At 44.4% G+C, this 276,660-nt stretch overlaps 27 protein-coding genes and 2 non-coding genes across 46 annotated transcripts in view; 17 read left to right on the top strand and 12 right to left on the bottom strand.

Annotated features, from left to right (window-relative positions):
* Positions 1–7,239, top strand: part of LOC114765131 (interferon-induced GTP-binding protein Mx1-like) — a 13,479-nt gene extending 6,240 nt beyond the window's left edge. The window contains exons 4-17 of one of the 3 annotated variants that reach the window (XM_028955211.1): positions 30–60; positions 2,153–2,208; positions 2,289–2,485; positions 2,564–2,701; positions 2,785–2,939; positions 4,054–4,192; positions 4,282–4,480; positions 4,568–4,646; positions 5,110–5,232; positions 5,344–5,476; positions 5,604–5,762; positions 6,242–6,318; positions 6,559–6,786; positions 6,872–7,239. In XM_028955211.1, the coding sequence (XP_028811044.1) occupies positions 30–60; positions 2,153–2,208; positions 2,289–2,485; positions 2,564–2,701; positions 2,785–2,939; positions 4,054–4,192; positions 4,282–4,480; positions 4,568–4,646; positions 5,110–5,232; positions 5,344–5,476; positions 5,604–5,762; positions 6,242–6,318; positions 6,559–6,786; positions 6,872–7,096 (1,939 nt within the window). In that variant the 3' untranslated portion in view covers positions 7,097–7,239. The remainder of the gene's footprint in view (positions 1–29; positions 61–2,152; positions 2,209–2,288; positions 2,486–2,563; positions 2,702–2,784; positions 2,940–4,053; positions 4,193–4,281; positions 4,481–4,567; positions 4,647–5,109; positions 5,233–5,343; positions 5,477–5,603; positions 5,763–6,241; positions 6,319–6,558; positions 6,787–6,871) is intronic. The other 2 variants (XM_028955215.1, XM_028955213.1) reach the window with 2 other exon arrangements.
* Positions 7,240–7,932: 693 nt separating this feature from the next.
* rpl24 (ribosomal protein L24) lies at positions 7,933–10,413 on the bottom strand. The gene is made up of 6 exons (XM_028955216.1): positions 10,386–10,413; positions 10,184–10,259; positions 9,325–9,435; positions 8,833–8,969; positions 8,483–8,546; positions 7,933–8,063 (listed from the first exon to the last, which is right to left on the bottom strand). Exons 1-6 carry the CDS (start codon positions 10,388–10,390, stop codon positions 7,983–7,985), a joined length of 474 nt encoding a protein of 157 aa, XP_028811049.1. The 5' UTR covers positions 10,391–10,413; the 3' UTR covers positions 7,933–7,982.
* LOC114765470 (small nucleolar RNA SNORA17) lies at positions 8,136–8,272 on the bottom strand. Its single transcript, XR_003742654.1, has one exon. It is a non-coding gene; the product is annotated as a small nucleolar RNA SNORA17 (small nucleolar RNA).
* LOC114765469 (small nucleolar RNA SNORA17) lies at positions 9,080–9,214 on the bottom strand. Its single transcript, XR_003742653.1, has one exon. It is a non-coding gene; the product is annotated as a small nucleolar RNA SNORA17 (small nucleolar RNA).
* Positions 10,414–10,611: 198 nt separating the features above from the next.
* cep97 (centrosomal protein 97) lies at positions 10,612–16,814 on the top strand. 2 transcript variants are annotated; one of them, XM_028955210.1, is made up of 11 exons: positions 10,612–10,673; positions 11,015–11,157; positions 11,240–11,398; positions 12,030–12,131; positions 12,222–12,335; positions 13,350–13,516; positions 13,613–13,777; positions 13,859–14,004; positions 14,336–14,945; positions 15,019–15,094; positions 15,792–16,814. In XM_028955210.1, the coding sequence occupies exons 1-11, from the start codon at positions 10,613–10,615 to the stop codon at positions 16,206–16,208; spliced, it is 2,160 nt and encodes a 719-aa protein (XP_028811043.1). In that variant the 5' UTR covers position 10,612; the 3' UTR covers positions 16,209–16,814. The 2 variants fall into 2 exon arrangements, with proteins under 2 accessions (XP_028811043.1, XP_028811042.1); XM_028955209.1 differs by having other exon boundaries at positions 13,350–13,777.
* A 560-nt stretch (positions 16,815–17,374) lies between these two features.
* nfkbiz (nuclear factor of kappa light polypeptide gene enhancer in B-cells inhibitor, zeta) lies at positions 17,375–24,007 on the top strand. The gene is made up of 12 exons (XM_028954726.1): positions 17,375–17,687; positions 17,959–18,068; positions 18,286–18,319; positions 18,483–18,577; positions 18,767–19,149; positions 19,275–19,380; positions 19,459–19,605; positions 21,365–21,428; positions 21,631–21,800; positions 22,070–22,180; positions 22,541–22,708; positions 22,836–24,007. The coding sequence occupies exons 1-12, from the start codon at positions 17,462–17,464 to the stop codon at positions 22,884–22,886; spliced, it is 1,665 nt and encodes a 554-aa protein (XP_028810559.1). The 5' UTR covers positions 17,375–17,461; the 3' UTR covers positions 22,887–24,007.
* A 9,167-nt stretch (positions 24,008–33,174) lies between these two features.
* eed (embryonic ectoderm development) lies at positions 33,175–37,452 on the top strand. The gene is made up of 12 exons (XM_028954749.1): positions 33,175–33,314; positions 33,882–34,034; positions 34,205–34,297; positions 35,235–35,300; positions 35,414–35,539; positions 35,674–35,755; positions 35,857–35,948; positions 36,019–36,152; positions 36,245–36,350; positions 36,438–36,596; positions 36,678–36,751; positions 37,208–37,452. Exons 1-12 carry the CDS (start codon positions 33,213–33,215, stop codon positions 37,332–37,334), a joined length of 1,314 nt encoding a protein of 437 aa, XP_028810582.1. The 5' UTR covers positions 33,175–33,212; the 3' UTR covers positions 37,335–37,452.
* A 407-nt stretch (positions 37,453–37,859) lies between these two features.
* On the top strand, positions 37,860–40,037 carry hikeshi (heat shock protein nuclear import factor hikeshi). Its single transcript, XM_028955167.1, has 5 exons — positions 37,860–38,092; positions 38,234–38,471; positions 38,555–38,706; positions 39,556–39,674; positions 39,796–40,037. The coding sequence occupies exons 1-5, from the start codon at positions 38,063–38,065 to the stop codon at positions 39,848–39,850; spliced, it is 594 nt and encodes a 197-aa protein (XP_028811000.1). The 5' UTR covers positions 37,860–38,062; the 3' UTR covers positions 39,851–40,037.
* Positions 40,038–59,310: 19,273 nt separating this feature from the next.
* LOC114765164 (serine protease 23-like) lies at positions 59,311–63,756 on the top strand. The gene is made up of 2 exons (XM_028955252.1): positions 59,311–59,542; positions 61,849–63,756. The coding sequence occupies exon 2, from the start codon at positions 61,861–61,863 to the stop codon at positions 62,986–62,988; it is 1,128 nt and encodes a 375-aa protein (XP_028811085.1). The 5' UTR covers positions 59,311–59,542; positions 61,849–61,860; the 3' UTR covers positions 62,989–63,756.
* A 595-nt stretch (positions 63,757–64,351) lies between these two features.
* Positions 64,352–73,061, bottom strand: tmem39a (transmembrane protein 39A). Its single transcript, XM_028955251.1, has 9 exons — positions 72,847–73,061; positions 71,832–72,024; positions 69,614–69,836; positions 69,429–69,512; positions 69,157–69,311; positions 68,650–68,983; positions 67,174–67,361; positions 65,547–65,667; positions 64,352–65,344 (listed from the first exon to the last, which is right to left on the bottom strand). The coding sequence occupies exons 2-9, from the start codon at positions 71,942–71,944 to the stop codon at positions 65,105–65,107; spliced, it is 1,458 nt and encodes a 485-aa protein (XP_028811084.1). The 5' UTR covers positions 71,945–72,024; positions 72,847–73,061; the 3' UTR covers positions 64,352–65,104.
* A 2,856-nt stretch (positions 73,062–75,917) lies between these two features.
* On the bottom strand, positions 75,918–84,536 carry ildr1a (immunoglobulin-like domain containing receptor 1a). 2 transcript variants are annotated; one of them, XM_028954806.1, is made up of 8 exons: positions 84,240–84,536; positions 83,346–83,516; positions 82,821–82,970; positions 82,275–82,394; positions 79,007–79,153; positions 78,753–78,881; positions 77,138–77,850; positions 75,918–76,876 (listed from the first exon to the last, which is right to left on the bottom strand). In XM_028954806.1, exons 1-8 carry the CDS (start codon positions 84,286–84,288, stop codon positions 76,844–76,846), a joined length of 1,512 nt encoding a protein of 503 aa, XP_028810639.1. In that variant the 5' UTR covers positions 84,289–84,536; the 3' UTR covers positions 75,918–76,843. The 2 variants fall into 2 exon arrangements, with proteins under 2 accessions (XP_028810639.1, XP_028810640.1); XM_028954807.1 differs by lacking the exon at positions 84,240–84,536 and having other exon boundaries at positions 83,393–83,519.
* A 4,228-nt stretch (positions 84,537–88,764) lies between these two features.
* On the bottom strand, positions 88,765–103,838 carry LOC114765256 (immunoglobulin like domain containing receptor 2). 4 transcript variants are annotated; one of them, XM_028955337.1, is made up of 10 exons: positions 103,708–103,838; positions 101,433–101,765; positions 99,776–99,895; positions 96,400–96,462; positions 94,123–94,269; positions 93,806–93,973; positions 93,160–93,279; positions 92,568–92,775; positions 91,418–92,147; positions 88,765–90,103 (listed from the first exon to the last, which is right to left on the bottom strand). In XM_028955337.1, the coding sequence occupies exons 1-10, from the start codon at positions 103,751–103,753 to the stop codon at positions 90,068–90,070; spliced, it is 1,971 nt and encodes a 656-aa protein (XP_028811170.1). In that variant the 5' UTR covers positions 103,754–103,838; the 3' UTR covers positions 88,765–90,067. The 4 variants fall into 4 exon arrangements, with proteins under 4 accessions (XP_028811170.1, XP_028811171.1, XP_028811173.1 ...); XM_028955338.1 differs by having other exon boundaries at positions 93,160–93,276; XM_028955340.1 differs by lacking the exon at positions 93,160–93,279.
* Positions 103,839–107,028: 3,190 nt separating this feature from the next.
* On the bottom strand, positions 107,029–111,362 carry gpa33a (glycoprotein A33 (transmembrane), paralog a). Its single transcript, XM_028954943.1, has 7 exons — positions 111,134–111,362; positions 110,416–110,573; positions 110,129–110,342; positions 109,898–110,062; positions 109,519–109,635; positions 108,565–108,697; positions 107,029–108,402 (listed from the first exon to the last, which is right to left on the bottom strand). Exons 1-7 carry the CDS (start codon positions 111,159–111,161, stop codon positions 108,027–108,029), a joined length of 1,191 nt encoding a protein of 396 aa, XP_028810776.1. The 5' UTR covers positions 111,162–111,362; the 3' UTR covers positions 107,029–108,026.
* Positions 111,363–132,589: 21,227 nt separating this feature from the next.
* Positions 132,590–159,961, top strand: crfa4 (cytokine receptor family, class I receptor 4). Of its 5 annotated transcripts, none has more exons than XM_028955374.1 (9): positions 132,590–132,763; positions 144,805–144,890; positions 151,408–151,546; positions 151,838–152,010; positions 152,839–153,017; positions 153,347–153,500; positions 153,928–154,015; positions 155,728–155,797; positions 156,214–159,961. In XM_028955374.1, the coding sequence occupies exons 2-9, from the start codon at positions 144,809–144,811 to the stop codon at positions 156,832–156,834; spliced, it is 1,506 nt and encodes a 501-aa protein (XP_028811207.1). In that variant the 5' UTR covers positions 132,590–132,763; positions 144,805–144,808; the 3' UTR covers positions 156,835–159,961. The 5 variants fall into 5 exon arrangements, with proteins under 5 accessions (XP_028811207.1, XP_028811204.1, XP_028811206.1 ...); XM_028955371.1 differs by having other exon boundaries at positions 144,805–144,899; XM_028955373.1 differs by having other exon boundaries at positions 132,590–132,767.
* Positions 159,962–162,747: 2,786 nt separating this feature from the next.
* On the top strand, positions 162,748–170,826 carry dusp27 (dual specificity phosphatase 27). The gene is made up of 6 exons (XM_028955534.1): positions 162,748–162,847; positions 164,220–164,348; positions 164,740–164,879; positions 165,407–165,638; positions 165,873–166,090; positions 167,810–170,826. The coding sequence occupies exons 2-6, from the start codon at positions 164,233–164,235 to the stop codon at positions 170,479–170,481; spliced, it is 3,378 nt and encodes a 1,125-aa protein (XP_028811367.1). The 5' UTR covers positions 162,748–162,847; positions 164,220–164,232; the 3' UTR covers positions 170,482–170,826.
* A 1,299-nt stretch (positions 170,827–172,125) lies between these two features.
* pou2f1a (POU class 2 homeobox 1a) lies at positions 172,126–189,325 on the top strand. 2 transcript variants are annotated; one of them, XM_028954768.1, is made up of 13 exons: positions 172,126–172,205; positions 179,627–179,718; positions 181,533–181,685; positions 181,793–181,901; positions 182,015–182,106; positions 182,197–182,361; positions 182,787–182,928; positions 183,974–184,110; positions 184,290–184,466; positions 185,238–185,337; positions 185,598–185,844; positions 185,957–186,030; positions 186,160–189,325. In XM_028954768.1, the coding sequence occupies exons 1-13, from the start codon at positions 172,160–172,162 to the stop codon at positions 186,447–186,449; spliced, it is 1,824 nt and encodes a 607-aa protein (XP_028810601.1). In that variant the 5' UTR covers positions 172,126–172,159; the 3' UTR covers positions 186,450–189,325. The 2 variants fall into 2 exon arrangements, with proteins under 2 accessions (XP_028810601.1, XP_028810600.1); XM_028954767.1 differs by having other exon boundaries at positions 182,012–182,106.
* On the bottom strand, positions 189,326–199,356 carry cd247 (CD247 molecule). Of its 2 annotated transcripts, XM_028954770.1 has the most exons (9): positions 199,057–199,356; positions 192,533–192,606; positions 191,885–191,985; positions 191,766–191,807; positions 191,592–191,663; positions 191,458–191,490; positions 191,193–191,243; positions 190,345–190,377; positions 189,326–190,187 (listed from the first exon to the last, which is right to left on the bottom strand). In XM_028954770.1, exons 2-9 carry the CDS (start codon positions 192,555–192,557, stop codon positions 190,119–190,121), a joined length of 426 nt encoding a protein of 141 aa, XP_028810603.1. In that variant the 5' UTR covers positions 192,558–192,606; positions 199,057–199,356; the 3' UTR covers positions 189,326–190,118. The 2 variants fall into 2 exon arrangements, with proteins under 2 accessions (XP_028810603.1, XP_028810602.1); XM_028954769.1 differs by lacking the exon at positions 192,533–192,606 and having other exon boundaries at positions 199,057–199,346.
* Positions 199,357–199,962: 606 nt separating this feature from the next.
* creg1 (cellular repressor of E1A-stimulated genes 1) lies at positions 199,963–202,962 on the bottom strand. The gene is made up of 4 exons (XM_028954964.1): positions 202,624–202,962; positions 201,930–202,049; positions 201,125–201,329; positions 199,963–200,550 (listed from the first exon to the last, which is right to left on the bottom strand). The coding sequence occupies exons 1-3, from the start codon at positions 202,897–202,899 to the stop codon at positions 201,135–201,137; spliced, it is 591 nt and encodes a 196-aa protein (XP_028810797.1). The 5' UTR covers positions 202,900–202,962; the 3' UTR covers positions 199,963–200,550; positions 201,125–201,134.
* A 1,088-nt stretch (positions 202,963–204,050) lies between these two features.
* h2af1al (H2A histone family member 1a like) lies at positions 204,051–204,500 on the top strand. Its single transcript, XM_028955273.1, has one exon. The coding sequence runs from the start codon at positions 204,090–204,092 to the stop codon at positions 204,498–204,500; it is 411 nt and encodes a 136-aa protein (XP_028811106.1). The 5' UTR covers positions 204,051–204,089.
* Positions 204,501–206,708: 2,208 nt separating this feature from the next.
* On the bottom strand, positions 206,709–213,219 carry setdb2 (SET domain bifurcated histone lysine methyltransferase 2). 3 transcript variants are annotated; one of them, XM_028955228.1, is made up of 11 exons: positions 213,054–213,219; positions 212,333–212,446; positions 212,167–212,256; positions 211,241–211,325; positions 210,441–211,154; positions 209,909–210,078; positions 208,734–208,945; positions 208,545–208,575; positions 207,787–207,905; positions 207,621–207,709; positions 206,709–207,354 (listed from the first exon to the last, which is right to left on the bottom strand). In XM_028955228.1, exons 1-11 carry the CDS (start codon positions 213,079–213,081, stop codon positions 207,237–207,239), a joined length of 1,770 nt encoding a protein of 589 aa, XP_028811061.1. In that variant the 5' UTR covers positions 213,082–213,219; the 3' UTR covers positions 206,709–207,236. The 3 variants fall into 3 exon arrangements, 2 of the variants coding, with proteins under 2 accessions (XP_028811061.1, XP_028811062.1); XR_003742582.1 differs by having other exon boundaries at positions 207,302–207,354; positions 208,730–208,945; XM_028955229.1 differs by lacking the exons at positions 206,709–207,354; positions 207,621–207,709; positions 207,787–207,905 and having other exon boundaries at positions 208,402–208,575; positions 208,730–208,945.
* Positions 213,220–216,661: 3,442 nt separating this feature from the next.
* f7l (coagulation factor VII, like) lies at positions 216,662–220,428 on the top strand. The gene is made up of 8 exons (XM_028954159.1): positions 216,662–216,854; positions 216,982–217,145; positions 217,508–217,532; positions 217,841–217,954; positions 218,351–218,491; positions 218,566–218,657; positions 218,741–218,861; positions 219,798–220,428. Exons 1-8 carry the CDS (start codon positions 216,761–216,763, stop codon positions 220,343–220,345), a joined length of 1,299 nt encoding a protein of 432 aa, XP_028809992.1. The 5' UTR covers positions 216,662–216,760; the 3' UTR covers positions 220,346–220,428.
* Positions 220,429–221,777: 1,349 nt separating this feature from the next.
* On the top strand, positions 221,778–224,778 carry f7 (coagulation factor VII). Its single transcript, XM_028954160.1, has 8 exons — positions 221,778–221,848; positions 222,124–222,287; positions 222,367–222,391; positions 222,465–222,578; positions 222,764–222,904; positions 223,044–223,162; positions 223,346–223,466; positions 223,874–224,778. The coding sequence occupies exons 1-8, from the start codon at positions 221,791–221,793 to the stop codon at positions 224,455–224,457; spliced, it is 1,326 nt and encodes a 441-aa protein (XP_028809993.1). The 5' UTR covers positions 221,778–221,790; the 3' UTR covers positions 224,458–224,778.
* Positions 224,779–227,316: 2,538 nt separating this feature from the next.
* f7i (coagulation factor VIIi) lies at positions 227,317–231,717 on the top strand. The gene is made up of 8 exons (XM_028955272.1): positions 227,317–227,623; positions 227,703–227,866; positions 229,435–229,459; positions 229,547–229,660; positions 229,731–229,868; positions 229,986–230,080; positions 230,709–230,829; positions 231,095–231,717. The coding sequence occupies exons 1-8, from the start codon at positions 227,548–227,550 to the stop codon at positions 231,715–231,717; spliced, it is 1,356 nt and encodes a 451-aa protein (XP_028811105.1). The 5' UTR covers positions 227,317–227,547.
* Positions 231,718–231,853: 136 nt separating this feature from the next.
* Positions 231,854–237,823, top strand: f10 (coagulation factor X). 2 transcript variants are annotated; one of them, XM_028954157.1, is made up of 9 exons: positions 231,854–231,991; positions 232,410–232,522; positions 233,510–233,670; positions 233,771–233,795; positions 234,033–234,146; positions 234,466–234,597; positions 234,696–234,958; positions 235,887–236,004; positions 236,077–237,823. In XM_028954157.1, exons 2-9 carry the CDS (start codon positions 232,462–232,464, stop codon positions 236,682–236,684), a joined length of 1,482 nt encoding a protein of 493 aa, XP_028809990.1. In that variant the 5' UTR covers positions 231,854–231,991; positions 232,410–232,461; the 3' UTR covers positions 236,685–237,823. The 2 variants fall into 2 exon arrangements, with proteins under 2 accessions (XP_028809990.1, XP_028809991.1); XM_028954158.1 differs by having other exon boundaries at positions 231,861–231,991; positions 232,364–232,522.
* Positions 237,824–238,171: 348 nt separating this feature from the next.
* On the top strand, positions 238,172–241,798 carry prozb (protein Z, vitamin K-dependent plasma glycoprotein b). The gene is made up of 8 exons (XM_028955271.1): positions 238,172–238,267; positions 238,999–239,163; positions 239,310–239,330; positions 239,509–239,622; positions 239,697–239,828; positions 239,910–240,016; positions 240,480–240,600; positions 241,116–241,798. The coding sequence occupies exons 1-8, from the start codon at positions 238,189–238,191 to the stop codon at positions 241,796–241,798; spliced, it is 1,422 nt and encodes a 473-aa protein (XP_028811104.1). The 5' UTR covers positions 238,172–238,188.
* A 1,101-nt stretch (positions 241,799–242,899) lies between these two features.
* pcid2 (PCI domain containing 2) lies at positions 242,900–248,447 on the bottom strand. Of its 2 annotated transcripts, XM_028954315.1 has the most exons (14): positions 247,483–248,447; positions 247,317–247,406; positions 246,482–246,555; positions 246,318–246,383; positions 246,176–246,217; positions 246,020–246,074; positions 245,831–245,934; positions 245,340–245,415; positions 244,775–244,916; positions 244,586–244,686; positions 243,721–243,794; positions 243,504–243,629; positions 243,265–243,388; positions 242,900–243,063 (listed from the first exon to the last, which is right to left on the bottom strand). In XM_028954315.1, the coding sequence occupies exons 1-14, from the start codon at positions 247,516–247,518 to the stop codon at positions 242,974–242,976; spliced, it is 1,200 nt and encodes a 399-aa protein (XP_028810148.1). In that variant the 5' UTR covers positions 247,519–248,447; the 3' UTR covers positions 242,900–242,973. The 2 variants fall into 2 exon arrangements, with proteins under 2 accessions (XP_028810148.1, XP_028810149.1); XM_028954316.1 differs by lacking the exons at positions 246,176–246,217; positions 246,318–246,383; positions 246,482–246,555; positions 247,317–247,406; positions 247,483–248,447 and having other exon boundaries at positions 245,831–245,930; positions 246,020–246,070.
* Positions 247,920–258,136, top strand: cul4a (cullin 4A). The gene is made up of 20 exons (XM_028954314.1): positions 247,920–248,386; positions 248,874–248,989; positions 249,641–249,744; positions 250,258–250,327; positions 250,570–250,643; positions 250,893–251,055; positions 251,400–251,489; positions 251,888–251,970; positions 252,050–252,117; positions 252,365–252,483; positions 252,582–252,774; positions 252,873–252,977; positions 253,261–253,371; positions 254,000–254,085; positions 254,323–254,430; positions 254,687–254,800; positions 254,886–254,991; positions 256,954–257,126; positions 257,227–257,379; positions 257,468–258,136. The coding sequence occupies exons 1-20, from the start codon at positions 248,263–248,265 to the stop codon at positions 257,561–257,563; spliced, it is 2,256 nt and encodes a 751-aa protein (XP_028810147.1). The 5' UTR covers positions 247,920–248,262; the 3' UTR covers positions 257,564–258,136.
* Positions 258,137–259,231: 1,095 nt separating this feature from the next.
* Positions 259,232–266,686, top strand: lamp1a (lysosomal associated membrane protein 1a). Its single transcript, XM_028955198.1, has 9 exons — positions 259,232–259,477; positions 263,507–263,622; positions 263,979–264,195; positions 264,299–264,463; positions 265,406–265,599; positions 265,692–265,814; positions 266,009–266,075; positions 266,153–266,320; positions 266,435–266,686. The coding sequence occupies exons 1-9, from the start codon at positions 259,435–259,437 to the stop codon at positions 266,572–266,574; spliced, it is 1,233 nt and encodes a 410-aa protein (XP_028811031.1). The 5' UTR covers positions 259,232–259,434; the 3' UTR covers positions 266,575–266,686.
* Positions 266,687–268,263: 1,577 nt separating this feature from the next.
* grtp1a (growth hormone regulated TBC protein 1a) lies at positions 268,264–275,522 on the bottom strand. The gene is made up of 8 exons (XM_028955199.1): positions 274,965–275,522; positions 272,982–273,133; positions 272,739–272,897; positions 272,226–272,350; positions 270,401–270,497; positions 269,653–269,825; positions 269,202–269,387; positions 268,264–269,110 (listed from the first exon to the last, which is right to left on the bottom strand). The coding sequence occupies exons 1-8, from the start codon at positions 275,045–275,047 to the stop codon at positions 269,018–269,020; spliced, it is 1,068 nt and encodes a 355-aa protein (XP_028811032.1). The 5' UTR covers positions 275,048–275,522; the 3' UTR covers positions 268,264–269,017.
* Between the last annotated feature and the right edge of the window lie 1,138 nt (positions 275,523–276,660).

Genomic DNA, 276,660 nt, shown 5'->3' with positions numbered 1-276,660 from the left:
ATAACTCTGTCCCGTCTCACTGAACACAGCACAGCCCAGCGCAGACAACCTCCATTTATGGTAAGAGTTTGATTCTGCTATAGCATTTACAGCATTTTACAGCATTTACATTTACAGCATTATAGCCTGTTGTTAAGTACATTTGTTTAATGTTTAAATACCCATGGATGTCTGTGAACATTGGTATTATTATTATTATTACATGAAGGAGAATATAATCATGATGATCTTATTAGTTCTATGGATGCAACTAACAATTATTTCTTTGGTAGTCAAGATAATTTTCTTCAATTAGTCTGTTTCTCACTGCATAATTGCTTCCTGTAGTTGCATTACCTGTTCTGTGAATGATACTGTCACAGCCGAGGTGCAGACGGAGACTATGGATACTGAGACTGTGGACACCGAGAATTAGAACAAAAAAAGTTTGTTTACTTTGGGGTTACAAGAATGCACAAGCAATCCACCACGCCGATGCGTTGAATAATGTGATCCCCGTTGGCCTTGCTGAATGTGTTCAGGGCGACGCCTCGTCTTCGATCGGCTCACCGGTAGCAGTGCACCGCTGGAATCACCAGAAGTCACACACGGTCCTGTGGGGCGCAGGGTTTAGATATACATCGGCACATTGAGAACAAGCCAGACTTGCGGGGTGCCATGCCAGACACACAGGGGACACCTCGGTTAACGTGTGGGAGAACAGCTCTGATGAGCTCCAGATCACGTGAGCTTGAATGGGGGAGGATCACTAACCGAGCTGCAGGATCCTAGGGAGGAAAAGTGATTCGCCGTCAATTACCTGGAAGTGCACACTATAGGATGAGGACTTACCGGGGAGGTGCGACCACACACGACACGCAGACACAGACGTAAACCCCAATACTCAGGGGAAGGGGGCGTGTCATGGGGGTGGAGCCGATGCAGACATAACTGATACCCAGTTGTTCAAATTAACAAATTTAAATGTTGATCCATGAAGCATTCACTTTAATGGATTTAATGATAACACAAATTAGACAAAACTGAAAAAAGAACATAATAAGTGCAACTATGTGAAAACAGCAGTCCACACTCCATAATGAAGTTAGAATAAAACTTAAAAGGCCATAAAGTGAAGATAAGGCTGTTATGGTGGGGACGGAAAACAGGGAGTTTATTGTCATAAACAAAGAAAAAAAAGGGGATGTGTAACACAAAGAGGCAGGAACTAGAACTGGCCTGAAGCAGAGAAACAGGACAGGTACAAAAACAGAAAGGGACGTCTTTGATCGCCCAACAACTTGTCACAGAGACTAATGTGCTGGCAGGAAACACACACTAGTAGGCACGTTTTATAATGCTGGTGGTGCAGGGTAATGCAGGGCCTGAATGGTACAGGTGCTGACGCTATCTGGAGCTGGGAGAGGACCGGCAGGTGCAGACAGACAGGGCATGGCAGCAGGTGAGGGCAGACGGGACTGGTGAATTGGAAGTTCAGTTGAAAGTGAAATCAAACGTGAAGAACGAAACGTGTCCTCTGCCTTTAACCATCACTTCCTTACCCGCTAGGCCACCACTGTCCCTAGTTAAGGCATAAAATAGGGCCCAAGTTTAAATAATGCATCATGAATATTATTTTTAGTAGTTTACAAACATTTTAAACTGGAGCGAATGACCATGAGCACGTCGACATACTGACTCTCTTACTTGAGACAGTGTTTCCAGTAGGCATGCACCGATCCGTCTTTCTTGGTCCCAATACCGATACCAACACCTGGTGTTTGGACATCAGTCAATCCCAATTACCAATACGATACTAGTGGTAGCAGCCAAGTGTGTAACACACTCACCTCTGAACCAGAAGGCCACAAAGTCATAGGATAAAACCCCATTTACTACCATTGTGTCCCTGAGCAAGACACTTAATCCTGAGCGTCTCCAGGGGGACTGTCCCTGTCACTACTGATTGTAAAGCGCTCTGGATAAGGGCGTCTCATAAATGCCAGAAATGTTAATGTACTAGCGTACAATTTCCTACTTTGTATTATGGACATTATTAGTTTGAGATATACTGTACATTGTCTCACCACGGACTATTGATGTTTTTAGTCAAAAACATTTGGTTCCACAATTTAGTCATTTCTGTTTTACTCTGTACTCTGTTTTTACACAGACAATGGACAGCCCTCAAGACAGTGACGAAGATGCCTGTCAATACAATGAAGACGGGTCAGACCAACTTCTGGTGCAGAATATCAACATGTACATCAACCAAATTCCCCTTCTAATGTATTGTCCTCCAACTGCAGCAGAGTGATGGATGGAGTCTTCCACAGCCACCTGGAGGAGAAGGTGCGACCCTACATCGATCTGATAGACTCTCTCCGACTGATCGGTATCGATAAGGACATCGCTCTTCCCTCCATAGCCGTGATTGGAGACCAGAGCTCAGGAAAGAGCTCAGTGCTCGAGGTCCTTTCAGGGGTGGCCCTGCCCAGGGGCAGCGGTGAGAATAATTGTATTCTGTAATACGGATGTTTTAGAGTTAAAGGACCGTATTCAGAACTTTTGAACTGCACCACAGGGATCGTTACCCGCTGTCCACTGGAGCTGAAGCTGAGAAAGATGAAGGGCGGTGTGCACTGGAGAGCCATAATCTCCTACAAGGATGAGTGCATCGAGTTTAAGGACCCCTCACTGGTTCAGTCATATGTTGAGAAAGGTCAGATAGAAGGATGTGTGCATTCCTGTGTTAATGTTAATGAGACACAAAAGAACTTAATCCGTATTCCATGAATTGAACAGCCCAGAGTGAACTTGCTGGGGAGGGTGTGGGAATCTGCAGTGAACTGATCAGCCTGGAGATCTTTTCTCCTGAGGTGTGTGACCTCACCTTGATTGATCTGCCTGGGATCACCAGGGTGCCTGTTAAAGGACAGCCTGATGACATCGGACAGCAGGTGAGACATACAGTTCATGTCGCTCTACTTTTCAAAATATTACCAATCACACAATTTGGGAGGAAATTCCATATACATCAGTCAAAGGTTTGGACGCACAAACTATGTGGTGATAATGGGAACAAAGATGAAGCCATTTTGAAGAATTCAAATACAACAAATTTTGTATTTGTTGGATTAGGAGGAAGTGAAGGATGTTTGATGAATGGCCTCTTTTTACCTTCGTGGCTGCTTTGTTCACTATTGTCATCAAAAGCCGCTTCATGAAATGCTCATTATCGAGAGCGAAAGATTTGAAAGAGCTCATCATAAACCTTCAGGACTACTGGAAACCCTTGTCTAACTTGGTGGAGCGAAGAAAAAGAGTGTGAACTGCTGCCATCACAACAAAAGCTCCCTGCTTTGGAGAGACTTGAATGTTCAACCTTAATTTCTTTACTTATTACATAACCTCACGTGTTCAGTTTTGTTCTGTAATGTAAAAAAAAAAAAACACAAGTGCCATAGATGAGTAGATATGTCCATGGTCGGAAGGTGACATAGTCAGTATAGGAAAATGCTAAGAGCGCCAACCATCCAGGGTGAACGGCGCAAATGGCTGAAGAAAAAAGGTTTTTATTAAAACTAGTTGGTATTCATATGAATTAATATAAAAAGAACATGCCCTCATGGTTTTACCTGCTCAGCAAAATATTCATAATAATGATATGCAACTTTCCTATGAGGCCACCTTGGTGCATCCCCATACCCTCTCTGTACACTATGGCAAGACGAGAGGGCCAATAATTGCCAGGTTCCCGTAGCGTTTGTAAAGGTAATGCTGTAAAAAATGATGTTTGTTTCAAGAAAAGATCATAAAAACTCTGGTTAATCCTCCACATTCTGGCTGCATATTGTTTCTAGTAATAAAACGGTGGTCTGGTTTCGTTCTAGGGGCGCCACCTATAATCCTTCCTAGTGCTCCAAATTTGTTGGGACTGGGCCTGGGAGCGTCCACACTTTTGACTGGGACTATATGTGATTTTATTTCTAATGGTCTTCTGCTTGACTATTGTGTTTCACAAAATATGTTACAATCTGTTAAGGTTTATTATGCATTGTGATTTTTTTATAGATTAAAAGGCTGATTCTGAGCTTTATTGAGAAAAGTGAAACCATTAATCTGGTGGTGGTCCCATGCAACGTTGACATTGCTACAACTGAAGCTCTCAAAATGGCCCAAGAAGTTGATTTTGAGGGCATAAGAACGCTTGGTAACCAACTAACCTTGATCTCCAAAAAAAAGTGCATCCCTTTTAAAATGGTTGCATATTAAAAGCTTTCTTCGGTCGTTTTCCCTCAGCTATTCTTACTAAGCCAGACCTCGTGGATCGTGGAACTGAGAAGAACATTCTGGATATAGTCAGAAATCAAGTGATCCCCCTCAGTAAGGGCTACATCATTGTAAAATGCCGTGGTCAGAAGCAAATCAATGACAAAGTGTCTCTGGCCGAGGCGACTAGAGAAGAAAGGGACTTTTTCCAACGGCACGAGTTCTTCAGGTGAAGCGCTCAGCAGTTCCCACTGTTTCTTTATCTGCTTATAAAATGTCTTAGACTTCACACCACGTGTCTCTGCCTGTTCTACAGATGCCTTCTTGATGAGGAGAAAGCAACAGTTCAGTGTCTTGCCTCCAAACTGACCCAGCACCTGGTCGACCACATCAAAGTCAGTAGCCTGCTGAGTGGAAGAATTCTTGATCATGATTTTTTAAATTACTTTTAAACTTATAGTTTTATAATAATTGACTGAAAACTATGATGTACCCTTGTGGTATATTAAAGTGAAGTGATTATCATTGTGATACACAGCAGAGCACATGGTGCACACATAATTCGAACTAGCAAAAAAAATGTCCTCTGCTTTTAACCATCACCCTTGGTGAGCAGTGGGCAGCAATGACAGGCGCCCGGGGAGCAGTGTGTGGGGACGGTGCTTTGCTCGGTGGCACCTCGGCGGATCGGGATTTCGATCTGGCAACCTTTTGATTACTGGGCCGCTTCCTTAACCGCTAGGCCGCCACTGTGGCCTGTTGCACTGTGGCCTGTTGCAGATTTTACTAAAGTAACCAGTAACCAAAACAGTCTTAGATTTTTTAAATATAGTTATTATATATATTTTTTCTTATCAGAAATCACTACCAGTGTTGTCAGAGGAGATTAAGAAGCAGCTGTGGGACGTGAGGAAAGGCCTGAGTCAGGTTGCCACGGGTCCCCCTCTAGACCCCCTGAAGCAGAAGGCCTACTTGATTGATGTGAGAAAAGTCTTCACACACAAGCGTTTTTTAAATTAAGATGTTTCCGTCCATTATTATGGCCACTCTGGCCAAGGTCTTTTGTGAAAAAGAGACTATTTGTCCCCACAGACCTTGACACGCTTCAATCACAAAATAAACCGGTTGTCATGCGGTGAAGTGGTCAACCAGGATAACATGTACGTGCACCTACGGGAGGATTTTAAGAAATGGAAAACCTACCTTGATGGCACCAAGGCAACTTGTAAGTATATTGTACATTGTGCGTTTTTTTCTTCTCATTCAAAAACGATCGAGGAATCAAATTGTTTTCGATTATCTGCATCAACGCCTCCGTTCTAAAACTACATGATATGGACTCTTTCAAATAGTCTTCAAAAAAGTACAAGACGTGGTTGACGAATATGACAAGAGTCACAGAGGAAGAGAGCTCCCGGGATTTTCGGACTACAGCGTATTTGAGACGGTTGTTCAGACACTAGTGGATCAGCTGAAGGGTCAAGCCACTGATACACTGAGAGCAGTGCGAGGTGACTACCACTGTACACACACACACACACACACACACACACACACACACACACACACACACACACACACACACACCTATGAGCTGGGTAAAGATTCTGGCCAAGCTTTAAAAAAATGTTAAAAGAATGATCATTTGAGACATTTTGGTAAATTTACAATTAAATTAAATGTTGTATTTGTTGTATAACATTTTTGTTTTGAGTGGGACAGACATTTACATTTCTGACATTTATCAGAGGCCCTTTTCCAGAGCGACTTAGTCAGTAGTTACAGGGACAGTCTCCCCCTGGAGACACTCAGGGTTACGTGTCTTGCTCAGGGACATGATGGTAGTAAGTGGGGTTCGAACCTGCGTCTTTGTGGTTGGTTCATAGGTGAGTGTCTAACCCACTTGGCTCCTACCTCCTCATGAACCGCAAGATCAGAACAAAGTTCATCTGACATGTTTTGTCCCTGATGCTGAAACTCTCTGTTTCAGAAACAGTCCAGAAGCAGTTTACAGATGTGTCCAGATCCTGCTTCACAAACTACCCCTTTCTCCAGTGTGTTACGACGGTAATCATGGCAATGATATGGCATGATGAATTCTCAAGGACATTTTAACCCAGAACCACACACACAAAAAATTATTTCTACATGTTGTATTGCCACGTTTTAGTTGTGCCTTCAGTCACTGACTGAAAATTACTTTAAACCTTCACATAACTAAATGTGCCATTAATGATCGAAGAAGGTCCAGTCGTGGACAGTCATGGCAGTGGTCGTCACAAGTAACTGCCGGTGTCTGGTTGTCAGAACAAGATAGACAACATCCAGTCGAAGCAGGAAGCCAAAGTGGAGGAGCGAATCCTGGAGCAGTTTGAGATGGAGCAGCTGGTCTACACTCAGGACGGCATCTACTTTAAAACCCTGAACGAGACGGCGTTTTCTGCGGAAGGAGAGAAGGCCTCTGCCTCCGAGGACAACTGTGCAGGGTTCGACAGCAGGAGCAAGTACCCAGTGATGCTCAGGGCGTACTACGAGGTGGAGTAGAGTTCTTCTCTCAAGATATAAAAAGGCCTCACCATTTAATCTTCTTATGAATTTAACTTGTCGCCACGCCTGTCAGATCGTTGTCCAGCGTCTGGCCGACCAGGTCCCCATGCTGATCCGGTACTTCATGCTGAAGCAGTCTGCCCAGCTGCTGTGCGCTGAGATGCTGGGCCTGATAGACGGCGCCACGGTGAGCGAGGTTCTCCGGGAAGAGTCTCACATCAGCCGGCACCGCTTCGACATGCAGAACCGGGTGGATCGATTAACTCTGGCCCAGGAAAAACTCAGCAACTTTGTATAAGCGATGAACTGTTTTCCCCACTAGCAAAGCTCACTTATTTAAAAAATAAAATCACATTATGTTCTAAGTTAATCAAAACGGAGCCCTGATTTCTTTAAATGTTCCGATTTAAAAACCCTCCACATCACATCCATACATTGTGATTAATAATTTAGATTTTTGCGGAACTATAGTGAATAAAAGGTCACCAGTGCAAAATATCATGGTACTTGTGAACTGTTGCCCTGTCAGCCAGTGGTTTCGAACCTTTTCCTGCTGAAGCCTTTCCTGCCTGTCAGAGAAAGCCGGGACCCCACAACCCACATTTAAATAGATCTTTAAATATACAATTTTTTTTTTTTTATTTACGGCATTTATGAGACGTCCTTATCCAGAGTGACTTACAATCAGTAGTTACAGGGACAGTCCCCCCCTGGAGCAACTTAGGGTTAAGTTTCTTGCTCAGGGACACAATGGTAGTAAGTGGGATTTGAACCTGGGTCTTCTGGTTCATAGGTGAGTGTGTTACCCTCTAGGCTACGACCACCCCAGATGTAGGAACCTTAGGCTTCCTTTTTTTTTTTTTCCCCCCCCCCCTTTTACACACTGTAGGCCATTTATAGAATTATATATAATACAGAGTTTTGATTTACCTCAGCACAGATAAAATTACAATCACAAATGTATAGTGAATGAATTAAAGATTATAAATTATGATTTGTAGTAGTAGAAACAAGGTCACAGCAGGATCATAGTTCTACAAATATGTACAAAACTGATAGCATAAGGAGAAGGGGAGGGGAAAAAATAAATAAATAAATATAAATAAATTGAAAAAAAAAAACACACAAAGTACCTGGTTTTTACAGTGAAAACTTTATTAAATCAATCAAGACTAGTCATGAACTTAGCGCTTGCCACCGACACGTGGTGCGCTCACCTTCATGGGCTTGGAAATCTTCTGTTTGGGTGCAGCCTTGGCCTGTGCCTGTTGGAAGACAAATTTGACTGTCAGTGAAACCACAGCACGCAATGTGGACACTCCACAATCCAGAGAATGTTTGTAGGGACTACAAATCAAACTAAGCACCCATTTGCATTGTGGGAACTTGGCGTAGACATAGCCCTTCACTCTCTGCCACCTTGTGACACAGACACGACATAAAACAGTCAGCCTGCAACGCCTAAAGGGGCAAACTAATCAGACCTGAAGAACAAACGACACCACAACTAATGACTTGATTATTTCTATTCATATAGTTATTAAACTACACCAAAACATGTTTTGGTTGAGGCAGATCTTTCACCAAATAGTACGCACTCACCTGACAATGCTGTATAATGCCACACTGGAGACAAAAGGAACAAAACCTGGTACACAGATGTATTGCTTCCAAGAAAACTCACCTTGGTGCTCTGCGTGGTTGGCTTCTTGGTTGCCTGCTTGGCCTTCTTAGCCTCTTTGGCCGCCCTACAGAAAGCACATTTTGGTCAGTTCAAATACATGAGAAAACAAAAGACCTGCAATAGAGATTTCAGAGTCATCTCAGAACATGCTTCTAGGGCCTGATGCTTAGAACCACACAGAACAGAACCAATCATATTGGTCAAAGGAACATAAGCATGTTAAGGCATTTCTGAACTACAAAAACCCTGTTGAATACAAATTAAAGCATAAAACATTAAGCCATAAATGAATCAGAACAGTGACTGCACCTCTTTAAAACAAAACAAGTCCACTGCTACAGTGTGCTCACCTTATGGCCTGCTCCCTCTGGGCTTTGCGCACCTCAGGCTTCTGGTTCCTCTTGGCCAGGATCTCTGCCAGAGAAGCACCAGTGATGGCCCTCTGGAACTTCACCGCACGACGGGAGCGTTTCTTTGCCACATCTTCCTTTAAAGATAGTAATATGTTGAACAGATAAGCCCCCCAAAATGTAAAGAGTTACCTCGTTACACACGATTGAAACCAGGAGACCTCCAAAAGATCTTAGACTACAGATACTTGTCGGGACTACAAATTCAACTAAGCACCCACTGAACGGCGGGCACTAGTCGTAGACGTAGCCCTTCGCTCTCTGCCACCTTTTGACACAGACTCAACATAAAGAGTCAGCCTGCAACGCCTGAAGGGGCAACTGGTGAGCATGACTGCCATTTACCGGGCACCACCCCGGATACACAACCAACAGGAGCGTTTCAGCCCACATGCAGCAGCAGATAGTCAACTCCAAACACACAAAACTTACCGACTGGCCCTTCTTGTGCTTGCGACGGTACAGGACGGTCCAGTTGATCTGCCTGGGGTTCCTCTTGGCCAGGAAGGCAGACTCGCACTTGGCATTCAGGAACTGGAAGACCTGCAAGAAGACAGCATGCTGCACATCATTTACAGAAAAAAAAAACTGCTCCATGCAAACTCTTCCGCCCGTCTCCAAACAAAACATTTACCACGGATGCCAGTGTTCCGTTGGTTTGTCCTATCTTAACCTATGTTTATAGTGACTGTTCCTGCTAGAAGTACAAATGCGATGTGCAACTTGTTTATATAATAATTATACTGGCCATAAACCACAAATAGAATGTTGTGATTGACTAAAGACACCAATCAGATTGTCCTACCACCAATGTTTCAACCGTTTGAATATTAATTTCAAAACCAAAAACCACAGGTATGTTTTGAGAGCTCAGAAACACAAGTATTTGGTGCTACACTGACCACGTTAACTACTCCAACTAAACTTTGAAAACCGTGCGGTGGCAGCACGCGTTTATGGGCGTGCGCATGCGCAGTTGCCTTCGGTAGGACGTTTCGACAAATAGGGTGAAATGACAGAACCCCGGACGTTTGGTGCTACTGCAATTCCTCGAGGCTGCGGACATCTCAGCCGCAACGCGGCTCCTCGCCACGGGGTGGCAAAAATCCACGCCTGTGGCCGGAGCCACAGGCCAAAGCTACGCTAGGCTAAGGTGCCAGTACGCGTAAACACTCTTCCTTCGACGTAACTTACACAGATGATTCGGCGACATGCCCAACTGAATCGTTACACACACTGTGAGCGTTAGGTAGCGTGGGAGCGTGAAATTAACACGCCGACGGCCGCTTACCTTCCCGTCTATCCTGGCGTATCGCCGGCCGTGGCCGGGATAGATCTTGTACCCGCTGAAACTGCACAGCTCGACCCTGCACACAGGAAATGGACAGACATCGTTACGCCTCGGACGCGAACGAACATTCGTGCGCCACGATTGCGGCGAGGCGCGCAGATTTGGAGCGGGATGTTCGCGGATGATGCGGCGCGGCACTCACTTCATGGCGGCGGCGCGTCCGGGGAAAGGAAGTGGGGATTGTGGGTAGACCGTTTATACGGATAAACTTATTTGTCAGCATGCCATGGAATTAAAATCCGAGCTCGGCTGTGTGGTTCTATTACAGAATAACATCCGGAAAAAATGTCGAAAATTATTTTAAACTTTTGTTTGAAAGAGCCAATGAGTTCGTTGTTCGGTTGCCTGGCGGTGACACAAGCGGGAAGTATGGCGGCGACAGAGAGCGCGAGCGAACCCGGTCCGGCCATGCAAGCCGCCAAAACAGAGGGTAAGGCCGCTCCGTCCCCTTCCCTCCTCTTAAACGTGCGTGTCGGCGACGGAGGCGACGAAAGTCCTCGTGGTTGCGCCGCGATTCGCCACTCACCGGTCCCTGGCCACCCGACGTTGGCACGTCGCAGTGCAGTAAAACGCCTTGTGCAGAAGCCGCGCGGCTGGGTGGACGTGGTCGGCGGAAACTAGAACGGCGACACCGAAATAGTGTCACTAGAGTAACCGTTAGAAATGTCGCTGCTGGCGAGCTCGACGGGACGCATGGCTACTGCGTTTGAGTCCGTACGTTGGACGACAAGTTGTCCAGCACTTACAGGAAGGCGTCTTGTTTCCTCTTAGGCTCTGTGGTGGACCTTTCCGGTCAAGGATTAAACAAACTGGAACCGATTTCCATATGCCATTCGGATATAGACACACTCATTCTGGACCACAACCAGATCATCAAATTGGAGCACCTGGAAAAGAACGAAAGGCTTAAACAGGTGAGTAGACTTATTCTTCTGAGGCATCAGTGACCGAATAGGACCGCATAACGAAACGTCCCCTCTCTTGTGCCTCTGGCAGCTGTCTGTGGCCGGTAATCGTCTGGTGAGGATGATGGGCGTTTCAAGGCTCACAGATCTGAGGGTGCTGAACCTGCCCAACAACAGCATCGGTTATATAGAGGGACTGAAGGACCTGGTGCACCTACAGTGGCTCAACCTGGCTGGCAATAACATCAAGGTAACAGCAGTATCTGGTTATTACCATGGCTCTTATTTTCAAATATATATATATATATAGTACTGGCCAAAGGTTCAGACACACCTTCTCATTCTCATTTTCTTTATTTTCATGACCATTTACATGGTAGATTCTCACTGAAGGCATCAAAACTATGAATGAACACATGTGGAGTTATGTACTTAACAAAAAAAAGGTGAAATAACTAAAAACATGTTTTATATTCTAGTTTCTTTGCTCTGATATCTGCTTTGCACACTCTTGGCATTCTCTCGATGAGCTTCAAGAGGTCGTCACCTGAAATGGTTTTCCAACAGTCTTGAAGGAGTTCCCAGAGGTGTTTAGCACTTGTTGGCCCCTTTGCCTTCACTCTGCGGTCCAGCTCACCCCAAACCATCTGGATTGGGTTCAGGTCCGGTGACTGTGGAGGCCAGGTGTTCATTCATAGTTTTGATGCCTTCAGTGAGAATCTACCAATGTAAATGGTCATGAAGATAAAGAAAACACATTGAATGAGAAGGTGTGTCCAAACTGTTGGCCTGTGCTGTATATATATAATCAACAATCCCAGTGATCAGAAGCTGTAGATATTCCTCTTGCTGTGTAACTCCTCGAACCCTGTGCCGCTCAGGTGATGGATCAGCTCAGTAGCTGTCTGGTGCTCCAGCATCTGGACATGTCTGACAACAACATCTCCCACCCCGGCGACCTCAGCAAACTCACTGCCTTAAAGGTCCCAGTTAAACAATATCTGCATATGTGAGTGTGTTTTTTTTGTGTGTGTGGTTTTTAACATTTTTTTTTTGGTGACTATTCTCTTCAGACTCTCCTTCTCCACGGGAACATTATAACCAGTCTTCGGTCCATCCCTGTCCACCTTCCTCCCAGCCTCACTGTGCTCTCTCTGGCCGAGAACGAGATAAGAGACTTGAATGAGGTGAGAGTCCCTTTTGTGTATTTAACACATTAATCAAACCGACGCCTTTCTCAAGAGTTACTTACAATCGACTTCCAGTTTGTACAGCGGTATTTGCACTTTTTTTTTACTTGCACCTTCATCATTCATTTCACACGTTTAGCACTATCTTTCTTCTTGTTGTCTTCATGTTTTATTTGCCTTAAATGTTATTCTTCCACTGCCTGTGTCCCCTGTTTGCATTTTTTTGTAGCCGGTTTGTCTGTCGCACACGTGCACTTTGTCGGTCCGTAACTTTGTTTAAATGTTACATGTAGTACCAGGTTCCGGAGAAACGTTGTTTCGTCTCACTATGTACCGTCAAACATGTATGTAGCTGAAATGACATTAAAGCTCAACTTGAACTTGCCCTTGATCAGTAGTCACAGGGACAGTTACTGGAGACAGTGTTCGGGGCAGTGGTGGCCTAGCGGTTAAGGAAGCGGCCCTGTAATCAGAAGGTTGCATTTACATTTACAGCATTTATCAGACGCCCTTATCCAGAGCGACTTACAATCAGTAGTTACAGGGACAGTCTCCCTGGAGCAACATAGGGTTAAGTGTCTTGCTCAGGGACACAATGGTAGTAAGTGTGATTTGAACCTGGGTCTTCTTTTATGGGGCAGTGGTGGCCTAGCGGTTACGGAAGCGACCCCGTAATCAGAAGGTTGCTGGTTCGAATCCCGATCTACCAAGGTGCCACTGAGCAAAGCGCCGTCCCCACACACTGCTCCCCGGGCGCCTGTCATGGCTGCCCACTGCTCACTCAGTGTGATGGGTTAAATGCAGAGGACAAATTTCACTGTGTGTGCTGTGCTGCTGTGTATCACATGTGACAATCACTTTCCTTTTTTCTTTTTTTTTTTTTTTTTCTGGTTCACAGGTGAGTGTGTTACTCACTAGGCTACTACCACCAATAGCCTATATATTACAGTATTATAGAGTTTGTTTTTCATTTTAATTTCTGTTTCACTCTTCCTTTCTTTTTTCCTGAAGGTGTCTTACCTCACACCCCTTCACAAACTTGAGCAGCTGTCTGTCATGAACAATCCCTGCGTCATGGCGACACCCACGTTGCCAGGTTTTGACTACCGGCCATACATCCTGAGCTGGTGCCTCAACCTGAAAGTGCTAGATGGCTACATGGTGTCACAGAAAGAGGGGTGGGTCTTACATTTTTTTCCTTCATATGCTGACAGTAAACTACACCTGTTATTAAACTACACCTATTATTATGCACTATACATTTTGTCGAGCAGGCTAAAGGCAGAGTGGCTCTACAGCCAGGGCAGAGGGCGGAGCTATCGCCCGGGGCAACATATGCAACTGGCGCAATACTTGGCCAGCGTGTGCCCTCTGACTGGCACCTCTGCTTTGCAGTCTGAGGAGGATGCCAAACTGGAAAGGATTCTCAGCAAGCAGAGGTGTGTGTGTGTGTGTTTTTCTTTCTCAGCTTTCTTCAGGTTTGCATATGACGGCCTAACTGCGTGTACCGTGTTCTTCAGGCAGCACCAGAGGCAGCTGCTCCAGACAGGTAACAGGCTGTTCTGTGGCCCTGCCCGTCCAACTGAGCTCTCTGTTGAACACCACAGGCCTGAGCCTTCTGAAAGGGCAAAACACCCTGAGCTTCCCACGCCTCCCAAACCGGCAGGTCTGTAGAAAACATTTGTCTGTCAGTCTAGATCAGTTTTGACCAGTTAGTGCGTTATTAAGAACCGCATTAAGAAAAGAATATTGTCAAGATGTAAATCCATGTCTTGGAAACCATCTTTGCAAACTTGAGACTCCACTGGAATTTATTTTAAACATTGATATTTAAACATCTTCTTATTAACTGTGACATGCATCATTTGTTGCTTTCAACATATTTTTGCAGTAGCTCCACACTCCCCCTTTTGCTTTCAATGCAGATGTGACTATATGAAAAATAATTTTTCTGATTATGTTGATGGCGCTGATCACATTTCATTTCGGTTCCTCAGTCCTGCCCTCCGAGCCGGTGGTCCAGGTGAACTCCTGGATCGGGAAGGATGCCTCGTTTGTTCCAGTCGCTCGCTCCCCACGTTCACCAGTTGGCAGTGAGACGTCCTCTCTCAGACTGGATGATGTCCAGACAGATGAGGAAAAGCTCCATGGAAGCCTGCCCCTTGAGACCTCCTACGTTCCACTAAATTCTACCTCGCACTCCAAACCTTGCTCTGATGACAGTGATGAGGAGCCCGATGAGCCCGACTCTCTGGCTCCGCCCCGCCCCAGAGCACCAGAGTGCCCAGTCACACCCAGCAGCCCGCCCTCCACCGTCACTGAAGGAAGACCCTCTCCAGCCCCCACGCCAGACATCCCAATGCCACAACCCAGCATGTTCAGCCATCCACAGTTGAACATGGAGTGTAGTGAGCTTGCAATTGTAGTCCCCACTCCAGGGGCTGAGAAGCCCCCGATGTCACATACTAAAGCTGCGGTGAGGATACAGGCCTGGTGGCGGGGGCACTGGGTGCGACAGAGCCACCCGGTGTGCAGAGAGGTGCGCTGCGAGATCCGTCTGCGCAGGATCCAGGACCACGTGGTCTTCCTGACCAATGAGCTGCAGAGGTAATCAAGAGGTAATCAAGTTAATAGGCGTGATGTGATGTTAATAACAACAAAATAAAATGTGGTTCTTCAGGGTTCAAAAGCAGCATGAGGAGGAGAGACTGCAGAGAATGGTGCAAGAGGAAGCGGTGAAGTTTCTTTGGAAGCAGGTATGATGCACACAACTACTGTAATATTGTTCATACCAGGTCCCGAATGAAAAGATATGTTTACGTTGCAATTATTACGAATAATTACATCATTATACAGTCTCATACCACACGCTCATAGGCAAACTATGAATCGGTCCTGTAAAATCTAGAGTTGTGAACCACCACAGTTTAAAAATATATTCAATTACGATTATCGATGCATCACGATGCATCCCTTCAAGTTTTCTACATTACTTCATATTATGATTTTAAATACATCAGAGAGACACGGGCGTCTGAACCAGCCGTTTTTCTGCCATTCGTGGCGCTGTGAACGCGACCGTTTTTCTTGCCATCAATTTCCACAGAAATCTTGACTAGCGTTAAACAGCATCAAGCGAACGCCAGTGAAACGACAATCAAATGCAGCTGCAAAACAGTGTTAATTTCGAATATCCGTGTGTATTAGAACACCAACCCGTAGCGGCACTGTACTGATCAGGCCGCCACAGTCACTACCGGCACTACATTTTATCTACAGTTTTTATACAGGCACCTAGAAAATCAACAATTCAATTTAAAGAACTTTATTTGTTCCAGACTGGCAATTTCATTATGATATAATTGATTGTGTTCTACCTCATCGATGCTAAATCAGTTACGTCTGAGATTAATTTCAATGCCCCTGGTAATGTAATATATCCCATCTCTGTAGATGCAGTGCATGCTGGAGTGGCAGAGCTCAGTGTCTGAGCAGCTCAAGAGTGTTTTCTCGGTGCCGGCAGCAAGCCGGGACGTCCGGGCCCCCGTGCAGACTGAACTCTCATTGCCTGAGTCAGGCTTCCACTCCCCGGGCAAAAGACAGAGAGTGATGGACGACAGCCTTTCCAGCACCGCGATCACCGGCTCTCCGGGAGCGACCGTGCAGGGGCACGGAACGGACGAAGACAGCCAAGACTGCAGCTTGCTGGAGCAGTACCTGAACTCGGTGCAAAAGCGGGAGGAGGAAGAGACTGAGGACAGGACCGCAACGCCTCTCTCCCCTGCCCAACTGGCCAGCCCACACACTCCAAAGTCAGGCAGCGAGGAGGACTCTGAGAAACAGGGCCCTCTCCTGGAGGCTGAGGGGTAGCGCCATGACTTGTTACCCACCAAGGGTGGCAAAATTTGGGACGACACGTGTCGCTATGCATTAATTTTCAAGTATTTCAACATATTGGACCCCACAGAAATGCATATTTCTCTTGATAACAAGCATTTCAAACACACCTGAGATTACCCAAGCAACAAAGTAAAATGTTGCAGAATAGTTTAGCTTTGCTGACAGTCATCCAACGAAAGTGTTCATTGACAGTCCCGTTCTGAGGCGATCGGGACCTGGAGATACTGGTTTAGAGCCTTGAGCCATGATTCACTACACCTCACATTCCTGCCAAAAGAATGCGATGATCAACCTGAGGAAATAAACCTGCTCTCTTTTTGTATTCTGTCGCCTTATGGACCAGCTGACTAAAGAGAACCAGTGCCAAGCCACAAGCCAGTTTTCTACAGCACATGACGCCTTCTCAATGCAAGCCGAGACAAAGCAGATGTGTGTTTTTAACATTAAGTACTTAATTGTTTCTCTGTTTGAGAGTGTTGACATGTTTTAATCCTGTTTTTGTATTCATTTACCCCTTTTTATGTGTGAATGGGCAATGCACTTTCTAAGAATAAATTTTTATGTTGATACACCTTCTTTTGTTGTTTAAGACGCATGTCCCATAATTTATCATTACGATTCTGGCGGCTCGCCGCTAGGTGGCGCTCTAGGCCAGATACAGTTTCACAAACTTCACATTTATTTCATATAATTGCTGTAGTTTTTTTGTAATTTATATGATAATAAATTACTGACAATCTACCAAATGACACACGTGAATTAAAAAAAGATCTCCGTGGGGTCTGAAGATTTTGTCCTTCCTCCTCCTTTTTGTTGTTCTTGGCTGAACTGCTGGAAGTTCCGAGACTGAAATTCCAGTAAGTCCACTGCGAAGTAAGGCCTAAAATCATTAGGTCCTCTTGTTGTAGCATGAAATTCAGTTTTTTTTTTATTTTAATATAATTAGAACTGCGCATTATCATTTTTTATTAGTTATAAACCACTTCTCGCTAGGGCATTCCATTACCAAATTGTGCCATTAACAGCGCCCAGTGGAACAGAAACAGCCAATGAGCGGCAAGAGCTGTGAGAGGAACGCCCCTTTTCTAAAACACGTAAGTTCTATTGGTGGAAAGTTTCCCTGCGTTTCCCGGACAAGACTAGAGGATCCAGGGCGGGTCCGCCAGAATCGCCCCCACACCCCGCTAAGACCCGCTGGCCGAGTCCGAGCAGCGACAGACAGCATGATCATCGACCGGATTTCCGACTGTCTCGGTGGCTTCACCGGCTGGGACACCGACGCGATGACCAGTCCGCTGAACCTCTGCTCCTTCTACGGAAGCTCCTCTCCTCCCGGCGAGAGCTGCGGTTCGGCCGGGTACCAGTCGCCGTGGTCCCCGAACTCCGACTCGGAGAAGAGCTGGAGCGATCAGCGGAGCCCAGGCTGCTCCGGAGCTCAAAACTTTCATGGTAATTAAAAAATGTAAAACTAAATTAATACAGTTCGAAATAGAAAAAAACGAAAGGAATTTTTGTTAGCTGTTTTATATTTAATGAAATGTGATAACATCATACATTATGTAAAAAATTATGCAGACTTTTTTATTGATTTACATATTTTAACTATATGTGTTTGTTGTATAGAATAACAAAATCATATTACAAGGGACCTCTAGTGTCTATCATTAACAAATAATAGAATAAATGGAAACACAAGATTACTTCATTTATGTGTCCACAGCTGACAACACAGTGGTCCGTGCAGGACAGACCTACCACTACCAGGGGGTGCGTGTGAGGAAGACGGTGAAGGAGCTGATCATGCAGAAGAAGCTCATCACTGGCATGCAGGTAGAACGCAGCCCTGGTTCTTCACTGGCCCGACTACTTTTTAAAGCAGATTTATTAATTTTTTTTGCATCGACGTTTGTATAGAGGAAGACGATTCTGTGGTTTTGACAGCAAGGGACAGTAAAATAAATGTCATCTTTTACATGTGCATTCTTTTGTCTGCTGTGTCGTAATGGGTGTTTAACCATCGATTCTTTGTATGTCTGCTGCATTAAAGGCACAGCACCATCAGGCTGATAATGATTGCCCAGGTAATATATATATATTTTTTATCTGTTACTGTTTTATGCTTTTTTTTTATGATTATTGATGTGTTTATGTTCAGTTTGTCATTTATTCTAGTCTAGTCTATTCTTGTCCATAAAAACGACTTCCTTTTTTTAATAAAACATTATTTTTCCTTTGTCCTTACAGTTCTGACTGCCATCTTGCAAAAGAGAGCTGCGGATCCCAGCTCGCCTGTCCCAGTTCCAACCAAACGATGTGCCACAAGCCACAACAGCAGCCTGGTAAATATCACATAATAACATAAATAGTAAAAGAGAATAGGGAACAATAAAAATAATTTATGCCAGATGCTGGACCAAATGCTTGGTTTTGATAAACCCTAACCCTAAAATAATTATAAAATATATGAAATTGTTTATAATTGTCCATTTCACTCTGACGCCATTTCATTGCTACATTGTCTCTTTTAGCCACCGTCCTATCCGTATGTTGATGACAGCTGCCTGTTCTCTGCCGCTTCCTGTGACTTCATGTGCCCTGCTCCCTCCATTGACTCAGTGCGAGTCCAGGACAGCCCTCAACCCACAGCTATCAGCATCCAGGGCCAGCAGCCACTGCAGGCCCTCATGCCGAACGGCACAGCCGATGGCCTTTACCCGCCCTGTTCTGTGCCGGGGTCCTTGGAGAACCTGTGCATCTCAGAAATACAAGCCCAGAACCCCCAGCTGAACGCCACAGACAGGCCGACCAAGCCCCCCGTCTCCTTCTTCGAGTGGCAGATCCGGCAGGAAGAGGAGAAGCTGTCTGGCCTGACCGCTGAGCAGCTCACCTCCCGGGATGCCGATGGTGACACGTGAGTCTTGCACTCTGCCTCCTAGACCTCTGCTCTGGTTGACTGCCTGATTAGTATTATTTACGGAAAGATTAAAAGAGATATAACGACAAACTTTCCCTTCCTTTGTGACGTTTGGTGTCCAGGTTTCTGCACATCGCTGTGGCACAAGGCAGGAGGGCTCTGGCTTACGTCCTGGCCAAGAAGATGGCGGAAATTCGAATGCTGGACATCAAAGAGCACAACAGCCAGGTGATTTTCTCATTTAACAAATGCAAACTCCACGATTAAAGACAATACCGTCTGACAATCTTAACTGTGATCTCCCAGAGTGCACTGCAAGTTAGTGTGGCAGCCAATCAGCACCTGATTGCCCAGGACCTGCTGTTGCTGGGCGCCCAGGTGAACACCGCGGACTGCTGGGGTCGATCCCCACTGCACGTGTGTGCCGAGAAGGGCCACGCCCTCACCCTTCAGGTGAGCCTCCCCTGTCCTGAAACACATCAGAGTTAATCGCCAAGCGATTGTTATGGGAAATGCTCGCTTCCTGTCTTCCCCCCAAACTCTCTTTCTTGTCCATCCTGTAATCCGCCATGCCTCCTCCAAAAATCTCGTTTTTCTGGCTTTGAGGTGTGTGCAGTGTTTAATTAAAATGCATTTATCATCTTGTCACATCCCGGCAAGAATGATGTAAATGTGGACATAGATCATCGAAAACAAGTATTTCCTGTCTGCTTTTTCTCCAATTATGAACGTACACATTGAGTCACGCGTGGGATCTCGTAGGATAATTTGCCGCCCCGGTTGCGTCTCTCCTCTAGCAAACAGCTTGTAACCCTGAGGTGCTTACATTCACTCAGCCCTGAATGTTTCAATATTGTAAGGCAACACTACTGTACTACACGCTCCTGGGGATGATATCATATTACTCACTACACAAAATGCCAGACAGTGCCTTAAACCATCTTCACCGATTAGAAACCAAAATGCGTTTTATTTTTTATTGCTTTCTAACGCCAAGGAACAGCCAGAACCCGTAGCCACTTAAGAAATATCAAGCTAAAATATTTTATAAAAATACACACAGTGTATGACAACAGGCGGAGTGGCTACGCAATGCGGACACAGACGGTGACGACTGGCATTGAGGATTTCTTTCCTGAGTTATGCATCATTAATTATGAATGTCACGGTGGTTGGACATGGCGCCGAAGGAGGTCGCACACGCATCACACAACACACATCACCAAACGGCGAACAGAAATGAACGGGGCAGCTTTATACTGGCATACACAGGTGAAAACAATCAGGAAACATAATAACTCCAGACCTTTCTGGACCGGATCTTGGCCACGAATTATCCCTGCATCTGTGCAGGGATAATTCAGGATGGAGACCTAGACAGAAGGGTAGGAACCTTAGGAAGAACTGAACACACCTAGCAGGCATTAGTAGACAGTGATGAAGACGGGACAAGGACATGCCCATATATGGGCTTCCTGGAATCCGGTATGAGGAGGAGCCCAGCTGTACCATGACAATGAAATGAGGCGTCGGAGTCACGGGTTCAAATCCCGCGTGTGTTGGAATGAGGTCCGCGTTGCTGTAACCAGTTGCATCTCAGTCACACATGCCTTTCACACACAGGCCAAAACCATCTGGTTCCAGATTCATATTTGGAGCGAGGCCTTGCCCACCAGTACGTCCTCAGAGTGACGAATGTGACAGGCCGTGCGCTGAATCACTAACATGTGCTAACTCGCGCCCGTCGCACATCTTGCCATCGCCCATATCTGATCCTTTTGTGATATATCGTCATTTTTCTCCAGCTGAAAAGCAGAATTTGCCAACTGGTGAAAATGGCCTTCAGTTTAAGACGTCACATTGCAAGTTACATTTACATTTACATTTACAGCATTTACTAGACGCCCTTATCCAGAGTGACTTACAATCAGTAGTTACAGGGACAGTCCCCCCCTGGAGCAACTTAGGGTTAAGTGTCTTGCTCAGGGACACAATGGTAGTAAGTGGGATTTGAACCTGGGTTTCCTGGTTCACAGGCAAGTGTCTTACCCACTAGGCTACTACCACCCAAACAGTTGTATAGATTATAGATTTGTGTATAGATTATGCGTAATTTCTTTCCCCCCCTAACCCTATCAAACCCTTTTGACCACTTCAGTCATGAATGGTTCCTGGTCAGAAACCTGAAGGTTTGTTCTGTCTTTCAATCCAGGCTATTCTCAAGGCCTTACAAATCAGCGGACAACAGCTCAATGTTGAAGCTGTGAACTACGAAGGTGAGCCCCTCCAAAGCCATGTCCCATACTGCCTTGCTCTAGCACTGTTTCATGTTCACTCTTATCTCAGGCTTAAAATATGTCCGATAAGATTTGAAAAGATTCAGCTCGCATGTGAAGAAGGTCGACCACCCCGGTTGTGGCATTTCTGAAATGTGGCCGGCTGTAAATAAGGGTGGCTTCTCCTCTACGCTAACTCCAGGGATGACTCCACTGCACACCGCCGTGATGTCCCATAATGCCGTGGTGCAGGAGCTGGGTCAGGCTGCCGTGCCCCTTTCTCCGCAGTCGGTGGCCCTGGCACAGAGGAGGAAGTTGCTTGGGGAGTGCGTCCAGACCCTGCTGCTCATGGGCGCCTCCTGTGGCACAAAGGTAATGAAATGAGTCTTTTACAAAAATTTTGCAAAATATGCATCAGCCATTCAAGTAGCAGGAGCAGTTTTATTGCAAATGTACTAAAAGGGTTTTCTAATAATAAACCTAACAAAGGTAACTCAAGACTAAATTTTAAAATGAATTAACAGCCATTTCCAGCTCCCACTGTCCTTTACAACATTAACTACATCTCAACAGGGGTTTGGTCAACCTGACGTTATTTCAATTCTCCCCCGACTGGCCTTTAAACTTCCATTTTCCCTCAGGACTGTAAAAGTGGACGCACCGCTCTGCATATGGCAGCAGAGGAAGCCAATGTGGAGTTGCTCCGCCTCTTCTTGGATCATCCACAGTCCCTGTCCTTCATCAACCTGAAGGTGAGACATGCGCAGCAGCTACATTCATTAAGAACTGAGAATAGTTTTGGGAGACTGGATTAGGATTTAAGACACTCGCCTAAGAACCACACGACCACAAAGTCCCAGGTTCAAACCCCACTTACTACCATTGTGTCCCTGAGAAAGACACTTAACCCTGAGTGTCTCCAGGGGGGAACTGTCCCTGTAACTACTGATTGTAAATCACTCTGTATAGGGCGTTTCATAAATGACATAAATGTGAATGATTCCCTCCACAGTTGGTTCAGTGAAGTTGCTTCCTGTCTTTTTCATACATTTGGACATTTCGCATGAATGATGTTGAAATATGATTTAAATTTTTATTTTGCGGGCTCTTAGGCATACAATGGGAACACAGTGCTGCACGTTGCCAGCGCTCTTACTGGGCGGGTGGCCCAGGTGGACGCCGTGAGGTTGCTGATGCGCCGAGGTGCCGACCCCAGTGCCAAGAACCTGGAGAACGAGCAGCCTGCTCAGTTAGTGCCTGAGGGAGACCTGGGGGACCAGGTGGGTACACACATTCACACACATTTCTATACAGAATAATGTTTGCACACGCCCATGCAACCAGTTAGAATGTGGAATACAGGTACGGCAATGTATGGTAACAGCTGCCGTGTCCCTTCCCTTGCAGGTGCGTCGGATCCTGAAGGGCCGTGGAGCCCAGGCTCGGCCCCTGTGCTAGGGCCCGACCGCCACCCCGTCCCCAACTTTGTCAGAAACGCTGTCAGTCAGGCAGTCCGGTCTGTGTATATAGTTCTCATTTGCCGGTAGCAGGCAGATGTCCGTTGTTTCCATGAAACAAACCTAACATTGTTTACTACTGTGTAGTAGACGCGTGAGAGGTTCCGACCGTGAGGGACGGGCTCTTCAGAGTGGCCTTTTGGACTGCAGGGGGGTGGCGCGATGGTGGCGTGTCCATGTAGGCAAACAGTCACTGTTCCTGGAACAGAGATTACCTGAGAAACATGATGTTTTTATGACGGTACACGGTCTCTGGGTTTATTTGGCCTTTCTGACCTGCCCTAAAGAAAGTTCAGGCTATAGAATATAAAAAGGTGTAATAATAAGCATTGGCTTATCGTGTAAAGAGCTTGTAGATAAAAACAGGCAGGCGTTGGAGAACGCGAGGAACGGAAACGGCGCGTAATAAAACAGAATCCGATTCTGAACCGAAGCCAGGAGAGGTTGTACGGAAGATCGTCTGCCCAAGGCCATGCCTCTCCCTCTCGCTCCCCGCACGTCGGGATTTACTTCAGTAGCGCCGGTATGTTGTTGCGAGTCCTGAGCCGCGTGACTCGCTGTCACACGGCTCATTTCTGGCAGGCCGTCTGGGGACTTTTGAGGTGATAAGATCCAGGGTGACTGATTAACCATTCCAGTGCTGTCACTGAAGCGCAATTTACAGCGAGACTCTTTTTAATGTTTAACTGATGGAGTTCATGCGAGGTTGCAGGACACCAGGATTCGAATGCAAATATAGCTGTTTATATCGCATCCGCAGTAAATTAGGGGCAATGCTGCTTAAATATGTAGTGTGATTAAGTAACGTAAGTGGCTAATATTTCTCTGAATAATTCATTTATGGTGTAAAGGTGACTGTACTCTGGTGATGGGTCATTTTTAATGGTCTTTATTTCAGTGTCTTGAAGTTTTTGTGTCTTTTTGTGTGAAGTGTCTTTCTTGGTTGTTCTTTTGTTAATATTTAGCAGTATGTCTCATAGACAAGGAATCATGTGCTTCGGGTTTTTTCCACTATAATGTTTTGGTTTGCAGCATTTGGAAATAAAGAATTGGACAATTTTATGTGATGTAATTTTTTTTTTGGTCCTCTGTAAATTTACGGGACTAACTCATAGGTGAAGTACCTAATCATTGTGCAAGAGTATATGAAGGGAATGAAGTTATTTTGCATATTTCTGAGGCAGTTATAATGGATGAGCTGCTATGTTGTGTCATGGTTAAAAGTTTGAACTTAATTCACCTTTCAGTTGGGGGGATGTGTTTAAAACTTTCATACTAAATGAATTCGTTTAATTTCAGAACTTTAAAATATGAAAACACATACACTCACACACAAGAACAATTTTAGACCTACCTTACCTCTATCAATACATAATCTGGAGGTTTTTGGATTGTGGGAGGAAACCAGGAAAGGAAAAACTGGGAACATTATTCACTGGGACACTCTATTCTATTCAGTAATAATTTCCTTATTAGTAATATTTATTTAGATCAGACACTGACATGTGCAAACAGAAAAAATGAATAAATTAATGACTAAAAGATAAACATAGAGAATGGAAATAATTGGGAATAAATAAGGATAAGAAATCAATGTTTCAGTGTAAATGTTTAAATTACTGAATTGTATACACTTTATGTAGAGACTGATATTTTCTGACTGTCATACTTTTAATGTGATTAAAAATAAATTATCAGTACAATTTGACCAATTAATCAATTAATAACTCCATAGTCAAGTTATTTTCAGAAGGATCCTTTGATGATGTACTAGGCTTTTCTATGACATTAAAATGATTTTTTTTTTTAATTTTCATTACGTGTACAGTTTCATCAGACAACTGAGAGCAAAGTCATGTTCTTTACTCTCGGCCACACACTGGACTTTTTCTTAAAGCACTGAAGACGGAAGTGTCTCGTCAGCATTTGACACAGTGCCACAAGTTTGGGAATGACCCTGGCCCCACAAGTCGTCTAGTTTTGAGTCCCCCAACCCCACCTGCTGGGTTATTTTCAGCATAGTGGCATTAATTTGAAGCGACTGAGATCATCAAACCTCAACTTCTTGTTTCAGAGATTTTCACGCATCTTCAGGGGTTTCTGTATGAGTTTGTATTTGTATCATTTCTTGACTTTGTGCATCTTTGTGCAGCTGCAGTGTTTTCCACTCTGTTGTGTTCCCTGACGTTTCCTGCTCTGTTATTGTGGTTTTTCTGTCATTATGACATTTTTTATGCACTGTTTACCTTCTCAGGTGTCACAAGCAGATTCTCCTTTGCTTACCTTTTGTCATGCTCCCCTGAGGGCTGGCAGTTGGGCTCCAACTGACACGCACCCATTAAAGCCTGCTGCACACATATTACATGAACCCCCATGTCTCAAACCTTCAAAAAAGCTTCAAGGAGACACATAGGAATAAACTCAAGGCAGTGTATGCAAAGTGGCGTATCTGCCTGCGGGTCATGTGATTGCATCTTTTTGTGTCCGTGCATGCATGCATGCTTGTGCACATGAATAAAACCTCTGTTTCACATACCACTGCACACTGAAACTGACATGGACTCTATCCAAATCTGGTCAACCTCATTCAAATGTCCCTTTGCTTGAAAGCAACGCAGTGCTGTGACGGATTCTCAGCCATTTAAATAAATGACCAGTGGTGCGTGCCGCTGGCACTCAAATGCATGCACGCGATGGCACCCACACACAGATGTGCAGTGTTATTTGACTAACCAGTTGCATGTAAATCATTAGTTTGGAGGGTCTTTGTGTTGCAGTCCTCTGAAAATGGCCCATCCAGACCTGGTGATTTGCCTAAGAAAACAGATGCCTTTTTAATCCATTACACAATTCTGTTTTCATACCTTCATGTATAGAATAGTGTGTGAGGGTTTTTTTTATTCATTCTGACACTGTCTGCTGTATCTATCCCTATACATGACATTCCCCTGTAAAATCCTCTGCAAAATTCCAAAAAACGTAACGACATGCATTCAACATTGTGACCTAATGAAAATGCTGGAATAAATTACTCAAAATCGCCCACAGACATTAGCCAGGGGAGCAGTTTTGTTACGAAACAGAGCACTATATTAACTCACCACGTCAGACTCAAAACTACACATGCACTTATTAATAAACGGATAAGGGAAGGAAATGCTTATTCACACTTTCTCATCAAGACAAAAAAAGAAAGAAGTAGCATTGTGAGTGATTTTGTATGTGAGCATAAATGCATTTTTCTTTTGCATTTAATTGAAAAAAACGAAAAATTTAACTAAATTTAACACATTTTTAAAAGATGTAACAAAACTACATGCTGCATACAACAACAAAAGATAAATACATAAATATTCTTTAAATTTGTCATATTAAATATTAAAAGTGTAAATGACAAAAATTAGGCCACACAATTCTTCCAAAAATCCTCATATATATGGACATTATATAAAAGCAAGATTCATTAGACATAATGATCAGACTGAACACTCATTCTAAAATCGTAAGTAACAATCAGAAAATTAGAAGTTAGAAATTTCCCTTTTTTTAGTCAAATTTTTTTGGTTGTTTTCTGGAGTCGTTTTTATTGTGATTTTTTTATGATGCATTTCCTGTTACAGCAATCTCTCAGGAGAATTGCACACAATACTTCAGTCTTTGCCATTATAAATGTGTATTACGGCTTTTTTTAAGGCGATGTTCTCTCCAGAACACAGTTTTGTTGAAATTAACGTGATTAAAATAAATGCCAGCCGCTGGTGTAGCTGCTGCTTTTAATGGTCCTCTAATATGTGCATCTATGTTTGTATTTTGGTGTGTTGTCACACGCTTGTGCTCATGAGATACTAAAAGATGATAGTTTCTTTTTAAATGTAATAATTAGTTATCCGGACTGGTAAGCCAGAGGAATTCCTCTTGTTTCAGCTTCAAGATAGTATTGAATTCTGACACCGACGAAATGCAATCTATGCTAGAGACATGTTCAACGTTGGACTGATAGGCTTTTGCTCTTTATCATTATTCTAAATCTTTCACTTGACCAGCTACATTTGCAAAACACAACCCTATTATCTTTAATATTCCAAAATGCACACAAATGACTCAAATGAAGGGGAAACTGGTTTGGCTAGATTGTACTTTTGTGTAACGCAGTCCCTCAAGATGGGAGATTTGATTTTGCAAACTACATGAAGAAAACGCACACGTTTATTTATGCACGTCTTTCCTGCTCCACTTCCCTGAACTGACCGATTCCACAAACTTAGTTAACCACTTCCCTTTGCTTCTCCAAATGGAACCAAAGACTTTTATTAAATGTTGAAATAAATGCTTAATGTCATTAAATTGATTTCTCTGTTGTGAGGTGGGTTTGTAATTGTTCTTTGTCAGCTTGTCCACTGCAGATAATCTGTGACCCTAGGCCAAGAGGTGATGGAGCGGTTAGTCCCGCGGTTGTAGGAACCTCCCACTTCCTCTTCCACACGTTGCCGCTTCCTGTCTTCTGCTGGGAGGGATTCCCGTCATGTATGCATTGCAGTTCAGGAACCAGTGGCTTTTTATAGAGGTGAATCTGTTTAATGAACATATCAGTTGAGGCACACAGATTCAACAACATCAGGTTACACTCCAAATATGGCTGAAGTGAAGGTGTTAGTACACGCCAGACATGATCTCAAACCAGCATACTGCACCAATGTTTAATGATACAATGCATGGGTTTGGAGAGTAGTGTTCTCTTTTTCATGTGCTTTTTTTATCATAATAAAAACTCAAATTCCCCCTTTTGAGAGGAAACAAAATCCACTGGGGTCTTCCCAAAAGCTTTTAAAGGAACTTGGATGTTCAATCCCATTCAGTGAGAAAAACAATCACTGCCCCATTAGCCCACATCTGACCTCAACTGAACCCTATTGCTATCCACTGCTGACAATATCTGGCAACTTCACACAATACGTCTGTCCAGAAAATCCATTAACTGTGTTAGTTGGTCGGGCAGGCTTTAGTTGTACAAGCTGTACATTTACATTTGTTGGAAGAGTGAACAAAGTGTTCTGTGAGAAGTCCATCTGTTGTGCAAACCCCATGTTCTATATCCGGTGGCCTGAAAACGGAATCTCCTGAAGAACAGTGAAAGTGTGCAGAAGGGAATTACACAACAGCACAAAATGTTACGAATGTGTTTCTTTTTAACCCTTTGAAAGTTGACAATGGCTTTATTTTATTTATTAATTAAGCTTATTAGTTTATTATTGTGTGGCCTAGCGGTTAAGGAAGCGGCCCTGTAATCAGAAGGTTGCTGGTTCGATTCCCGATCCGCCAAGGTGCCACTGAGGTGCCACTGAGCAAAGCACCGTCCCCACACACTGCTCCCCGGGCGCTTGTCATGGCTGCCCACTGCTCACTCAGGATGATGGGTTAAATGTAGAGGACAAATTTCACTGTGTATCTGCTGTGACAATCTGCTGCTGTGTATCACATGTGACAATCACTTCACTTTTTTTTTTTTTTACCATGTGTGTTTAATTAGAATGTTAACCTGCTAGCAGTGACTCACCTGCTCCTGTAATACCAGTGTTAACCTCATGGGGCATCACATTTACAGCATTTACTAGACGCCCTTAATCAGTAGCTACAGGGACAGTCCCCCCTTGAGACTCTCAGGGTTAAGTGTCTTGCTCAGGGACACAATGGTAGTAAGTGGGTGGTAGCAGCCTAGTGGGTAACACACTCGCCTATGAACCAGAAGACCCAGGTACTACCATTGTGTCCCTGAGCAAGACACCGAACCCTAAATTGCTCCAGGGGTACTGTCCCCTGTAACTACTGATTGTAAGTCGCTCTGGATAAGGGCGTCTGATAACTGCTGCAAATGTAAATATAAGTGGGATTTGAACCTGGGTCTTCTGGTTCATAGGCGAGTGTGTTACCCACGTGGCTACTACCACCTGATGCATCACAGTAGCATCATGTCTACTCTCAAGGAGTAGTAACAATGGACCTCGTAGTGAGTGAATGGAACAGCAGGCCCTGTCTGTGCTGAAAGAAATGATGACGCGTACATCGGTTTAAAACAGGAACAACCACAGTTAAATTATTAGCTGTGGGATTTACCAGTTATGTTAAATAGTTGTTTTGGATTTGGCTTTTGCAGTTTTTTTTTTAATACATTTTCTTCCTTTGAGTCAGCTATGCAATTAGGGATTTTCAAGGCACTACATACAATGTAGTGTGTTGGGATTATTGTCAAATGTAATAATTATTAGTTTAAAAAAAAATTTCAGAATACTGGTAAATTAAAATTTGCATTTACGGCATTTATCAGACGCCTTTATCCAGAGCGACTTACAATCAGTAGTTACAGGGACACACCCCCCCCGGAGCAACTTAGTGTCTTGCTCGGGGACACAATGGTAGTAGGTAGGATTTGAACCTGGGTCTTCTGGTTCATAGGCGAGTGTGTTACCCACTAGGCTACTACCACCCTGTATAAATGACATAGAATTCTTGACATAGAATTCTAGAATTCTTGAATTGAAGACTGGTTTATTGTCAGTACAACAGTTTACACAGTTTACCGTGTATTGAAATAATGTTTCACACAGACCCCATAGTGCAATCATAAAAGAAAATATATATGTATATACAAACTAGACTAAACTATACTAACTAAAACTGAAGTTTAAATACTATACAGGTTATCTCTATAGAAGAAAAGTAAAACTTTTCTGTACAATGAACAGGTTGAACTGGACAACATCATATAGGATGCTTGTAAGTGGATATGTTGGATGTTTCAAACAAGACAAGACAAACATAAGCAAAATGTGTAGAAATGTGCAAAATGAGTTGAGATGTGCAAAAACCAGGTGCATAAGGCAGGAAGTGTATTGTTGTTGAGTTTAACAGTTCTGGTGATCGAAGATAATCGAGAGCTCTGACTGCTTGGAGGAAGAAGCTCTTGCGGTGTCTGGCAGTTACAGTTCTGATGCTGTGGAGAGAGGTCCTGCCTCAAGTGGAGGAGTTTAAGTATCTCGGGGTCTTGTGAGGGAAGAAGGGAGCAAAAGATCGACAGGCGGATTAGGGCAGCGTCTGCAGTGATCTGTCGTGGTGAAGAGGGAGCTGAGCCAGAAAGCAAGGCTCTCGATTCACTGGTCGATCTACGTCCCAATCCTCACCTATGGTCATGAGTAATGGGTAATGACCGAAAGAACGAGATCGCGGATACAAGCGGCCACAATGAGTTTCCTTTGTAGTGTGGCTGGGTGCAGCCTCAGAGATAGGGTGAGGAGCTCGGACAGCTGCTCCTCCACATCGAGAGGAGCCATTTGAGGTGGTTCGAGCATCTAGTCAGGATGCCTCCTGTAGGAGGTCCCTGGGTCAACCCCCCGGAAAAGCTGGAGAAATTATATCTCCACTTTGGTCTGGGACTTCCTTGGGATCCTGCCAGAGGAGCTGGTGGAGGTGGCTGGGGGGTTGTCAACTTCCTGAAGTTGACAACCATCTTTTTGGTCTTGCTGACATTGAGAGTCAGGTTGTTGCTCCGGCACCAATCCACCAGAGGTTCCCTGTGGGGAACCTGTGCTCAGTCTGAGGACCTTGGAGGTGTTATTTCCTATAGACACAGACCTGTCTGTTAGGAAGTCCAAGATCCAGCTGCAGAGTGGAGAGCTGATTCCGAGCAGGTCCAACTTCATTACAAGCTTCTGAGGGATGACAGTATTGAATGCTGAGCTGAAGTCAATAAACAGCATTCTGGTCTAAGGGCCTTTTTGTTGAGGTGGAAGAGGGTTGTGTGAAGTGCCGGAGAGATTGCATTATCTGCGGAGCGGTTTGGCCAGTAGGCGAACTGAAGCAGGTCCAGATTCTGTGGAAGTTGGGTCTTCATGTGCCTCAGAACCAGCCTCTCAAAGCACTTCATAATGATGGGTGTGAGTGTAATCCATGAGGCAGGACATGACTTCTTTGGCACTGGGATGGTCTTGGGTGGTTTTGAGGCGGGTAGGTACCACGGCTGAACTCAGTGATGTGTTGAAGATACATGTGAAGATGATGAAGGTTTGGTCACCAGCGGCAGGCATTATAACTGGACAAGAAGATCCAACTTGTTTTTATCTACTTATTTTGACACTGAACTTGATGCACGTTAGTGAATGCTCCCAAAGTACTACACTGAAATAAGAGAACACTGGCTAAACTTAAAAAAATTCACGAACCTGTCACACCGATTACAGCAGGTTTGTTTGCTTTATTACTTCACATAACTTCCTTTTTTTTGTATGGATGCACTGAAAAAAGTGAACACTGGCTGAACAAAAAAAAACATTAAGTTTCTAAATTTATCTGGCAGACAAGCTACAATTCACTCTGATAAGACGGAAGTGCTGCAAATATATTCCCAGGTTCCCAGGAAAATGACGCAGGTAATGTTATCAGAGTTACATAAGTCAACACCTTTCACTAAAGAAGATAAAAGACACAAGAGCAGCATGTGGATCCTTTATGTCACATCTCCATTCACTTCTTCTCGCCCAGAGGGCTTCACTTATTTCACAGCCTTTTCAGAAGTCTGAAATTTGATCAAAACTCTCAAAGTTCCTCCACTACCACCTAAATGTGCAATTATGCTACGCAGTGCCCACGTCACAAAGCACATTAAATGCTCTTAAACCCGACACTGTAATTCCAGGAAAAGGCAAGCCAGAGTTCAACGAAGGGCATTCGTTTCCTGAGGGTCACGAAAGTCCCTCGCACACGCCTCCGCAGCACAGGTACCAGCGAACTGGCACGCCTACATACACGCATGCTGCGCTCGAGAATGTGCGAGGTGTGTCAGGTAGCCCTCAGATGTCCTCAGGGCCATAGCAGATGAACTGACATGTTTCACTTATCTGGAAGTGTAACGAGAAGAAACATCATGGGCAGGTTCTTTTATTGCCTCCAACATGCGACATCTGATCATCTGAGCTGTGGTTTGGTCTACAGCACTGGCCCTCAAAATGCCACGTTCTCAGATCACGTGCGATACCCATTTTTCCCCTGCGTGTTTCTGGATGTTTCTAGAAATCTGGTTTAACTGAGCAGGTCGGGGGCGTTGTTTTGAGAAAAATTAATTCTTACTTCTTTTTATCGAAAAATACATTTGGTGGTTTTAAAGCCTGTGAAACCCCTGAAGTATCAGAGTTTTTTTTTTTTTTAATAAAGGTTTCAAATTGGTTATAAAATCCCCAATGTAGTAAATTCTTTACCCTGACTTTCCTGACTTATCAGTGCGGTACAGTTGATATCCCCCTTTTTTCCTGAATGCTTCATTGCAGTGTCGTTGTTCACATATCTAACTATATAAATGGTTAAGTACTGGACTACTGTACTTTTGGTGCCGATCATAACAGCAGTACTTCAGAGTAATAAGGTCTGTCTGGTGTAGTGTAGTGTTGTCACCCTCTCGACCTCTGTCTAGTGTAATACATGCCCATTGTCCTGATGTTAGTACTGACCTCATACCATTCCCTCAACAGCAACTCTAGCACAAGAATTTTGTTGTATTGCACAATATATGTGGCAATACTTGTAAAAAAAAAAAAGCGACACTCAATGGTCCTGAGCTTCCCCGATGACCAGTTTACAGTATGTTTTCATGCATCTTATCTGATCGCGCCAGACAAGACCAGCTACTAGCGTTACATTGTGGGGTTTTTTTGTCGGCACATCATATTACGGTGTTTATCACGCTCAAACAGAATTACACAACAGAGACCTTTTAAATATATGCCACCATTATTTGGCTCAGCAGCTGCACACAATAGGAGAGAGAGAGAGAGAGAGGGTGTGTCTGTGTTTGGGAGATGGGGTTGTAAAATGTAATTTACAATTTACTTACAAGAGTCAAATCAGTCACGCAACGTAAATGTTCGTTGTTGGATTAACACATGAAAAGCTTACATAGTTTACATATTTCAAAAGACTTAAATGTGGCTGTTATTTGTTTTAAAACTGTGGTGTTCGTTTAAAAATGTCAATAATTATGTCACCAACTTTCAACTAATTTAGTTGTCAAATGAACGTTGACGGGAAGTGCACTTTAATGCTGATATAATGTTAACAATTGCTTTAACGAACGAATTAAATGAGTTTATTTTTATGTTGATGAATGGCGCCCCCTGCTGCGCGTCCCAGCAAACATCTTTTTCAGCAGTTTTGCGACAGTCGGGCAAACACAAGCGTCGGTTTCCGGCAGCGTGGCAGCGCGCCGGAGGGGGAGGAGGGGAACATGTCCGACTCTCACGCCGAGGCGGGAAACGAGATGCCGGCCAAGAAGCAGAAACTGAGCAGCGACGAGAACAGCAATCCCGACCTGTCGGGGGACGAAAACGTGAGCGAACCGACGCCGCGCCGGCCTGCGCGGCTCCGCGCTTCGTCGTCGGAACGCGCTGTGCGCGTCGCGCCTTATTGTGCCCGAGCGAGGCCTGGTTCAAACGCGCCCAGTGCGCATGGAGTAAATCGGGGCTTCTTTGTCGGTGTTAACGTGGCCTGGGATTAGAATTCGGAGAAAGAGTCGCGCCGGTCTGCGCCCATGATGATGATGATGATGATGATGATGATGCGTCCCGTTTCACGTCCTGTGCCTCTCATGCCTTGTAGCTAACTAACACACGTCTAACTAACTTTTAACCATCTTTTGAAATATTTGTTGGAAGATGACATCTGTTTTAGTGAAACACAGGCGACTAATCGTAATTCTGAGCAACAGCATTTCATGTATTATTTTGTGTTGAAATGATAATACTTTACTGTGCATAATAATGGTCAAATAAATTTTTTTGGTTTCAGATGTCAAGTGGTCCGCAGATTTGTATTCTTTTGCAACGTTGTGTCTGTGTTTGTACGGTTTGCCACGGCCTCTTGTTCTTTCAGGGTAATGTTGTGTCCGTGTTTCTAGGATGACGCCGTGAGCGTGGAGAGTGGGACCAACGCCGAGCGGCCGGACACTCCCACCAACACGGCCAACGCCCCTGGCCGGAAGAGCTGGGGAAAGGGCAAGTGGAAGTCCAAAAAGTGCAAGTACTCCTTCAAGTGTGTCAATAGTCTCAGGGTACGTTTGCCTCAGTGACCCAGATGGGGGGGCGTGGCACATCTTGCTGCAGTGTTTACGTGAAATGATTATAATTCTGATTGCTGGTGTGACTCTGTCTCGGCTGACCTCTGTTGACCTCTGTGCATGATGTTTTGACCTCTGTGCATGATGTGCTCCGTCATGGGCAGGAGGACCATGGGCAGCCACTGTTTGGAGTTCAGTTCAACTGGCACAGCAAGGAGGGCGACCCGCTGGTCTTCGCCACAGTGGGCAGCAACAGAGTGAGTGGCTGCGGACCTTTCACACCTCATGTTAAAACGATGTGCATCCGCTCATTTATATTTACAGCATTTATCAGACACCCTTATCCAGAGAGACTTACAATCAGTAGTTACAGGGACAGTCCCCCTGGAGTAACTTAGGGTTAAGTGTCTTTCTCAGGGACACAAAGGGGGGATTTGAACCTGGGTCTTCTGGTTCATAGGCGAGTGTGTTACCCACTAGGCTGCTACCACTCATGTCTAAATCTGACACGGGCGTTTCTAGGGGGATGTGTAATGGTGAGGATGTCATGATACGGTTATATCACAATATATTGTGTACATACTGTGATAGTTCACTGAAGATACAAGATGCTGTGATGGGTTGGTCATGATACAGAAGTGGATGTCGCTGATTCTCATCTCTGCTGACCTCTCTGAAGAAAACTGTCAACAGCACCACCCTGTGGATTCAATTTGAATACATAAATATCGACATTTCATGTCCCTGCATCGGTAAAATTATTGCGATATATTGCTTTATCGATTCAGCTAATATAGCTTTCATGAACCACTCCCATCATGCATACTGAAGTAAAAGCACACGTGTGGACTGAAGAGGCATGCTTTGTTTCCATAGTAATCCGGATCTTGTCTTATGCTCATAAATTAGTTGTGTACTTTTATCTAACAAATCCACACCTTACACACTCACACAATTAGAAAATACTATAAATGAAGTCTCTTTTTATATATATATATATATATTATTATTTTTTTACTTGAAATATAATGATGCCCTTATCAGTTGCCCTTACCCAGAGCACCTCACAACCAGTAGTTAGGGGGACAGTCCTCCTCGAGATGCTCAGGGTTCAGTATCTTGTTCACTGATGTTTGGTGGACTACCGCAACGTACGCCCTGATATGTGGTCTAACGTTGTGTGTCTCCCCACAGGTAACGCTGTATGAATGTCATTCTCAGGGGGAGATTCGTCTCCTTCAGTCCTACGTGGACGCTGATGTATCCTTCCTCATTTGAACGTGTTTAGCGCGGAGAATCGCAGTGGAGCGTTTTATTAGGCCAGCTCGTGTGCCCTGAGATCTCATGTTTACCTTGACCGTGGATCTGTTCAGGCAGATGAGAACTTCTACACATGTGCCTGGACGTTTGACACCAGCACTAGCCACCCCCTGCTGGCTGTGGCAGGGTCCCGCGGCATCATCCGAATCATCAACCACATAACTATGCAGTGCGTCAAGGTGTGTCCGTCGTGTCTCCGGCACCAGATGCCTAAAACATTTGTTGCTGTCTTCATGTCTCACTTTGGGCTCCTTGGGCTGTGGCTTTAAGCCTGCTCACAGTTTACCTAAATGTCCTGTCGTGTCTTCTGCAGCATTATGTGGGTCATGGGAATGCCATAAACGAACTCAAGTTTCACCCACGAGACCCCAACCTCCTCCTGTCAGTCAGCAAAGGTACGAAGAGCACCAGGCAGCGTGAGCTGTTAAGCTGTGAACATACCCTGCAGTATCGGAGGCTTTGACACCATCTTGCATGTGTCCCGTGTTTGTGGCAGACCATGCCTTGCGGCTCTGGAACATCCAGACAGACACGCTGGTGGCCATATTTGGCGGAGTGGAAGGCCACAGGGACGAGGTGCTGAGTGCGGTGAGTGCGGGCCCACCGTGGAGTTTTGTGAGAAGTTGTTTACTGACGGCGCCCTTTCGTCTTTCTGCAGGACTTTGACCTCTTGGGGGAGAAGATCATGTCATGTGGGATGGACCACTCGCTGAAGCTCTGGAGGATTAATTCAGAGAGGATGCAGAAAGCCATTAATGGCTCGTATGAATACAACCCAAGTAAGACCAACAGGTGAGACCTTTCAGAAAGATGTGCTGATGTACTGAACAGGATTGAAATAATGACCTTGGGTTCTGAGTGACCTTCCCCACTCTGCCCAACAGGCCTTTTGTTTCTCAGAAGATCCACTTCCCAGATTTCTCCACCAGAGACATCCATAGAAATTACGTGGACTGTGTACGCTGGCTGGGAGATCTGATCCTCTCCAAGGTATTCCCATGTTATTTTCTAATTGAGAGTTACGGAACTATAATAAAAAAAATGCTGTTTGGATGTTAATGTCTGTGTTCCTCACAGTCTTGTGAGAACGCCATTGTGTGCTGGAAACCAGGCAAAATGGAGGACAATATCGACCACATCAAGCCAAACGAATCCAACGTCACCATATTGGGTCGGTTTGACTACAGCCAGTGTGACATCTGGTACATGCGCTTTTCCATGGACTTCTGGCAGAAGGTACGTCTTTGCGTTTCTAAATGCGGGGAGATGTGGGGAAAGGGTGACTGTAAATTCATCTGTTTGTGTGTGCTTGAACAGATGCTTGCTCTAGGGAACCAGGTGGGTAAACTGTATGTTTGGGACCTGGAGGTGGAGGACCCTCACAAAGCCAAGTAAGGACTAGTCATATTCAAATCAGTTTATTTCCTGTTTTTACCCAGTCTTGTCCAAAATGTTTTGTTTTTTTTATGTGGTGATGTGCAGAAACTGAGTGGAACTAGACATTTGTGTTGAAAACATTTATTATTCCTGCATGTGAAAGTGACGTCATTGTCATTGTGTTGCACAGCACATAGTGACACAATGAAATGTGTCCTCTGCTTTTAACCATCCCCCTTGGTGAGCTGTGGGCAGCCATGACAGGCGGCCAGTGAGCATTGTGTGGGGACGGTGCTTTGCTCAGTGGCACCTTCAGATTTGAACCGGCAACCTTACAATTACATGTTCTCATGCGAATTGAGGGTTGCCGTAACCAAGCTACGATATAGACTCTTATTAGATATGGATTGTAATAGAATTGTTGTGAAATGATGCTGCGTATTTTGTACCTCTGCCCCTGTCATCCTCAGGTGTACCACGCTCACGTTGCCCAAGTGCACCTCAGCGATTCGGCAAACCAGCTTCAGCCGTGACAGCAGCATCCTCATTGCTGTGTGCGATGATGCCTCTATTTGGCGATGGGACCGCCAGCGCTGAAAATTCCTTTTTTTTTTTTTTGTGTGTGTATGTTTCTTCTCTTTTTTTTTTTTTGCCATTATGCAGTTGTTTTTGCCCCCTCCCCAGTAGGATTAAATAAACCTATTTTTATAACGAATTTGACTGCTGCTCGTTATTGAACTATTAATTGTGCATTTGCTACCTAAAAACGTATTCGTTAATAACGTTTAGCAGCGTAGTCCTTATATGTTAAACATAGAAATGAAAGTGAAGTGACTGTGTTACGCGGCACAACACACACGACGAAATGTGCTCTTAACCATCACCTTTGGTGAGCAGTGGGCAGCCATGACAGGCGTGTGTTTGGGGACGGTGCTTTGCTCAGTGGCACCTCACCGGGTCGGGATTCGAACCGACAACCTTCTGATTACGGGGCCGCTTCCGTATCGGCTAGGCCACCACTGCTTCAATGTGTGTATTTCAACTGTTTCAGAGACTTTTATTTTGGAGCAATGTGACTTTTGTTTTGGCGAGCGTCGACGCAGGACCCGCCTTTTGCTTCCGGGCCGCGGGAGGTTGAACTTATTTCACGACCAGTCGACTGCTTGGTTCTGCCAAATCTCGACCCTTCTGTCGGCGGAATGTAGACGGTCGATCAGGCTCCACTGAACCAGCCCGGCAGCGTAATATGAACAAAATCGTGCCAACCGCGAACAGCGTCGCCTGCCGGCGTCTCCCGGTCGCCACCAGCGCAGCCTTTTAAAACGATGTTCGGGTGTTTGGTCGCAGGGAGGCTGGTAAGTTTTTTTTTTTTTTTTAACTGTTTTAATGTCTGTCGCCCATGCGGCATCATGGTGTACAAACCGATCCGAACGCGAGACCCAAATTCTATATTCCAACGTCCCGCAACGTCGCATAAGACCGGAACTCCCATTTAGGTCCAGACCGACGCGCAGCAGGTGGCCGGCGACAAGTTCGTGTTCAGCCTGCCCGACTACGAGCACGTCAACCACGTGGTGGTGTTCATGCTGGGGACCGTGCCGTTTCCGGCCGGGATGGGCGGTGCCGTCTACTTCTCCTTCCCAGACCCGGGTGTCGGCCAGGTGTGGCAGCTTCTGGGGTTCATAACCAATGAAAAGCCCAGTGCCATCTTCAAAATAACCGGCCTCAAAGCTGGTGAGTGCCCTATGCGCAGGTTGGGTGTGATTTGTGCGGTCATTATAGTGATCCAATGGTCCTGGGTGTCTGCTGTTTTGCAGGCGAGGGCGTGGCACACCCTTTTGGGACGATGGCCGCGCCTCCGGCCCCTTCCATGGCTCAGGTGGGGGTTTCTGTTGAATCTCTGGACCAGCTGGCCCAGCAAACGCCTGTGTCGAGCGCAGCAGTTTCCACGGTGGACTCCTTCACGCAGGTATCGGGGGTTGGAGCCTTTCACCGCCGACACATCCCGGAATATCGCCTGTATTCCAAACACAGTCTTGAAGGCCAATTATAGACTACTGTAAGCATGACAGAACCCATGCAAACGTTGCTGTGAGTTAGAGACTGTTTCAGGGCTGTCAAACTCGCGAAATCACTTCATGTAGATCTACAGGGTGGGCCATTTATATGGATACACCTTAATAAAACACATTTTATAAGTGGTCAGAGACTTGTAAATAACTCATAAAAGAATAAAGTTACATTGAAACCAATTACCAAAAAATTTGATGTCACATTACCCTCTTCCTATTGAAAAAAACAATGGCCAACTTCAAAATGGCCACTATGGTCACCACCCATCTTGAAAAGTTGCCCCCTCACATATAATATTGTGCCACAAACAGGACGTTAATGTCACCAACCATTCCCATTTTATTAAGGTGTATGCACATAAATGGCCCACCCTGTGTTATGTAGATTTTATGTAGATCTTGGGCGGTGGTGGCCTAGCGGTTAAGGAAGCGACCCCGTAATCAGAAGGTTGTCTGTTTGAATCCCGGTCCACTGAGGTGCCACTGAGCAAAGCACCGTTCCCCACACACTGCTCTCCGGGCGCCTGACATGGCTGCCCACTGCTCAACAAGGGTGAGGGTTAATTGCAGAGGACACGTTTTTGTTTGTCTTTATTTCAGTGTTATTATTATGGCCCGGCGAGATGAAGCTATGAAAACACGGAAACTACAGATCCCATAATGCACTGCTGCACTTGGCTTGCCGCACGCAGTCTTTAATCTGCAGCCTACTGGGTACGAGTTAAAATCTCTCTCCCGCTTCCCAGTTCACCCAGAAGATGCTGGACAGCTTATACAACTTCACCTCCTCCTTCGCCCTGTCCCAGGCACAGATGACCCCGAATCCCTCAGAAATGTTCGTTCCTGTCAGCTCTGTTATCAAATGGTACGGTTTGAGCACTAGTTGCGGCATTTTTGATGAAAATTTTTTTAACCTTACGTTTGCTGGACATGTTTAAGGAACATGTTTTAGATTTTTTTCTCTCTCTCTCTCTACCCCTCCACAGGTATGACAACTTTCAAAGGCGGATGGCACAGAATCCAAATTTTTGGAAGACATGAGGAATGAGGTGGTCGACAAGCCATGCGACCTTGGGGACGCGTCTTAAGACTGCAACAGTCAGGACTGCATTTTATATGCTAAAGAAAGTATTTCGGCTTGAAATGGAAGAGCTGGCAACTTACACAAATAAACACTGCTGATTGCCTTGACTGAGCACTGAATAAACACAGGATTGGTTTTTAAGCATTTTTTTGATGTAAGATGATTGAATTATCGGTCATTTATTCCAGGTTGTCAGTGCAATGAGGATTCTCAGCCAGTAGAGGGTGCTTGATCGTCTCAGTGGGGAAACACCCCGCTGAACCCTCACTGGATACGAGCAGTCGTCAGTTCCACGTGGGCCGTGTGTAGACTCAAGATTTTTATTTGTCACATGCATAGTTATACCAGTACAACACACATTGAAATGCAATTTTGTTTTCATTTCAGTGCATATGCAATAAGATTTTCAAGTTATAATAATAAGGAAACAAGGCAAGTAAAAAAATGTAAGCAAGTTAAAATTTGAGTGACACATCATGTCAGTTGGGATGTCTGAGACCAAGGAATTCACCAGGTAAGCAATCACGATTGAGAATTTACGAACAAGAACTCAGGGAAACTTGCAGAGCGAGACAGAAGATACTGGAGGCTGATGAGAAGCAAATGGCGTGTAATGAAGGCCAACGTTCCTGAATGTGATCAGCAGGTGGAAGAATTCCAGAACCTTCATCAAATATGATTAGCCGTGAATTGACTTGATTACCTCTGAAATACGTTTGGAGGAAGCCTCGAGTATCATCTTTCCAGCGAGAGGAAAGAAAGAATAAAACATGTACTGCTGTTTATAATTAAACCTTGGTTAGTTCTTACCTTGCATTCTGCCCAGAACAGCCATTCAATATATTTTTTATTTTTGTGTGGGTCAGAACTCCAGTCCAGATGCTGTTGATGTTGAAAAATGACTCTTGATGGCCGGAAAGGTCGTTTAATGATGGAAAATCTGCATTTTTTTTTAAAGAAACTTTCATCAGCAACAATTAGTTTTGAGTTCCAGTGTTCGTTAACCCACATCTGTCACTAAAAAGTTAAAAGCTTCATACTATATTACAAAACCCCTTTCAAAGATATTAGTATTGCTGGAATCATTGCTTCTATAATACTGATCAAATTCGCTGTAGTACAGTATCTAGTGGATCTGCAGATGTTGGTTCAGGTACATAGTTTTATATCTTTTCAGAACCTTTTCATTCCCCCCAAGGGAAAAACACGGAAATGTCTAAATGACCCTAAATTGAAATTCTATTCAGCATTATGTGCTGTTCCATGATTGGGTGATTGCGGTTCTTCGGATATCGTTCTGCCTCGTTCTGTGTCTTAACTGCCATATGCACATGTTTATATATACACAAGGCGTGATGTCCTGTCCATTCCGTCATATTGTAAGAAGGTAATTTTCATATTTCATTGATGCTGCGCAGCATTCGAATCCACCTTGGACACGGCGCCTGTATCAAATACGTCCAGTTCTCTAGCAGCACAGAAACAACAGAAATCCACAAAGGCCCTTGTTGATTAAAGAACGCTCTGATGTTAATGTCATTCAAGTGCAAGCAGTCAAGGATTCAGCAGGCGAGTCTCACACAGAGGACGAACGTTGTCCCCAGGCAGGAAAGCGGTGTGGTTTTGGGGTCCGTACAAAGTAGTCTTCAGTTAAGGCCTTCTTTCATGTAGAGGGTGTAGAGTCGGTGAATTCCAGCATGGTGAGTCCAGGCCTATCCTTCGAGGCTAATAACGAGTCGGCCTTGAACAACACCCTTCCGACACTTCAGTGTTTACCGTGTAGACGTGGAATTCTTAGCCACATGAAAGTAAATGGTGGCAATTACACTTCTGACTTTTTTTTTATAAAAACACTAACCTCAGATGTACCTCTCAAAGACCGTCTATCTTTTTTTTCACTTTTCATCTTTTTATGCATGTATTGTTACCTATCCTTTTTTAGGGCAAATACTAAAAATATGGTGGAAAAAGGTCTTAAATTTTCCAAAATTTCCAAAAGGTAAATTCTCCAGACCCAACCAAGTACTGACATTTGGAATTTTGAAACCTTTACTTTGATTGATTGTGGGTAATATTATCACAGTTTGTGATACCGGGGCATAAAAAAACTACATTTGTTACATGTAATGAATATATTGTAAATTAATTTTATAAGGTTTATATATAAGGTTTTAATAAGTTCTACTTCTCCTCTAAACTCTAATGAACCTGAATCCGTACTCAAATGAGCCAGGGGGTGTGGCCGTGCATTTGGCAGGAGAACATGTGCTCCGCCGTAGTCAAGTTTTACTCATTTTAGTACACATTTAAGCCAACTTAATTATGATCAGATGATAAACAACCCAGTTGTGCATGTGGCAGGTTAGAAAGAAGATAAAACTGGATTAATGCTATGTTTTTTTTTTTATTTGATTGTGATTGTATTTGCCATTGTGATACACAGCACATGATGCACACACGACAAAACGTGTCTTCTGCATTTAACCCATCACCATTAGTGAGCAGTGGGCAGCCAGAGTGTGGCTTTTTACAGCGTTTTATTACTAGCACGAATATGCGTGTAGGCCTCATAGTAAAGCTATTTATTATTATTACTATTTGTACTTAATAAGCTATGCTGAGCAGGTAAATTCACGTGGGCTTGTTCTTTTCATATTAATACACATTAATGCCAACTAATTTTAAGAATCATGGAATTTTAACCTTTTTTTCTTCCTCTGTTTGTGGCACCCTTAGCATTTGTCCATATTGCCTATGCCACAGGCTGGCCCTGGCAACCGGGGGAGCAGTGTGTGGGCTGATGGTTCGGGATTTGAACCCGCAACCCTTCGATAACGAGTCTGCTTCCTTAGCTGCCTGGCCATGCAGATGTGATCGTTTAATCAATTAAATTAATTAACTGATTATCATTATTGTCATTTACAGCATTGTCTCACTGGTTTGTTGATCTATTTAGACCTTTTTCAAATTGTGGAGGGTCCTGCCACTTGTTTTGTTTTGGACAACATCTTAAATGTTCCGCGTGTGTGTGTGTGTGTTTGCGTGTGATGTCTCGACGACTCTGCTGTCGTGGGACTGAGGAGATGGGGAGCAGATGTGCTCCGCCCTCAAACACATGCACTTGGCCCCGAACCCTTCGGCCCTGTGACAACTTCTCACATGCACTTCATGCTCAAGCCCCGCCCCACCAGTACCACAACAAAACACGGCAAGATCTGCAGTCCTTTCCCACAACCCCAGCTGTTTCATGTGGTCTCAGTGACAGATCAGAAAATGTACAATGCAGAGTGAAACTAATTCAAGATCTTACATCTGCCCAACAGAACCTAGTTCAGGGAGGGACTATGTAACAGTGTAAAACCCACAAATTATATATTATAATTTTTTATATGTAGAGATGTGGGGCAGTGGTGGCCTAGCAGTTATGGAAGCGGCCTCTTGATCAGAAGGTTGCCGGTTCGAATGCTGATCACTGAGCAAAGCACTGTCCCCACACACTGCCTGTCATGGCTGCACACTGCTCACCAAGGTTGATGGTTAAAAGCAGAGGACACATTTTGTTGTGTCACTGTGTGCTGTGCTGCAGTGTCACAATCACTTCACTTTCGCTGATGTGCTAGAAGAACTGGATGTCGGTCTTTCTGACTCTGTAAACTAATGAACAATCTCCTACAACCAAAAGTCTACAGATGGAGAGCAATATTGTCTTCCTCTACTCAAATAATGTTTTTTATTTCATGATATTATGCAATTTAAGTAAATCAATATTTGATCAATGTTTGATATGCAGTGTTTTTGTTAACTAAACTGTAACTGAGATGATTTTTTCACTGCTTTTGCACAGTCCTGTATATAATTTACACCATTACATTAATGTCTGTATAAAAAACTCAGTTCTGATTGGCAAGTAGATGCCATGCAGGGGCATCTACTTGCCATGGATTTATTTGCAACCTCACAGTCAATCGTTCCTTACCAATAAGGTGTAATTAAATTAACGTGCAATGTTGATTTGGAGGGTTTGTGAAGGAGCAGAGAGCAGAAAGAAAATGACATTAGATAAAAAAAAAGACCTGCTCGCACACACCAAAGGCAAGAGTGAAGCATCCGAGGATTACATTAAAACTCAAACAGACATAAATATGCAGAATGAGACATACACAGATGTGCTGAGGGAGGGAGGCAAGTGTGCACTCTCAGAGCATGGGGGATGATGGATAGAGAGCACAACTTTCTTTCGGGTGCCATACTGTTCCACTTTCCCAGGGCAGCAGATGAAATCAATAAGCTCGGCTTTGGAGAGCACAGATGTTTTGCCTCCGAGTCGACGAGCTGCCTGTTCAGACGCACAGGAAAACCACTCGCTTATAAAAAAAAAAAAAAACTACCACTCCGTAAACAAGGAATATGTTGCACAAACTTCCATGATTGTAAGTCCACAAATTACAGCAGTTTACCATCTGCATGTGAAGCTACCAGCAACACCACAGCCTGCAGACATCATTGTGGTAAAGACTATATTATCACACATGCAGCCAATGACGGCACTGCACACCCTGAATAATTTCACGGAGCGCTTCGTTATGGAAGAGATTGGTGAAGAAGGTACCAAGCAACCATACCTGAAACAAGCACTTTAAATAATAAAAAAAGGGGGTATCATAGCTGTAAACTGTTAATAACTGCGAGATTGCTAATAGATTAACATTGCATTTATATCTATGGCATTTAGAAGACGCTCTTGTACAGAGCGACATAGTTACAGGGACAGTCCCCCCTTGGAGCAACTCAGGGTTAAGCCTCTTGCTCAGGGACACAATGGTAGTAAGTGGGATTTGAACCTGGGTCTTCTGGTTGACAGGCGAGTGTGTTACCCGCTAGGCTACTACCACCCTACTTAAATCAAGAACTGCTGTTCAACAGAGACTACCAGCTAAGTTGCTTCCCATCACAAGCTCTATTAAAGAGCAAATAATTTTATATTTAAAAGCCAAAAGTACACATCTCAAGTCGTGAAGTTGTCCTTCTCTTTAATCGTTAGATTTGTAGATATTTGAACAGATGAATAGATGCATTGTTAATAAGAACCTTTGGAAAATATGATTCAGGCAATTCATGAGAATAGTTGAAGGTGTTACATTTTTCCCACTTTCTCACCATGAGAATGGTGGTGCTGAATAGTTTTGCGCCTGTTTCGCAGTAAATGTTTGAAGACGGATGCTGCCAGGGGGAGTTTTGAATACCTATGAGTGCAGTGAGCACACATCAGAAAAGCATCTGGGATCCAAACAAATGGCTCAGCGATGACACGTGCCGAGAGAATCACGCCACCTCCGCCGTGAGCCGAGTCGTCAATAATGTTGCAAATACACCCGCCACACTGCAACTCATCACAAAGGCCCAGCTGCTGTTACTCATAAAGCCTCCACCATGGTGGCCTGCAGTGTTTGGTGAGAAAATAGATGATCTCCTACCCCAAGCTATCGTTAAGCCTAAATAGGACTTTTATGACATCGAGGCATCTTTTTTGCATACTTTTATAAACTCATAGGGCATTTAAATGGGTGGTTTTATGAGCTTTAGTCCCACACAACAAGGCCACAAGATACCTTCAGTTGCACAGATGGGTAACCAATTCCCAGGGCCCAAGGCAAACTGGGCGAAACTGGGCCAATGCCAGGGACTTTCTTCACTGATGGAGCACCGAAAATGTGGGTCCCCAGGTCAGCAATCACTTGTCTGGGCAGCACCGCTGAAGGCAGTGTATGGTACCAGGAAAAACTCTCTGTGGATCTGAAAATAACATATTGCACATAATAAACAAACCTATATCTGGCACAACTATTGCAATCAAATCCAACCTAAGGAACACTGTCAACACCTGAAAGGTATTCATGATCAGTGAATAATCTTTTTACAGCATGATGAGAAGACTAATAAATAAACTGCATTCCAAACGACCATATATGTAGATAGACAGCATTTCCCATCACATCTCACATGTTTCACAGGATGTCATCTACAGCCTGGAAGGGGAGTGTGGTGACTACTTAATCATTGTCATTGTGCTGAAACACTGATAATGTATCCGTATTTTTATTTGGTAGAAAATAACCTTGCAGTCCGTTTTGCCAGTTGGGTTGATTTAAACGTGAAATTTCGGGACATTTCTTTTCTTTTCAAAATCGATTTGGAAATAATCAAATTGGTAAGTTAGATTGTGGTAGTTAGATAATTGCATATGTACTGGCTATGCATACGTTGAGGTCCAGACAATTCGGGGGGAAATAATTACTTATCTGGCAACACTTTGTACTACATTGCGCAATCGAGGAAATTTTGTACTTACATTTTATACATACTTTACACAAACATTACATTATGCAAAGTTCATTTTTATTGTGACAGAAACAATTATGCTCAAATAAAAAAGGGCGGGTGAGAAGCTCTCATCTCCAGAATGCATATTAATTACAAATGCAAAGGCAATTCGAGGCCATAATCAGCACCAGTCATTAATAATTAAATGTGTTTATGTATTCGTGTTTGGATTAGGGATGAAAAGAGAAGCGCATGAGCCCTGTATGAAAGCCCGGCGCCTCCTGTATGTTTCGTTTGGACCGCTGTTTTGTTGAGAGCACAGCTGTGCGAGTTGAGCATTTCTAGGACACGAGGATTAACATCTCTGGCACCAACGGGACCGCTTCTCCCAAACTCTCCTGACAGGGTGCCTCTGACCCTGATCGGCCAAAGCAGAGGTGTGAAACACACGCATATGTTTCCACACCCCAATTGTGGCTGTCGACCGGACATCGCCATTTCCCCGATCTGACAGCCCATTCATGCAGCCAGCCTGCTTCATAAATTGTACTTTTTTTGTCTGAATACCTTTCATGTCCTGTTTTCTGTTCTAACATTCCAGCTTTCAGTAGAGACTGTCTGGTTTTCTTCAGAGGGGAACGCAAGTTTATATTCTTACTCCCTTTATCTCTAACAATCTGGACAATTATATTAATCTTCATCTTCCTGTCTATGGAAATAGGCTCTTGACTGTGGAACTGTGGAAATAGGTTCTTTAGAACTGAAATATCATTGACCATCATGAATGAATCTCAACATGTAAAACCCATTGCCACCATTACCCCACTTTCTTACTTTCTTCTTTACCTTCAGCATTTATCTGAGAAGATATGATTCTACAATTCATTGTCCAGGGTTTTCAACCACTAGCAATAAATGTTACATTCAAAATACTAGTGGACATCAGATTTGACTGAAAAGGAATTAATTTCCCCAATATCAGCCAGTTCTTCTCCTCCCAGTGCCCCTCAACCTCGTCCTTGAAGACCCATCTGCATGAAAGTGTCCAGTTTTGCCTTCGCTTTTTTAATACTCATGCGATGGGTGTGATAGGATGGACAGTCCAGAATATTGGAATGACATTCTATGAGTAGTCCCTCATGCTGCGGCACCTCCCACAGAACACACAGCAGCTCCTCATGACTGTTTATGGGCATGTTGTGAAGGCCCAAGTCTCTGAACCTGTCTGGAAAAAACTCCCAGGGTGGTTGTAGCCTATTCGATACACACTCACCTATGAACCAGAATATCACATTGTCACCGGTTCAAATCCAACTTTCTACTGATTGTACTCTACTGATCAACCATTTTTCTGCTCATTGGAACAAATCAAATCCTCTACATGGGCGTTCAGCACCAGTGTTTGGTCAGTATAGCTCTAGAACACTTTGCTTGGCTCTGAGCTCCTTGGTAATCCAATCGATTTTTGTGGCTGGACCACCTCTGTCACTGAAACTGTCCAGATGTGTCTGATTCAGGTAACACAGACTTATCCAGAGTGTGTTGGTGTCCTTTTCTTTTCAGACATTTTTAGCACAGATGCGACAACATGTAAAAAGCAGATTATAATGAACTGGGTTGTTGCACAGTCAAAGTGACCTGAACTTTGAATGTGTTTTATCTTGATTTACAGTACCACTGAGGCACAAATTAAAAGGAAAAAAAAACAGATCAAAAACCGAAAATCTGCAGCTGTGAATCTCCAGGTCTGGAGCAAATTCACTGTCATCTAAATAAGTGTCAAATAAAAAGGATAATGCACGGCCAAAGGTTTAATCCACGTTTAATCCACCCTGCATGAAAACAAACAGCGCTAATTTCTGATGGGGCGGTCATATGGCCTGTCTTGACCCTAAACACAAATGCAACTGTTCCCATGTCAACACTTCACAAGCAGTTGGGAGGCCGATGTGTGAAACAGCCTGATTAAAATGTGAAAATACTCATAGTTCAACAGCATCAATGCGACCATTTTGAAAAACATACTGGATCTCTGGAAGGAAAAGGGACTATAGTCTTAAATGATAATCACAAATGACTAGTGTTCTTGAATGTTGAAATTCACTGTCTAAGACTATTTTCTATTTGTTTCTGTGATGCTATTTGCATAAAAACACATACAACACTATTTGGTTCTTAATTTGGGCTATGATAATATAGAAACAATGCCAGTTCTCATTAGGATCCTATTGATTTGCAATGAGTTGTTATGTTGAAATATTAAAGGATGTGCTCATTATGTGTTAAAGTAAGTTACATTTTTTTATGGAATTGAGACAAACGTATCAAATGTTTCAAATGTTTCAAATGATAACACAGAAGCAGTTGTGACTATGATGATAACACAAGAAGGCACGTGTGAAAACTACCACTGAAAATTAGAAATGTAGAAGATTGTAGATCAAATGAAATAAATACACAGAGTCAGATCAATCGACATTACCTCTACATTTAATCCCTCCGTGAAGGAGCAGATGTGAGTAGCATGGGCAGGTTGACATGGGGAGATGTTGGGATATGGAATCTGGTTAATAGATTAAAATCCATTCTAATGTCGTAGACTGTTTGTAACAACGTTTGGGGATGATTCTGTCTGTTTTGGGCATATGAGAATCTAGGCCACTGCGTGAAGCCCATGCTGAGTGGGTCATGCTTGTGTAGTTAGGATGACTGTGTACAGTTGGACACTTCTTATGTCCTAACATCATGCCCTTTAATTGGAAATGGAGCTGCTGTCGCCTACATATGATCCAGCATGTTTCACAGATGCTGCTGGACGCTGTGCGAACGTTGTGTGAACGTTGTGTATATCTGAACAGTTGTGGCTCTGCCGGTTTGGTTCTGGGAGTTGCTTGACTTTCATTGCACAGGACTACAGCGTTGCCTCTAAGGACAGTGACTGGCTGCTTTCCACAGCTCCCACACCCATACTGGCCCACAGTCAGGGGTTCAAGACAGGAAGAGAGTATGATGAATTGGCAGCACTAAAAATGTCTGTTTCTGCTTCAAAGGCAACATTTTAGCAAATAAGGGCTGACTGTGCAAGCATGACATGTATATCGATTGCCTGACAGTGTGTGTGTGTGTGCGTGTGTATGGGACAGAACCATAGAAAGAGATGTCATAGATAAAAGATTGGACCCTTTCCATAGGCCTTTATGGGTTTCCAGCTGAGTGACAAAGGGCTGTATTTTGCACTGAAGGACTCCTATGCATGGTTCAACACACGGAACAACGTGACCGCAAGGAAATCCAACCCTCCTCCAGGAGAGAAGGTGCTGTGTCTAACCACGGCGGACGCGAGGAAAACTCTTCGTGTCTGTTCATCGTTGGGTCCTGTTCACCTGTTACCAGATCCCCTGTCCTGTTCATCAGATATTAAACCCCTGTCTCGTGACGTTGTGTGAATGTGTCCTTCTTCTTCGTCAAGTCTTGTCATCATAAGGTGGTAGTAGCCTAGTGGGTAAGACACTCGCCTGTGAACCAGAAGACCCGAGTTCAAATCCCACTTACTACCATTGTGTCCCTGAGCAAGACACTTAACCTTAAGTTGCTCCAGGGAGACTGTCCCTGTAACTACTGATTGTAAGTCGCTCTGGATAAGGGCGTCTGATAAATGCTGTAAATGTAAATGTAAATGTAAATGTCATCATCTCAGATCACCTGCTTCGCCATGCCAAACGGCTAGTATGTAACTTTGTTTAAATGTTACATGTAGCATCAGGTTCCAGACAAACATTGTTTCGTCTCACTATCTACTGTCTAACATGTATGTAGCTGAAATGACAATAAAGCTCAACTTGAACTTGAACCTGAACTTATTTCATGGCCCAAAAATGTCAAGAACTCACAGGTCATCTTCTTCTGTAATGCTTGAAATGGATTCAGGTCAAGGTCATAACTTTGGGTCTAACACTGAGGGGAGGGTTTGGGAGGGGGAGTTCAATCCACAGAGCCAATCCATCGATTCGGCATGCAGGAAGTCCATGATGTGGTGCATGTATAATCACCTCAACAGAACAGACAACTCAAGTATTCGGCAGAGGGCTGAGTAACATTACCAAATGGTGTTATTAGATGCTGTTATTTCGCTGGCAAATGAAACGAATAAAGAATTATTAATGCAAGATAATGAATTAATGTATTTAATAATCAGAATGATTTGATTGTATTGGGGGTTATATATAGTTTTTTTTGGCAGGGGTCATGACCCCCCTCCCCCCTACAGCATTAAAAAAGGTGTCGCCAGTGAATAAAGGCAGAGGAGCTCAGTCATTTAATGTGGAGTGAGTGTGTATTGCACATTGTGGGACATACTTTTGGGGCGGAGCCTGACCCTATTGCAGAAATTAAACCAGACAGACCTTGTCAGGGACCTAATGTCATATCAAAAGAAGTGCAGAATCACCAAAGAACACCAAAGTTATTACGTGAACAGATTTAGTGGGTTGATCCTCAGTGTCAACTTGGTGAAACCTTTTCTGTGCCCTTCTAATAAAAATAGTCCCATCAAAGGTGACCCCTACATGAAACAGGGGTACACTTGATACGGCCACTGCACAGCATGGCCACTGCACAGCCTGGTGTGTGTGTGTGTGTGTGTTAAGGGGCATCGAAAGAGCTCAGAGGAGTAGAATCTCTTAATCTACCTCCTGCTGGGCTAAAGTACACACAGCAGGTTCAGGCCAAAATTACACAAATACACACCCATGCACACACACATACACACACAGCAAGCCCGTTCTGCAGAATTTCAGTCGCCTTAGGCATTCTCCCACCCCAATCATACATTAACCTACCTCCCATCCACTCTTACACACACTCTGCACCATGGTTTAATTTTCCTCCAGTGGAGCACACACACGCACACAATATCGTATGATAATAACCAGAAATCCTAAGTGTGTCTTTACACACTGGACTACTGGTTTCTGCTCTGGTAAAGTTTGGCCCTGTACGGCTGGAGAAGTGGAGAGTGGCTTTATTTGGACATCTGAAGAGAGATTCAGTGTCCTGGGGGGAGAATGCGAGTCTGGGCCAACTGTGTGTGTGATGTTTGGAAGAACAATGTTGAGAGTTAAGTATAAGAATTATGAATAATTAAAACAATTGCTTTTTCAGATAGCATATTTCCATGCAGTAATGTAAAAAATTAGACACACAGCTATAAGGAAACCCCCTCAGGGTGTGTGTGTCTGTGTGTGAGTGTGAAATATTTTTATGCAACTTTAGAGATGGAAACACAGCATTGACATCACACCAGCAGCCCACACCACCCTCCTACACACACACACACACACAATTGGCGGAAGAAACAATAAGTGGCTTCATTCTCCCGGCCTGGGAAACAAATAGTCTTATAATCTTCCTCCGATGAGGAAATCGTTCACATTGGAAGAACAATTTTCCGAGTGTGAGAATAGCTGGAAGAAGGTGGGGAATGACGTGCCATGGGTAGATCCTCTGGACACAGGGGTTCTCATTAACCCTGGGAGGACACCACTTCCTGTTTCCAGTGGCCCACGGTGGCTCTAGCAAGAATCAGGCAAACATTGACTGTCTGCAGCTTATGGGACATTTTGCCCAAGGACTGGGAAATGCCTCAGAGGCATTCTGGGTGCATGACTGCAGACCCGAGTGTCTTTACAGATGTGCTTGTTGCAGAAAGTGGAATTTTAAAGACACCATAAACCTCATATAGGTTGGATTTGAACTTACTTTGGGACTAAAAACGATTTTATTCAATGAACAGAACTGTGAAATCATTGTTATCACAGAAAACATTGATAATTTATTCCCTCCTCTTTGTGGAACATATGTCTAGGGGTCACCAACGCATGGCTCTGGAGCGGCTCTTTCATCATTACACTTCGGCTTTAGAAAATAAATAATAATTTAAGTGTACTTAATTTTTATCCAATTTTTATTGTCGTTAAAAACTGGAAGATTATTAGGATATTGTAACATTAAAATGCAATGTGTTTGCATTGAGTGATAAAGGTTGCCAACCCCTGGTCTAGAATATCGGGTGCGCTGATGGAATCACAATTATTAGTTCATTGTGTAACGTCTGCGGGCTGACCGGTGAAGGAAGTGCACAAACAACAAAGTGCACAAACAATTGCACAAACAACATCTCATGAACAAACATTCAAAAGATTCCATTTGCAGAGCATGAGCTAGGAGATGTTCGGAACAGGGCACTTACAGAATTTAAGTGCTAAAATTCAGCCCTAGGTCTTACAGCGGCCGTAGTTCAAATAAACACCAGAGCAATTAACATCAAGCGAGTAGACATGTGAGAAGAGTCTGGAATTTCGGGATATCAGCAATGTTTTGTGAACCGTCTCCAGCATGCTGTGGTCTGATTCCAGTGTGGTCTGATTCTTGCTCTTCACCAGAGAGGAGTGTATATGTGCGTGTGTGTGTGAATTATTATCTCGTTGACCTTCTGAATGGCTCGGTTGCTCTCTCAGCGTCCGCCACAGCTCTGCTTCCTGTTTGAATATATCCACATTTTCAAAACCCCCGATGGCCATAAAGCAGTTTCTACAGACGCAGCAGCCAAAGAGAAACAGCCCCCCCGACTTCATAGATCTGCATGAGATCTGTCGGGACAACAACCTAAAGGCCGGAGCCCCAGCGGAGCTACATGAAATCTCCCCATTCTGTTTGTCTTGGAACGCTGGAGCGCAGCAGGGAATGCAGTGGGCTGAAGGTAGGGGGAGGCGGCCCTTCACACCGAAACCCAGAAGTAAGAGCAGAACAGCCATGAAAAGTAAAGCCTCCCCATTGTTTAAAAGTCTCCCGGCACTCAGTTGACCCTTCGTGCTGCTCCATAGTGCAGCACTGACACGACAGGACGCGCTTCCCAGAGTCTGCTGTGCAGAAAAAAGGGTCACTGTGTGTAGCTGCTGCCGTTCCGGGTCCTTCTGCTTCCAGTGAAAACTTGCTGGACCCTCACCCGTGGGAACCACGCTCCCTAATATCAGATGATGTGATGAAGTGTAAAAATATGTAACGAATGATAAAAATCCGCAGCCCTGAGTGGCTTAAGCAGAATAGTCATTAGAGCAGCTTCCACATACATTATCCTGGGCAAATTCTACTTTTTTTTATTCAAAATTGCAATAGCTTTTGGTTTTAGCTCCACTAGTCAAAAGCCATAATCTTTTTTTCAGACACTTCCATTTCATAGGAGATTCTGGCCACTGTCCCGACACGTCAAATTTCAACTCATGTGACTCATTTACAGTCGTCTGGACTCTGACTGTGCTGTTAATTAAAGTGCACCATTTGGTAATTATTATTATTACTGTCAATTTAGCTTAATCCTTTACCTGCAGGAAAAACATCTGCATGGTATCTACACCAAAGGCGCCTTACAGTGAAACACAGAACTGAAATTTGTGATAGCAATAACAGTCTTGCTATCTTTTGGCACGGCCAGGATGACCTCTGACCTTCAATCTCCTGTTAAATGGATGGCAATGGCAAAGGCAGCCCCGACACGCAATCTTGCAAACATGAAAAGTCCTATGCAGAGCCACCAGACACAGAACCACGCATATCTGCATCGCTCGTGTGACTGGAAAATCCAGGAAAACAAAAGGCCCGGATGAGTCAGCACTTCTGAATAAATCATAAGCGCCATCACAGACACACAATCCCACAAATCTGTCAGCGTGCCTGCGACCTGGGCGCTTCCTGAGGAAAGAAACCGCCTAACTCGGCTGCTTGAGGGGAAGGTGTGTGACTCAGCCCAAACACAGAGTCACCATGTTCCAGGGGAGGCATTCAAACAATAAAGCAATGAATCTGGAACACTGCGTGTCAGGGGAGGACAAGACAAGGCATGACAACATCAATACACTCTACACCATTGTTCAGTATGGAGATCCAACCAATCCAATCAGTTTCGTGGTACCTAAGGTCTTGGGATGTCTAGTAGGAAAACCATTTAGTGGCGCTACGTTGGAGCATTTATCATGCTTTCATTCATTGGTATTGCAAACAGCTATACAAACATGTGATTCAATATACATTAAAATCAATGCGACATGCACGGGGGTCAGAATATTATCACATAATATTATCATCAAATTATGGAATTTGTAATAAATAACTTCCAGATACTCCCTAAATTTCAGGTGTGAAGTAACTATTCAGTGTGATATAAGGATGTTCCACTAGATGACTCCACTTAATGAGTTGCCAAGGGATTTGCATATAATTTTTTATATCACCCCCTTTGAAGGTCATGAATATGTAAAGAGTGCATTTTATGCATATGATTTAAATGTTATGTCTGAACAATATATCAGTTAAATGACTAATGACAATCCACATGTATTGATATTACATGAAATCCCTATGTAATTTGGGGTGAAATAGAAAAGAAGAAATTAAAACCACACAACCTTGCAGGATATATTGTATTACAGCACAAAGCACAAAGAGCAGCACACTGAGCAGAGCTGAAGGAAAATTCATGCAGTGGACCTCACGAGGGAGAAGGGGATGAAGCAATCCTACGTGTGGGGGGTGGGTGGGGGGGGTGGCTGCACTGGTACTGCCAGGTACAGCAAAAACATTTGGTGGTTATTACTGTCATTCCCACAGGATCTCTGCCTTCATGATTCATGGGTTTTAGTGGAACAGTAAGTGGGTGTAATATTTTATAGGGTCCATTCACTAAACACACACACACACACACACACACACACACACACACACGAGATCCAATGAGATTTCAGTTATTAAACCACACCCTGCCTGTAATCCTAACACAGGGCCTCTGTGTGTGCTGCTGGGGTTTCCCTTTTTCACAAAAAAAAAAACAAAATTTACTGTCACAACAGAAATTTACACGTATTAAATTTACATTTTGAGAAATCTGAAATATCCCTGAGACGTAGCAAACACATTCCACAGAGATGAGTCCTGCATGCAGGGATCTCCATCATGATAAACATGTTCCATGCTTTGATCAAATTACACGTAATTCAATTACAGACATCTTTTCAGACTGTCTATTCAAAACAGAGAGTGGGGATGAAACTTATTTTAAATAAATAGTAAAATTACAAAGAGCCCAACAAGGGCTTAAATGCGAATTGCCTAAAAATGTGCCATAAATGTGCGTGTTCCATCCTTTAACTGAAGCTTTCTGAAGACTCGGCTCAGTTCCCTTTCCTGAATTTGTTCTGCATGCTTTGCTGATGTTTAACTTTCTATGTTTTCATTCCTATTGATTTCACAGTGATGTTACATTTTTATTCCCTATGAACGTTTCCTTGGATTCATTAAGGGGTGACAGGGAAACCAGGAAAGAGTTGTTTTGCCCAAAAATGTGACACAAATGTGACTGGATGTTGACATAGTGAAAAAATTGTCCAACAGAACACCAACAGAGAAAATTCCTAAAATCTGACTCATCACATATTATACTCTGTGAAATGTTTCAGAAACGAAATGAACAAATTAACATGTGGCATCCTGTGGAAAGTTTGTTTCCCTGGAAACAAACAAGGCTGTACTTTTTCTGACATGTGGCTCCTTTCATAAGCTGCGTTTTGGATCCTGGGAAGTGGCTCCTCTCTTCAGTCGAGTCCAGTGTCTCAGTGTCTCATGTGATAAGCTGGTCCAGCAAGATCAAATGTTACAGACCAAGGGTCCATTGCAGCATCAGGACAATGCAGATAATGGTAAAGTAGTGTGACGGTGTTTCCCATTCCAGTCAAATGGGGCACCTGGCCACACCCCATGGGGTCAGTGCACCTGCCTTGTGAACTCTTGAACACTAGGGCTCACTGGTCTTGTTATTATCTGGTTATTATCACTTTATTTGTAACAGTCTGAAGTGCAGCTATGACTTTCGCTTCTCATTCTGATAATGATATTGTAAGTCCTCTTGTAAGTCGCTTTGGATAAAAACATCTGCAAAGTAAAGTAAAGTATTGTGGAATATCAATATTTCCCAATATCATATTGGGGTCACAGCTCCACTGCAAACCCAATTCCATTCACTGATTGTATTAATGCCACTCCAGATAAGAACCCTGTTTATCTAACTCATTTAAATTGATGTCAAAACAGATACTGTAACTTCAGGCTCCATAGCGTTTCAGGACAGATATGTTCTTCAGCCTTTCCAGTTTTCTTCTACATCCCACCCCAACCACCCCTTTGTATGCTTTCTTCACTTCTCCCCATTGCAGCAATCCCCTGCTCACTCCTTCTCAACACCCATGTGTTTTTGACACATCTGCACAGCACGACCATGTACACTCAGTGTCACCAAATCAAGTTCATCTTTACAGCGCGTACAGACATATAGGACACACACACAAGCACGTACACACTCACCCATATTTCACTCATTTAAGAGTTACATGCAGCATGAACTACAAACATACATCTATGGGCACACAAATGTTTGTCACATGGGATGTGCATGGAGCTGGCTCCAGACAGAAGAGGTTAAAACATGTAGCCAACTTTTTACAAGAACCTCATAGACCTGACACAGCTACATATGAACTAAAAACAAATGTGTTCTCAGTCTGCCATAACAGAAATAACATTTGCATAAAAATTTTTATTTTACAGTACTCAACACAGTTATAGGTAACCACATGGTAAAAAAAAGTAATGTGTTGTCAGTAAATATGGTGCATATGGTTGATGATCCCTTATTCCACTCTCTGGGCAAATTTAACACACAGGTGTGCACCCAGGGCTACACATAAGGGCTCACACAGGCACACAAACTCACAGACACATTGTCTGGAGTATTTGAACATGTCTTGTCTTATTAGTACTATGTGCTGTTAAATAACGTTTAATACGATTTAGTGGACCACAAAACAGGGGTTAATACGTGGTGAAACATCACCAAACAATGACCCGCCGGCAAACAGACACAAACAGGACAGTTTTATACCATCATACACAGGTGAACACAATCAGGAAACATAATACAGGACCAACATGAAACTCCGGACCTGAAGTGGCCCCTGCTGGACCGGATCATGACAGCTGTGTTTTTTCTGCTCCTTCTTTTTTTATGTGTTTAAGCAGGTACAGAAGCACATGTTCGCCGTTCGGTCCCTGTCCTCCTCCACCATTCCCTAACCCCCTGCCCCATTGTTTTTTTGTCAAATTTATGTCGAACTTCTCTTTTTCCTGCTCTTTTTTCCTCTGTTCCCCGGTCATGTTTGTCATGATTGTAGCAAGTTAAATAAGAAAAATAAAGATACAATAATTTATATAATTTAAAAATTTATATAATTTATTTCTGGAACAAATACTCACTCAGACTCATTAACCGTCCATCACTGTGTAATCGTAATAAAGGTCATGAGCCAGGATTCAATCTCACAGCTGAGCCACCTCACAGCTTGGGTAAAAATATTATTATCTGGTTTATTCTGGAAACATAAAATGTACTTTATCCACTGCAAGCTTTAAGGTCATCCTGAACAAACAACATGATTGACAGAGTCATGAGGTGGATGTTGGACGTCCAACTGGTCCACAGATCACAATGAAACAGGCTTGAATTTATGTTTTGTTCCCAAATGCACAATCTACAACTGTCCCAAAAGCTTTCCAAAGAACAAGACCTTTAAAATCTAGGGCTGAGGTTGGGCTGGACTGCTGGCAGTCCCTTTTGCAGCCGGTGGTTGGATGTGTCCAGAGCACAAAGCCTCTGGTGTAACTACACCCTTGAGCTGTTGTCTGAGAATATGAACACAGAGTCGGCCAAGATCTGGAGGCCTAATCCTTGTCAAAGCTTCAGCACACTGTCACACGATCAGCACTGGCACCAAGCCGACCCTAAAAGAGCGTGTCCTCGTCTCAAGGACTGCAACCCCGAGCTCTGACTCATGCGTGACTCACGGCAGAAAGAGGGGTGGGTCACAATCCCCCCCAACTCAACATCTGTTGAACCCAGAAGTCACCTCAGATCACGGGATCCATCAGCAATCCTTAATCAATGATGCTCAATAGTTGAGCAGATTGTGTACGCTTATGTTTTGTCCTTCCTAAATAAGTGCATCCTAATTCAAAGAAAGTAATGGCCAGTAACGCGGGGGCATCATATTATGAAAGTTTCATAAATTAATTATGGCGTTGAGCATAGTTAACCAATCTTGGCCTTTGTAAAACAGACAGTGTTGCAGGAGGCATTGTGGGATAGGGTGGTGCGGGGAATGCACGGCGAGACATGGTGAATGCCAGGAGTAGGAAGACGACAATGGAAGCTCGCAACCTTGCACGGCTGCCATGGCAACCGAACCGCAGTGCGAGACAAGCTGGCCTTTCTTGTGTCCGCAGCTCCGCCGACCACTGTGTTGGAGTTAATGTCCCTGTCAGATGTCCTCCCCCCTACACACAGCCCCACTGCCCGTTCAGTTTCGCTCTACAGAGACCATCATTGTCTTTTATCTTGTCTGCAGGACAAGTACGGTGGGATCTGTTTACACAGGGGCTGCCAGGCAAGAATGTTGGACTCGAAGGAGGACCTGGTGGGTGGACACTTAAAAAATTGATAAAAGTGACATTCTGACATCAATATAGTTTGAAACATGACCTCATTTATGATCTGTCTGGATGCACCTACAGCTTTTATGAGGGCTACGATTTACTGGACCATAAAGCCCCAGTGTTCATGTAATATGCTTTAAATATTGGGGAGTAAAGGGCGTCATAATGGGTGGTAGTACCCTAGTGGGTAACACACTCGCCTATGAACCAGGAGACCCAGGTTCAAATCCCACTTACCTCCATTGTGTCCCTGTGCAAGAAACTTAACCCTGAGTTGCTCCAGGGGGGGGGGACTGTCCCTGTAACTACTGATTGTAAGTCGCTCTGGATAAGGGCGTCTGATAAATGCTGCAAATGTAAATGTAAATGTAAATGTAATGCAACAGGAAATATGCTCAATATTTGTAGCAGGGCCGCTCTGAGATACTGAAGGGCATTAAGGGCCATTCGTGGGCTGCGTCAGGACCTGGCTCATTTCACATGCGCGTTACCGAGGGGACGGGATCCTTCCTGCGTCATGTGAGCAGGAAGAAATCTCCGCGAGGGGAAGGGGAGGAAGAAAAGGAAGAAGAAGGCAAACAGGAGAGAAGATGAGGAGCTGAACCGAACCTGGCAACTGCGGGATCCATGGACGCGCGTCCGGAGCGCAGCTTCGCCGCCTCCAACGAAGGAGGGGGGACACTTTCCTAAACTTTTACCGACAGGACACCTGACCGAGAACAGAAAGCCGACTGCCGGTGAGCTGCTCGTAAATCTTATCCAGACCTTTTAGACCTTTTTAAAATTGGTCTTGTCTAACACTTATATAACCAGTCTGGGCACCGCACTATCGCCGAATTTATGTAATGAATTGAAGTTCCGTAATGGCTCTGTACAAGTGTTGACAGACGTTCTCTGATTTCTATTTCTGTGTGAAAAGCGCGTCAGGGAGATTTTTTTTTATTTAATTCGGTTCACACCCTTCCCCGCGGCGCGTAATTGCGCAGCATTAATCTGGATAGCGGAGCGTCTCCTCGCGTTTCCCCCGCGATTTTAAATAATGTCTCAGGGGTTCTCCCTCCAGGAAAAAAAATGAAGAACTCTTTGCTGCCCTGGATTTCATTTAAAAGTCTGATGGGTGTGAAGCTCTACGCCAAGAACAGCAAGAGCAATTTGTTAAAGGGGTTGGCGTAATTAGGCCTGGTTTGGCTCACAAAAAGAATGAATAATTCATAAATTCATTTGACACAAGACACATTTTATTTTCTTAAATGCGTCCTGTGTCATGTCAATTTATGAATTATTCATTCTTTTTGTATTGTGAAAAGTCAGAAATACGTTATTGTTAATTTTTTTATCTTGGATTTGTACTCATTAAATCAAGCAATGACTGCAGAAAACCATTCAGTTCCTTCTTTGTGAACTCGAGAACAAATGGCTCATCAAATGCTGGATCATCTCACAACCGAACCATTCCTCACATTTGGTGGCCTGTTGAGCACGCCTTCAGAGAGACCAGAGCAACTCCTAATCCATGTGAGCTGTGGGCTGCTTCTTCAGACCCACAACAAGTGCTGAGATGGTCGGGTGTGGGCGATACCGAATATTGGTTGACTTGAGCCAGAATGGCCGTTTCGCATTAAAAAGGCAACTATACCTGTTACAGCAAGATTTCATAAAGTCTGCTACCCAAGACTCCAACAGGTACACTTGTTTTTGACCGTGAATGTTTTCAACTTGCTGGTTTAATGAGAATCAACAAGTAAAAATGTCCAGTTGTATGGATGTTTATGGCTCTTTAATATCCGGACATTCTGGGTAGTATATCAGAGGAAATGGAAATGATCGGCCCTCTGACTCTTTCGGAGCCTCCCAGTTGTGCAGGACACCCGGTCCACCGCCTTCGACCTTTGCCACGGAGTGCATTCTCCCCCTCCCCTCGCAACGGCTAATATATAACTGAATAAATTCCATCACAGATTGACATTCCTTAAGCAAGTCTCTTGGTCCCTGGTGTCCTTTGCATGTCTACTGGCTAAAAATAACCAAGAGCAGCATTTTCCCAGACTCTGCGACCCGCTCACATCATCAGAAGGAGCTCTGGCTGTCTCATGCATAAAAGGTGTTAATCTGGGGCAGTGGTGGCCTAGTGGCCCTGTAATCAGAAGGTTGCCGGTTCAAATCCCGATCCGCCAAGGTGCCACTGAGCAAAGCACCGTCCCCACACACTGCTCCCCGGGTGCCTGTCATGGCTGCCCACTGCTCACTCAGGGTGTTGGGATAAATGCGGAGGACAAATTTCACTGTGTGCAACGTGTGCTGTGCTGCTGTGTATAACATGTGACAATCACTTCACTTTAAGCTTAATCAGTCTTGAATCTGTCTTGAATCTGTACACCACTCTTTACTTTACTTTACTTTACTTGGCAGACGCTTTTATCCAAAGTAACTTACAAGAGGAAGACACCAGATTTTGAGTTAAAAACTAAGAGCCCTGATAAGGCCTAACTTGTCAAGAATAGAACATGCTAGGAAGTATTTAAGTGCTAGAGTGTGTGTGCACTCTCCGAACATGAACTGATCGAGAACTTAAAGTTCTGCTTCAGACATGATATATTATTTGGCCTCAACTTCATAGACTCTTCATGTTGATCTCAAACATCTTGAAATAAGATCAGTTGATTAAGTGAGTTTAACAGTTTATTAACTTGTTTCTTCTGAGACTGTGGATGTGTTATAGGTGTCCCAACATAACTGCCCCGATCTGGAGGCTCCATCAAATACGGCCCAAAGATTTTCTTCTTTTCTTGAGTCAAGAACCAGTCATCTGATAAAAGCATGGCTGTGCAATTTATCCAATAATTCACTGCAGTTGTGGGTGTTGCTGCAAAGCAAATGTTGCCTGAGGACATTTTGAACAGCTGGAGGTAACCTGTAACCTTCCTAGACAATGTCCTCTGAAGGTGACATTCTCCTTGTCTCATGGTGCTGTTAAAAATTTTTTTTTTTTTTAAAACAACAATTTCTCAAGATGAGGTATTAATGCATCTTCTTCTGTTCCCAGAGTACCTCAGCCATGGCCTTCTACCACACCTTCCTTCTGCTGCTGCTGGGGGTGACACCTGGATGTTCTCTGAAGCCCCAGTGGCCCCTGCAGCGTCTCCCAGTGGTGCTGCCCCAGGAGATCAAGGATGGACCTGCACCCCATTTCCTGTCAAAGGCCCGGCTCAACGTCACTTCCTCCTGTGGCCCGGAGTGCCACAAGCAGGCCCCTGTCCCATCCTATTGGGACCTTCGCCACTTCCTGTCGTACGAGACACTCCATGCTAATGGCCATTTAACTGAGACGGCTGTGGGCATCTACGGCTTCAACCAAGTCACGCTGCAGCCCCAGGGCACCTCTGCTGCCACCCACACCCGCACGAAGCGGCAGATCTTTGGCCACGACAGCCGGTTCAGCATTGTAGGGAAGGACTTCCTATTAAACTACCCATTCTCGGCAGCAGTGAAGTTATCCACGGGTTGCTCGGGAACACTGGTGGGCGATCGGCACGTTCTAACAGCGGCCCACTGCGTCCACGATGGCAAGAATTATGTAAAAGGTGCCCAGCGCTTGAGGGTGGGCTTCCTGAAACCATATCAACGAGAGTCGTCCTCTGCAGCCACCAATTCCACATCCAGTTCACCGAAGAATGACAAAATGAAGTTCCAGTGGATCCGTGCGAAGCGGACGCATGTGCCCAAGGGCTGGATCAAAGGCAACGCCAATGACATCGGCATGGACTACGATTACGCCCTGCTCGAACTCAAGAAGGCCCACCAACGACGCCACCTGAAGCTGGGGGTGAGCCCCGGCGCCAAGCAGCTGCCCGGGCGACGGGTCCAGTTCTCCGGCTTCGACAACGACCGCTCGGGTCGGCTGGTCTACCGTTTCTGCAAGGCCGGGGAAGAGACCTACGACCTGCTCTACCAGCACTGCGACGCCCAGCCTGGGGCGAGCGGGTCGGGGGTCTACGTCCGCATGTGGGACCGCCGGCGGAGGCGCTGGGAGAGGAAAGTGATTGGCGTCTTCTCGGGCCACCAGTGGGTGGACCGCAATGGCACCCACCAGGATTTTAACGTGGCAGTGCGTGTCACGCCACTGAAGTTCGCACAGATCTGCTACTGGATCAAAGGCAACTATGTGGACTGCAGGGAAGGATGAGGAGGTCCATCATCGATCTGGTGCACATGGTTACGTTTGGACGTTTCCTGCGAGGATTCTGACCCACACTGAGATTTTATATATGTGCACATACTCTACTTTAAAAAACGTACTTCAAATGTGTAGGATCCGGAAAATATATCAGCGTTTTATCCATATCAGAGAAAGGCTAACAGATATGCATCAGAAACATATCGAGAGACCATGCACACTAACAAGTCACATTATGCTGTTGAGCAACCGTGTAACTGAGATGTCGTAGAAGGAACGAGAGTTGTGGCTCGAGCCTATTTAACTGTGAGGAGAATAATTTCGCCTCGTGCAAGATACAGCATCTCATTTAGGACTGTCCATTTAGTTCAGAAACAGAAAGCTGAAGCTGTAATTTAAACGCTTGGTGGTCGACTACATTTCCCCTTTCGATATCACTGACGTGTTTGGTTGGCACATATGCATGCGTTGAATTTTTTTATGCTTTAAACTAATTTTCTTTCAATACTTAACCAAAAGGTGCTTTTTCAAGTTTCAGAAACATTGCCAAAGGTTCTACTGAAAGACATGTTGCATGTGAGCCTGACACTTTGTTTGGGGAAAGATCGCCCTCATGAGGACTACATCTGCATGCAGAAGAGCAACGCCCCCAATGCCCCAGCACTTTGAAATTCACCTTTCTGGCATTGAACACAAAAAGTGAATTCTTAGGGTAATAAATGACCCTAACGTGCAAACTTTAGAATGCTTTGAAATAAAAGAAAACCTCTTAAGTGTTGTGTGACTACGTATCATCTTCTTCTAAATCTTAAAAGAGATGAGGATTGACTAATAGCAGGATAATTATAAAATGACTTGGCTGTATCAACACTTATTTTATACTTTGATTCTTAAAGGTAAACTTCAAAAATGGCTCATTCTTTACAATTCGGTGAAAAATGCACTGCTATATGCTGATGATTTTGGCTAAATTGCCACTTCCAGAATGCCAGATTATAGTAGTACAAATATTAAAATAAAAAATAAAATAAAAAAAAAAAAGTACCCAGTGTGCCAAAGCATCTTAATTTGTAGACAGCAATTGTTTGGGTCTTAAGTGTCTAAGGTTTCACTTTTTTAAAGTATATACAAATACACGGCAGAATAAAAAAAGAAAAAATTAGGGCAACCGGCTGCGAAGCGTCAAAGTTTTCTCTAACGCTTCACAACTGATTGTACATTAAGTTTTTCCAACTTCTGCATTTTTCACAGTGTAACTCACTTGCATGTACACATTACAAAATATAATGTTTGATTTTACAAACAGTAAACTAAGAAAATCAGTTGTACATACACACACACACACACACACACACACACACACAAAGGCATTTCAGCGGTTTATTGGAGTTTAATGGCAAATGGAACAATGCTGTCTGGTATCAAATACTGAAGGCTGTTCATCGACAGATCACCAGTCAGAACCTCCACCACTAGGGGAGCCGAAGACGTGGCGCTGGGGGCTCCTGCTCAGTAACCTGGACTTTTGGCACGGAGTTGCGTGGGTGGAAAAACTGAAGATACAGCGCTATGTGAGGGGAACTTTTAAAAAGGCCAACAAAACAAGGAGGAAATAAAGGCGGAGTCAGCAGAGGTGACAAACATCCAGCGATGGGGAGAAAACAACCTTCCGAACAGCATTTGTTAATGCAGGCGAGGGGGCCAGACTGGGTCTCCGTCCCCCAGTCATCTGATTGGTCTACTAAACTTCAGTCCTGCTCGTCACTGTCTTACAGCCTAAGAGCATCTTTGGTGGGAAGTTGGTCATTTTGGGAGACACTGGGCTAAAAGCACTGAGGCCCAAATAGTCACATTCACGCTTGCCGTGGGGAGAAGGGGGGCAGCATTACGAACTCCTGACGTAATGGCCGTGTTCTTTGTAACAGTATACAAAATAAAATATATATATTTTTAAATAGATATAAACCTTGCATGAAAATAGAACCGTATCAAAACATGAGTTCACAGTTTATTCCTTTCCTGGGTACTCCCAGTGCCCTGAATCCTGAATCCATTAACCGGCTGATGTACGAAGGCCACAGGGAAAAGGAGTCCAGCCCAGGCAACAGCGCCCCCACTTGGGGCTTCACTGGGACTTCAGGCCCAGGCCGTTGCTGCTGAGGGGATAGGAGTAGGCTTTGCCCAGGACGATGCGGTCCCGTAGCAGTTTGAAAAGGACGTAGTAGTTGCAGAAGAGGATGAGGCCGAGTGAGAGCGTGTGGTTCCAGCGCTCGGAGCGAAGCAGGGAATACAGCTGGTACAGAACCACACTGGACTCGATCCCAATTAACAGGTTCAGGATCCGCAATGGTTTATGAAATAGAAACTGTAGTGAGAAAAAGAGACACATTAAGACCTCACATAAGCCAAAGGAGAAAAACAGAAAGTGCACCAGGCCAGAGGTATTAGATACCTCATAGAAACACACTGCAGGTTACACGTGAAGATCTAAAGCGTGGTTATGCCTGCAAACATGCACAAGACCCCCGACCGGCTCATTCACCCCATGAGGACACGTTTGTACTCACATAAAACCTGGCGTGAGACACATCTGAGGGCAGTGCTACATTGTAGGGTCCCACTGCCTTATAAAGGCATCGGCTGTGCCGCACCAGGACCCCCTGCGGCCAGATGGTGTTCTCGGACCACCTGCAAAAATGCGAATAGAGAGCATTTAATAAAGCAAAGGTCACTTGCATCTGAAAAGTGCACAACTTTCCATATTTTGTTATGTTACAGCCTTTATAAAATGGATTATATTAAATCCTGCTCATTATGTTTCAAACCCGTTCATTTTCCTCCACAGAGTCTAGCGCTAAAAACCTGGACTTTTAAAAAGCTTTACTTGTCAGGTCAGACTAAAGGCAAACTTTTAAGGCCTGATTACGCAGGAGACTTGTTGCTCTGGGGGCGAAGACTGCAGTCGGGAACACTGCATATACAACATAGATAAAACTCTGGAGCTAACTCCTGTTCCTCCGTAGAAGGTGGTGAACAAATGAAGTATTGGGAAAATAACATTTGCAGTAATATAAAGATTTAGTCATTTTAGTTTCGTTTTCATTGCTGGGTAATAGTGCTGCACGATTATTCTAATCGCAATGTCAGTCTGTGCGATTACATGAACGCAGAAGGCTGCGATTTAAATGTGACGTGTTCGTCACATGACTTTTGATTCGGTTCAATGGAGACCTCAGATTCGTGACTCACATAGACATATGAGTACACGTACGTCAACGTCGCCGCCATATTGCGATAGGCTCTGCTGTTGAATGAAGCATATACATGTCTATGGAGAGAAGTGCATAAAAATGCCTCACTCTTGTGCTGCTTGGGGCGTAAGAACTATAAACGTAAGAACTATAATAAGGGATTTTATAATGGCCAAATATAATCAAAACAGTTGTTTAGCCTTACATGGGTTTGTCGTTTTTTGTAATTATTTAATTTAGTAGAATATTGTATTTTGAAAGCACTGGGCATTTCAAGTTGTTATAAGTAGTTTGTATGTTTCACTTTGAAATGAAACATTTCACTATTAGTAATTTGTATGTGACTTTTCATTGATATACAAGCAAGTGTCCTTTATCATATCGCAATCGCATATCGCAATATTGATTTCAATAATTGCAATATGCCTTTTTCCCCAAATTGCGCAGCCCTACTGGGTAAGCAGGTACCATTTATCATATCACATATCGATCTCAGTAATCGAAATAAGACTTTGAATATCGAAATATCCCCCAAATTGTCCAGCATTACTTATAATATGTTATCACATGCATTATAAAAGATCATATGCTTTTTGGAAACTACTGCAGGAAAATAAGAGCATGAATAAGAGCCACAAACTGATTCTTTATTGATATGTACCTTTGGTCCCCAAACAGTAGCCCACCTTTTATTCTTTTTAATGAATTGTATTTCCCAAAACATATTTTTTCTGGACTGCAGTTATTACTCAGAGATGAGTTTGATCGACTGGATTTGTCAGTATAGGAGAACACTGAATACTAAACATCTGATATCCAAATGTTAGAACATGATGACAAATAAACACTAAGAACAGTATGAGAACAGCCATTGACTGCTAAGAAAATAAAATAAAAAAGAGAGAACTGCTCTATAAAAAAAGTGCACTTTTGCACTACTCACATGTGTTGAGGGGCGTTGCTATAGGAACCGTGCTCCAGGCGCTGCCATCGACCTAGGTGTGCTGCGGAGCGGTGCAGCAGGTCACAGTAGCTGGGCGGAAGCAGTTGACTCATCAGCATCACGAACGCGTTGATCCACACCATGATCAGGTGTTCACACGACCACCGCATGTCGTAGTACTGCGTACTCTGGGGTGGGTGCAAAAATAAATAAATAAGTAAATAAATAATTCATTAATCTACAATTCAGATATAACACAACAACACAAATTCAAGCATTTACTGACTTTCAGTATTCAGCTGTATTAACAGATGTGCAAGTCACAGAGCAGAGACCTGCTGACCATTGTGAGAAATTCTGAAGTGGTAAACTAAAAGCAGAACAGTCTCTGCAACAAAGCCACAGACTAGCAAAATGCACCACATGGTTTTTTTGTAAAAGGACAGAGCACATGTAGCAATTATATTGTGCAGGTATTGCAAACGTGAAACTAAGCCTGCAGCTAACCGAAGTAAAAATTAACTCAGGAAATCAGGAATAAAAATCCTTTTGCACGAGTTTAAAAAAAAAAAAAAAAAAAAAAAAGAGAAGGTAACCCATTCTAACTATTTTTAGGCCAAAGCAATGCTGCATTGTTAAAAGGTGCATAGTAATGAACATTTGTGAGATTATTTAACATTTGTACTGAACATTTGTGAGATTATTTAACATTTGTACGAGTCTATAGTCCTGCAGTGGTTAGAAATGTGATTGTGTAAAGAGTGTTTTGGCTTCATTGTTCAGAAAGCGGCAGTTTTACTTTACTTTACTTAGCAGATGCTTTTATCCAAAGCGACTTATAAGAGGAAGACACCGGCAGCTCAGACGGTCGGGTTGGGAAGGTTACCTCCCATGTCTCAGGGTTTTTCCGCCCAGAGAATTTCCCACCCCTCCCCTAAAACATCATCGCCACTGACAGTCAGGTCTTCCAAACGTGTGAATTGGACGTAAAATATACAAATATATTTTGTTCTGTCACACGAGAATTTTTTTTTCCTGCAAAGACACTGACACGACTTCCTGTCTGCGCCAAACATTGTGGTCGGTGAATGGTGTTGATAGCGTAATTTCCGTGAATGCCCGCTCACTCCTATAGGCCTCTCTCCAAGTCATTAGCATTTAAAGCTGCAGACACCGAAACGGCGCGTACTGGGGAAATCTCATTGTGGGACTGGATTAAAGTGGCGGTAATTCTGCACCACGGCTGAATTTCAGAGAGAGACTGCAGATACAGTATTAGGGGACACTATGACCACTATGATATAAACTTAAAAAAAAAAAAAACATGTTCATATCAGAGGCCAAAAAAAAAAAAACTGAACAAGGAGTTTGTTCACTGCAATTGCCCAAACTGACATAAAACAGTATGACTGTGGTGGGGGAGGGTAGATGATAAAAAAAAAGGAAATTTTTCAAAGTGAAAGAAATGACACTCACCTTTACAAAGCAGAGAGGCAGAAAGGCCACGTAGTACGCGCTGAAGAGCGAGTTAAAGAGCACTTCTTTGATGCGCCGGTTGAAGTCGCTCTTCAGTTCCGCCACCTCACTGCGGATGAGCTCCGGTGAGGGCAGGCAGGTGTGGGCGGGGATGGGGGCGGGGCTAAGAAACTGCTCCCGCAGATTCTCCCGCAGGAGCGTGAGGAAGTCCCGCGGCCGGAGGAGCGCGGCGCTGTCTGACCCCTCCCCCTCGGAGAAGCTGTAGTCGGCGGGAGCCGGCGCTACCCTGCGACCCTCCTGATGGAAGCAGCACAGCGGTACGTATACGCCAAACCTGAGGTCGATAAATAATAATCAGCAATAGACCATACACCACAACGGCTACTACCACAAACATAACACAGCTAGTTTTGAAAATGTTGCCGTCAAGGCCACAATCATTGGCATATTTGAACTGACGTTGATTATTAACCTGTGAGAGAGAGAGAGAGAGAGAGAGAGACTCACGGGTAGCCCAGGAAGAGCAGGTTGAGTACTGAATGGTTTTTGAACAGGTTGACAAGGGTCCAGCACAGAACCCAACCACAGAGCGTCAGCAGACTCAGCCTGCCCACAATCAAAAACACGTACCGCAGCAGAGAGCATGGGCTGGTCTGAGAGGCCTACACACACACACACACACACACACACACACACACACACACAGAAAATAAATTTTATTACGTGCGAGAGTGGAAATGATTCCAAACTGGTCCCAAAACATTTATATGCAGACACACCTCGGAGACAATGGTCCAAACCAGTCTTCTGGCCAGCATTACTGTGATGAAGATGGCCAGGTGATAGTCCATCAAATAAAAGTTCTGAAAAACACATGCAACAACGTATTGTAGGTTAAAAAAGTGAGTGAACGGGTGAGCGAACGAGAGAGTGAGTGAGTGAGAGAGCGCACACACACACACACCAGTGAGGTAGAGGCTGCCGGCTGGCTGTAGGGGTACCACCACACGGTCCTGTAGATGTTGATGTACTGCACGAACAGCGCCACCAACAGGTAGAGGAAGAGAAGGAACTCAAACAGCAAGCTGCTGTCCAATGGGAGCTCTGGGATTTTTGAGTGACGCACCGGTTCCGGGGTGATTAGGGCAGTCAGGGGCGGGGCCGACAATCCGACGGAGTTACTGCTCCTTGCAAGAGGATCAAAATAAATTAGGAAATATTTTTACTGAAATTCTTTATTCTGTGACCATACTTTAACTATATGACACGATACTGAAATTGAAAACTCGATACCGATACTAAGGATGGTAGTTGATTCTACAGGGAAAGGAAAAAATTATGATAATTTTTTATAAAGTTATACACACATACTACATAAAGAAATCAATTATATATTTTAACTAAATTAATAATAATAAAAAAGAATGAAGAAACTAATTAATGAAATAAATGCTTTTAAGCGAAACAAAAAAAGCACTCCTCTGCTCTCATTCTGCAAAATATGAAAAAAAAAAAAAAACAACAACACAGAATTATAAAATGCGGAGAGAACACAGACAGTGGCAATAAAAATGACTTCTAGAGAGAGCTCCTGATTTTTCACATTTTCTAACAAGCTTGGAGCTGCAGAATTAACACCGGAGCTACTTTCGCCTGCTGCCGTGTTTAAAGTGTGTCTGTCACGTATTCATTGGGTCCTTCAGGTAGCCGGGGGAGAGGCTGCCCGCTTCAATGCCTGTTGAAAGTTGTTGTAGTCTGTTGAGATTTTCCGCGATCCGGCAGATGCAAAACTGGATTTTTTTTTAGGCTAAATAGGCTAAATTCTAGTACACCCCCTTTTAGTACCCCCTTATTATTCTGAGATGAGTCAGTTCTGTCCTTGGTAGATACTGCATATTTAGTAACTGCATGGTTACATTCATTTAGCCCCTTTGAACAGGAGGAAGTAAAAACCTAAAACCACAAACCGCCACCTCATGACATCATTTGGAATACAGACAGTGGAGGAGATACTTTGGACATCATAAAAATCTGACAGGACATTAAATTAAGGAATAGTCTGTAAAATTACACACGTCACAGCACAGTAATCATGCAGCATCACTACAAAAGCAACCGGGCTGGCAGTCAGAACAAAAGACTCACTCACTCTCACTATATATATATATATATATATATATATGTGTGTGTGTGTGTGTGTGTGTGTGTGTGTGTGTGTGTGTGTGTGTGTGTGTGTGTGTGTGTGTGTGTGTGTGTGTGTGTGTGTGTGTGTGTGGCTTTGTAATAAAACCATCAATGATATGTACTGTTCACTCTTATTTGATTGGACATTTGCCTTTCTTATCTTATCAGCTTTTACAGAAAGATCACAATTAGCAGCCACTGAAGCTTGTATGATACAGGGTCACACTGAACGTGCTTTTAGGAGCGATAGGATACTGTGCATGCATAAAACTGCACAAGAATGAACAAGTGTGCGGTGCATAATTCTCTCACTGTCCCAGTATTACAATTATTGTGTGTGTGTGTGTGTGTGCATGCGTGCGTGTGTGTGTGTGTGTGTGTGTGTGTGTGTGTGTGTGTGTGGGGGGGGGGCGCATGAAAAATAGGAATGTTCTTGATCTACTCGGCTCAAAGCTCTTCCCTCTGGGGAAATATTTCCCGTAAAGCAAACAAGCCCACCGTCTCACACACCGTCACCCAGACACCCGTGACTTCTGAGCCGATCGCAGCTCTGATCAAACCGACAAACGCGCCTCGAAGAACAAAAGCTTCACAGCTGATTAAACGCTCTGCTGCTGGACTGCTGCTCGGGCCTGGGAGGGCATCCCAGTGAGCATGGCTTCCAGATAAAATGCCCTATAGAGGGGTCAGCGGGTTCAAAGCCTTTGATAAGCTGTAGGGTGTAAGCTTCACGGGGAAAAGGAGATCGACTTGCTTGTGCACACGCTCTGCTAATGCCGGGAGGTTTGCAAAACGGCCTGCGAGTGTTATTATAACACGGCATGTGTCTTGGCGCACGCACGGGGCCTAACAGCAGGCGCGCAGACGGCGAACTGAGTCACCGCGGCCGTCAGAACATGGCATCAGAGTCGATCTGTGCAGAACGTTATCTGCGGCAGCCCTTCCCGGGTTGGGGGACTAGCTACCTGGCCAAGGGAAGCGGCGTTCATTTTCCTTACCTGTTCCTGAAGCCGGCGCCGTTGCTGAGGCCGCCGCCCACCAGCGTCTGCAGGGAGGGCAGTGCTGAGCGACTCAGCTGCTGTCTACTCGGACCCCTGCGCCCCCCAGGCATGGCCGGTACCCACGGAAACCTGCAAGACCCCAGCGGCTCCCAGCGACGCTCTCACGGCCTGGCCGAACGCACACACACCACTGAGAGAGGGGGAAACACGCAGAAAAATGACAAAAATGAAGTACAAAGCACGATAATGTGGTGAGCAATGAGTACAAGAAAAGGGGCGCGGCATGCACACGCACACGCTGTGCAGATTAACAAAGCAAAGCATGCATGCACAATATGTGCACTGTGTGTAAAACGACACCGCCAGCAACGTATTAGGCAATACAACGGCCACTGTTCGTGCACACGTGTCATCCCAGAATTTGCTGACACAATAGAAAAAAAAAAAGTTTGCGACTGGTCACACCTACACGCCGTGACAAGTGGGGACAGAGAAGGTCAAGAAGACCCCCCCAGTCAGAAATAAATAAATAAAAACGATATGTGCGTACTGAAAGTGGAGCTGCGCCACCTCCCAAAAACAATAAGCAGGGGGTCAGAGGTCAGAAGGCCACGTTTGTTGTGGACAAGCATCTCCTTTCCTCTACCTGCTCGGGACAAGCGACAAAGCGCAAATGCGGAACCGCCTCCCACATCACAACTGTCCCCTCGCTTCCATAGTGCAAAAAAATAAAATAATAATAATAATTCCACACACGTAAAAAAAATTAAACGCAATTTTCGGAATTCTACTTCTTGTACGGCTAACACAAAAAGCACCACATGCAACTCTTGCTAGCCAAGTTAGCTGCAAGCGCTAGCAATGCAAAAAAAGCAGTTTAAAACACGTGTGGTGGCAGGTTCGACCTGGGCTGCGGGTTCGATCCACGCACGCTGCAGATGTCGGGGGTTGCGGACGGACGATTAAAACCGCCGCGGTTGACACACGCGTAGCCGAGCGGCGCCGTACTCACACATCAACAGCGAGCGGACGGCGTGGACGCGGAGACATCAGTCAATCGTGGGCTGACCGGGAAACGGAGTCGGGGGGCGAACATTCGCTTTGTCGTCTATGCACGGGCGACGAAGTGACGAGGGGGGGGGACCGCGCGTCGCCGGAGCTCCGCCGCTGGCGCGCCGCGCCGACCCGAGACGTGGAAGTTTTTCTTTTTTTTTTTTTTTTTTTTTTTTGAAAAGTTGCCTGCTAGCGGAGCCACAGCGCGGTGGCTTTTACACGGACCGACGTGGCAAACGTGCACCTCCTCCGGCGTGACGTCATCAGACGCGCGACCGTTTCCGCGTACAGGACCCGCACTGAGTGGCTCGTTACCAGCCAACGCTGCGCCGCGGCCCCGAGGTTGCCAGGTCCGCCTTGTACAAGCGGAACTTTGTCTCAATGGAAGTTCGTGAGTTTAACCAGTCACAGATGTTGTTTTTAAAACGTATTTTAAGTTTTTATACATAAAAATGCCATTACGTTTTTAAAAAGTAAACAAAACACAAAAAATATTCAAGTTAATACACAAATGACAATTCTGGAATGATTTGGAAGCAATATTTGCGCATTATTGAGGTAACCGGATCCAACAGGATCGTGTGGAGTAAAGGTTAGGGGAATGCCTATGTGCTTTTGCGGTCCTAGTTATATAGAAATTGTGCTTCGCTTATAATTGCAGATTGCTGACAAGCTCTGGCAACGTGGAAAACGGCCCAACCAGTTGCTGAGGCAGAGACTTTACTGGCAGCAGAGGGCAGTGTTGCTAGACGCGCCACAATTATCGTGTTTGTACCATAATTTTACCCTCTGTACGAAATAAAAAAAATCCCACTAATTTTTTATCACCATTTTATTTAATTAGCACGACAAGGTGCAGGTCTCTGTTTTCATCTCTGCGCACACACGTTCTGTCACGTGCCTTTACAGCCCATCGATGCACGACGTAACACGTGGGGACGCACAGAGTAAACACTGTACTCCACATCGCCATCCAGGGCCCTCAAGTCTCACGCATTTCAACGAGTTCACACGTGGCATTTCTCACGCTCAGAAATAATTATCTTTACTGCACATGAAATTGAACGGAGGGATGCTTAAATTACCGTAACTCTGAAACCGTTTACGCAAATGAAAAACTTCCACGCTTTGTGAAAGCAGAGAAAGCAGCGTTTTCCAGGGATATAAGCGTTATTACGGTAGTCCACGGCTCCTCGGTAGCCCCGGGAATACAAAGGTTGGCTCCCGGACGTCTGCAGAATAGATATTTTAGTTTTTTTTTTTTTTTGTTTGACTGTTTTTACTGTTTGCTGTATGTATTTCGCGTTTTTTTCTTTCCGTGCTTTTATTTCAAACGTGACGAGGAAGTCTTGTGTGAAAATACAAATGCTGCATAAAATAAAGAAAAGTGCACTGTGTGCAAGAGAAGATCTAATTGCAAGTGTCAGCAGTGCACTGTAGGCCTCTGCTTCCAACTTGAGAGGAACTGCTTTCTGGAGTTCCATCAGCTTTCCATGTGGCAGGACTACATGGCCAGACTTCAAATGATTGTTTTTTTTTCTCTTTGTTTTATAGTTTGTAGTTCACATTGAACATTCAAACATTTTTATTCATGTTCATTCTGAGTGCCTTACTTAGTAAAGATGATAAAATAAGTCTCACGCGATCTGCTTAGAAATAAGGGGCAGTGGTGGCCTAGCAGTTAAGGAAGCGGCCACATAATTAGAATCACGAACCGCCAAGGTGCCTATGAGCAAAGCAACGTCCCCTCACACTGCTCCCCGGGCGCCTGTCATGCTCGCCAAGGGTGATGGTTAAAAGCAGAGGACACATTCATTCATCCTTCACGGCCACCAGTTACACTCTGTTACATCACATTGTAAAGAATTATGGAAGTTGGGTACGTTTTATATTGTGGGTGGCATAGTAGCCTGGTGGGTAACACTGTGAACCAGAAGACCACAGTTACCCCACTTCACTTACTACCATTGTGTCCCCGGGCCCAGAGAACTGCTAAATGCCATCAATGTAATTGTTGTAACTTGGCCTTGTGAAACCACAGCTGTCACCTGCAGGTTTGTTAGTCAGCTCCTCAACTTATGCAAGTAGTCAGCAACTGCTAGCAAAAAGTTTCGAGAGCACTTCAAGGACAAATCTTCAAGTGTAGCAACAACACTTCAGTCTTTTCCCACTTACTGGTGCCCAGAAACTAAACCGAAGGCGGCAGGGCTGCTGGACAAGATGCCGAGGATCCCATTATGCTTCAGCTTGTGAACGTCCTTGCTGTGCAAGCTGCTGGAGTTGGCAATGGACTGGACTCCTTCAGCTAAGTGTTTATTTAATCTAACTCCTATTTTTATCTAACTCCTGACAGTTGCCCTTGAGGGTATTTTTAAGAATTGAGTGCTCATTCCCAGCTTTTATAAGCTCAGCAACAAGGCATCATTATTCTCTACATTTTAAGATTGTTATCAAATCCTAAATGAATCAATTTCACTTTCATATACATTTACAGCATTTATCATACGCCCTTATCCAGAGCGACTTACAATCAGTTGTTACAGGAACAGTCCCCCCCTGGTAAGGGTCTTGCTCAGGGACACAATGGTAGTAAGTGGGATTTGAACCTGGGTCTTCTGGTTCAAAGGTGAGTGTGTTACCCACTAAGCTACTACCACCCCTATATAGCCAAGACAAGATCTGATAACACTATTCAAAATGCTCTACTACAAATAAAATTTAAATGTCACCACTAGGGGACAGAAATTGAAGGTGGGGCTATTTAAACTAATATCATGGTGGTAGTAGCCTAGTGGGTAAGACACTCGCCTGTGAACCAGAAGACCCGGGTTCAAATCCCACTTACTACCATTGTGTCCCTGAGCAAGACACTTAACCCTAAATTGCTCCAGGGGGGACTGTCCCTGTAACTATTCATTGTAAGTCGCTCTGGATAAGGGCGTCCGATAAATGCCATAAATGTAAATGTAAATATCACAAGGCTTAAAAATAGCAACAATATATAATGATTTACAGAAATATGAAAACACATGATTTTTGTAACTGTTTATTGCTGACTTTCTGTAACAGTGTGGCAAAAAAGCAACTGCTTCAGCTTGGCATTTACATCCAGGCTGGTTAAAATAAATGTAACAAGAAACCACCCTTATGACTGGCCTGTCCTTTTGAAGAAAAACTAAAAAACAAGTATTCACAACCAGTATTCACAATGACAGTTATTTTCCCAGCTAGAGATGGATTAGACAATATTTACAATCATAAACAAAACCAATAGGAAAAAATGAAAAATCCCATTGGACTGCTTCTTGTAACAAGTAGCCCACAGGAAAGATATGCTAGATGACCGTAAAAACAACACCCTGCAGAACCTCAATATTTGTCGGAACTTTGGCTCAATTTTAAAATGCACGCTTTTGACACCATGACATCTACAATGACATGTATGATTTCCTTCCTTCATTCCTTCAGTGCATTTCATTAACAGGCTCATATGTTATTATTTAGGACCCACAAAAAATGGAGTAATAGAAAACGCTACACACACACAACACAGTCATATTAAAAATATGTAGGGGTATTTTTATGGCTTTTTTTAAGGTAACATTTAAAAAACCAAGTCACCTGAGACAAAATATAAGAATTTCTACCTGCCATGGAGTCAATCCATTAACCTCTTTCTAAATAAAATAGGTAGGTAGACACAAAGATACAGCATAATTAAAAGGGAAAAAAAGTGTGGTCAGTGCAATCTGTGGTCTAAATTCTGTCTAATGCACTATTCCTCCAGCAGATGGCGTTCTAAGATTATTTACAGTATTTTATCTTACATAGCGGGAAACCCCTACACACAGTCCAAGTGCACCTCCTTCAGATCTAACCAAAATCATGGTAGTTACGGCAACACAAGTCCCAGGTTTGGTGCAGGGCAGTTGGCTTTCGGGCAGGTCCTGATGGCCTCAGATCACTATGCTGTTGTGCGAGCTCTGGTCCTGAGACAGAGAGACAGGGGACCATGTTAGTTTCTGACTAAGATGCCTCAGGAGCTACATAACTACTTTGCTTCTGCAACTGACTGTGTGTGTGTGTGTGTGTGTGTGTGTGTGTGAGAGAGAGAGAGAGAGAGAGAGAGAGAGAGAGAGAGCGAGCGAGAAAGAAAGAAAGAAAGGAGGGCAGGATGGATGGTCAGAGGTCAAGGATGAAAGCATGAGAAGTGACAGCGTGTGCTATAGAACATCGGAGTGGTCCCTTACGGAGTACTGGTGGTTGCGTTTGCCCGGTTTCTGTCCTGGTTCGTACTCTCTGTAGCTGGGGGGCTTGTCCCAGTCCCCACCTCGGCCGCCCCGAGCTCCACCCCGCCTGCTGTCTTCATCATTAGCTGAGCTCCATGACCCTCTGTGGCCATTAGGAGGCGGGTAGTTCCTGTCCATACGTGGAGGTCCACGGTGGGACTCGCCTAGCAGGTCATCACGGGAGCGGGAACGTGGGCGGTACCCAGGCCCCCGGCTGCCGCCTCCTCTATGGTTATCCAGCACATCCTCCTGGCTATAACTACGCGCCATTGGGTAACGTGAGCGTTCGTCGTGGCGAGGATCCCCATAACTGGATGAGCCGCTGGAACGGGGCGGACCTCTTCGGTTCCCTCCTGGCGGGGGTCGCCGTGGGGGATCATCAAGAGCTGAAAGCATGCTAGGGGGCCCGGCAGAAAACGGTACATTTCTGGGCATTTGCTGGGGAGGTGGGGGCATTGCCTGCAAGGGGATAGGTTGCTGTGGGGGTAGCATGGGGCTGGTCATGTCCATCCCACGCACCTGGTTCTCCAGGAAGTCCAGCATCTGGTTAGTGCCTGGTCCACTTCCACCAGCGATGCTGCCGTTGCCATGAAAGCTAGGTGGCATGTTCACAATACCAGGGTGAGGTGGTGGCAGGGGGATGGGTGTCATGGGACCCTTTCCTGAAGCTGAACCTAATGGCATGCATAAAATTATCAGTCATAAATTTATACCTGGAGTGAAATTAGCATCAACAGGGCTGGTAAAAAAGTAGAGATGAATACTCAATACTTTGCCATAAATGTACAGTACAGGCCAAATGTTTGGACACTCATTCAATGTGTTTTCTTTATTTTCATGACCATTTACGTTGGTAGATTCTCACAGAAGGCATCAAAAATATGAATGAACACATGTGGAGTTTTGTACTTAACAAAAAGTGACCTGGCCTCCAGAGTCACCGGACCTGAACCCAGTCGAGATGGTTTGGGGAGAGCTGGACTGCAGAGTGAAGGCAAAGGGGCCAACAAGTGCTAAACACCTCTGGGAACTGTTGGAGAACCATTTCAGGTGACGACCTCTTGAAGCTCATCGAGAGAATGTCAAGAGTGCAAAGCAGTAATCAGAGCAAAGGGTGGATATTCTAGTGGAAACTAGAATATAAAACGTGTTTTCAGTTATTTCACCTTTTTTTGTTAAGTACATAACTCCACATGTGTTCATTCATAGTTTTGATGCCTTCAGTGAGAATCTACCAATTTGAATGGTCATGGAAATAAAGAAAACACATTGAATGAAAAGGTGTGTCCAAACGTTTGGCCTGTACTGTGTCATTGTAATGGAATACATTACTGAATAAAGTAATGTATTCTGAATACTTTTACAATAAACACATATATAAAATACATGTGAAAATCAGCCATGCTATTTCATTATTTGAAATATGAAATGTCAATTATTTTGTGCATATCAGTGTGCAGTAGAAACTGAAAGGTAAAATATACAGATAGTACATAATAAATAAACAATAAACAACAATAAATAAACAATAATATATTATGGTATAATAGTAATAGAAAGAGCGTGATCACCTGACCTGGATAAAGCATGGGGTTCATCTGGATGGAGGAATGGGTGCTGAGAGGGGCGTAGATCTGCTGGCCTCCATTCATCCAGGGAGACATGGCCTTCTGAGCCTCTTTTATCATTCTGTACTGCATCACCGCTACAAAACACACAACCAAAAAGCTGTGCACATTAGTGAGTGTCTTAAGTGTGTATAGCTTATCAATGTACGTATGTGTGTGTGTGTGTGTGTGTATGTGTGTGTGTGTGTGTGTGTGTGTGTACCTTGCTCAGGGCAGCAGCACTGCTTAGGGCAGCAGGGGCAGCGGACGTAGCAGCAGCACTTCTGAGGGCAGCACTGGCAGCAGCACACACCCAGCAGGATGATGAGTAGCAGCCCACCGAGGATGATTAAGAGCACTGTGAGCCAATCTGAGGAAGGCATTCAGAAGAAACACTTAGGAGAGCACTGAAAGTATGTTTAAAACAACAGTGTCATTTTGGATAGATATAACCTGGATGGGGTACAGGTTAAATATTTGATATAATACATTTCAGAACTACTTGCAATATGGAACAATGTTGACTCAACAGGTACAGATTAGGGACCCACTGATATATCAGCTGTATATCGGAATCGGCCCATATTAACCTCTTAGACTAATAATCAGGTCTTTAGAGTGAGATTTGGTTGCGCATGCGACCAAATCGTGTCTCCATAAACTTCCTGTGGTTCATGCAACAGACACATAATAGGTCCATATCATATTCTAAGCCAATCAGAGATCTTGAAGGGCGGGGCCCACCTTTGATTGGCCGTGGTCTAGATATTTCTTTAAGTTTAAAAGCGCGCCAAAAGAGGTGAGTCACTTCTCATATCACTCTTACGCTGATGACACCCAGCTCACCCAGACAAATAGTCTTTCTCACCAGAAGATGCTACTATAGCAACAAAAATTTCGGCCTGTATCTCAGACATATCGGCATGGATGTCTGAGCGACACCTCCAACTCAACCTATCCAAAACCGAGATTCTGATCTTTCCGGGCAACAACTCCCCTCAGCAAAACCTCTCAATTCAAATAGGCTCGCTACTGTTAACACCCACAGCGTCTGCAAAAAGCCTTGGAGTTTGGATTGATGACAAACTGAGTCTGAACCATCACGTTGCTGCGATCTCCAGATCCTGCAGGTTCACTCTCTACAACATTCGCAAGATTCGGCCTTTTCTCTCGCAACAGGCTACGCAGCTCCTCGTCCAGGCAATGGTCATCTCCAAACTGGACTATTGTAACTCTCTCCTGGCTGGAGCCTCTGCAGTCACCATAAAACCACTCCAGATGATCCAAAATATGGCAGCCCGCCTCATCTTCAACCAGCCGAAATACACCCATGTTACACCTCTTCTTACCTCCCTCCACTGGCTCCCGGTAGCTGCTCGCATTGAGTTTAAATCCTTGATGCTGCCTACAGGGCACCCTCCTATATCAATACAATACTACCTAGCTACACTCCTGCACGCTCTCTCAGATCAGCAAACGAAATGAGACTAAAAATTCCCCCTTCACGGGGTCTCCGATCCCAATCAACTCTGTTCTCCTTTGTTGTCCCTGGCTGGTGGAACAACCTGCCCTCCTCCATTCGACTAGCCGAGACTACTACCACCTTTAAGAAGCAGGTGAAAACCCGCTTATTCAAAAAGTATTTCAGACAAATAAAATCATTTTTTCTTTGTCTAGCACTTAATCTCCGAGCATGCTCTTTGCTGACAAGTTAGGCCTTATCAGGGCTTTTGTAAACTCAAAATTCTATAGAAATTGAACGAGAATTGCTGGTGTCTTCCTCTTGTATGTCGCTTTGGATAAAAGCATCTGCAAAATAAAGTAAAGTAGCCTGGACCCATCAAATAGACAGAATGGATTAAAAGCCAAAATCAGGCGGATGTCGGACAACTTGACTACAGCATGTTGAGTTACTTGTAAATTTTTTTATGACATTTTTTGCCCACACCTCAGACTTTGCCTTCATGATTGGCATTGGCCAGCCTCTGTTTCAGCACCCATTTTTGCGCTAAATAAAATGCACCACCTGACTGCTCATTTACCACGCACGTCCAAGTAAAACGATAGAAATGAAACTCTGAAAAAGCAGAGTGTGTCTATAAAACACATTACATGCAGTGATAAATGTACTGGCCCAATGTTCCTTCTCCTGCTGCCTCTCAGCAAGGTTGAGGTGACAATCAAGTTCAAGTACTTGTACTTTAAATTTTTTTTTTTTTTTAATGTAATTTATCTATTGTTTGAACGATAGATTTGAACGTTTGAACTGTACTGTACTGCTGTAATGCCTGGTGTTCCACTCGGTGCCGCATCAGTTGCAGATGGAGCTGAAGATCTTCACCTGAACCCGAAGGTTTTTTTACACTGACTTGTGCAGGGCAGTGGTGGCCTAGCAGTTAAGGAAGTGGTCCCGTAATCAGAAGGTTGCCGGTTCGAATCCCAAAGCACCGTCCCCACACACTGCTCCCCGGGCGCCTGTCATGGCTGCCCTCTGCTCACCAAGGGTGATGGTTAAATGCAGAGGACATTGTATCACAATGACAGTGTATCACTTGACTAGCGAGAAAGATGCAAAAACGGTGAGGAGGTGAGTTGAAGTGGACTGTTGATTACGTTCTGGTTTAACCGAGGTGTGGGACAACTTTGGCCATGATGTTAACAAGTGTACAAACGACATATTCTTGACAAAGTAAAAGAGCGGTGTGTGCACATTTGAATAACGTGGCGAAGCTTTCGCTCGGCGCTCATTCTGGCTGGAATAAGAGCTTTTTAGTTGAACAAGCTGGTAGCCAAAATAAACAGTCCAACACGGCCATCTTTTACATACTGACTAGCGAGAACGCGGCTGCTCTTATTCTCTGGCACCACGCAAACGCCGTACACTAAACCGTGTTTAACCCCCACATAACACACATCTCAACATGCAACACCCAACTATTTACATCCTCATTTCTTAGTCTAGTCACTTCTCCGAAGTGAAGGCTGATCAGAAAAAGGATTCCCACTAAAAGTGAATGTAAATATTAACCCTGTAAGGCCTTTTTGTATGTTTATGTCTGATGTGTCTAAATGGGGTGCTGGCCCGCCCCGTCCGACAAATTTTAAAAGTTAATATTGCCCCTGAGCTTAAAGGTTTGCCCAGCCCTGAATATTTGCCAATGAGCAAAAAGGCTGATTTTAAATGCACAAGTGCCTGTGCCACTAATCAGCATGCCTTTTTATGTTTATAATTATGATAACTTCATTAACAATTCATTGTTTACAACATGTGAGTTGTGAACTGTTCAATTCCTTTTTAACAATCAGGATAATAATCAAAACATAGGCACATTTTTATTTTAAACGTCGGTATCAAATTGTCCCAGAATTTCTCAGCTGATGCATCCCAAATGAAAATAGCTGGAAAGGGGTCCTTTTCACTGGATCAATGAATACTGATATTCATCCAGGACATACTGACAGGAGTCTGCTTGGTCAGACTTTTCACTTACTGTAGACGATGAGTTTGACCTCCTTATCGGAGTCCCCGGTAGTGTCTCCAGGCGCGTCAATGGAGCAAAAGTACATGCCGTTATCCCACCACATCACTTCGGTAATGGCCAGATCAGCCTCTGAGGGAAACAAATACATACATAAACACATTAAGAAGACAAAAAGGATGCGTACAAAAAAAATGTGTATATATATATAGAGGCTACATTTGAATCGGCAGGCTTCTAGACTAACTTTTTTAACAGCACTTGCCTTTATGATCTCTGATTGGTTTAGAATATGATATGTTCCTAATATGTGTCTGTTGCATGAACCACAGGGAATTTACAGAGACCAGTGCAACATCCGAGTTTTTTTTTTTTTTTTACTTGCACCAATGAGAAATTATGTTGCATGTGCGACCAAATTGGCTGATTTCTAATGTCCTGAGTGGACAATATAAATTCAACACATTTACAGTTTATAACTGCAGGTTATGTTTTCACTGGTCCATATTGTGTCAAGACCTTTGCACAGTACTGCATGTGGGAGTATGGTGCACTCACTGTTTTGAATTGTGATATGCCGTCCCTGATATTCATATCCCAGCACTGCCTCCTGGGTGCCTTTCTTCTGCGCCACGGTCCGCAGTGTCCTCTGCCGGTCTGGACAGTCATCGGTTGGGTCTTGACCCATCTGAAGGGCAGCCTGGTACGCTGGAGGATCAGAAACCTTAGTCAGTTTAAAGTAATATGTGATCTGGACAAAGGTGTTCACCAGGGGTGGTGGTAGCCTAGTGGGTAACACACTCGCCTATGAACCAGAAGACCCAGGTTCAAACCCCACTTACTACCATTGTGTCCCTGAGCAAGACACTAAACCCTAAGTTGCTCCAGGGGGACTGTCCCTGTGACTAATGGTTGTAAGTCACTCTGGATAAGGGCGTCTGATAAATGCCATAAATGTAAACGTAAATGTACACCAGGACACTGACTTTCGTGACAAATCGCATCCACGTATTACAGGCAAATGCCGCGAACCGAGGCTCTAAAGCCACAGAAGGGGTTCAGGACCATGATGCGGGGTCTCACCGGTGGAAAAGTACTGCAGCACAGGGTCCATGCAGAAAGATTTGTACCTCCACGTCACCAGCACATCCTGAAGATTGGCCGAGGTGGAGTAATCACAGCGCAGGGTGACCGAGGCGAAGAGGAGCGTGCGCCTTTCTGTTTCGGGGACAATCACCTGGACGGCCAACAGTTCTGTTTGTGTGACAGGCAGGAGCAGAAACAGACAGAGGAAGAGAAGAACGACAGGGACGGGAGGGGGAAAGGGCAGATTAGTCGTCCAACCTGACAAACAGGAAACCCAGACAAAGGAACCAGGAAATTCTTCAGTCTGTTTGGTTTCAACGCAACTGTAGAATGTCTGGTCGAGAGCTGAGCACGTTTCTAATAAACTGCTGTGCTACGTCAACTGAATAGACTCTGTGCTGTAAACTCGGGCAGCATCAATTTGTATCATTTTGCCAGAATGGTCATGAGAAAATACATTTCCCAAATTTGACATTTATGTACCTCAAACGGGAAAATTTCCTACCACCTGACTACATTTCAAAACCAGTTGCTTATTTATAAAATAATTGTTTAATTTAACACAATTAACACAATTGGTAATTGCATAAAGCGCCAAATGAGAGAGGCTTAATGTTATTAAGCCTTTTCATGTACATGTGTTGCTTCCCCCAAAGGGTCGAGCGGCGAGAAAAAAGGCTCATTAAGAATTTCAATTAAAGTTTAAATCACGTGACCGATACCGGCGGACGGCCGCGGTCTGTTTACGTCGCAGTTTCGTTGACGGCGACTCAATGTAAACAGAAATATTCTGGGGTTAAGATAAGGTTTTTTTTCCAGTCTGTTTAATACTTTTGGTCAAACGTGTCAACGTGAACTGCGACTAAAAGACGGAGGGCGACGAAGACCTACCTGTAGACAGAAAGCAGAATAAAAGGGCGGGCAACACCAGGCGCTCCATGATTCCCCCCAACCCAGAAAAAAAATAATTGCACTTCAGTCCAACTTTGATTCAAAAGTTTGCCGCAAAAAAATGAAAAAGAAAATCCGAACAGATCCGAACGGCCCGCTTCGGAGTCCCTCCGTCCCGGGCTGAGCGACGGCGCCTGTCCCCGGAAGCGCCGACTCGCGGTGACCTCACCTGCCGCGGTGTCATCCTGGCCACGCCCCGAAACAGGTGTGCGTGTGACGTAGCCGCGCCGCTCCCCGGGAACGTATGAAATGTGTAAATGCAAGCATATATTAATCTGTCACTAACTTGTGTGAAAGAGAAATGAATATAATAATAAAAATTATATTTCTAAGATGCACATGACATTATGTTTCTCACGCGCGCCGTACCAGATTGCAACACTAGATGGCAAATGCCAGTAAACTGAAATCAAGACAAGTTGAAAAATTACTTTCAATGATAAACTTAAAGTAACCTTACCAAAGTCTTGTCTCTTTTGATTATTTAACACAAGATTGTTTTTCCGTTTGCATTATCTTTTTGCCCATATTACTAGAAATGGGTGTTTACAGAAGAATAATGGATTGAATGCAGGTGCTCTTTTTTTTTTTCCTCTGAAGATCGCTGAGAAACGACCAACCCCCACATTAAAAAAAGGCAGCGCATCGGAATCTGGAGAAGGCCAGTGTCAAATTATTTCCTGCCTTTGTGAGCAGGTCACACAACAGATGCCAAGGGCCCTGTACCGTTTCCCCTCCATGTTCAGATGCATCCTGTCTGGCCCACACTTCACTGTTGTAATCAGGACAGCTGATTTTGGAGCCACACAGTATGCCCTATGCCATTATAGCACTAAAATCATAAAATATGTTGGCCAGGTTGTACACCGAAAAAAATGATTGAATAATGGATATTGACTCCACATGATTCATTTAATTTAGGCTGTCCTCATTCCTTAACAAACCAAAAGCACCAAGGACATGAGACAGTAATTAAAAACAAAAAGAGTCCTGATCACTCAGTCTTAAGAGACAGCACCTGCAGTTTTGCCAGATCCTAAATGTTAAAGTATCTTAAAATTATTGTATTTTTGTAGAAAAATTCTGCTTCGATAACACATATTATCATAGACAGTGTATAGTATAGTATAGTATAATATTACAGACAAATCTAACACTTACACACGCACATGCGTACACATTGCACAAACAATTCAAAAATGTATAAATACATTATAATTTTTCTTCGTCTAGCACCTAACAATCTCTGAGCATGCTCTTCACTGACAAGTCTGAGCCTTATCAGGGCTCTTAGTTTGTAAACTCAATATTCTATAGAAATCGAACGAGAATTGCTGGTGTCTTCCTCTTGTAAGTCGCTTTGGATAAAAGCGTCTGCTAAATAAAGTAAAGTAAAGTATAGTGTATAATGCAACTTTTACCTACAGAACATTTGTAAAAATAACCTCTGGGCAGAACAGCCCCTGAACCTGTGTGGAGTGCAGAATGAGTCCCTACCCTGAACAGCCCAGAATATCATTTTGATGTCGCAACAGCAACAGAGAGATTTACTGTTAGTGCTGCTGCATGCTTTAACCACCCAGTAAAGCTGGGGTCTTTCTCTCATTCATTTCTGTACGTCTGATGGCGATGTTGAGTATGTTCACTCTTTGCATCTTCTGTAACTTCTGAATTATCAGCTGTCTGAAAACAGAGATCATACCATGTACCATGCCGTGCTAATGTAGTACATGAGCCATAAAATAAAGGGGTAAAATTATCATACGTTATGGTGTTTTGGGAATTATTGATCATACAGAGGGTACAATGATGGCGCAAATCCAATTAATATCATGCATCTGGCAATACTGAGCACCTGGGTTCAGGGACACCAAGGAGTAACATCTTACTGTTACAATGAGGATTTCAATAATCTCTGCACAGAGATTATAATATAACAGCACACAGTCACCAACCCATCAATGGAAATAGCAGTCACCAAAACAGTGCATGCCACCAGTGGCCTCCTAGTTCAGTTTGTCCTCCAGTAGGCGGGCACATGCAAATTAACCTGCCCTCATTGTGATCCAAATCATTTTCCAAATCATTTTTCCATTTCCAGTGGTGGTCAAACATGATTAAATTGATTTCAGGTTTTCAGTTCAGACATTTTAAGTCAATGTGAGCGAATCAGGTACATTCAGCATTCTCCATAATCAACTGAAATGTACTGAACTAAATCATGTTAACAAAAGAAACATATTAATTGTGTTGCATTTACTACATTCAAAGACCCCCCCCCCCCTTCGTTTTTTTGAGTGTTCGTCATTCAGAACATTCTAGTAATTGAGAATTTATTTACACAAACACACACACACCCTTCTCAAAGCAAGAACCCATGTTTACCACAGAACTCATACTGCAATTCATTTCCAACAAATATTTCTCCACAGAGACATTGAGAGTCGCCATACTGCATTCCTTTCAGCACTGCTGTCTACCCTGCAGCTGAATCATCTTTAGGAGACGGTCCTGACGCTCACTGGACTTTCTTGGTCTCCCTGAAGCCTTCTTTACAACACTTGAACTTCTTTTGATGACCTGATAAATGGTTGATTTAGGTGCAATCTTATTAGTGGCAATATCCTCGCCTGTGAAGCCCTTTTTATGATCTATAGATCATCAACGAACAGCATCAGTAGTTGTGTTCAGTTCTGCTCAATTTTTCAGTACTATTGAATTTTTTGGGCCAAAACCAGATATTTGAAAATTGTTTAAATACACAATGATCTCTCACCTTTTGATGTATTTAAATTAATTTTTATGATTAACTTTCTTATTTGTCCTGCTTTTCACATTTTAAAACTCATTCAAACTCATCAGTCCGTGCCTTAAAATTCTGATGTCAGATAAGAATAATGATGGCCTGAGGTAATGCGTTAAAAACAGTGAAGAGGATTGGTGGGCCTCTCGCAAGCCATGTACATAAGTAGGAATATTGAATTTCTTCCATCTCTAATGGACAAGGGCTTTGAAAAGTGGGCGGAGAAAAAGCTAATCGCTGTAAACCAACTTTTTGAGGTGAATGTAAAAATCTATGGCCAACTAAGAAACAACTTTAATCTACGCTCACGGGACCATTACAGATATTTACAAATAAGGAATTATTTAATAAAACATAAGGACTGGGATCAGCATAGACATGTAAACCAACAAACATAGAGAAACATTTGATTCGTCTGATTGAAAACAATGGTGTAATGAAAAAACAAGAGTCCTTAATTTACTGCAAACTGATCCCCAACATATAACTCAATGTGACATTGGATGATGATACTTGGAAAAGTGTTTGTTCTGGTTGTCATAAGGGGGTAGGGAGTCAAATGTGGAAGAAAATTGACTGGACGTCTAAAATCCAATTTTTTAGGACACCACTAAAAGTTGTGGTAGCAATAAGTGCTGGGGAAACTGTGGACTTGTGGGTTCAACACTTTTGGACTGAAGTTAAGGGACACATAGAAAAGCTCCTTAAAGTGAATCTTTCCTAGGACCCTTTAACGTGTCTCTTCCCGGATTATCTGTCCCAGGATCAGAAAACTTCATCTGAAAGCTGCATCTCCTACTAATGGCTGCAAGACAAATGCTAACAACTTATTGGTTGAAACCTGAACCCCCCATGGTCTCACAGTGGATACAAGTGAAACACATAGTTAAATTTAATGGAACAGTTGACAGCACAACTACAATTGAAGACTCACATCTTTGGAAGAACATGGAGACCAGTTCAAAGCCTGGTTGGATAGGCAACTTATGTCTCTTTTAAGTTTATGTTTTTGCTTGAAGTTTGTCTATTTATTTTTATCGTAAACATATACATCTTTATTTGAGAGCTCGGGCCCAATCTCAGGACTGTGGTTATTGTTTGTATTTATGTTGACTGTTGTTCATAATAATAATAATAACAAAACCTCATCAATCCACTCAGGGTTAAGTGTCTTGCTCAGGAACACAATGGTAGTAAGTGGGCTTGGAGCTATTGTTTCACTGTGAGGTTATTTTTACACTTTAATATAGACTACCAGTCAAAAGTCAAAAGTTTGGACACACCTACTCATTTAGAGGGTTTTGCATTTTTTGGCTCTGATGGCAGCATTTCACACTCTTGGCTTCTCTCCACTACCTTCTACAACAGGGATGGTTTCCAACAGTCCTGTGAACGAGCATCTCATCAAGCGCCTTTTGATGACAATAGTGAACAAAGCAGCCATGAAGGTAAAAAGCGGCGATTCATCAAACATACTTCACTTTCTCCTGATACAAAAAAAATCTGCTTTCTTGCATTCAAAAGCCTCAATCCGTCAATTAGGTATTCTGGCCGCTCCAAATTCCTTCCAGACACATCGGCTCTTTCACGCCCATGCTGCCTGCCAACATGCTGCATCAGTCCCACAGGCAGCACAATCAAGAAAAGAACCCGGTGCCATGGTCACACTTACGACTACATTTATTTAAAAGAAGAGCTCTTTTGCTACATTAGGCCACTGTGCTGGATATGGGCGTGGTCTTTCTCTTCCATCATATGCAGAAGCTGGGTAGTTTACTGGACAGACTTGAGAGGGCAAGATAAACGACTTAAGAAAAAGGACGTCACACTGGGTTAAGGTAAAAATTGCATATGGACAGGATATGGTGTGTTTAAAGGCTACATTATTTATAGCACCTGTGAAAAGTATGCATTCCTGTTTCTGAGTGATTCAGGCAGTGTGTGTGTGTGTGTGTGTGTGTGTGTGCATGTGTGTGTCTCAGAGAGACCCTATTATAATGTGTTAACAATAAACAGAGACTCGGCTAATGACTCATCCTCGATGTAACACTGTGTGAGTGGGTGTGTTTTTTTTACACACTTCAGCATACACACACACACACACACACACACACAAACAGCCGCAGAATTGTGGAACAAACACACAAACCCAACGATTGCATAACAACACAAACACTTTGCATTATACACACATTCACTTGCACTGGCTGCAACTTGGAAAATAAAATACTGCATACTGCTGTCGGGTGCATTTGTCCTGAGGGTGTTAGCAAGCTGGCAAAAATGTGAATGTACAGATTAGAAATGACATTTTTAGGGCATAAAAACACACACACACGTAAGAGCCTTGAACCCTAACAGTCACAAAAACAAATTCAGCGCATTTTAATACAAGCGCACGGCTTCGAGTTGTGTGGCATCGTAATCTGATCCAGTCCGTCACATGCTGAGCGTACGACGGCGCGCAGCACCCATGGCGCAGGTTGCGGCGCTGCATTTACAGGAGCCGAAGGAAAGGCCAGCGGTGGATCGGCACGCATGGGACCAGCAGGCACAGGATCTGGCACGAGAATGAGCTCATTCGGCGATGTCATCATTCGGTGGCACCGGTGTCAGAGGTGGTGACACAGCCCGGTCTCGCTGACTCACCCGGCCTGTGTTTGTGAGAAGGCACCGTGTTCGGCTCCAAAGGCTCAAACAATGAAATGGAGAAAACGGGACCCCCTCTCTCACTGCACTGGTTCTTACACACACACACTGTTCATGACACAGGGACATAAAAGTCACTTGAGCCGAGGACACATGGCTGTTGAAACACAGCAGAGCCAGGAGTGTAATTCCTGCATCTTCAGCCCTCAGCCACGTTCCTCTCCTCAGCTCGATCGGTGAAGCCTGTAACGTTGTCCGGAGCCGGCCGGCCGGCGTGTGTGTGTGTGTGAGTGTGTTATTCTTTCAGTCCGCACCATCAGACTATGAGAGAATCCCTGCTGAGAAGCGTGCTCTGTTAAAGAGAAGAGAGAGGAAAAGGGATGGTTGAGTTCAGAAGCTGCGCTGTGCTCAATTAGTCAGGTTCTTGTGATGGAAAAATGGGAGATTATTAATGTGGCTCATGCATGATTAAACCTGCCATCAGGGTCCTTAAATGAACCTTATCGGTTATATAATACATACACACATATAAATGCATATACAATATACACAAAATTCTCTATATATTTTTTAATAATGTTTTTATGCCACTACATACTTGCCACTACATACCAACCAGCTAGTTAATGATGATAATGGCAACTGGATACACTTGTAGTATGATGTTAGGATTCAACTAAAAGACGCTTTGGGACATTTTAAGGTACTAAACATGACTTTGGGTGCATGGTGCATGTTAACTAACTTCACATTGGTGGAATGCTTGAATTAGAATGCAGATAAAATGCATAGTGGTGGATGTCTACCACTCTATGACATTAGTGAACATGCCCCAAGCACCAACTCTTAATTAGAACAGGGTAAATACAGCCCATTGTCTCAGGGAAAATTGACTCTGCTAGGGACTTCCTACTCAGTGAAGGACAAATTATAAAAAATGCTTGTGTAAACCTCCCTTTAAAAGGGATTTTTAAAACTGATTTCAGATTAGAAGGCAGATATCACTGAAACTCGACTAAAAAAAAGACACAACATGACACTTTCTCTGTGCCTCTCATTTCCCTGGTCAGACAGATGCCTGTTAGTGGGGTTACCGGAGCTAAGTTGTACTCACCCTCTCAGCTCTGAGTACAGGAGGCACCAGTGCCAAAGACTCACTGGTCTTCTACAAGTTCCTTAATTTGAATCACTAGCCTCTGAGAGACGGAAAGCAATACTTTAGAATGTGGAACTAGCCAACCGGCCGGCGAAGCCTTGAGCAGAACGGGGTCAGTAGGACCGAGCGGGACCAGATGTAGAGTTACATGCCACTGGTTAATGACAGCACTGCTAGTTAAAAAGGGTGGTCGAATGACACAAGGACAACGCAACCACGAGTTAGTGAAAAAAAAGAATGTCAGGTCATGAAGATGTTCACAAGTCCCTTCATATCTGTACAACAGCTGCGCCATTAAGGCAAAACAATCAAGTGCCAAAGCAATTTGAAATGCTTCCGACAACAGAAAATATATAAAAATAAAAAAAATTGACTCATGAGTTCAATTGATGCTTCAAATATATATATATAAAAGTGTGTAATATTATGCCATTTGAAATAGTTCAACAGGCCCTTCATGTCCTTGTGAAGTCCTCCAGGTAGCTCAGAAAGCCCCTACAGGTAACTCACCACTTTGCGAGGTTTACTATGGTCATCTCTGTGCTCCTGTCTGGCAGCGCAGGGACCCTGAGCCGGGCGTGGCTGGGTGAAAGGTCGCGGGCTAGCCTCACGACTGTGCTGACGGTCCAACTCTTTCTCTGCGTAGGGCGGAAGTGAGTCGTCCTCCCTGGGTCGGGTGCTGGGCGACGGGTTGCTAGGTGATTGGTTGCTAGGTGAACGACTGCTGTGCCGCTCGTTGCTCTTCTTTGAACTGTCCTTGGAGGGAGTGTCCGATTCCCCTTCGCCCCTCCCACCACGTGCTGAGCCACGCCCCATCCTTGCTTTACGCTCCAACAGGCTGGTCAGTAAGGTGTCATCATAGTCCCTCCCACCACGGCCACGCCCCCCGGCATCCCTTCGCGGCACCGGCCGGTCGCTGTCCCAGGTGCCACGCCTTTTAGCAGGTGAGGAAGGTGGACTGCGTGGAGGCGGAGGGGGGCGCCCATGCTGCTTCTGCCTTTCCTTCCAGTTTTCTGCAGCGGGTGGATGTTCAATGCTGTGGTAGCAGTGCGCGCCGTCACGGTACGTGGGGAAGCGCTCATGCTCTCGCTCGTGCTCATGAGCTCTCTCTACATCCCGGAGGTTTCCTCGCCGACCGTGGTGTACGTAGGACATGGCAAATTCCTCCAGCTCGTCCAGAGAGCCTCTTCGGTCACCAAAGTTGTACGGCTTCCTGTGAAGGTGCTCTGAATGAGCACATCTGCATTTAATAACACACAAAATATGAAACTAATGAAAATGACAACGCGCAGCCACAACGCACAGCTTTTTTTTTTTCAACGTTGTTTGGTGAAACCATTAATCCTCATAAACTTGTGTTGACTCTGTGCTACAATAATTAGTAGCAGGAATCCATGGAATATGCCAACTAAACAATCCAATTCATTTCTGGCATTTATCAGATGGTCTTATCCAGAGAGACTTACAATCAGTAGTTACAGGGACAGTCCCCCTGGAGACACTCGGGTGACACTAAGTGTCTTGCTCAGGGACACAATGGTAGTAAGTGCCGTTTGTGGTCTTCTGGTTCATAGGCGAGTGTCTTACCCACTAGGCTGCAACATTCCCATACAATCCAAAAAAGAAGATGCTGAGATGCTGAGTGTAAGATGTTTTCTACCTGCTCAGGGCCTCATCCTCCATGCGCATGCAGTGTTGAGGGTAGCGTATGGAGCGGCCGGTCTGTGCAGAGGGAGCGTCCCTGCGGTGGTCAGGAGGGACGTCCAGGTCAGGGATGGCCGGCAGCGCCTTCTTCTGCACCTGTCGGTAGGTCTGCCTGAAGTCTGTCTCCGCCTCGTGGAGGGAGCTGAGCTCTGACAGGCTGCAGGCTGGAAGAGACTGGATTTCACCACGGCAGCCAATGGCGCAAGACTGGCGAAGAGTGTTAGCACGCATGCACATTTAAGGCCATGCCAATAAAATCACGCGTCTAGGCCAAATGGCATGAATTAAGTTAACAATATACTGATTAATCAGCTGATTAAATGCAATTAAGCCGGTTGCAAAAGTGTCAAAGATAATTTTGAAAGTGCAGATTTGCTTCATTCACATTAAAGAATAAAGAGAGAGGTGACAGAACCCAGTTCTGAACTAAAGCAGGAGTGATCCAGGCTTTATATCCACTGGAGGGGGGGGAAAGGAAGACATGCATTCTGCAGAAGAGAATCACAGCGAAGCCGGCAGCGTGTCTGCACTCTCGACTTCGTCCTTACAGTTCAGGCTGCTCAGAGTCTTGGAGGGGTTGAACTGGGCAAGCTCCCTCTCCACGTACTGCAGCATCTTCAGCGAGTCCTGCTCGTGGTTGGGCTGCATGTGGTACACCCCTCGCACTACTGAAGACATAGCGTGTGTGTGCGTGTGTGTTAACATTAGATAACATAATCACACCAGCACTACTTCCTCTACTCCTGCTGTAGCTGCACTTCACGCAATCTTACATGGCGCAAACACCATATCATGTTGGGCAAACAACCGCGCAGATAACACTGTTTGGTTATTGGTTAAACGAACACCAGTGTCACATCACCACAGGGTGGTAGTAGCCTAGTGGGTAATACACTCGCCTATGAACCAGAAGACCCAGGATCAAATCCCGCTTACTACCATTGTGTCCCTGAGCAAGACCCTTAACTTCAAGTTGCTCCAGGGGGACTGTCCCTGTAACTACTGATTGTAAGTCGCTCTGGATAAGGGCGTCTGACAAATGCTCTAAATGTAAACATCAGTCCTCACACTTCTTCGGGCAACGGCAAGCAATATATGAACTTTAACAAGCATGAAACCTCATCGTAACACCATATCATCGTGCATTAGTGCATTAGTCTGTGTTACAGTTCTCGTCAGCACAACAGGACTCACCACCATTGGCGTGGTTCTCAACGGAGGGTGCGGCGGATAACTTGGGGTCGACTAGAGAAGGAGGGGCGATGGGCACCATGGTGGGTACCCCAGTGACGTAGTAAGGGGGGTACATGGGAACGGGTGTGAGAGACATCGGAGATTTTAGAGCCTTGCCAGCTTCATACACTGTATAGAGAAAAAAAATTGCTTTACTGCTAAATACAATTAATGTGATAACACAGAGTTACCGTAACACTTTTTTTTGGACTAGAAAAAAAAAACCCTTGAAATGCATATACATATCTACAGTATGTCATATAAATGCTGAAACTCACAGTGCCGTGGGCAGCAGCAGGAGTCGGGACAGCAGCAGCACCTGACGTAGCAGCAGCAGGAGTGTGGACAGCACTGGCACCAGCACACCCCTACCAGCAGGATGAACAGAATGCTGCCCAGGGCTACAACTCCCACGAACACCCACTCTGGAATAAAAATGGTTGACAGAAGACAGCCGGCTGAGGTAAACCCATTTACAGGTCTTGCTCAGGGACACAATGGTAGTAAGTGGGCTTTGAACCTGTGGCCTCTGTCGTCCCACTCTATATGAATACAGACGCAGCAAAAATCAGTCAACAGACCAGCAAATCCTATGCACACCCCGGAATGAAGAGATTTCACAGACTACTACTCTAGCAAGAGTTTTAGGGTAGTTTTAGGCTTGGCCACAATGCCACTACATTATTCATTGCACCTCAGTGGCACCATGGCGGATCGGGATTCGAACCAGCAACCTTCTGATTACGGGGCCGCTTCCTTAACCGCTAGGCCACCACTGCCCCTCCATGTAGTTACTGTATTATAATTACAAATTTTGTTATAGCAGTTTAACAGTTCATGACAGTTACGACAGTTTATAAACATTTTTAACAATATAACAGCTGGCATTTAAAGGGTTAAAATCCAGAAAATGATTGAATGCGTGATCATTCGGAAAAGGGCTCAATTTGCTGTATTAGGATTTGGATGTACATTGATGTATGCGGATTGATGGCACATTTTGTGCATGCACATTTTTGTACACGAGGGGTCCAAATGGGTAGTCCTGACCTCGACAGAACAATGGGAACATTAGTTGCTTACATTATGTTTGAAACTAACAAAAAATATAGAATCCTTTCTTTTGGTGTCCAAGCTGCAACGATAAATAAAGATTATGATTTTGAAATCATAACCTAAATTACAGGCAGTGGATGAACGTCTGGGGTCACCACTACTCCCATACATCGAGAGGGTTGATTCCTGTGTGTGTGTGTGTGTGTGTGTGTGTGTGTGTGTGTGTGTGTGTGTGTGTGTGTGTGTGTAATTGGGCCCTGTAGTGGTCATAAAGGAATTTCTCTCTCTCTCTCTCGCTTTGTCTTCATTCACATACACACTGCAGATCCCTGTGTTGATATATGCATGCTGACAGTGCTTTCGCAAGTTAAAGAATGCTTTTCTAAAAGTGGTTACAAGGCTTCCCTGCCTTGAACAATGACTTACTGTTTCTTTATAAAACAGTGAGCAAAGCAAGGGGCAGATTTGTTCTCTTGGCCGACCGCAGGCCGTTACAGCAGCAGCCAAACCTCTGAGCCTCAGGTGGGAGAAACATAGAACAGACCCTCCTTAGAACAATAAATCAACACACAAAAGAAGATATCAGGTTCTCCCAATTAGAAACTCAACATCCTCACCCCCTTACAGCTGCACACGGAGCAGAAAGAAGACACAAATACACACACACACACACACACACACACACACATACACACTGAACACAGAGTCCACAAGTGGGAGTTTTGTTGAGAAAGAAAAGAATCTTCTAGAAACAGCAGTGAAACAGTGTGATAATGAACCTGCTATCTCTGACTACCGGAATCTTTTGCATTTGTTTCTCAAAAGAGGAACATTATATCAATGTACTGCATTAGTCATATGCATTCTTGGCAGATCATTCTTCAGTGGTGACATGAAAATTATGAATATAAATCTAGATTAATATAGGAATCACATTTGAGTGGCAATTCAAACAGATTAGTGGGTATTCCTGTGCATTAGGTAAGTGGGGTAATATAATGTTTTTTTAAACATAGCTTATGATTCAGCGTGATAGGAATTCCTTCCAACAGACACAGGGAAAATTACAGTGATAAGTGGTGACCTGCTCCTGATGAGATTTGTCAGCAGAAATAACACCCATAATGACAGACTTCCTCCGAGTGCGGCGAGGGTTGCAGCAAACACACAAATAATCATTTATTTAGACCCATGATTCATCAGGGTGACTGTTTTATCGTTACAAGAAATATGCTCACTGATAAAAAAAAAAAACGGGGTTTGGAGTATAGAAGATAAAACGAGTAAACAAGCACGTACTGTTACGCTTTTTACACTGTTTTTTACACTGAGTACTTTTTTGCATATTTCCGCTGCATTAGCATTTACTGACTGATTACGTGATGGCAGAAGCCCCCGCGCAACAACATGGCACAAGGCTTCAGACAGAAAATGCAACCAGGGAGCGTTAATAGCGAGAGGAAAAGGTTAAGGGAGACAGGTGTGGGAGCGCCCCCTACCTGGCATAAACTCCAGCTCCACCTCAGGCAGGAGATCGTGCTCTTCTGCCACACCTGTCATACCTGGAGGGAGAGAGAGAGAGAGAGAGAGAGAGAGAGAGAGAGAGAACGGAAAGGACCGGGCCAAGAGAGAGTGAGTGAGTGAGGAGACGGGAGGTGACCTCAGAAACAGCAGTGCGGACAGCGGAGAGTTAATTACAGGAGCGAGCAGCTTCTCAAGGGCACGTTTACACAAGTCATTCCACGGCCATTCCACCACGCATTCCCCGTTCCTCGTGCATTTAAATGAGGGCATGTCAAATGAGGCAATGTTGACAATCTGTTGCAGCTCCTGGCTAAAAAAGGTATTACTGACACTGGCCGCAGGTAGCTGCATCTCCATTTTCAGAGATGTGGTGCTACGGGATTATGACTCATTCCAATAATTCAAATCTACTGCAATTGCAATTAAGGCTCTAAATGTTTGACGTGTATTTTGCTATATTGTTGAAATATCAAAAAAATATGCCTATATTGAACCCTCTGGTATGATGCCCTTTCACTGAATGACAGACACAGAACAGCATGCAATTAACACAATTTGTTGTGTCTTTTGTGAATAATAGTAAAAAAAAATTGTAACTATTTTATATAAAAACAATTTGTTACTAATATTCACAAAATGTTGTTTAAGATCTGGAACTTGAAACCAATTGCCTATACACACACACATATATAAGGTGTTATGAGGCAATTGGTTTCAAGTTCTAGATCTTAAACCAAATTTCAGTCAAGTGAAATTTTGTAGGCAAGTGAGCTTGGCTTCAAACAAGATTTCAGAAAAAGGAAGGGGCCTGCTGCAGCCAACGTACTCAGACAGACCTCCCACAGACTCCACCAAACAGCTCTGAGCTCCGTCTGATCTTTCTGAAGCTTAAACTGGCCTCCAGAATGCAGTTCTCTCATCTGCCTTGGCAATGCCCAGCGTCTGAAGTCTGAAGCATAAATCTCATCAATCTTCCAGGCATCCCTGCCCGGTTCTGTCCGTGTTCGGTAAAAACAGTCGCTGTTTTTGTTCTGCGGTGTGTGTGTGTGTGTGCTGCCTTGTGAGGTGGATACCAGTGACACGAGTTCTTTAAACATCTCTGCCGTTCTTGTCACATCAGATGCAAAACATATAAACTGGGTCTCCACACAAACAGCAGTAAATTAATAGTCCCATGACTGCACACAGAGCTGGTGGAGGAGGAGGAGGTTATCTTCCATCTGCTGACCACACCCAGCTAGGAAGCGGCACAGGACAAGTGGTGCACTTTCCCATTTCGGACGTCTACACACATCTGCGAGTCCTCCTTGCTCTCAAGACAAAAGGAAAACAGAGACACGCCTCATCCTTCACCTCAACAACCTGTTTCTGTTGCCATGGCAGCAAAGTGCCATTGGAAGATTTTTTTCTTCACATAACACATATAATAAACAGAACCTCTCTGATCACAGGGCTTTTTTTCTATATTTGTTCTGTTACTCCTAAGGACTCAAATCCTGAAGTCTTTGTTATTAAATATATACACATTACATATGTATGAACCAAACTTTTATGATATGTGCAAGATTATGTGAGCCTTATGGATTATTGTACGTATGTAATGTTTTTTTCATTCAAATACCAATTACAATACGATCATAAAACAATATTTATCCAAATCATTTTAAATAGTGTCCATATTACTTACTAGGTGTGTCATACTGTAAAATCGTGCTGAATGTGTTTTCTACGGAGCTACTTTTACGGCACAACACCGTCGCTTCTCACAGCCAATCAGCACAATTCATGACCACTCAACGGTTGCCATGGAAGCGCTTGTAACTACTCGACAAGATGTGGGGCTGTCAGTGTTAGACAACAAATGGTGGACCCAGGATATATAGACACACACACACACACACACACACACACACACACACACACACACACCACATGTACCACACACAGCTGCATTTAATTGAAACACACATTCCAGAATATTATGGAAAGCATGATAGAACTACATATCTAAATTCCTTGCCAATGAGGGGGGCATAAATCATTCCTGTTTTCCGTGTAAAAACAATTCAACATCAGCATATGCCCCTTTCATCTACGACAGAAATAATGTGGCTCATGCTGTGCTAATTCCTCTAAATCACAGCCTTTTATCACATGGGCCCATTGTTCACACGATAAAAAAAAGGCTTGGCTACTGTTAGCCAGAAGCATACCTACCAGGCCACTTCACGGGCCCAGCTACCCAGCAACCTCCGCACTCCAGACGGGAGCCTGTTTTCCAGCCTTAAGAACAGTCTTCAGCACCCAGCGTTCCTTCACCAGAACCCTTCACACGTTCACGTGAAATTAACATGCACATGACAACACCAGAGTGGGTCCACGGAAAAGAAAAGAAGAGCTGAAAGCTACCCGCTGCAGAAGGACTTGGGTTTGTTTGTTGTCCCTGTCACAGAAAATATCTCCTTTCCTGCAGTTACAGCCCTACCGGGATCCCTGGGGACTCTGAGGGATATTATTGTCTTAATTGCTTGTTTACTGCTTCTTCTTAATGTACCGTGTTCACAGCGTAACTGGCATAACTAACACGACTAGCAGTGCCATCCCAGTGTAATGGTGGCCAAAAAACTGCTTTGGGTTGCCTGTTCAAGAAATGTAAAACCCACCTAGGCAAAAAAACAAAAAAACAATGATAATTCTAACAACCACAAAATCCCAAAACTGCACCCCTGCCGTGTGCATTTTAGACAAATACGGCAGGTCTTCTCAACTCATCCACAGAAAATGGGTTTTTTGCCCTAAAATGAATCGAACAAGTGACACAGAAGTCCTTCCTGTTAGCTAAATGCTAATTAAGCTCAAATACGAGTTAATGAATTCATGAGTTAATGAGAGTAAAAGTAGGCAATGAATGAATCCGTGGATGTGCACTCATTTCCTATCCATTTCCTGTGTGTCAATGATTTACTTCCTGCATGTGGGAGGGCCTTTATCATGCAGGCCTTTAATCAACTACGGTGCATTTTGGTCTGGGAGCTCTAACCTAAAAATGAACAAAATTCATTCACAATTTTACAACATCCCGACCGCGGATGTGTTTTTTTTTTTAAAGATAATGTATTTGTCTGACATTTTGATCTGAGAGAACACTGTTGTGGAGATGACTGGCAAGTTTTAGAGTTATTATATAATCCAAAACCACAACATAAATTGGGACACTCTATGAATGAAGTATTATCCACGCGCATGCTTGTTTCATGCCACATCAGCGGGCTTTAAACTTTTACACCCTCCTTGTCAATAAACGAGAACAGGCCACCGAAATGTGGGAAAGTTGTGCTTCTTTTTTCTCACCCAGAACGAGCAGCTCCACTTGACCTTCATTGTCTCCTTCCAGGTCGTCTGTGATAACGACCTTACAGTAGTAGACCCCGCTGTCTCCCCAGTGCAGCTCTCCGATGCGCAGATCTGCTTCTGAGTGAATGCATACACGTATTTCGACTCAGTTAAATAATGAAATGCATCTTGGTTCATTATTACAGTAAATATGAATTCCTAATGATTAACTGTATATTTAATGCTGAAATACTGTGTAAAGAGCCCAATCCAATTGAATATGCAGGATTCTGGGTTATTTGGTAATAACAAATATCTGTTTTCAGAGAAAACCAAGTCCAGCCCAAACCACAGCAGATTGTTCAGGCTACGCACAGGCCCAGAATAAACAGTCTTCGTCCAGGAACAGGAAAGAACCGACACAATGGCCAGATAAGTCCCTAATGTAGCATAGAATTAAATTTGTCATGCATTGAAAGTGGTCAAGCTGTTCATTCAGTGCAAGGCATTAAAAACAACTACAACATGACCAGCTTTAGGTAGGTTTTTACACTGACCAGCGAGTTTGACGTTGTTTTCATGTCCCAGTCGTAGCAGCTAAGAGCAGTGAAAACCAGTTAAGACCAGCAACAGGGCAACCTGAAGATAAATTTAAAGGCTATTTGGAAATTCTTTGATGCCTGACAAAGCTCCTGGAAACTGCATGTAGGCGTCTTAAGGAGAAGAAAAAAGCCAATCTGGGCCTTCCGTGACCTCAGCTCAGACTTGGCACAGAACTCTGGAGTCGGAGCACAACACCATGTTCACCGGAGGGGCGGCCATCCATTCTGACCCCCACGGCCAACCAAGTGGGCTCTTCTTTTTTAGAAAGAGAGAGACAGAGAGAGACAGACGACCCTCAAACAGAAAGCTCTCTTTTGTGACTCTGCTGTGGCCCGTGAGTTAAGGCCGAGTAAATTAGCAGAGTAGCAATAAATCCGCTACACGTCTACAGTTTCTCACAGCTTCTGTCTAAGAGCCAGTCATCCCACCTCCAATCCCTCCAATCCCACAATTCCCAATCCCAATTCCTGTAAAGTATTCATGTATATATACATATACATACATGTGTGTGTGTGTGTGTGTGTGTGTATATATATATATATATATAGACACACACACACACACACACCATTAACATTTTTTAAGTTGGTTTAGCCGGTCGACTAGCTACTTTGACAAGATTGAGGTTAGGGTTAGGGTTAGTCATAATGGTCATATCAGGTAAACCAGCTTTTTCCCAACATGGTTGATTAAGATTAATTTTAGTATTGGTTTAAATAGTCATTTTTTTCAGCTGATGTTTTTTATTTTTAATTCTACCCCCTGAACGCGACACTAGAACCATTTTGTTCGTAACAGGAAGTATGAATTAATCTGGGTTAAAAACCTGTCAGCATACGAGGATATTTCCCACAATAGTTCCAGGATGATTCCGGAAAATCCCTGCTACGAACCCATGGTTGTGGGATTCTGCTGCGTATTTAAGGTGACGAACCGCACATTCTGTCTCGGTGTCATTTAAACATCATCATTGAAGGTCATTGACTCAAGTGCCCACACTACTCACAAGTGGGGGCGTCTTATCAGCAGTGTGGTGTAAGCACATCCTCCGCTGAAACAATGAAAGCCTTACTGTTGATGATGGAGATGTCTCGGCCCTTGTAGTGCTCAGCGAGGGTGATGGAGGAGCCCTGGCCGGAGGCCACGATTCGCACCGTGCGCCCATTGTCGCCGCAGTCTAGGTGGGACGCGGAACCCAGCTCGGACCCCCGCACCCCCAGGGTCTCGGGGAAGTTAAAAGACTCCCGCGTGCGGTCGCGGCAGTACGACTTGTACCACCACTGCACAATGGGGGTCTGCGTGGAGATGCTGGTGTACTGGCAGGGTAGCACCACTGACTGGAAAAGCATGGCGAACATTCGCTCATCGCGCATGGTCACCTGGACCGCCTCGCCTTCTGACACCGCTGGGAGGAGGGGGACATGAAGGGGGGAGGGAGAGACAGAGAAATCAGAAAATCGGCCCATTTTTATTTATCTTATTTTCTTCCTCCGTCCTCCATCGGAGAAGTAACAGAAAAGTAATTAGACTCTTGGTACTACTGTACTGTAATTACCATGAGGATGATGATGGAGTCACAGAAGTAGACCAAACAGTCATTATCAGTCAGTCAGTCCAGCAATTATTTTCAGAAGGTTGCTGAGCGTCATAAAAGGAAACTGAGAAGCATACGAAACTAAGCCTGCGTTAAAACTACGCTGAAGTCCTGTTACGTTTCGGCTTTTGTGATGCATACATGTAGAGAGGAACTCTTATCAGCAAACAATTACTCTTGAGTTCCAGTGGAATGATGCTGTGCTCATTAACCCAGGTCCGTCAAAAGCTTCATTCATTATTAGGAACTCCTTTTCAGTTATCTTGGTGTAGCTGTAGCTGCACTGATTAAAGAAACAATGAAACACTAATACAGTATCCAGCGCATCATTTCAAACATTGTCAACGACAATTTATTATTCTTTTTTTGAAAAGGAATTTTTCAAGAACACATTTCATGTTTTTTGGTTTTTGAAGAGTGGCGTACAGTATAGTTTCGCATAGAAAGAGCACATCTGTTCACTTCTCACTTCTACTTGGGCGTGTGTGTCGTGGCAGTACAGTTGCAACGTGTCTATGTAAGTAGGATCTGGAAGGATCTACGTGGGGGGCCATCAGAGAAGAGAGAAAAGAAAGAAAGACAGGCCCGAGAGTCAGAAAGGTCTCATTCTCCTGTCCTGCTCCGTCACACGGGACATTTTAACCTCGGGGGGCGGGGGGGCGTGGCGTTGTCTGTGATCTTCTGAAAGAATCACACTGGGGAAGTTTTCATTAAAAGCAAGGCGGTGCAGGCTCTGGCGGGAACAAGGAGCCGATGTTATTACTGTCTGCAGGAGACAACAGACCAGTGGGCTCTCATAACATCAAGCATATAGCTGAGCAAATGGCACCACTTCCGGATAAAAAAAAACAAAAAAAAAACAGCTAAGGTCCTTACAGGGTCAGTTATTCCTATATTAATAAACTGCTACCAACAAACCCTCTACTTCCAGAACCTGTTGAGGATGTGTGAGTGTGTGTCTGTGTGTGTGTGGGAGGGGTGGGCAGGATGTCTGGTGGAGTAGATGAGGACGGAAGATTTTTACGGACAGTCAGCCTTAGGCCATTTTTCAATTTCTGCCTCCCACCTCCTTCTCTTTCTTTGCGATTTACCATGGTGTGGACACGAATTGAACGTCACACTCACTTTCCATCTTCAACATCCGGCACTACCGCTCAAAGTTTTCGGGTCATTTGCAAATGTCCTGTTTTTTTCGTCAAAGGAGAAAACTTAAAATGCATTTTAATAGAAAAATGACAAAAATAATAATAAAGATTAATAAACAATACATTTTGAAATAATGACGACCCACATCAATTTTATTGCTTTTTTTTTTCTTTCTTTTAAACAGTCCAGCTGCTTTCAGCTAAAACTATCGAAAGGGGTTTTCTGACAATGAATGGAAAAGTGACAGACATGCGTTAACGTGCACAGCGTTGCGGATTAAAGGTTCCTCTCTATATTCCACCATTAACAGACATTCCCAGTCGTTTTCAACATCGGCAACGTTGAACGTACGCTGCGTCCAAGCGTCCATTATCCAGACCGGACAAGAAGTCCAGATCAGTCTGTCTGAGTTCGGGACATCGCGAGAAATCACTTCTATATCCACGCCAGGGGCTAAAAAAGCCTGGGACGATGGATCATTTACGCCCCCCAACCCCGCGACTGTAGTCATGTGAGAGTTTTTCAACCTGCCGCCCTGCGCGGAACGAGCAGGAGGGGAAAAAAACATCTATATATTTATTATAATAAACATTTATTATACACTTACCCGCGAACAACAACACAGGCAGCCACAACCGCGTCGAACAAACCATGTTCCGGGCAAAAGCATGTCATTCCTGGCCGGGAACGGGAGTAACGGAGCAGCTCCGCGGGATGGGCGTGGCCCACGACAACGGGGTGTTGATTGAAACGTCACGTCGTGACGCAACAGCTCGTTACTTTGAGGTTGGGAGATTTCGAGTGCTCACGTTTACGTTTATTTTTTGTGTTTTTGCTCATAACTGTACGTCTGTCCCTCTGTGCAGGTGTGGCGTGAGCAATTTCCGTCGGGATTTATAAGGTTCTCTGATTCTGACTCTGTGCGTGGTCCGGAGCCAGAAATGCTACAAGAGAAAATGCTTTAACAGCATTCTCATTTTAAAAAGGAGGCGTCGTTTGCATTTAGTTTAGAGGGACACCTATAACAATTACTTTTCCTTTCGGAATTTGCTACAGATTGCATATGCATTCGTGGAAAAACGGAGACCACCTTTATATTCATATACTGTACTGGCCAAAAGTATTGACACACCTTCTCATTCAATGTGTTTTCTGTATTTTCATGACCATTTACATGGTAGATTCTCACTGAAGGCATCAAAACTATGAATGAACACATGTGGAGTTATGTACATAACAAAAAAAGGTGAAATAAGTGAAAACATGTTTTATATTCTAGTTTCTTTGCTCTGATTACTGCTTTGCACACTCTTGGCATTCTCTCCATGAGCTTCAAGAGGTCGTCACCTGAAATGCTTTTCCAACAGTCTTGAAGGAGTTCCCAGAGGTGTTTAGCACTTGTTGGGGTCCAGCTCACCCCAAACCATCTCGACTGGGTTCAGGTCGGGTGACTGTGGAGGCCAGGTCTCCATAGTCACAGGTACATAACTCCACATGTATAGTCCATATTCATAGTTTCGATGCCTTCAGTGAGAATCTACCAATGCAAATGGTCATAAAAATAAAGAAAACACATTGAATAAGAAGGTGTGTCCAAACTTTTGGCCTGTACTGTATATAAGACAAACGATAATAAGTGATTTGCGTAAAAAGCGTGCTGATCAAATCAACGAAACAGCGCCCCCTGGGTTACAAGACGGTCCCAGATTATAGTGTAACACCTGATCCGCAATGCCACGTTGGCGCCCCCTGTCGACACCACGGTGCTCTGACCTCTGACCTTCAGTTCCAAGATATCCGTGCCGTATTTTGTTTGCACAAATAGCTAAATCATATGGATGAAACTAAACACATTTTAAGCGGAATATAAACATAGGTCAGACAACTTGCTCAAATAAAGCATTAGAAGGAGGAAGAAATTGGATTAAGACATTCTGACTATGACATGATTGTTGGCGCCAGATGGGCTGGTGTGAGAATTTCAGAGCCTGCTGATTTAATGAGGTTCTGTACACAACCATATGTGGGGCAGAAAATGCTCAGAGAAAAAAAGAAATATAAAGTGAGCACAATTTATCACTCCCAGGTATGCAGAATACCATCTCTAAATGCACAACACATTTAACCTTGAAGAAAATGGGCTACAACAGCAGAGGTCCACAGTGGGTGCCACTCTTGTCAGCAAAGAATAGGTAACTAGGGGTAAAATTAGCATATTTCAATAATTTTCATTATAATGGCATCTTGCAGTGAGTGGGATACATTGATAAACAAGCAAACATTAAAATAGTTGAAATTGGGGAAATGAACAAGCATAACTGACGGGGACCAACATTTAATCGCTAGATGGCAGTGTTCGAACACCTCACTGGTAACCAAGGTAACCACAGTCATCTGATCCAGATGCGCAATTAATCAAACGTTTTCAGGAATGTTCGAAGTACAGACGTGGCCAAACACAATTACTGTTTTTCAAAAAGTTTGCTGCTTCAGTGTTTTGAGATCTTTTTGTCAGTTGTCTCTGTGGTGATAATTGCAGGCATTTTATTAGTTTCAAAGGCTTTTATTGACAATTATGCAAGTTTATGCAAAGAGTCAATATTTGCGGTGTTGAAACTTTTTTTCAGGACCCCTGGCATTCTGTCAATCAGCTTCCGCGCCAAATCCTGACTGATGGCGACCCATCCTTTTATAATCAGTGCTTGGAGTTTGTCCGAATTTGTGGGTTTGTGTTTGTCCACCCGCCTCTTGAGGGTTGACCACACGTTATCAACTGGATTAAAGTCCGGGAGTTTCCTGCTTCACCAAACTGTTCCTGTTTGTTTGGGAGAAGTTGCTGTCGGAGGATGGTTTGGTACCATTCTTTATTCATGGCTGTGTTCTTAGACAAAATTGTGAGTGAGCCCACTCCCTTGGACGAGGAGCAGCCCCACACATGAATGGTCTCAGGACGCTTTACTGTTGGCACGAGACAGGGCTGAAGGTAGCGCTCAACTTTTCTTCTCTGGACAACCATTTTTCCAGATGCCCCAAACAATCAGAAAAGGGACTTCTTCAGAGAAAATGGCTTTACCCCAGCAGTCCAATCCCTGTACTTTTTTGCAGAATAACAGCCCTTGATGTTTTTCTGGGAAAGAAGCGGCTTCTTTGCCTCCCTTCTTGACACCAGGTCATCCTCCAAACGTCTTCTCCTCACTGTGGGTGCAGATGCCCTCACACCTGCCTGCTGCCATTCCTGTGCAAGTTCTGCACTGGTGGCACCCCGATCCTGCAGCTGAATCATCTTTAGGAGACGGTCCTGGTGGTTGCTGGACTTTCTTGGTCTCCCTGATGCCTTCTTCACGACACTTGAACTTCCCTTGAGGTTTTTGATTATTCAATAAATGGTTGGTTTAGTACAATCTTAGTAGCAGCAATATTCTGCCTGTGAACTTTTTAAGCAAAGAACTGATGACTGCACATGTTTCCTTGCAGGTAACCATGGTTAACAGAGGAGAGGAAGCACAATGATTTCAAGCATCCCAGTTCTTTTAAAGCATCCAGTCTGCTATTCTAACTCAGTCATCATGACAGAATGATCTCCAGACTTGTGCTCCTCAACACTCTCACACTGCAGGTGCTTTTGTGGAGGGGCTGAAGTTCATTTTCATTGCAAAGAGGGACTTTGCAATTCATCCGATCGCACTTCGTAACATTCTGGAGTATATGGTCATAATAAAAATGGAAACTTTGAAAAACGGTATTTGAATTTGCAAAAACTTTTGATCACGACTTTAGACTCCAGATCTCAACCGAATCAAGCATGTGCTGGAAAAACTGTGCAGTCAAAGAAGACTCACAAAGAAAAGGTCATGGTTAGCTGATATTTATTGGTTTACATTTATTTAAAAAAAAAAAAAAAAAAAAAAAAAAAAAAAAAAAAACACAAGGCATACTAGTCATCTGAAAATTAAAAGACTGGTTAAAAATAAAAGGGCAATATTCATAACAAGTGAAAGTGTTCTGGAGAAGTCATCTACAAATCCATTAAATGGTAAACAGTCAAAAAGACGTATTATAAAAGGGTTACATTGGGGTAGGCATGGCACCAAATGACACAATGACACCTCAATCATTAACTGCATTTACAGTCAACTAGAAGAGAGGCTGTAGTTGGTTAAATGTTACATCAGTTTTTCGGCGAAAGTTCCAGCGTGTGTTCGAAGAAACGCAAATGAATTTTAAAATCGCCTGTCTTCTCCGTTCAAGAAAAACACTGGTCTCACACAAGCCCCCCCAGAGCAAAGAACACATTTAAAAAAACCACCAATGCGAAGCACCCTTAATGGTCCCCCCCGGCACACTGCAGTAGTCTACAACGCGCCAGTTAAGGGCAGGGACGTTACCAGTTTCAAAAGTTTAAGACGTCCCAGCATGCACGGAAGACGTTCATCTTGTAACAGAGAGCACGGGTGGCTTGCGGTGTTTCAGAATCAAGCACCGTGAAATAAAATAAGCTTAGAATTAGCAGGTCAAATACTATATACAAAGTGTTAAAAAAAAAAAAAAAAAAAGCATTATTTATAAAAGCTTTTGTATAGAATTTTTACATTATCTAATAAAAAGGAAACCTGCTGAAGAGACACCCATAAAACATTTAGATTAATTTCAAACACAGCTGGAAAGTCAGTATTCATGGCTTAGATCCTGAAGTACAATGCTAATTATTTACCATGTAAAAACATTAAAACATTATGCTTGGTTCTGTTTAACAGTCTCCTCCAAAGAACCTTTCTTGGCCGCCGTACACATTTAACATGTTAAAGCCAGGGGGTTGACAGACTTGTTAATGAACATGAATTCGACCTCTCACCCACCCTCATTTCTTTATTTGTCACGGTCAGGAGGCTGGTCACGATCGTCATAGTGGTCATTGTAGTGATCCAGTCAGTCATCGTAGCGATCCCGGCGGTCATTGCGCCGGTCATCCCGGCGGTCATCGTAGCGGTCGCGCTGGTCATCACGCCGGTCATCGTAGCGATCCCGGCGGTCATCGTAGCGATCCCGGCGGTCATCGTAGCGGTCGCGCTGGTCATCGCGCCGGTCATCGTAGCGATCCCGGCGGTCATCGTAGCGGTCGCGCTGGTCATCGCGCCGGTCATCGTAGCGATCCCGGCGCTCATCATAATCAGAATGACCATCATCGTAGTCACGATCATGGTGCTCAGGCGGACTTTGCTCTACTTGCTTCCCGCGGCTCTCGATCTGGCGGTCCCCGTTCTCGACAGGTTCTTTGTCATGATAGTCTTCTCCCTCCGCAACCCTACAGCGGCACAAAACGTAGTCAATGTGTAGTCAGAAGGGATTTCATTTCAGTGTTATGGAAGTCACCGCTTCAACAATTGCCGTGGTTGCTCTTTGAAGAGGTTCTTAAATGCACGCGGGCGGCGTGTGGCCCTGAATCAGGAGATCATGGACATCTCACCCCATCGTGTACTCCTCGCTTTGCTCCTTCCTCTTCCTGCAGCAGCAGCAGTAGATGCCGATGGCAGCAAGGATCAAGCCGATCACTGCAGCAGCTATTAAAGCTGCACCGACTGACCCGAGCTTCATGGACGCTGAAAACACATTACAGTAACGTTACCAGTTGCCCAAGAATGAGACTCTTCGGAGAAGCCACAATTCTTGAAAATGAGTATGACATCAATCTGTGTTGGATTAGGAGATTGATCTTCAAGCTAAGGCGTGCAAGTTAAAGAATAATATCAATAAAAACAAAAAAATAAATAAATCTAATCAATGTGAAGAAATAACACTTGCCATTAGGGCTGGGTGATATGGCAAAAAAAAAAAAAAAAAAACAATATACATTCCCATATTGAAAATGTATTTCTGATATTGCCAGAATGAAACGTATCTTACATGACCGCTTCATTTCCTCCACGTCACTTTGGCCACAACTAGTAGGGTGACTGACCAGACGGCCTCTTTTTGAAAAGCTTCTGGTCGACCTACACTTCCGCCACATCATGGGGTTCCTAACTGGATTGGTCTCTCACCTGCACGCCCGTCTATGGCCTCATTTTCAGCCAGTTTGCTCTTTGCTAGTTTAACGCTGCGTTGCTTCCACATTCTGGCGCCACGGCAGCCATGGGTCTCGATTTAAAAAGAAAATTTAAATGCCCAAAGAAATCACGTTCTTGAAAAATGGCCAAAGCTGAAGGATCGAGTTTATTGCGATCACACGAATCACCCAGCCCTGCTTGCCATTGTCAGATAAGCTGCCATTAGCATGAGATACCAGTGACTCTGCCCTTTTCACAATACCACAGTCTACCACCAGAGGCAGCAGCGAGCGCACACAGTGCCGAGACTGCGTCCAGGTCACACGCGGGGATGAAGACAACGTTGTTAAACAGTACGGAGATTTCCATCTTACGTGGCATCACAGCAAGGGTGACGTTGCAGGTCGCAGATCGGATTTTATTCTGAGACGTGCAGACGAAGAAGCCAGAGGTGTCAATGGAGATGTTGTAGAGGGACAGCAAGCCATTAACTGTTATAAAATAAATAAATAAATAAATCATGATAGGTCACCAGCGGAATCTACAGCGCGATTTGTTCATCGCATTCACAGCATTTATCAGACGCTCTTATCCAGGGACAGTCCCCACCTGGAGCAACTCAGGGTTAAGTGTCTTGCTCAGGGACAAAATGGTAGTAAGATTTCTGGTTCATAGGCGAGTGTGTTACCCACTAGGCCACTACCACCCATCACACTGTGGCCGATTACATTGAAAACACTCGGCGAAACTCACCGTCGGTCGCTTTAAGTGGGTTTGGACGGGGGACATTGTTAACGGTGTAGCTCTGCCACTTGTATGTGGGCGCGGGAGAGCCCTCTTCAGACGCACAGGTCATGTTGATGTTTTCAAAGTACTCCGTCGTGCCCACAATCCTACAAACGGGCGGGGAGGGCGCCACTGGAACGAAACCAAAGATAAGTCCAGACCCCCAAAAGCCCACGTACAGTTGTGACCAGCACTTACCCAAGACCACCAGCGTGGTGGACGCGTAGCCCTTTCCCGAGGTGTCCTTTGGTATTTGGACCTTGCACCGGATTTTGTTGTTCTCCTGCAGCGTGAGCTTCATGATGGTGAGGGCAACGTCTCCCGTGGGGACGCTGACCCGAAGGTTGATCCGGCCAGCGTACGCCGCCTCAACGTCAGGGCCGCTGTCCGCATAGTACGTCACGACGGTTTGCTGTAAAACGACCAAGTTACCGAGTTACGCGGCCTCTCGTGTGCAAAACACGCGACTCCACGAAGCACGTTACCTCTTCACCGTCCGCGGTCACAAAAGCCCAGGTCACGATGGGCTTTGGGGACGCGACGGTCGTGGTGAACTTGCAGGGCAGCGTGATGTTGTCGCCTCTGGCCGCTTCGTAGGAGCTCTGTGGAATGGTCACGACCGTGGCCAGAGCTACGCCGAGGCCTGCAACCCAGGTAAAGTATTTATTGGAATGTTAGAAGCGTGTCTAAACTGGAAAAAAAAAAAAAAAAAACCCACACACGGATTAAATCAGTCGAGGTATTTCATAAAAACGTGGAAGCATTCGGTCCATTCGGGGAAGGAAATAATGGAAATTAAAATTTTGTTCCAGAATAAGAAGTTCCACGGAGCGGCGCACCTGCAGAACTGGTTTCGGAGCTCAACTTTCGACCAGCTTCTGTTCGATTTAATAAAAATAAAAAATAAAAAAAACTCGACGGGTTCGGGCGGGTTTTTATTAAAATTATTATTATTATTTTAATAAAATAAAAGGCCGCTTTCGTGGCGCGGTTGCGAGGCCCACGCGGTTTCGCTCCTTATCTCCTCGTCACACGTCGGGGTTCGAATCGTTACGCGACGTCGAGATTCTGGGCGGCGAGACGAAGACCGTTCGTCATGGCGCGGGTTCGAGGCCGCTCGTCTCGGTCCGAGTCGCGCCGAACTCAGGTGTGGCTCGAAGGCCAAATAAAAGTCTTCTTTTATTAAAGCAAAAATGTACTTGCCCGCGATAAAAAAGCAGCAGCCCAGCATCCTGCCAACTTCGCCCCGCGGTCAGCGTCCGGAAGTCGGATTGATCGGGCCGAGGCTCCTGAAGTTGGGTGCGGCCCGGCGGCTGATACCTGAGCCGCCAATAGGAGCTTCCACGCAGCCGCCCCGCCCCGCCCCACGGTCGAGCCTGGTCCTGCCCGGTCAGGTGGGCCGTGGGCGTGGACGACTCGTCTTCTCCGACGCCGACTAGCACCTCATTCTGGTGCATTCGATGTGGGTAAATGCTGCTTCTGATGACCACTGGCCCTCGAACGGGCCTTCAGATCAGCACAGTGGATATTGCAATAAAAGTGTGTGTGTGTGTGTGTGTGTGTGTGTGTGTGTGTGTGTGTGTGTGCAATGCAAAACAGGGTGTGGGCACGGTGTGTATGTGGGTTTCTGAGAAACAGGAAGAGGTCGGTACAGACTTGCCCATGTCAGACTGGTTTGACGAGAAGATCAGAGAACACTCACACCGACCTCATGCGGTGCAACGTTCCAACCAGCGACTTTCAGAACGAAGCGGTTATCTGAATCACTTTTAGTGACCCTTACGATTACGCATGCAGGACACGTACGGTCCGCCACGACATATAAACCACTGACTGGCGAGGTGAAACGCATTGACTGGTTTTAATCTGCACCTGGTTACATATAAATTTACATTTACAGCATTTACCAGACGCCCTTATCCAGAGCGGCTTACAATCAGTAGTTACAGGGACAGTCCCCCCCTGGAGACACTCAGGGTTAAGCGTCTTCCTTAGGGACACAATGGTAGTAAGTGGGATTTGAACCTGGGTCTTCTGGTTCATAGGTGGGTGTGTTACCCCCTAGGCTACTACCACCCTTGTGGTTCAGGGCCTTGTGGTTAGTGTCTACCAAAAGTGGTCCAATGGAAGTCCACTGGTGACCCCGTGGGGAATCGGGGTCAATCCCACACATGAGCTCCAGGGCATGAACTGCACAATGTCGAAAGGTGTCTGCAGATCATGCCGAAAGCTCCCAGAAAGAGACTGTGGACTGTTTGTTTGCAGGGGCAGTGGTGGCCTAGCGGTTAAGGAAGCAGCCACGTAATCAGAAGGTTGCCGGTTCGAATCCCGGGCGCCTGTCATGGCTGCCCACTGCTCACCAAGGGTGATGGTTAAATGCAGAGGACACATTTCATTGCTGCAGTGTTTCACAATCACATTTAAATTTACAGCATTTATCTTAAGTTACAGGGACAGTCTTAGGGTTAAGTGTCTTGCTCAGGGACACAGTGGTAGTTAGTGGGGTTTGAATCTGGGTCTTCTGGTTCATAGGTGAGTGTGTTACCCACTAGGCTACTACCACCACTTGTAATCATATCATGTTTCACATCATGTGAAATGGCCAGGCGAGGGGGGGGGGCGTGGGCCTGCGAAAGAGACGGCAGTGATTTTCCCCTGCTATATAGAAGGGTGGTTCTGCATGTCTGTGAATGGCAGCTTTCAGTTCTACATTTTATTTTCTGTGTTTCTTCGCTTCTGCTTCGCCCTCCTCCATTACAGCCTTCATAGTCCACTAGCTGTTGTATGTGATAAAACGGTGTCATTGTGGAGTTTTAAATTCAAATTCAAAAATTCTAATTTTATTTGTCACATACATAGTCATACACGGTATGATATGCATTGAAATGCTTTTTGCGACTGCTACAGACCACAGTATTGCAAATGATGCAAGTATACAATGAACCAATATGCAAATATTGCAAACATACCCAAACATTACACTTTTACGTCTTTAACATAAAATATGTGCAACTGGTAGGGTGAAGGTGTGCAAATGAGTCAAAAACAATGTTTAAAGAAAAGAGCCATAAAAAAAGAGCAGTAAAGTAAAAAGCGCAAAGATTTTGTGCAAAGTGATTTGTGCAAAGAGTCCAGAGTGATTGAAGGTGAACGTGCTGGAGTTCTATGTACTGTTGTTGTTGACACATCTGAATTTAAAACGTGCGTCCCTGCGTGTCCCCATATTCACTTGAACAGTGCTCATCAGTAGTTGTGCCTTGTGGGTTGTGTGCCACTTTAATTATGATTCCATAAATGCTGTGTGCGGTTCTCCGCTGAAAAACTCTGCCCTCTGTCTGTGATGGGGATCAATGTGTCTGGCATTAAATATCAGGGTTTTTCATTATATTTCTATTTGTATCGAGTTTTCATAGAGAAAGATGGAAAGGCAAAAGACAAAAAAGTACCACAAAGTTTTGCATTTGCAAAAGGTAGACATAAATTTAGCTATACAGAAATAAACATTGTAAAGTAGACTTCTCCTTTAGTGGAATGTGCACTCTAGCGCCATCATGCGGTTTAAAGGTAAATGGCTCAGACATAAATGGCAGAGATAAAGGGGGGTTATTTTGGAGGTGCCATCACAATTTTGTCTGTGTCACTCAAACTATTTTCTGCTCTCCGGCTCTTTAACGTCAACCACAAATGTCCACTTGCTACCTAATAAATATAATATATCCTACCCACTGCCGGGTGCCATTTAAACACGACAATCGACGTTGCAGGCTTCATCTATCAGCGGTCTTAATGTTATGGCCGGTCGCCGGCCTCTTTCCCCTCTGTCTGAGTCTCGGGCTTATCTCTCGCCTGCAAAAAGGTCAGTGCAGAAAAGGACAGCGGGCCTGTGGGCCTGGGCTTTAATTAACATCCAAAGAACGCGCCCGTGCACACACCACCTTCCATTTTAATGCAGCCTCGGCCAATGTGTGCCAGAGAGGGGCAGATAAGCCCACCCGTCCCTGCAACCCGTCTTTACCCCAAGTCCCTCTCACAGGGAATTTGCACAGAAGTGTGGGAAGACGGGAATCCTGCAGGTGGATGGGAAAGGGAAGAGATAGATGGAGTGGGGAAGAGGGATTGGGGGATGGTCAGTGTAAATGTACTTTGGATTACAAGGTTCATATCAAATTGCATTTCAAATGAATTTCTCTGTGTTGCTCCTTGAAATTGTCATTATTTTGTTGTCCTTTTTAGTCCTGTTTTTGTCCTGTTATTTGGTCAATGACCAATTTCAGTTTTCAAATATGATGTAAAAATATGTGTTTTTCTGCACTTTTTCTTTTGATGGATTTATTCATGAATATTATTTGTATTTGAATATTGAACAGCTACTTAGATATGTGTGTCAGAATTGCAACTGACAGGTTTATAAAGAGAAAGAAAGAAAGAAAGAAAGAAAGAAAGAAAGAAAGAAAGAAAAAAAAATCATTCTCAGTGCGTTGCCTTGGCAACCAAACCCCTTAAAAATCCCTTTATTAGAGTATTGGGGTACTTGCTGTTGACACATGCAACCAATGCAATTACACTAATTACACAAGGCAATTAACACCCTCATATGAACTCATTTAGAGGACGTATTTCATTCATTGTTGTTTGGCCATTTCGTGGCAAATTGGCATGCACGTCCCGGAATATGTGTTTTTAAAAGTGTCTGTGTGTGTGTTCCTGGTCTTGAGCTCATTCTGTCAAACCATATATCTGTCATTGAGTTTTTCCTCCATTAAATTAATCATTACATCGCTCTCTCTCCTCGCTTGCCCGCTCTGTCTCTCAGCTGCCCACGTGCCCCTCGCTGTCGTTCTCTCTTCCATCAGAGTCTTCAGCTCAGTATTCACAGTCAGTGAAACGAATAACTGTGCCCCGCGGGCCGGATGTCAACAAGGTGCCACCAGAACTCCCGGCTAATGGAACGATCCAGAGCCCACGGAGCCCCAAGCACCCAAAATCCTGACCTGCTTCACCCGCATGTGCTGATCCTCTGAGTTTTAAACGCCCCCCTCTTGAGCTCAATGGAACGGTTATTGGCTAATGGTGGCGATGTGATGGTCCTGCAGTCGGACACTTTACTTTAAATCAGTCTGCCCGATGTTTAGACATGTGTGCATTTGCTGCTCCAAATCGCCACTGATTGCACCATATTGGTTCAGTAATCGCACCAGATAATCCCCTTGATTGGTTGTGATTGATCCATTAATTGGCCTGCACTCTCCGAGTCGGTGGCGCTGATGAGGGGGAAGAAGCAGTCCGTGCCTCGCATGCCAATCGGCCGGTTTTGGGCGTCCAGTTACAGCTCCAATGTGATGGCACTGCATTTTGAGAATTATTAACAAGTGAAGGCGTCTGAAAATATTCAATAGGATGCAGATGAGAGGAATTTAAATAATTTCATTAGCTGATTGGGCTGCACACATTTCTAAATGCTATTTGGCTGTGCTGCTGCATTTGCAAAGGGAGCTTGTTTAACTAAATCTATGTGATAATTAAATCTATTTAATACTTTGCAAAACTAGAGAACTGATATTTATGTTGGTTCATACTCTGTAATTCCATATTGTGGAATTTAAAGAGAATATGATAACAAGTCTTATGCCTGTGAGACTGCCATTTGTAATGCCATATGTGAAGGAGGAGGAGCAGGAGTTTTTAATGAAAAGTGCCAAACATAAAATAGGGGTGGCAGTAGCCTATCGGGTAACGCACTCGCCTATTAACAAGAAGACCCAGGTTCAAACCTTATCTACTACCATTGTGCCCCTGAGCAAGAGGCTTAACCCTGAGTGTCTCCATGGGGACTGTCCCCGTAAGTACTGATTGTAAGTCGCTCTGGATAAGGGCGTCTGATAAATACTGTAAATGTCATTTGTGTGCAGGTGCTTTCCCACTCTGTTTTTTTTTTTGCCATTTACATTTACTATGGATTTTCCTGTTAATGGTCACCACAGTGGATCAGTCAATCTGGCGGTCTGCACAACTGATCTGGCAACCCTTCACTGGCACATGCATTTTTGTGTGCATTTAAAAAAATTGTTTAGTTTCAGACCATTTATTACACACAGTTGTGTTATTGCTTTCATCATTCACAGATGCTTCTCTTTTGAGAAAATTTTCATTATGAAAATGAATCTGGATCTTTTGAGTAGACCTGCTGAAACCAGTGTCAACTATGGGGCCATCTGGTACCTGAAAAGGAGGAAAAACTCCTTTATTTTTATGTATTCTATATCTAATCTATTATCTTTTAATGGAAAGAAAATGTATAAAAGAAAGTAAAGGTAACTGCATCGTTTTTTTTGTTTTTTTTTTTAAAGCAGGTTAAAGGAGGTTAAAGCCTGGGGTTGTTGATGAGCCCCCTGGCAACATAAAACCGAGAGGTCAAGGTGTCAGCGGTGCGAGCTGGAAGATGGAACAGAACAGTTTTAATAATGTGATTTGACCTCCGTGCATCACAATGCCTACACCTTGGGCTGAAAACCTCCACGCGTCCTTCCCTGTTGCTTTTCCTCTCAGCATTTCAAGGTCTCCAGGCTTTCTTTGTATTTTCAAGGCCTAACATTACCTTTTAAAGAATAGATTGTCTTATTATGCCACACAGAGGAAAGAGTGTGTTTCCTTGTCTAGATTAATATATGTTTAAACAAGGAGGAGCCTTGGTAACAGTGGACATTCACAATACTTCCTCATTGCAGACTATTCTGTGGTGCCGCAAAAAAAAATCTGTTATGTAATATGATTTTTATGGAAAAATTAAACTGGCACTTGATTAAACCAGATAACCTATGTGAAGGTGGAGAAACAAATTGTGCCAGGAGGAGCTTTCTAGCATGTGATATCTGGACTTCTGTCCATCATTCTCCAGACAGACAGACCACACCAGGAAAAAACAAAGGAGCCAGTCTCAACTCTCATTATGAACATTATGATTAGTAATCAGAAGGTTGCCTGTTCAAATCGAATGTAAAATGTATACCTAATGTAAATGAAAATGTAAATGACGGCCAAGGTGCCACCGAGCAAAGCACCCTCCCCACACACTGCTCCCCGGGCGCCTTACATGGCTGCCCACTGCTCCCTCAGGGGATGGGTTAAATGCAGAGACCACATTTCACTGTGTGCTGTGCTGTGTTACATGTGACAACTAATCACTTTCACTCACTTTCACTTAAGACAACAGCACGGCCAGCATCTCAGGCAGCTCGCTTCGGACCCCTGTAGCAACTGCATGAAGGTCACGCCTTCAGTGCCTTCGCCACTCATGCCCCCCTCTGTCACTGTTACGAAGGCTGGCATTTGACCACGGTGAGCCGAAAAAAAAAGGGGCTGTCTTAAATAATCCCCATAAGTTATATTTGGTTAACTTAAATAAATTTTCTGCCTCTCGTGTTTTTGGCCACTGCCATTGCGTTACATAACGCGTGATCATGGGCATCAGCTCACATGGGCGGCGGCGTATCAGTGATGCATGAGCAGAGATGCGGACGCCGTTCTTAACAACTGCGTCCGCGACCATGGACAGAAGTTGCAAGACGTTCTGCCTGTCAGGGGGATGTCTAACGTGACTCACTTAACAATGTCTAAATGGGCGGCAATTCGTACATGAGCAGAAAATCCGTTTGTGGGAACATTTTTCTGGCTCATGAACATCAAATAGAATGTTATTGTGAGTGAGAACCTTTATCCTTATCCTAACATGAGTGTGATATGCCCATGTCCATGGAGCATGAGTATCTGAGGGCGTTGTTTTCACACTGGCACTGCATGTGTGTCACGTCGGTGAGTTGATGGGGGAAGGAAGCGCAGAGTCGGGGCATTCTGGGAAAGGGATTTTATTAATAAACAGAAACAAAACAAGATGTGATGGCCGAAAATGGGGGATAAAGGGGAAAACATAAACTGGCCCGCAGGTGTGTGGCGGTTGCCAGAACTCAAAACACAAACAGCTTCACAAAATTAAAGTCAAGTTCATGACCGAGTCCACGAAAATGCCGTCCCTGCAGAGGGGCGGAGTCACATGCTTTTAAAAGCTGGAAACCGCACCTGGAGCCAATCCTGACAATGTGGGCCTGGTTTACTTATGTAAAGTGAAAGACGTCCATGGGATTATACCCCCACCTAGCACATTGTGAAAATGGTTTCATTAACCAAACTTCTCTTTAGGATTAGGTGCCTTGAAGCTTCTCTCTCTTTTTCTGTCTCTCCAATGCCTTTTTTTTGTGTCTATGTAAACCAGTGGATGTGGGTGTTTATGAGAGAGAATGTATGCATTTAAGAGTGTGTCTTCAAGCACCACTGCATTGTGCATTTTGATTGTTTGCCGCCATTTTAGTGCAGGAAGTGGCCCTCGGTGAGACTCTATTGTCATGTCTACTCACTCCACCACTCTGTCTTGCAAGCTGCCTCTGCAGGAAGGCAATTTTCTATTCTCTGAATTCCCTCAGCCAGCTTGCTGCCTGATCCTGGAGCACTTGTACAAGTTTGTGCATTTTTATGTGTGTATGTGTGTGTGTGTGTTTGTCCCCAACCTTACCATCTGCAGCTAATATGCATTCACTTTCTTTGGGTGAACACGGAGTCAGTGTGCATTTGTGTGTGTCTGCTTCATATGTGTGTGAGATGTGCCTTTGTATCTGTGTGTGTCATGATATGTTATTTTGTTTGGAGCTCTCCTCACAAACCTCTCTGGTGACACACATAGCTGGGCAACGTCTGTCTACGATGACCCACTTTCTCCCGGGATTTACAGTAGAGGCCGATAGGCACGTTCCCAGTGCATTGCACCGCCAGCGCGAACGTGTCCCACCACTCAGGATATATTAGGTCAAATGAGGTGAAACTGGATACAGATATTGATAAATTGATTGACAGATTAGACATAAATAGGTATCTACAGTACAGTCCAAAAGTTTGGACACACTTTCTCATTCAATGTGTTTTCTTTATGTTCATGACCATTTACGTTGGTAGATTCTCACTGAAGGCATCAAAACTATGAATGAACACATGTGGAGTTATGTACTTAACAAAAAAGGTGAAATAACTGAAAACATGTTTTATATTCTAGTTTCTTTGCTCTGATTACTGCTTTGCACACTCTTGGCATTCTTTCGATGAGCTTCAAGAGGTCGTCACCTCTTGAAGTGGTTTTCCAACAGTCTTGAAGGAGTTCCCAGAGGTATTTAGCACTTGTTGCCCCCTTTGCCTTCACTCTGCGGTCCAGCTCACCCCAAACCATCTCGATTGGGTTCAGGTCCGGTGACTGTGGAGTCCAGGTCTCCACTTTTTGTTAAGTACATAACACCACATGTGTTCATTCATAGTTTTGATGCCTTCATTGAGAATCTACCAACGTAAATGGTCATGAAAATAAAGAAAACACATTGAATGAGAAGGTGTGTCCAAACTTTTGGCCTGTACTGTATTTCTTAGGTGCTTTAACAGAATGGTGAAGCCTTATGTACACTGAAAAACTACATAACAGGCTGTTTCAGGCTAAATATATCTGAGAAGGCACGCCACTTTGAAGAGCACTTGAAGAATTAAAATGACATAATTGAGACATTTTGGACTTAAATACAGCTCAGATGGAAGGAAAATGAGCACTCGGATTTTCAGTGTGCAGTGTTTCCAAGCAACGCCTAGCAACCAGTCATATGTGCACAACAGACACAGGCATTAGTTGAACCAAGAACCCCAACAAGGAGATCACTTCAGATGCACACAATGTTCCATCCGGGATTCTCTATTCAGGTGTGTGTGTGAGAATCCCGGATGGAACATTGTGTGAGCAGAGCTTGTATGCTCTATTCGTGTTGGCAGGGGTTTCCTCCAGGTTCTCCAGTTTCCTCCCGCCAATTCAAAGGCATGCACACTCGGTGAATTGGTGATTCTGAATTGTCCGTTGGTGTAAGCGTGTGCACCATGTGGTGGGCTGGCACCCCACCCTGGGTGTGTCTCTGCCCTGCACCCAGTGTTCCATGATGGGCTGTGGCAGCCATGATCCCAGCTGTTATGGAAAGTGAGTGAGTGAGTGAGTGAAACTGGAATGATTTTCCATTTGATCGTGACATTATCACTCATCAACCCAGCAATGGAATCCAAATGAGTGAAGGGTGGGTATCAGAGATTGCACTGACCATTTTAATCCGACTCTGTTAATTGACAGTGACACATTCTGTACATTTCCTTATTCGTTCACCTGGTCTTGTGGTTCCCTGATTGTGAATTTGTGTGATTTTGTATCTTCTGTTTGGTTAGTTATAAATGTATCATTGCTGTGTTTTGTCCTTGTTCTGTCATCTGCCATTTTTACTTCTGTTTTGTGTGTTCATGTCACGTGCCGGTGTGTGCTGGTTAATTTATTAAATCCCTTAGTTTGAGAGTTGTGTGCATGCGCCATCCTTCTTTCCCCACCACGCCGCGATGTCAGAACCGCATCAGGACACAGGACTTCCTTGAGTCTTTGTGAGCCCTTGCAGGGTCACGTGTGCTCCACAACACCAGTGTGGGGGGCAGACGCCCTTTCTGCCCGCCAGGATTCCAGTGTTCACCTGTCACGTTCCGAACATTTTCAAGCCCGAGTTTTGTGTTTGCATGATTCCCTGATTACCTCCTTGATTGTCCTTATCCGTTGTGATTTATTATAAATGTCTCCTTACTTATGTTTCACGTGTTTGTGTCTCATGTTTGTGTGAGGGCCCTCATGCCCTTCAATTAAATTGTGCCTTTGCGTCTCCCTTCTTTCCCCGCCTTGCCGCTGTGACAGTGTATTTAAACTCTTCTGATGTTAATTAGACACACAGAGGTTTGAACATTTGAATTTAAAGAAATGTAGAGTTTCAAATTTAATAATATATATTTTAGTATCTGTGTAACAAAGAGTAAGGAGGAGGAGTCACAGGAAAGCCTGAGCACCTCATCCAAAAGGGTTGCCAGATGCCAATCAAATCATCCAAAGTCATCCACAAGTAAGATGTGTGAGAGCTGGCAATCATGCCTACTGGCTCCTCCTTTTTCTACCTTTGTTTATAAAAAACATAAATAAAATTCATCTTCTGGTTGTCAGAAACAAGAAATGGATGGGTGGCTCGTTAATTCCTCTTCTCCGGCGTAGCAAGCAGTCACTTCTGGTTTCTGTCTTTTTTTGTAAACTCAGAAGACACACTTCATGTGACATTAGCTAACACTCCTCATGCATTATGTCTATTATAGAGAAACCAATTGTGTTCAAGAGAATGGGTGTGCTAAGAGTGCAAAGACAATGATAGACCATCTTCTAGAACATACAGAAGCATCAAGGACCTTGCAGTCAGGAGTCTACATCACAATACACCTTCAAAAACCCTCATGAAAAACCTAATGCACACAGACATGACTATGATGACTTCATCAGGCTGTGAAATTGTCAGTGATTTGGACCTGACTGCAGAAAGGAAGCACTTAGCCTTTTAGGGGTTTGCTCGTCACCTGTGTTTTGTGGAAATGGGTTCAAAATTGCTGCCTTGCACCACTCTTTATTGCAATGTTAAAGAGGCAAACCGCTGGTGCCTGAGCAACCTGGCTGGGTTGGAGAAGGAGGAGGAGGAGACAACCCTTCAGCCATTCCCACCCACTGAAGGGTACACTGGGCTTCCATGCACTAGCAGCATTTACTCCTCCGTCATCCACTGTTCCGGATTTGTGCATTTAGACAGGAGCCACAGGGCACACAGTGGGAGACAGAGCAGATGCTGATGAGAAAGAGAGATGAAGAGGAGAGTGCAGCGAGAGAGTGGCTGAGGATAAGATAGCGATAGGAGAAAACGGACAGAGACAAGGGGGTTGGGGGCAGGTGGTGAGCTGAATCCCCTGAAAAAAAAACACAGCTAAATGTATTAGAGCACTGGTGGGCAGGATCAACACAAACAAATCAATAAGGCAAGTCTTCTTCAGAATGAGAGTAACCATTAGTTGTTTGGAGAACTCTTAATGAGACACGATGGGACTGAGTGCATGGTTGCTTCCTTTTTAACAAAAGAAAAAACTTTAAGTTTTGGCCTAAAAAAAAAACTAAAAGTGTTGGTATCTGATCTCTTACTTTTTTCCACGTTAGTCACATTTAAATGTTTCATATCATCACATTTATTAATCAACCACAGCACAAGTTAACACAAGAGAGGGAAAAAAAATCCAAACCTGTCACGAAGCGAGAGCACCAGAGAAGCCGGTGAACTTCCATGACTTTAATCTGCGAGTTGTAGACTCCCACAGATGTCGACACTCGCGAAAGAGGGACAAAACAAGGAACGAGAAGGTAGGGACGCAGGAAGGGAGAACAGGGAAGAAAAGGTACGAAAAAAGGTACTTTTTAAGGACATTCCACAACATCTCAATAGGATTCAGGTCAGAACTTTGACTGGGCCACCCCATAGTCTTCATTCTGTTTTTCTTCAGCCAATCAAATGTGGGCTTGCTGGATCATTGTCCTGCTGCAGAACCCAAGTTTATTTCAGTTTAAGGTCACCAATAGATGGCCGGACATTCTCCTTCAGGGTTTTTTGGTTCTCATAGCAAGTCTTCCAGGTCCTGAAGCACAGCCCCAGACCATCACACTACCAAAAAAAGTAGTTACGTATGTTATAGGCTTCTTTAATAAAGTTGCATCATTTTTGTCATTTTCAGCCCCTTCAGCAAATCAGCAAATGCTTTCTCTCTATGAAACTACATCAGTGTTGACCTTCTCACTACTTTTCAGACAATCAGGCATTTTTTGTATATCTTTGTCACAGGTGACAGTGTTTATGACTTGGAACAACTACTTGGAACAAACAAGGAAGGAAGGTCAAGGAAGATGAAGTGAAATTGATTTAAAACAGTATTTTGAGTCGGCTAACAGATGCCACCTGGGAAATCAGAACTGAACCCATTCTTCAAGTCAATGCTATAGCCTTAGCACAAGTTCTTATCCATTCATACAAAACACAAAACATCACTCAAAGAGTTAAAGGTCACTGGCCAAGGAACAGGTTGAGATGAGTTACCATGGCAATGCATGCTTATTGCACCATGGGCGTTACTAATGGAATGATTGACGGACAAATGTACAGCCAATTACCAGTTTAACTATCGGACAGTGTCAGTCGTGGCCTTTGTTCCATCCGGGATAATGAACAAATGTGTTACATCAGCTGTGCACAGCGAGCATTGAAATAGTTTGTTCAAGAAGAGCCTTTTTGAAATATAAGGTTCTTTTTTAGATCATCCGCCTCTGGCTATACAGCAGAGTCACACCAGAGAGAATTAGGTGTCCTCGAAAAATACATAAATCATTTATCACAACTGTGCCTATCATTTCACTTAGGGGGCCCATGTTCTACCAAATATCAATGATTAATTAACTTCCATACTAAGATAAATGCATTACTAAGTCAATTTGAATGGTGGTCTGCTGTGTATCACAAGCTACTGTACTGTAGTTACTTGATCTTCTCAAGGGTCCCTCATAATCCCTTCTGAATGCGCAAACAGAAGCACATACCAAACATTTTAAATAGTCGGTTAGTCCTGGTGCTAAAGTCTACAGATTCATGTGTCTGCAGCGAGGTCTGGCTGAGAAGTATGAACCAAGAGATCACAGCTTATGATGCTTATGAAAGTGAAGTGATTGTCATTGTGATACACTGCAAAACAGCATAAATTACCCATCATCCTTGGTGAACAATAGGCAGCCAGAGTGGGCATGGCAACAATATTTGACCATTTTAATGTCAAATACATTTAGATATAGATTGCTAAAAATAATTAAAACTAAAACGGAACTGTGGATATATACTGCAAAATCATGCCTTCATAACCAGAATCACATTGGATGAGATCGGATAAAGATGAAAGGAATTATTTGGCCACCATACCTGGTCTCATCTGATCATGTTCCTTTAAATGTTTAACTTGTTATAATGTGTATCTGGCCCCTCTCAACTAAGAAGCATGCATTTCATTGCATCCAACAGTGACACAACGAAATGCGTCCTCTGCATTTAACCATCACCCTTAGTGAGCAGTGGGCAGCCACAACAGGCGCCCGGGGAGCAGTGATTGGGGACGGTGCTTTGCTCTGTGTCACCTCAGTGGAATCATCTCAGTGGTGGATTGGGAATTGAACTGGCAACCTGATTACAGGGCCGCTCCCTTAATCACTAGGCCACTGCCCCTTTCTGCTCTAGTAATATAATCTCATAATTGTGTACAGGTACTTTCTGGCCTGGTCACTGTTCTGTTTCCTCCCACAGTCCAAAGACGTGATTTTGCTGAAACTAAATTGGATCTGCAGGTAAGATAGGCAGCAGTTTCACTGTGACCCTTACATGAGTGAGTGGGTTTAAACAGCAGATGCTAATGCTGAAAGAGATGTATGCAAAGGCTCTGCTGTATCCTCAAAAAGTGGAAGAGTGGAAATGTGAAACTCAAAATGTTCCCAAAGGCTGGAGAGGTTCAAACTATTTTGTCATCTTCTTGGAGATGCAAAAGAACTGAAAAGGGTGGGGGAGGGGGTCTTCAAGGGCCATCTTGAGAAGTGGAAATGCAGTTGCTATGGCTCCACCGTCTTACATTAGAAGACCTGTCTCTGTTTATGTAGCTCATTCCTTCCCCACCCACATCTTGTGAGGCTACAATATACTCAATATACCTGTGACTGGCTCTGACCCTGAAATCATTTTCATTGAATGTGGCTGGGAAGCTGCAAAAACAAAAACTTTGCCATTTTATTGCAAAACCTAGTTTCACATAGTAATTAATAATTATTTTCTAATAAGTGCACATATAAACACATATTTTTCTAAAAAGAAATGTCACAGTGACAAATTGGCATGTGTTTAAAGTAATTTAAATCATAATTTTTTGCATTTTTATGTATTTACACATCTAGCATTAAACATACTTTTGTGTCTTCATCTCTTCATTCCTGAGTAATGATTTCGTCACACAAAAGTTTATAAAGAGACACTTTTTTGATAAGCACAATGCCACGCCCCGGCAACGTGTCAGGATCTGGGCAACACAGATAATACACTCACTGGCCACTTTATTAGAGACACCTTGCTATTACCAGATTGGTCAGCCGTGAGAAGCTGGTGACTGTGGAGGAAACCGGACTACAGTGAACTCACTGTCATGTCCAAGAAACCGGCTTGAGATGATCAGAACATGAGAAGATGAGGCAGGATGGATCCATGTTGTTTACTCCAAATGTTGACCATACCAGCTTAATAGACTCTTATATCATCCAAATTTGCATGCGCAAATTTTAGACTTAGCTTCCTGTTTTCGCTAAAAGTAGTGGCACCCACTTTATTGTTAAATGACAGTGACTTCGCCCCTCCCCAGCATGACTCTTGCCCCCCCCCCCCCCCATGGGTTCATATTAATATGGGGCTGATATGGACCGCCTGCTTAGTACCTATGTACCACCCATCTGGGCTTGTTACCTAGAACAGGACGGAATCATATAACTTTAATTGTGAGTTTAGCGATGGTATTCTGCATACCTTGCTGACAAGTGAAAGTGAAAGTGAAGAAAAAAATAAAAATAAAAAATTTCATCACTGGAACCCATGGGTAATGGATATTTTCTAAATTGTACTGCAACCAGCCAGAAGGGGTTCTAGACCTCTGTTTTTGCAGCTAGCTGAATTTGTTTGTCATTGCTAAAAGACTGTGGTATCTTTCTGGTGCTGTCTTTTAATGCCTTGCCTGCCTTTGCTCTGCCTGCAAATGTACAGCTAGTTCTGTACAACCTTTATTTGGGCTTAACTGTATTGTATTCATCTGAGTATATTGGCATTTTCCAGGAAGGAGGTTGTCATCTTTCCCTTTGAGGCACTTTCAGAGGGCACCGCACAGTTCCTGAAATGTGTTTATTGCACCTTAAATGACAGGCCCTTCATTTACTGCAACCTTAAGTGTAGCCAAATAAAAAAGTTTGTTCTGCTTTACAACTAGAATGTCTGTCTAGCTGCTGAGTGCAGGGAGGACTTTGAAAAGGCTAAACAAAATGTTGCAAAAACCCTTCTTGTATTTTGAGCACTCTAGACAGATTTTAATTTGAATCTGGCAACAATGGTAGATTATGGCCATAGATGCAGGAACAAAGTAAGTGATTTCTCAAGGTCCCGTTCTCTGTTTCTGAACACACACATGAACACATCCTCACATAAGCAGTGGTAATCCTTGCATAAACACACGCTCTGCCAAGATAAACATTCATAATCCTTCACTCTGGCAGGGAGAAGGGGCGCGCATGATCGCAGTCCATGATTTCACCTGGCACCAAAAACAGGACAAGCGTGGACACGTATAATGTTGTGAACCATTCTGTCAAAGCTGAATGGTCTTAAAATAAAAAACTGTCCTGAAATCACGGGGGCATGTCCTCTGAAGGTGTTGGTGCCTCACCCGTTTCTCAAATGTCAACTAACCAAGAAAATGGATGCTCCTTCCGGCAGCTTTATTGGACAGGTACCGCCATACATGTTTGAACCACCACAGAGAGAAATTATTTACCTAATAGTTAACCTTTTTAAAGTAAAATTGGTGATCTGTCGTTGTCACTGTGTGTGTGTACGTGTGAGTGAGTGACCTGTTGCGGTCCGTGCCAGCAGTTTTAATGGTCACAGTCGGTGGGACTTTAGCTCTTTTGTCTTGTTGTGTTTTTCAGATGCGGTGCGAGCGTGGAGTGTCCCTGTTAGAGTGAGCCTTCCCTTTTCCTGTTTCCACATAGATTCCTTTATGTTTATCCCATAATAAACCTTTTCATTTTCCACCTGCGCCTGGGTTCCTTGGTGTTGTGACACAAAGTAACAAGTTTCTCAGGTAAAAACCAAAAATACAGAAAGGATTATTATTTAAGGTGCAAATTTGGAAATTGTGCAACACAAACATTTTATCAAAATATTAATTTGAACCACTTACTGAATAGAAAATAGTTCTAATCAGAAATGTTGCCATATTCAAGACAGAAAACGGGATGGGCCTGTGTCTGACTGACATCACATTTAGAACAGCCAACCTCCAGACATTGCTCCTTCATTTCGAAAAGATGGTCACAGTGTGACAGTCAAGCTTTTCCCGCTGCGCTGGAATCTAACACAACAGAACGTGTGTTTGTAGGTAAGAGGCAATGCACAGATTTATGAGATCTTTCACAGCAGCTTAACATTGAGACATTTTTCAATGAGATTTATTTTAATGAGTGGAGTAACATACCTGCCTGGTGTTCAAGTACCAGCAGGAGGGTCTGGGCCTAAACCAGGATTGTGTGTTGTTTGAAAGAACAACGGGAGCATTGTTTAAACATAAGAATCATATATAACACCAGGGGTGTTAATTTTCTAGGCTCTGACAAATCTGAGATGACCGGACTTGATGCAGGACGTGAACTGAGCATTTTGTTGGGTAATTCTGTCAGAACCCAAGAGTCAAGGTGACATCAGATGTGAATCCCTTTGTTTCCTAATCTTTGTGTCACAGCAGCGGCCGAGGAATAATCCTTCACGTGTGTGGACATCTGCATGCACACACCAAAGTTTGCCCTTTTCCCTTTATTTCCCCTTCATATTGCCAATTTATGCATTCAATTAAAGGGCACTTGTTGCAGGTGCCCTCAGCCTGAAGTTGGCATCAAAGCACACATGTGTGCTTACTTTGGATCTCTCAAACACACGTAGTCTCTCTCTCACACACACACACACATGCAGGTATGTAATCCCTGTAGGGAACAGATGCTCTTTTCTGAGCCTCTTTGCCAGAACAAATCCGACTGGACAAGGCAGGAGAGCAAAGGCGCTTTTACACTCTAGTACACCACAAAACCCCCTATACAATGTCCACAAATAAGGGGTACAATAAAAATCTCATTCCTGGAAACAGAGCATGGGGCTTGTAATGAGTATCTGGACAGAGCCTGAGATAAGCTAACTGTGTAAACTCACACACTTTACAATGCACGTGCATGATATTTCTGTTATTAGGCCAGAAATGCATAATTACTTTGCACAGTCTCTCGTCCTGAGGTGACCTGAGGTAACATAAAAATATGTTCCCCAAATGCACCTAAAACACTCCTGCTCTCGTTTGGAACGATTGGAATGATTGGTAACAAGCAGTGAGAAAAAAAATTGATCAGTTATCAAGTGGAAGGTTGCATAATCATTATATAAACGCTTATGTAATTGTCTGTCCTTCAGTGATCGACATCAACTCGGAGTGGGCAGATTGTTTGCCTTAATTGTATAACGTATATAATTTTTTAAAGATTAAACCATTTTTGTTAAAGCATATCTGTTTGTTAAGGCCTTAATTGTCAGTTCTGCCTAATTTAGTCTCAAATTGTGCCTTTTAATATTCTTAGCGATAATTAATTGTCCAGACTAATCACATACGAATGCTTCTTACATGGCGGAAGAATTATGTTTAATTATAAAACTAATGAAGCCTCACAGCGTTATCTTCATAAGTGAGTGAAGGGTAATGGAGAATTAAGGGTTGCAGGTAAATCTGAAATGTGAATTAGAAGAAAATAACAGCAAGGAACAAAAAAAATGAACTGATCTATCAGGGCAACATGCAGCTTTCATGCTGAAAGTGCAAAAGACCACAAAACAAAGTGTAATGAAGATTTATAGCATGTATTTTGTTGAAGTGACCGGTCCAAAGGTAGGGTGAGTATAGACTGCGTGGAGTTTAAAAAAATTAGCCAATCACACATCATCCTCACTTTGGGTCACCACGCATGTGTCAGGGTCACTGCAAATGTGCATTAAATGAAGAAATTGCCCACTGAGCAAATTATCAAGTTAATTACATTTTATGTCTAATAAAGAAAGGGTATAAAAATTGAGTGGGGGAGCTGGACCAAGTAAAAAAAATAAAAAACGGCACTTCCATCTAAATTGGAAGGAGGACTTTTATTCAATGTTTAATTACATTGAATATAGGATGTTTTATTCAAATTGTGTTTGTCTGATTATAGACAATAAACATGAAGACACAGAACAATGAAATAGTAAGGAATGTAAGGAATAAATAAAGGAGTAGCCAACAAATATTTGAGCGTCTGTAAAGCAGGGAGCTTTTTTATACGATGGCATTTCACACTCTTGTCTTCTCTCCACCACCTTAAGTTGGACAACAGGGATGGTTTCCAACAGTCCTGTGTCACGTCCATGCGGGCATGACGCGGCGGGTGCACGGAGAAGAAGGACGAAGAGTGACGAGAAGACGTGGAATGAAGGACGCTTTCACCTGACATCACGGAACAGGGGTTTAATGGTGAATCACAGGACAGGGGAGACATTCCGAGACGTAGACACTGGTGAACATGGAACATAACGTCAAAGACCTGACAGCGGACAGAAACGAACAGGGCAGCTTTATACAATTAACACAGGTGAGAACGATTAGGGAACATTACACAGGACAACAATTAAACTCCGGTCCGGATCCCGGATCGTGACATCCTGAAGGTTTATGCTGAACACTTTCTAGTCATCCACTCACGTTCATGAGCATCCCATCAAGCGGCTTTTGATGATGACAATTGTGATAAAAGCAGTCATGAAGGACAAAAAGAGGCAACAGATTCAGCGAACCTACTTCACTTTCTGCTAAAAAATACTAAATATGTTTCTTGCATTGAATTCTCCTAAACAGCCTCCATCTTAGTCTCAAGAACCGCACAGAGAAACGCCATCCAAACTTTTGATTGTGTACACTACGTACAAATAGTCTTGAATAAATAATTTTAAAAGTAGCTTGCCAAGAGGAACGCCGTTGCATTGAGGGAATGTCCACTTGTCTCCCCGATACGGAAAGGTGTTTTAAAATCCATGGAATGCTGAACGAAATGTAAACTACCACATTCACCAAGACTGTGTTTGCTTGGGGAAAGGAGTGATGTGCCACAGTTAGGTAAAGCCAGCTTCAGAGCGTTAATTCAAATTCAAATTTTTTTTGTCACATACATGGTATGATATGCAATGAAATGCTTTTGCGACTGCTATAGACCTCAATATTGCAAGTGTTCAAGTGTTAAAACTGGTAGTGTAATGAAAACTTGGAAGAAATCAGGGCTGAAGATGGAATGCTCATGGATTTATTTAGGAAAACATGAAGGGAACGGCACAGTGGCCATAAAGGGTAAACAAAACAGGTACAAACTTCAGGCATGTGGCGATTGCCATAACTTTTGAGGTAAGATACTCTAGTTCAATGCCGCCATCTCTCTTCTCATGGTGCCCTGATTGATCCGACCAGGTTCTATTTTTGAGGCTCTATCCTGAACCCTGGTGAACCACCTCACACTGAGACCAGGGTGGACCGGTGCAGGGTTACCGTTGCTCCTGTGGAGAATGGTTGGCAAGGTGAAGCAGCAGCTGGCCTTTCAAAAAACAATTACTTGACTCCCTTCATTTCGTTGTCTGCTGAAGGAACTCGTATGAACGCATGCAAAATCCAATCCAGCAAACACCTACGTGCTTACATACGTAATACATAAATGTTCGGGCGTACAGAGCTAATATGGAACTTTACCAGCATCAGCTGAACTATGAGAGTTTGGTTCTTGCATGAATTTAATTTTTTTGTCTTAGCGGAAAACAAGGGTCCCTTTGTGTCCCAGTTGTAACTCCCTGTTTTTCTGAAATCTGAACCTAATAGGCAGATTATGGCAGCCTAACACCCTAACAGCCGAACATATGAGTTGTCTAATACCAAACCAAACTCTACTATACTTTTTATTACATGATAAAACATAACTGGTCTCCAATAACCTATATGCGCCATATTTCCTGGTTAAATCTCATTAAACATCCCAGTGTTGACCAGAAGAGGATGAGTTCCCCTTGCTGAGCCTTGGTTCCTTTCAAGGTTTCTTCCTTTTTCAGGGAGTTTTTCATTGCCACCGTTGACTTTGGCTTGCCCACCAGGGGCCTTGAACGCTGTTCTACTGTTAGGTGCTTTGTCACAATGTACATTGTAAAAAGCAAATAAAATGCGCTTGACTGTAACAGCAATGTAACTTTATTTAGTTTGAACAAACAGCCACACACAGAAGTTAAACTGCTGCATCAAACTGCTCGTGATGCTGTCTTTCTGTAAAGATGGGAAATAATCGGGCAGATGGTACAGATCAGGTACTGACACTCGCGTTAGATGGAATGAAGCAGGGCTGCCTGTGGTTGCTAACGTTCCTGTTTTACTTTCGCAGTTCATTCAAATGCAAATGTGGAAACAGGATAGACATGAATCAAAGTTAATGAGAGTGTTAACTTTACCTATAATGTTGAAAGCTGAACTCATATCCAGGTTTATGACGAAAGTACAGAAGCCGGGATTATACTGTTTACTTGTAATCTGCTATTCTGAGAAGTTGAATTACAAAATAGGAAATCTCGAATGCAGGGGTGTTTTTTTCTTCGATTTCTCTTAGTTGAACATCATTTGTACATGAAAAGTGAAAGTGAAGTGATTGTAATTATGAAACACTGCAGCACAGCACACGGTGACAGAACGAAATGTGTCCTCTGTATTTAACCATCACCCTTGGTGAGCAGTGCACTCGTCCCTTGAAGAGACTCTTCTGTTCAGAACACCTGGGGTTAGGTGTGGTCCTGAACACTCTGGGCGTTCAAGACCACCCCTTTCCCTTTCCTGGTCTTAGAACATGACCCGCATCCACAAGGAGCCTCAACATTAGTTGTTATCAATTCCATTAATTAAAATACTGAATATGGTTTCTGATTAATAGTGCATAGTGCTGATCTGTATTACAGTCCGTTTCATATTCTGCTCAAGTACATTTGATTTCTTTCAGCTCATTTGAAGCCTTTATGCCTCTGGGACAATATGTACATAATCAGCTCAGACCAAACGAAATGGAGGTCATGTACCAATGGCCTGTGTGCGTGTGTGTGTGAGTGTATTTGATTGGGTGCAGGAACACAGTTTGCACTGAAGCTGATTAACAAGGCTTTTAGCTCAATGCAAAGATTTAAGCCCTATTCCGCATCATCTGTGCTATATATAAATAAATAAATAAATAAATCTATCGAATTTAACTATACCTATTATTTTTTGCGTTACACACACAGAGCATTTGAGGTTTTAAGACCTGCCGTTCTGGGGAAATAGATAGATAGATAGATAGATAGATAGATAGATAGATAGATAGATAGATAGATAGATAGATAGATAGATAGATAGATAGATAGATAGATAGATAGATAGATAGATAGATAGATAGATAGACGTTTATTAATAAGGGTGTATTTCACCCTGAACTATAACTATTATGTATGACGTTACACACACACAGAGCATTTGAGGTATTGAGACCTGCCGTTTTGGGGAATAATAAAAGTTCCTGTACAATCAGGATCAATTCGCCACGTGTAATATCAGCTTTTATGGCCACGGGTGAGGAATTTCATTAAAGACACTCAACGAGACTGGAGGGGTTCCATCAATATACGTATAAATAGAAGCGGGAATGTGACTGGTCTTCCACACAGTAAAGCTCATGATCGGTGAAATCACACACACACACACACACACACACACACACACATACACACACACACACACACACACTGGATGACGCGCAGTCAGGTGGAGCGCATTCGCTGCGCCTATAGAGGCGGCGGTCAGAACCGAGACGCGCATTCGGCGGAGCGGAGCCGTTCCGGGACGCGCAAGCTGACGCTGACGGCAGGGACGCTGGCGCGGCCACCGGACCCGCGGAGCCCGTGTGGACGGACGGAGGAGCGGGTAGGTGGGTACTTTTCACACCGAGCCAGACCCGGGGTGGGACGGTGCGATCCGGCACCAGAGCTCCGAGGGCCGAGGCTTATGACTTTTTTTTTATTCTAAGACGCGTGCGTGTTATTATATGTAATTGGACGTTATAACGGTTTGATGAAGTTTGCTGCGTGTAAAACTCGCCGTCCCTCGAGCGCGCAAATCGAGATCCCCCGAGATCATAAAGCCGGGGACCTGCGTCCACAGGGCAATCTACTCATCTTCAGAAGAACAAATAAATCCGACGAATAATAATAACATCGTTTTCATCATCAGTCATGGTTTACAATAATAGAAGCATAATTTGCATTTGCTGGACACCTACAAGTGCTGCATTGTTTTCTGTTGCGGTTAAATGGCAGGAACCCGCACTTTTTGGGAGAGTTTGGTAGACCCCTCATCTGCCCATCGACTTGTCCTCAGAGGTCTCACTTGGACCTCCGCCTGGGGGACTGTTAGCAGACTGTGCACACACACACACACACACACACACACACTCAAAAGCTTCTCTGAAATGCCATGATCAAGGCCACATCGGTCTCGACAACAAACAGAATATATACACTGAGAGTGAACACACACACACACACACACATTAGATTTATGTCATTTAATGCTTAAACAATTATCAGTGCAAATGTGAAAAGGCATCCACAACCCCACAAAAAAATGACGAGCTTAATTAAACAATGAACGACCGAGAAACACTCAAGGCTCAGTGTTTGGAGCAGAAGCGTGGAAATGTGAAGGCAAAGATGCCTGACTGAGCGCAAGACGTTCCAAGATGGACACCAGAGGGACACACACTCAGAACCTGGAGTCCATCGAGCCCGTCTGCACCACCTCTGGCCCTCCCGCAGCCACCTGAGACCCGAGGGGATAGCCAGCGCCGCCTGGGCCGAGTGCTGGAGAGGAGATTAAAGGCGGGGCATGTATACGGCAGGCGGAAACGCGGTCATGATGAGATTAGATTGGTCACTGGCCACTGGGGAGAGAAGAGAGAAGAGAGAGAGAGACTGGAAAATATAGGTTTGTTTGAAGGCAACATGAAAGCGCTCAGGAAAATTTCTTGAGGAAATGAGTGAATCCTGATTCCTTCTCGGAATCAGGATGTTTTTACAATTGGAAAATCTCATCTCAATCTCAAACACAATTTTAAAGGGTTTTATTTAATGACAATTCCACAAACTGTAACAGAACCATATAGAACAATGTGGCAATGTGCAGTATGTGTGCTAAATTAAATAGCATTGGTTTCATCTGGATGGCATTAGAATTTTAGAAAGTTCTATTAAAGGTCCCCTATTACGTCACTTTGTGCGATTATTTAACATTAATACGAGTTCCCCTAGATTTTCAATGGTCCGGCAGTGGCTAGAAATGCCGATATGTGTAAAGAGTGCTTTAGCCATTCTGCTTCGCCATTCAGAGAGCGGCAGCTCAGATGGTCAGAATCACCTCCTGTTTCTCACGTTTTGTCCCACCCCTTCCCTAAAAAAGTGACCCAGTCTACGGTTGAGCCTGTATCAAGGCTTGAAAATGTGCAAAGCACTACAGTGATTGGATGTGAAAATGAGCACAAACGTTTTTTTTTTTTACCTCCGTGACACGAGAGAATTTTATTTTTGTCTGGAAAATCTCAACACAACTTCCTGGTTGTGGCAAACTTTGTGGTCGGTGAATGGTATTGATGGCGTCATTTCCATGAATCTACTGGCCGCTCTCCTCTTCGTTATTATAAAAACGTGCAGAAACGGCGCTTCCTGCAGAAATCTCATTGTGGGACTGGATCAGCGTGGCTGTAATACTGCACCAAGGATGAATTTTGGTAAAGAGACTTCATATACAGTATCACGGGGCCACGAACAAAAAGAAATTCATAACGGGGGACCTTTAACAAAAGACAAAAAATGTCTGTGATTATCATATTAATACAATTCTTGGATATCAGTAGTACTTCAGAGAAACCCTCTGTTTGTGAACGTGTTGAATAGGCACCGTTGAATTTCAAATGACTGGGGTTCATGGTAAAGCAGAATTTGACTTTAGCAGTGAGTGAATTCAGGGAACGACAGGATATAAATTGCATTTAAATATATATATATATATTTTTTTTTTTTTTAAGGTTCTATAGCGAATTTTGCTACATATTCTTTTACATTTACATTGCTCTTGTCCAGAGCGACTTACATAAGTGTTTTAAAATATTTATCTTTGTAATCCCTCATTTGGTTCTGTGGGACCCGATCTGTAAATCCCTCATTAAATACACATAAGAGTCAAGTATTTCCTAAAAAGGAATGTTTCTAGCTTTCATTTTTCAGTTCTTTAGTGACTTAGCTGTTGGAAATTCTAGTATTGATTTCCAAGTACACTGAGAGATGGTGGTACGAGAGGATCAGAGATATCGAGGTGCAGAGTGAGGGGTGATGATCTGAGGTGGGAGGGTGCTGAATTTCCTTCACTTTGTAGGCCAGCCTCAGTATTTTGAATCTGATGTGGGCAGCTACAGGAAGCCAGCGAAGGGAAGGTAGTGTGGGACAACTCCACAAAAGTCCCAGGTGCATATCCCACTTACTACCATTGTGTCCCTGATCAAGACACTTAACCCTGAGTGTCTCCAGGGGGGGACTGTACCTGTCACTACTGATTGTAAGTCGCTCTGGATAAGGGGGTCTGATACATGCCATAAAATGTACATGTAAGTAGTGCTTAGAGGCAAACCAGCCAGGACTGAGTGACCATAGTCCAGGTTGGAGATGACCAGAGATTGTCAAAGAATCTGTTTAGCCTGTGATGATAAAAATGGACAAATCCTGCTAGTGGTGTACAGAAGGAAATGACACAAGCAAGAAAGACTGCCCTTGCTATTGAACTGTAATGCATAACTTTATTTGGCATTCTTCAGCATTTTTTTCTTCGCTGTTCATGGAATGTTTTGATGTGTTTTTCCCATGAACAATTGATACCAAATTACATTAATTTACAGCAAATTTCCTTTGGTGAGACGGAAAGCGAACAGGTCATTCGGTTTGCAACAGGGCAGTGAGAGTGGCGCTCTGCACAAGTGTCACCTCATCACGTCTCATCTGAAAACAGTAACCTTGAAGAGACGAGCTGCGTTCACACCAGTGGCAGCCGAGTCGAATTAATGACGCATCGCCAAAGTGATGCTTTTTTTGGGTGGCGAAGGGCCCGTTCCTTCACAACGTGACAGGAAGGTTGGGCTGATTGTTCATGAAGGCTCATTAGAGGTCGAGGAGATGCCAAAGGGCAGCTGCTGCTGCTGGTGGTGGTGGTGGTGGAGTAATTACAGCTGAGTGTATGAAGAAAACAATTGACTCCCAGCATTAGGGAGGGGAGAGTATCTTGGAGTTCCTGAAGACGACGGATCTGTGTGGGAGTGACCATCCAGAGAGGAAAAGTTTCACTTCGAATGTCTTCCCAGCCATTTTATTAGCAGTATACGCTTTGTGGGTCACATGGTGTCACTTAATGATATAATAAAGATATCATGGACAATCAAAATATGATGGTGAATAGTGAAAAGTCCACGATGCCCTCATCCGTGGTGTGTGTGAGTGCGTGTCTGTGCTGGACCAGCGCCGCTTCCTCACGCCTCACTGGTCTGTGAAATCCAGTTGCTCTTTATCGATTTTCATGTCCGCTGTTCCGTCGATGGCACGAACCCTCGCTGCTCGGTTCAGCCGTGGATTGGGCACCCTCGACCTGCAGCCTACGTCGGCGGTTGCTATAGCAACAGGAGATGGCGAACCACCACGGTCGGAAAAACCCGGACCCTTTCACCGTTGGGTTCAGGGTTCAGGGGTCAGATCAAGAAGAAGGGTACCTATTCCTGCATGCCTCCTACCCCCCCCCGGCACTTCCTCGCTCCTTGGCTTCTGTCTGGGGCAGATGCTCAACTGCTCGGCACAGTGTGCAGGCAGGTCACGTGACATAGAAATGTCACTCCCAGTCAGCGTTCTCTGCCTTTCTACAAAAACAGATTTCGCGTCGCGCCGTAGAAATAGCCCAGTGTCTTTGAGGAAGTGGCACAGGCCTGGCTGAGAGCTGTGGAGTTGCACTCGGGTGGCCACCATTGTCCTTGAAGAGCTGCACACAAAGCTGCCATGCCGGCTTGGTTTTTATTGAACAGCACTTATTGCCAAGGACAAATGTTCAGTGGACATTAGCCAGGCTTCCACTGAGCTTTCGCACAAACCAGAAGATTAGTGAGATTATAAAAAGCCATATTTTTTGTAACTGGCATTGGCCATTTATCAGGCATTTCTACATTTTTGGGGAGGTTAGCGCCTGGGTTAGCTTCCTGTTAAATGAAACCTGCTTAACAATGCCACAGCGCTTTATTATTACACACCTAATCACTGTTACGGCTGTCTACTTAGTTATATGACTCTATTGCAAATCCGAAAGTTGTACAGTGATCAGACCTATCCAGATTGACTTACATTCAGCAGATATATGGATGAACCAGTGAAACCCTTGAATCTGTGACTTTGTGGTCTTCTGCTTCATTAGCAGGGCTGTTCGGCCGTTGCCATGATGCTCAGACTGGAAAGCATGCGGATGGAAAGATTATTTGCACTTTATTACTTTTCTATATCTGCAGCTATTCATTTTGCGTCTGCACTGCCGCAAAAATTTAAGAGTTGGGGGTATCTCGGCAAAGATTTGGTTCAAATGGTCACTTGGACTGACAGACAAAATGATTAGAGGTCAAGGTCACTGTAATATTATAATCAGAATTTGGTGACCTCAAATTGTTCTGAACACGGAAACCGTGAAGATTTTAGTTTGGTCTCATCTTTGGATGTTAACCTGTTTTTTATACCAGGGAGTGATGCTGGGGAGTTGTGGGTGCTGACGTCTGTGCATTTGTTTTATGGCCATTTGGGCCAGTGTGGGTGGTGCTCTGTTCATAAGAGGCTTCCTGACCTCAAAAGGTAAAAATTCTGCTGTGATCGTCCTGCATGGATGACTTGTTCTGAAAGCTTGCTTCACAGTTCATGTCTTTGCTTCAGAACTATGTGAAGGTCTTAATCAAATTGTCTCTCTCTCTCTCTCTCTCTCTCTCTCACACACACACACACACACACACACACACACACAGTGTGTCTAAATCTGATTAGCGGCCCCAGACTCTGCTTATAAATGTTGCTACAATGACACAGAAGCAACATCTGGTTGGCTAATGGAGACCTGATTCAAGATGTGTTGAAAAGCTGAGCGTGAGATGAAAGGCTGTACTGACCTGAAATCTGCCACTAATACTCTTTGTCGGTGTGCCGTTAGGAAGTACGCCAACTTCAAGTTATGCGTTTCAAAGCATTTGAAGCCAATTTTGCCCCATGTCTTTCACGGTTTAATTGAAATAAAAGAATCGAGAAGGTTGCTGAGAGAGAGGAAAGCTGAAATGGGTGAGGGCTCGATCAGCCCTCCTTGAAACTTATCAAAGGCCAATGGTAGAAAGGGAGACAGAGAGAGAGAGAGAGAGAGTAAATAGCAAATTCAGAGAAACAGCAGGAAGGACGATGGGAGGACGGAGAAACACGTGTCATGTTTGTGTTCTAATGACCCTTCATTGGCGCGTTTTCCTACCCTTGTGCCTCCCGGCACACACTGGGAAAACAGACACTCCACCACTGCTATTTTTGTGAAATGTGACCTTATCTGGCCCTTCTGGCCTCTGAATCTCTTTCTATTTCCCATTTCATTCTATGCCAGTTGTATGTGTGCATTGGTACGCACTGACCTAGGTGGTTATTGTTGTAATAAAAGTCTGCATTGGTTCACATCTGTTGAAGGTTCTTTCTTCCTGGAGCGACACACTATCCAGCAGCCAGCAGCATAATTAGAATCAGAATTACTAAAATTTTTGTAATGAGCGCGTCAAATGGCATTTTATTTGTTGTTGATAAGGTTATCAGAGTGTGGTGAGAACTATTATTAATAGTAATAATGTTAAGATTTTTCTAAGAAAAATTTAAATTTTTAACAAAAAGTTAAAAGCACTAGTAGGCAAGTTGCAATAAATTTATTTCATAAAATCAAAACTTTTGCTACTTAACTTAGATATTTATGAGTGTAGTTTAATAAAAACGTCCATGAAATAAAATGATTATATTTGACTACAGCCAAAAGCACATACCAGATCACCATTAGCCAAGATTAAAGACCAAATCATACGGTGAGTCTTGGTTAGACACCATTTGGCTCATTCTACGTCTTGTCTGTTCTACTGATAAGATAAGCTTGGATAAAGCTTGGCTCCCTGTGCCAGGGCCTCTGTCCTTACCTGCTCTTTGTTTTCAGACCCTAGCGTAGCACAATGGTCTTTTCCCCCCAGAGTAATAATGCTCTCTTTATATAACAGTTTATGTTAAGACTTTATATGTTTCTGTAGGACTGTAGATTTGAATTTGAATTTTGTTTATGAGTGTGTGTGAATGTGTGTATGTGTATGTAGGACACATAGGAGATTTGAAGCAGATGTTGGAAGTTTCCAAAAGCCAAGAGCATTAAATTTTCTGACCTCATCTCTCTTTTCCCAAAGGAGCTTTTGTTGCCATTTTCCGATTCTCTCTCACGTCGGCTTTGTCGCTCATTTATTTTCCTCTGGGTTCCTGTGACCTGACTGATGCATTGATCACCTTGGCCAGTCAGATGAGTCTCTTTCCCATTGTAATCGCGGCTGGCCTACATTCTAAGCCGGCCAGAAGTGTGCGCCCATCTGCCGTTAACCCCTTAACACTTGGCACCACGGACAGGATTTACATGGGATGATAAATACCTGTGCTTCTTGTAGTGTCTGTATGGCATCAGATCCACCTCGTCTTTAAGTCTTATGGATTCAGGACCAAGGTCAGCTCCAAGTGTACGACTGGGATCGTGCCTCAGGACTGTTGCTGAAGGTAGATGCTGATTACAGAACAGAATACAACTGTTGTTATGGATATGAACAGTATAGTATAGTATATAGTTATGCTTTAATTCTGGATAAATAATATATTATATGTATTCTGTTACAATACTTACTCATATAGAATACATTTAAAAATGGGATTCTTATGATTTTTAAAATAATGCATATATGCTATTTGTCAATATGAATATTATTTATCATTGACTGTTATCTGCCTCTACATTTGATCAGCTGACGCAGAAAAACTCCTTTCTAAAGGAGTTTTATGACAAACTTGAAACTATGAAAACAACAGCAACAGTAGAATCACAGCCAAACATATGAGGCATACTGGCTAATACATTTTATCTGCCATATCAACATCAGCATGAATATTATTTATATTGGCTGTCATCCATTTCAACATTTGGCTTCATTTTTATTTGAGCAGATGTATTCCAAAAGCAGTCGGTTATTGTCATAAATATGTTAGTGTATTCTAAATACATGCATTATGCAATGAAAACGGAATACTTAATTTGTTTAGTTACTGAATATGTATAGCTTTTGCATGTATTCAATTACAACCCAAACCCAACCCAGTATAATACAGTATATAGTGGAGGAAATAATTATTTGACCCTTTGCTGATTTTGTAAGTTTGTCCAATGACAAAGAAATTAAAAGTCTCAGAACAGTATCATTTTAATGGTAGATTTATTTTAACAGTGACAGATAGCACATCAAAAGTAAAATTGAAAAAATAACTTTAAATAAAAGATAGAAACTGATTTGCATTTCATTGAGAGAAACAAGTATTTGAACCCCTACCAACCATTAAGAGTTCTGGCTCCCACAGAGTGGTTAGACACGCCTACTCAATTAGTCCCCCTCATTAATGACACCTGTCTTAACTAGTCACCTGTATAAAAGACACCTGTCCACAGAATCAATCAATCAGGCAGACTCCAAACTCTCCAACATGGGAAAGACCAAAGAGCTGTCCAAGTTTGTCAGAGACAAAATTGTAGACCTGCACAAGGCTGGAACAGGATACAAAACCATAAGCAAGAAGCTGGGAGAGAAGGTGACGACTGTTGCTGCAATTGTTCGAAAATGGAAGGAGCACAAAATGACCATCAATCGACCTCGGTCTGGGGCTCCACGCAAGATCTCACCTCGTGGGGTCTCAATGATTCTGAGAAAGGTGAGAAATCATCCTAGAACTACATGGGAGGAGTTAGTTAATGACCACAGTCACCAAGAAAACCATTGGAAACACATTACACCGCAATGGATTAAAATCCTGCAGTGCTCGCAAGGTCCCCCTGCTCAAGAAGGCACATGTGCAGGCCCGTCTGAAGTTTGCCAATGAACCCCTGAATGATTCAGAGAGTGACTGGGAGAAGGTGCTGTGGTCAGATGAGACCAAAATTGAGCACTTTGACATTAACTCAACTGGGGGTCAAGCTGCCCATGACCCCCAAAACACCGTCCCCACTGTCAAGCATGGAGGTGGAAACATTTTGCTTTGGGGGTGTTTTTCTGTTAAGGGCACAGGACAACTTCAGGACAACGGGAAAAAGAGACAGCCTCGAAACCTTAGTTATTTAGAGATGATCTGCAAAGAGGATTGGACCAAAATTCCACCTAAAATGTGTGCAAACTTGGTCATCAACTACAAGAGACGTTTGACCTCTGTGCTTGCAAACAAGGGTTTTACCACTAAGAATTATGTCTTTTTTTGTTAGGGGGTTCAAATACTTATTTCACTCAATGAAATGCAAATCAGTCTCTATCTTTTATTTAAAGTTATTTTTTCAATTTTCCTTTTGATGTGCTTTCTGTCACTGTTAAAATAAACCTACCATTAAAATGATACTGTTCTGAGACTTTTCATTTCTTCATCATTGGACAAACTTAAAAAATCAGCGAGGGGTCAAATAATTATTTTCTCCACTGTATATAGATAAATAACATTACATTAAGTTCAGTTTTCAGCTTTTAATCTCTGCTCTGAATCAAAGATAGAAAAAAACTGCACACATACACACACACATTTTTCCCCCTCATGGCCAATATGGGAGTTTTTCTGTTGATATGCCTCCTGAGATGGCAGCACTGCCTGCATTGCACTTCAATGGAAATGAACTTATTAATAATTATGTGCTTTTACAGCGAGCTATGTTACGGTGTGCTGTATTGGGCTGTGGACAAATGTGCTGGGTATGTGGGGGAAGCCATTTGTTCCCTCAAAAACAAATGTTCCTTTGGGCAGCTCAGGTGTGAGTCCTGCAGACGACCGGGAAAGTCGTCTGGAGTGGGGCTGCAGTACAACATCAGTTCTCTTAAACCACTTATCTAGGACTGGTTTGCCTGGATGTTGAAATTTTAACATAGAAGATTCTACTGATATGGATGTACTTATTAATTTATGATGCATATGTTGCATATTTATTACCCTGTGCGTATGTACAGGCGGGTGATAATTAACTGGTACTTCATGCCAATAAAATTATCTTAGTTAGAATTTTTGATATACAAACAAACTACAATGTTTTCATCTTTCAGTACATTTATAATTAAACAGCTGAGTTCATCAGTGGTAAAATGCTGCCATATTTTGGTTATGCTGAAAAAAAAGCTAAAAGTCTTTTTTTTTTTTTAGAAAACTAATCTGTACTGAAATATAACAGAATAATTTTTATCAGGATTGTGAGGTCGTGCTCACCCACAACCCGGATTCATTAAAAGGTAATAATCCACGAGTAACATCACATACATTGTGAAAGTGAAAAGTGAAATTGTCCATAATTTTATGCTGATGTGTGAAGATGTGCTAGAAGAACTGGGGGTTGGTCTCTCCCATCTCTGTAAACTAATGAATGATCTACAAGCAAAAGTCTACAGATGGAGGGCAATGATGTATCACTGATTAAAGGACAATAAGATAACAGATTCTCTTTCTCTACACACATTATGTCCTGAAAACATGGAAATTCTGCAGGAAATGCTTTAGATAAATCGATATTTGATCAGTGTCTGACATAGGGGTGTTTGTTATGTTGACAAAATTGCTTTTCATAATTGCACAATTAACAGCAATCGGAATGGCAAGCGTGCATGCGCTAGTCTGAATACACTCTGCTTACACTCAGCCCCTGATATGATGCCTCGTGAGATTCTTTAAGACTCCCTGGCTGTAATCCTCAGTCACATTATCCATCATGTCACAGAGGCCCAGCAGAGGGCTGCCGGTGGCCAGTGAGGAGCAGAGTTCAGGTCAGACTTGCTGTTCCATTTAAGCCTTTAAGCTCCCATGGCATTATAAAAGCATTGTTACAAGAGGACACAACCACCCAAAGCCCTGCCGTCCAGCACCGCGAAGGAAAATGCATTGTACATTAAAGCTCAGGGTTTTTAACCAGGAATTTGTTTGAAAGACAGTCTGTTCTGGTCACATTGGTCACACTGGTTGGCCATGGCCACTGTGACCTAGAGAAATAGCCCTCAGTAGCTACTGTCTTGAATAATAACTGAAATGTTTCTGTAGCCAAATGAAATTTGGCTACACAAACAGAACGTGGAAGCCAGTTGTAAGCTACGATCTGATTGGAGCGTTGCACACGGTGAGAGTTACGGGGAAGCAGCAGGTGGTCTCAGCGCAGGTGAGTTTTGGATAGCTTGTGTGATTGACATTGCCCTGGATTTTCGGTAATGCAATTAAAAAATATATATATCAAAAAAGTTACATGCAAAAATGCAAACAAATGGTTCAGAGATTTAAAAAGTATATAATGAATTCTTGAGACCAATGCAATGAAAATCAATGCTAGACAAATGATAAATCTAAGTTTAAAGTTTTATCAGTATTCAAAGGAAATTCAAATTAGTTAGACCGTCAAGTTTGGCTAGCTTTATATTTTATATCACCCCCTTGTGGTCTCCACAATCTATAACTATAGACTTCAATTAAAGTAAATCCGAGTGAATTCATCTGAAAGGGTATTTTAATGCACTTGTGCAAAATGATAAGATATAACAATAATGTGGTAAAATCTCTTTATTTAATTACACTGAACAGACAAGCTTTCATGTTTTTTAAATCAAAAATTCCATTGTTCACACAAATGTTTTTATGAATCTTTTATAAAAGTGTGCTTTGTCCCCAACTGAAATGCATGTCCCATCGGAAGACATGCAAATGTAATGATTTCCGTACCTCACTCTGCCTCTAATTAATTACTGGTGTCCGGGTGTTGAATAGCAGTCGCTGACTCTGACCTTTTCAGCCAGTCATTTTGCAGCTGTCTCCCAGATTCTTTTCTCTCCTGTTTAGACCTTCTCTCGCTCGGGTTTATCCAACACATCATCTAAATTACAGATGGCTTTTTAACTTTTAAACTCATATCTTACAGGAATTGCATTTCTCTGAGAAAATTAGCGTGCCAGACAGTGGAGTATAATGGCGGTCCTTCTCTTCTTCATGTCATGAGAAGGTTTCAGTCTAAATATTGGCATTTTTATTTTTTATTACTGACATGCTCATATTGCTTATCTGGGGCAAAAAGTTTATGTGTGTCAGCTGTGTGTGTTCCCCTCTCAGAACCTGAAAGTTAATAAAAACAGCGTCCAGGATTTCGCAATGCAGCGATCAAAATAATTAGTGGTAATTCATCAAGCTCCTGAGACGTACAATGTGAATGCACATTTGTGATGGAACCATGGGGTAGTGTTGTGTGTGTGTGGGAGATGCCTTGAGGATGTTGCATTTCCTGTGATCTGTCCCATGACTGGCATGCATAAAAGGATCCTTTCCACCCAGTAAGTAGACACAAACATGTTAGTTATGGTTGTTAGTTATGGTTGTATAGGTCATCATACACTGGGCAGCGTAATGTTCTTAAGCTATTTGGCAACAAGCCTTTCATTGTCAGAGGGGGATCTTAAGAACCAGTCATGTGACCCATCAATTATGATATCAATTCTAAGCAACAGAACACGGCCCCAATTAAAAGAAAAATGCTGTCAGATATTTGTTGTGTTGTTGTGATGTAAAATCTCCATTTTTTTGTGTGTGCCTTCTCAGGTCCATGATCATCAGAGTCATGCTGTCGCTTCTTTTTCTTCTTCTGGCCTGCTTTGGCCTCAGCGCTGATGCTCATAACATACACAGTAAGGATGGTGAGTCATGTGATGTCTTTGTATAGGCAAACACACACACTCACAGCATGTACACAGGTAACTCGCACACTTTACTATACTATACAATAGCTACAAACATGCTCATTCCAAAACAACATTAATCACAGACACGTATAGGACATTAGTGGCCACTCATGTCTTTCCTTTCTCTCTCACACACACACTCCCACCCACACACACTCACAAAAGCGCTCAAAAACACTCAGACTCACTCATGCTTGTATACACACGAAATGTCTTTACACACAATATCTCCAAAATACCTTTAATGACAGACTTTTGAAAACAGCACACAAAATTATCTAGTTGTGAGGCAGGAACGTCCACATCCTGTCTACACTGGCCGCTTCCACCAAACAAAATGGCCAAAGAAAAACAAAACTGGCCATCATAGGCATCTCTCTCTCTCTCTCTCTCCTGCACCTTTTTTCCTTCACTACACCTGGTGTGTTTGGCCTTTTTGTTCGGTGGAAGCAGCTGACAGGAAGTGGACGTTCCAGCCTCACAACTAGATAATATATTTATACACACACACACACACACACACACACACACACACACACACACACACACACACACACACACACACATATATATATATTGGGGACTATTTGTACAGTCCCTGACAAAAGTCTTGTCGCTTGTGTACAAATTGACCTCAAGTGGTGCTGAAATATATTTCTAATCAAGACTTTTTTTACAAGACTTGGCTCATTTTATTTCCAACTTTTGTGCAAAACGAAACAGTCAAAAAGTATTCTAATATTCAAAGCTTGGTAAAGCCCATTGAGTCATTTTTTGCAAAAACTCAAGTGTTGTCATATGGGCTTCACCTGTGATCAGGTGATCAATTCAGTCTCAAGTGTATATAAAAAAAAACCAGTACACTTGAACTTCACATCAACTGCAACTAGACATCTGCAAACATGCCTAAGATTCATGCTGAGTCTAAAGTGTTGATTTTCAAGAGTCTGAAGACCAGATCCACTGATGATGTGGCAGACACCTTCAATGTGTCTCAGTGTGAAGTACAGAGGATAAAAAATAGATTTGAAGAGACTGTCGACATTTTTGACAAGCCCGGGTCAGGCAGACCCTGCAAGACAACTGCTCGAGAGGACTGTTTGTTGGCTCGAAAATCCAAGGCCAGCCCATTTTCCACTGCAGCAAAGCTCCATGAGACCTGGTCACCTGAAGTCCCTGTGTCAACCAGAACAGTTTGCACTAAACAAAAGACAAAAGACAAAAAACGTGTGGCATTTGCCAAGACCCACAGCCTGTTAAAAGGATGGACGCTGGAAAAGAGGCAGAAAGTGGATTTTTCAGATTAATCTTCTGTTGAATTACACCACAGTCGCCGCAAATGTTGCAGGAGACCTAGTGGAGACCGCATGGATCCGCCCAGAAAACAGTGAAGTTTGGTGGTGGAAAAATCATGGTCTGGGGTTACATCCAGTATTGGGGTGTGCGAGAGATCTGCAGGGTGGAAGGCAACATCAATAGTCTGAAATACCAAGAAATACCAAGGCCAAATTCTGCAGAAAGATGGTGCTGCATCACATACTTCCATCTCCACAAAGTTCCTCAAGGTGAAGAAGATCAAGATGCTCCAGGATTGGCCAGCCCAGTCACCAGACATGAACATCATTGAGCATGTGTGGGGTAGGATGAAAGAGGAAGTGTGGAAGATGAAACCAAAGAATATTGATGAATTCTGGGAGGCACGCAAGACCGTTTCGTTTGCAATTCCTGATGACTTCATCAATAAATTGTTTGGATCCTTGCCAAAACTGGATGCAGTCCTTCAAGCTCATGGAAGTCATACAAGATATTAAATTTGGATTTCACAGCACCACTAGTTAATTTGCTGACATATTTTTGTATTTACAGTAAATTTGTTCAATTTCTGTATAGGCGACAAAACTTTTGTCTTGTCATAATACATTGACCACATGCACCATGCAGTTAAAAAGTGCCCTTTTTACATTAGGTTTGGAATTTTTTTAAATAGTTTCCCTTATTCCTATAGCAAGGGCCAACAAAAAAAAATGCCAGTGAGGGAGTGAGTCACACAGTTTATGAAGTCAGCTATGGTTTTTTTTCGACAAAAGAGATGAACAAGCCTCATGCCAAGGGCTGAAATCACTATCCTCTGTTGTGTGTGTGTGTGCATCTCTAAGTATGTGAAGGTGGGTGAGTTCTTTCTTTTGCTGCCAGCATTTCACTGAAGTGCCTTGTGGGTGATCGCCTGTCTGCAGCGGCCGCGGCGTAGGTCAGCTGACACCTAGGCAACCTACTGCCTTACATACCCGGTGCCATGGTAACCCCTCTCTCCGGAGCAACCTCAGAACACTGCTGGCACTCGAGACTTTGGTAAATTAGCCTAGTTATTAAGTGTTGCCTTCATAACAAAGTCCATTGACTATTGACGAGAAAAGCACTGAATTTATGACTTTACCTTAATAAGGAATGAAGGTGAGCAGTTGGAGCAGCGTGAAAGACCGCAGTTAGGCGATAGAGTCGATGTGAAAGAGCAGCATGGTAATCGATGAGAAAGACCTCGGTGTGCTGTGTTAATTCATGAGAAAGATCACAGAGCAACGAGAAAGGCCGTGGTTGGGCAAGGCGAATGGGCGCCGCCGAAGCAGATTCCATTTTCTTTGCTTGCGTCATCGCAACGCCAAGAGGTTTTGGGAGCAGAAAAGCCTCGATTGCTCTCATAAAACACACAAAGGGCATTCTGTACTGCTTTCGCGCTCAATCAGACGTGCTCGCGGGCTAAGCAGCTGACGACTGGATCTGGTATTTTAAGGCCCAGATTCAGGGAATTTAATTTTTGCTGGTCTTGGTCGACATGCTGCTAAATCCCTGGCCTTTAAGGTGACCTGTCCATTAGTTCTGGATACGCCTGACAATTCATTTTTAAAAGCTCAGCGTTGTTTTCTGTGTGTGTTAGCATGCAGTTGCGTAAGGACATGGCCACATCCTGCATGCTTGTTGGAACAGGGATCATCATCAATTCTGCTCCTGCATGAGTGAATAAAACATGTTTACCCCATGGCCCGATCTGAATTATGAATCACAAACAAAATGCTGCACATGCAGCAGGAGGCACAAAACAGAAAAAAAGAAAGTGGAATAATGGACCCACACATCCCATCTGGGTTGGTGAGATTCCACGTGGCATCTGTCTGTTCATTAAAGATGCAATGTATATGTTTTTTTCAAATAAAACATTAAAAATAAGAATTTTCCTGAAGCCAGTTATCTGCATCCGATCTTGTTTTGTAGAACTGTGGCACTGAGTCTCTGAGTGCTCGTGGTGTAGTGATCTAATTTGGATTATGGTTTGCATTAGTAAAATAAAATGTTGTAAACATGTCCAGATGAAATTGTACTATGACCTCAGAGCTGGTCTAATATGTCTAGACTTTAACCACAAACTTTAAAGATTTGGACCCAGTTTCCACAAAAGAGAAAGCATTGGGAGCAGCAAATTCATTTTGACAGATAAAATGAGGATAACACTCAGAGCCGGCGATAACAAATTTGGAACCCTAGGGAAGATTTTAGGTTGCGCCCCCTTGCATTGCAGTAAATTGAGAAGGAATTTAGCACAATTGGCTTGCCATAATGAATTTATTAGCCTGGCTTATTAGTATTGACTTAATCCCTGATTGAAAGGAATATTGGCTTGGCTCTGCAGTTGGTTTCCTGTTCATATTAATCTGTACAGTGGTCTGAGTGGTGGGATTAGATCCCTTCCTTATCCTCTCATTACCCCATGTCACCTGCCAGGTGACACCATACTGCCTGATGTTGTCATGGTGACCGCTGAGTTTAAGATGAAATGCTGATTGCAAGCTCTTGGTAGCTTTAACAGGAACACGATCTCATGGTGTGTGAGTTCGAGTGCATGTAAGAAAGGAAAAGTCAGAAAGAGTGGCAGAGGGAAACAGATATGAAAATAAAGAAAGTGGAGCATTTTGGTAGAAGGAAATTCATATTTTTCCTTCTACGTTTCTCTTCCTTCTCCTTTTTTTGCATCTTGATAACATAAAAATAGATAAACAAATAGACCCAGTCTCACACAGGGGTTTCCTATGGACAAATACAGTGCGTTTTTTTCTCAGAATTCTCAGAATTTTTTTTTTTTTTTTTTTTTTTAAAAAGAAAAATCACACATTCAAATATTCACAGCCATTGCTCAATACCTTTGGCAGTAATTACAGCCTCCGGTTTTTTTAATATGATGCCACAAGCCTGGCACACCGATCCTTGGCCTATTCCACCCCTTCCTCTTTGCAGCACCTCTCAAGCTCCATCAGGTTGGATGAGAAGCATCAGTGCACAGCCATTTTAAGATCTCTCCAGAGATGTTCAATCGGATTCAAGTCTGGGATCTGGCTGGGCCACTCAAGGACATTGACAGTTGTGCTGAAGCCACTCCTTTGATATCTTGTCTGTGATGCTCATGGTCGTTGTCCTGCTTAAAGATGAACCGTTGCTCCAGTCTGAGTTCAAGAGTAGTCTGGAACAGGTTTTCATCCAGGATGTCTCTGTACATTGCTGCAGTCATCTATCCTGACTACTCTTCCAGTTCCTGAAGTTGAAAAACATCTCCACAGCATGATGCTGCCACCACCATGCTTCACTGTAGGGATGGTATTGGCCCAGTTATGAGCGGTGCCTGGTTTCCTCCAAACGTGACACCTGGCGTTCACGCCAAAGAATTTTGTTTCTCATGGTCTGAGAGTCCTTCAGGTGCCATGTGACTTTTACTAAGAGTGCCATCTGGCTGCTCTATTATACAGGCCTGATTGATGGATTGCTGCAGAGATGGTTGTCCTTATAGAAGGTTCTCTTCTGTCCACAGTGGACCTCTGGAGATTTAATAGAGTGACCATTGGGTTCTTGGTCACCTTCCCAACTAATGCCCTTCTCCCCTGATCGCTCAGTTTAGATGGCCGGCCAGCTTTAGGAAGAGACCTTCTTCCATTTATGGGTGATGGAGGCCACTGTGCTCATAGGGACCTTCAAAAGCAGCAGAAATCTTTCTGTAACCATCCCCAGATTTGTGCCTAGAGACACTCCTGTCTCAGAGGTCTACAGACAATCCCGTTGACTTCATGCTTGGTTTGAGCTCTGACAGGAACTGTCAACTGTGGGACCTTATATAGACAGGCGTTTGCCTTTCCAAATCATGTAAAATCAGTTGTTATTTCCACAGCTGGACTCTAATTAAGCTGCAGAAAACCTCAAGTTAACTTTTTTTTGTAGTTATTATGGGGTGTTGTGTGTACAATTATGACTAGACATATGAATTAAATCCATTTTTGGAATAAGGCTAAGGAGTACTTTCTGGATGCACTGTATTGCTATGAAGTCTTCTATACATATAATTTGATTCCTGTTTAATTTATATAATCAATACCTCAATTGCATATTTCAATTCAACCACAACAGTTTCAGTTTTTTTGTATTTTCTTTATTATTTAACCGAGATTTGCATCGTAGCAAATCAGACAAGGCACACTGGGAGTGCCACTGGTTTTAAGTCTTTGTAATAATCTGTCAGGGTCATGCAATAGGTCAGTATTTCATTTGTTTGATGAAGATTATTTTTGCCTGTGTACATCCGACTCGCAGTTTGAGGTTTTAGAAGACAGCACTGACGCAGGGGGTTAAATGTGCGGCGACTTGTTTGCGTCTCCGCGGGCTGTGTTGCTGCAGGAGACGTAATCCCCCTCACGAGGTCTGCTTGAATTTGGGTCCAATTCAATTTCCTGCAGCTGCTCTGAACCCTGGTCACAAGACTGCATCGGGGAAACCAGAGTCTCTTACTGTTGGCAAACCCCGCGAGGGAGTTTGTGTCTGTGTGTGTGTGTTTGTCTGTGTTTGAGATTGTAAAACAAGTGTCCATTTTCAATGGTGGGGTTTGTCTTTTTGCTGTGACTTTATTAACTTGAAAGTCTGCATTGAAATAAAATGACTTTTTTTGTATGTGCGTGACAGTGCTGTGTTGTCTGCTGATGAATATTATGTGATTGTTTACGCATATTGCTAAATTGTGTGTGCTTGCCATGAAGATATTTAAAACTATATTGCTGTTTGTGTCGCTGTGAACGTCACTCCAGATAGCACATGCATGACAGTGACATCATAGGTCCCCATAAATATTTTGTATGCGTGTGTGCGTTTCTGAGCTCAGATTAAAATACCTGTCAGCATTAACCCATGATCCTAAGCCACGGTCTGAACAAGTTGTCCTGGCAACCATGGCACCTGAGAATGAAATGAAAAAACTCATTTTGGTTTCCATGGTTTAGCAATTATTTGTGATGAATAGAAAATAAACGCATGGTTTAATTAATAGGCAGATCCATACTGGGGCAGCTTGACTGAAATAGTGATTTTGTGATGATAGAATATTTTTATTTGGACTCATATATGACTTATACATTTGGTCACCCCCGCCCCCTTCCAGATCCTGTGTCGATACCCAGCAGACCTCACATCTACTACTGCCGCTCACCAAACATGGAGACCTTCACCTGCTGGTGGCACCCCCTTGAAGATGGTTCCCATGGCGATGACGTCACCTATAACTTCACATATATTATTGGGTAAGGACAAGACCTGCAGATTAACAGCTCATCATGGTACTGCACCTCTCAGCCAAACAAGCTCCCTCCTGGATAAAATTTCTTATTGACTATTTGTTCTGTTCTAATGAGTTTTTGGTTAGATGCCAGAATTAATTTGGTCTTGATGTTCTGATTAGCATAGACATTATTTAATAATAATTTGGACTGGAGTAAATGGCCCTGAGTATTTTTGTGAATCTGCCTCAGTATGACAAATTTTTGTCGAAACATCTGATAAAAGGTCCATGAATCTCAACACTGTCCCTGCAGCTACAAACCGCCGGTGCAGGAGTGCCCGGACTACGTGACAGGCGGACCCAACAGCTGCTACTTTGACGCGGCGCACACGCTGATCTGGGAGGTGTACTGCATGAACGTCACAGCGAAAAGCCGGAGCGGGAGGGTCACGTCTCAGGAGCACTGCCTTGATGTGGCCGAGATTGGTACGCGTGGTTTTTGGGGGGCTTGGTGTTAATGAAACACCTTGGTGTAATCCTGGCACTGAGTGGGCAACAGATGTGTTGTCACACTTGCCTTTTTTTTTTTTTTTTTTTTCAAAAAAGACTCGAGAAAAAGTACAGGCCGGACTCAAAGCTACAGACTTTCTGACTTTTAAACAGATGACAATTATTAATTAGCAGTCATAAAATGTAATCTTGCTGTGATTTTTTCTCCATTATATAAACCTGTTTTAATTGTTTCATGCTGGGGATTGTGGACTTAGCTACAAAATTGTAATCTTAGCTATTAAGAAGTAACTCATTAGCCAGAAAACAAAGTTTAAATCAGAAGGATTTTTCAGCATTTTCAGCATATTCTGCCATTTTGAGATGCACTCGAATGTGTGGGACTGCATTTAGAAATGTGAAGAAAGTGAATCCTGCTGTTATGATTGGCTGGCCTCCAAGTCACACTTGGAGCAGAACGGGGTTTGTAAAGTACCAAAGGACCAAACACAATTTTAGTGCATTGTTAAACAGCCCAAAGTGACATGGACATGACATGTGTGTCCATCTCGCTGCTTCCTGTTTTGTGAGTCCCGCCTCTTCCTGTTTGTCAGTCTCCTCCTGTGCTCCTGTGGTGTCTGGTGTGAGGTCACCTCCCTCATAGCCTCACAGAGTAAGTTCCTCCAGAGTTAACTGGTTAATCAATGAATTGTTGGGGTCACTCCTTAGGCTTTTCCAAGGGCAATCCCTCAGCGGAGATGAAATATATTCAGACTTCTTGATTTTTGCCCCGTTATGAAAATGTTTTTTTTTTTTTTTTTGCAGTGGAGATCGATCCGCCGTTCAATTTAACCCACGTGCTGATGAACGTGAGCGAGAATGAATCAGGTCGCACAGTGCTGGTGTCCTGGTCCTACCCGATACAGTCACACGTGCACACCGGCTGGATTACACTCGTCTATGAGCTCCGCTACAGGCTCATTTCAGAGCCCAGTAAATGGAAGGTACATGGATAATTCTGAAAATGTTTTCTTTTTGTCATTGTGACACAACACACCACATGGGGACACACACTGTATCCCCTGCATTTAACCCATCACTTAGTGACCAATGGGCAGCCATTAAAGGCACCCGGGGAGCAGTGTGTGGGGACGGTACCTTGATCAAGGGGACCTCAGTGGCACCTTGGCGGTTCGGGATTCGAGCCTGCAGCCTTCCGATTACGAAACCTCTTCCTTATCTGCTATGCCACCACTAAATTAATTATGCACTAAATGGTGAATGATTGTATTCTGTATGGTAAAATCTGCATGTGTGTCACTCCCTACTAAAGGTGAAGGGTCTACTGCGGGAGCCTCATCTGGAGCTGCTGGACCTGCCGGTGGGAACCTATGAGGTGATGGTGCGCTGCCGCTCCAAAAACAACAACATCTGGAGCCAGTTGAGCACCCCACTCATTTTCACCGTTCCCCCCACACACTCGCCAGGTAGCCATCCATGTGCGTGTCATGTCTGTGTGATACAAACGCCGGTGTTTGAGTGATACTGAGTGCTTATACACTAGTTGTTATTTATATAAGGTAATGTGTGTGTGTGTGTGTGTGTGCTGTGTGTGTGTGTGTGTGTGCTGTGGCTGTGTTTATGCACTTTAATGACAGTCGGAGTAGTAGAGTGGTCATTCAGACCAGCAGTAACAGCATTAGTGGCTCATTTCTGGCTCTTGATGCGCTGTTATCTGTAATTGGTGACTTCGTCTCTATTACCCCGCAAACCTGCTATCCTGGCACCACGGTTAAACTCAGCATTCAATTTGTTTCCATGGTAATGACAGAACATCTCCATCGTCCCTTTCTGCGATAGGACATGTGCGTTTTTGTACACATGCTACAGTTGTGTCTGTGTGTTCTCCAACAGATCGTATGATGGCACTGATTCTAATGACAGGCGTGGGAATCATGGTTTTTCTCATCATTGGCTTTGGAATTATTCCACAGGGCAAGAGGTGAGAAGCGCCCTCACAGTCTAACACACACTCACACACACATACACACACAAACAACATGGAGAATGAGGATCATATTAAGTAGAAAAAGTGGCAAGAATGAGATTTTAATCATGTATCCTTTCACAATTGTACATGCTTATGTGAATAACTGCATGTGCACTGTGAAGGAATTTGCCTCTTTGTTCCAGCTCTAGTAGAGAAAATCTCCTGAACAATACTTATTTGTAACCTTTCTTGCTCTGATCTATCTCAAACCCATTTGCTCCGGGTTATTTGTCTTTAAAATTGACTATTGCAATGGAAAAGTGTTTGGAGTAGATGCCTTATTGGGTTTTCTTTAAATAATGTTGGTGAAGGTCTTTTTAAAAAATATGAATTGATCTCAAACCAGCCCAGCTTTTGTTTCTCTGACCAAGCCATGTTTTGATCACGTACAATTTTAACCAGGACATACTGAGAAATTGTGTGGTAAACACCCCAATCTGGCAACGGTGCTCTGAGATGCTCCCCATTACTGTTTTCTTCCTGTTTTATAACCAATATAATTATGCTATGCTCATAAAGTTACATGATCAAATTTCTTTTACAGAAATAGGCTTATTAGTGTATTATATAAGACATCATGTGGACCCGTAGATAGAAGGGTTTCTGTTAACAACATGAAGTCAAAGACCTACATTGTGTTAATCAGAGGCTTCTTGTAATGTGTTTTCATTTTGTAAATCAAGAAGATGGTTAAGATGGTAAAGTTGGTTGAAGACCCTGCAAAAAAATTACAATTACAAACCACTCAGATTGAAATGAAAATTTCTGATTGAATTTAATTTCTACTGCTACGCCACTAGGATCCAATTCTTTGTCCCCCAGGCTTTGAGCGGCAAGACTGACCGGTTGTTTTTTTAAATTTTGTAAGTTGTGCAAGATGAACTACTGCCACCTACCTGCCATTTCATTAGAATAGAATTAGAATATTGTGTAATTTTCTGTCCTTTTTATTAATTGGCAAGCATTATTTGCACTTTTTTTTACACTTTAATCATTCAAATCAAACAAATCAGTCCATTTTCCCTCTCTTTCGTGCTATTCTGTTTTTTTTTTTTTTTTTTTGTATCTCTGTTTACATGCACAAATAGAATTTTCTGACTTGTGTTGTCAAGTACGAATCTTCAGTGGATTACTTCCTAAATGCCAGCTAACAAACACAGCTACCTGAGCCCCATTCACCCAGTAGTGCTTAGTGGCCTCCGGAACTGGCGTATCCCAATGGACACGTTGCTATAGAGATGACATATCTGTGGGCATAAGTGTGACAGATTGCAAAATAACAGCCTTTCAGGCAGCTCAGATGGAAATGGTGAGGTGGGGGGTGGTGGAGAGCAAGGCAGCTATTTTTTGGTCTTCAGTATGCATGCTCTGTTTTTTTGTTTTTTTTTCATACATGTTGCAGTGTTGAAGCGGTCTGACCCTGGTCTGCCAAATTCCTTATTCGCTTGGCTCCGATGGGAGTGCATCACCCTGCTCCTGATGAATTACACATCACACTTTTACGGGAACTAACCATTTATGTATAATTACTGTTCAGCAGCTGGTGTGTGCGTGTGTGTGTGTGTGTGTGTGTGTGTGTGTGTGTGTGCACCATGTGAATTTGTACTTCTGGGCTTGTACGTGTATGTGAGTTAAACCTCTTTGATTCCTGTGTATTCATGCAGGATTAAAGCCCTGCTGCTTCCTCCCATCCCCAATCCGCGGATCAGAGGCATCGATCCCATGCTTCTGAAGGTACGTGTTGACTTTTCTTCCAGCGTGGACCCTTCCTTTCACCCAGACTCATGCTGAACCAAGCCTACAGCATTACAGCAAGATCCACCTATCACTACTTTGATCAGCCATTCCGTTATCCAGATCAATACACCTATCAAACATATTTAAATGTATTAAGCTCTGTCGTAATAGCATTTATTACACACACACTTCATCTGCACAGATGCTAATCCACCCTAAGTGGCTTTAACAGAAGTTGGGTGATCTAGTCAGCTCAGTGTCATTTACTATTTATACTCAGCTAATTGAGCCCCATCTGTCATGTAGTTAATGTGACATCTTGATCATTCTCTCTCTCTCTCTCTCTATCTATCTCTCTCTCTGTCTTTCACACTCTTATCTCTCTCCCCCCTTCTCTGTCACCCTTTCTCAAGAAGGGGAAGATGGATGAAATAAACCGTCACTTCTCCACTTTCCATGGTTACAAGCCCCCACAGTACATTGAGGAGACCTGGTGCCAGGTGAGCGCTGCAGGCGTCCTGTCCGTCCAGAGCAGCCCCCAGTCTCATTCCATGGAGGAGGACACCAGGAGCCCCCAGACTGAGTCCCAGCACCTCCTACAGACCAGCCTGGCCTCCTCTCCTTACAGCCATGTCCTGTCCCCATACGTCGACAGCCCCCCAGGTGCTTCTGCAGACTCGATTACCCAGAGTTCAGCCTGGCCCTGGCCCTCCACGGGCAACCTGCCACAGCCAGAGCTGGTGTCGTTCCCAGGCATGGATTACAGCATGATCCTGAACCCCACCAGTCAGGCCACACCCACTTTCTGCCCGCCCACAGCACAGGACTTCTACACCTGTGTGAATAGAGTGAGTACCAGCGGCGCTGTGCACCTTGTTCCCTGCGTGCCTGAGGCCGGCAGGAGCCCCGCCTACCTACAGATGGTGGAGCAGGAGTCGGACAAGAGCAGCCAACTGTCAGCCAACCTGGTGAAAAAGACGGAGGCTCTGACCAATGGGAGTGGAGACGTGAGCCAGGAGGAGACGAAGAAATAGCAGAGAATGGAGATTATTGTGCCTTTTGTGACCCAACCAACAAACAGGATCTTAGCACTGTATGCACATATACACACACCATGATGTCAGGGTTTATAAAAAAGCATATTTGCAATTAACAAACACACTCATAATTGAAGTACATGTGCATATTTAATATACGTTATTTACAGTACACTCCAGGTTGAAGATATGCTAACTCAAGGATTCATGCTCTGTGTGTGTGTTTTCCATTACCACTCTCACCCTAATTCTCATCCTCGACCTCTTTCATCCCCTTCAACCAGCACTATAGCAATGTTCTTTTTTTCTGGACTGAAAATGAAAGATGTAGGCTGCTGACAATCTTTTGGAGAAGGACTTTTCCACTCAGGAGGACTTTACCTGTGTGAAAAACTTAAATCTACTATAAGTTATAAGATGGTACATCTTCACTTTTTTTACTTAAAGAAATTAAGGAACTTCAGATTGCATTCAGGTGAATTCTTTATTCTTTGATCTCAGACGTGTCGTTCAAAACTGTGCAGAATCACTAGGCCATCCACACACTTGCCATTGTGAGATGATTCCCATGTAGGCTGTGGTGGTGATGGTGGCTATTTTTACTTTTTCTCCACACCTGTACAGCACACTCAGGTCTTCAGCCTTCCTGCAGGAGATGGACTCCTATTCGTAGAAATCACTTTAACCCTAGGAAGGCTTCAGTTGTACCTCATGTCTGACAGTGCACACATACACACAAAACACACCAAAGACTGAACAAACTGACATGGTAGTGAAGTTCCAGTGCCAACAAAACCAGCAATGGGGGTGAAGACAATGCATTCAAGTGCATTAAAATTGTTAAAAAAAATAATAAAACTAGGAAAAGAGAAGATTTGCAGCTGAAGGTCCCACTCATGAATGTATGCAGGAAGGTGTTGGTGAAGCAGAGTGTAGCTCTCTAGTGGAAGTGCACAGGGTAAAACGGGAAGAATCTTGTGGTACTGCTGAAGTCTGGAAAGCCAGTGCATTTTGTGTGCCTGTTTTTAAATGAGATATATTTGCAGATATAGAAATATATTGTGGCAGCTTTGTGTGCTCAAGAGTATTTGGGAGCATTTGGGGTCGAGCATTTCAAACATGAACAAAATATTACAATTTCTAAAATATATACATATATGTTTGTTAAGTCTTGCTAAGAAATACAGATTATGCATTTAAAATGTTTAAAATAAAAAATATATATATTTTCATATTTATGTAAGTTGTATGTTTGCTGTGACGAATAAACATCAAACACCAGCCTATTTGCTGTCATTGGAAGCAGAATATAACAGGGTATACATGAGGTACAACTAGGTCTTCAGTCTTATTTTTCCTTTCCTTACACACCTCAAACTAAGAAATCAAAAAGTGAGATAAACACCTTTCTATATGTTCACATGAAACACCATGGCAACGCATCAGTGGAAGCACTGGCACAATATGTCACCCCCAGCAACCACTTAGAAGTGTGTTTTCCTGCAGCTTCAACCATTTCTGCAGCTCCTTGGGTGACTGGTGTCCTTACCAAGCACTGCCCGGCGTTTCACCATGCACATTACCTTCCTGTCTAAAATAGTCTTATTTCTGCACAAAACTGTGACATGTCATGCAGTTACAGAACCCAGTGTATATACTTTAGATGACGATTAGATGTTTCATTGCATCTGCAATGATACACTATACATCTGCATAGTGAAACCGATTTTTTTTTTTTGCAGTGTGAGGAGATGGTACCTTGTTTAAGGTACCATAGCGAAAATTTTCCGCTATGAGTACGATTCCTTAGCCGGTACCCCAATGGAGTTTTTAAGGGGCCACCATTAATAGCCCAGAAAGGACAAAAAAACTGGATTTGTACGTTGAATCTGCCGACTTGAATTGAAGGGCCTTGGTTCGCAAAACTGTGGTACATGCCGCTCCCTCTAGTGGTAGACCATGAGAAGCTGAAATTAAAATGAACATTCACAACTCATCTGACATTTAAGTGCAGAGTAGTCACAATTCTTTATAACCTCACGTGCTGTGTGTTCGCAGCATTGATAGTCGATGACGGTCAATAATAAATAATATTGCATATTAGGAATGAAATTGCCTCCTGTGAGAACTAGCTGAACAGGCCTTTACTGCTGGTATTTGATGCTGGTTGTAATGAAAGTGCCTGCAGAGCCAAGTTTTTGTGGAGATGATGTGGAGATGATGCATTCGTGTACATGCAGTTGTTTAGACAGGAAAGTAATGCAATAAAAACACTGTGCAGTAGCCAATAGAATGTCTGAAATGAGGTAAAAGTTTAGCTTCTGTGGTGCATCAGTCACAATGTGGAGATGATTTGACAGCTTTATAATAACCCTATGAGCATTCATGAAGGCACTCTAAAGCCACTAAAGGCAAACAGTAGTGTATAAATATGACTATGTTAGAGAATATTTCTTTTTTGTGCGTATGTGTGTTTATGTGTCTTTATGTTTCATGTACAGTTTTATTGTGTGCGTGTGTGTGTGTGTGTGTGTGTGTGTGTGTGTGTGTGCATTTCTCAGAGAGACTGAAGCACTGTGCTATTTGTAAACACTGTCCCTACCAGCACATTTTGAAAGGCGTTTGTTTGGTGCCGGTCTGTTGTTGAGCTTTACAACACTGCCCCTACCTCCCTCTGTGAATCTGTATTCGCCTTTGGCGGTGTGTTCATGTGACGGTCTGCTGCTTGGAAGTGTCTGTGCCTTAACTGTGGGGTTCTTTTTTTTTCTCTTCCATTTGCTTTTTGCACACACATTTTACACACACCATTACATTTGCATTACATAAAGAGAGGCAGGTAAAGACTGTTCAGGCATGGCCATTTAAACACACACACACACACACACACACAAAATCAGTGTGTTTGGCCAACCTCAATGTGTGCACAAACTCACAGTAAAATGATTAAAAATATATGTTTGCAGTGAGATCTTGTGTTAACATGTTGTGTACATCTTCACATAAATGTGTTTTTTTGTACGTTTCAGTCATTGCTGGAGTGAAGTGTGGTCTCTTGTCTACTTTTCATCTTCTGGTGGCACTTTCCTGAGTAGTGAATAAAGCCAACTGCTGGCATTAATCTGTGTTTTGGATGTCTTATTTTATTGCCACATACACACACGCGCTTATGTACACACACCAAAATTAGGGGCAGTGGTGGCCTAGCGGTTAAGGAAGCGGCCCCGTAATCAGAAGGTTGCCGGTTCGAATCCCGATCCGCCAAGGTACCACTGAGGTGCCACTGAGCAAAGCACCGTCCCCCCACACTGCTCCCCGGGCGCCGGTCATGGCTGCCCACTGCTCACTCAGGGTGATGGGTTAAATGCAGAGGACAAATTTCACTGTGTGCACCGTGTGCTGTGCTGCTGTGTATCACATGTGACAATCACTTCACTTTAAAAAACTTTAAAAATTCACCCAAAAGATGGCTCTGAGATTACCATTTAAGGCCAGCAGGTGGCATCACATGGTGGAAAAGATTAGCAAGATTGCCCAATTAGTTGGCCTTTCTACATTTACTGAACAGGAAAAGGGGGAAAGCATATATTTGAATATATATTGATAAAACATCAATATATATATTAATGATTAAATTGTCAGTACACATTTAAATTATCTGCTTTCACAGACAGTACGAACATTGCCCTTCTTTCACTCACCCAATCAGAGGTCGCTACCACCTAGTGTGCATGCTTTTTGATGGCAGTAGGGACAAAATGATCAGTCACTGCAGTTACATTAAATAAAGCAGTTCCTGCTCTACAAATTCTAAAAAATAAATGTCTGCACCATTTGTGCACCATCAACAATGTTAACTTCACTGTGCCCGTGCACTGGTTACTAAATTTGCTAACTTGGAAACCGTGCGATGTGTCTGTAGTCCCCATGAAAAATTCCCTGATGAAAAGTGAAGAGACTTGCAATTAAATTCTCTTAATTAGAGGTGGTAGCAGGGGTCACAGAGTGAATAAATGTAATTGGCCTGAGGGGAGTTTGACATACAAAAACAGGAACACTGAGTGTTAATTGGAAATAATCAACACATTATTGATGTAACGTGTTGATTATTTAAAATTATGAGTAGCATATAACTTGCCATTTCAGACAAGAGGCCGTGATTTCTGTTTGTGACTTTTTATAGATTTGGCCTTTTTACCCACCTTGCTATTGTGAGGTATTTGCTCGTGATTTAATTATAGTTTCTAATTTAAGTGGTCTGTCTATATTATGTTTGGCTGTTCATGGAAGATAAGGGCAATTGGAAAGCTAATTAATTGCCATTTGAGACTGAGTTGTGGCCAAATGCTGATAACAGCACTGCCAAATGGGTACAAGTAACTGTGACATTTAAATCGTATGTAGAGGACCCGACCAAAACAAAGTGAATATGGCAAGCCAATTAAACATTTAATATAGGAACTGAATGTGTGTTGCAGATTTTTGTAATTATATTTTGTCACGGTTCTGACGCAGAACAGTAAGAGAGCAGGTGTTAGTGGGAACGTGAACCCCGGTGCGGCTAAACGAGGGAACGAACGAGGGACGGCTTCTGCCACAGCACCCCACGGATGCTGACGTTCACGTTTAGGGACGGATCAAGAGCAGGAGAAGATGAGATGAGGAGATGAGGGAGTAGGAATGAAAAGGAAATCGGTCTTTCTTTGAAAGTAGACAACGGTTGGGTGACAATAAGTCAACATAGTCGGTTTGCTATTCAGGGAAATCAATTACTGGAGTCACGTGACATATTTAGGGAGGGAGATAACCATTAGTCTTAAATCTACAGGATATTAAACATCAAACCAAATGTTCATTGGACAGCTTATATTTTTCCATGTTGCACCACGCCTCAAAAACTGGACAGTAATAAGTGAAGAGATTGAATTAGGTGGTTTTAATGGTGGTTAAGCTCAAACTATACAGAATAGGTGCTCTCCAGGACCAGGGTTGGTGACACTTACTCTAGTCTCTTCACTTCATTTATCTTCACTTATTCTGGTGGACCTTTGTACAGAAAACACATCTGCTCATACTTCTGGGCAGTGGTGGCCTAGGAGATAAGGAAGCAGAATCGGAAAAATTGCAGGTTCAAATCCTCAACCGCCAAGGTGTCACTGCGGTCCCCTCAGATCGAGGTACTATCTCCACACACTGTTCCCCGTTTTTTGTGGCTGACCACTGCTCACTGAGGGTGATGGGTTAAATGCAGAGGACACATTCCGTTGTGCTGTGTTTTAACGTTGCATCATTAAAATTGTATTTTCTTCTGACTTTATTATATTAATCCCTAAACTGGTATTAAAGAGCTGGACCAAAAATAGTAATTAAAAAAGAAGGAACCTAATATGTCATTGCGTGAGCATATTTGTGACATCTTCTATATTTGTGCATGATGTCCATGTGTGTCAACAATTTATACCATTTTTGTGTCTTGCCGCATAATTAACAGTTATTTCCAGCATGCCTTACCTTTTGCTTGACCCACAGGTATTATACAAGAATTTATGTCCTCTGTGCAAACCACTAATTAGATGTCTAATTAGTGGGCTCTCACATCTATACTCATTTAATCAATAATCTTAATCATCACAATCCAGAGCATGGTATTGCCCTTTCCTTCAGCTGAATTCCATGATATATTGTGATAACTACTGTCATCATAACTTCTATGAAATATATTTTTATTGCAAAGTATCTGTATTCTTGGAATAACAGAATAAGTGTGTCTGTTGCTTGTAGACTGCAGTATTTGTTCCAGTGTTTTCCTGAGTTGAGTAATGCCAGTGCAAACACCCTGAGGTCATTGCGGTGGTTTCGGGTGTCTTTGGGGGGGGTGGCCTCGGGTGGAGGGTCTTGTGCTTGATATGAGAGGACAGTCACATCAGTCACACAAGGCCCGCTCCCTGCACCCTGGCTCCAGGACCTCCCACAGGAATTCCAACAAAGCCGGCTCAGGCACCCACAGACTCAGGTAAGGGCGGGGGGTCATCTGCAGGTACGCAGGTTGTAGACGCTGACTAGGCAGGTAAACATGTTCGGAGTTTGGCATCTTGCTGTCGGCCTCTTGCTTTCCCAGGTTTTTCGTCTCTCTCTGATACTGTGGCCTTGCTGAGGGCTATTCACAGCTGTCTCTGAGGCTATATATAGACAAGCATGCCGGTTAGTGCAGGCAAATGCTTATACACACACACACACTCTGAGACCAGAGGTCTGTGGGGGGAAAAAAACCCTAATGATAAAGTTTGTTGTGGAAAAGTCGAAAATGTTGAAAATAAAAGAAAAAATTGTTGGAAATTGTACATGATTATAGTTATTTCAACAGCAGATGTCTTTTTTTTTTCTTCCACTTCCATCTGTCTCTAAATTTAATCATCAGTCAATTGCTTCTTTTGCTGAACAAATATAATTTTTATAGGCAAATCAGCATATTTTTTTCTTCACTTTGTCACCACTGTAAAGATGTCATATTTCATATTTTATTTAAATAGCATATTTTGTTTAAATTCTATTATTTTAAAATACTAATAACGTCATGGGGCAAGAGAATTTAAATGTAGTTTATACTGTTGTGTTTATAGTGTTAATTGCAGTGTAACAAACCATGTTATAAATAAATATAATGTATTTACCACCGAACCTTAACACATTGTGCTTATCGTGTTAGTGTTTACATATGATGACAGAATGCATCACAGAGAATAAAAGGGGCAGTGATGGCCTAGTGGTTAAGGAAGTGGCCCCGTAATCAGAAGGCTGCCGGTTCGAATCCCGATCCACCAAGGTGCCACTGAGGTGCCACTGAGCAAAGTACACACTGCTCCCCAGGCCCCTGTCGTGGTTGCCCACCAAGGGTCATGGTTAAAAGTAGAGAACACATTTCGTTGTGTCACCGTGTGCTGTGCTGCATTGTTTCACAATGACAATCACTTCACTTTCACTTCAAAACAGGCCATCAGTTTCAGCAGAGATGAAATCTTGCTTAAGGACATTTTCACATTTTGTGGTATGAAAAAAACCCTTTTGTTTCAAAGACATTTTTGCCAAATTCTAATGGTTAATTTAGGAGAAATTTGTATTCAGATATCGTTTTTCTAAAGGAAGGGAAAATTAGAGTTGATTGTCTAACTCCATTACTTGCTGCAGTTTCATAAAAATAAGTTCATTTCGGGAACACAAAATGAGTGGCCGGGTATGATTGCACATGACAAATTGTGACTCATATCATCACTTCGGCTCTATGAACAAGTGAAATGACTTTATTTATCAGCCACTGGTGTATGTAACTGTTTTTATGTTGCTATCAAACATTTTCTGTACATTCATGAGACCCTATTTTAACCAAGGACAACTGTTGCCATGGCATCTCCTGGTGATAAGGCAGATGAGGTAGAACAGATGGCTCTGAGCGAAGATCAGGAGGGGGGAGTCAAGAGCATCCAGTCCCACTACCTGCGCTGTCCGTCCCCCAGCAGGTACTGCACACCCAACCCATATGAGTTCAACCAAACACAGGAAACGGACTCAGGATCGGAAGGTTACCGGTTCGAATTCTGAGCTGTCAAGGTGCCACTAAGGTGCCACGGAGCAAAGCACCGTCCCCACACACTGGCTGCCCCCTGCTCACCAAGGGTGATGGTTAAAAGCAGAGGACACATTTCGTAATGTCACCGTGTGCTGTGCTTGCTGTGTCACAATGACAATCACTGCAGCATTGCCTAGAACTTACATAGGCATAAGGACAACACCAAAAGGATAAAAGCCTACTGCTCTTTTTTAGTTTTTACTGTATACCAGCCAAGATTTATTACTTAAATGTCAGATTTTATAACTACTCAATAATCACTCAAATATTGTGTATGGTAGATTCTCCACAGCCTCAGACCGGTTCTCCACCATGACAGACAGATTTTCCATGATCTCAGGCTTCTCCAACTCTGAAAGCATCTTCATGGAGCCCATCCATCTCTCATCAGCTGTGGCTGCCAAAAAGATCATCAATGAGGGTGAACAACATTTTTTGCTGTACAGTCCAGATTCTTTAACTCAATAGCTAATCCTTACACTGTGTAGAACAGTGGCATTGAAATGATTGAGATCCTATTAATACATTTTTTAAATTTATTTATTAATGCAGCACAAATATCCCACTACCATCTCACTGCTATGGTATACCATACCATAAAAATACCTTATAGCAACGATTAAAAAACTGGCCTGATGATTTTTACTACAAAGAGTGTGCAAGCCTTTTACATTCTTTAGTCAGAGGAGGAGAGTAAATTAAAGTCTTCACCCATTAACTGAAAATCATAATTTCACAATTTATTTGGGATTCCATGAAGGGCAGGACGTGTACTTTAAGAGGTAACTGTTTCTTGAGCTCCCTCTTGTGGTCACAAATGATCCCTCTGCAAGGGATTCTAGATATAATTGTGCTATCATTCTGAATCAGTATATTTATTTAAAGATGAAGTCTTTTGGTAAATTTTTTGATTAATTACTGTCTATGCCACTGGTATTTATAATGAAGAGTTGCCACAGAAGGAAGTCAGGATCACCCCGATGCCAGAAAGTATGATGGAAACTGCAGAGCAGCTGATGGTTGAGGACCTCTACAACCGCGTAAAGGACATGATCGACGACCGAAGTCCATACAACACACCCTGTGTCCTGGACATCCAGAGGGCTCTGGTGCAGGACCGCCTGGAGGCTCCATTTAACCCAGTGGATGAAGTTTGGCCCAATATCTTTATTGGGGAAAAGTGAGGTTTTCAGAAGTTGTGCCCAAGAGGCTAAAAACCTTTCACTAATACTTAGAACAATAATTTATTTGTGCAATAATCTGTATTTTTCTTTAAATTGTGTCTTTAAATCTTACATATGTAACTTTTTAAAAAAGTGTTGTTTCCAGATTGCATTAGAAAAAGATTTTATCTTGAAGTTCCCCCTGAAAAAGTCTTACATTGCTGACCTTCAGTAACCTCTTCTCTGTGCAGGTCTGTAGCTGTCAATAAAGCACGTCTGAAACGACTGGGCATCACTCATATACTGAATGTGGCCCATGGAACTGGAGTGTACACGAGCGAGGCGTTCTATGCAGGCATGAGCATCACCTATACGGGCATTGAGCTGGATGATTTCCCCGATGCCGATATCGCCCAGCACTTCCGAACAGCAGCTGAGTTTCTGGATGAAGCCTTACTGACACACAGGGGTAAGACAAGTTCTGCAGAAGGCCTGGAGGAGACTTAAATGTCTAAAATGCATTTAAAGTGTCTTTTTTGGGGGGGGGGTGAAAAATAATGCATAAATAATAAAATGTACAATTAGTGCATCCTATTTCATTGTGACAGAATCCCATCATAAAAATATTTGTCTCCTTAAGGGCGTCACATGGAAAACAGAACATAAAAAAAAAATACAGTTCCCCTAATCTGCAAGTCTAAGTGAACCAGTATTCCAGTATTTTTGGACATGTGCCGATTACACTTCAGCGATTATTCATCTGAGCAGAATTAAAAGGGACTTCCCTAATGTGCCATGACCCAGATTCAAGCCCTGTGTTGTCAGCACAGGCTAAAAGAATCTGTGGTTCAGATCCATGTGCCGGGGTCCATGTGCCCAAGTCTGCTACTCTTCACTCAGCATGTCAGAAGGCAGCGCTAACGGCTTATTTTTAGAACTGATCCCCTGGTTATTTAGTCTCTGCCAATAACCGTAACAGTAAGGGCATTTCGAGATGTCAGGACAGTGACAAGGCTCTTCTATATTCAGACTCTCGGGCGTTTTCACTAAAGTCACACTCGCTAGTTCACCCATCGCAGTCCTTAGATCTGAATGTTCTGGCCCGGTCACAGCCATGGGTTCGCGTTTGTGATCTCCGCCGGCATACCCGGTGTCCAAGGAGTATTAGGAATGTATCAACTGAAGGGAAACTAGAACTGGGATCCATCCATTTTACAATTTATAGAAACCATCTAAAAGTTTGTGTTTGAGAAAATTTGCTATGCTAATGTGCTAAGCCATTTGCTAAGTAGCAGCATCTGACTGTGCAATATAAGTCAGCACTAAGAAATGTACAGTGTTGTTAAACTGTAAAGCAGCTCATTTGTTTGCCAATCGTATTGGTTGGTCTGCAACATAATGTTGCAGAAAATGTAATTAAAGTTAAGCTATAACTGTACAGAGTGGGCAGTTTATATGGATACACCTGAATAAAATGGGAATGATTGGTGACATTGAACCCATTTTATCAGTGCTCAGAAACTTGTAAATAACTCATGAAAGAATAAAGTTACGTTAAAATCAAGCACACCATTGTTTCTTGTGAAATTACCAATAAATGTTGATGTGTCACATGACCCTCTTCCTATTGAAAAAACAAAAGTTGGATCAAATGGCCGACTTCAAAATGGCCACTATGGTCACCAGCAATCTTGATAAGTTTGCCCCCTTGCATATACTAATGTGCCACCAACAGGACGTTAATATCACCAACCATTCCCATTTTATTAAGGTGTATCCGTATAAATGGCCCACCCTGTAGTTGAACCCATCTACAGTCCTAAAGGAAATTCTTGGAACTATTTTGACACGTCATGCTCCGGTCAGGAAGGTAAGGAGGCACAGGCATTCAACAAACACATGGCACAATGGCCAGAAATACACAAAACAGGAAAATCAAACAAATCACAACACAACTCTCCAACATTTAAAGGATCTAAATCACCCTGATTGTAAAAATTGGTGGGACCAAGCAAACATGTGAATTGATGCCACCTGGTGGGCCAGGGGCACTGTGGGCACACATAGTGAGATGAGATGTGTGATTAATTGTTGCAGAGCATTGAAGTAGTTTCTGCTTTTGGCTTTTAATGTGTGTGTGGTTGGGTGCACTAGACTTCCCTAAACTGTGTTTGCTTCTGTCTCACAGGTAAAGCCCTGGTGACGTCAATGATGGGCGTAAGTCGCTCAGCGATTTTGGTTGCTGCCTACCTCATGATCTTCCAAAACATGACCATCATGGAGGCATTGCTGGCGATTAGAAAAAAACGTGCCATCAACCCGAACGAGGGCTTCATTAAGCAGTTGCGTGAATTCAACGAGAACCTTCAGGAAGAGCGCGATGATGACGACGACACGCTCAGCCAGTGCTCCGTCATCGATGCTCGTGCTCGGCTTGATGAGGAGGAGAGCATGATGGGAGTTAAGGCAAACTCCATCATGGTGGAGGAAGAGGAGGACACTGCTAGTATGATGAGCAGCGTAGCGTCATCTGCAGCAGCCGCCGCCCTAAGAGCAGGCGTTGTTCGTGTGCCAAACGGGGTCAACGCAAGGGAGGACCCTGCACTCCCAGGAAAAGGAGATGAAGAGGATGAAGATGACGTGGACAACATGATCCGGGAGTGGCAGAATCGCAACGAGAAGTACCAGAATGAAGACTGGTGGGAGGCCCAGCTGCTGAGTGATGGTGAGGACGATGGCGAGCCCATCCCAGGCAAACGGCTGCCGCCAGCTGACGACCTGGAGAGCGTAACCAGTGAAGATGTTCGCGCCGTAAAGGAGAGGGTGAAGAGACGTCCCCGGTGTCAGGCCTCAGATTCTGTCTCCACTGTAAGCAGGAGCAGCTACTCAGACTTGTGGAAGCAGCGTCTACGGGAGATCGAAGAGCAAGCAGCTGCTCGCTACAAGACAAGGGAGCAAGAGGAGGACGAGGAAGACGACGGAGGCGCCACCACTGGAGATGAGGCCACTACGAAAAACAAGCGGAAGAAGAAGATTGATGAAGATTTGGAGAGCATCATGTCTGATTCCAGCAGCCTCTACAACTTCTGCAAGAAAAACAAAGACAAGCTGACACCCCTGGAGCGCTGGAAGATCAAACGCATCCAGTTTGGTTGGAACAAAAAAGAGGGCGAAACAGACAATGGGGGCGAAAACGGAGAGCAAAAGGAGAGGGAAACCCCAACACCTTCGCTCGAGGACGTCAGCCTGACGGCCTACCAGAGCTGGAAGCTGAAGCAGCAGAAGAAGCACGGAGGCGAGGAGAACAAGGCGGAGCTTCTGGAGATGGCGCGTGGCGAAGACTCCGCCACCGCCCGGAGGCGGCAGCGGCGCGAGGAGCTGCTGGAGCAGTCGCGCAGGAACTTGGAAGAGAGCCAGTCGATGTGCGGCTGGGACAGCGAGAGCTCCCTCGGCGGCGGCGCCATCCCGCTGTCGGCCTTCTGCGCCGGAGCCTTCCCGGCCCCGGGCGCTGCTGCGGACGACAACGCGTCCGTGCTGAGCGGCGGGTCGTCCGTCCTCTCGCTAGCCCGCAGTGCGCGGCCGCCGCCCGCCCCCCCCGTCCCGATGGCCGCCTCGCGGGCGCCGGGAGGAGAGCCCATGGTCAACCTCGCCGGCATTCAAAACTGGATCGCCAACGTTGTGGCAGAGACCCTGATGCAGAAGCAGGGAGAGGCCCCCTCCACGGCCGGCTCCGTGCTCGGTTTCGGGGCCGGGTCGCGTCTGGGTTCGGTTAGGGGCGCGGACGATGACAAGGCCTCGATGCTAAGCGGGGCTTCCTACTCGAGCCGTCTCTCCCGTGGCCGGCCGGAGTCCGTGCTCTCCGCTGGTGGGGCGTCCAGCCTCTCAGCAATCTCCGGGTTCGGCTCGCGAAGGAGTAAGATCACCACCACCAGCGTGCCGCTGTACAGCCTCTTCCAGGACCAGGTCAACCTGCGCAAATTAGACAGCATGGACAAAGAGATCAAGCTGGAAATGAAGGACAAGATGGCAGCCTACGAGAAGAAGAAAATTGTGGAGGACAACAAGCGCAGTACTCTGTACAAGAAGAAGAGAAACAAAGCTGAGGATGACGAACAGGATGAGACAGACCCTGAGACAGGTGCGGCAAGGTCAGCGGTCAAGTCTAGCGGGGGCAGAGCTACCGGTTTACCAGCCACGCGCCCCAAATTGAGCCGTGACTATGGCCAGTCAGGACGACTCAACATCTCTGGACTGGGAGGAGATCAAAGCAGCAGCATTGATGAATGGCTGCGGAATGTCAGACCTCCTACCAAGAAATCTGAAGCCTACGATGAGGGGGAGGCAGAGCAGCAGGCACCATGGCCTTCGTATGATGCGGAGCCGGGACCTTCAGAGTATGATTTCTCAAATCGCAGGGCCTCCTACATGGCTGATGAGGGAGAAGAGGATTATTGCTCTGCATCGCGATTTGGTTCGAGGTACCAGGCCGATGGCGAGTACGCCGATTCCAGTCGAGACATAAGTCCAGAACCAGCGTATCAACCCAGAATGGACAGCGCTTTCAATGGCTTTTCTGAGACAAACAGTTACAGAAGGTCCTACACGGCGGCTGGTGAAGACGGGTACGAGGAATGTCCCACAAGCAGGAGATTTGCTACTCAGTCGCCATACAGCAGTAGCAAAACTGAAAGTAGAGGGCAAGCCAGTCGGGAGGATGATGAAGACGAAGTTAATTCCTTCCTCAGTCAGTTACGACAGAGGTGTCAGGCACGGGCCCAAAGGGAACTGGAGGAAGAGGAGGACGAAGTCATTGCGGCCTGGAGGAAACAAGAACAGACAAAATCACAAAGGGACTCTTAGCTACATAGCTTGAAAGCCCAGAAGAATGTGTCCAAATATGTGAAAGATGTCATTTTGATCCTTAGATATTTTTGTTTAGTATTTTAATTTTGTGAGGGAGGGGTTACATAAAGCAGGAGACATGAAGATCATTTAAGATTATAGACTGAGAAACGAATATAGTGTACAATTGCACAAAATAGTCCAATAGTAGTTTTCTACTGAAAAGGTTTCACTTTATTGACTTTGCACAGATGATCTATTGGAGGTTTTTAAATAGGCCGATCAGTATAATTAGAGGTATTTGGACATTTTTTGAAGGAGATACTGCACTTTGTAATAAAATAAAAAAAGACAAAAATGTTATGCTTCTGCCCCCCAGTCTTATGTCCATGCTTACATGCCCGTCTTGATTATGATTAAATTACAAAAAAATTCAAATCACAGCATCCTTTAACCATACCAAAACAGGGCTCTGAAGTGTCACTCGTTTTAGTCTTTTGCCGAGCACTCCCACCACACATGGTATTTCTGACACAGAATATTACTTATTTGGCTAATAAACCCGTCACTTACAGCGCCGGTTACTTACCAGCAAATCAAAAAACAGAATGAGCCCAGTACACTGGGGGTCGGCAATGCTTTGTCATTCCACTGCGGCTCCTTGTGGCTTTTTGAAAATGTATCCTGAAGTGATCTTCACTTCAGGAACAGAGTAAGTCATCTTCTGTTTTTATATTACAACTATTTCACAACAATTACATCTTGACTGCTGTTAATGAATGTTGCCCAGATCATTAGCATAGGTTCTCCAACACTGAGTGTTGGACACTAGTGGGTAAGGAAGTGGACCAGTAATCAGAAGGTTGCCAGCTCTAGTCTAGTTGCCAGTTTTAGGTGCTGCTGAGCACAGCACCGTCCCCGCACGCTGCTCCCGGGCGCCTTTCATGGCTGCCCACGGCTCACCAAGGGTGATGGGTTAAAAGCAGAGGACGCATTTAGGTTGTGTTGGTGGCCTAGTGGGTAAGGAAGTGGACCCATAATGAGAAGGTTGCCAGTTCTAGTCGAGTCTAGTCTAGTTGCCAGTTCTAGGTGCTGCTGAGCAAGGCACCGTCCCCGCACGCTGCTCCCGGGCGCCTTTCATGGCTGCCCACGGCTCACCAAGGGTGATGGGTTAAAAGCAGAGGACACATTTAGTTTGTGTTGGTGGCCTAGTGGGTAACGAAGTGGACCCATAATGAGAAGGTTGCCAGTTCTAGTCGAGTCTAGTCTAGTTGCCAGTTTTAGGTGCTGCTGAGCACAGCACCGTCCCCACACGCTGCTCCCCGGGCGCCTTTCATGGCTGCCCACGGCTCACCAAGGGTGATGGTTAAAATCAGAGGACACATTTAGGTCGTGTTGGTGGCCTAGTGGGTAAGGAAGTGGACCCGTAATCAGAAGGTTGCCAGCTCTAGGTGCCCAGGCGCCTTTCATGGCACGACGGTAAAAAGCAGGGGACTTTTATTTCACAATGACCATCAGTTTCTTAACACTCTTCAAACCTTTTTGAAGGACATTTGTCTTTTGAAGTTCATGCCACGCAACACTGTACAATCCTGTCGGCGAAAGGGGATTTTTTTTTTTTTTTTTGCTGCAACGCCTCCGCCAGCCTGCGGGGAAGCCTTTCCGAAAAGGGCCGGATCCGCGCTAAATATTCAAAATGGCGGACGGAGGACCAGCGAGTCAAGATGAGCGCCTGGCGCCAGGTAATCGGCGCCGCGTTTTACATATTCATATCCGCGCGTTCATATCTCGCCGCCCGCCGCGGACGCGTCGGAGGCCGCCGCGCCGGCCAGTTCCCCCCGCTTCCCCTCTCCTCCTCTCCCCGCCGTCCGCGGAGCGGGAACGTGGACGTTTACGCGCCGGCGTGACGACCGAGCCGCCGCTCCTTTGTGTGCGCCGCGCCGTCCGCGCTCCGCCGTTACATATTCATGTCGACGCTTTAGCATATTTTATTAGTAACGCGGCGGCCGCGGCGCTGCGGTAGTCGCGCTAAGAGCGCGGCTGGGCGCCGCGAACGCGTCAGTAAGCGGGCGGCTAGCGGCGCGGCTAATGCGCGTTAGTAAGTCGGGAGAATCCAGCCGCGTTTTTTCCTCCTCCCTCCCGGCGGCCAGTTCGAAGCGGAGTCGGCGAGTTTGTTGGCGGCTACGTTGACCCCGAAGTAGTCGCGGGGAAGGGGCGCTCGGTTCAGCAGATACGAGTTCGCGACCTGCGTGCACATGTTTTCAGCCCTCGGCGTAAAAAAATATATTATAATAATAATTTATGTGACCTTACACGTGACCTTCGCAATGGTCCGGTCGCGTTAAAAAGTAAGGGGTCAGGGGTCAAGCCTCACGTGAAATGCGACCCTTGTTCTGAGTGAAAGGAAAGACGCGAGAACGCTGTGTTATTGGTATGTAATACGTGTCTTTTCTGCACGTATTTAGCTCCTTTTTGATGGTTATGTAAAGTGATTGTGAGTCCAGGTGGAGCCGCTGCGGCAACAGGTGGCCTAACAAAGGCCGCACTTGTTCCAGAGGATGGGATGGGGGCGGAGTGACGTTCCCACTTCCCGCCCTCCAATATATTTATTTGTGAATTATTGGATAATGCTCACCCAATTCCGAGCATGGAATCATAACCTTTTATTAGCTTGTGCAGCACTGGTCAGAATGAATTGCAAAAACAATTGCTTCCAGTCCACTTCTGTAACTGTTCTCTGGAATGTTCTTTTTATTTATTTATTTGTTTGTTTGTTTGTTTTCTTTCCAGTATGTTTTACTCGAAATTCATTGACCATTTACAGAAAAACTATTAGGGCCAGGCAAAACCTTTTCTTTTCTTTTCTTTTTTTGTCATTTGGTATCTTTAGATATCATTCGATTAACAAGTGGCCGGAGATTAATGAACTCATTTCTGCTCTACAGACTGATTGATAACTTAATCTAATTCAAAGTAGGAATCAGGGGTCCAAAGTTATGCGTTTGCAATGAATGATTATTATTATTAATAATAAATAATCATTTGAATTCTTTTGTTGAAGTTTATTGTCATATGTACTAAGTGCAGCATACAGAGCACAATGAAATTCTTACTTGAAAACCCCTCCCACGTAGACAGAACATAGAACATGATACATAGAAGACAAAGTGCAGCAGCAATAAATAAATCACAGAAGAATATATCTAAGTTGCATAAAAAGTGAGTGTGCATAATTTAAGTGACAGTGCAGTGCATACTATGTGTTGTATAGCCTGATGGCACTGGGGTAGAAACTGTTCCTGAATCGTGTTGTGCTTTTTGTGCTGATTACACAGGGTGAATAATCCTTACCATTGCTGCTAAAGTTTCAGCCTTTACAAATTGTTTGGTTGCTGCCCCTCGGCGCTGTTTCAAAATCATTCTGAGGTTTGAGATTCTGTTGACAGTGCAAAGCCTGAACGTTCCTAAAAGCCTCCGGAGGTTGGCAGTTGCTCGCTTGTCCAGACAAGCTTGCTACGTGTCCCAACGGCACTCTTGACTATAGAGGTAATGCTGTAGAGGGCTTTCTGTGTGCTTTAGTGTACGTTACCTGCAGCCAGACGAGGGAGGAATTTTTACCGCGTGCCCTGAGGCTGTCGAACTTCAGGAAATCCTGTTTTATGTAGAGGTTGTAAAAAGTCCCCCCATTAATGTACAAACACGTTTTGTTTTGTTTTTTTAACATTTAGTGCATAAAATATTATGGTATTTTTGCCTAAATTAACGATGAGTACTTTCATTTTTTTCACCATGCATGTGGAAAATAGAAATAATTATGCAGTTACCCACTCATCATAGCTGTTTATTGTTGAGCTGCTATTGACCTCTGACCCTTTTAGACCTGTTCTTTTGTTTGTCAAAACAATTAGAGAGAAACCAATTTAGCTTTTTCATCATATTAAAGATGCAATAAAGTCAGAGAATTTTGCTTCAGATTTATTTCTTTCCAGCAATTGGATGCGGAAACAAACCATTTTCAGAACTTGTTACTGGCTGTATGTTTTCACTTTAAAGTAGAGGGGACTGTGAATTTAAGGACCATCCTGTTAAATCATTTAAAAACATATTTCCTTTTGGATGGGAGAGGCATGACCCTAACATTACTTATCATGCTGTTTAAATATACAAAGCCCTGTATGAATATTCATCAGGTACCTACATGCCCGCCATGAATGATTAATGTCTGACAGTGACAGGGAACAAAAAGAACCTCCAAAAGAGCACGTCCTCGTGTGTGGACACGCATTTCACGTTCGGCATGAGGTTGCCGGTAGTCCGACTTTGAGAAGGCTATAAAAAGCAACAACGTTTTTTGAAGAGGAGCTGTATTGATCCACATAATGCCACGCCTCACAAGAAGGATTCCTCAGAGCTGGCCAACATCGATTCCTTCCCAGTCATTTCAATAAACAACGCATTTGGTCAAACGACTTTGTGGTGTGCTGGTTAATAGGTGAGTGTATTACCCACTAGGCCACAACCACTCAAACTTCATGATCACAGGACACCATTAAGACTGTTGTGGGTCACTTTGTGAGCTCAGCACATTCCAGTACCCAACCGTAATCACGCTTATGGCTTTGGATATTGATTTATAGTTTTATAATATATTTTTTCTGTCCAGTCATTAAGTTATCATCTACTTTGACGGTTGGCACAGTTTCCAGGGATTCATTTGTGCTGCTCTCGTGGGAAAGTTTCAACACAGTCTGGTTCAGGATGCCATGTAGGGGTCTTAAAGTATTCCACAGGTGGCCTTCACGTGGACGTCCTGTCAGGGTTTCCCTCTGATCTTCCCAGCTAGTACGCTACTCTCCACAGTATGCAATAAATGCCACTGCCTCATAATATGAAAAGAAAATAAATAAGATACATGCAATTGTCTTATAATGAAATGTATACTTTGAATAGATTGTCTAAATTATCAGTACCCTATGTCTAATATGAATATGTAAATAAAAATGATTCATATGACTGGTAAATTATTTACGTATTGAATCATTTTCCATATTCTTAAATGAGGAAGCCTAGTATCCATTTTTTTAACCATGATCTTCGACCGGTAAATGTTAGTGAAGTTTTATTTCATTTTGATGTTTATATGGAAATTAATTCTTTCCTTTTGGCACACAAGGATCCTTTTAGGAATACAATAAAGCGACAGAGTTCTTTTTTTTTATTTCGCCTGTCCTCACCCATGCCAGAATACATAAACAGCACATCTGTTTGTGCAGGTGAGCGCCGCTTTCTCTTATTCTATCGGCTTGGTGAGGAATTTGAATATTCATTTGACTGGGGCGGAGGGGTAATTTATATTTAAATGAACTCAGTGCCATTTGTGACTTTCAGAATGTAGGGCAAGGCCAACAGAATGAACTTTGAAACTTGTGAAGTTTCTTTCTTTCTTTCTTTTTTTATGTGCTTTTTTCCACACATTGCTTGAAGTGAAAGAATCAAATGAAGTTCCAAAATTAGAACAGTTCTATCTGAAGGGGGGAGGATGTGGGGGTGGGGAAACAGGTTATTTTGCTCTGGAAAGAAAATCCATGCTAAGTGAATGCACACAATTTGCATAATAATCTCCCTGAGTAGCAGGCTGGTATGGCGTTAATCACAGGTGTGTGTGGGTGTGGGACTGGGTGTGGGGGTTTGGTCCCTCTGGTAGTCCTGGTCCTGATGTCCTTGCCCCAGCCTCTGCACCCAATGTTTAATGGTCTCGGGATCCTGAAATGTTCAGGTTTGCATGCCGTCAGAGTTCTGGCAGTTGACAGTTTCAGCCCTGTAGCGAGCAAGAACCGGGTTCACTCAGCCTTTATTTTAATTCACTATGAATATTTATGAGCCTCAAGTGAAGTGCCTATATGGGTCCTCCTGTGCGTTCAGTGAAATACTTATTTATATTCTAATGACAGTTGGGAAGTTTTGATGAAGGGCGCACACTCGCAGTTCACCGCAATCGTATGAATGTTTTGCATATTTGAATTTGAATGCCTCTCTTATTTGAATACTTAATTTCGGTTCTCCCCATGTACCACTCTCTCGTTCGCTCCCCCTCTCTTATCTCCATTGCATTATGCAGCCCTGTTTTCGATAACATGAAAGACTAATTAATTGCACATTTAAAATTCTATTAATTACCCAATTTGCATAGCGCATTGTGCATCAATTAGCTTCCAAGCATCACCCCCCTCCACCCCACATACAGCAGCAAAATGTAAATGTATTTTTTCACCTTTCTTTCATAAATCTCCCACTGGTTTTTCATGTTCTTGTTCTTCTGAGTTGGGTTGAGATCTGTTTTATGATATGCTGAGATATATTTATTGTTTTTCTTATTAAGAAGACAAACATGAATTCCTTAATTGGTTTAATTGTCTGTTCAACTAATCTTGAACTTAGTAACAGATGATGGGCTGCAACCTAATGTCTTCTGATGTTTTCTTCTGAGCATTCAGAGTACTTTCAAAATCCTGTTAGCGTTCACATTCTCAGAAGTACTTTGAGACCGAACAAAAGGTTAGGGTACATCAAGAGGGTAAGGTTACGACACGCAATTATTCTATCATTGTTCCCGAGCGGCGCCATGAACAGAACATTGAGCTAAAATGCTGGGATTAGGGGGTTGGCTCCTGCTGGGAATGAAAGTGCAGCAGGTACTCTGATAAAAGCGACTGCGAAGTGATGGGCGCTCAGGGGGCGTCCTTGTCTGTTATACATACTCATTTACTCTCCACGCACACAGATCGGCCACAGAGAGTAAACAAAGGGTGGCTTTCGTTCGGCGTGTGAGTGTCTGCTATTTAATGATTATTTGTGATTGTTCGTGGTGATGTGAGTGATGTGGCGTTTCCACTGGCATTTCTGAGGCTGATGCATACATTTTAAGTTGACTTTTCAGCAGGGTGACATGGTCTCCTCAGGGTTGCAGTTTACAATTGGGTCGTTGATGGTGGGTATTTAGCAAATGAGTATCTACTAAAAGCATCCCAGTTAGTGCAAAGCGGCAAGTCTATAGGGATGAACAATTTTTTCATTAGACAAATATCATGATTGCAAGGGGGGATACGTGCGCCCACACGCCCGGCGGGCTACGGCCGTTTTCAGACCGAACATGAGAAGTGCTTGGAGTTGTCTTTGGAGAAAAGGTTGCAGAGAGTCTGTATTTTACGAATTTAGACCCAAGGCGTCAAAGCAGGCAGTTTTCAGTCTTCCCATTTGAAACACGTACATTAAGTGGGAATGGAGGAAGATCATATTATCTATATTTATAATTGATGCACACTTCTGCATTGCAGTGCAGAACATAATCGATGATATCATAATGACGTTGCTGTAAAAGTAGTGCTGGTAGTGACTAGGGTGGCCTGAGGTAGGAGTTTGGCACTGCGTCAACTTGTGGTCAAAGTTGAAATATGTTGAGCTTTGACAGCTACACACCATCATGTATTTTTGTACGACCAATACGGTCTGCCCCTTCAAAGCACACTCAAGCAGGAATGGAGAAAAGGCTGATCTTACCAGTCTCTGAGTGGCCAGAGGCCTACAACACGACATTATCGGGAATTTGAAAACCAGACAATATGGCGGCAAGCTCGCCATATTTTAAGAAGCACAAACGTTCGTTCTGAAAGTGGCTTTAGATTATCTCCAGTGAGCAGAAAAAAGGTGGCCATTCAGTCCGCGCTCACCTGACTCCACAGACATCTGAAGCAGCCATGTGAGGGCGGACTGAATGCTGACAGCTTTTCTGCTCATTGTAGCAAATCAAAGTGGGTAAACAAGACCTTCATTCTTGCATTTCATAAGATCATGTGAAGTAACGTGTAAAATGTATGGGATGCATGAAATGAATGAGACGGCAGCATGATGCATTTTGGGGTTAAACGCCTTCTACTGTCAACACAGCCGTCCAGTTGAGGTGACGCTCTGAAACTGCACACCCAAAAATATATATTTTCCCCTTCTAGTAATTACGGCTGTCACGCTCGGCTGGTAATTGGGCTTGTTTTACTTCTTTCCCCGGTGTTGTTCCAACCAGCCACCCACACCCTAAAAGCTATCAAATTAATATGCTAATGAGCTGATAAATATTCATCGGAGCGGTTTGAATTATGCATAAAGCTTTCAGGGATCCGGGCGAAATGAATTGCTCGCGGAACTTCAAAGGCACGCTTCGCTAACGAGCAACAGGGCTCTTTTTTTTTTTTTGCACACGGCTGTGAAATTTGCATACGGCTCTAATCATCCGCATACTGATTAACTCTCTCATTATGGGTTCTACCTGCTGCAGTCTTTTGTTTCCGCCTCGTTCCTGGGAGAGGGGGGAATGGCTTGCATCATGGCGTGCGGTGACATCGCGCCCGAGCGTTTGCCGTGTGCACTCGCTCTCTCGCATGGAGCGGGTTGTTGAGGAGAGCCTCTCTCGCGCTCGTCGCTCTGAAGAACCGCCTGCGTTAGCCTCTCCCAGCTGAGAAGACCATGAACGGTGAGTCTGGGTCCTTATGCAGTGATGCACGGCGTACAGACCGTACGATTCCCGTAATCAAGCCGTCTTTGTGTGTTCCGGTTTGGAGCTTTAACAAGCAGTGGGATGACACCTGTTTGACTGTTGTGGTGAAATGTGAACTAGAAGCTCTCCGGGTGCTTTATGTAGATCAAACTGATTCCAATATGAATACCCGATTTTACGGGTGGAGAACCTTGTGATAATTATGAGCTCTTTTTGGTGTTAATTTGGTATATCCGCTAGAATCCTTCATTAATTGCGACTGTTACTTGGCTGGCGATGCGCGTGACAGCTGGGTGCTTTGGGAACAGGACGGGCAGTTTTTTCTCTTCCCGACATCTGTGCTTCCAGCCCGCATCGGTGCTAATGACCATCATCTGACCCATGCTGGTGGAGCCCGTTGGACAGTAACGGTGGACACATAGTGGTTTTGATTAAATTGCCTTGTTTCTCCAGAATCCAGTAGAAGTCTGATGGAGGATGTAGAGGGCGGAGACGGGGGTTGGCACCTGGCTGGGTAGTTTCTTTCAGACCTGCAAAAGTGTTCATCTGACGCGTTGCTGGAAGTGTGTGTGTTTTGAAGACGAAGGTCTCCTCCTTCTTCCCCTCTTGCCGCAGGTGCCCAAGCAAATGGCCTGGACCTGGAGAAGCCAACTGTGCAGCCTGCCAACGCAATGACCACCGTGCAAGCCCAAGCCTTACTGCAGCAGGTACAAACACACGCAGCCAACATGCCTACGTTAAACACATGGCCAGGGCTTATGCGATATGCTTTTGGCCAGATTTGGATTGTACCGCTCTACTACTGTAATATCCGCTCCTCGTGAAAATGTCGCATCACCTGCGCACAACCACGCCTACTTGTAGCACGAGCCAGAGCACCGAGCACACGGCAGGGTTTTCCAAAAAAAAGAAAACGGCAAGGCATTAAGTATCGCTAAAAAGGACTAGTAATCCATAAATACAGAGTTTAAAGATACTTTAAACTCTGTATTAAAAATACTGCAGTAATCCGCCGGTCGCTGTGCACTTCCGGGTTTACTAAGGGCGTGGGTCTGCACCCAAACCGTACTACCGCAGGCGCGGAACCAGCGTTTGGGCACCACGGGGCATCCAAGCCTGTTGGAATCCCCAAATGACTGCATGATAAAATATGAACAGGCATGTTGTTGACAATATTTTTAATGTAAACTCTACTGTTGAATACTTTCAGTAGAATTGGCCAGATATTGTTTTATACGGTTATGCCATATGCTGATAAAAAGACTGTACGAAATTACCATTTCAAAAACAGTTACATTTAGTTACATTAAAACTATATACCGCAAAATATACCATCTACCGTCAAAGGTTTAAGTTCGAACAGCCCTACACGTGACAATTTGTCCTTCTACCCGTTCGTAACCGTCATTACTTTTAAGGCCAGCTCCCTTTATCTATCCTTGAACTGCTGCTCTCCTGCTGGCCACTGGGTCCCCTGGGGACCGACTAGGGACGGAGGAAAACGCTGTCCCGTCTCTTTTGTGTGGACGAGTGTCGTATATCTGCAGTGGGTCTGTTTTTCGCCGGCGGAGACCGTACATCTGCTAATGGACTGTCGGCGTCCGTTTCCGGCACCTCGTTGCCACCGTTTATCGCCGCTTTGGGAGAATTTGTCCGCTCGGCCGGAGTGTGCCGGCACCCCTGAGCCCGCTCTGTATCGTTTATATAAAAAGGCGCCTTGGTGCCTGTTATCTTTCGGGAAGCGAGCGGGCAATCAGTGTCCTATGCTAATTAGACAGCTCCGCAGCCACCCGCAAACAGACGGGGGGGAGAGTATGCAAATCGGTGCAGAACGCATGCGACTGTATAATGAGCTTTTCCTCTGCCGGTAGCCAACTGCGGTTCCCTTTGGACCGTCCTTTAATGACGCCGAAATGAAGCGGGGCAGCATTAGTGTGCAGTTGAACGGTTTGCTTTCAACGTCCCCGTTCACAGTGCACTGTTCATGATGCTTTATAAGGCACCCCACGGAGTCTTACAATGACTTGTAAATGATGGCCATGATGGTCCATAAGATGCAAATCATTAGGGTATTTATAATGTTAAATCGTATCATTAATTAGGGACGACGCGATCATGATATTCAAGCCGACAATTAATTTGCTGTAAATTTATCCATTACTTTTGACTCCTAGTACTATTCCTGTGGCTAAAAATGATAAATTCCTTCTGGGTGTCCAGGAGTTGCAGGAGACTCACATGTGCAGGAGATTCACATCAGTCAGTGGCTTATTTTAGAAATATCATTGAAAAGCTATCAGTGTATTAGAATTTGCCAGGGTTTTATTTTAACATTTTATTTATTTGTTTTGTTTGTTTGTTTAAGTACATATAATGGGAAATGTTGAAAGATTTTGAAATAATTGATCACAAAATGTGTAATCAGATTAAAGTACAACCATTTCTAAATCATAGTAAAATGCAACAAATAGATTAGCAGTGTATTATAAAATATGGCTCATGTACAAATGTGTGTGTGTAGGTGCAGCAGCAGTTGCTCCACCAGGCGCAAGTTCAGCTCTTAGCTGCAGCTGCTGTTCAACAGCAGAATGGTACATCCGGTGCCTCCATCTCTGCCTCTGCAGCCACGCCCATCACCCAGATCCCACTCTCCCAGCCCATCCATATCGCATCAGTAAGAATGGCCCACCCACACTTTATTACTGCCTGGTTTGAAAACATTCACCCACGTTGGTGCCGCTGGTTTTGTGTGTCTCACTGTGTGTTTGATTCTGTTTACAGCCGCTGCAGCCTCAGAATTTGAACTTGCAGCAGTTTGTGCTGGTGCATCCGGCAACGCCCATCCAGCCAGCTCAGTTCATCATCTCACCTACTGCACAGGGCCAGACAGGTAGGAGCCAATAACACAGCACACGGTTTATTAGACTTCATTCAAATTTTTATCTGCCGTACCACATTCTGCCTCTAAGTGTCTCAGTTTCTCCAATTGTTTTTTATCAGCAGGTCTACTGCAAGCCCCGAATCTTCTGACTTCGCTACCTCAAAGTCAAGCTAGTCTCATGCAGTCTCAGCCCAGCATTGCCATCACCACACAGGTGAGGAACCACAACTCCCAGGATCCTCTTTGGCTGAGTTTTAAAAGCACAGATGTTCATAATGCTCGTGGTCTTCTCTCACACTTCCAGGCTGCAACTCCCACTCGCACAATAGCCGCAACGCCCCAGACCCTGGCCCCCACAGCCCCGAAAGTCATTGACGTGTCCACTCCGGAAGAGGCCAGTGACCTTGAGGAACTGGAGCAGTTTGCAAAGGCCTTTAAACAGCGGAGAATCAAACTGGGATTCACTCAGGTAAGCCTACACAGTTCCTTTTTGTTCAACTGAAACATGAGAGGTTAAAATATCTCAATTATCTGTTGTTTGTTATCTTAGCTCACCTCATCTCCCCAGAAAGCCTCCTACGAGACCTTTAGATTGAACTCTTAAATTTGTTGTAGATTATATAATATTTTATGAGCATTTGAGTAGTAAAAGTTTAAACATGTCAATGTGGTGTGTTTTTAGGTGTTATTTACTCATTTTCTCAGCTTCACAAACAGTTCTGCTTATTCTTATTCCATTAGTAGCGATGATGCATTCAAATTGAACTTCATTGTGAATGTTATATTATTGTTCATATATGAAATGTTCTGCTGTGCATACTTCCACTACTTGGTTCTCCCCCAAGCCTATGGTGTGTGTGTGTGTGTGTGTGTGTGTGTGTGTGTGTGATACAGGGTGACGTAGGCCTGGCCATGGGCAAACTGTACGGCAATGACTTCAGCCAGACCACCATCTCGCGCTTTGAGGCGTTAAACCTGAGCTTCAAAAACATGTGTAAACTCAAGCCCCTGCTGGAGAAATGGCTGAACGATGCAGGTGAGTGTTTATGTGTGTGGCTTCCTGAGGTCATGTTCTGCAAAAGAATTAAAATGTTGTTTATGGTTTTGGAAAGTTTTATTCCAGTTCTTTTCTTTTTTTTAGGCCATACTTTGTGTTATTGCATCAGTTTCTATTTATGATGTCCTGTATTCCTGTGCCGATACAACCAGTGGGGCCATTTTCTTTTATCTTGTACTCACACTGTGCTCAGCACAAACAGTCGAAATGGTCTCTCCTGGAACATGTACCAGGGGGCGGTGGTGGCCTAGCGGTTAAGGAAGCGGCCCTCTAATCAGAAGGTTGCCGGTTCGAATCTCGATCTGCCAAGGTGCCACTGAGCAAAGCACCGTCCCCACACACTACTCCCCGAGTGCCTGTCATGGCTGCCCACTGCTCACCAAGGGTGATGGTTAAAAGCAGAGGACACATTTTGTTGTCACCGTGTGCTCTGCTGCAGTGTTTCACAATGACAATCACTTCAGTTTCACGTATTTTGTTTTGTTTTATGATGGAAAAAGCTTTCAGTCATAATGGGGAGGGAAAGCATCATGTTTTAGTGGAACATGCAAATTACCAACAGTGAATAGTCATCTTAGTACAAAACATGTCATATCATGGAAAAATGTAATGCTGTTACGTGTGCTGTTGATTTGTGTGTGTTTTTATAATCTTTAAGGGAACCAAATTTTGCAGGTAACTGGGGAAAATCTGATACTTGGCCATATCAGTATCATATGTTTATGGAATAATCTGCTATATTGATTTCAGTTGTACATAAACATGCAAATAACCATATTCTAAACCAGCCTTTCCAGTGGAGGAAAGCAAAACCGAGTATTTTGGTGAAGGACTGTGTGCATGACAGGACAGTAAAGCTTTCTAGATTTCTAGGTGGGCCGTCCAATATTAATAATAATAATAATTATTATTATTATTATAAGGATTGTCCTAATTATTGTGTCTTTCTTTGAAACTTTTGATGGAAGGCCTAGACTGGTTTTCACTACAGATTTGAAAAATGCCTTCTGATGTCTTGTTTTAGAGAATACTCCCACTGAACCCGCCCTTTCCAGTGGTGCCCTGAACTCTCCCGGAGTGGAGGGGATCAATCGCCGGCGCAAGAAGAGAACAAGCATCGAGACCAACATCCGTGTGGCCCTGGAGAAGAGCTTTCTAGAGGTTGCACATTTAAAGCATTTGGGATTTTCGGGTGGAGGAAAAAAAGATTTTTTTCTGTCTTTATTATTCGTGCTGAAGGTGTGTTTAATGCACACTTTTATGAAGTTGTGCTGGGTCTGGGGTTGTTGGACTTGTTGTTAACGCGTCCATGCTGAGGTGGCGCTCTTGCACTATTAAAGCAGAACCAAAAGCCCAACTCCGACGAGATCAGCAGCATCGCCGAGCGCCTCAACATGGAGAAGGAGGTGGTGCGCGTGTGGTTCTGCAACCGCCGGCAGAAGGAAAAGAGGATCAACCCCCCCAGCAGCTGCACCACCACCCCCATCAAAGCCCTCTATTCACCTCCGGCAACAGTGGTACGTCTCAAACGCAGCCCACCGTAATGGCCAAGTGGACCAAATACTAAATATACATAAATAAACGTGCATCTGTGTGCCATAGAACAATTATTTATCGTTTATTGATTACACTTCGAGGCCATATTGAAATGAGCCAATTGTACTGTTCCAAGTGTTCCATTTTTACATCACATTATCTTCTGTGTAAAACAAAAAAAACGTAGGACTCTATGGATCACTTAAATGTATATGCTCACTTATATGATGCTGGATTCCATTTGTTTGGTTATTTTGAGCTTTTAATTTCTTTTTGAACAGTGTTCACATCCATAAACAATCAGGAATATTTTAGATTCACCGTTTGTGAAATGTGTCAATCCAGTTTCTCTGGTTCTGATTCTGATCACGTTTATTGGCCAAGTATGTGCGCGATGGCATCTCACAAGCACAAGTATAAGACAACAACAATATTCAATATAGGCTTATTTACAGAAATAATACCACAGGTGTACATAAAGTGCAGTTGCTATGACTGTGACGGCGAGGGGAAAGAAGCTGTTCCTGTATTGGCTGGTCCTGAATTTCTGGCTTCTAGCTCATCTGCCAGAGGGCAGCAGGTTAAATAGTCTGTGTCCAGGGTGTGAGTGGATCTGTGAGATATTTCCCGGCTCTTTTCCTGGTTCCTGAGAGGAGAAACATATTCTTTGCATTGCTTTTATAGTTTGCTTCGTATTCTTCGTACATGAAATCTGAAGCAATAATGAATGAATGAATGTATTTATTTTTCAGGCCTCCAGCCCCACAGTGGTGACCAGCAGCCCAGCAACCACGCTGACCGTTAAACCCATCTTACCACTAAATGCTACTACGATCAACCTCACTCTGAATGGTATGTTTGGTGTGTTGTTCTGCATACATTTAGCTTCAGTTGTCAGGAAATAAAATAAAACTGATTTTAGAGACAAAGTTTGCAAAGAATATTTAAGAAATTAATTAAAAATAAATGTATGAATATCATGCAACATATACATGCTACAATTGTATGTGTGAAGTACCCCGTTGTTTTTGTATGGGCTGGAAGATAAGTGATATAGGCTTACGGATAAATTTTACGTTTGTAGTAATCTTTGCCTTTCTCCGGTGTTTTAGGCACATCTTTGGGAACAGCAGTGACAACCAATGGGACATCGGTCATCTCTACGACTGCACCCAGTGCCACACCTGCACCCAATGTGACATCACCGTTGCTCACCCCCTCCTCTACTGCAGTGACACAGGCTATAGTAGCCCACCAGATGGCGCCCATAACATCAGTTCCCTCTGTTGGACTGGCGGCTATTAGTGCAGCAGCAGGACTGAACACCGGGCTAATTACCACACCACAGCTCAGCACAGGGTGTGTGTGTGTATATGTTTGGTACTTTACCAACCTTCTGTTGGCTTTTGTGCGGAACTCAATATTAGATAAACCCTGTTTGGCGTCATCCTGGTTCTGTCTGTTCCTACAGAGGATCCTTACTTGGCCTGGGGAACACCTTGAGTCCAGCCATCATGAGCAACACTGCGTTGGCTACCATTCAAGGTGAGTGGTCTGATTTCTCCATGCTGCTACTTGGACCTTTACATTGTTATACTATACAGAGAATTCAGTTTCATTTAATGTCACTATGAACCTGCATATGGATTTTGATAATCTCTCTTGTATCCAAAGCTCTGGCATCCAGTGGGAACTTACCCCCCACTTCCATTGACAGCTGTGGCAACATGCTGTTCGCTAACACCAGCAATGGAGGCTCCACCCCCAGCCTGATGACCACACCCTTCTTGCTGAACCCACAGAGCTTGTCGCTGCTGACGAGCAATCCAGTCAGTCTAGTGTCTGGGGGCATGGCCACATCTGGGGCCCTCAACTTGCAGTTGACCTCTGATGCCCACCACAGCGCTATCACCACGGCGACAGTGCCTGTCAAAACCATCACCACTGCCTCCAAGGCCCAGTGAAACCTAGGCCACTCCCCTTCACCCCTCTATGCCCCATCCCTAACTTCTACATTAACACCTGATTTGCTACAACACCAAAAATGGAGATGTTGAAGAAAAATGCTTCCACTATGTGTCCTTTTCCAGAATGGTGGATTTGAGAAATCTTTTTTTGATGAAGTAATTCAAAAGGTGCCCCCCTCAATAAAGCATCTCTTTATTGAATGCTTTTTATTTTTGGTTCTGGGGACTTGTATAGACTCTAAAGAAATATATTAAGATTTTATGCAGAAATTAGGGTTAATTCCTTTTTTCTTTTTCTTTTTTTATCCCCTCATTAATGTTGTTTCATCGTAGATGTTGGTCATGGGATTAACATTGGAGATTTCTTGGCAGGTCTTGATCTCTTTAGCAATGCAGCTTTAATGTCACTTTTCTGCCAATGGTTAGAAGGCTTTAAAATGAGATAAAAATCATGCATAGTCATCCCTAGTCATAGTCTAGACAAGTTCCTCATATCATATCCACAGACCTGGAGTTTACTGGAGACAGTATCCAGTGATAATTCACCAAAATCCATCATCCTGTTATAGTAACGATAAGGGTTAACATGTTACTTGGCACACGTGGAGTTTACTTCATCTCTGTCTCTCTATTGATGTATGTGTGTGTGGCAGTCTGAATTAATAGAGGTTGTTCTCCTATGGAAAGCATTTAACTTTAACCAATCTATTAAGAGAGAAGATGAAGAAGTCTTCAGATTTTCAAGAAATACCAAAAACTAAATAAATAACAATCTTCTGTAGTACCAACTATTGTTTTAATACTGGATAAAATGCAATAAAAAATATATAAGTAAATAAATTGGGGGGGGGGGGCGTCTTGCCCAAAATTGTTCTCCCAGTCTTCTGCATCCATCTCCACACCCCAGACCAATATCAATCATTATATTCAGAATTAAGCTGAAACCAAAGCTAATTCGTCCCAACTGTGTGGTATGTTTGTGTGATTGTATGCATTTCTGGATTATGTGCCCTTCTGTGATTTGTATAAGATGCAGAAGAATGTAAATTCAGCAGGGGGCAATGTCGGAATAGCAGTGAAAATGTCGTCAGGACCATGGTGTGGGTAATGAATGTGGATGGACCTGAGAGAACAGTCTGTGTGTGGGGGGGGGATTTTGACCCCAAATGTGGGTGTGTGAATGACCTGTGACCTCTGGTGTTAAACACTGTTTTTTGTTTTTTCTTCCTCACCCTCCTCATATACAAGATGTAAAAATCAGAATATTTACTGATGTGGTTGAAGCATTACTACTACTACTACTACTACTACTGCTGCTGCTGTCACTTGTACTACTACTCCACTGAACGTTACTCGGGTTCACATCCCATAATGTTGATGTACTTTAAGAGCTGTTTGCCAAAGTTGAATTTTCTGCTCAATGGAGTTTTTCTTTTTTTTTTGGTCCTCACTTCCTGGTTTGCAGGGCTTTATGGGAAATGTAGTGTTTGTTGGGTGCAGTGTTGTAATAAGGTATATGTTGTTCTTTCTCTTTTTTTTAACACATATATGTAATATATTCTACTGAAAAAGGTTAAAAAAAATACTTTCACTACTAATGTAAATTTTTTTAACTACGTTTTTGGTAGGGAGGGTTGGTGTGAGGGTATTTTTTGTTTTGGTCTATTTTCTTCACATTACTTGGAATAGTTGGTTTTGATTTCAAATGGATGGCTTACTTAATCATGCTGTAACTCAAAAGTACACTGCCTTAGAGTGTGTGTGTGTTGGGGATTTTTGATTGGTCGGAGGGTTAATTGAGCAGGTTAAGAGGTTTAAGATTTATACTCCTGCATGAGTCAATTCAAAAGTTTTAGTTCCATAGCAGCGTCTCTCATCCTTTTCATCTCTCTCTCACACACACACAAACACACACACGCACACACACACAGGGTGAATAAATACACACAAAGCACAGTGGCAGGTGCCTGTGTATGTCTGTGTACATACTACCTCATCGTAGGCCTTAATGAACATACCCCCGATACACACACTGTACACCAAAGACTATAGATTGTATTCCTTAACCTTTTACTTACACACACATTCATACATTTGATGGGTTCTTTGCTTTTCGTGTGTGTTGTTTTGGTTTTCGTCAGCTGTGCTCCAGAAGTGTGTGTGCGTGTCCCACTTTGAATTTGAACGGATGTCTGAGTCTCGCTGTTTAGTTTTTGTGACTCTTGTAAAAGCTTTTCCCCAAAGGTCAGTAAATGACACAAAGAATGCCACTGGACGAAAACCAAAGATGACGCTCAGTGTCTTTCTCTCTTTGTCTCTGTGTGACGCAGATGTAGCGAGCTTTCAGAGTCCTAGGCGCAGTAATTCCAAAGTTTTTTAATGATGTAATATTTTTCTTCTGTATTATTCAAGAAAGCACTTCTTCCATCAGCGTTTTTCTCGCCTCTTATTGGCTAATGTCACTTGTTTCGCAGCATTTTTTCCATCACCTTACTGACTCAATATTAATCAGAAGCGATTGAAAGGTTTTGTGACTTTTGTATGTTTTTTTTTTTTTTTTTAGTATTGAAAATGTTGTCCAGTAAGTGAGTAATATGACTAAGAACTTTTTTTTATTATTAAATGCTATAGTTTGGTGGTTTTGCAGCTTGGACTCTCCTGCCCTCAGTCTCAGTCGTCACATTCCTGATGTGCAGGATGATATTGGTCCTTTGTGTTTTCTGGAGAAGAAGGGTCATCTGTGTTACTCCCATCTGTCTACTGTTTTTTTTTTTGTTGTTTGTTTATTGTTTTTTTATCATTAATTATTATTAATATAACAATCTGTGCACGTATTTTTGATTGTATACATCATTAAAGTTTTCTAAGTCTTATTCACTGGGGTTTTACATTTTATTAGCGGATTAGTGCATTTACTTTAAATAAATACAATCCAGACCAGATTTATATTCTCAGGAATGGGTTTTTATAAAAATAAAAGAAAGTAAAAAAATAATAACAGCACAATATTTGCACAAAAACTACTCTAAGAAGCTTGTAAAAAAATATGTATGAATAAATGAGGCTATTAGAAAATGCTGTATTTTAATTTACATCTAAGTTGACAATAAGAAAAAGTGCTTGATGGATGGGCACCAGCTCATCCATCCCTTCTACAGGGTGCCAGTTCATTCTACAATTTGCTAATATTCATAATTTTATAAAAAAAAGGTTGAAATATATTATTTCTATGGGGCTACTAAAATTATAGCATTAATGGCTCAACAGATGGTTATCCCTTTTGAGGTTGATCAACACAGTCTTAATACAAAAATCTAAAATGTACGTATATAGAACTACTGACCTCAACACAAAAAAGATATGGTGTAGTTCTAACTGTTTAAAGCACCACAACTCTTAACAAGTTATATACATTTATGAAAATTAAATATGTTCCCTTTCTTCTTTTTTAAAAAGACCATACAGCTGGCCAGTGTCATATATTCATATGTCATATAAATCAGAAGCTGGGGAAAAAAATTACGTTAAAGCAAATTTTTGATTCGGATGTGCTATCGTCCAGAAAGTCCAAAAGTAAGAAGTACTGTGGCGCAACGTCAGCGGCTGCCATGGGGCCCATCTAGAGGAAGATGAGAGACGCAGGAGGCGGGGTCACCAGTGGCCCTGTTAGCGGGCGGGGGGGAGGGGCTGCATCTGCAGTTTGTCGTAGGTGTCTTTAGTGGCGGCGTTCAGGCCCTGAAAGAAAGAAAAAGAAAGAAAAGTTCAAAGACTGTAGGAAGGAACTCTTTTACCATAAACCATGTCTGTCATTTCACTCGAATATGACAGAAATCCAGATTCATTACTGCTAATAAGCTGCTGAATTTTTCTTTTATGAAAAATTAATCCTCACCTCATACACTTGTTCATTTTTATTCCGGCGGCGCTGCAGATGGAAAGAAAATACATTTATTCAAACCAAAGTTTTTCAAAATGCACAACTTCATAGATATAAATGTACGACTTAAATTCCTGTAGCTAACATTTCCACCACATTTTTTTTATCTGATTTAGATTTACGGCATTTTGCAGACGCTCTTGTCCAGAGCGACATACATCAGTGCTTTGTAGTCAATATCTGACTATATCTTCATACAAATTCATGGCTAGACTTAAATCAACAACTGATGTCTTACAGAGACTATCAGCATAAGTTACATTCAATCACAAACCATATTAAAGTTTTTAATCCTTAAGTACGGTGAGGGCCATAAACAGGTTGGTTGGTAGTGGGTGGTAGTAGCCTAGTCGGTAACACACTCGCCTATGAACCAGAAGTCCCAGGTTCAAATCTTACTTACTACCGTTGTGTCCCTGAGTAAGACACTTAACCCTGAGTGTCTCCGGGGGGGGGACTGTCCCTGTAACTACTGATTGTAATTACAAGGCCAAGAAACACACATCTAAGCAATTTATAATTGCTGGACAACATGGTAAAAGCAAAAGCCTTTTTAAAAAAGCCTCGCACAAGAGCAAGTAACAAGTGGACAGGGAAACGCAAACGCAGTCAAGATAAAGGTGAGGCATTTACAGACTTAACCACGGGTAAATATGATCAAGGTAACCAGGGTGAGGTGAGTCAGGGTAGGGGTGAAAGTTCATGGCCCGGCTGGAACAGCTACACATATATAACATATTTGTTACATAGTTGTTACCATGGCATTATAGCATATATCTGTCTGCTAAAACTGAAAAGCTCACATCTTTTGTCTGGATGGACCTGTAGGTGTCTTCTGAGGGCTTGTTCAGACTCTGAGGGTTAAAAACAAAACGTTTTCAACATTAGAGCGACGAGTCGTTTTGCCAGAACTTAAAAAGCGAGTGAACAGTAATCATAATCTCGACCCATTGGTGCAAACAAGGAAATGATTAATCACAATGTAATTAAAAACACTATTAATTTTGCTTTTTCATTTTTTTTTTACTTTGTCAGCAATGTGCTTACGCTGTGTTTAACACTTCTTACCGTGTATGTGTCATCATTCGGTGCTCTGCGACCCTAAAGACCAAACCATCAGAAGCGCGTTATTGAATTACTAATCACACAGACACAGACAGACAGACAGACAGACAGACAGAGACAGACACAGAGTTACTCACGCGGCCGCCAGAGCCTCGCTCCACATCTCGTCTCGTCAGTTGGTCGTAGTTGTCATGTTTTGCAGCCAAGTCCTGGAATCCCAGTCATCACCATCAGCATCATCATCATCATCATCATAAATCAGAAATAAACCCAACACCTCAACTTCCGCTAAGGGTCTGTGCTGCACTTACGCTGTAAATGTTGTCATCCTTCGCAGATTTCTTTTTAAAAAACTGAAAGCAAAGAAAGAGGCGATGATTAGGACTGATCAGCCGTGTGATCTGGAGCAGCGGGACTAAGGAGAGCTCACTTTCTCCCGGATGTGGAGCGCTGTGATCAGGATGGCGTAGATCAGCAGGAATCCGTCCAGGACGTAGCAGAGTCGGGGGTCGTACAGTCCCATCCCAGCATCTGTGGGTGAGAATGGGAGTTTATTTATTTGTTTGTTTGTTTGTTTGTTTATTTTACCATTTTCATGCAATGCTTTCAATCACTGTTTCTAATGAATATGTTCACTCTAGCAATGGTGGACTCCTTCTGTGATTTATTTCTTTTTTTATTTACGTCGTGTTTTTTTTCACACGGTGATGCTTTTTTAAAAAGTGTTAATTACACAACGGTGTTAATGCTGTGGTCTGTAGCAGTCCCCAAAGCATTTCACTGCATATCATACCGTGTATGACTATGAATGTATCAAATAAAATTTGAATTTGAATTTATTGCCACTCTGCTGAGACCGGGATGCAAATAACGCAGGCGACAGATACACGTTTACTTAAAAAAGGTAAACCTGTTTCCCGTATAAATGAAGATGCTGTTCTCTGTGTCGTTTTTGATTATATGTAATATTGTAATCTAATGAGATGGAGGTGTTTTTCATAAACTGTCATGGAATATTTTGAACATCACAAAGACATTCAGAACACACACACACACAGAAAATGTAAATGGCACATACTTTGGGAACATGTGTGTGTGCCCATTAGAGGCCATGAAGATATTCTGGTGGGGTGAGGGAACACAGGAGATGCCCTGAACAGGTTTAAGGGATGAAAAGTTATAATTTATAAGTTATAATAAGGGATATCTGAAAGTTATAATTTTGATTTTTTTTTTATGTTTTCTTTTTTATATATATATATTTAGTTAATATTTCTACTAACTCCTTAAATATTTCTACTAACTCCTTAGCAGAGTTACCTTAGCAACAACCCATGTTAATTGTATACCCACAATTAATGTTTTGAGGTAAATGAGGAAAATTGACAATTTGCGGTGATTTATTTCAGAAAACATTTAGAAAACGAGGCGAGCAGCAAACACAGCATGTGTGTGTGAGTGTGTGTGTGCCATGTCGCTGTGTGCGGTCGCTGAGACTGGTGCTGGGTCGAGCTTTGCTGTTCTCTCAGCTGCAGCACTTTCTCGAGGCTGGAATGGTGTGACGGCCCGTGCGACTGTGTGCGTCTCGCTGAGCTGATCTCCGTCTCCTGACTAGTCACAATATATTGCAGGTGATTATGTGCATGGTGGTGCATTTACATCAGCCCTCTGTCTCCTGCACAAGAAAAGAAGCATGCACACAACGTCTTATTCCCTCAACTTGTACATAAAATGTCCCTCTGGCGAGATAAGCTGTCCACACATTCAAGGTATAAAATAATGTTGTACTAAAAGCATTTCCATGAGCAGAACTGACAAGGAGGTCTGCTCCTAAAATGCTTAAAATATTTAAAAATGAAACGCTTGGAATACTAGCGTCCACCAGCAAGTGGACTCACAAGAACTGCTACTACCACACTTGAACTTGACACTCAAAGAGACCAGCTACATACCCCTTTAGTACCCATAATGCATCACTGGGAATTGCATTAACAGAGGACGTCAGCAAAGTTACTCAGGAGTCAGGTGCCCAGATTTTGGAGTCGATGTTCTTCTTGTTGAAATACTTATCATTTTAAATCACTGATTACGGCCACAGTTCCGCCTGGCTGGGCTGTTCCTGGACTCGGCCATCTAAAGCACTGCTGCATCTCGCTCTCAGCGCCTGTCTCAGGGTGCTGTGGTCACCTCTCCACTTCCCTTTCCTCTGACCTTAGATGTGGTTCAGCAGCATGTACCATGGTACCACCATCCCAGGTCTGAGGTAAAAGCTGTCATTTCATTTGGGTACGCGAAATCTGTAAACCAATCACACAGCGTCATGCTAGTTTTAAACATTTTAGCATGGTCGGTTAGTCTCAGGTTCGAATCCCACTTACTACCCTTGTGTCCCTGCGCAAGACACTTAACCCTGAGTGTCTCCAGGGGAGGACTGTTCCTGTCACTACTGGTTGTAATTCGCTCTGGATCTGGGAAATGGTGTAGATGTAAAGGTCATCTGGTAAAGGCTGTAAATGTAAATGTACATCCACCTGATCATATGCACATCAAATGCACATCCACCTGATCATAAGTAGACCCCTGTATTCCGCTGCGCAACACTACCAAGCATCGCCAACCCTATAAACAGGGGGACCGCTAGTTGTGATTGTACTGATCTGTGGTCATTGCATTGTGGAAATCCATAGAGATTTGTTTTCTTGTTGTCTTGAGATCTCTCAACATAATTTACAATTCCAAAATGACGGGACTGTTTTCCTGAGATGACAGAATAGCAGAAGTTATCACCGTTATAACTCCATGCAGACTGTATGGATGTATGATACGCCACTGCATAGTGTTCATGGGAAATGTAGTGACAGCACTGCCTGGACAGGTGGCATAGACCATCCAACCTTTTATATGAGGGTTATTCCACGTCAACATGTTGCTCCAGGTAAAGCATGGACGGATGGTCAGCAAAGTTCGTAATGGTGCAGACGAGAAACAGCATTTACAGTAAACAGCATTTAAATGTTAACTGTCTCCAGATCTTCAAGATTTTTTAATGCTTTCCTCGCTCAAGCACCGCACAAGTGCAAGAAAAAGCGACCGCATCATAACTTTAGACAATGTGCATCGGGGTCTAATAATAAACCAGCCAGGTGACAGGAAGCGAACAGGCTCAGTCTCTCGGCCTCGTTGCGACGGTGAGCATTTCTTCAGAACCAGTTATTTCATCGAGTACTGCCTGGGGCTAATTGGGGAGGGAGTGGAAATGTGATCAAGGGTGTGATATCGAGCTCAGGAAACGGCAGCTTGTAGCTGATACAGTCATGTGCCCAGAGGTTATGGGACTGGCGCTATCGCTGGGCTGCCGTGGGCCACAAAGAAGTAACTGTTGGTAACGGTTATTCTATGCAGATCCCAAATGCAAGCCTGTGCAAAAATCACAATCACCTTTATGTCATTACACGTCAAGGAAGTCAAGTATTTGCACAAAATTAATGCAGGTTTGACTCAAAAATTATTTTGAGACCACAACAAAATACACATGCACAGGCAAAGTGGTCACCGATCTGATTCGCTCCGTATCTCACATGCAAAAATATTATCACGCGATTCCCATGTTAAGCATGTCTTTTAAAACCTGCGACCGCCCCAGATCTGCACATGGACGGGAAGGTGGAGTCATTCAGCAAATTTTCACATGGTGAAGCAAAATCGTGCATCTGTTACAGCCCTCCATCATAGACACTTTCCAATCAACTAACTGGAACGCCCCAATGTTCACATTCTAGGACCATTTTGTTTCGGCCAAGTTATTTAATCTGAACACATTTCTAAACATTTATCAACTGAATTATTGGTTTGAATAATTATATTTAAAAAAGGTTATACTTAGCAATAGTATTTGCAAGGTGATCTTTGTTATACGCACAGCCTGTAAGTTTCAACATGGTTTCCAATCAACAGTTTACCAATGTGACAAAGAGTCTTATTTATTCAGAAAGAAGGAGTTCAGACATGAATACTGGAAACTGATGGGTATGATATTGTGGCAACCCCGGTATATGTGTGTGTGTGTGTGTGTTAGAAGTGAACGTTAGCGTGTAGAGAGCTCCTGTTTCTTAGGTGTTTCAGCGGAAATATAGAACAGAGGGGCCTCCTACTCACAGTTCACAGGCAAACACACAAACACACACACACGGCTATAAAAGTGAAGAATCCCTAGACAGGAGCACAATCACTACAGCAATTTGGGGACACACCTCAGTCCCAATTATGGGCTGATACAAGGCTTCTCAAAACAGAGAGCTGGACCTCCAGACATGGGAAATAAGGGAGTCCACACACCTAAAATGGCAAAATGATATTAAATTACTAAACCACCATCTGTGCAGCTTCAGAAGAAAGCAATGTAGCACCGAAATATGCAATGTTGTGATTGATGTTCAGATAAGGTGTGTAGAGGATGCAGAATAATTTCAGTAGACATACAAGCCACTGACAAAGTGTCAGAAGGAACAAGAGCAATAACAGAAGTCATCTTTCAAATAAGGTTGAATTGGCATCGAAAATTATACATATTTGTGAGTAATGAGAAATAAACCCCCCGGCCTTCAAATATTATCAGCCAACCCCCCTGTGATGGCCAGCAGTAAATGGACAGTAGTACCGTAGCCTGGTGCACGTTATGCGTTGGCTTGTTATAAAGATGAAAAGAAAAGACACATTCAGCATTCAGGGACTGCACGGCGATCAATAGAACTTGGTAACGATTATGACATATAAAAAGTTCATGCAAATTGCCAATGTCCGACAAAACAATGGCAAGAACTTTGGATCCGAAAGTCATTGTGTGGTCTCCACATAACCTTTAGAAATTCAGGATCAGGATTAAATTACTACAAATTACTAATTAAACTCAATGGGAGTTTGGTATTTTGCCCATATTTCGCCCACATAAATGGGCAATTGCCCACATAAAACAGTAAAGAACAAAAGCGTAATTAAAGTAAAAGTTGTTTTCTTAAGCGCTCATCGCCTCAGCCGACACCTCACAGGACCGCAGGCCGCACTTGAAAAATGCGCCCGAGCCTTTTTCACACGAACGGTTAAAGAAATTAATTAAATGTTATATTGTTGTACGCTATCATTCCTGTTTTTAACTAAACGTGTAGGTTTAGAAAATTTTATTATAGAAATAAACATCAAAATATTTAATAATGTTTGATCCATAAGTAATATTTTTGCAATAACTTATAAATTATGGATTCAATGGCAGTTTTGTAATTCTGCCAGTTGGCCATCTGTAACGAGCCTTATAATTCTTTTTCACTCGTTAGACTCCAAAGTAACATCATTGTTTGCGCTTGATATGAATCAAAGTGCAAATATTGAAATCCTGGTGCCCGTGGAAAAATGATTTGATCTCCACTGAGATGCCAACTTCCCGACATTTCTGTCTGGTTGAACTGCCATCGGAAAATCACAACTGAATTACGCTCACTGCAATTTCGACTTTACTGGAATGTGTAAAAAAAAAAAAAACCTGAAATCAAATGGTTTGTACCATCGCAATATGAATCATGGCAAAATACTCTGAACGTGTATAATTTTGTGGGCATGAGATGCAACAGAGTTTCTCAAACTTTTAAGCGCAGAGCATTTATCATTTCCAATTTATTTTCTGGTAAACATGTGACGACGTGCCTTTCGGTCTACACCTCCACACATGCATGCGACCAAAAGCGATGCAGGAGGAGGAGAGCTGTCATCAAATTTCCAAGGTGAACCCTCGTGGTGATGATGGTGATGGAACGATTCAGGGTCAGGGCTGTTTTAAGTGTAGTGCAGGGTTTTGGGGCTTTTTTGTTGTTGTTGTTGTTGTTGCTCATGAAAAATTATGGAATATTTCTGCATTTTGCATGAAAATTATGTACCCACCAGAAACGTAAATCACGTTTGCGGTGTCACCGTGTGTGAACGCTGCTCTTTTCAATGGTGTGGCTTTTCAGGTATTGAAAATAAAAAAAGTAATCCAAGAGGATTAAAAAGAATTTTCCTAAATTTGCGTTTGGCCTGCAGCATATTTCTAACATTAAAAATAGCCAGAAGGTGTTTCTTAATCATGCGCTGCTTTGGTTTTTTGCATGAGCCACTTTCCAATCGACAGACAGCCCGGGTTCATAACTGTATCACGATTCGCATGCCCCGGTCCAGACATCAACATCACAAAAAAACTAATACTGAGCAGGTCCCCGTTATGACAAGTCCTGAGAAGATCTCCTGGGGTATCTGCCATTAGCAGCAGATTCTTCATCAGCAATCCCATGCATTGGATGGAGATCTGGAGAATGTGGAACTTGGAGGCCAAATCAGGTGCACATTCACTGAATACTGTGGTACATCGAGCTTGGGTGCCCATGACCCTGTCGAGAGCTCAATGGTTGTCCGCTCCATGCTCCGTTTAGGCCTTGTTTGTAAGGTTTTAACCACCGAATTCAAGACAGGTCACATTTCCTTTTTTTTGCTTTCTGCTTCCACATCACATCAACTGTCTGTTTCCATAATTTATCCATGTCTTGACCACAGCCATTTAACCATTTCAGCGCAAAAGCCACACACACACACACACACACACACACACTGATGGATTAAGATATGAAGAGGGAACAATTTTTCACTTAAAAATATTCAAAAGGTGAATTATAGAAGTAATTATTATACATTTCATCAGGGATGCAGTAGCTGTGAACATCTCTTTTCTTATTCTTGGGTGGAATTCTCACTGCTTTAAAAGTGACCTTGATCAGTTTTGTCAGAAGACGTTAACTCGAGCAGCCGCCCTCCTCAGGGGCGAGGCCTGCAGGACCAGTCATGCCGTAATCTTCTGCCCCGATTGATTATGCATCCCATAGGTTTCAGGCCAAAGTCATGAGGAGCCAATACAATGACAGAAAACGCACGAGACTGGCCAAAAAAAATCTAAATAACAAACGCATTTTGAAGGCAGCGTTAATCATGTATTAATTTGTTATGTGTTTTGATAATTCAATAGAATTTAAATATCCATAAATGTGACTTGCAATTCATGTTCGTGCAACACAGGCAATCATGCTGTACGTGCTATTTCTAAGTTAATCATGACCTTCGTTAACCCTTACTTTAACCCTTAGTTTATTTGCCCGTAGGTAAGTTTTGATGGAAACAGTCATGTGTACAACAGTCCCTCTGGAACGGTACACCATATGAAAAGTCAGGTACGCCCGAGACGGCTGAGCTTTTATTTCCGCCCAAGTGGAACTCACACACGTCCTCTGTCTCCGCACTACTCAAAGCTTTTCGCACCAAACCGTGATCATTAAAATAGATCTGAATTGAATAAGATCTTGAACTTGAATTTACATAAAGTTTTCAAACTATGTCTCTAATTACTAAAACCTTTTATATAAAGTTTTGTTTTAAAAAAAATAATAAAGTCGAAAGCTACAACATGCTCCTCTTAACCCAAAGCTGCCCGATCTGAGGTTTTAACCTCCACCCTGTCGGCCCACGGCGCCAGGCCATCTTCTCATCGCACCAACGGGCATCAGACCAGCTGAGCCCCCATCCACTCACCTGCAGGAGGGATCACCAGCGCCAGCAACACGCCCGTCAGTCGGAGCCCCATCATCTTCTCTCCTGGAGCGATGATCTCGATGGTGCTCACTCAGAACCAGTTCCCCAGTCCGGACGTCTGGAGGTGGCCGGCGACCGGGCGGAAGGGTGCTGTGACTTTCTGTGGGGCTCTCCCTGAAAAAAAGGCTGGAAGGTGAAGACCTCCACTGCTGCTGCTGCCGCCGCCTGTCGCTCTTCTGCTCGCAGGAAGTGGCTTAACCGCGCTCCACCTGGTGTCTGTGAAGCCACGCCCGCCGCCTCCCCCACTTCACCTAACCCAGTATACCCGGCACGTACATGGCTGCCAACACACACGGCCTACTTTCATACCGTGCTTCCCTCGGAGGGGGGGTGACTTTATGTGAGGGTCCTGCTGCTTTTGGGAGGGTGACATGTGACGCTCTCTCACCACGACATATAAACACTTCGCTTTTCCTTTCTCCAAACACTCCACTCAGCTTCTTCTTTCTGTAGAAAAACCTACAGAGGGTTTTATGACTTGAAATGCCTAAATAAATCATTTTCATACTGACTACATTATCCAGACCGACTTGAGACACGTTTCTAACTAACGCACATTTTATTTTACACACCAATCGCAAAGGCACAACTTATAAAACAGAAAAAGTGAAGCTGGTCACGTGACCGTCAGAAAACAAAACCGAAGGGCTAATGCAGTCTGTAATAAACCACCCAGAATCAGCCCTTTCCAGGCCCAGGGGGTGGTAGACCTTATTAGAAACTGATGTGACAGTGTGTGTGTGTGTGTGTGTGTGTGTGTGTGTGTGTGTGTGAGAGAGAGAGAGAGAGAAACTATTTCAGTGGAATTAAACGCTGAAATCAGAAAAAAGTGGAGGACACAATAAATCAGACACTTCACTCTTTTATTCGCACACTGCCCTCTGCTGCAGCTAATATTAACATACAAAAATATATATCTCAGTTATAGCAGGTTCTCACTTCAACAACATTCATACAAAAAAAAGTGAAAATTGTTAGAATTTTCGGATTAGGCAATGAAAAAAGGCTCCTGCGATATCAGATTTGGCATGTATCACAGCATCAACTTTACTCAAAGAAAAACAAAACTATACGAGTCCCTGAGCCTGAATTCTACAGAGTACAAAACCCTAAAGGGGTGTTTATGACAGTATGAAATCTTTTTCATTCTGACAATCATATTTTACACTACATTATCCAGACCTTATCCAGACACTTTTCACAGGCTCACTCTTTCTTATGCATAAAGTGCAATGCACAATAAAAATAAAGCAAATATTACATCTAAATTCCAAGCAAATTCCTTTCTTAATGAAAACAAACAAGTTCAGTGAAATAAAATGGACTATACTCTTCACTGAGAAAAGATTTCTTTAAATAATGTTCTGCTTATTTAATACCACAAAAAAAAAAAAAAAAAAAAAAGACCGCCAAGGTGCAGTCACCGCCGGCCTCCTGTTGAAACAAGACAATGTTTTTACACACCAATTGCAAAGGCACAACTTCTAAGACAGAAAAAGAGAAGCTGGTCACGTGACCGTCAGAAAACAAAACCAAAGAGCCTGGCACGGCGTGCTTCTGGTTTTTCTAGCTCTATCCAGAGCGATGGGCTAATGCAGTCGGTAATAAAGCACTAAAGCTGAAACCCAATTAACCATGGGGTCTTCAGCATTTAACAGTAAATAATAATAAAAAGACTGCTCGCTTGTTATCTGTATTCTTATATTGTTGGTGTGAAATTATTTATGACGCCCCAAAGATGAACATGTTTTCGGGAATAAAATTGGCAGGAGCCTAGTGGGTAACACACCTGACTAGAAACCAGAAGACCGTAAAATCACGGGTTCAAAACCCCACTTACTACCATTGTGTCCCTGAGCAACACACTTAATCCTGAGTGTCTCCAGGGGGACTGTCCCTGTCACTACTGATTGTAAGTCGCTCTGGATAAGGGCGTCTGATAAATGCCGTAAACGTAAATGTAAAAAGGGAGGAGCCTCATAAGGCCATCACAGAAAACACAACTCACCCTGGCTCTGCTAATAGGGCGGAGCCTTGAAGTAATCATCCGGGGTAACAGTCTTCACCCCACCAAAGTAGTCCAGCACCCACACCTGCGTGATGTTCATCTTGGCGAAGAACCAGTCGTGGTCGGCAGGCCAGTCCATCATCTCGGGATGTCTGGAGAAGAGGGCTTTTTTAGCCACATCGGCCTCCAGCGTGCCATTCTGCACCTAAGAATTAGAAAGGCAAGGGGACGTTTTGTGAATTTCAGACTTCAGAACATGATCTCCTCAAGTTCGTAACTCTGGACAATGTCTGCACGTGCGAAAAACATGGTGTGTTGCACCATTAGGAACTGGGACAATGGCTCACTTTGTCTTTTCCGGCTTCCTAGAGCAGGGTTCTGGCTTCCAGTGTAAGCAGAACACAGTGGAAGAACTGAACGCTTGTGAAGTGATGTCATTTGAGATAAGATAAGATGATCCTTTATTAGTCCCACAAGTGGGAAATTTACATTGTCATGGCAGAAAGTGGACCGTAAACGATGAGAGCAGCAAAAAAACAACATATAAAAAGTTAATAGAAATAGTCCTAGGGAAAAAAAACAGTGGATGTGTGTGGTAAAAATAAAAATACATCAGTATATACTGTACATTAAAAATATATATTTGTAAAACTGTACATATGTACAGAGTGGATATATACACATATATTTGGGGATTGTAAAGGAGCAAAAAAGAAAAAAAGACGTGTGTGTGCATGTGTGTGTGTGTATGTGTAAGCGTGAGATAGAGAAAGAGAGAGAGAGAGAGAGAGCGAGAGAGAATTACCTCCACCACAGACCCTGACAGGATGACATGTGCACACAAAGGGCTCTGTGGGTCGTAACCTTGCTGCCTACAGAAGTCTGTCTGAGCCAGAGACATGGATAAAGACGCCTGTGGATTCACCTGCCACACATACACACACACACACACAACAAATCACTCAGGTCAGACGCTGGTCAAATGTAATTTACATCAACTTAGTTGAAAAAATGAAAAGAAAAAAAAAATCCATGATACTAAGCGACTTTGCAAGGGTAAATAATTTAAGTGATAATAAAGGGATCAACAGACAAACGAGCCTGAATTATTGGACAAACCATCACCAACCCTGCGGTGACACCACTTGCAGGCTCACTCTACCCTGGAAGGGGGTCCCTCTCTGTATCACTCCTTCCCAACGTTTCTTCCTTTCTTTTTCTCTCTCCTAGAGTTTTTTTTAGTGGAGTTTATCCTTGTGTGCAGAAAGGTCAAGTGTGGGGGTGTCAACAGTGGGGCCCGTAAAAGCCCATTGAGACTATATAGCTCATAAACGATTATGAGCTATATAAGAAATAAATGTTGTTGAATTTGAAAAACAAAAAAAACAGCCGAGTCACGACGCGGCGAGGAGCCAAACCGATAAGCTGCGCGCCACCAACTCTCCGGAAAAAGTTACGTGTCACGGTTCCACGCGTTCTGGACCGTGGACCGCACCCACCTGCAGGTCCTGCACGGAGATCTCCAGCCGGGTGAGGTACATGTAGGGGACCCCGGAGCCGGACCCCACGGCGCCGTCGCTGGTGGAGAAGGCGTTGGAGAACGGCTGTCCCACGACGGGCGCGCGCGTGGCGATGGTGGCCATGGACGCCCAGTCGCACTGGTTGACCACGAACCGCGCGACGCGGGCGACCTCGTCGTGCGGCGGGATTCGGCCCGGCGCGGACCCGAGGAGCAGGAGCAGGAGCAGGAGCAGCGCGGCGAGCCGGAGCGCCATGTTCGCGTCCGTCCTGACCCGCGGCCACGTGACCGAGTGCGGGTCACGTGGCCCGCCGCTCAACAACAACCGAGTGAAGAGCGATAAAGGATGAAATGTTTTATCATATATTTATGTGTTTGTTTATTTATTATGCAAAATGAACGTCTTTAAAAAAAAGGACGAAATGCGAGGGGGGGCACCTCACAAACATTTTTACATTTTACAGCAATGTTCGGGAATAAAACAAAGTGTCCTCCAAACTGTACAACTAAAGGTTGAAGCGTTAATTCCCAAACCTCCAATAAATCGAAATCGGTCAGAAGTCGCCGTCCAATCAAATCGTCCGGCGTGATTGGCAGTTCGCGATGCTTTTTAGAATCCGGCTCCCTTTGAGTCACTCATTAAACTGATCCAGATAAGTGAGTCACTCGAGTCACTCTTTCCGGTCAGAGGAACCGCCGAATCCACCGAGCTATGCAGATTCAGATGGTGCAAATAAACTATAAGTTATGCTACTTTCATGTTTTTTTTTTTAATGATTATACAGTGTATTTACATGGTGTAGTTAGGACTCAAATGAATCGGATCACTTGAGACTTAAATGGAATCGGGTGAGTCGTGAATCGCACAGCGCTAATTGGCAGCAGGTGTCGGGAATCTGCTTCGTTAGTCGCGGGTATAAAACCGCAGTAGCGCCTGGTTCGTGTACCTTCTCCTTCTGGTTTTTAAAATCCTGTGGCACAACAAGTAAGGTGAGTATTTACGGCTTTTAATGTTCGTCGACGATCACGTGTGAAGACTAAGTAGTTTTATTAGTGAGTAGGTAGTGTTATATATATTATATATATAATGTTTGGGTAACACACTCGAATATAAACCAGAAGATCCAGGTTCAAATCCCATAAGGGGGGCAGTGGTGGCCTAGTGGTTAAGGAAGTGGCCCCGTAATCAGAAGGTTGCAGGTCCGGGCGCCTGTCATGGCTGCCCACTGCTCACTCAGGGTGATGGGTTAAATGCAGAGGACAAATTTCACTGTGCACCGTGTGCTGTGCATCACATGTGATAATCACTTCACTTTAAAATATAAAAAAAAAAAAAAAGGGGGGGGGGGGGGGGGGGGGCTGTCCCTGTAACTACTGATTTGGAAGTCGCTCTGGATAAATGCTGTAAATGTAACATGAAACGCCTTTTTAATTCTAAAGAGAACCATGTCTGGTCGCGGGAAGAAAGTCGCTGCTGTGAAGTCCAAGACCATCACGTCCCGCTCCGCCCGGGCCGGCCTGCAGTTCCCCGTCGGCCGCATCGCCCGCCTGCTGCGGAAGGGGAACTACGCGCAGCGCATCGGCAGCGGGGCCGCCGTCTACCTGACGGCCGTCATCGAGTACCTGTGCGCCGAGGTGCTGGAGCTGGCGGGCAACGCCAGCAGGGACAACAAGAAGCGGCGCGTCGGGCCGAGACACATCCAGCTGGCCGTGAGGAACGACGAGGAGCTCAACATGCTGCTGGGCGGCGTCACCATCTCCGAGGGCGGCGTGCTGCCCAACATCCACGCCCAGCTGCTCCCCAAGAGGACGGCGAGGCCGGAGGGCGGCAAGGACGTCAACTCCCAGGAGTTCTAGACCACGGAACCGCTGCAGCACGTCCTTTTACCTGTACTATCCGACCCTGCTTTTACAGTCTTCTAATAAAGAACTTTTAACTTGTAAAGTCCGTCCCGGCGTCCCTTTTCCTGCGCGTCAGTCCGTCCCGGTGTCCCTTTTCCTGCGCGTCAGTCCGTCCCGGTGTCCCTTCCCTGCGCGTCAGTCCGTCCCGGCGTCCCTTTTCCTGCACGCGTCCGTCCCGGCGTCCCTTTTCCTGCACGCGTCCGTCCCGGCGTCCCTTTTCCTGCACGCGTCCGTCCCGGCGTCCCTTTTCCTGCACGCGTCCGTCCCGGCGTCCCTTTTCCTGCACGCGTCCGTCCCGGCGTCCCTTTTCCTGCACGCGTCCGTCCCGGCGTCCCTTTTCCTGCAAAACCAAAACTGAACTAATATTCATTCCAGCAGATTCTTCACCACATCAGGATCTTGCTATTTACCTAGACAACTCGCAGCTCTCTCCTTCTGCAACAGCCCGCAACCTTGGCGTAACAATAGACAACCAACTCTCCTTCTCAACTCACATCAGCAATCTTTCCCGCTCATGTAGATTCCTTCTCTACAATATCAGACGAATCCGCCCTTACCTGTCAACCCAGGCCACCCAACTACTGGTTCAGTCCTTAGTAATCTCACGACTGGATTACTGCAACTCCCTTCTAGCTGGTCTACCACTATGTACCATCCGACCTCTTCAACTCATACAAAATGCAGCAGCACGACTGATCTTCAACCTTCCCAAATTCTCCCATACCACCCCTCTGCTACGTTCCCTTCACTGGCTCCCAGTAGCTGCACGCATCAGGTTCAAAATACTGATGCTGGCCTACAAAGCCAAACATGGAGCAGCACCATCCTACCTCACAGCCCTCATTACACCTCGCACTGCACCTCGTATACTCCGAGCCTCCAGTACTGCTCGCCTGGTCCCTCCATCTCTGAAGGTAAAAGGAAAACATTCATCCAGACTCTTCTCCGTCTTGGCCCCTCGGTGGTGGAATGAACTTCCCCTCGTGGTCAGAACAGCTCAGTCACTGAGCACCTTCAAACGGCAGCTCAAGACCTTCCTCTTTAAAGAATATTTAGATTAAATTGTAATTTTCTTGTCAAACTTTGTGTACAGAATCTACAACAGAGTGAATTAAATAGATGTATTCATAGTTGGGGTCCTAGTGAACCGGAATTGATCTCTTCATCGATGGTAACTTGAAAGCACGTTGTAAGTCGCTCTGGATAAGGGCGTCTGCCAAATGCCGTAAATGTAAATGTCCTGCACGCGTCCGTCCCGGCGTCCCTTTTCCTGCACGCGTCCGTCCCGGCGTCCCTTTCATTTACATTTACAGCATTTATCAGACGCCCTTATCCAGAGCAACTTACAACCAGTAGTTACAGGGACAGTCTCCCTGGAGCAACTTAAGGTTAAGTGTCTTGCTCAGGGACACAATGGTAGTAAGTGGGATTTGAACCCGGGTCTTCTGGTTCACAGGCGAGTGTCTTACCCACTAGGCTACTACCACCTTTCCTGCACGCGTCCGTCCCGGTGTCCCTTTCCTGCGCGCGCGTCCGTCCCGGCGTCCCTTTCCTGCACGCGCGCGCGTCCGTCCCGGCGTCCCTTCCCTACACACACGCGTGCGTCCGTCCCGGCGTCCCTTCCCTGCGCGCGTCCCGGTGTCCCTTCCCTGCGCGCCTCCCGGTGTCCCTTCCGTGCGCGCGTGTGTGCGTCCGTCCCGGTGTCCCTACAACTACTGATTGTAAGTGGCTCTGGATCAGGGCGTATGATAAATGAAACTCTAGAACTTGCGTGATCTAAGTTCAGTTAATTACTGAGACTTGAACTTGACTTGCTTGACTATGAAGATAGTCGGCGCACCGCCGTGACGAGTCCAGTTCCCACTAATCTGAAATGCTGCTGTTTATGTAGTTTCACTTTTCCTCTGCTGTTTGTCCTGGTTCCAATTCATCTTTTTGCTCTGTGTGTGGTTTCTGTGGCAGGAACCTTCACCAACGAACTGCTTACATGAACTTAATTTTTTTTTTTTTTTTTTAGAAAACCAATCGCTTTGTGTCTTTGAACTGCACTGAGCAACAAGTTACTTAAGTACAGCGTCCTCGAACCCATCTGCACCCATCAGTTTAGCCGTCTGATTGAATCGATGGTGGGTTGGACAATTTGACGGCTCATAAAGACAGTTCTTTACAATAAAAATGGCATTTTATTTGATATAAAGAACACGTGTCAGTTTGTACATTCAGTGCAGACAAACAAAAACTCTCAAATGACTAATTAGATTGACTTACTTCTACCTTTCATGCGGGGAAGCGGTTTAGTGTTGTGCACGCCGCTGTCCACATCACTGTGTGCATGTGTGAATGTCGTTTTAGGACCTTGTTGTGATGGTTCGTTTAGGTCCTACCATGAAGAACCATATTCAATTCCAACAATTTGGACAAAAACGTATTAAAAAGGTGTCCCTCATCATTCCGTTCGTCCAGGCCAGAGAATACCGAACCCTGCGGCACCAGAGCGAGACTCCGGCATTCTGTGGATGTTTTGGTCCGTCTTGATAACGCGATCGTTGTCTGTGGTCTAGCTGGTCTGGGCTGACGCTCTGCAGCCTTGCCAGTGCATTACTGTCCAGTGGGAATGAGGTGAACTGCGGTTCTTGCACCAATCGCCCATCGGAATTCTTTCTGGTGCGTCTCGGATCTCCAGAAGAGTCCTCAGATCAGCCATTTCTGGCAGTTCTCTTGACTACACAGACACGGCACTTCTCTCTGGCGCTCGCGCTTGGCACTGCAGGAGTAGTTCCAGGTCAACTCGGTCCCTGCTTCCACTGGCCTACAGGAGAACTAGAAATGAAGACCAATCCCACAATGCAGCGCACATGTGCACATATGGGGGTGCTAGTAGCCTATTGTGTTAGATATTCGCCTGTGAACCAGTAGACCACAAAGTCACAGGTTCAAACCGCACTTGCTACCATTGTGTCCCTGAGCAAGACACTTTGCCCTGAGTGTCTCCAGGGGGAGGACTGTCCCTGTCACTACCGACTGTAAGTCATCCGGTAAATGGCAGAAATGTAAAGTGGGTGTGCAGAGTCTTACCTGGTGGTGAAGAAAGCAACAACTGGGAACCTGGGGTCATGGGTGTCAGTGAAGACGCTCTGCACAAAGAGGTTCGGACTGCAGCTATGCTGGACACACAAAGGCTCACGGTGAGGGTCAAAGTTCAAATTCACCAACATGCATACTGGATAAATCAAAAGCTTACATTGATGAACCTCCCTACGTTCCCCTCTTTTGTGGCATCCAGGTAGTGCACGTGTTCCTGGGAGCCCGTCCAGCCCCCGAGCTGCTCCAGACGAAGCTGCTTCTTCCTCACACTGTCGCCTGGAGTCGCAGCAGATAGCTTGAATCGGCTTCACTTGACAATTACGCAAAATTCCACCCACAAGCCATTTTCTCACTCCTTGCCTATCGGAAGTCGCGTAAAAGACCCTCAATTCCCCCTTTCCTGTTAAACTGACATGCACTGTGGTAATAATGCACGTTGCATATGTGTGTAACTTTAAAAATGCAACTTTAACCCTGAAGACATGGAGTATGAGGACTGCATATGCATATTACTAATACCAACCAATAATTCCATTACATACAGACTGGATAACGTGACCGCTGGGGGATTCCAGTGATGTTCCACTCTCACGTGCTAAAATAAACGAGGTTTGTTTATGTCGCATATAAATAGTTCCTTGGAGAATGTGATTATTATTTCTGCCACTTCCATACGCAACATCATTACTACGGACACCAGTGAGGACAAGACTGGAAATGGACACAGAGGTTGGATCTGATCACCTGCAACACATAATGCCACCCTCCTCCTGCAGTCCCATTCCTTTTCCGATGTAAGTACGGAATATTTGCATACAATACCAGGATCCCCGGAAAAATGTCCTCTAATGTGAGCAAGTGACACGTTTGCATCAGTGAACAAGCCAGAACTGTGGGACGCGGCGGTGACATTACCTTTTCCAGCTGCCAGATGGCTCTCCTGCCCCTAAAAAAAAAAACGGGGGCTTTTAGACTAACCCAGTTTCAGGAGCTACCAGATCCCCGGGCAATCTTACCCTTGTTGTTCTGAATACACCTTGGGAACGTTTGATTGTATTAAGCGGTTATGAAAGGTAAGTGAGAGTGTAAAGGACGCTTACTTGCCTGAAGCTTCTCTGGCTCTGCAGGACACTGAATTACAGGCACATGCAGTGAGGTTGAAGGATTCCCCGTGTCTGTGGAGGAATCCTTCACCCCGCCCGCTGGAAGAGTCCACTCATCCACCACCTCCACTTCATCGTCCGACATTGTCTCGTCTCGTGCCCGCTTTGGTGGGAGGGGCTCATCGCCGCTTCGGCCTGAATGGAGAACCACACCTGGGAAGGAAGGTGCAGACACATTGAGGGCCACCAGCTCTCCGGAACTGCAGGTCTCTGGACTGCGGAGCACGCAGAGGAACAAAGTCTGGGGTTGTAGTAGCCTAGCGGGGTAACACACTCGCCTCCGATCCAAACCCACTTACTGCCATTATGACCCTGATCAAAATAATTAACACTGAGTGTCTCCGGGGGGGGGGGGACTGTCCCTGTAAGTACTGACTAAGTCGCTCTGGATAACGGCGTCTGATAACATTTACAGCATTTATCTGATGGTAACATGCCGTAAAACATAAAATGTCTACACAAGTAGCCCGCATCTTCTCAGGTGGTTACAGGAACCAGCAACCAGGCGAGCTCACTCAAGAAGTTGTGAAGTGACATAAGTCGGCTGAAATAAATCGTGATACTGATCTGCTGTGCAGAAAGCTAAAAGGTACATATTTTGTTCCTCACAAAATCATCTTGTTCTTACATTTATCAGACACCCTTATCCAGAGTGACTTGCAATAAGTAGTTATAGGAACAGTCCCCCTGGTGACACTCGGGGACACAATGGGATTGTTGTTCATAGTGCAATACAAGGAAAATTGTATTGTTGTGTCTATTGTAACAAGTGTTATACGTGAGCTGCTCCACTGTGCCTTCTAAATTGCCCCTCGGGGACAAATAAAGTTCTTGGAAATTGAAGTTTGTCCCCAATTGAAAATAGTGGAAATTTACATTTACAGCATTTATCAGACGCCCTTATCCAGAGCGACTTACAATCAGTAGTTACAGGGACAGTCCCCCCCTGGAGCAACTTAAGGTTAAGTGTCTTGCTCAGGGACACAATGGTAGTAAGTGGGATTTGAACCTGGGTCTTCTGGTTCATAGGCGGGTGTGTTAACCACCAGGCTACTACCACCCTGCGCAGGATTCTTCAAGACTCTTCAAGTGAACCAATGCATTCAACATTCTCACCAGCATACGTGCAAACAAAGGTGCCGGAATCAAGATCGTCTTGACAGCGGACCCCCCAGCCTCGGTCTTCTGTCCTGAACACCTGCAGTCGGACCCGCAAGCCGCGCTGGACGACGCGGTTCAGGCAACGGCTGCGGTCGCAGCCGCACCACGGGCTGCACTCATACAGCCTGCCGACAAACACACACAAGCAGAAACTTACACGTTAAAGAACCAACTGTCTAACCTAGCGGTTAAGGAAGTGGCCCCGTAATCAGAAGGTTGCCGGTTCGAATCCCGATCTGCCAAGGTGCCACTGAGGTGCCACTGAGCAAAGCACCGTCCCCACACACTGCTCCCCGGGCGCCTGTCATGGCTGCCCACTGCTCACCAAGGGTGATGGGTTAAATGCAGAGGACACATTTCACTGTGTGCAATCACTTCACTTTAATTGTGTTAAAACAACGCACTCAAATTGCGATTCGATACATTTCAAGATCTTTAACTTTAACATTTACAGCGTTGCACCCTGACGAAGAGGCTGGACACTCACCCCGTGGGAACGGGCCGTTGCAGCCGCTGGTGCCGGTACAGCTCCGTTCCCGCCGCCGCTCTCAGAGACAGCCGCAGGCAGGCGCAGGCCCGGGCGTCTCCGCAGCCGTCCGTGCAGTCGCAGCAGTCCGTGAACAGCGGCCCCCGGCTCAGGTAGCATCCGTGCGGCCAGCGGTCTTTCCGGTAGCGGAACTGCGGCGGGTTGGCCGCGTCCAGCTCGTTGCACAGTTGCACGGGCACGGGCTCCGCCCCCTGGCTCAGGTCACGTCGGCGCGGGCTGGCTGCCGGCGGAGCACGAGTGGGCTGCACCACTGGGCTGAAGCTGAAGTTCCCGGGATGCAGGACTCCAAGCGACTCTGTCTTCAGCAGATACCGCAGGACCGCCTCCATGCTGCTCAAGCTCCGCCCACAGGGTCCCTTGTAAAGCACTTCCAGCCCCTCGCTGTGCCGCTGGAACCGGCACAGGAGGGCCACCTGCAGAGGGTTCTGGCCCAGGAAGTGGTCCGCATGTGGAGGCAGGTGAGGCACGCAGGCCGAGCTGCAATCATGCGGCTCAAAGCAAGGCTCGGAGGGCGGCGTCGGGGGGTCGCCAAACGCGGGCGAGAGCATCACCAGGTCGAAACTTTCACACTGGGGCGGAGAGAGGGGGCTGAGGCCGTCCAAGCTGTCTACCGACAAGGGGCTCTGGCGGCCCAGCGGCGCGTGCTCGCCGTTCCTGCAACAGAGAAGACCGAGGCAGAATTAACCACCTCGTATGGTCACGGTTACACTCGAACTAAACAAAAAAAAAAAAACACCGACCCAATTCTACTTTGGTAAACCATCCCTGGTCCAAGCTCGTCCCTCGATTTCGCCGGGGACCCAAACACTGACGCGGTCAACACGTCTGCGTTAGAGAGCAGGAATATGCGTTAGCCACTGCGCCACCGCACAAAAACCCGGACGTTCCTGTTCTTCACATCGTAGGAGGAAACCGAAGACATTCTGGCACGGCGAACTTTTTACGATAGACGCACCGCATTTAACAACACAATTTTACATCGCTGTGCATACTGGCAACAATGTCTTTTGTAAATTATTAAATAACAATCTGGTTAACATAAAAGTTCTTAATTTGAAGCACAATTCTTCAAGAGAGGTAACTGTTGGTGCTTAAACTAAGCTGAAATTAAAACAAGATAAATGAAATAAAAAGAAAATGTAATTGAAAAGTGCGAGTGTTTTAAGGGCTTGAACTTGATTGTCATCTCGGCCTGAGGATCTGTTGCTGAAAGGCAGCAGGAGAGGGAACGTTGGGCCATTTACATTTACATTTACAGCATTTATCAGACGCCCTTATCCAGAGCGACTTACAATCAGTAGTTACAGGGACAGTCCCCCCCTGGAGCAACTTAGGGTTAAGTGTCTTGCTCAGGGACACAATGGTAGTAAGTGGGATTTGAACCTGGGTCTTCTGGTTCACAGGCGAGTGTCTTACCCACTAGGCTACTACCACCATTTATCGCTGAATGTAACGTGATTTTTATGCATCGTGCGTTTTCAGCGTTTCATTTCCATCATTTTACTCGGGACTGCGCAGTAAATGAATGTAAGTAAAAGTATTTAAAGTATTTAAAAAAAAAAACAAATTATGGAGGCGACTCTGAAGACTCGGATCGAGGAATCAAGTTGTGCTAGATTCTCCAGCGCCGAAACCCGGCGAGGGTCTGACACGGGGCAGGACTCACCGTCTCCGATCACCACCTTCTGGATCGTCTCATGTTTGAGGGGGGCGGCCACCTCGCACTCCAGCAAGACGTGCATGCCCTGGACGTACTCTGCAGAAGGAAGGCACGTCCGGTGAACACACCCGGCAGAGACACGGCCAGACGGACGGACAGACAGACAGCGCACCTCTGCTGGACGCATTTCGGGTTTTGATCGCGACTCGTAGATGCGCCAGATGATCCAGCAGCAGGTCAAACATCTGGTCCACGTCCGCGTTCTTCCAGAACATTTTCGCTCTTTCTAAAAAAAGAAAGAGCTGCTGGGTTATTATCATCATCCTCATATCACCACTACTATCGTTATTATCAAAGCAGAGGACACGCTTTGTTGTGTCACCGTGTGCTGTGCTGCAGTGCTTCACAACGACAATCAATTGTAAGTCGACAATCAATTGTAAGTCGCTCTGGATAAGGGCGTCTGATAAATGCCGTAAATGTAAATATATTGTCATATTGATGTTTTTGTGTTTATCCCTATGTTCATTTGCACACTGTGAACCCCCGAAGCTTCGCAATCTCGTCTCTCTGTGTACTCGTATTCGGTGAAAGTGAAGTGATTGTCATTGTGAAACACTGCAGCACAGCACACGGTGGCACAACGAAATGAGTCCTCTACTTTTAACCACCACCCTTGGTGAGCAGTGGGCAGCCATGACAGTGTGGGAGCAGTGTGTGAGGACTCCAAAAGTGGTGAGATGCCAATAAAGCTGACTTTGACTTGACTTTAACAACACGAGCCATCAGTAAAGTCCCCCAAACTCGACACGATCTAAGACCGAATCCCGAGAAACCACCCGCTCCGGCACGACAAATTTTTTGTTTTTTAAAAAAAATCAGCGGAGTCTCACCGATCTCGAACAACTCCGACGGCTCCATCTTCGCCCAAAGTTTCTTCCGCCTTCAACTCGCAAGTGTCAAGTTTACTGGTTAGACAGCCGCCACAGAGCAGCGCTTCGGGGACGGAATGGACATGGCCGGCCGCGCGGAACACACCCTTTCTCGCAGCGAATGTGTTTAAAAAAAAAAAAAAAAAGAAAAGAAGGAGAGAAAGAGAACCAAGGCGCGCGCCTCGTTCTACAAAAGACGGCGAGCTCCGCCAGCGTGTACTTTCTCTCCGTCCTCGGCCATTCAAATCGTGGCCGCGTTCGCGACGCGCCCGGCTCACGGACACGTGTTGCGCCGCGCGGAGGGCGGCAGACGTGCGCGGCGCGAGAGCCGCCCGAACGCGCCCCGCCAAATACCCACAATGCCCTGCTCTGTTTACGAAGGTCGTCGCTAGACGTGAGCAATCGGTCACGGAACACGGGTTCGCCGTACGCGGCGTGCTCGACTTGTGTTGCCTGACGCTCTTATTCGTAACATTTTTGTTTAGAGCTGAGCTCTTGGAATGCGCCGTGTCGTTTTAAATAGGGACTTTAACACAAATCAGCTTAATTAAATGTAGAACAGTTGTTTGCCACATGTATGTATATATGTATGAGGGGCCGTTTAGGGAATATTTCAGACTTTTGTTACACAAACACATACACATTCACATATGAAACTGACAAGCGTGCATTTATACTACTGAAAACTCACACACACATATATGAAACACTCACACTGATTGATGTGAAATGGACACGGACACACACACACACACATAGAGTACAGGCCAAAAGTTTGGACACACCTTCTCATTCAATGTGTTTTCTTTATTTTCATGACCATTTACGTTGGTAGATTCTCACTGAAGGCATCAAAACTATGAATGAACACATGTGGAGTTATGTACTTAACAAAAAGTGGAGACCTGACCTCCACAGTCACCGGACCTGAACCCAATCCAGATGGTTTGGGGTGAGCTGGACCAACAAGCGCTAAACACCTCTGGGAACTCCTTCAAGACTGTTGGAAAACCAATTCAGGTGACGACCTCTTGAAGCTCATTGAGAGAATGCCAAGAGGGTTCAAAGCAGTAATCAGAGCAAAGAAACTAGAATATAAAACATGTTTTCACTTATTTCACCTTTTTTTGTTAAGTACAAAACTCCACATGTGTTCATTCATAGTTTTGATGCCTTCAGTGAGAATCTACCATGTAAATGGTCATGAAAATACAGAAAACACATTGAATGAGAAGGTGTGTCCAAACTTTTGGCCTGTGCTGTATATATAAAATATAATAAATAAAAACCCTTTAACTGGCCTCTGCAGGTATCCAGGCAGGCGAGACCACACTCAACGGCCGCTGTGGTCTGCAGGTGGCACGCACCCTCACAGCGGGCAGGTTCGGCGGTGTGGCTGAGTGTGTGGCTCGAGCCACTGTCCTTGCAGATTATGTGAAGTTCATGACCATCCCAGGGGAGCCTTGGTGACACCTACGCAAGTCATTTCATCGGGCGTTTTACTCTGATTGGCAGGAGACGTGGCCAACCTCACCCACTTTGACGTCATTCCATGTCAACTGTCATTTGACATCTCAGATATGGAAAAAAAATCTGGATGTTCACACACTTTCCAATGGGAAAAGTCCCAAATTTTTCCGTCTAACTCCTAATAGTTATCTGGGGCACCACTTTAGAGTGCTGTAAAAGTATTCAGTTTTACATGTGTGCTTTTGGTTTATCATCAATTAAATAAGGCAGAATACTCTCACAATTTTTGGAATGTTAAAACAACCAGATATTTTATCTTTCTGAAGTAGTCAATTTTATGTTGGTGGATACTGTATTTTTTCCCTACTTCATGCCAAAAATACCACCAGTTTTATCTTTTTTTTTTTTTTCAGACATTATATCTTCCGGTCCATTCGTTAACGTTTTAGAATACAAAGTATACAGCATGTGTGGGAAGGTAAATCAAGCCTCTGTCTTTGAAATTACACTTTCTTCACAGTCCTTCAAACATGCTATCAGTAGAATATTCGAGCCAATTCAAGCCCCCAGAATTTTATGATGAACCAAAAAGGACAAAGTACTAGAGGCAGATTTTAAGCCATGACAATACGAGTGACCTGCCTTAGTAAACAGTCAGCATCAAGGATTTTGGAGGATTTTCCATGGCATGATAACATGAGTCTTGAGTATTTAAAATATATATATTTTTAATGACTTTTTGTAACATAACTGCTGAAGTTACTGCAGTTTATGTTTTTTGCTCTTGTATTGTGTCCTTTGGCAAATAGAAGTAATTGCTTGTGTGTGTGTGTGTGTGTGTGTTTGTACATGAGAGAACTGTAACCGTGGAGCGGCATTTGGTGCACTGTAGGCAGCTCACCTAGGATGTGTGGGGGAGCGTGCGCCCCAGGAGTGGAAACACAGAGCAGATCGCAGATAACCAAGGACCTGCCTTAAGGTCCCCCACAACACACACATTTCTGCAAGAAACACCACCTCTTCTGCACTGTTCACACACTCGGATTTGTACACACACCCTCACACAGAGTTTGGTAGCAGCCCCAGACAGGAAGCCGCGTGTTTGCGGCGGCAGCATTCGCTTTCAGTTTAAGTCATTTCTCTCACGCGCGCACACACACACACACACACACACACACGCACACCCTGTGGTGTAAGGTCTTCCACCGTCCTTATATGTTCATGCCTCTTAGGTTGCACGTTCCGGATGAAGCCTCTTACTGGATTGAAAGTGGAGTGTCAGTCGTTGCTGTTCATCATTTTTATGAAATGACTGTCAATTATTTGTCTTGTCAGCAGGTGTATGAGCCGAGTTGCCTACCGTTGATGTGACTCACACTTTTAACATATCTTTCTGAATATGGCATTTGAAACACTCTGCATGTTTGTGTTGCTCAGTTATATTTAAGCAAACAGAACAACGTGTGTGTTAACATGAATAAAATAAAATATTAGATAGATAAATGATTAGATAATTTATTGATCCCTAAGGGAATTTCAGAGGCTTGTATAAACACGAACAGGTGAGTTGGATACACAAAATGACACGAAAATGGAATAAGTGCAGGAGTGCTGAACAATGCAGGTAATGTATATGAAAACAATAAAAACGTATATGGATATAAGCGTAGTATGTGTAAAGTGTAAATATTTCCAAGTATTTCCAAGCTTATGAAGGTAAACCTTCGCATTTTGCTTTATTTATTACATGTTATTTATTACAGTAGGGCTGATCGCTCATGGAACGCATGAATCCGACCCCTCAGAATATTTGTTGCACACACACACACACACACACACACACACAAATGCATTTACAAAACCCACAACTGCACACGGTGGCCTGTGTCTGGGGAGAGGAGAGGCCAGTGACTCGGCAGGCCGGTGGAGTTCCTGGAAATCTCCACCCTCAGCCACCCAAGACACTTGTCAGTTCTGAGAAAAGATGCGCTTCTGTAGTTTGCACCCAAGCAGCGCCCCCTACTGTTCAACCAAGTGACCGACCACCTTCCACCCCACCCCGGGCCTGCATTGAGCAATCCGTCCAGAGCAGCGTCTCCCTGGTGGGACGGAGTGGGGAGAATGTGTGTTTTTTTTCCAGGATTGTGTGTTTAAGAGACCTGAACTTTGATCCTGACATAACAGGCAAGAGCCCAGTTATGGAGTCTGAGGCACAGAAAGTGAAGACCTGCCTCCCGGTGCTGGTGTTTCTGCTGGTTATCATCTTCACACCCAGCTCTGGGCTTCCCGGAGGTAAGAGCCTCACTTTCCCAGGAAGGAAAAAGTTTACTAGAGCGATTCATAATAACTTGTGCAATACGTGCCATGGCGGAATTTCCTGGTCGGACTGTAATATGTAAGCATCTCCTCTCCCCGCCAGTGTTTTTGAACAGGCCAGATGCCAACCAGGTGCTGCTGCAGCGGACGCGGAGGGCCAACTCCATCTTCGAGGAGCTCAAGGTGGGCGACCTGGAGAGGGAGTGTCTGGAGGAGAAGTGCTCATATGAGGAGGCGCGGGAGATCTTCTCCATCCCAGAGCAGCTGGTGAGACACTGGTGCTGCTATTCTGTTACTTTTACATTTACTCACTCACTCACACACTTACTCACTCTATTACTTTTACATCTACTCACTCACCCATTCACATTCACACTTACTTACTCACTTAAATAGACATATTTAATAAATGAATGAATTCCATAACAACCATAATCCTGAACCTGAAACTAAAAATGTCACCTTCTATCTAATGAAAATAGCATGTGTTTTCATTATATTTTTTTCATACTAATTGAGACTGACCAGTAATTTAGCCTTTTCTGATTACATTATTGTAACGGTTTGCACGTTAATATAAAATATAAAAACCTTAAAACTACTTTTTTATTCTTTCTTTCCTGTCACAGAATGACTTCTGGAGGAGATATTCAGGTAGTTATGAATGTGTGTGTAAGAACATTATTGAAATCAGCATATAGAATTTAGGCAGTACCTAGAAAAATCAGTTTCCAGGTTTTATGGTTGGTTCAAGGTTCTAGTCTAAGTTCTTGTCTACATTTACATTTATGGCATTAATCAGACTTCTTTGTCCAGAGCGACTTACAACCAGTAGTTACAGGGACAGTCCCCCTGGAGACATTTAATTGTCTTGCTCAGGTACACGACTGTCTTAAGTGTGATTTGAACCTGGGTCTTGGGACAAGTGTATTTGGTCTGTCTTACGTCGTACATCCCTGCAGAGATGGACCAGTGTGAGGCCATGCCCTGTCAGAACGGAGCCACCTGCATGGACCAGGTAAACGCGTACACATGCATCTGCTCCGCCGGATTTGAGGGACGCAACTGCACCAAAGGTAACTTGCCATTATGCCCCTAAACTACTCAAGTTCAAGCTCAAGCTCAGTTAATTTGTTACATGCATAGTTATAAAGGGTACAACATGCACGCAGTGACTGGACTGTGCAACTTTAACTGTGCTCAGATTAGATATGGACTAGATTGGCTTGAATCACACAAAAATGAAGTAAAGTGCAAGTTAAAAAACATGAGTAATAAATGCATTCATCATCACTGAGTAGTGAATATATTATAAAATCTTCCACAAGGTGGAATGTGAATGTCCAAGGTGCATTATGCAGTGTGAACAACTAAGACAGCAGTGTGTGTTCAGGTCACATACACACATTTAAATAAGAAATAACAGTAAAGCATTTGAACGTTGACCCATGATAGGGTTTCTTTCCTACCAGAGGTGAAGACCTACTACGGCTGTTTGTATGAAAATGGAGGTTGCGAGCACTTCTGCGTGGAAACGCTGAACTCGTCACATGTCTGTCTCTGTGCATCAGGATACCGTCTGGCCCCTGATAAAAGCAGCTGCCTGCCCCAAGGTTGCTTTTGTCTTTTGCACTTTCATTCTCTCGGCTTTGCTGTTTTATATCCCATCTCTTATCCTGCTCCTCAGTGGAGATTCCCTGTGGCAAGGTGGTGTCAACAGGTTTTTCCCCGAGGATCGTGAGGGGAGAGGTGTGCCCGAAAGGCGAGTGCCCATGGCAGGTACGGGGTGCCTGATGGTGCACGCAGCCAAAAGATGTCATACTGCCACTGTATCGGTATTTGAAGGCGACCTCTCTCCACAGGCGATGCTGGAGCATTCTGGTCAGTACCAGTGTGGTGCAATCATCCTGGACGCACAGTGGATCCTGACGGCTGCACACTGCATCTGGAAAATATCCAACCGGCTACTGCAGATCACCGTGGGTAGGCTGGGCACAGTAGCGGGTCCTCACGAGGATGGTTGTCTACGGTCACAAAATGGCTCACAAACAAACCCGGTGACTGAAATAGGCCCATGCGAAAAAACACTATTATCTCCTTACTGTGGTTTTGCTTAAATCAACAATGACCTTGACCTTTGACTATCATGGGACCAAGATGGACCTCTCCTTCAGTGAAAGTGAAATTATTCACAGCACAGCACACTGGGATACAGTGAAATGTGTCCTTACATTTACATTTATGGCATTTATCAGAGCGATTTACAATCAGTAGTTACAGGGGACAGTTCCCCTTGAGGGACACAATGGTAGCTCAGGGACACAATAGTAGTAAGTGGGTCTTCTGGTTACCCACTAGGCTACTACCACCTACTGCTTTCAACCATCACCCTTGGTGAGAAGTGGGCAGCCATGAAAGGCGCCCTTGGAGCAGTGTGTGGGGATGGTGCTCAGGGGCACCTCAGTGGAACCCTGGCAGACCGTGATTCGAACCGGCAACCTTCTGATTACAGGTCCGCTTCTTTAACCGCTAGGCTACCACTGCCCCAGGTCTCAGGGTCTCAGGGAAATGTGGTGAAATTGGCATTTGATTTATTAGGTTTTATATATTTGGCAACAGAAATATCTACATAAAATAATTGTAAAATTATCTTTGTGTCCTCTGCTTTTAACCATCACCCTTGGTGATTAGTGGGCAGCCGTGAAAGGCGCCCGGGGACCAGTGTGTGGGGACGGTGCCTTCATCAAGGGGACCTCAGTGGTAACTTGATGGTTTGGGATTTGAACCCGCACCTTTGGGGTTATGATTTCGAATTCTAGATCACCACTGCCCCATAATACCGTTCCATTCTGTTACATCCCAAACATCCCAGAACACTATTGTCATATAAAAGTGTTTTGTTTTTGACTGTCCCTTCAGGTGAACACATCCGCAAGGTCACTGAAGGAACCGAACAGACAAGAGGGGTGGCGAAGGTGCTGATGCACCCAGACTACAACCACACCACCAAGGACAGCGACCTGGCCCTGCTGCGTCTGCGCTCGCCAATCACGCTCAACTCCAACGCGGTGCCCATCTGCCTCCCGCCAAAGGCGGGCACGTTCGGCCGCACGCTGGCCTCCATCAGGCTCTCCACCGTGAGCGGGTGGGGCCGCCTGGCGGAGTCCGGGCCGCCGTCGGCCGTGCTGCAGCGGCTCGAGGTGCCGCGGGTTCCCCAGCAGGAGTGCCTGAAGCAGACGGGCCTGCGGCTGACGGGGAACATGCTGTGTGCCGGTTTTAAGGAGGGCGGTAGAGACTCCTGCCAGGGGGACAGCGGCGGGCCCCTAGTGACCCGCTACAAGAACACGTCCTTCCTGCTGGGCATCGTGAGCTGGGGGAAGGGCTGCGCCGAATCCAACTTCTACGGCATTTACACCCGCGTGTCCAGCTTTCTAGAGTGGATCGAGAGCAACATGGCAGCCACTTAAGCACAGAAAACACAAACATGCCGTGGTCAGTCAGTCTGTTCACTGATTTCTTTTACATCACACTGTACAGTGTAAGCAAAATCTAGGCCATAAATGTGACTAATCTGGGAACTCGGATTAAAAAAAAATGCAAATACTAAAATGTTTCTAATTTCTGTGTTCTCTGGAGAAAACGTTGGTTGGCCTGCTGCTCTTTGAAGGATCAGAGGAGACATCAACTTTCACCAGTAATAGGACAGCTAATATTCATTCCTGCAGACTCTTCACCACATCAGGATCTTGCTATTTACCTTGCTATTACCAGCCCGCAACCTTGGAGTAACAATAGACAACCAACTCTCCTTCTCGACTCACATCAGCAACCTTTCCCGCTCATGTAGATTCCTTCTCTACAATATCAGACGAATCCGCCCTTACCTGTCAACCCAGGCCACCCAGATACTGGTTCAGTCCTTAGTAATCTCACGACTGGACTACTGTAACTCCCTTCTAGCTGGTCTACCACTATGTACCATCCGACCTCTTCAACTCATACAAAATGCAGCAGCACGACTAATCTTCAACCATCCCAAATTCTCCCACACCACCCCTCTGCTACGTTCCCTCCACCGGCTCCCAGTAGCTGCACACATCAGGTTCAAAATACTGATGCTGGACTACAAAGCCAAACATGGAGTAGCACCATCCTACCTCACAGCCCTTATTACACCTCACACTGCACCTCGTATACTCCGAGCCTCCAGTACTGCTCGCCTGGTCCCTCCATCTCTGAAGGTAAAAGGAAAACATTCATCTAGACTCTTCTCCGTCTTGGCCCCTCGGTGGTGGAATGAGAGAATATTTAGATGAACTTGTAACCTTCCTTTTGTCTAACTTATGTACAGAATCTACAACAAGAGTAATTCATAGTTGGGGGTCCTAGTGGACCAGAACTGATCACTTCATCGATGGTAACATGAAAGCACGTTGCAAGTCGCTCTGGGTAAGGGTGTCTGCCAAATGCCTTAAATGTAAAATAGCAGTAGTGCTTAGGGGGCTGTTATCAGATAAGAAAATGGAACGTTTATATATTATGGATAATGCAAAGTGCAAATTCTGGTGCATCTGAACATTTCAGGATATACTTTGCAGACGTTGGACATTTCTCCACGGTGAATTCTTTTTGATAAATTTCAGGATTTCTTATTTTCACGAACATTTTCATGAAAATGATGTACACGTGTATTTTAAACTCGACTGCTGGACAGCGGTGGACCGAACTGAGTCTTTAAGCCTGGTCTTTTTACCGGAGCGGGTTCATGTATTGATTCAAGCTTCGCAGTGCAGGGTAGCTGAGGTCCCACCAGAGTTTATTCAGACTTTGATCTCCACGGACTCGGGGGGGGGGGGGGGGGGGGACAAAAAGGGAGGTAGCCGGAGAGAGAGAGTTGAAGCCGAGGCGCAACATGTGGCTGCCAACGTTCATCGCTGCTCTTGCCGTGTGCGTCTGCCGCCCAGCCTCAGGTAAGGTTCTGTTAAGGGTGGTAGTGGCCTAGTGGGTAACACACTCACCTATGAATCCCAGGTTCGAATCCCACTTACTACCATTGTGTCCCTGAGCAAGACACTTAACCCTAAGTTGCTCCAGGGAGGGACTGTCCCTGTAACTACTGACTGTAAGTCGCTCTGGATAAGGGCGTCTGGTAAATGCTGTAAATGTAAATGGTCTAAATGTTAAGTGTTGCACGTGTGCATATCACAGCTGTGTCGCTGTGCGTGTGAAACGGTTCACCCCGCAGTGTTCGTGGAGCGTGACCGCGCCCACGGTGTTCTGTGGCGCGGCAGAAGGGCCAATTCTGGCTGGTTTGAGGAGCTGAAGAAAGGAGACCTGGAGAGGGAGTGTCTGGAGGAGAAGTGCTCATATGAGGAGGCGCGGGAGGTGTTCGAACACCCGGAAGTGACGGTCAGAGTTATTTGACATTTTCCAGTACACCATTAACTCTTTACTAACTCGTTTTTGTTTGTTTTTTGTTGTTGTGCAGAACGAATTTTGGAAGAAATATAATGGTGAGCGTTTCCCTTTGACGCGCAACGTGGTGGATTTTAAAATGGGGATTGAATCCGCGTCTCGTTTCCACAGTGCAAGATCAGTGTGCGTCCAGCCCCTGCATGAACAACGCGACCTGCAGCAGCCTGTCCGGTTCCTACACCTGCCTGTGCCGTCCAGGTTTTGGTGGACGGGACTGTGAGCAAGGTGTAGTACCACGCTCCCAATCCGGCAATCTCTGCCATTTATCAGACGCTACCATCCAAAGCGCCAGGAGACACTCGGGGACACAATCATTTGAGCCATAAACCATGTTGCCTGGCTACAGGTTCAGACTATAATTCCATTAATTCCTCGATCATGCTGTTCTCTGTTCTTTATCTCCTATTAAGAGCATAAAGCCATCCCAGAAACCTGTCTCTTCGACAACGGCCAGTGTGAACATTTCTGCAGGGAGGAGGGGGGTCAACGTCATTGCTCATGTGCAGACGGCTACTTCCTGGACGCAGACGGAGAGAAATGTTTCACGCGTGGTACAATGACACCCCTGCACCCCGATTACCTGACCTTTGGCGCTTACTCTTCCTCTCCTCCACACGCCACTCTCCCTTTTCCTCCAGCGTGTCTCCGTTGGACCCGGGGGGATTTGACTTTGTCTCTTTACCTCCGCAGAGGCGTTCCCCTGCGGTAAAGCCCCCCTGGACCCCTCACAGACGAGCGATGCACATCTGAACCCCAGAGCCCGAATTGTGGGGGGATCAGAGTGCCCCAAAGGACACTGTCCATGGCAGGTACAGCGATTTAGTCAAACTGAGCCTGAGAAGCAGGAATCTGCGGGAGTTCATTATGTTCGGATTAAAAAAAAAAGGAATTAAAAAGATCTTATTCATGTTGTTAATCCTCGAAAAATGAAGTTCGAGGTCTTAATTCATTTTGGAACCCAGATTTAACACACATGCACGCTGCGTTGTAAGGTCCTGCTGGTGTACGGACAGAAAGCCTTCTGTGGGGGAATCATCTACAAGAGCACCTGGGTCCTGACCGCGGCCCACTGCACGGAAAAGCTGAACGTCAAGCACCTGAAGATCGTGGCAGGTTTCGTACAGGCCTTGTATTCGAAGACGGAACGTTGTTCCTGAGACCCGTAACACCAACTGACCGTCACACGGTCATCTAGAGTGAACCCTTATGACCTGATCAGTGCTGTGTGACACTCACAGCGTTCTGATGGTTTTTGTAGTCTGAATTTGGCCAGGATTATGTGGCATGATTTTACAGCATTTACCAGACGTCCTTATCCAGAGTGACTTAAAATCAGTAGTTACAGGGACAGTCCCCCCCTGGAACAACTTAGGGTTAAGTGTCTTGCTCAGGGACACAATGGTAGTAAGTGGGATTTGAACCTGGGTCTTCTGGTTCATAGGCGAGTGTGTTACCCACTAGGCCACGACCACCCCCACTTACATTAAACTGGTGTGTGTCGGGCCTTTTCTGTCACACAGGAGAGCACGACCGCAGTGCTAGCGAGGGCACGGAGCAGACGATCGAGGTGGACGAGATTATTAACCATCCAGACTACGTACCCGCGACAGCAGACAACGACATTGCGCTCCTGCGTCTTCGCCGGCCGATCGCGTTTTCCAACTACGCCGTGCCCGTCTGTCTGCCCACCCGAGACGTGGCCGAGCGGGAGCTCTGGGCCATCCACTACCACACCGTCAGTGGCTGGGGCCGACGCAGCGAGGGCGGGCCCACCGCCACCGTCCTCCGTCACCTCAAGGTGCCCCGGATTCGCACGCGGGAGTGTCTGGAGAGCAGCAACGTCTCGCTCACGGCCAACATGTTCTGCGCCGGGTACATCGAGGGCACCGAGGACTCCTGCAAAGGCGACAGCGGCGGCCCGCTGGTCACCCGCTACCGACACACCACGTTTCTGCTGGGCATAGTCAGCTGGGGGAAGGGCTGTGCCAAGCCGGGGAATTATGGGATATACACACGAGTGTCCAACTACATTCCGTGGGTCCATCAGCACACGAATGAAAAGGCCATTAATGCGACGGAGGCCAAGAACACGACCAACACGTAACATGTCAATATTAGTTCTTCTTACCCAACCCAAAAAAATCTGAATATAATACAGAATATTATTAAAAGGTTATCGGTTGTGGAAGTATGACGCACATTTTTTTGCAGTTTTGACTGTTATTTCCTGCCATGTGACAGTTTAGAGTAATAAAACAGCATTGGTGTCATTAATACTACACACTTTTTATTTCAATACTTTTGTCACTTCTTTTATTTATATTAAGGGTATCTCTAGAGTACATTCTGTTTTGCATTTCAGAGAATTGCAGAGTAAAACGAATTGCGTTTGTGCTTGTGTCAGTTAAAATTAGGGCTGCACGATTTGGGGGAAAAAAGACATATTGCTATTATTGAGATCAATATTGCGATATGCGATTGCGATATGATAAAGGGCACTTGCTTGCATTTCAATGAAAAGTCGCATACAAATTACTAATAGTGAAATGTTTCATTTCAAAGTGAAACATACAAACTACTTATAACAACTTGAAATGCCCAGTGCTTTCAAAATACAATATTCTACTAAATTAAATAATCACATTACTGTCGAACGACAAACCCTGGTAAGGCTAAACAACTGTTTTGATTATATTTGGACATTATAAAATCAGATATTATAGTTTTTACGTTTAACAAAAACGTTGATTCGAGTCACGAATGTGAGGTCTCCATTGAACCGAATCGAAAGTCATGTGACCAAACACGTCACATTCGACTGAAATGAGACTTCAGTCAGCTCGCAAACTTTGAGAGAATGAGTGATATGTTCAATCCATGTACTAATAATTTCAATCGCAGCTTTTTGCGTTCATGTAATCTCACAGACTGACATCGCGATTACGATTGCGATTAGATTAATCGTGCAGCACTAGTTAAAATGAAAATCAAAGCATTTGTTAATTCAATCTGTGCTGTATTTTAATAAAACAGTGTATACTTTTGATTTCTAAAGGATCTGTGCATTTCCATTTCCTGAGTTAAATCAACCTAGTTTGCAGTATTCCACAGTCCTGATGCATCTCCCAGAGATGAGTTCATATACATGAGTTAAGTGTGGTTAACAAATAAATTGCTTGTATGAAGTAAATTATTTCAAAAGTTAAAGTGAAGTGATTGTCACACGTGATACACAGCAGCACAGCACACAGTGCACACAGTGAAATTTGTCCTCTGCATTTATCCCATCACCCTGAGTGAGCAGTGGGCAGCCATGACAGGCGCCCGGGGAGCAGTGTGTGGGGACGGTGCTTTGCTCAGTGGCACCTCAGTGGCACCTTGGCAGATCGGGATTCGAACCAGCAACCTTCTGATTACGGGGCCGCTTCCTTAACCGCTAGGCCACCACTGCCCCTTTAATGTGATTGATGGATGCAATATTTAAAAATATATATATATATATATATATATATATATTCAGTTGTAGTGTTCATTTAATCTGAATAACCTGGATGTTTGTTGTCGATGATCGAAACACTGCCATAATACTTCTGTCAATGTTTTATTAAAAATGTTTCTTAAATATAACACAAATGTGAAGATGCAGCAGAAGTTTTATCGAAGACGTCAGACAGGACTTCTGAAAGTTACTATGCTATCCAGCAAGAATTGGGTCATTTGTTCCATCTGATGTCACATCTGGGTCCAATCGCTCCTTACGAACACAACAGTGGCGGAACCTTTGAACTACCCTTGGTCTGAAATGTCCATTCATTCACTATACACTGCCCAATAGGGTGGATTGGCCATTTTGTTTGTCCAAAACCACCATTATAAATTTCATTCACAACTAATTGGTTGTGATTAAGTTAATGCAAAGAGTCCATATACTACGACTCTGCAATTCGCCCTGGCATGCTGTCAACCAACTTCTGGGCCAAATCCTGACTGATGGCGACCCATTCCTTCATAATCAGTGCTTGAATCAGTGCTCAGACTTTGTGGGTTTGTGTTAGTCCACCCGCCTCTTGAGGATTGACCACAAGTTCTCAGTTGGATTAAGGTCCGGGAAGTTTCCTGGACATGGACTCAAAATGTCAATGTTTTGTTCCCCGAGCCAATTAGTTTTCACTTTAGCCTTATGGCATGGTGCTCCATCATGCTGGACAAGGCATCGTTCTTCACCAGACTGTTCTTGGGTGGTTGGACGGTGCAGACCAGAGACTATAGAACAGCTGCGAAAGTTTCAGCTCTTTGGCCGAAAAACCCAAACAACCCTTCCACCAATCAGCATCTGCTGCAGAATCAACATCTCCAGTCAGGGCCAGGGCAACTTGACTCTCTCCCTCCCTTCTCCAACCCAAGGACACTTAAACACACACACACACACATACAGTATTTATACACATGCTCGCTGATATTCCCTCACCCCACATCTCACGCCTCCGCCCGCCTCGTACCCACCCCACGTGAACTGGCATCAGCACCAGGTCTGATGCTCGTTTGCGTGGGATTTCAACCACCGCCGCTTTTTCCCTTCCCCTGTGGCAATTGACTTTTTCTTTATATGTTGTGTAGAGTCTGTGTGCTTATAAAGGTGAAGTGGTTGTGAGACACTGCAGCACAGCACACGGTGACACAACGAAACGTGTCCTCTGCTTTTAACCATCACCCTTGGTGAGCAGTGGGTAGCCATGACCGGGGAGCAGTGTGTGGGGACGGTGGCACCTCAGTGGCACCTTGGCGGCTCAGGATTCGAACCAGCAACCTTCTGATTATGGGGCAGCTTCCTTGTATCTGAGTACAATCTGGGGGTTGTCTTTTTTTAATCCCCCTCCTCTATCCTAATGTGTACCCCCCCACCCCCAGGGAGGCTCCAGCCACGCCCATCTCACCCTGTGCATTGCAACATGCATTTCAGCGGTTTAAAGCTAATCTTCATACCAGCCTTAATCTGTCTGGGTGCTGTTTGTTTGGGGACAAACCTTTGGACTTGCAAAAAGGGGGGGGAAAAATCAATGTTCAATTCAAACAGCGCCTATATTATTACCTGTCCGGGTTCGAATCAGCAGCAGCCGATGCGCTCTTTTTAATAATCCTTTATCGTGTTAAAAAAAAAAAGGCGCTGTTCTGCGGGAACCCACCGACTGCTGAGATGCGGACGAGCCTCCTCCTCCTCCTCCTCTTCCTCTGCGCACTCTCGGCGACATCGAGCACCGTCCGCGCAGCGGGTACCTGGCTCGTCGAGAAGCGACCGACGTGCGTCGTCGCGCCAGCGCCCTGTCTAATTGTCTTGTCCGACGGTCGCAGTGTTCCTGCCGAGGGACGACGCGCATGCGCTCCTGCGCCGCTCCAGACGCGCCAACGCGGGCCGCCTGGAGGAGCTGAAGCCCGGCAGCATGGAGCGCGAGTGCGTGGAGGAGGTGTGCGACTACGAGGAGGCGCGGGAGATCTTCGAGGACGACGCCAAGACGGTGATGGGGCTTATTTATGGCTGTAAAAAAAAAAAAAAAAAAAAAGTGAACTCTGGCTAAACTTTTAAAAATGGAATAATGTGAATAAAATAACAATCTTGCTGTCAGTAGCATTATAGTAAAGTAAAAAAAAAAACAATTATAAGCATAAATAGGACAGTTTAGTTTAATATTTGTCAATTTTTTTAAACTACATTAAACAAACAAGTTTACTTTACTCCAGAGCATCCATACACTGTAAAAAATAAACACTGGCTAAACTTTTAAAAATGGAATAATGTGAATAAAATAACAATATTGCTGTCAGTAGCATTATAGTAAAGTAAGAAACCAATTATAAGCATAAATATGACAGTTTAGTTTAATATTTGTCAATTTTTTTAAACTACATTAAACAAACAAGTTTACTTTACTCCAGAGCATCCATACACTGTAAAAAATAAACACTGGCTAAACTTTTAAAAATGGAATAATGTGAATAAAATAACAATCTTGCTGTCAGTAGCATTATAGTAAAGTAAAAAAACAATTATAAGCATAAATAGGACAGTTTAGTTTAATATTTGGCAATTTTTAAAACTACATTAAACAAACAAGTTTACTTTACTCCAGAGCATCCATACACTGTAAAAAATAAACACTGGCTAAACTTTTAAAAATGGAATAATGTGAATAAAAAAAACAATCTTGCTGTCAGTAGCATTATAGTAAAGTAAGAAACCAATTATAAGCATAAATATGACAGTTTAGTTTACTATTTGTCAATTTTTTTAAACTACATTAAACAAACAAGTTTACTTTACTCCAGAGCATCCATACACTGTAAAAAATAAACACTGGCTAAACTTTTAAAAATGGAATAATGTGAATAAAATAACAATCTTGCTGTCAGTAGCATTATAGTAAAGTAAGAAACCAATTATAAGCATAAATATGACAGTTTAGTTTAATATTTGTCAATTTTTTTAAACTACATTAAACAAACAAGTTTACTTTACTCCAGAGCATCCATACACTGTAAAAAATAAACACTGGCTAAACTTTTAAAAATGGAATAATGTGAATAAAATAACAAGCTTGCTGTCAGTAGCATTATAGTAAAGTAAAAAAAAACACTTTAATCATAAGCATAAATTAGACATCTTAGTTTAATATCTGGCAAATATTTTTAACTACTGTAATGAGGAAAAAAACACATTAAGCAAACAATTTTACTTTATTTCAGTGCATCCGTACACTGTAAAAAGTGAACTCTGGCTAAACTTTTAATATTTAAACGTTGCCATAATGTGAATAAAATAACAATCTTGCTGTCGGTAGCATTATAGTAAAGTAAAAACATTGCTAAATATTGCAATGCTAAAATATTATGCGTGACAGATTATTTAAATTAGTTTAGCCAGTGTTCACTTTTTACAGTGTGTATTCAGAGCTGAACATCTCTCTGCTGCTTATTATTTCTGGCAAATAGGGAATTTATCCTAACATCCTGTGTCATATTGTGATTACTGTTTAAATGACTGCCGTTTTCCGCTTCAACCTCCTACTGTTCTCGTCGCCTTCGTCAGAGGACGTTCTGGTTGAGTTATGCGGGTAAGTACGCCTGTTCCAACTGCGATCAGCAACACTGACCCTGACCCAGTAGCCGAAATGAATTTCATATTCGCCGCTTCTCTTCAGCTCGTGAGCCCTGCCTGAACAATCCCTGCAAGAACAACGGCACGTGCATATACATCGCCAACGCCTACGAGTGCCACTGTGTCCAAGGATTTGAGGGCGCCTACTGCCAAGAAGGTACAGTTGGACACGCTGTTAGAAGCAGCAAAAGTGTTGGGTCTTCACTCCTGTTCTGGGCTCCACGCAGACTTTGAGGACGTTCTAAAGTGCTTGTACATGAACGGGGGGTGCGGGCAGTTCTGCGACGGCTCGGGCCCTCGGCGCAAGTGCGACTGTGTCCCCGGCTACACCCTCGGGCCGGACGCTAAGCAGTGCATCCCTCAAGGTGCCACTTGCTGCTCACATGTCGCAAATTAAGTTAACAGAACCAAACGCCTTGCTGCCATGCCTGATCAAGTCCCTTCTAATTTGCTCTCGCATTCAAATATGTCTGGCATTACAGTTCCGTTTCCCTGTGGGAAGGTCCCTCTGCTGAAGAATGAGAAAGGGCAGGTGGCTCAGGGACACCTTTGTCCTAAAGGCCATTGTCCCTGGCAGGTAAAGACCTTCTGAACCTCTCCGTATACTTGGAGGCAGCTGAGATGATTATGGTTTGGAACATGTATGATCCGTGTAAAGCGATTTTGCATTTCATATGAAGTGCCTGTTAAAACACTAACATGCAGCAGGGTTGGGGGAAAAGAAGGAGCGACGGTTGAATACAAGTAAAATAGTAAAGTAAAACTTTTAGAATACCTATAAAACCCAGGCACGCTGGATCATTTGTTGCAATCTGCTATTTCTTTTTACATATCGGCATCACTGACGCTGAAATGATTTAGGATCGAGTGTAATCCACATCGACATTTCAACATGTCAAGGAGGAAGGTGCTCTTGTACACGGTTACGTCACCACCGTTTAGATTTAGACCAGACTATTGAACGGCCAAATTTACCAGACGCCCTTATCCAGAGCAACTTACAATCAATAGTAACAGGGACAGTCCCCCCCCTGGAGCAACTTAGGGTTAAGGGTCTTGCTCAGGGACACAATGGTAGTAAGTGGGGTTTGAACCCGGCTCTTCTGGTTCACAGGCGAGTGTGTTACCCCACTAGGCTACGACAAGGACGTTGTTGGTTTTTTTTTATTGATTTTCATCCACATCTCGACCTGGGTCGGTTTCAGGTGTTGCTGAAGTTGAAAGGGCAGGACCTGTGCGGAGGGGCTTTACTTCATGCTGATTGGGTGATCACTGCAGCCCACTGTGTTCACCAGCAGGACGCCAAGGACCTGTCAGTGATAGCAGGTACCGTCCTTACAACTTTTAATTTAACAACTTATTTTTAACACCTTTATCACCAGAATTTTGAAGGGTTCGTCATGGTTTCATGTTCAGGACAAGTTTAGCTGCAGACCAAAGTTTTTATGATAGTTTTTATTGAGTTACAGGGTTGATAAATGATTTCTTTTTAGGAACGGACATGTTTATAGTGACGAGGCGACACGCCATGTTGATTCATTTAGGAACGAATGAACTGTTCGTTACGATATAGGTGATCTTCCTCTTTCAGGGGAGCACAACTTGGACATGGTGGAAGGTACAGAACAGACCGTTCCTGTGTCTCAGGTCGTTGTCCACAAGCGTTTTAACGAATCCACGGGTGACAGCGACATCGCTCTGCTGCGCCTTCGGGAGCCCGTGACGTTCTCCGACTACGCTGTTCCCGTGTGCCTGCCGCGCCGTGACTTCGCCCAGAGCCAGCTGGAGAAGGTGCATTACCACACAGTCAGCGGCTGGGGCCAGCGCACCGATGGTGGGAACGTCCCCCCGTCTCAGGTCCCCAAGCACCTCGCCTCCCCTTTCCTGCGAAAGCTGCCCGTCCCGGTCCTGTCTGGCCAGGACTGCGCTGTGAAGAGTGGCCTGAACGTCACCGAGAACATGATGTGCGCCGGGTACTTTCAGGGCGCGAAGGAGTCCTGCAGGGGTGACGACGGAAGTCCCCTGGTCACTCAGTATGGGGACACCACCTTCTTGACTGGGGTGGTGGCATGGGGCAAAGGCTGCTGTGAGCCTGGGTATTATGGGATATACACAAAAGTGTCCAACTTCTTGGACTGGGTGCACGGTGTGACACAGAGCGCTTTGCCCGCTGTCACCTCGACAGCCACGCCCGTTCAGAGGAAAGGGACGTGACGATTGAGCCTTGCTGCTCGCAATACTCTGTAACCCAACCGCAGTTGGCCTCTGATTAATAAACATCTGAATTTTATCCGACTCAACGTGTCTTTATTTGTGTGTGTGTGTGTGTGTGTGGGTCCTGAGGATTGTCAGTGTGCGTGTGGGTGTGCAGGACTGATAAAAACCAGGCACCTCAGGAATGTTCTGTAATGTTCCTTCAGCTTTGCTCTGAGCTTTACGTGCGTCCGTGTTTTCCACTCCGTTCCTGCCTGGACCCTCGGGAATACAGGTAAATAAAATCAAGTATTACATCAGTAATGCATAACTTCATATAAACATGGAGATTTCACTGCCGCTGATTACAGGCATCTTGCAAGGGTACAAAAAAACGAGGGTTCTGAACATTTCTGCATTCAACATCCTGCCACTGATGATCTGGCTGCATCGAATGTTGTGTTTGACTTTGAGAGCCGTTCGAGGATTGTGTGGGATAAATATTTACCGCGTCAGGATTGGCTGACATCAGCGGCTCGGTGTAAAAGTGTCGCCTCTCCGGATATTTGGGGCGCGTTGGGCGCAGCAAGTGAAAGTGGAACTTGTTTTTGTCCTCGGCGCCCGGCTCCCTGTTGATCTGTTATTCGAGTTCGCTCTCTGCTAACAGACAGGTCGTTGACCTCCGTGGACCTCTGTCTGATTTCCCTGCTCAGCCGCCTCCAGATAAACTAGCTGGGGAAACGGAGTGGTCTCGTAGACGAGGCCATGTTGCAGGTCGTCCAGACCTTCCTATTCCTCCTGCTGCTCGACCACACTGCATCGGAGGGTATGTAGCTGATACGTTCTCGTCTGGTCCTGGTGAAAGATAAATGTTGTTAGTGATGTTAGTGAAGTGCGGGAATCATTTACAGCATTTATCAGACGCCCTTATCCAGAGCGACTTACAATCAGTAGTTACAGGGACAGTCCCCCCCTGGAGCAACTTAGGGTTAAGTGTCTTGCTCAGGGACACGATGGAAGTAAGTGGGGTTTGAACCTGGGTCTTCTGGTTCATAGGCAAGTTTGTTACCCTCTAGGCTACTACCACCCAATCAATATTTATTGGGTGAGGAAGGGGATGAGGAGGTGTACCGAATATATTTTTTCATGGTGCCTTCAAAAGTATGGAAGGGATCGTCAAATCTGCATGTACTGCACAAGGATCATTGCTATCTGACAATTGCTATGCTAAAATAGTTCCAATTAGTCATTGGTGGGAAAAACTGTATTAAAATGATCATTTGATTTACTGCGATCTAAAAACACATGGAGCAAGTTAAAAAAAAACTTTACACCAACAGCAATCTACTTAGACCTGTCTTTTTGTGTTAATATTGTATAATCTAGTCTGGTGGTGGCCAAGTGAGTAAAACACTCACCCATGAAACAGAAGACCACAAAGTCCCAGGTTCAAACCCCACTTACTACCACTGTGTCCCTGAGCAAGACACTTAACCCTGAGTGTCTCCAGGGGGGGACTGTCCCTGTAACTACTGATTGTAAGGTGCCTTGGATAAGTGAGTGAAGTGCAGTGCAGTGAAGTGATTGTCACGTGTGATACACAGCAGCACAGCACACGGTGCACACAGTGAAATTTGTCCTCTGCATTTAACCCATCACCCTGAGTGAGCAGTAAGGTGAGGACGTCTGAAAAAGCAGATGCTGGTTGCTCTTTAGGTTTCTTCCTTCACCTTGGTACAGTTTGTTGGGTCTGCAGGGGGCTTTGTGCGAGGGCTATTGGGAGCGCCGCTCTACTAAGCCCGCTGTCCTCCAGTCTTCCTCCAGGGCAGGGATGCCAACCAGGTCCTGCAGCGGGCGCGGCGCGCCAACAGCCTTTTCGAGGAGGTCCGCAAGGGAGACATGGAGCGTGAGTGCAGGGAGGAGAGATGCAGCTTTGAGGAGGCCAGAGAGATCTTCGAAAATACAGAGAAGACAGTGTGTTCACATTCTCTTTTCCACACACACCAGATTTTACTCTACAAAGAATCACAATCCACAGCATATTTGATTCATTCAACTGTGTTGTTTTTGTCAGAATGAGTTCTGGAGCATTTACGTTGGTAAGTTACAATTACTATTGATGTGTTTTAATGTTTTAGTGCTCCGGTAATGGCCGCAAGTCCAAAAACATTTCACCTTTGCATGTCACGTTTGAATATATTATTTCATTAAGAAGCCGAAAAGCCCTTTTTTGTCAAACCTCTAGAGTAGACTTTACTTGACAAACAAATCTAACAGGACTTTTACTATCATTTATCACCCCAGTCTTGCTCACGCTCCCTCTTCTGGCTCTGCAGATGGCGATGCGTGTGAATCCCACCCTTGTGTGAATGGAGGCCAGTGCAAAGATGGCATCAATAAGTACACCTGCTACTGCACCACCGGATTCCAAGGCTACAACTGCGAAATTGGTAACGTTCTCCTGTCAAGGAGGACCTCTGATGCCTCTGCTCTACAAATATCGTGCACAGTGCACCCATGAAACTGCATGAAACCCTCCACAGATAGGAAGACTCACTGCTGATATGTATTCTCTACCCCAGTATCATCAGGCGCCACCATTATTTGTCTACTTCTATAATTGTGAGATAATTGTGAGCGTTCTGTTACACATGGTGCCACGTGTGATAAATGATCCCAGAGCTGCTATTGGGATATCTACACTGTGATAATGTTCTGCTCAAATCTGTGGAACCAGCTGTTCTCAGTTGGTCATGTTCTCTGGTGCAGAGATCCCCCAGCTGTGTGAGAACAAGAATGGTGGGTGTGACCACTTCTGCCATGTTGTGGACAGCAACGTGATGTGCTCATGTGCCAAGGGCTACAAACTGGAAGCTAATGGGAAATCCTGTCATTCTGATGGTGAGTTGCCACCTCTGGATCTGCTTAATAACATCACTGGCTGGTCAAAAGTTCTGCCAATGAGCATCTAGATCAGTCGAGTCTATGCCCTGTCCTAGATCCCTTCAAATGTGGCGTGGTCCATCCCAAGAAGACTCGCACCATCTTTATTTATAATCCAGAGGAAGCGAACACGACACCAGACCCCAATATAACCAGCACCACCACCAGCCCCCCCACCAAGACGACCAGCAGTCCTTTTGATCAGATGGAGGAGGACCTTTTTGAGCCCATCGAAGAGGCGATCATCCTACCTGAAGTAGCCGAAAACTGGCGCATTGTCCACGGAGACGACTGCCCTCCGGGAGAGTGTCCCTGGCAGGTACTCGCTGCTTCTTCAAACATGACTGAATGTAAATTTATAAATGGAAACGATCTACACTACCTGTCAAATATTTGGAGCCTAAGATGGAGCCATTCTGAAGAATCCAACGCAAGAAACATATTTAGTATTTGTTGTAACAGGAGAAGTGTGTTAATCTGTTAATTCATCTGTTTTTACCTCTTTTTACCTTCATGACTGCTTTTATCACTATTGTCGTCATAAAAGCTTGTTGAGATGCTCATTGACATGAGTAAATGATAAGAAAGTGTTCAGCATAAACTTCAGGACTGTTGGAAACTGTCCCCGTGGTCCAACTTAAGGTGGTGAAGAGAAGACAAGAGTGTGCAATGCTGCAATCACAGCAAAAGCTTCAACTTTTTGCCTTGTTTGCCTTTTTTGTTGTAGTATTACAGAATCTCACGTGTGTTATTTTAAAGTCTTGTGTCTTCAGTTTTTCTCTATAATGAGGGCAGTGGTGGCCTAGCGGTTAAGGAAGCGGCCCCGTAATCAGAAGGTTGCCGGTTCGAATCCCGATCCGCCAAGGTGCCACTGAGGTGCCACTGAGAAAGACAGCGTCCCCACACACTGCTCCCCGGGCGCCTGTCATGTCTGCCCACTGCTCACTCAGGGTGATGGGTAAAATGCAGAGGACAAATTTCACTGTGTGCACTGTGTATCACAAGTGACAATCACTTTATCACTTTATTTTTAATGTAAAAAATGCAAGACTCGTAGGTGTGTCCAAACGTTTGTAGTGTATACATTTTTGATGATATCCCCCTGGTTCTGAGGGACTTTTACTACACAGTAGTAAAATTTAGTCAGTAATGTGAAATATATATTAAGATTATCTGACGCCATTGCTGCATTGTCTGAGCCAGGCAAAATTTCATGACTGTAGAGATGCTTTTTGCACGTTTCTCAGGCCCTCCTGATGAATGAGGAAGGCATCGGCTTCTGTGGAGGAACTATCGTGGACCCATTCTTCATCCTGACTGCTGCGCACTGCATGAACGAGTCCCGCTCCTTCACTGTGGTGCTCGGTGTGTGTCCATTTTTAAAGAGTTTCTGAGTCGTACTTGTGTCACCCGTAATGAATTCCGTTGCTCGTTTAGGTGAGTTTGACAAGAGGAGGAAGGAGAACCGCGAAGTCACGCACGAGATTGAGATGATCTTGGTTCACAAGAACTATGTGGAGGAGACCTATCACAACGACATCGCCCTCATGAAGCTAAAGAAACCCATCCAGTTCACGCAGTACATACTGCCGGCGTGTCTGCCAGACCGGGAATTTGCTGAGAAGGTGCTCATGCGCCAGCCAGATGGCATGGTCAGCGGATTCGGCCGCATCCGGGAGGGTGGCCCTCTGTCCGATGTGCTGCAGAAGCTCACCGTGCCCTACGTGGACCGCGCCAAATGCATCGAGTCCAGCCAGTTCCGGATCTCCCAGCACATGTTCTGTGCCGGGTACGACAAGGAGACCAAGGACGCTTGTCAGGGGGACAGTGGCGGGCCGCATGTCACCCGCTACAAGGGCACGTGGTTCGTCACCGGCGTGGTGAGCTGGGGGGAGGGGTGCGCCAGAGAGGGGAAATTCGGGGTGTACACACAGGTGTCCAAGTACGCCAAGTGGCTAAATGACGGCATGAACTACATCATGAACAACAATAAAAGAAACAGTAGGAAGAGGAGAGGGGCTCCTCCCACACTGCTGCACTTCTGACTGGAAAAAAAAACGTAAAGAAGGCGAATGGGAGCGATGTTCATGTAATGGCATGGAAATGATGAAAATCGAATAAATAATCTTCCAGAATGGGTTTCAGTCTCATATAGCTAGTTTCTTCTAAGATTTTTAAACTTTAGTCCAGCTCTCTCTTTATTTAGGCCTTAAGTCACATGATCATCCACAGCATGTATGTTTTAAAAAAAAACTTTGAATATTTAGCTGTATTTTGTAAGTCATTTTAATTTGCTTTAATATGTTTTGATTATGATAAAAATGAGAAACTATGTACATTGAATGCTATTACTGTGTCATGGGTGCAATGTTGAAAAGTAAAAAAAATGCTAAATGAAGAAAAATTCTCATTCTGAATTCCAGTTCAATCCAGTGACATATTAAATGTGATGAGAGACCAGTAAACATCTAATGTTAAGCAGAAGATGCAAATGCTTTTGCACTTACACTATCAGTTAAATGCACCTATTCTGTGGCAGTTGTGGAGACTAAGATGGAGCTAATTTGAAGAATGTTGAAGAATATTTGTTGTATGAGGAGAAAGTGAAGTACGTTTGATGAATCGCTTTTTTTTTTTACCTTCAGGGCTACTTTGTTCACTATTGTCTTCATCAAAAGCCGCTCAATGAGATGCTCATTAACATGAGTGAATGATAAGAAGGTGTTCAGCATAAACCTATAAGGTGGTGGAGAGGAGATAAAGCAAATCTTCAACTTTTGGTCTTGTTTAATACTTATTAGATAACCTCCCATGGTACTGTATGCCCAGCAATGTTGGGATGCATGGCGCGTTCTACACTCTTTCGTTGGAAACTGGTCGGTTGTTGACAGACCAGAATCGAGTCCAAGAATTAATTTTTTTTCTCTCATGTAGTACAAAAGGTCAAGACAAACATTTGCACTCAGTCTGTAGGTTTTCCTTGGTGTGACCACACACACGTATGTATTGTATATATACATATACAATTTCTACTCATGAATTAAATATTCTGCTGCCTAGTCATGTAGCTCCCAACAAATGAAGCTCCCAACATTACCAGTTATTCTCTTTTCTCAGTTCTGCAGCAAACATTATGTTGTTTTCCAGACCTTATCTACATGGTTGTTGACACACCATCCAAGAGTCCATCTGCTTTGTTTGCTGAGGTTTTAAAAAAAGTTGGTCTGGTGAAGCCTTATCTTAGATAATCATGTACAATCTTGAACTGTAAAAATAAAAATCTCCACACTATGTGTAATTATGGCTGATTATTATGTTTGAGTGGCTCAGCATTGCAGCACGAGCTCCGTGAACAGAGTGTTCCTGCGACAGCGCGTGAGTAATGAAGATCGGGAAGAAGGACGCTCAGTGATCGGAAGCTCTCGGTTAAAAAGGGGGCAGTGACAGCGGGGAACGGTCGCGTCAACACGGGTGAGGACAGAGGGATGTGGGGGGTAAAAGCGAGAGCCTGGTTCCCCTCAGATTGGCCTGTGGATATTGGTGATCGCCATGGGAACTCGCAGGTGCCACTTCCTCCTCTTCTTCACTGTGCTCGGCAACATCCTGCCTGCGGCGGCACACAGCCCAGGTAAACTCCACTCTCTTGCACCGCTAGATGATAATGATTCCAATAATCTTTAGTTATGTGCATCATGGTTGATCTGTGTGCTTAAAGAGGCATCATGAAACTGTGTACAGGAGGACAAAAAAATGAACGGGCCCTACAATAAAAAAAAAAAAAAAAAACTAAATATACAGTTTTGTCCCCTGCTCAGCCCATTTAAACTTTAAAATGTCTACAGTGTGTACTCAGCTTAGACCACAAACTGATATGCAGGGCATTACCTCAAATCTCCTAATGAATTCCTGAAAGGTGAGAGCACTGGCAGGGCTGCCAACTCTCATGAACTCATCGTTCTCATGTTGGGACTGTGTTTTTGTACGTGACTCTTGGGCTCTAGAAGCCGTTCTCTGGATCCTTGACCTCCGAGGGTGTAGTTGAAAAATTTACTTCATGGTTGTACCAGTAGAAACGTGGGTGATTTAAGAACATGATCCTACTAGAAGGACCCTAAACATTGGATGTCTACCAGAGATGATGTAACAATTAAAAAGTGCCACATCCCAAATACAACCAATCTTACAATATACAAAATATAAGTATGTATGAATGTTTTGGAAACATAAATGTGAATATGTAAGTGAAAAAAATCTGTATTAATGTACACGTGGAATCCATGTATATAGATATGTACACAGTGGAAATATATGTAAAAGCTCTAGCCCTAACCTCGGATGAAACGTCTGTGTGATCCTCAGTGTTCAAGCCCCAGGCGGAAGCGGCGGTCTTTCTGCGGTCCAAGCGGGCAAACACCTTCTTCTTTGAGGAGCTGCTGCAAGGGAACCTGGAGAGGGAATGCATGGAGGAGCGCTGCAACAAGGAGGAGGCGCGCGAGTACTTTGAGGACAGACAGAAGACTGTAGGTGTCTATGGCATTTGAATAGTTTGGAACGGCAATCCTCTTGGCATCATTTGCCTGTGCACGTGTCAGGCGACTTTAGACAGGAACCGTTGTGCCCTGCACTGGACTGTATGCGCTAAATTTCTTTTTCTTTCTCTGTAAAGGAAGCATTTTGGACGGTATACATTGGTGAGCTCCCTTCATTTCATCCATCTTGCTTACTGAAGTGTTGGTTTACTTATTTTTTTCTCAAATTCATTAAACGTCCCATGTAATGCTCTGGTGGTTCTGTAGGGATTTCCGACATTTTCAAAAAGCTGTACTGTGTAACCAGAGCCAGTCACTCCTTCCTGTTCTGTGTGGACAGATGGAAACCAGTGCCTGTCCAACCCCTGTCAAAACGGAGGCCTCTGTTCTGATAAAATAGCGGGGTATGAGTGTGCTTGCCCCGAATTCTTCAAAGGCCGCAACTGTGAAATAGGTACAAGCGTGCGTGTTGATACCATACAAATGGAATGGGGACAACGTCACAGCGCGTTTCGTTTTATTGTGCAGACATCTCCCAGTGTCCAGCCGGCGGTCCGCTTGCATGCGAGCACTTCTGCACCCCTACGTTTGACTCGTACTACTGCTCCTGCGCGGGTGGATACGCTCTGCACTCGGACGGGAGAGCCTGCACGCCTCAAGGTAATTCTAGAGCCGTGGCATGAAACCCTTGTGGTGTGTTGACCAACACGCGCTCACGCTGAGAGCACCAATGTCTTGAAGGGAAACACTCTTGTGGGAAAGTGTCGCGGCCGTCCAGCAGGTCAGGCCTACAGCCACAGGAGCCCCTGAGCACTGAGGTCTGCCCAAAGGGACACTGTCCATGGCAGGTGAGAGTCAAACATGTTGAAGACGAAGAAGCCACCCCATACCACAGCACTGGAAGGCATTAAGCAACATTTTCACTTATGGATGGCTGCAAAATATAGCATGTTCATTATGTTCTTCAGTAATCTGCTGGTGACATCAAATTTCATCAAAAACAGAAAATAATACTTAACCAATTAAACAGGCTTATACACAGTAAACTAATATAAGCCTTTGACTTAGAACGTGTTCAATGGTCAGGACAGGAAGAAATGGGAGGGTTAGGTTCTCAGCAGTGATTCTCAAACCTTTTGATTATGTGGTGAAATTTGGTTGATCTGATCATCTAACCAGCAGACAATCATGTTGAAGAATGTGTTCTGGTGCTGAAATTCAAGAAATAATGAAAATGAAGCTGCATGAGAATAAAGACCCATCTTAGTCTGTAATGTGTAAAAGGCTGATGTTGTGTCCTGCTTCGTGCAGGTGAGTCTGCTGGATCAGAGTGGGAGGGCTGTCTGTAATGGCGCGATTTTGGGAGCTCAGGCTCTGCTCACCACAGCAACGTGTGTGAACACACATTCAGATCTTACTCACATGGAGATTGGTGAGTTTTCCCGGTTCAAATTCAAATAACAACGCAACATCATAACCTGTAATGACAATCTCAACTTTACAATGTACAATAAATGATAATAATAACAAGAAAAAAAAATTAAAATCAGTAAACTTTGTTACATATATTAAACAAAAGAAACTAAGACATTTAGTGCAAAAGATAATGTTTATTTAAATACATGAATAAATACATGTTATTTAAATAAACATACCTGTATGCATACATATAAGAAAATTTCTAATAAATTAGGCTGATCTGTGACACTTGGTAATAATGAGCAGTACTGCATGTAACAAATCAAAGAAATGCCCCAGATTATTCCACCTGATAAAAGAAATTGCACAAGAATTCTGTATTATAATATATTAAAATACTTTACATATTTTATTTTTTTAATGACAAACAAACGACAAATAGCAGTACTTTATTCAGTTCCATTTTTGTAGAATTGCATAAGTTACCTGAAATATGCATTTTAACCCATTACCTTCTCATATTTACAGGATCACAGTCCTCAAGGTCAAAGGTAATCCGACTGCCCCTGGCCGCCATCCCCACCATTCACAGTCGCTACACGCCTGGTCACCATGGAAACGACATGGCCTTCCTGCATCTCAACTCATCGTTACCTCTGGGCGTCTCCGCTGTGCCCCTCTGCCTCCCTGAAAAAGACTTCAGTGAGAACATCCTCATGCAGGATGGCAGGGAGGGTGTGGTCAGGGTGGGTCCAGTACGGCACTCTTACCTCTCGTTGGAGGACTGCCGTTCTCGATTCCACTTTAACTTCACTCTGACTAATAAGATGTTCTGCATGGAGGAGCTACACCTAGCCGCGGACAGGAGCGAAAGCCGACAGGGCCAGGACTATAAGGCGCAAGAGGCACGTTTGAGGCAGGTGGATAAACTAAGTCCTAAACAGAAGCACAGAAAGACTCCCAGGGTGCAGGAGGTCGTGTGGCCTGAGGAAGAGGATGCTCCCAATATCTCAGGGAACAGGAGCACAGGCGGATGTGCCATCCCGCCCGGGACCCCGGTTGCGAGCGTGGAAGGAAAAACGGCCTTTCTCACTGGGATCACGTTCTCCCACAACTGCAGCGAGGGAGTGGTGTTCACAAAGCTCTCCCGCTTTCTGCCCTGGATTAACTCACTGCTGGACCTCTCAGAGAAAGAGCAGGAACGTCGATAATCCCTCTCTTTTTCACAGGGATCCTGTGGTACACTGCATGAGTGAATTTAATAAATTCAACAACAATTTTGTTGGTTTTTTTTGGTCTCCATCATCCAGTAACTTGTCTATGAACCAAAAAAACACAGGTTCAAAACCTCTTACTCCCATTGAGTCCCCAAGCAAGATAGTGAAGTGATAGTCACACAGTGCAAGTAGTCCTCTGCATTTAAACCATCACCCTGAGTGAGCAGTGGGCAGACATGACAGGCGCCCGGGGAGCAGTGTGCAGGGACTGTGCTCTGCTCAGTGGCACCTCGGCGGATCAGGATTGGAACTGGCAACCTTCTGATTACGGGGCCACCACTGCCCTGCTAATTGCTCTGGGCGGGGGACTGATGAATACTGTAAGTGTAAGAAGGGAATTTTAAGATTCACGAGTACATGCTCATAAATTTGAAACTACATCAAATAGGGGGGCGGTCCAGATCAACTGGTGCAGATAACAACCGATTGGGCGGATGCCAGTTTGGATTCAGACAGCATTTACAGGTTCCATCAGTTCAGCACGGGGCAGTGGTGGCCTAGAGGTTAACAAAATGGCCTATTAATCAGAAGGTTGCCGGTTCGAATCCCGATCTGCCAAGGTGCTACTGAGCAAAGCACCGTCCCCACAGACTGCTCCCCGGGCGCCTGTCATGGCTGCCCACTGCTCACAAAAGGGTGATGGGTTAAATGCAGAGGACAAATTTCACTGTGTGCACCGTGTGCTGTGTATCACATGTGACAATCACTTCACTTTAAGAATGACTGAATACAGCCTTGACACAACAGCAACTCACATTGCCTCTTGAGGTGAACAGCAGTAAAACATGACAATTTGGGAACTGCTAGCTAGTTAGAATGTGAAATCTCTCTGCAACACATTGCACCCCAAAACACATTCACCCAATAAATAAAACAGGCAGATGTAGAGACTGAGCTTGAAAGACAATGCACACAAATTGCTTTATTAAACAGAAACAATATATAAAAAAAAAAAAAAAAAAAAAAAAAGGAAAAACAATATTAATCATGTAAAAGTCTAATAATCCAGCTTCCATGATATACCAAAAAAATCCCCTTTGAGGCAGAATGCAATCTGGGGGTCCGCAGGTCAGGCTGCGCTGGATCAGGAGGAGATTCTGCGGACCAAACTACGATATCGAGGACAAGGGTGGAAAAGGGTTCTGCTTGCTGACTACCAGTTTCTGATGCTGGTGGGAGATGTAGCCTTTAATGTGACCCTGTGAAAGGCATGCATACATTATGGATATATATACACAGCGAGTAAAAGCAGTGTTACAAGTGAATCGTTATGAACATTATGAACCTACTCAACTCTTGACAACTATAACAAAATCCCACACACATGCATGCATTTACATGCACTGCGTATCTCAAATTTTGTATGTCTGTAACCGGAACTGTGAGCACAGGAGTCTCACCATGTAGATGAGATTGGCCAGGATGCACTGCACCTCATCGATGTCCACCTCCTCCACCTGCATCATCTTCAGGGCCACCAGAAAGGCATCGAGAGGCATCTGATGGGTCTTCAGCAGCAGGTACCTATAAGAGCGGGACAGTCCATCAGAACTATTTCTACGTTACAATCAAAATGTCAGAATGCTGATACTGTGACAAATATTCAGTGACTGTGTCCTTGGCATGCCACAAAACTCACACTTTCTTGAAGAGGTTCCTATACGTGATGATCTTCAGCTTCTCAAGAATGAGGAAGATGCCGCAGCGGATGAAGAACGTCTCATGTTTGGCCAGCACCTCGTTCAGCAGCAACAGGTTTCCCTCACTTTCCAGAGGCAGAAAATTAAATATTAAAAATCTGTTGCTTAACCTCAACTAAAAACAAAAAAGCCGTAAAAGCAGAACAGCAACCATACCTCACAGCTTTAGTGACGTCGGCAAACTGCATGAGATCGTACTTCTTCAATAGCTGGTCTGTGGGCATGTGACCCTGCGAACATGCACACAAACATACAGGGATAAAGAAATACATAAATTCGTCATTTAGACTGGTCATCTTTGACGCAGTGTAAATTATAAAGTCCAGTTTATCACAGAGTCCCCCTTTGTCTGCCCCCCAGACAAAGTTAAATTCACCCTAGTTAGGCTGTCCTAGTTAGGGTACCGGGCCACTGTAGCACCAATATACCACTATAACCACATATTTCAGTATCGGTCGTACAGTGCAACCGTCTGCAGTCCGTTCTCCGAGACACGGAATCAAGCACCCAGACTACTGGCAGACCCCAATGAAGAGACCAGCAAATAAATCCTGGTTCCTGCTAAACAAGGACATACCATGAAACAAACCAGAGGGTCACCACAGCCACCACCACCATTACAACTACAGCTCCAGGGATCTTCAAATGGACCAGTAACATCATTACAGACACCTTATCTAGACCATGACACTTAATACATCCTGGACTTCTCCAACCCTGCAACTGTAGGACTTATTATTATATCATCCCCAACCCTGCACTGACACCATTTGCAGGCTCACTCTACCCTGGAAGGGGGTCCCTCTCTGTATCACTCCTTCCCAAGGTTTCTTCCTTTCTTTTTTTCTCTCTCCTAGAGTTTTTTTTGGGGAGTTTTTCCTTGTGTGCAGAAGGGTCAAGTGTGGGGGGTGTCAACTGTAGGGCCTGTCAAAGCCCATTGAGACATACTGTATGTGATTTTGGGCTACATAAGAAATAAATGTTGTTGTTGTTGTCATCTGTGAGACACGCAGAATCTTACCAGAAGCATCTTTACAGGTAGCAAGTAGATGAGGATGAGCCGTTTGTTCCTCTGGCAGGAACGATGACAATGCTGGAATGAAAACGACAGATACTCCTCGGCTGGAACAAAAAAAAAGTAAAAAAAAAAAAAAATTGGATCATATGGAAAGTATGCTGAATGACAAAATTCATTATGCAGGAGTCCCACCTTGTTGGAAGTCGCTGTCAAACATGGCCTTGCAGCCCACGTAGTACTTATACGTCACCCTCTGGGCCATGCTGTACTCATCCTTCAGGTTAGAGCTGTCAATTGCGCGAATGAGAGGTTTACACAGGTGCAGCTTGTTGATCTGGACAGATGAGGAAATTAATTAAACATATGCATTAAATTACTATTTTAAAATGTAACAGACGTTAAAGAGCAAAAATATATACAGTGGATATGGAAAGAATTCAGACCCCCTTATATTTTTCCACACTTTGTTATATTGCAGCCATTTGCTAAAATCATTTAAGTACATTTTTTTTTCCTCATTAATGTAATGGAAAAAATGAACTCTAGCAAATAGCTGCAATATAACAATTGAAAAATTTAAAGGGGTCTGAATACTTTCCAGACCAACTGTATATTAATTACCAACCACGTTAAATAAATAAACAAACAAACAAACAAAGAGACTCAACACACACGTCTAGTAAGTAAGAATTTGATATCTGCTGCATGGCATACACACTTATTCAGAATATACACCACAAATCTTGTTGCTGCTGACCTTGAAGTAGATCTTGAACAGTTGGTTTATAAGAAACAGCATGCCCCACTTCTTAGAGTCATCGATCCCTGCACGGCTGCAGAACAACAGACAGTTCAATCAAGTCAATCTTCATTTATATAGTGCTTTTCACAATATACACTGCCACAAAGCGCCTAACAGATAGAACAGTGATCAAAGCCCCAGAGGCAACAGTGGCCAGACCCAAAAATAAATAAATAAATAAATAAACAAACAAATAAACAAATAATTAAATAAATACATAAAAACTCCGTTCAGGAGAGTATCCAACATTGTGTATATGTCCTCACTTTACATTTACAGCATTTACCAGATGCCCTTATCTAGAATGCCTTACAATCAGTAGTTACAAGGACAGTCCCCCCCCCCCCCCGGAGTGTCTTCCTCAGGGACACTGTGGTAACACGTGGGGTTTGAACCGGGGTCTCCTGGTTAATAGGTTGAGTCTTACCCACCAGGCTACTACTCACTTGTCACTGGCGCAAACCCTGAAGCAGCTCATGAGCTGCTCGGCAGCTTTCTCCAGCATGTCTCCCACCTTCCCCTTTCCCTTCTTCTGTAGCTGCTGCTCTGCCTGACAAATGAACCCCATCACAACACACATCTTCCAGAGGAATTTTTTTTTTTTTTTACTGAACTGACATCATGCAGAAACTTACATTATTGGCAAATATCCTCAGGTCCAGTGCAACTGCAAACATCAGTGGCAAAGCCCTGACAAATGCAAACCAGGTTTTCAACTATGACACTGTACAACAACAAACAATGAAATAATTTCTCATTTTGAGAAATAGTGAAAATGCATGAATTCTGACCAGTTATCTTCCTTGTGTGCTTGGAACGCTCTCAGGAACGATGTAGGATGTTAAGGAGAATCTCGTTGATTAGAAGAACAGACAAACATTCCTTTGTTCTTTGACCTTTTTTCTTTTTTTTTTGCCCATCCTCAAAGGATATTGTACAACCACCGTCTGGCATTTGTAGGCCTCCACAAAATCGTGATTGGCAACGGCATACGTGCATCTGCAGAAGGAAAAAGCAAAATGGTCACAGCGGCCATGCTGCGGATTCATTCTATGGACCAGGAGGATTCTGTTCAACCAAGAGGCGCGCAAGCGTACCTCAAATGTGCAGCAATCATCTCATCATAGGGCGGCTCCAGCACCTGCTGACACTTCTCCTCTGGGTTCGAAAGCTGTGGGCAGGCAACAGTGTCAAGCTCCATTATGACGGAACTGCAATGCATCAAAGGGTGTACGATTCCATATTTCATGACAATTGCGATACTGTGTACTGTTAAAAAGTATTTATTTTTAATCAGATTTAATCTAGTGGTATCAAATCCCTCCAAGCCTGATTTGGTTCAATGTACAGTACAGGCCAAAAGCTTGGACACACCTTTTCATTCAATGAGTTTTCTTTATTTTCATGACCATTTATGTTGGTAGATTCTCACTGAAGGCATCAAAACTCCACATGTGTTCATTCATAGTTATGTACTAAACAAAAAGTGGAGACCTGGCCTCCACAGTTACCGGACCTGAACCCAATCCAGATGGTTTGGGGTGAGCTGGACCAACAAGCGCTAAACACCTCTGGGAACTCCTTCAAGACTGTTGGAAAAGCATTACAGGTGACGACCTCTTGAAGCTCATCGAGAGAATGCCAAGAGTGTGCAAAGCAGATATCAGAGCAAAGAAACTAGAATATAAAACATGTTTTCAGTTATTTCACCTTTTTTTTTGTTAAGTACATAACTCCACATGTGTTCATTCATAGTTTTGATGCCTTCAGTGAGAATCTACCAATGTAAATGGTCATGAAAATAAAGAAAACACATTGAATGAAAAGGTGTGTCCAAACTTTTGGCCTGTAGTGTAGGATATTCCAGGTCCAGTTTTGGTTGCGCGCCTGATTTTGAGCCCAGCGAACCCATCACCAGTCACAAGGCTGTACCTGCAGACGCGGATTGGCCACATGCGGGTGTTTGAATGACAGGAACTCTGCGCAAAACGAGCCGTCCCTGTTATCGATGGCCTCCAGTACCTGGCGGGCAGAAAAACAACATGGCAACTTTGCTGAAACTGGTTCAGATCACGTCTTAGGCGAGTCATTTGCCTACCTGCTGGAGGTACTGGTTGATGGTTATGTGTGCCATGGTGCTCCGAGAGGTAGTTTAAAAAAAAAAAAAAAAACCGCTTCCGCTTTGCTTCCCGTTTACGTTTTACCAAAAGGAAACTGCCTTTTCGCATTCGGCTTATTCGTCATGAAAAGGTGGTCATACGCTCCTATCTTCGGTCAACAGCTTCCTTCTTCAAATTCCTAAAATAAAATAAAATGTTTCTTTAACCAGGTACTGTGTGTTTGACATACATCAACTACATAAATCAAGTCATTGCATCTGTCTGTCTGTGCCTTAAAAATTAAAATGTAGATTCGCCAAAACGTGTGCGTTGTGCCCTCGTTCCTGCAGGGGGCAGCACTGAGCGCACCGAAACGCTTAGCCGGCTAATTCCTTCCATCTTGTCGCGTCTCCGTGTTCCTGTGCCATTTTGTTGTTGCATGCTTTCTTTTTTTTTTTTTTTTTATCTTGCGTTGGCCGCACTCGAGCGTGTGTGTTCGAATATGCCCGGCGGCCGCGTCTTCCGGGGCCTAACTCTACTCGGACCGGGCCGCGGGTGAACAGGAGCCCGTCCGCCGTGCGCGCTTTCTCGCTGGCTAGCAGAAGTTTGTCGCCTAGCCGTGGCTGTCACTGGGAGTCTGGCGACCTCCGCTGCTTGTCCGAGAGCCCTAATCGAGCGCGTTTCGCGGCGAAGCGGCCACCAACCGTCCAGCTTGGCGTCGGACCCGCCGGCCTGTTACTGACCAGCGGCTAGCGAGGCCGCGGGACGTGTCGGCGAGGATGGCGGACGACATTCGGGCGAACGTGAAGTCCTTAGCGGAGCACAGCAACGGAGTGACGAGGACGCCGGGCACGGCCTCCAAAACTGGCGCGTCGAGGAAGCTGGTGATCAAGAACTTCAAAGGTGAGAAGACTTGTGGGCGTCGGCACAGCCGAACTGGCCTGGTGTGGGGGTGTTGTGGCGTTCTCAGTCACCTGTTATATAAAACTACCTACCCGTGGGGCTCATCGACAGTTATCGCGATATCTCGCGAATGGCAGCACATTCATCTGTCTGTATGCCTTTATACGTGCATAACTCGTGCGTATATTGTATTTGTTTCGATATTTTTGACTTGTATGTGATGTGAATGTGGATGCTTTGTTCATATTTAACCTTAAAGGGCACAATGAAGCGCATACGCTATATGTTATAAACTTTATTAGTACTTTTTCGTGTGTTTATTTCTTGTTATATTTAGTTATATGACCAACCAAACCACTTAAGTGTGGTCACTAAGTAGCATAGTCATTTTTTTAAGGAATCACTGCAGCCCACTGTTATATTATGCATGCTCTTATTATTGGGGGTGGGTTGACTGTTTTAACATAGAAAACTTTTGCACTTGCAGACAGACCTAAGCTTGCTGATAATTACACAGAAGACACGTGGCTGAAGCTCAGAGATGCTGTGGGAGCCATTCAGAACAGCACGTCCATAAAATACAACCTGGAGGAGCTGTACCAGGTGGGCGTGGCGCAGTGCTAAAGCAGGATTAGCTCGTATGTTGCCCTCATACCCACACTCCTGGATGGTTTTATCTTAGGGAAAAACAGTTAAATACCCGACATTGTGATTCAATTTCTGACCAGGTGGAATTTGCTGTTTGGGACCTCCGCCCTGTGTCTCTTAATGAAGTGGCCTGAGACGGCCAGCTTGGCCTCTTCTCGCAACAGGAGCGTTTCAATCTTTTAAGTCATGTAAATGTATCTTCACAGCTTAGTGTCGGCGTCTCTGATTGGTTGATGGATATCAGTTGTCTTTGCCGGGCCGGGTTCCCTATTGAGTCTCATCCACAGTTTGGTTCACACAAAGACTCCTTTTCCCAATTGGTGTGTGTGTGTGGTTGTGATGTAACGTCTCCTGTTACTGAAAGATGCCAAGTGAGGCGCTGATGGGTCACAGGCCGCGGCCCTCTGCTCTAATCCGAAAAGCACCAGAATAGAAACCACTGGCCATTCCAGGACATTCTGCAGTGTGCCGCTGAACGCTGCATCTAGTGACATCCACTCACAGTTGTACATTTTTATCTCTGCTGTCATTAAAAATGACAGTAAATATGACACCGTGCATGTTTTTACTCATTCTGATCTCTCTGTTTTGTCTCCCACCCTCCAGGCAGTAGAGAACTTGTGCTCCTATAAAGTCTCGCCAATGCTCTACAAGCAGCTGAGGCAAGTGTGTGAAGAGCACGTGCAGGCCCAGATTCACCAGTTCAGAGAATATCCTTCCGTGCGCCATTGTTTACGCAGAAGTCCGAGCCTCTGTGCGTACAGAGATGCTGTTGGTGATGATTGCGGCACCGGGGCTGCACGTCCCTGATAACATGCTGACTGCGACCTGCTGGCTTTAGGCTTGGCCTGAAGGGGGTGCTGATGGCCTGGCTCATTGTGCATTTGTTCAACGTCCTTATCCAGAGCGCCTTACAATCAGTATTTACAGGGTTACTCCGGGTTAAGTGTCTTGCTCAGGGACACAGTGGTAGTAAGTGGGCTTTGAACCTGTGACTTTGTGCTTTTTTTGGTTCATAGGCGAGTGTCTTACCCACCAGGCCACCTCTTATATGTTATAAATAATTTAAGGTATAAACTTCTATTTCCAGTGTCACTGGATCGAAGTATTGCTTCCGTATGCTCTGAACATTCTTGGCAGGATATGTATGATATACACGTGTGTGTTTGGAGAGTCAAAAATGCTGTGAACAGAGTTCAACCACCTTAACCAGTCGCTTCCACAGAGTCTCTGGACAGCCTGTCCTTCCTGAAGAGGATGAACAGATGCTGGCAGGACCACTGCAGACAAACGGTAAGGCGAGAGTGGGTGAGTCAGGGGAGGACGGTCGTTGGCATCTTCTGTTTATTAATCGCGCAATATTCCTAAATATTTCAGTGTTGCTCAGCAGTATTGTGATATGTGTGTTTGTTATAACAGTGGAGCATTTTAATGAGTTAATTTGGATTGTGTAACGCTGTGGGGTTCAAATCTGCGTCTCGGATTTCTCCCCGGCAGTAACCTCTGTGTGTTCTGTGTGTAACAATGTGGTTCAGATCATGATCCGGAGCATCTTCCTTTTTCTGGACCGCACCTACGTGCTTCAGAACTCTCTGCTGCCCTCCATCTGGTGAGTCGTCAGTCACATGACTCCTGCCTGACCAAGTGCTTCTCTTCTCTACTTCTCTAATGCCCCAGGGCATTTGATGAACTTTCAGAGCTATGCTTTATGTGCCCTCGTTATGATCTGGACCCCTGAAGGATTATATTCTCTGTCCATGATTTGAAGAAGAATGTGCTTCTCTCAGCTAGTCCATGTTTTAGAATGATCTTCTGACATGTCGTGATTGCACGTATGATGAATGAGTGACTGCTGCAGGGACACTGGTCTGGAGCTGTTCCGCACTCACATCGTGAGCGACAGCGCAGTCCAGAGCCGCACCGTGGACGGGATCCTGGAGCAGATCGAACGCGAGCGCAACGGCGAGACGATCGACCGCAGCCTCCTGCGCAGCCTACTGGGCATGCTCGCTGACCTGCAGGTGATTGGCCGCTTGGGATGAGCTCGGTAACGGAATAACGAGTTCATCATGTGATCTTACAATTGGACAAACATGGAACGAACACAAAGCAGGTGTAGGGTTCTGATGTGTGTTCCACCTAGCGGGTAAGGAAGCGGACCCGTAATCGGAAGGTTGCCGGTTCGAATCCTGAATCCCACTGAGGTGCCACTGAGCAAAGCGCCGTCCCCACACACTGGTCCCTGGGCGCCTGTCATGGCTGCCCACTGCTCACCAAGCTTGATGGTTAAATGCAGAGGACACATTTCGTTGTGTTACCGTGTGCTCTGCTGTAGTGACGATCATTTCACTTCACTTCACTGTAGGTTTATAAGGACTCGTTTGAACAGCGCTTCCTGGTGGAAACTAACAGGTTGTATGCAGCCGAGGGACAGAGACTCATGCAAGACAGAGATGTGAGTTTCACACACACACACACACACACACACACACACACACACACACCGATTAGAACGCATACATAGGTCTGCTCACTGCCTATATTGCCTATTGCATGGCCCGGCCCTGATTTTTAGACAGAGCAAACATGTTGGTCTTTCCTCATCTTGCATCACAGTCACAATGAAGCGCTACATACACTTCATCGTATTTCCTCGTCTTAGATTTTGGGAGACTTATGTTTGTATGATTATCTCCGTCTCTCTCCGCCTCCATCGGTTTCTTCACCGCACTTCATATATCCTGTGTGCTCTTGTTCGGTGCAGCAAAAAAACCCTACTCCTTGCGGCAAATAAAAACATGTTCCACGGAGTCACATGCACCCCCCTGGCATCACTCTGCTGGACTCTTACAGGTTCCTGAGTATCTGCACCACGTCTCCAGGCGCCTGGATGAGGAGAACGACCGCGTCATCAGCTACCTGGATCAGAGCACGCAGTGAGTCCCTTGGACCTCTTTAAAATAATATCTTACGGTTGACTGTCCCTCGTCTGAACTCTCGCGTCTCGTGGAACAGGAAGCCGCTTATTTCCACGGTGGAGAAGCAGCTGCTGGGAGAGCACATGGCTGCCATTCTGCAGAAAGGTGGGACTTGTTTGCTTTTTTTTTCCTCTGTCTGTCTCTGTCTCTCTCAGAGTGTGAAAATGCTGAAATCAGACTACCTGGAATGGCCTTTGTTTAATTGTGAGTCCTTGTAGCCATGGAGACTTATGTCTCATGGTTGGAATTTATTCTACATAAAAAGCAGAGAGTGCAATTGAATGCAATGAAGACGTTTCTTTGTTTTGGGAAAGGAAACCCAGTTATGTCTCTGACTGTGCGTGTTCCCCAGGTCTGAGCAACCTGCTGGACGAGAACCGTGTAACGGAGCTGACCCTTCTCTACCAGCTCTTCAGTAAGGTGAAGGGAGGCCTACCTGTGCTGCTGCAGCATTGGAGAGAGTACATCAAGGTATAGAAGCACACTTCGGGTTAAAAATGTTCAAAATGTCCCCTCCCCCAAAGCCTGCTGCCACCCTGACTGGCCTGTCATGTGCGTCTATGGTTTAGAGTTTTGGTGGGGAGATAGTGGGGACACCAGAGAAGGACAAGGACATGGTTCAGGACCTGCTAGACTTCAAAGACAAGATGGACAACGTAGCCCAGCGTTGTTTCAACAGGAACGAGACCTTCATCAACGCCATGAAGGAGGCTTTCGAGAGCTTCATCAACAAGCGTCCCAACAAGCCCGCCGAGCTCATCGGTACGTTTCACTTTCTGCCTTTCTCTGCCCTTCGCTGGACATCTTGCCACTGTTGTACATGTGATGTGTGTATGTGTGCCTCTCTGTTTCCTTTCCAGCTAAATACGTGGACTCCAAACTCCGGGCAGGAAACAAAGAAGCAACAGAAGAAGAGCTGGAGAGGATCCTGGACAAAATCATGATCATATTTCGCTTCATCCATGGTATGTTCTGTTCTGTTCTGTTTCTATACAGTCAGTATTATTATAACAACAATGTTTTCTAATGATTAAAGAGTCAACCCCGCTTCTGTACCCCCCACGAATAATTTAGGGAAACATTTACTCTCTAGTCAACTGTGGCTGATGAAATATTGTATTCTATAAACAATGCAAATATATTCCTTATTTTAATGCATCTACATATTCAAATTTCACACATGATAAAAAAAGAAGTTTTATCTGAGAAGAACGTGAACTGATGTTTCGCCTCGGTGTTGTTTTCTAGGAAAGGACGTGTTTGAGGCCTTCTATAAGAAGGACCTGGCGAAGCGGCTGCTGGTCGGGAAGAGTGCGTCTGTAGACGCTGAGAAGTCCATGCTGTCCAAACTCAAACACGGTGCGTCCGTCCAAGTGGCCTGAATAGAAGTCAGGTTTTGTGTGGATGATTCTGCAACAGTCAGTGTACTTTAGTACATTGGATCAGGAAAAATAATGTTTGTCTTAATCAATAATGCAGTTGTTAATTGAGTTGAAGTCATTAGCATGCTGATCTCTTAAACCTGAGCCATACATACATGCAGTTAACTATTCTCACTGAACTAGAACACAAGGGCAAAAAATGCTAAATATATGAATCAGTAAAATAAAGAAAATCTTGTTTTTTTTTTTGTTTGCACCTTTAGAGGCTTTATTTTTCACAGCCTCTTTAAAGCGGCTGTTTTCATGACATTTTCACTGTCACATGACTGAACAGGAAGTTGGGTTAAGTGCAGTTCATCTCTCGTCTGCGGCTGCATATGTGCCCACAAATTTGCACAGATCTGCTGATGCGTACGGTACTTGCAGCTTTGCATCTATATATCAGCACATCACAGTAGGGAGAGTGTCACCTCAACCTTCATTGAATAAAGGTTGTAAATGTTGGACAACCAGACATATTGGAACAATAGCATCTGTCCCAGTTGGATCCACAGCCATTGTGCTGTGAGTGGTGAGGTGTGATGTGTCGGGTTCTTTCCTTTCAGAGTGTGGGGCAGCCTTCACCAGCAAGCTGGAGGGCATGTTCAAGGACATGGAGCTCTCCAAGGATATCATGATACAGTTTAAACAGGTATGCATACAAGTTGTTTTCTGTTAAAAATACCTTTCTCTCTTTTGTTTTTTTTTTTTTTTTTTATCATAATTGCTTAGAATTTTGCCAAAGCATGATTATTTCTGTGCTTCTTGTATGTGGTTTGAACTTTTGTGTTTGACAAAGGAGTCACTTGTTTATTCTTAATATTATTATTTCATCATCTTTTCAAGCTCACACTAGTTTTCATTGTTGTCTTTTTTTTTCTGTCTGCAGTATATGCAGAACCAGAGTGACCCCAGTAACATTGACCTGACTGTAAACATCCTCACCATGGGCTACTGGCCGTCCTACACGCCCATGGATGTCCACCTTCCCTCTGAGGTAGGTGTGGTCGTCTGAAGGGAAATGTAGCGTTGTGAGCAGAGGAAGAAAAGCTATGGTGTGTGTGTGTGTATATGTCTGATATTTATTTGCGATATTATGGTGACGAAATCTGCTTTTTTTTTTTTTTTCTTCTCAGAAACACAGATGATATAGTATAATTAACTTGGCCGCCCTCTGCACTTCGCGTGCTGCACGTGTGTGTCTCTCTTGTTCACCTCTCAGTCTGGTTGTGTGCTTTTTTCTGTTTTATCAGATGGTGAAGCTACAGGAGGTTTTTAAGACGTTCTACCTGGGGAAGCACAGTGGCCGTAAGCTGCAGTGGCAGCCAACCCTGGGTCACGCTGTGCTGAAGGCGGAGTTTAAGGAGGTGTGTTCTACGTGTGTGTGTGTGTGTGTCTCTGTCCCCCCGCATAAAGAAGTTTGTGTGTATCTGAAACAACTGCTTTCCCCAGGGTAAGAAGGAGCTGCAGGTCTCCCTGTTCCAGACTCTGGTTCTGCTGATGTTTAATGAGGGAGAGGAGTTCACCGTGGAGGAGATCCGCTCTGCTACAGGCATAGGTAAACACACACACACTCACATTCATTTCCAGGCACTCACACGTACTATTCTAAAATACACACAACTCTTGTTTACATTCAGTACCACACTGTTTTTTCACCCAGAACTTATTAAATGTTAAAATGACTGTTTAAGGGTCAAACGGTTGCTGGTACCTTAAATATTACTGAGGATCTTTGTACATGACAGCAAAAATGTTAACAATAGTGAAAGTGATTGCTTTTGTCATTATAAAGCACAGCACACGGTGACACAACGAAATGTGTCCTCTGCTTTTTACCATCACCCTTGGTGAGCAGTGGGCAGCCATGACAGGAGCCCGGGGAGCAGAAGGGAACCTCCTGATTATGCGTCCGCTTCCTTAACCGCTAGACTACCACTGCGCCCGTCCTGCCCTGTCTTCATAATCCACCGTTAATGCTGACATAACACCTGTCACGTTCCAGTACTTATTACATTATGGAATACTGGTTATTGTTATTCGTATTTAGATTCAAATTTTGTTTGGCGTGAGTTTGCCCCCACCCCCCCAACACACACACCAGACCCTCATTACACAAACCGTATAGCGTAATGTTAAGGCTGGTGTGTCAGTTCACACTTGGCTTTATCATCCGCACCCAACTTCCTGCTACAGCAGTGACTTAGAAACTGGAGGCTTTGCCGGATTCTGTCCGAGTCACGTTCTGATGTAGAAATACTCTGCAGTGGTGTGGGGAAGTCCAGCCTCTCGCCTTGTGAGATTCCTCTACAGCTTCTGTATATTTCAGACGCGCAGGGGAAGTAGGTGCTGAAATGTGGTGAGGGAGGATTCCGGAGGGCAGCCCTGAGTAACTACGCTCTGGTTGCACAATCACCTCACAAGACCTTCCTGCTGTGTGAATTCAAGTTACTGTACTTTCTGTAAGAATCTAATTCTTACATCCTTAACAAGAAGGTAGGAAAGTGTGAGATGCAGGGACGAGTGCAGAAGTGTGTCGGGTGGTTCAGTGCAAGTCAACAAGGCTCAATTTAGGTCTGGGAGAGCAATACGGCACCATATAATTATATTTTTGTTTTGCTTATGCATATCTGGTAATATGTGTGCGTGAGGGATTTTGGAGAAAAAGAAACCAAATTCAATTATGGTTACACACCCCCATCTTGCCTTGTATTTTTCATTTTATCTTACAACAGTGCACGAGGTGCAGTCTGGGCCATTGTTTTCTGGTTAAACTGCAAACACAGTGAAATCCTGTTGTGGCATACGTGAGACTGTTATCTACAGTACAGACCAAAAGTTTGGACACACCTTCTCATTCAATGTGTTTTCTTTATTTTCATGACCATTTACGTTCTCACTGGAGGCATCAAAACTATGAATGAACACATGTGGAGTTATGTACCTAACAAAAAGTGGAGACCTGACCTCCACAGTCACCGGACCTGAACCCAATCCAGATGGTTTGGGGTGAGCTGGACCGCAGAGTGAAGGCAAAGTGGCCAACAAGTGCTAAACACCTCTGGAAACTCCTTCAAGACTGTTGGAAAAGCATTTCAGGTGACGACCTCTTGAAGCTCATTGAGAGAATGCCAAGAGTGTTCAAAGCAGTAATCAGAGCAAAGAAACTAGAATATAAAACATGTTTTCACTTATTTCACCTTTTTTTTGTTAAGTACATAACTCCACATGTGTTCATTCATAGTTCTGATGCCTTCAGTGAGAATCTACCAATGTAAATGGTCATGAAAATAAAGAAAATAAAGAAGGTGTGTCCGAACGTTAGGCCTGTACTGTACGTATTTAGATAAGGCAGCAGGTAACTGGTCCCGTGAGAGACGCTGTTGTCCCTGTTCCTTGAAGCCGATATTGTAATGTAAAAATACTGCTTTAAATTTTCAATGGTTCACATGTAAACAGTTCAGCACTGTGCCTGTTCACCTGGATTCTGATCTGTCTGGATGTGCGTCTGGTTTGCCAGAGGAGGGAGAGCTGCGGCGCACGCTTCAGTCCCTGGCGTGTGGGAAGGCGCGTGTGCTGAACAAGAACCCGAGAGGGAAGGACGTGGAGGACGGCGACCGCTTTGTCTTCAACGGCGACTTCAAGCACAAGCTGTTCCGGATCAAGATCAACCAGATCCAGATGAAGGAGACGGTAGACCCTCTCGCTCTTTCCTTCAGAAACGTAGAAGATGAGCTTGTATTAAGATTGCGGTTGACAACGTCTGCGGCCGTCGATTCTTGGCCCCTGGCAGGTGGAGGAGCAGGTGAGCACCACTGAGCGCGTCTTCCAGGACCGGCAGTACCAGATCGACGCGGCCGTGGTGCGGATCATGAAGATGAGGAAGACCCTCAGCCACAACCTGCTGGTGTCTGAGCTCTACAACCAGCTCAAGTTCCCCGTCAAGGTGGTAATATTGCACTAACTCGCACCCCTACACCGCCACACGTTTTTTTTACAATTTTTTGGCATCTTCGTTTTCTCTGTCCCCGCAGCCCGGCGACCTGAAGAAGCGCATCGAGTCCCTGATAGACAGAGACTACATGGAGCGCGACAAGGAGAGTCCCAACCAGTACCACTACGTAGCCTGAGGGCAGACCGCTCCTCTGCCAGCCCCTCCCTGCCAGCGCAGGCTTTTATGCACTGATGATCCTGGGCCTGCCCAGCACCCGGCCAGGAGAGCCCGGTCGCCCCAGCCGGAACTCCCAGACCTCCAGACAACCCCCCCCCCCCAGCAAGGGGGGGGCGGACGGCGGCGGCGCGCGGGAGAACTGAAGGGTGGCGGTTTCCACAAAGAAGCACTTTCTGATATTTCTTTTGTGTTCTGTTTCCTCCATCTCCTCATTGGGTTCTCGATTCGGTTTTGGTTTTCGTCGTCTTCATCGCTTATCAGCTGGAAATGTTTTTTTTTTTTGTTTAGAGTTTGTTGCCATTTTCACTACTGTTTGTAGCTGGGAGGCTCTCCGCTGCAGAGCTGCAGACGCGAGTGCATACGAGACACTTAAAGCCACAAGGCATGGACATTTCATCGTGTGTGTGTGTGTGTGTGTGTGTGTGTGAGTGAGTGTGCTAGGGTTCTTCCGTATGCCTCACTCATAATCTGACCAACACTTTACAGCCACCGAGTTTCTTTTGTAGAGCAGATTTTATTCTTTGTAAGTGGACGGGGTGGGTTGGGTTGGGGGGGGACAAATGAACAAATTAAATATTTAAAATTAAATGATATTTGTAACTGTGTGTGGCAAGTCGTATTACTCGTAGGGAAAGTACATCTGCGTGCAGTGCCGCGCCTGCTAGGGATCCCTCGCCTGCGTGCCTCGCCGTGGTAATTCGATTTCGCTGTGCTCACTCAGGGAGTAATTTGCTAGAGAAACAAATTTATCTTCGGGGAAGGGAAGGAAGCCGAAATGCCACGAGTCGCACGTCCACGCCGAGTGACATGGCCAGTGCCCCCCACCGTCCAGGAATGCTAATCTCCAAAAAGAAAAACCTGACCCCTGACCTGCTCAGACATTGTGAAGGAGCTATGTAAATTGGCATTTAAGGTTTTTGTTTTTTTTCCTCTAAGGGGAGGGGCTGTACCAGCACCCACACACCCCACAGGGCACAAGTACCACAGCGGTCAGCTGACTGTCTCCCTCCACTCTTAACATTGCATTATGTTTTTAATATTCCACAGACCTCAAGGTCCTGGGGTTTTGTGCGAAAGGTTTATTTTGGTAAGGGAGGAAGGAAGCAGGTTGTGTTAAACGAACAAGTCGTTTCCTTGTTTCATTAGCGTGTTAATGACTGCGCAGTACCGCAACCAGACACGTCTAATGCGGCCTCGTTTCTGTCAAAGAGCGTCGATGACGTCACAAACCCTGATACACGCAAACTATTTACGCAACACCGCTTATATCAGCTCACGCGCCATAATTAATAAAAGAAATACAGCGGTAACAATGCGTCTTTTTTGTCTATCCAAAAAAATTACCAATAACACGGGTCGTACGTCCGATAGTGGATTATTGCGCCCCAGGCTGGTGCGTGATGTTCTGCTCTGCCCCCCCTCCCTTGTGACTGTGCATCAGCTGACTACCCCCCCGTGCATGGAGGTGCTATAAATTCGCGCGTTTTTTTTCTTCTCCTTTATACATATCTACGTCATTTCCACGAAGTGCACAAAACGTCGAATCCAGAAGTTTCGTACTTGTGACCCGCCGACCCGACGTCTGTGGGGCGGGGCTTGGCGGGGCGGGGCGTGTCCCTCTCCGCCGCCCACGTGACCGGGTGGTTCTAAAGGCCGGCTCACATGACCGCGCACCGTTCTTTCCTGGCACCGCGGGCGCAGGGGCCGCAGGACGACCTGCCCTGGAGCGGCGGAGAAACGGGCTTGCAGCAATAATAACCGGAAGATCGATTTAAAGGTCGGGACGCTCTGCTTCCGGACCCGCACAGGCCGCCGACGACCGCAGCAACCATGACCCGCTCCGCGGTGCTGGTGGCCGGCCTCGCTCTGCTGGGTGAGTTGGTCTGTGTCCGCAACGATGTCACGGCCGATAAGGGATTTTATAAAAATTTTTTAACTATTACAGCAGGACAGAAGGCGGCCTTGTGTTTGCACAGCGCCACTTTGTTCTCCTCCCTTTTCGAGCCGATTTCGTTCATTATTAGTTGAAACGATGCGTCGCGGCGGTCCCTTCCCCACATGAATCGTCTTTATATTGTTATGAGCGTCATCTGCGCGCTGTACGTATTTATTTTATTTTTTTTTTTTTTTTGCGCCCTAATGCCACCCTGCCGGTCACGTGACCCGCCGGGCGCCTTGTTTTGTTGCGTAAACAGGAGCCGAACTCGTCCGGGCTGGAAAGTAAAATTGATCTTTTTAATATAATGATCTCTGTAACGTTCACTGCTTCTCCAGTCGTGCCGTGTAGTGCAGTGCCGGCCTCCATGTTTCGGACTGTTTTATCCTGCTGAAGACCACGTGAATTAGAATGTCCACTTCTGCACAGTTTCGTTGGACTAGTCACAAAAGCAAAAAAAAAAAAAAAAAAAAAAAAAAAAAAAGCAGACGGACTGGTCCAGATGAGAGAAATATTTTGTCCTTGTCACTTCTCCAGGAACAATGAAGTGTAAGGTGCAGTCGAGTCCGTGTGAGGCGTATATAGCAAAGACAGAAACACAGCAAACAAATAAAATAAGTCCACATAATATGTACAGATCACGCTGGATTTTTTTCAGTCCGTTGGCAGCGTTTCTAAAGAGTGCGTGTGGGAAGGAGGGCCGGTTGGAAAGAACGAGTCACGTTCAGTTGCCTGACTCATCAACAGCAGCGGGACAGATACATGCTGGGATAACAGGGGGTCGCTGGAGTTGCACGACTCCACGATGGACCCGTCCCGACCCGCGTCTGAGCCAGACAGCGACTGGGAGATGAGCGGGTGTCGCCCTGGCCTGGGTAACAGGAGAAGCCGGATATTCGATACGTCACGCAGAGGAGGGACAAAGAGGGAAAACAGTACTACAAGAGACCAGGTCGACTTTCAGGGTTGAACAGGAAGCGATGGTCCCCTGTGCTGACAACGTCGGCTGCATTTAAAATGCTCTGTTGTCTTTTTTTTAAATTTTTTTTTTTAAATGCACAGCACACAGTGAAATGTGTCCTCTGCATTTAACCCATCACCCTGAGTGAGCAGTGGGCAGCCATGACAGGCGCCCGGGGAGCAGTGTGTGGGGACGGTGCTTTGCTCAGTGGCACCTTGGCGGATCGGGATTCGAACCGGCAGCCTTCTGATTACGGGGGCGCTTCCTTAACCATTAGGCCACCACTGCCCCTTAATAGTCTTGCTGTGGTGTCATCTCTGTGCACTGCGATGACCGGTCTGTGGGCCTGATACACTCCAGCACTTTCACTTTCAATCACTTCTGGACTCAATACCCCCAGCATACTTTTTACTTTCACTTTACTCATTTGCACACCATCACCCGACCTGTTACAGATTTTTTATGTTTAAAAACATAAAAGTGTAATATTTGGTTATGTTTGCAATATTTTCATATTGGTTAATTGTATACTTGCTATATTTGCAATACTGTGGTGTGTAGCAGTCGCTAAAAGCATTTCACTGCATATCATACCGTGTATGACTGTGCATGTGACAAATAAAATTTGAATATAGTTTTTATTTAATAGCCAGAGTGTGCGTGACTAAACGGGGCCATAAATATGGACACACTATTAATCAGAAGTGGGTACACGTGGTAGTAACGGTGCAGAACTTGTGAACGGTGCCCTCAAACTCCCACTGACTTACTTTAGTAATAAACTTAATTGATGTTTAAAAAAAAAAAAAAAAAGTTCAACTTAAACAATTTATCAATAGTTAAAGCGTACAGCGCCTGGTATTCACAGTAGGGTGGTAGTAGCCTAGTGGGTAACACACTCGCCTATGAACCAGAAGACCCGGGTTCGAATCCCACGTACTACCATTGTGTCCCTAAGCAAGACACTTAACCCTAAGTTGCTCCACGGGGACTGTCCCTGTAACTACATGATTGTAAGTCGCTCTGGATAAGGGCGTCTGATAAATGCTGTAAATGTAAATGTATTCCCAGGCAGTCTCCCACCCAGCATCCAAATGGCTGTAGCTCCTGGGCTTCATTTAGCATGCAGCCCATGCTCATTTTAAGTCATTTTAAAATTTACATTTATGGCATTTGGAAGACTCACGTATCCAGAGCAACTTACAACGTGCTTTCATGTTTCCATCAATGAAGTGATCAATTCTGGTTCATTAAGACACCCAACTAGGAAAACAAATAATTTTATTCACTCTGTTTACTTACATAAATCAGGCTATAAGAACATTTTCAAATTAGTCTAAGTTTTCTCTACAGAGGAAGGTCTTAAGCTGTTTGAAAATACTCAGCGACTGTGCTGTTCTGACCTCGAGGGGAACTTCATTCCACCACCGAGGGGCTGAGACAGAGAAGTGTCCCTAGACAAGTGTCTTCCTCGTACCTTCAGCAGTGGTGGGACCAGTCGAGCAGCAAAAATGAAGTGATTGTCATTGTGAAACACTGCAGCACAGCACACAGTGATACAATGAAATTTGTCCTCTGCTTTTAACCATCACCCAGCTGCTCATGACAGGCGCCCAGGGGAGCAGTGTTTTGGGACTGAGCTTTGCTCAGTGGATCGGGATTTGAACCGGCAACCTTTCCGATTATGGGGCCGCTTCCTAGGCCACCACTGACCTGGAGGGTGCGAGGTGCAGTGTGAGGTATAATATGGGCTGTGAGGAAGGATGGTGAAACCCCATGTTTGGCTTCATAGGTGCAGCTACTGGGAGCCAGTGGATTGAGGGAAGTGGTGGTGAGGTGTGGTGTTGGAGAGTTTGGGAAGGTTGAAGACCAGTCGTGCTGCTGCTTTCTGTACTAGTCGTAGAGGCCGGATGGCAGTCAGATGTAGACCTGCTAGAAGAGAGTTACAGTAATACAGTGGCGAGGTCACTAGGGACTAAACAAGTATCTGGGGGGCCCGTGTTGATTGATACGGGCGGATTGTTCATACGGAACAAATGTATTATAGTAGAAGTAATTATAAGGAAGTTGCCTCTGTCTGAAATTCCCTCGGGTTTTTGAACAATCTTATCTTCACCTGAGTCATAATAATAAATAAGGGCAGTGACTGAACTCATGTGAACACTCGTGTATATGTATGTGTCGCCCCCTGGTGTTCACACACAGATCAATATATCTGACAATATTGCTGCTTATGCAAGATAGTCTATATGCAGCACACTCTCATATGAACCAGAAGACCCAGATTCAAATCCCACTTACTATCATTGTGTCCCTGAGCAAGGCACGTAAACCTGAGTGTCTCCAGGGGGGGACTGTCCCTGTAACTACTGATTTGTAAGTCGCTCTGGATACGGGTGTCTGATAAATATTGTAAATGTAAATACATAGTGCAGGGGCTCTCAAATTTTCTACATTTAAATTCTCTTTTAGTCAGAATTGTGACGTGTCCGTACCCAAGATCCTAAATTGTTATGGCTAATCATTTACATTTACAGCATTTATCAGATGCCCTTATCCAGAGCGACTTACAATCAGTAGTTACAGGGACAGTCCCCCTGGAGCAACTTAGGGTTAAGTGTCTTGCTCAGGGACACAATGGTAGTAAGTGGGATTTGAACCTGGGCCTTCTGGTTCATAGGCGAGCGTGTTACCCACTTGGCTACTACCACCCTGGTGGTAATCAGCTGAAATCAATTGACATTTTATTAAATAAATAGTGGTTTAATTAGCGATTTGTCTCCTGTCCTGTATTGATTAAAATTTTTCATTGATTTAATCTGCATTACAAAAGAGTACAGTGGTTTTTTTTTTTTTTTTTTTTTTTTTTTTTTCTTTCTTCCTTCCTCCTCCAGTCTCAGCCCACTAGATGGCGCTAGACGATGCAGACCAATGGTGTCCTAGTTTGTGCATTGATTTACATTTCTTTTTTCTTTTTTTTTTTTTTTTTTTTTTTTCCGTCGCAGGCACCGTGACTGTTTGTGCGGCTGTAACTCTGGAGGTGACTGATGGGAAGTCTCCCTGCATCAAGGCTGAGTTGTCCGCGGTGTTCTTAATCACATACAACATAACCAACGGAACGGTACGCTGCACAGATTTTGTATTTTTACATTTTTCAGCATTTATCAGATGCCCTTATCCAGAGCAACATAAAATCAGTAGTGACGGACAGTCACTGCCAGAGACACTCAGGGTTAAGTGTCTTTGCTCAGGGACACAATGGTAGTAAGTGGGACTTTGTGCTCTTCTGGATCATAGGCAAATGTCTAACCCACTAAAAACCCAATTTATGCATTTGATTATATCTATACAGTTTTACGGTCAACAGGTCCTTCGTTTCAGTGTCTGTTTACTACAGTACATAAAATATTCACACTGTTTTATTCTCTGCTGGATATTTTGTATAATGATGTATTATTATTTTTTTGTCCTCTTTAGCGTCCTGCTGTTGTCCCCCTGCCTGACTCTGCAAAAGTGGGCGATGCCAGCAGCTGTGGGGGCGCAGGACGCCTCCCTACACTAGTAGCAACGTTTGGAGCTGGACATGCGTTGGGACTGGAGTTCACCAAGGACGGGGATCAGTACAGCATCGCCAACCTCAGCCTGCAGTACAACGTCAGTGATGCCACCACGTTCCCAGAGTCCAATACCACAGGTGAGCTGTACACACACACACACTTTGAAATGCATTCTACTGATGTTGCTTATATCTTGTGAAATAATGACAAAAAAAAAATCAAATCTGCTGTTTTGTACAGGATTGGTTATTCAGTCAACAAACTCATCTGGAATAGCAGCGCATATGAACACCACATACAAGTGTCTGAGCGAAACTACAGTGAGCCTGGGGTCGTGGGTGACGGTCACATTTTCGGGTGTGAGGATGGAGGCCTATATGTCCACCACTGAGCTGAGCCCTGAAGGTACAAACCCTTCTGATCACTTTAATGTAACGCACACATTTTCGGAACATTTGTACCACATTGAATTGTGCAGCATTGTGTCTAGCTAACTAGGCAAAACTAAAGTGCCTTATTTATCTGTTTAACTGACTTGTGTGAGTGAAGTTGTGTGATTGGTCTCATTGTATTACCTGAGAAATACTTTCTCAGGCAACCCACCCACCCTGACTACAACCAGAACATTTGATCAGCGTCATATTCTTTATTTAAAGCCAATTTCGCTCCAATACGAGTCTGAGGCATGTGCACATCCACCCAGAATGCATCTGTACAGTTGTAGAAGCTGGTGTCATGAAAACAGCGGTTGATTAAGATGGAGTTCACAAAATATTGTATCATGTATTATACTATTCCTAAAAAAAATGATTACAATAATATATAAAGAGCAACAGTGTGGTGGAACTATGTTTCTGACTACGCTACTATATGAGTACACACACACACACACACAAATTATATACAACACCGGTACACACAGGAGGGGGGCAGAGGTTGCCTAGCAAGTGAGGAAGCGGACCCGTAATCAAAGGGTCGCGGGTTCAAATCCTGAAACGCCAAGATGCCACTGAGGTCCCATTGAGCAAGGTACCGTCCCCACACACCGCTCCCCTCACTCTACACCACACAACTCCACTCTAAACTCCTCTGTGAGCACTGCGCCGTCTTCCCACCTGAGGTCTCCTCATATGCTGGCTTGGAGACCAATAACCAGAAAGTGGGTGGAGCCAGCAGTCAAGAGCTCCTCCCCAGGCCTAAAATGGGGGGAAAACTCATACCACAGAGGGATTCATACCAATACACCCCATCGTGCTGGGACGTAAAACTGTTATTAGGCGAGCAGGGCCACATACGCTTAGCCTTCCACGCGGTAATGAGATGAGTGCATTCTGCGTGTTTTTACAGAGAGCACATGTTCCGCTGACATGAACTCAACCACACCTGCCCCACCTACAACAACTGCTGCCCCGACCAGCCCTCCCATTCCCGGCAACCCAGAGAGCGGCAACTACAACGTAACCGTCAATGGCACCACCTGTCTGCTGGCCAGGATGGGGATTCAGCTTAATGTCACTTACTTTTCCAAATCCCTAAAAAAGGTACGTTCCCCCCTTCCCCTGCTGTGGGTTTCCTGTAATTTTTTCTATTTATTTTTTCTTCTCTTAGCATCCCGCTATTTCTCTTCCTGTAGGACGTTCAGGGAATTGTGAACGTGCAGCCCAATCTGACTACAGCTACAGGGTTATGCAGCAAGACAAGTTCCACTCTTCATCTTCAGGACAATCAAACCACGCTCCTCTTCACCTTCACCCTGGTGAGACACCATCACCCTGGACTGGGACACGTGGCCACAGAAATCACCTTGTTATTATAAAAGATTAAGATGAACAAATTGTAGTACATTGTTCGTACCTGAATCATGCATTATGCTGCGCACAATTTTATTATTAGTTTTTTTTTTTTTTTTTTTTTTTTAAATGATCTTTGTGTCTTCTTGTATGTCCATAGAACACCACGTCTAATAAGTACCACCTGAGTGGAGTGGACCTGACAGCCCTGTGGCAGGACATGAATGGTAAGAGCGGCAAGCAAGGGTCAGGGCTCAGGCGTCTGAGCGCCGTGGCATTAACCATATCGCCGTGTGTCTTCAAGGAACGGTCACAGTGGGCAACACCAGTCTGGACACCCTGGAGGGGTCACTGGGACGCTCATACATGTGCAACGCCCAGCAGAACGTGGTGGTGACCTCCACCTTCTCCATCAACACAGTCCGCCTGCAGGTGCAGCCGTTTGGCGTGAACGGAGACCAGTTTGGCACCGGTACAAAAATATATATTATACTGGAGATCAGATTTTAATTATTTATTTATATTATTTTGCAATAAAAGTCATAATTACTATAATTGCAATAAAACTCTGTCTACTTCTTTCCAGCGGAAGACTGCCAGGTTGACCAGGACAACATGTTGATCCCAATCATTGTGGGCGCGGCCCTGGCGGGCCTGGTGCTCATAGTCCTCATCGCCTACCTGATTGGCCGGAAGAGGAGCCACGCGGGATACCAGAGCATTTAAAGCCCCTCCCCCTTCCTGTCCGCTGATCAGGAAGCCCTGCCCACCACTTCCCAATGACTCTGAACTTCTGGGGGAACCAGTAAAGGAACTGGAAGTGTGTTTTTTTTTTTTTTTTTTTTTTTTTTTTTTTTTCTCCTCCCCCTCCCTCATTCTCCCCATCATTTTATTTTTTATAGAGTGAACGGCATCCTACCATACTTTACTACTAACAATTCCGTTGATGTGTTTGGTGTCATAAATCTGTCTTTTTATTGGTTGGTCATAAACAAAATATAAAAAGGTCAAGGTTCTCCAATTGGACAAGGGATTTCTTTTTCTCTTGGACAGTCTTGACTGCGCTCTCTGCACTGAGTGTGGCTTTTAAAGCAAACAATTAAAAAAAAAATTAATTTTTTCAGAAATATTGCTTATCGCTGTAAATTTATGGTCCTGTGATCGCGTGTTGGCCAGTGATCGCAGTAGCGGAGAGGTTGTTTTCTCGAGCCAATGGCACAAGAGAATAATCGCTGCTCTGCACTCCCTGAAATACGCCCTTCGGCATTTACAACCGCTTTTTTTTTTTTTTTTTTTTTTTTGTTTAAGGGTCTGGGGCTGAGTGGACTGGGCTTTCCCATGAGCCTCTGTTCCACTCAGTCTTTTTTTTTATTAGTTAATCGGCTGCTGTTTGTTAAATATAAATGACTGACAGTCTCCCTCTGTTTCTTGCAACAGAAAATGCTAATTGCTTGGTGACTTGTTCTCTCATGCTAGGTTAAATGTTGCTTTGGGGGTAAAAAGCATGAAGGCTTGGCTTACACTGAATCGGGCATCTTGGGATAAGCATTATATTTCTATCATGTTTTTCTTTGCCGTATTGGGGGGAAAAAGTGGGAGTTCTCAAAAAAAGGGAAATAGTTGAATGTTTGACCTTGTCCGTGGTGTAACTCTCCTGCATCGCACCCATCCCCCTCGGCACGTAACCTTTGCACCAAGTCTCAGCATGTCTGACTGCCTTGCTGCTGATTTGTAAGTGTATCTCGTGTACTACTGGGTGCGTTCTTCCCCGTCGCGCACGCTGTTAAGAACAGCGAGAACCCAAGGCCGACTCAACTCCGGCCTTCAGCTTCAGATTCGTACCCAGTAGTCACAGGGTTACTATTGGCTGGCCCTCCTCTGTCCCGCGATACAGCAAAAAAATAAAAAAATGTCGCTAATCTACTTCGATAAAAATATTTTTGTAAGGAAGGAAAAACAAATTGTCGATCTTAAGCATTTTGAATTTCCATTTTTTGAATGCCATTTTTGCCCATTGAGTTCTGCTGTACATCTTGGTAAGGTCAATAAATGATTATAATAAATCCATGTATCAACATATTAATGAAGACACTAAGACCAGGAATGCCTGGGGACAAAGTGGGACATAAGAACATTTCAGGTGTCCATGGTTGTGCACAAAAATCCACAAAACGCTGCCACTGCAACAATGAGAGTTTAACAGGATTAAACCAAAAATCCATCATTAATGCCAGATTAAACCTGCAAAGCCCAAAATGCGTACAGATCATTACGGCGGGATGCTTTTCATCACACCAACATATTTGGAAACTAAAACTTGATTTGGATTCCCTTCCACCACCAGCCAAATAAATGTGGATATAAATCATTGTCATATCTTATCAGTAGTGAACTCACAGCAAGGCAGGCATATGGTTTCTTGACAAAATGTATTTATTGGAGCCCTGTGCCCTTTATTGTAGTGCATTTACAAACAGCAGACGCTTCAATATTTCATTAGCAACATTCTTCAAAGACATGTGCAGTAAAATCAGTACAGCTTCACTTGAAAGAAAGTGCAAATAGTTCATGAAAATAATTTTCATCTATTAAAAAAATAAACTACAGTACCTTTTTTTAAATGTTTAAGACAGCTTCAGTCAATGCAGAAGTGGAATCAGAAATACGTATTTGCATAGTTAGTGTACTAACTGGATATAATTCTTCACAAAAAAGGAGGTTCCCCTGTTAGAAATGTACATGGAGGCCAGTGTGCACTAAATAGTACGTCAAGTTTTAGTTAATTTCACTACAAAGAGAAACCAGAATTTCCTAGCATTTTTCCACACTGAAGTCATTTCAGTTCATTTCTCTCTCTCTCTCACGTAATATCAAAATAGTAATTTCTGGGATACAGCACAGGACCATGTGGGGAATATAGTACCTTATTTTCGCCAAACAAACTGCATACAAATTGATATAAAAATCTAGTGGCATTATCTGTTGTTATTAATTTTTTATTTAATGTGCAAACCGTTTTTGCACCAGTCAGTCAATCTGGTTCTCTGTAGTGCAGCTTCAGGCTGTGAACAGCCTCTAGTGTATTTGCAGGCATTCGGCTGTTCTAATAAGGTCCACCTAAGGAGTGCAAATCAGTATTTTTGAATGTTGAAAAGTGTGGTGGGCGGAGTCACGATTGCTCCGCCTCAACGCGAGAGCGGCAGGTGGCGCGCAGCTTTGCGATTGTTGCCATGGAGAGACTTCCTGGCTCATTGAAGATTTTCTAAAGAGAAGACAAGGGAAAATATATGATTTAATTTTTTATGTGATATGCATATATAGTTAGACACACACACACACGTATATACATTCACCTGCATGAAAGTGTGACAGTCCTCCACATATGGTCCCTTGGTGATCAGTTTGAAACTCTCACAAATGTCTGGGAGGTTCCGACCTTGTAGGATGATCTCCTGGTTGTGTCGGATTAGTGTAAGTGCCACACGGAACAGGATCTTAGACCCTTCGTAGAACAAACAGTCCCAGATGCGCAGGACAGTCTAAAGACCATACAATTAAAGAAATAAAAAGAACATTAAGAAGTTGTGTCAGATTTTTGCTTTATGCATATTCAACAAGGAAACGTCCCGGTAAAAAAACCTATGCAGACTGCCAAAGTGACCTGGAACCTATCCAGACACCCCATTTAAAAAAAAAAAAGTATAAAATGAAAAGTGATGCATGGCATTAAATCATCTTAACTTGATATGGACAATGTCCATATTTAGGTGTTAAGCTAGAGCCAACCTGAGCACAGAGACTCACCTCCACCGGCAGGACGTCTATGAAGAGGCAGATGAACCACCGCGACACCAGCAGCGTCCACATCACGCCCTGATCTGAGATCAGCTGCCACACCGCCGGCACCTTCACCCGCACCAGCTCCCCCAGCACCTCCTGATCCGTTTTCAGACCCAACATCGCTGGGGTGTAGAAGTCTGTTGAAAGTTGAAGAGACAGAGTGAACGCAAGGAGGGGGAGGGGGGGGGGGCAGAAATATGAAAACAAAAGATGATCAAGTGGAAACAGACACCAGTCATTATAACACTGTTCTAATTAAGGAAATAATCAAATTAAAGAAATTCAAACCAAAGGACTAAACAGACAGATTGATCAACAGTTTCATTATAACCATAATTGTTTCATCCTGGATTTCATGCTCAAGTAAATTAAGCTGAAGTGATTATTTTTTTGAGATCTTGCACCTGTTTTAAACCTGTGCTCAGGTCCAACAGGAAGTGAGGTCTGGCCATTTCCTGTGTGACCTGCATGAGGTCCCTTCTACCCTCTCACCCAACAGTTACAGCCCTAACAGGATCACAGCAGATCTAGATCATGTGATCTGTGGTCAGTCTATTCATAGCTGTGGAAAGGGCGGGGCGGCAGAAAAGTGAATCCCAGGAATGGCAGAGCGTCCTCAAGCTCACATACACAAATACACACAAGCGCGCACACACCCATGCATGCAAATGAAAGAGAACATGCACACACACACACACACACACTCACAAACCTGGCAGTATCCGGCCCAAGAGCGCATCCATTAACCAGAAGGCCTTCTCCTCATCCTTGACGATGATGATGAGGTAACCGGCGATGAAGTTCATACCCTGCGAACAGCGGGCACTTTTAAAACCACAGCGGCAAAAGGATCTGGCAAAACCAATCGCGCCTCTGATCTCCCGGGCAGCGTGGCGACCTGCCAGCGGCATTCAACTGAGCGAGTCCCTTCCAGAGGGACGTAAAGGACATGCAAGCGAAACCCAGACACAACTCTGTTGTATTTTTTTTTTTATGTCGACTTAAGAAATATGACGACCGGGACGGAATTAAGTAAAAAAAAAAAAAAAAATGGCAGCGGTGCCCCCCATTTTACTTGCAAACAAGCACATGCCTCCCCCTGGGGGGAAAAATCTCCGGGGCAACCTCCCCTCTGCAGCGAGCGTGCATTTGCATGGCGGGGCAGGGAACCGGTTTCCCACCAGTCCGGCCTTTTCCCCGGCTTGTTATTTTTAGTTTGCATGTACAGCATTTAACGAAACCGGTCCGCTCCCCTGGACGCATAAACCGAGTTCGCGTTTGAACGCAGTAGTCGCTGTGGAAAAGGGAAACGTAAAAGAGGGAACGTCCGCGTCTTCTCTCCAAGTGGCGGGCCGACGTGGCCGTGAAAGAAGAGATTACCTTCTGTTCAACCCCGTCCCACTAAACCCAATGGTGGCGAAGCGTCTGATTGCGGTTAACCATGCCGACTCGTTCCCCTGTTTCGGGCACGGGCCCTCGTGCCCTTTGTGAGTGAATGAGGAATTGTTCGAGAATAAGGAACCTGGAGCAGGTCAACGCGACAGAAGGTTCCTCTGCCTTTGTTTCCCTCAGACGCAGCCACATGATGATGGTAGTAGCCTAGTGGGTAGTGAAGTGAAGTGATTGTCACATGTGATACAGAGCAGCACAGCACACGATGCACACAGTGAAATTTGTCCTCTGCATTTAACCCATCACCCTGAGTGAGCAGTGGGCAGCCATGACAAGCGCCCGGGGAGCAGTGTGTGGGGACGGTGCTTTGCTCAGTGGCACCTCAGTGGCACCTTGGCGGATCGGGAATCGAACCGGCAACCTTCTGATTACAGGGCCGCTTCCTTAACCGCTAGGCCACCACTCCCCCCCGGGTAACACACCCGCCTATGAACCAGAAGACCCAGGTTCGAATCACACTTACTACCATTGTGTCCCTGAGCAAGACACTTAACCCTGAGTGTCTCCAGGGGGGGACTGTCCCTGTAACTACTGATTGTAAGTCGCTCTGGATAAGGGCGTCTGGTAAATGCTGTAAATGTAAAATGCAAAATGCATCGCTAAGTGAGGCGCCGTGCTGATTTCCTTTGATGATGATGATGATGATGATGATGACCGACTGACACATTAATTCCATCTTCCATTCGGAGCTGCAATCTGTGACTGACGTCATAAGCAAGTTGCAGTAAAACAAGTCATGTTTGTCCATAGAAACCTCATAGAAACGGAAGTTTTCCAGGTCCTGTGTTTACCATGAAACCAAGCCGTGATTATGAACAGAAAGCATATTAATAACACGGCTGTCACCACCGGCTAGGCAAAGCAGGCGATCGCCTCCAGGACCAAAGAACAGCTGATCGTGACGTGTACCTACACTAGAACCACTGCACCCTATAACGAGGGACCGCCTACAAACGTCAGCAGGCTCTGCACATGCTTATTTAATAAAATCTACTAATCTAATCGTTGCCCGTCTTCTGGTGTCTTTCCCAGGTTTAAGCAGGCTGCAGGCGTGGTGAAGGAAAGGGTCAGAGGTCACACAGTACCTGGCAGTACCCCACGGCTTTGTTGTGGTGGCCATAGGCAAGCAACACGTTGTAGAGCGGACTCTGAAGACACGGCTCCGCAGTCCTCCGAAACTGGACGTTATCCGGGAAAGTTCTGTGTAGGTCTTTTGAGGGGGGATGGGAAAAAAAAAAAAGCAACGATCATCTCTATAAATCGTCTCAACTACATTTGACAAAAAAAAAAATTATGAGATTTTATATAAAAAAAAATTTTAAAAAAAGTTTTTGCAGAAAAACAAAGAGAGGAACATATTGTACATGTATGGCTGTAAATAACATGCAGCCTGTAAAAAAAAACGTGTTAAATTAACTGTAGAGCTAATAATTAGGGAGTTAAAGTGAAACACGAGTCGTTCTGCTGCATCTGGCAACGAAATTTCCATATTCTGTGACTGAGGTGTGTACGCAAATATGTTTCCACTGACTGTAGCAAGCGCGACTCCCGGGAAGGTGACCCGTGAAGGCCGCATACGGGGCGGGATCCGTTCCCACCTGTACGAATGGTGTCCACCAGCCTGGCGTCGTGCTGGGCATCCAGGAGGGACCTGTAGTACCCCGGGTTCTTCTCCAGCTGCTCCTGCGCGCCGCTCGCCGCCATCCAGACCACCGTCCGGTGCTCGTTGGGCACGCCTTTCCTCACGTAGCGCTTCACTGCGGGGGGAACAACGGGCTTTATTGATTTGGTCTGTGTTTTGGCATCGAAAGTGAGAGAGTGTGAGAGAGAGAGACACTCGCCTTTCATGTTCTTCTCCACCCTGCTCCTGCCCTGCAGAAGTTTGGACCACTTGATGGACCTCCTGGTGAGGACGGCCAGGTACTCCGACATCAGCTCCTCATACGACTCGTAGTCGAAGTCTTCGCCCCTCTCGAACCCATACGGGTCCACACTGCACACAGACGCCGGTGGTTACCAGAGATGACACCGTATTCCAAATCTATTATGTTATTAACATGATCCATCCATCATCACGTTGAGGGCTGGGCCACCTTTAGACAGGAGTAAACACTGACGAAGAAGAAAAAAAGTTCTTTACGCCATTTCAAAAATAGTCCCGAGCATCTTTTTGGCACCAACTGTTGGTGTTTTTTATGAATGTATTAATATAATTTAGCCCATAGAAAGACCAAGAGCCTTCAGCTCCACTCCAAACGTCATCATGGACGTCACCATGGTCCTCACCACCTGCGTACGGTATCAAGGTGACATTTCAAATTCACCCAAGTATACAGAACTGATGTAAACTAGCTGAGGAAAAGTGCTAAATCTGTAGAGATTTATTTATACTTTATTAATCCTGAAGGAAAATGCTTCTCTACTTGTAACCATCCGCCCTTGGTGACAGGCGCCTGGGGAGCAGTGTGTGGCTTTGCTCAGTGGCACCTTTGGCAGTTCGGGATTCGAACCGGCAACCTTCCGATAACGGGGCCTCTTCCTTAACCGCTAGGCCGCCGCCGCCACCGCCCACAATTAACGCAAGATGAACGTAATGATCACATGAGGCAGCTTTTATTATTTTTTCAATTCAGCTGAACGTCCCTGGCCTCCACCAAAGTCGCTCTCTATTTTAGTTTCTTCCGAAGCTCAGCACTAAACCGCACCGGTGTCCTGCTTGCGAACCAGACGCTCAAACTCACAGCACGAAGATATAAAAAAAAAAGACCCGGCAGCTCATAAGAAATTCATGATCCAGCAGATCCCGGTCCATTCAAACCCGCTGCTGCTTTTGTGCGCTGGAACAATGAGCGCAGGGAGCAGAACAGCGCTGTTGTTTTTTATGACGGAGATGTGCTGATGTGTCCCTACCTGCTGCTGCTGCGAAACCTTTAAAAGACTCTTACGCAACGGGGATCAGCAGTCAGAGTAGGCTTCCCGCGACACGGAACCCCGCGCGTGGCGCAGGATAATTCGCCGCCCGGGGGCGAAAAATACGCCAGAGCAGGTACCGGCCTGCAGTGTGTTGTTCCTTTTCACCCAAATGATGCTGTTCCAGTCCCAGTAATAATAACAATAATGACGATGATGATGATGCTGCTTATGATAATAGCCAGTGGAATTGGCCGTGTGTAGTTGAGGTAAAAGACAGGTTCTCCAGTGGGAACACGAGCCCCCGGCACCTGTAACCCGGGTCAGTGTCGGGTTCAAAAGATGGCGTGCATGCCATTGCAGCATGCCATTACTCCCCTACACACACACACACACACACACACACACACACACACACAAGCCCGAGGCCCAAATTCTGACCCCAAATTCACCCCAGTTAACAGACATGATTTGACAGACACACGTCTGTACAAACAAGCCTACAGTTAGACAGAAGAGACCGACAGTTGGATATAAGACAGTTGTTTGTATAAAAAAATGAGCTTTTCTAACACGCTCGCCTCGTGTTAGACATTTACATTTACAGCATTTATCAGACGCCCTTATCCAGAGCGACTTACAATCAGTAGTTACAGGGACAGTCCCCCCTGGAGCAACTTAGGGTTAAGTGTCTTGCTCAGGGACACAATGGTAGTAAGTGGGATTCGAACCCGGGTCTTCTGGTTCATAGGCGAGTGTGTTAACCAGTGTGTTAACGAGTGTGTTAACCACTAGGCTACTAGTGGTTAGAATTATTACTGCTAAATATCCTGACGTTGTGTGTTCGCTAGGCGGACGGTTAGAGAAGTTGTTCGAGGCGCGAAGCGAGGCGAGGAGAGGAGGTGCGTGTTTACCTGGGCAGCCGCTCTTTAGCCGAGCTGGGACAGTTGATGCGCGACTGGGGCTGCGCCGAATGCCCGTTGGCTCTTTTATTCATCGCGAACACGAGTCCCGGAGCCCCGGAGCCCGGCTTTCAACTCATCCGCTGCACGGAGCCCGTCGTTCCCGGGAGACGAGCCGAGTTTCAGCCCGGCGCCGGGCGGCTAAAGCTCGTCCCGAGAGACAAGGCGATTAGACGCCCGACCTGCTTTGTCCCGGGACGAGAGCGGACAGCAGTCCGTGCAGCCGCCCCGCTCCCCTCTCCTCTCCTCCCCTCCCGTCCCGCGCTGCCGAGGCGCCGCCGAAAGTTTGCGACGGAGCGCCTTTCCACCCGCCACGACGCCGCGGAGCAGCTCGGTGGATCTTCGCCGCGGACACGCTGCGTGCGGGGTCACCTGTCCATCAACGGGGAGGCGGGCCTTGCGCGGATAGGCCACGCCCCCGACACGCTGGTAGCCGTTCCACCCCGTTTCGCCTGAACCGAGAGGGTTGACTGGTTTACACCAATTTAAGGTGGTTTCTCGCGGAGTTTGACGATTGGAATCTATTATTTTCAAGGCCGCAATGAGTCACACTAGGGCCACTGTCGACGAAACCACACCCCGAAACAGGTGCGTTTACGTCACGCCAGGTTTGTTACGTACCCTCTGAAAGTTGCCCGTTGGAACTGATCTGAGATCAGTTTCTGCGGGCCATCTTAACGGAGCTCAGAGCTCAGGTTCGGGAGGAAGTACTGGTCCCAGTTCAGCCTTGTATGACAACTAGCTATTCAGAAGCTTTATTTTTATCTTTTTGCCTCATTTTCAAAATTCTATATATTATTAAGGTTTTTAAGTAACGTATTACATAAATCATTATTTATTACAAACTGTAGACGCAAAAAAAGTATTAATTTTTTTAGAAAAGTGGTCAATTTTTAAAATAATGATATAATAGCGTTATAACAGTATTAGATAAATACTGTCATCAATTTGCAGATAATATCAGCCTGAATCGCAATAATTCCTTTCCTACATAGTAAAGCCTTCAAAATTGCAGTCCCATGCGTATAATCTAATAAACCAAGATGATAAACATGGATGGGCGGGAGATAATTTTGAGTCCCCTTGGCAGATACAGTCTATTCCATGGCCACGATCTCAGAATCCACACAGATAAATCCAAAAGGAGGACATGGGCAAACATTTCCAACTAAATATTACATAACCATTCCCAAAGATAATCCATCCCAGATTAAAAGGAATACGGTGCCTTTACGTAAATCCAGTCTTATCACGTCTTGCAGTTTTTGCTGCGTCACTCATTTGAAGCTGTTTTACTTGGCAGTAGGCAAGATTGCGAAGCCAGCCACTGATGCCAGAACCTACTACAGAAGTGTGATCATCTAAAACACCTCCCTACATCACAATGCATTTTTGTGTGCGACCAGCCAGACATTTTATTAGTTGTATTATATCTTTAGTTTCAGTCTATTGTGTTATGCTGCTTCATTTTTTTGGCCGCCGTATTCTTTGGTTATCTGTTGCTGGTTTGTTATTTACACTCTTTTCTGGTATTTGTTCTTGCAGGGAGGAGCTTCAAATCACAATAAGGTTAGACACAGTTACAATGTCTAATCAACTCTTTAAAAAAATCAGAGCAACAGAAGCAAACAATGGGAACAATAAGGAC

The sequence above is a fragment of the Denticeps clupeoides genome, chromosome 15, assembly GCF_900700375.1.
Source record: "Denticeps clupeoides chromosome 15, fDenClu1.1, whole genome shotgun sequence".
NCBI lineage: Eukaryota > Metazoa > Chordata > Actinopteri > Clupeiformes > Denticipitidae > Denticeps > Denticeps clupeoides.
Note: the sequence above shows the minus strand (reverse complement) of the source record. Positions and strands in the feature narration are given on the sequence as shown.

Excerpts from the sequence above, each read along its gene's own strand:
- rpl24 (XM_028955216.1), bottom strand. Across the intron at positions 9,436-10,183 it reads ACGCCAGGATAGACGGGAAG|GTCTTCCAGTTCCTGAATGC; the intron begins GTAAGCGGCCGT and ends GTCTTCTTGCAG. Across the intron at positions 8,547-8,832 it reads CAGAGGGAGCAGGCCATAAG|GGCGGCCAAAGAGGCTAAGA; the intron begins GTGAGCACACTG and ends TGCTTTCTGTAG.
- cep97 (XM_028955209.1), top strand. The coding sequence starts at position 10,613 with ATGGCGGCGACAGAGAGCGCGAGCGAACCCGGTCCGGCCATGCAAGCC. Across the intron at positions 10,674-11,014 it reads GCAAGCCGCCAAAACAGAGG|GCTCTGTGGTGGACCTTTCC; the intron begins GTAAGGCCGCTC and ends GTTTCCTCTTAG. Across the intron at positions 11,399-12,029 it reads TGGCTGGCAATAACATCAAG|GTGATGGATCAGCTCAGTAG; the intron begins GTAACAGCAGTA and ends TGTGCCGCTCAG.
- nfkbiz (XM_028954726.1), top strand. The coding sequence starts at position 17,462 with ATGATCATCGACCGGATTTCCGACTGTCTCGGTGGCTTCACCGGCTGG. Across the intron at positions 18,320-18,482 it reads GGCTGATAATGATTGCCCAG|TTCTGACTGCCATCTTGCAA; the intron begins GTAATATATATA and ends TTGTCCTTACAG. Across the intron at positions 19,150-19,274 it reads CGGGATGCCGATGGTGACAC|GTTTCTGCACATCGCTGTGG; the intron begins GTGAGTCTTGCA and ends TTTGGTGTCCAG.
- eed (XM_028954749.1), top strand. The coding sequence starts at position 33,213 with ATGTCCGACTCTCACGCCGAGGCGGGAAACGAGATGCCGGCCAAGAAG. Across the intron at positions 35,301-35,413 it reads AGTCCTACGTGGACGCTGAT|GCAGATGAGAACTTCTACAC; the intron begins GTATCCTTCCTC and ends GGATCTGTTCAG. Across the intron at positions 35,540-35,673 it reads TAACTATGCAGTGCGTCAAG|CATTATGTGGGTCATGGGAA; the intron begins GTGTGTCCGTCG and ends TGTCTTCTGCAG.
- hikeshi (XM_028955167.1), top strand. The coding sequence starts at position 38,063 with ATGTTCGGGTGTTTGGTCGCAGGGAGGCTG. Across the intron at positions 38,093-38,233 it reads GTTTGGTCGCAGGGAGGCTG|GTCCAGACCGACGCGCAGCA; the intron begins GTAAGTTTTTTT and ends ACTCCCATTTAG. Across the intron at positions 38,472-38,554 it reads AATAACCGGCCTCAAAGCTG|GCGAGGGCGTGGCACACCCT; the intron begins GTGAGTGCCCTA and ends GCTGTTTTGCAG.
- LOC114765164 (XM_028955252.1), top strand. The coding sequence starts at position 61,861 with ATGGCCTTCTACCACACCTTCCTTCTGCTGCTGCTGGGGGTGACACCT.
- tmem39a (XM_028955251.1), bottom strand. The coding sequence starts at position 71,944 with ATGCCTGGGGGGCGCAGGGGTCCGAGTAGACAGCAGCTGAGTCGCTCA. Across the intron at positions 67,362-68,649 it reads TGCCTCTCTGCTTTGTAAAG|AGTACGCAGTACTACGACAT; the intron begins GTGAGTGTCATT and ends CACCCACCCCAG. Across the intron at positions 65,668-67,173 it reads AGCAACGCCCCTCAACACAT|GTGGTCCGAGAACACCATCT; the intron begins GTGAGTAGTGCA and ends GCATTTTTGCAG.
- ildr1a (XM_028954806.1), bottom strand. The coding sequence starts at position 84,288 with ATGGAGCGCCTGGTGTTGCCCGCCCTTTTATTCTGCTTTCTGTCTACA. Across the intron at positions 82,971-83,345 it reads GCTGCAGTACTTTTCCACCG|CGTACCAGGCTGCCCTTCAG; the intron begins GTGAGACCCCGC and ends CTGATCCTCCAG. Across the intron at positions 76,877-77,137 it reads AACGCAACCACCAGTACTCC|GACCAGAGCTCGCACAACAG; the intron begins GTAAGGGACCAC and ends TCTCTGTCTCAG.
- LOC114765256 (XM_028955337.1), bottom strand. The coding sequence starts at position 103,753 with ATGGTTTGTTCGACGCGGTTGTGGCTGCCTGTGTTGTTGTTCGCGG. Across the intron at positions 96,463-99,775 it reads AGTGGAGCTGCTCGTTCTGG|GTATGACAGGTGTGGCAGAA; the intron begins GTGAGAAAAAAG and ends CTCTCCCTCCAG. Across the intron at positions 93,280-93,805 it reads TGAGAACCACGCCAATGGTG|TAGTGCGAGGGGTGTACCAC; the intron begins GTGAGTCCTGTT and ends CTATGTCTTCAG.
- gpa33a (XM_028954943.1), bottom strand. The coding sequence starts at position 111,161 with ATGCTGGGCTGCTGCTTTTTTATCGCGG. Across the intron at positions 110,343-110,415 it reads TGACCGCGGACGGTGAAGAG|CAAACCGTCGTGACGTACTA; the intron begins GTAACGTGCTTC and ends GTCGTTTTACAG. Across the intron at positions 108,403-108,564 it reads AGCGAGGAGTACACGATGGG|GGTTGCGGAGGGAGAAGACT; the intron begins GTGAGATGTCCA and ends GTGCCGCTGTAG.
- crfa4 (XM_028955371.1), top strand. The coding sequence starts at position 144,809 with ATGATCATCAGAGTCATGCTGTCGCTTCTTTTTCTTCTTCTGGCCTGC. Across the intron at positions 144,900-151,407 it reads TAACATACACAGTAAGGATG|ATCCTGTGTCGATACCCAGC; the intron begins GTGAGTCATGTG and ends GCCCCCTTCCAG. Across the intron at positions 152,011-152,838 it reads CCTTGATGTGGCCGAGATTG|TGGAGATCGATCCGCCGTTC; the intron begins GTACGCGTGGTT and ends TTTTTTTTGCAG.
- dusp27 (XM_028955534.1), top strand. The coding sequence starts at position 164,233 with ATGGCATCTCCTGGTGATAAGGCAGATGAGGTAGAACAGATGGCTCTG. Across the intron at positions 164,349-164,739 it reads CGCTGTCCGTCCCCCAGCAG|ATTCTCCACAGCCTCAGACC; the intron begins GTACTGCACACC and ends TGTGTATGGTAG. Across the intron at positions 164,880-165,406 it reads CAAAAAGATCATCAATGAGG|AGTTGCCACAGAAGGAAGTC; the intron begins GTGAACAACATT and ends TTTATAATGAAG.
- pou2f1a (XM_028954767.1), top strand. The coding sequence starts at position 172,160 with ATGGCGGACGGAGGACCAGCGAGTCAAGATGAGCGCCTGGCGCCAG. Across the intron at positions 179,719-181,532 it reads CCCAAGCCTTACTGCAGCAG|GTGCAGCAGCAGTTGCTCCA; the intron begins GTACAAACACAC and ends GTGTGTGTGTAG. Across the intron at positions 184,111-184,289 it reads TGGAGAAGAGCTTTCTAGAG|CAGAACCAAAAGCCCAACTC; the intron begins GTTGCACATTTA and ends GCACTATTAAAG.
- cd247 (XM_028954769.1), bottom strand. The coding sequence starts at position 199,111 with ATGATGGGGCTCCGACTGACGGGCGTGTTGCTGGCGCTGGTGATCCCT. Across the intron at positions 191,808-191,884 it reads CGCTCCACATCCGGGAGAAA|TTTTTTAAAAAGAAATCTGC; the intron begins GTGAGCTCTCCT and ends CTTTGCTTTCAG. Across the intron at positions 191,491-191,591 it reads AGCGAGGCTCTGGCGGCCGC|GGTCGCAGAGCACCGAATGA; the intron begins GTGAGTAACTCT and ends TTTGGTCTTTAG.
- creg1 (XM_028954964.1), bottom strand. The coding sequence starts at position 202,899 with ATGGCGCTCCGGCTCGCCGCGCTGCTCCTGCTCCTGCTCCTGCTCCTC. Across the intron at positions 202,050-202,623 it reads TCTCCGTGCAGGACCTGCAG|GTGAATCCACAGGCGTCTTT; the intron begins GTGGGTGCGGTC and ends TATGTGTGGCAG. Across the intron at positions 201,330-201,929 it reads TGTCAGGGTCTGTGGTGGAG|GTGCAGAATGGCACGCTGGA; the intron begins GTAATTCTCTCT and ends TCTAATTCTTAG.
- h2af1al (XM_028955273.1), top strand. The coding sequence starts at position 204,090 with ATGTCTGGTCGCGGGAAGAAAGTCGCTGCTGTGAAGTCCAAGACCATC.
- setdb2 (XM_028955228.1), bottom strand. The coding sequence starts at position 213,081 with ATGGAGCCGTCGGAGTTGTTCGAGATCG. Across the intron at positions 211,326-212,166 it reads GAAGGTGGTGATCGGAGACG|ACGTGTTGACCGCGTCAGTG; the intron begins GTGAGTCCTGCC and ends TCTCTAACGCAG. Across the intron at positions 208,946-209,908 it reads CTTTGTTTGCACGTATGCTG|GTGTGGTTCTCCATTCAGGC; the intron begins GTGAGAATGTTG and ends CTTCCTTCCCAG.
- f7l (XM_028954159.1), top strand. The coding sequence starts at position 216,761 with ATGGAGTCTGAGGCACAGAAAGTGAAGACCTGCCTCCCGGTGCTGGTG. Across the intron at positions 216,855-216,981 it reads CAGCTCTGGGCTTCCCGGAG|TGTTTTTGAACAGGCCAGAT; the intron begins GTAAGAGCCTCA and ends TCTCCCCGCCAG. Across the intron at positions 218,658-218,740 it reads AAGGCGAGTGCCCATGGCAG|GCGATGCTGGAGCATTCTGG; the intron begins GTACGGGGTGCC and ends CTCTCTCCACAG.
- f7 (XM_028954160.1), top strand. The coding sequence starts at position 221,791 with ATGTGGCTGCCAACGTTCATCGCTGCTCTTGCCGTGTGCGTCTGCCGC. Across the intron at positions 221,849-222,123 it reads CGTCTGCCGCCCAGCCTCAG|TGTTCGTGGAGCGTGACCGC; the intron begins GTAAGGTTCTGT and ends TTCACCCCGCAG. Across the intron at positions 222,905-223,043 it reads AGAGAAATGTTTCACGCGTG|AGGCGTTCCCCTGCGGTAAA; the intron begins GTACAATGACAC and ends TTACCTCCGCAG.
- f7i (XM_028955272.1), top strand. The coding sequence starts at position 227,548 with ATGCGGACGAGCCTCCTCCTCCTCCTCCTCTTCCTCTGCGCACTCTCG. Across the intron at positions 227,624-227,702 it reads GAGCACCGTCCGCGCAGCGG|TGTTCCTGCCGAGGGACGAC; the intron begins GTACCTGGCTCG and ends CGACGGTCGCAG. Across the intron at positions 230,081-230,708 it reads AAGGCCATTGTCCCTGGCAG|GTGTTGCTGAAGTTGAAAGG; the intron begins GTAAAGACCTTC and ends GGTCGGTTTCAG.
- f10 (XM_028954157.1), top strand. The coding sequence starts at position 232,462 with ATGTTGCAGGTCGTCCAGACCTTCCTATTCCTCCTGCTGCTCGACCAC. Across the intron at positions 233,671-233,770 it reads TCGAAAATACAGAGAAGACA|AATGAGTTCTGGAGCATTTA; the intron begins GTGTGTTCACAT and ends TGTTTTTGTCAG. Across the intron at positions 234,147-234,465 it reads AGGCTACAACTGCGAAATTG|AGATCCCCCAGCTGTGTGAG; the intron begins GTAACGTTCTCC and ends TCTCTGGTGCAG.
- prozb (XM_028955271.1), top strand. The coding sequence starts at position 238,189 with ATGGGAACTCGCAGGTGCCACTTCCTCCTCTTCTTCACTGTGCTCGGC. Across the intron at positions 239,164-239,309 it reads GGACAGACAGAAGACTGTAG|CATTTTGGACGGTATACATT; the intron begins GTGTCTATGGCA and ends CTGTAAAGGAAG. Across the intron at positions 239,829-239,909 it reads GAGAGCCTGCACGCCTCAAG|GGAAACACTCTTGTGGGAAA; the intron begins GTAATTCTAGAG and ends AATGTCTTGAAG.
- pcid2 (XM_028954315.1), bottom strand. The coding sequence starts at position 247,518 with ATGGCACACATAACCATCAACCAGTACCTCCAGCAG. Across the intron at positions 246,218-246,317 it reads TGCCAGACGGTGGTTGTACA|ATCGTTCCTGAGAGCGTTCC; the intron begins ATATCCTTTGAG and ends TTAACATCCTAC. Across the intron at positions 245,935-246,019 it reads TGAGGATATTTGCCAATAAT|GCAGAGCAGCAGCTACAGAA; the intron begins GTAAGTTTCTGC and ends TTCATTTGTCAG.
- cul4a (XM_028954314.1), top strand. The coding sequence starts at position 248,263 with ATGGCGGACGACATTCGGGCGAACGTGAAGTCCTTAGCGGAGCACAGC. Across the intron at positions 248,387-248,873 it reads GGTGATCAAGAACTTCAAAG|ACAGACCTAAGCTTGCTGAT; the intron begins GTGAGAAGACTT and ends TTGCACTTGCAG. Across the intron at positions 251,056-251,399 it reads GCATGCTCGCTGACCTGCAG|GTTTATAAGGACTCGTTTGA; the intron begins GTGATTGGCCGC and ends ACTTCACTGTAG.
- lamp1a (XM_028955198.1), top strand. The coding sequence starts at position 259,435 with ATGACCCGCTCCGCGGTGCTGGTGGCCGGCCTCGCTCTGCTGG. Across the intron at positions 263,623-263,978 it reads ACAACATAACCAACGGAACG|CGTCCTGCTGTTGTCCCCCT; the intron begins GTACGCTGCACA and ends TGTCCTCTTTAG. Across the intron at positions 266,321-266,434 it reads CGGAGACCAGTTTGGCACCG|CGGAAGACTGCCAGGTTGAC; the intron begins GTACAAAAATAT and ends ACTTCTTTCCAG.
- grtp1a (XM_028955199.1), bottom strand. The coding sequence starts at position 275,047 with ATGAATAAAAGAGCCAACGGGCATTCGGCGCAGCCCCAGTCGCGCATC. Across the intron at positions 273,134-274,964 it reads GCTAAAGAGCGGCTGCCCAG|TGTGGACCCGTATGGGTTCG; the intron begins GTAAACACGCAC and ends GTCTGTGTGCAG. Across the intron at positions 270,498-272,225 it reads AAGCCGTGGGGTACTGCCAG|GGTATGAACTTCATCGCCGG; the intron begins GTACTGTGTGAC and ends CGCTGTTCGCAG.